This window comes from Halichoerus grypus, chromosome 3 (assembly GCF_964656455.1).
Source record: "Halichoerus grypus chromosome 3, mHalGry1.hap1.1, whole genome shotgun sequence".
Taxonomy (NCBI): domain Eukaryota; kingdom Metazoa; phylum Chordata; class Mammalia; order Carnivora; family Phocidae; genus Halichoerus; species Halichoerus grypus.
Window position 1 is genome coordinate 157,213,189 of NC_135714.1, and position 288,358 is coordinate 157,501,546.

Here is a 288,358-nt window from a genome sequence, read left to right on the forward strand (position 1 = left end):
TATTAGTTATGTCGTTAATGTGTTACTGTCATCATTATTATACAGATATCAAGGATACAGCTCTGAGCTAGTTGTCAGAAATTGTGAGTTGGAGGCATGCTTCCATTATAAACTACCTAATGACTCTAAATGAGTCTGTTTGTCTTTTTTATGTCTGCTTAAAATGCAGATAACATTACCTACTCATCCTGTCTAACGTGCGATGTTATGAGACTCAAATGAGAAATTCAATGTCAAAGTCACTGAGAAATAGGAACTATTTTGCTGGTTCTGTTCTTTCTCCTCCTTTAACTCAGTGCTGTCCCACCACATGTGGCTATTGAAATTCAAATTCATTAAAATGAAATATAATTGAAAATCTGCTTTCTCAGTTCCACACTTCTAGTGCTCAGAGCCACTTGAGGCTGATGGCTACCATCTTGGACCGCACAGCTTAACTACTTGTTACGCCTTCATACAAAATGTTCACTCTCTCTCTTCTGCTTCCTACCCCATTTGTGGATGAGGTGGGGAAGATTTAAGTTTTTTTACAGAGTCTTTTTTTTTTTTAAGATTTTATTTATTTATTTGAGAGAGAAAGTGTACAAGTGGGGGGGAGGGGCAGAAAGAGAGAGAGAGAAGCAGACTCTCCGCTGAGCAGGGAGCCTGATGTGGGGCTCCATCCCAGGACTCTGAGATCATGACTTGAGCCAGAGGCAGACACATAACCAACTGAGCCACCCAGGCGCCCCAAATTCTTTACAGAGCTTTAATCCATAATAGGTGTAAATTATTAAAAATCTTGAGTTCTGCTGTCCTTGGTTTGGGAAGATGCCACTGCTAGTGGGATATGGACTTTGATGGGTTTACTTTGACCTCCCTGTAGCTTCTTGCCCAGACACTGGGCATTTCAGATGGGGTGAGGTGTTATAAGCAGTAATGAAGGAAAAGAAAACAGGACTGTGGCTTCATAAGCATGATGTTCTTACCATCCTGACTGCCATCTTTTTAATTTTTTTTTAAGATTTTATTTTTAAGTAATCTCTACACCCATCATGGGGCTCAAACTCACAACCCTGAGATCAAGAGTTGCATGCTCTTCTGAGTGAACCAGCCGGGCGCCCCCCTGATGGCCATCTTGATCTTTATCATCACCCAATGTAATCATCAAGGTTTTTATTTAAATCACTCCCGTGGACCTTCTGCGTCTTTTATGCTCTTTAAATAAATCCTGAGTGGAGGTAGTCTGAAACTATTACCATAGCCATCTCCTTACCACACCCACAATTGGGCTTCTGTTACCCAAACCATAGGTGAAAACGATTTCCCCGAAGGTTTTGAATGCAATGGGGCTAGCCGGTGAACTTCAGGAATCTGGCTGGAGTCTATGAGGAGGACACTCTGGTGAAGGAGTCTAGGACTATTCCTGTGTAGTGTTCGAATGATGGTTAAACTATACCCATGCCACTTCCCAACTTCATCCAGGACATAAGATCGGGGGCCAGGGTTTTTTTTGCATGGTTGCCATGAGGGGGATCTTCTCTCTGATCCATTCCAGAACAAATTAGTGTTTCTTTTGGCTGTTGGTTATTATTTAGTCAAATCAGCTGGGGCAGTTTGAGGAAATGTTGACTTTCTCCATTACCTTTGGAAAAGGCTCAAAATAGATTTGTATGCTCTGTGAACTCCCAAGGACCACCACAGTTTCTTTTTATTTACAGAGAGCAGTTGTAAGAACAAAACAAAACAAAAATGGCGTCAACTATGTAACTAAAATCATGATGTCAGCCCTTCTTGTTATAGACAAAATTTTTACACATAAGGCTTTTAAAGGCTTATAAATGTTTGGAAATAAAAACTGATGGATATATCTTTTAAACATCAAACACTAAATATATCTTTAGTGAATAGTAAATAGGTTTAGAAAAATCATCAATTGTCCTCTTACCTTCCTTTCTGACATCCTAGGTAAACACATTCTAACATAATCCCAGCAGCTGTTACTACCTACCTCTTCAACTTCTTTATGACCCAGTGTTTCATTTGCTAAAAGGGAATAATTCTCCTTTCTGTAACTTACAGCAATGTTATAAGATCAAATATGGGATAATAGATGAGAAAGTGCTTTGAAAACATTAGAATGTGCAACAGAAATACAGTTTAAGTTTCCAATCTTCTATGCTTTGTACTATCACTCATTCTTCTTGGTTACCTAACAAACAGAAATCTGAGAAGTGGTTCTTTCTGCTGCTTGAACAGGGCTTTCTCGTTCATTGAGACAAGAGCTCATATTGGCTCTCAACTTCATAGAAGCACTGCTCCCAAACAGCATCCATTCAGTGAGTTCCTGCAGGGAGAGCAGAGGAATATGGCATGTGTGCAAACTCCACACTATAGGGCTGTCTGACGACCTGGTTCTCTAAGGGACAGATATCTTGGCACGAAGGAATTAGACAGGGACATCTGGGTGGCTCAGTTGGTTAAGCGTCTGACTTCGGCTCAGGTCATGATCTCAGGGTCCTGGGATGGAGCTCTGCATCAGGCTCCCTGCTGAGCGGGAAGGAAGCTCCCTGTTTCTCCCTCTCCCTCTGCTACTCCCCCTGCTTGTGCTCTCTTTCTCTCTGTCAAATAAAGAAATAAAATCTTAAAAAAAAAAGTAGGAGTTGGACACATGAGTATGAAGGTCTGTCTTTTCTCTCCCTCTCCTCCTCCCTCCCTCCCTCCTTTCCTCCCTTCCTTCCCTTCTTTCCTTCCTTCCTCCTTCCCTCCCTCCCTCCCTCCCTCCCTCCCTCCCTTCCTTCCTTCCTTCCTTCCTTCCTCCCTCCCTCCCTACTTTCCTTCCCTCCCTCCCTCCCTTCCTTCCTTCCTTCCTTCCTTCCTTCCTTCCTTCCTTCCTTCCTTCCTTCCCTGTCTCTCTCTTTTTGGCATAAATCCTTGCATTCCTGGGAGGGGTGTCCCATTTCTCACACAACACTCAGAAGGGGCGCTTGAGTGTCTAAGAGTGATCCTTCAGGAGCCCACCAGGGCCAGCCCACTTTATCAAACACACTCTGGGCACAGTAAAGAGAAGTTTGCTCTGCAGGTTGGACCAGAAAAATGAAATTGGGGAAGTCTCCAATTTTGACAGGCCCCTTGCTGGGGGGACACCAGAGCTGCTAAACTCCTCACTCTCTAAACTGATTTTGTTTACTCGCTGCAAACTTGCTGTGTTCGTTTGCTGGGGCTGCTGTAACAAAGCACCATAAGCGAGTGGCTAAGACCACAGAAACGTGTTGTCTCGCAGTCCTGGAGGCTGGAAGTCTGAGATCCAGGTGTTGGCAGGGTTGGTGCCTTCTGAGGGCCGTGAGGAAGAGTCTGTTCCATGCCTCTGCCTAGCTTCTGGGGGTCTGTTGGCGATCTTTGGCTTTCCCTGACTTGTAGAAACATTACTCCAATCTGTGCCTTCATCTTCACATGGCATTCTCTCAACATGTCCGTGTACACATCTCTTCTCCCCTCTCTTTTTTTGGGGGGGGCAGAGACAGAGGGAGAGAGAGAATCTTAAGCAGGCTCCACAATCAGTGCGGAGCCCTACATGGGGCTCGATCTCATGACACGAGATCACGACCTGAGCCGAAATCAAGAGTTGGACGCTTAACCGACTGAGCCACCCAGGCGCCCCTCTTTCCCCTTTAATAAGGACATCGGTCATATTGGATTAGAGGCCACCCTAATGACCTCATTTTAACTAATTATACCTGCAAAGACCCTCTATTTCCAAAGAAGGCCACATTCTGAGATACTGCGGGTTTAGGACTTCAACACATGGGGGGCACAATTCAAACTTACCTTCAAGCAAGTGTTGTGTGCCAGGAAAGAGGGTATGAGGGGCTAAGTAAAAGGGAAAAGATGAGGAATATAGTCAAGGAGTATTAGAGAGACATGTGTGACATCCAAAGGAAAGTTTTGGGGAAGAGGGGCAAACAGGCCTAGTGCCCTAGAGCAGGGCTCAGGTATCCTATTTGCTAGAGGATATGCTACCCCCTTGGCAATTCCCAATAGAATGGCAGAGACAAAATTTGCATTTTTAAAAAGATTTTATTTATTTTATTTGAGAGAGAGAGAGAGCACAAGCAGGGAGAGTGGCAGAGAGAGAAAGGGAGAAGCAGGCTCCCCTCCGAGCAGGGGACGTGGGGCTCGATCCCAGGACCCTGAAATAATGACCTGAGCTGAAGGCAGCCACTTAACCGACTAAGCCACCCAGGTGCCTCCAGAATTTGCATTTTTGTCCTTAAGGAAGCTTGTGATTCAGGCTGGTGTGGGCACTGTAGTGTGCTGTCCTTCAGCACTGAGATGCTCAGTCCCCCAGCTACTTGGAGGGGTGGCTGCTGATAGCTCATAGTTGGATCCTTCTCTGTGAATCATTCTTGGTCAAAGGAAGCCATCTCACGAAAGGCGGGGCCCCCTGCCTGCCCCCACCCCCCCACATCCCGTTACCAGTTGATGCAAAAGTACAAAGGCCTAGTCCCTTGTTTTGATTCAGGATGTCTCTGAAGGGCCATCCCAGCTTCAGTGCTCCTCAAAGTAGTCAGCTTCCCCCCACGTCTGGTTCTAATTCCCTTGTTCCTTCACAAGTTTGGATTTTGAGAGTACTTCCCAATACAACTCCTGCTCACAAATCTAAGAGTCTCAGAGTCTGGTTCCTTGGGAACTCAACCCATAACAGTGGGTAATGGGAGAGTGGTCCTAGGAAGCAGCCCCTAAAAATGGGATCACTTACCTGCTGGCGGGCTGGTGTGTCTGGAGAGACCCTGTCATGCCGCCATTGTGCACTTACGAAAACTTTCATGGTGGTAGAAATGTAAGACAATGTTGGAGGAATTTGCTACTGGTGACTGAGATAACTTGGGCCTCTGAGATGAGCCTGTGTCTCTGTCTACTTAGGCTGCTGTAACAAAATACCACAGACTGGGTGGTATTTTCAACAACACATATTTATTTCTCACGGCTCTAGAGGCTGGAAAGTCCAAGGTCAAGGTGCTGGCAGATTTGGTTCTTAGTGAGGGCCTGCTCAGTGGTTTGCAGATGGCTGCCTTCTTGCTTGTCTTCAGAGTTCAGAGAGAGCTCTCTCGTCTCCTCTGACAAGGCCACTAGTCCCATCGTGAGGGCCCCACCCTCATGACCTCATCCAAACCTCATCACCTCCAAAGGCCCCACCTCCAAATACCATCACACTGGGAGTTAGGGCTTCAACATATGAATTGGGGGGGAGGGGCACAGACATTCAGTTTAATAACAAGCAGGGTAGTAGTAATTATGAGCTCTGTGGAATTGGATCACTTGCTGAGAGCAGTTTGTGCCTTAGAGAAGCCAGTGAAGGACTGAAGGAGATTCATCACCAGCTAGTTTCAGATGTCAAGAGTTCTGATTGAGAAGAATGGGGCCCTGGGGGATTGGATGGTGACCTCTGCACTTGGATATCTTGAATTCCCAGAGTCCCTTGAATATCCTGGGCCTGAAGAAGCGACGCCGCTCCATTTGCCTGAAGACAGTGCACTGGCCTCCACCCTTCAAGGTAGCCCACACCCCTCTCAGGACCTAGCCCCACATCCAGTCCTGGCCATTGGACCAACGTCCCACCATAACAGGACCAGGAAAGTGCTGAGCCTGCTAACAGAGGACTATGCCCCCAAACAGCTGCAGGGCTTACACCACGTGTACTAGCCAGGAAAGCCAAGAGCCAGGAAAATCTGTGTGAGGATGAATCCTGAGGGCACTGGGTCAAGGTGGGTAGAACATAAAGTTGGGGAAAGGAGGATTTGTGGATATGGGGGCACACTGCAGTATTTAGTACCCTGTCAAGGACCAGGGTCCCTGAGACTCTGGGATCTTGGGAGACATTGCTAGCATACTTAGAATGGTTTGAAGAAGCTTGTATAAGACAATAGAAGAAGGGGTCAAAAGCTTCACTGAGGAGGGCATGCCATGTAAGGCTGGAAAACTCACCAGGCAGCCATGTCCCCTGGGAGAACCTGGAGGGCCCTCTGTTCACCAAAGCAATAAGAAATGACCTGGTGAGAGGGGGCATCAGCATTGTGGAGAAATTTGTGGTGTTGGGGGAGGGGAGGAGGCTGTCTTCTGGCAGCCAGGGCAGGTGGCAAGAGATGCTGTTAGGTGACTGGCAGATGATAAGATCTCTAAATAACAGAGGCCAAGTAGGAGCACATGGCCTTGAGGTGCAAGCTGGAGGCAATGATCATAGTTAGCAAAATCAGAGTGGCAGCCAGAGGGCCTGACCCAGGGAGAGGGACAGAGATGGTTAAGAGAACATGGCATTGTTATATAAAGGAGCCAAAGCTGGCCCCTGCATGTTGCCTCTAAGTTGTTTACTTCTTCAGAGCAGACTGATATCATTAGCACAAAAGCCCGCCGCAAACTCCAAATTTGAAATTTAAAGCATCCAATTGCCTTAAATATAGCACAGATAGATTTTTAGCCATGTAGAGCCTGCTTACTTGGCATACCCTGCAGAACATCTGTACCCAACATCTGCTAGCCATAGACAAGACAAACCTGGGGGCTACAGAACACTGCAAACCACTGCTGCCCTTTGGAGTTCTCCCAAACCAGACACTGCTCTCTGCTGCTGAGTGACATCTCCTAGACACCTGCGCCCCTCTCATTCCCTTCTCTCCTGGGAGTTTCCTCACCTTCTTCCTCTCTAGATGGTGGCCCCTGGTCTCTGGAAAGTCTCTGGGTCATCAGAGATTTCCCCTTGCACACAATCCTATCAAAGCACCGCCCAAGGGAAGCTCATTGTGTGTTACTATCCCCTTGCGGTTATAGCTTTGTCCTTGACCAGCCCTGAAATCCTCAACTCAAGCAGAGGCATCCAAGGGACAAAACAGGGGAGCAGCCAGCAAGGGCATTGTTCAATCTATAGGATAAACAGAAACCAACTGAGGGCAGCAATCCAGATAACAGCCATGAGCTGTTGTCCGGTTTCCAGAGCTGAGCAGTTTTCAGACCTGGGACCTACTGAATGAAGTAGAGGAAGGGGGTCCTTAGAAGAATGGACTCCACAACACTGTGGCAAGTCTATAATCATTGCCAAAATCCTTCTCCAAAGGGATCTATGGCCATTTATTTGAGTAATTGTTCCTTGCAGAAAGGTGGCAATTCAGACATTTGGAGGACTGTTGGATACACCTTCCAAGTTGACATTGATACCTGGGCCCCCAAAGTGTCATTGTGACCCTCCTGTTAGAGAGCCTGGTAATACATGCAGTTCTGTTCTGGGCCTGGCTCACAGTGGGCTCGTTGTGCCCATCATGCATCTCGTGTCATTTCCCTTTTCTCTGAATGTACTGTCAGAACAGACACATTTGGTAGTTGGAAGAACTGCCACCTTGGTTCCTTGGCCCATAGGTGAGAAGTGTTGTAGTGGGCAAGATCAAGTAGCACCTCTGAAATTTTATCCTTTTCCCTAACTAAGAGAGCAAATCAAGAACAATATTAGGGCGCCAGGGTGGCTCAGTGGGTTGAGTGTCTACCTTCAGTTCAGATCATGATCTCAGGTCCTGGAATTGAGTTCCACATTGGGATCCCTGCTCTGCGGGGAGTCTGCATCTCCCTCTACTCTTCTCCGCCACCCCCCTCATGATCTCTCTCTCTCTCAAATAAATAAATAAAATCTTTAAATAAAAGAACAATAATGTGTCCTGATGGCAATAGGGGAGATTAATGCCATTCCTAAAGACCTAAAGGATAAAGGGAAGGTGGTCCTCATTATAGCTCCATTTAATCACATCATCTCAGCTCCTACTAAAACCAGACAAATCTTTCAGGATGACAACAGATAGTTACAAACTAAAACAAGTGGTAGCTTCAATTCCAGGTGATGTGCTGGTTACTGTATCTTTGCTAGCTCTTTGCTAGAGTGATTTAAGATGGTCAGCCATGGTATGCTGTCATTAATCTAGCGAATGCTTTTTTTTTTTTTCCATTGCCTATTAGAAAAGAGGATTAGAAACAATTCACATTCATATGAGCCAGGCAAGTATATACATATATATATTATGATATTGCTCTAGGAATATGTATCTCATCCTTAGTCATAAAATGGACTGAAGGGACTAGGACAATCTGGACATCCTTCCAAATATCACATTGGTCCATTATATTTTCACCTATTAATCAGACCAGATGAACAAGAGGTGGCAAGTATGGGACAAGGAAATAAACCCAATGAGGATTCAGATGTCTGCCACAAGAGTAAGATTTTTAAGGGTGCACTCGTCTGGAACATCATGGGACATCTACTTTAAGGTAAAGGATAAATGACTACATCTTGCACCTCTTACCACTAAGAAGGAAGCACAATGCCCAGTGGGCCTCAGGTTCTGGAAATCACGTATTCCACACCTAGGAATAATACTTTCCCATTGGCTGCCAACTCTGACAGTACCCAGAGTGGGAAAGAGCTCAGGTCCAGGCTGAGGTTCAAGCAATGTGATACTCAGGCCTCTGATCCAACTAACCCTATGGAATTAGAGGTATCTGTGGTGTCAAAAGGCATCAGGTAGAATTTATGGAGTGCCCCAATAGGAGAATCACAATATAGACTCTTAGAATTCGGGAGCAAGCCAGGCCATATCAGCAGAGAACTATATGTCTGAAAAACAGTTCCTGAAAGGCTTCTGGACCCTGGAAGATATGGTGCAACTGACCCTGAGACTTCAAGTGACCTTGCAGCCAGATGAGCTGGCTTCTGTCAGCCCTGCCAAGTCCTAAGTCTGGAGGTCCCAGCAGCAATGTGTTGTGAGATGGAAGTGGTCCATCTGGGGTCAGGCTTGCATCGGTCAATTGGCCAAACCTCCAAACTCCCTCTGAACCCACCACTGTTTTTGGAGCAGTGACTGTCCCTCAGCCCATCCCTCTGGCTGCATGGAGTTGGGTGGTTCCTTATGACCAGCTGATGGAGGTAGAAAAGGGCCAAGTGTGGCTCACAGATAGGTCCGCATGGTATGTGGAGCAAGTAAAAAATGGACCGCAGCTAACTTCCAGCCCCACACTAGTGGTGGCCCTGAATAATGGGGGCAGGGGAAATCCTCTCCATGGGAAGTGCTTTGGGCAATATGCCTGGTCATCCATTCTATGTGGGAGAAAATGAGTTTCTAAAATCAGAAGACATATGGACGGGTGGGCAGTCACAAATCACTGGTTTGTCGGAGCTTTAGAAGGAGAAAGATTTGGGGGGAGAAAAGAGGACTGGGGAAGAGGCATGTGGTTGGACCCATTGGAGTGGGTATGAAGTATGAATGTGAAGATCTCTATGTCCCATGTTAACTTACATGTTAACACACAGCAGAGAGCATCTACCAGGAAAGAGGTGCTTAGCAATCCAGCACACATAATGACCCAGCCAGTCTCTGCACCCGACCACCACAGTGCTGACACAGCAGTGCATCGACGGCATTGTCAACGTAGCAGAGACACGTGGACCAACAGAGCACGAGTGGCACGCACAAAGGCTGACCATTGTGGCTGCCCAATGTCCGACCTGCCAGCAAGAGACCGATGCTGGTCCTCTGGACAGCAACATTTCTGGAGCAAACCAACCTGCCACTCGGTGGAAAGTGGCCAGTTCTTCATCTTGACTCGAATGAACGCATAATTGGGGTGTGGATTTGCCTTTCTTGCCTGAGGTGCTGAAACCAACGCAACTCTCATTGTTTGTACGGTATTGATCCCCTGACCTGGGATCCTGCAAAATGTCACCTTAGACCAGCAGACCCACTTTCCAGTGGGCACACAAGCAGAGGACCCATTGGCCCTGTTATATTCCATCACCCAGAAACTGCTGGCCTAATAGAATTATTGAGGTGCCAGCTTGGAGAGGATACCCTGTGAGTATCCTCCCTTAATCTCTGCCATTATGTGGCACTGTGCTCCCGATAGATAGAACACATAAGGCTGAGAAACATAGTGTGGAAGTAGGAACAGCCCCATTTCTTCATTCCCAGTGACCCACTTAGGGAACTTAGGCTTCCTTCCCCTGAAACTCTAGGTGGGCCTAGAAGTCTTGGTTTCCAGAAGGAAATCCTTTCAATAAGGGACACGGCAAGAACTTTAAACTTTAAGCTATACGGCTACTGCTTGGCTTATGTGGGGTTTCTTGTGCTAAGAAACCAGCAACTGAAGAAAGGGGTCACCATTCTGGCTCAGGGATCACTGGGATCAGGGGGTGCTGCTGTTATACAAGGGGAACAAGGAGGGATGTGTTTGGTTGCCAAGTGATCCAGTGGGGAAATCTCTTGGTACTCCCCTATCCAATTCTGATGACAAATGGAAAAATCCAGCAGCCATAGCCTGAGAGAGGTATGGTCACCTGAGACTCAAACTTCTCATGGATGATGCTCTAAGACACCCTGACCAGCTAAATGCTATTTGAGAGTGAGGGGAATCTAGAATAGGTTGCAGAGAAAGATGATGAGTATCCACTGTGGCCTTGAGTCCAGCTGCAGCTGCAGGTACTATACTTTGTGCCATTGAATCTTTTAGGAACTTTCCCAGATGAAGGTGAACATCGTCTATGAAGGAGGTGACCGAGCAGCACAATGGGCAGATGGGAGTGGACCTCGATCCCTCTTTTGACCCTAGGCATGCCCTAGTGCTGGGTCTGTTGGCTGGTGAGAGCCCATGGAAGGGAACTGACCTCCATGGAAGGCAGCTACCACATCTCATGAGCATCAAGAAAGGCACAGGCTCCTTGCCTTGATTTGGGTCATCTCTGAAGGGCCATCTTGGTTTCAGACTTCCCTGTGGCCCATGGAAGTGAACTTCTTCCTCTGCCCAATCTTCCTTCTCTGACACCCCCTCATTGACTGTTGACAAGGGCATTCCTCAATCAACTTCCTGCAGCCCAGACTTCATCTCAGAGTTACTTTCCCAGGGATCCAAGCACATTTTCTTCTCTCTCATCCTTTCACCCCACTATTTTTCCTTTCTTTCTCCTCTTTCTTCCCCATTTCCCTTATGCATAGGGTGATCATATATCCCGGTTTGCTGGGGACAGTACTATTTTACTACTGCAAGTCAGATGATTCATCTAGCCAGTATCTCCTTTAATTCTTAAAAGGATGACTTAGACTTTAAATTATGTGATCTCAATTCACTGAATTCATCCCTTCTTCCTCATACACACACATTCTTCACACATATTACATTTTACTAGGTGCTGGGAATATAGAACTGAGTAAGAGATTCCAGTCCTCTGAGCCCATGCTTCAAATTCCTATTGAAATTGCCAAAAGAATATTATAATAAAAAGACATATTATTGCTGGAAAGTAGAGGATTTTGCCATTCTCATACTATAAACTTCAAGGAATTTCTCCAAGATATATTGCAGGTGAGACTGGATCGAGGGAAGGGTCTGCCTAGACAGGTGTTTCCTTTGTATTCATTTTATGCATTTTCTTCAGCTGAAAAACTACCAGTGGAAGTCACCCCACCAACATGCTCTAACTCAAAGCAGCTGGGACTGTGGATGATCTGGGAGAATTTCATTCTATCTGTGCCGCAGAGCCATGCAAAGGCATAGCGAGGGTGTCAGTGTGAGGAAACTGTTCTAGCACTCGGAATAGACATCTGTTTGGGGAGGTATCCTAAATACAGCATGGGCACTGCTGAGGCTGGCCACAGTAAGGGCAGAGGAGCCCCCGAAACAAAAAGTCACTGCTCCAATTAACACTGCCCCCACTTTTACACAATAAACATGAAAATAAAACTCTCAGACATAAGGATGACGCTCCTCAGTACGGTTGCTTCTAGAGATAGCTACTTTGTCATTCTCCATAGAATTGAAAATGCTAAATCTAGAAAAGTAAAATGCACAGTAATTCTAAGTATTTCTCTTCTTTCTTCATTGAGTCCTGGAGGAGCTCAACAAAATCCATATAAGACTCTATCTCAACTCCCATTACCTGAAAACAGAAGACAAATAGCTAAAGTGCATCATTATCCCATTTTATAGATGAAATGGAAGTACAGAAGGTGTGCTTGCCCAGGATACTCTAGGAGGACTTGCCCCCAGAGGAAGCATAATCACTGGATAGGCATAGTCTTTAGACATTTAAAGAGAATATTTATTTATTTATTTATTTTTAAAGAGAGTTTGTATTTAAAAGAGAGAGGTCTGTCTGCTGCAGCTGTGTAGAATCACTGGAAAAATAAGTTTTAGCAATGTAACTCTTAAATGATTGTCATCACAATGAGAGTAAAGAATTCACTGGGAGCTGACCCTTATTGTCACCATTCTATGAGGGGATTCTAAGCAATTCTTGGAGATTATTACCAAATAGAACTGTAATGGAGGCAGTGATGTTGCTGTAAAAAATAAATGATAATATCCATATATCATTTCCCAAAAATTACTCCAAGAGGTACTCTGGTGAACTGAGAAGTGTGTCTAAATGAAGAGCTGAAGACTATACACATGGTCATGAAAACAACTTTTTTGGAAAAATGATTCCAAGCCCCTGTCAAAGCTTTATTTCAAAGTTGTCATGAAGGGAGAGTGTCCTGAGCTCGTCATTTCAAAGACTGTTCTCTGGGAAAATAAATTTTCAGAAAAAAAGGTGATACAATAAAAGGGTGCCAGTTAATATCAGATTCCTCTCAAGACCCACAACTCAGAAGGTGCTTTTACTTTCAGTAAAGTCTATCAAAAAATTGCTTAAGAATGCTAAGCATTTCCCAGAAAGAATTGTAAGTTATATCACATACATAAGGAAGTTCGGTCCTAAACCAGATTTGGGACAATTTCCTTTCTTACCATGTTACAATTTAGTCATCACATTTTCGTGTCTCGTTCAGTAGGGAAAACAAAATCTGGACCATTATCTTAGACCATGTTACAAGTTAAACTCAAGAGAGATTAAGCACATGAATGTGAAAGATAAAACTATAATAAAAGGGTCAGGGTATTTCTTTGTGACCTTGAAGACAGGGAGACATTTTAAATAAGACCAGAAAGCACAAAAATAAATGGAATTGACAATATAAAAATGAAGCATTTCTAGCGAAAAAAAAAAAAGGCAATACTGACCAAGTTATGGATAAATGACAAATTAAGAGATAATAGTTGCAACATCTAAAACTCTCAAGTGATTAATATCTCAACGTACAAGGTACTCCTACAAATCATCAACATCAATAGCAGCAGCAGAGAGCATTAGCAACAACAAGGCTGATAATCTAATGGGAAAATGAGAAATGCAATGAAGAAATGGTTAACTGGAGGGAGACCCCAATGGCCAAAAAGTATCGGAAGAGATGCTTGACCCCACCAGCAATCAAAGGAATGCACATTAAAACAACAGTGAGGTAGGGGCACCTGGGTGGCTCAGTCATTAAGCGTCTGCCTTCGGCTCGGGTCATGGTCCCAGGGTCCTGGGGCATCGAGCCCTGCATCGAGCCCCACATCGAGCCCCGCATCGGGCTTCCTGCTCAGCGGGAAGACTGCTTCTCCCTCTCCCGCTCCCCCTGCTTGTGTTCCCTCTCTCACTGTCTCTCTCTCTCTCTCTCTGTCAAATAAATAAATAAAATCTTTAAAAAAAAAAACAAAACAGTGAGGTATAACTTTATATCTATCAGATTGGCCAAAATTAGAAAGTCAGACATTAACAAGTTTTTTGGCACACTGTTGATGGGAATGTAAACTGGAATAGTCTTGAGGAATTAAAACAAAATAGAACACAAAATTCAAATATGCAACAAGGGAAATGAGAAGAATTATTTCAGATACAGAAAATTAAAATTTCAGCAGAAAACCAGGTATATCTCTATGGCTATACACTTTAAAATATCAGTGATATAAATACTTTTTCTATGAGAATAAAAGTTATCCAGATATACTCACCAAGAGATAGAAAACTTGAATAAATCAATAGCCATCAAATAAATTAGATAAGATGCCATAGAAAGTACTGTTACTTTATAAAAACACATAGATCATATGCTATTTAAAATAATCCTGAACATAAGAAAGGATAGAGATTAATATTTTTTAAAGATTTTATTTATTTGAGAGAGAGAGAGAGAACACACAAGCAGGGGGAGCAGCAGGGGGAGAGAGAAGAGCAGGCTCTCCGCTGAGCAGGGAGCCCGACGCAGGGCTCAATCCCAGGACCCTGGGATCATGACCAGAGCCAAAGGCAGACACTTAACTGACTGAGCCATCCAGGTGCCCCAAGATTATTTTTTACAGTATTTGTATAACCATGACACTAAAACCTGATATGCTAGTTAGAGTTTGGCACAAAAAATATAAACTGTTCTAAACATATAAGTAGAAAGAAATTTAATAAAGGAAATTTGGAGCTTGCAAAATTATTGGAATAATTGGAGAGGCAGACCCTAAGTAGGGACTTAGGAATGACTGACTCATAGAGCATTAAAGAATTAACCTCCAGGTCAGGAAGTCATAGGTGATGGGAATGAATGCTGAGTGTCAAGAGATTAAATACATCACAGACTTGCAAAGATAGATTTAACAAGAGAAAGCTGTAGGTCAATTTCCATCTTTCCCACTGGAATATAAATTCCACAAGGGCACAGACTGGGCATTGTTTGGCACGGTGTCTCTGGCAAGGTGTGTTTGATAAATTTGTGATGAATGAATAAATGATTGACCCTGTTGGGTTTATTACAGAAATGCAAGGATAGACTAACATTAGTAAATGTGTTAATAATTAATCATAATAATAGAAAGAGGAGAAAATTCTATACTCATCCTAATAAGTGCTAAGAGTGTATCTGATACAATTCAACATATATTTGTGACCAGAATTCTTAGAAACCTAAGAAACATACTTACTTAATAATATTTGACACAATAGTCAAATTAATAATGGAATGTTACAAAAATATCTATAATATTCAGACACAAGAAAAAGTTTATCTCCAACACTTCTACTATTTGCCCTTATATTAGACATCCTAGCCAATGCAATAAAACAAGTAAAATAAATCAGGTGTATTTACTGGAAAGAAAGAAACCAAATATCATTAAGTAGGTAATATAATTATTTGGGAAGTCTAACTGAATCAATTAAACTACAACAACTAATAAGAGGTAAGTAAGATGACTGCATAATAAACAAACAACTTCCCTTTTTTCAACAATAATGAGTTGGTAACTATAATTGAAAAAATATATTCACAAACTACCAAGTAATAATTTAAACAAAAATTTGCTAGACCTGTATGAAGAATACTATAAAGTTTTACTGTACGGCATAAAAGAAAATGCTGGATAGCCTGTGGTTTTTCTAGTTTCTAAATATATCCTAAATTTCCAATTCAAATTTAAAAATCTCAATATTTATTTTATATATATATTGACATTTCACATTTTTGGGGAAATTGTGGATTATTTAATAAATTCTGTTAGTACAAATAACAATTTGGGGATGGAAATTTTATTTCTATTTCATAACATAAACCACAATAAATTCCAGGTGGCATACAGTTGATATAGAAACATCAAATATGTTTCGAACGAAAGAAGGAATGAATTAAATATTTAGATGCATCTATAACTAATCTATTTAAATTAGTCTTTCGAAATGTTGGTGCTTGCTGATGAAAGTGGAACCAAGACCACAGAAACAAATTTGTTTATTGGGGGGAAAATTTTTAATAGAAAAAGAGATCATAAAAAAAATATAGGTCAGTAGTTAAATTATTTTAGAATGGGGAAAGATTAACTGAGAATAACTCAAAAGGAGGATATTATAAAGGAAAAGATGAATGGATTTAATCCTATACAATTGAAGACACATTTTTTTGTTGTTGTTGTTGTGGGCTTGTTTGTCTAATCCAACTGCCATTCTCAACCCCCATCTCTGAGGCCTATCACACAGACTATGGAAAAGTGGGTATTTGCTTTCTCAGCTACCCATCTGACTATGGATAGAATATGGACTTAGTTATAGCCAAGGGGACATAAGGACTGTTTCTGGAAAAGCTTTAACTTGGCTACACAAAGGTACAGAATCTTCTGGTATCTCTGTTCCTCTTGCTTCCTGCCTTGAATGTGTGCTATGATGTCTGTTGCTGTATCAACCATCTTAACACCATGAGACAGTGAACATGAGATTAAAAACTCATCATGCAGAGGATGATGGGGTGAAGAGCAAAAGAAACAGGGTAGTTTATGGCATTAGTGAGCGCTACACCTAACCTGGGGCCATCTGCCCCCAGACTTCTTGTTATGTCAGATAACTAAATGTCTTCATTGCTCAAGTCACTGTTAGTCACTTAATTTGTTATTTGCAGATGAAAACATCCTAAATGAAATACAACTATAGCCACCACCAAAAAATTACCATAAATAAAATTAAAAGCAAACAAAGATTGGGGAAAATATTTGCAATATATATGATACATTAAAATGCAATATTTTTTTTTAAAGATTTTATTTATTTATTTGAGAGAGAGAATGAGACAGAGAGAGCATGAGAGGGTCAGAGGGAGAAGCAGACTCCCTGCCGAGCAGGGAGCCCGATGTGGGACTCGGTCCCGGGACTCCAGGATCATGACCTGAGCTGAAGGCAGTCGCTTAACCAACTGAGCCACCCAGGCGCCCTAAAATGCAATATTTTTAATAACATAAGAACCTGCAACTCCCCAAAGATGTAAATGGCCAAAAATGAATAGAAAATAATTTCCCCTTACTGGAAATTCATGAAAGAGACATAAAATGTAAATAAAAATACCAAAAGACATATCAAATTGGCAGAGTTTTAAAATAAGAAAATAACTTTAAGGATTAAGGAAGATTGGGGTGGGGGCAGCAGAGAGTGTAAATTTAGTTTTTCTAGAGGACAATTTGTCGATCTGTATATAGGCTTCAAAACATGCATAGTCTTGAATTTGCAATTTTACGTTAAGGACTTTATCTCAAGGAAAGAATTATAGTTATGTGAAAAGCTATAGCCACAAAGATGTTCATCACAGTATTGTTTATAATGGTGAAGGATTAGAAACAACTTCACTTCAACAACGGCAGGCTGATTAAACAACTTACGGTATGCCTTTTCCAGATAATGAAATACTATGCAATATTAAATGTTACTGTAGGAAAATATTTAATGGTATGGAAATATATGCTATAAGTGAGTCAAAAGATTACAAATCAGAATATAAAAATACGCATAGAAGAAAGACTGGGAGGAAACCCACCGAAATATTAGCAATAGTTTATGGTGGTGCGGTTAGGGATGGTTATGAATTTATTCTGTTGTGGTTGTTTCTGTTTTTATATATTTTTTTTCCTGCAATAAACCTGCACTGCCTTTGAATGAAAGGTGCAATTATAAAGGGGATTCTAGGAGGCTCTAGTCTTGGGGGAAACAAATTTTGGAACCCCTCTCTTCCTTCTGTGCTCTTCCCCCCTTTTCTGCCAACTCCGGGCTCGCTCCCTCTGGGTGCCTCCACCTCCTTGCTTCCCTACCCCACCCCCCCACCCCCCCACCCCCCTCCCCGCCCCCAGCTTCCTTTAACACGGTCTCTGGAAAGCGCTGCTCTGGAGCTCAGCTCCGCGGAGACTGTGACTCGTCGCTCCAGGGGAGCCGCGTCTCCCCCGGAGGGTGCTGGGCCGGGAGAGAGGCTCCTGGTTTTCCCTGAACCACCAATCAACTGGTGTCTGTCACACTAGCCGAAAGACCTTTCCAGAACTCTTTGTGATTTTCTTCAATTCCCTGGTGATTTCCGCGATCGCAGCACGCCTGCCGGTCAGCAGCGGTGCCCGCAGCTAACCGCACTCTGGTCCTGCTTGCGACCTGTCAACTGCGGTGGGAAAAGGCAGCGCTGAGCCCCAAAAGCAAACGCCTAGGAAGTCGCATTCCTTCCTCGGGAAGGCCTCCCACTTGATTGCCTTCCGCGCCCTCTGACAGCTGCGAGCACCAAACAGGCTCCAAAGCACTTTCCTAGATCTAATTCCATGCTAAACCAAGATGCCACAGCGCCCACTGCGGGAACCAGCCCCGTGCCAGGCCAAAGAGCTGTAAAGACAAGTAAGTCATAATTCTGGTCTCAAGGAGCTCGCAGACCAGGTAGAGAGAAAAATCACCGCCACAGGAGACCCACAGGACCTAGTGAGGTACAACAAGCAAACACTATCATGCTCATTTTACAGTGGCAGACATTGAAGGCAAACAAGAGTTTCTTGAACACTTACTACGTGCCAGATACTCTCACCTAAACCACCTTCTTACCCGTAAGGCAAGTGTAGCTCTGGGGGCATGAATATCCCCATTTTATCAATAAGGAAACTGAGGTTCAGAGGAATAACACCCCCATTTCACTGGTTAGGAAACTGAGGCTCAGAGAGTCAGATCAAATGCCCAAGACCTCACCAGTAAGTGCGCGGCTCTAACCCGGGTCTGCGGACACCTAAGCTGGAAGAATTTCTCCTTCGTCGCGCAGCCCTGTAGGGACAATTGGAGCGCCCCAACTTGTCCTAGGTCAGAGCCGCCGAAAAGTGCGGAGTTTCTAGGGCTTCGTGGCCTTTAGTCCAGCGCCCCCTACATGGTGCGGCCGGCATTGCTCAAAACACAGCTCAAAGAGCTGCCGGCCCCTGGGGCTGCTCCCACGCGGGGGACCGCCAAGCCTGTGACCCCCTTCTGCTCTCCGTCGGGAAACCAGAATAAGTGGAAGTGAGCCGCCCTTGGAGGGTGAGACGGAGCTGCTCCGCCCGGCGAGCTAGCTCTGTTTTCCCAGCTGGTTCTGAGGTTTCACCGCAGGCGCCACGTCCCGCACTCCCTGGACCCACCCACCCCGAAATGCGTGTCTAGCTCCCGGAGGTGCGGGGGTGGGGGTGGGGTCCCCATCAGACAGAGATGGAATTGCTAGGCCTTGGGTAGCATTTGAGGAGATTCCACAGTTAGAAGTCCAGTTTACACCTTTAAAGACAACTTGAAAGCATGGATTTTACCCAAGTGCGCTTTTTTCCCCCTCGATTTTCTCTCTTGCCACGTGAGGTGTGTGGTGCGGGCGGAGGTGACAGTGATGTATGTGTGTTGGAGGAAGAGATCTCCTAGTGCCAAATGGAAATTCTAGCTGGTGCCATATTTGTAGTTGTTACCGCACCCCTCCACTCCCAACTCAGGAGGGGGAGTTGGGAAGGCAAGTGTATTATGGAGAAGAAAGTTGGATGGGGAAGCCAAGGGTGTGTTTCTGGGGGCCAGGAGGAAGAGGCGACCTGGGGAGGGTGAGAGGGAGCCTTTTGTCACCCCTCCCCTATCCGAGGAGGGCGGTGCCTGGTGGGGGCTGCGGTCCCCAGCGCACAGAGCGCGGAGTGAGCGCGGGGCCGGAGTGAGCGCGTGTGCATGTGTGTACGTGAGTGTACGTGTGAAATGTGGCGGCGCCGGCCGCGGCGGAGTGTATGCTCGGCAAAAATATGAATAATCAACACATCGCTCACACCTCCGCCGAGAGCCGGGAGGGAGCTGGGAGGGAGCTGGGAGGTCCCGAGAGCTTTCCCCTGCCGGCTGGCGGGAGGCGGGGACCACCAGGAAAAGAGGGGAGCATTTCAGAGTAGCTCTTCAGTTATCTTTCCCCTCAACTGAGCCGAGAAACCGTAAAAAAAAGGGAGAGGGGGAAAAGTCATATTTAACTTCTTCTGTTTAAAGGCCTTATATTGCACGCCAACTGTGGTGTATTGGAAGTGAAGACTAGTGTGGGTCTTTGTTCCCAGTTTCCCAATTTATTGGCCGAGAGGCCATCTCGCAACCTCATTTTGTACATTTGTAGACTGGGAGCAAATAAATCCCACTGAACGTGTTGCTGTCGAGTTTAAGGACAGTGTGTGGCAGTGCCTGGCGCCCAGGAAATGCTGGGAGAACGTCCCGCCTCGGTTCTTTTGTATCTTACTCCCCGCTTTATCTTGAGTGAAGACCTATTCGACTGGGTCTCTTAATGCCGGTCAATTAGCCCCTCGATCGCTGCGCCTTAAGCGCTGTGGTTGACGGAGATGCCAACGTCTCGGGGCCCAGGTACCCGGAAGGGGCTGCAACCCGCCGGTGTACCCCATCGCAGCGCCAGTCGGGGGCTTGAAGCTCGGGCCATCCCACCCACCCGGGAAGCCAGGCCCCCAGGTTCGCGTGGAGGCTGCACAAAGCACTTCTCTCTCTACAGATCACCTGCCTCCCAACACACACACCTCCGGGGCAGCCATTCCCCGCCCTGGCACCGGCCCAGTTCCGACGCCAGCTCTCCAACTGTCCAAATGCCGGGCTGTTTGGAAAATTTGTTCTCTTGACCTTTCTGCTTCTTTGCCTCAGCGCGGGCTCCCTCGCTCTCTGCGCCTGGAACAAGGAAATGGGAAGGAAGGGTGTTTCAGAGCGGGGATACTGAGGGGAGAGGGAGCAAGCCAGAGAGGAGGAAGAAAAAGAGGAGAGAGGGGAGGAAGAGCTTTCTGGAGTTGCCAAGTGCTAGGGCAGAGCCAACTCGGGCTCCTTCAGCCCATTTTGGGTAAACTCATTGCAGTGACCTGACTGGCCCGGGTGCAAGCAATCTCATGTGTCTATAAAACGTTCTTCCATGCCTCAGCATTTCTGCAGCTGTTCCTGCTCCAATCCCCTTCATTATGTAAAAAATCAAGAAGCGAGTCTAACTTCTTACCAAATTGTCCTGAAAGAGAATTGTTCGGCATGGATGGTGGAGTCCTCCTGAAATATTTGTGGTGCTTTTGTGAATACAGTAGTATCTTTTCTCCCTCCCTCTCTAGGGAATTCTTATTTATGGAGCATACAAGTCCAGTTTCTGCAAGAAAAATACTGACGATGAAATTTGGAGTGGGAGTTAGTGGAGTTGGACGTTTTTAAAAATCATTCCACGAAGAATTGTGAGCTAAATATTCAGCAGCGTTCTGAGATGGAGAGCAAATCCATTTATTTCTATTCCGGCAGACAAAAAGCAAAGGTTCCAACTAAAACAAACAAACAAATTGGAAAAATCACTAAGAGAGGCTTACTTGTCCATTTACAAAACCCAGACTGATTGTCCCTATGGATCGAATTCCCTGGGTACTAGCCAGGCTCTGTTCTTCGGGCTGCATAGACCCAGGCGCCTCAGTGAGTGTCTGGTGGGTGTGGGTGAAGGTCAGGTTGTAAGGGGGGGGCTGTTTTCACACCTCTGATTTCACCCCAGTGTCCTGCCTGACGAGAACGAGGCTTGGTGAACAATTTTCTAAGAAAAATTTCCAAAGCTCTGACCCGGAGGAGGAGAGATGCGGCGCCCAGGAGACTGGACCAAACGATATTGGGGGAAACGGGCTTTAAAACCGGATCCGGAGGAAATTGAACATATCGCACTGAGGTGCGGATGTGAAACGTGAACGGAAAGAAAACCGGGGAGTTCCTTGGGAAGAGTGAACAAAGGAGGGGACAGGGTAAAAGACGGAACACCACCCCCTACCTCAATTTTGTGTAAATAGAAGGTCGTGAAGTATTTTAATAATGGTCATTTTAGATTTTTCTCGACCCTGGCAAGGGGCAGAACGAAGCTCGCGGGCGGGAGCCGGGGATGCGCGCGCGGGCTCCGCACCCCCGCAGGGCCGGGCTTCCCCGGGCCGCAGCTGCGCCAGCCGGGCCCCCGCGCGGCTCAGGGCGGGATTTCTGTGGCGTGCTCTAAAAGGAGGTTTGCTGGGGGTAGCCGGCGGCTACAGAGACGGGAGTGACCCTCCAGGAGCAGCCGCTCACTTCATCACCAACCAACGCTCCTTCTGTGCGGGTGGCCAACTCTGCGTCCATCCTCCCCCAAACCTACACAAACCTAATTAAACCCAACTCATTTGGCAGAGACGCTCCCTGCTCCCCAAAGGTCGAAGCGCCGCCTCGTTTGGGCCCAAGGCAGCTTCCGCTTACTCCCTGTCCCCTCAGCCCTCCTTCCCGCGCTAGCCCAGGAACTTCGTCCCCACCCAGAGGGAACTTGGACGCCCGCGGCTCGCAGCGGGTGGGCCCCCGGCAGCGCGGCGGCTGTTTGCCCGGAGCGCCCTAAGCAGCGCGGGGAGGGCGCCCCTAGCGCAGCCGGCTTGGAGGGGTGCGGTGCAGCTCCCGCCTCCTCCCACGTCAAAGTTTCGGGGTCTCGGCTTTCCCCAACTACCTCCCTGCGGGGCACCACGGCCCCAGAACTTGTCTCTGGGAGGTGGGGTGGGGGCGCCCGCGCTGCGCGGCCGTCTGGTTTGGGGCGGGCAGCAGGGAGCCGGGAGAAAGGACCAATTCATTCGCTTCCTGAGGGGCATAATTTGGGTGGCAGCTGTTGCGGGAGAGAAGAGCCAGCGTCCTCGACCGGGGCTCTGCCCTTTAACCCCAGCTACCCCGGACCTGAAGGGCAGGCTGTTTGGCCAGGCTCGGGCCCACTGCTGCCTCGCCGTCCCTCGGACTGCGCTCAGTACCTCTCTAGGGCAGCGTGGAGGTGCAGCAGATCAGAGGCCCCTTGAAAAACATCGCCGGGCTCATCAACACATCTTGAGGGGCTCAAGGGCTGTTCCACACTCTCCGCCGCCACCCGAGGCATCGGCTCCGCTGGGCACAGACCGCAGATGAGAATGGGGCTGGGTGGTTTAGGTTCAGAGAGATTTTATGAAGAGAGCGGGCCGGGGTAGAAGACTCCGAGAGCTTAGTGTTTGCAGGGACCGAAATTATCTATAAAGCCTGCATACAATAGAGAATTGCCAGGTTGAAACAGAGTAGAAGTTTCAATCCTACAGATTTCTCTCCACCCTCCTTTCTATGGACAACTCCTATTTTGGTTTTTACAACAGTCCTGTGCCGTACCCTGGCGCCCAGTCTTTCTTCATTGCTCCCTTTTGTCCAACAGGACCAAGCTGGAGCCCTGGGGTCGCAGTGCCACAATCAGCACAACCCAGGGGCGGGGGTTTCACGTTCTCCGCCCCCTAAATCAACTACCCCAATCCCTGGACCGTGGGTCTGTGCATAAAGGGTTCGCTCACCCTCCCCCACCCCCTCCTCATTGGTTTTCAAGTGAATATCTGTAGTAGAGACCTGCGCATCCTGAGCGCGATCCGCTGGCGCAGTCTAGGGTCTCGGTTTGCCCCTGGGGTAGAGTAGAGACGCAGACCGGTCCCTCTCTCAAGAGAGCTGCATTTTCTGAAAGTGCGAGCTTCCAGTCGGCTCTGGCAAACGAGTTGCAAGGCGCTGTGTCCTCTAGCGGCAAACTCTCGCAGTTCATTTCTGAGCGCTCACCTACACCTAAGGGATCTGGTCGAGAGTCAATAGACGCTCAAATTTGAGTCCTATGTGGGGGGAAAGTCTCCTGAATGTAATCCAGGCTTTAGCGAAGGCCCTCTCAGTAATGAAGCCGGGAGGCTCGGGCGCAGTCGCTCGAACTGTGGAACAGCTGATTTGTCTCCTCCACGGCAGATGGTCTTTGAGCACAGATTTGCATTCATTGTCTTCAAATCTGTTTTCGCGCTGGTGTTCTAGATTTCAGCAGCAGATCTATGCGCAGATCAGAATACAAAAGGAGAAGCAAGAAAATAACACCCAGCCAGGAGGATTTTTAATAGGCACCGCGAGCTGCCCGGCGTAGTTAAAAAGCCGTCTAGGGTTTCAGCTGTTTGGCTGAGCTGCCGCCGCCTCCGGCCACCAGCCCGCGGGCAGCAACGCGGCGACCGCACGCCCGTGGACAAAGTTTCCGCGACTTCCCCTCTGCCTCCCTGCAGCTCCTCTGCTGGCTCCCCCCGGGCTTCAGGAACCGGAGTGGGGTGGAATGGGGGGACTCCCGGGACAACGCCGGGAAGCTCTCGCGCTCAGCGAACCACGATCTGTCAGCAAGCTCTCATCTGCACGGGTGCGACTCCCGCTCATGTCTGCCCGGGGGTATTTTCCTTAGCTCCTTGACCGTTTTCCGTGACACTCTATTTATTTGAATAGCACTTGAGCCTTGCTCGTCCCCCACCCTGCTGCTTTCATTCATATATCCTCCTCTCTCAACAACTTGTAAACCGCACACAAAATCTGAGTGTCACCATGAGACTCCAGGAGACTTGGGGAGAGCCATTCAGGGAACTGGGTTGCTCTGGGGAACGTTTGCACAAAACATAAGTACATGTGGTCACACTCTCCACTTCTTCACAAACATGAACACAGATTCAAGCCCAGAGAAGGAGAATGAGTATGCCTCCCCGCAGGCTACAAAAATTTGCATCTAGTGGCAATATCCACGGAGTCTTCCTGCTCCCGCGGCCAGACTAAGCGGGGACATTCCAACCTGCAGGGGCTGACTACTCGGCTTCAGTGCAAGATTTGGGGGCCTCAGCCCACGCACGCACACGGGGTTCGGGCAAGGACGCTGCGTCCACGGCTTTCTGTCCCCTTTCACCTCCCGGACTCCCAGCAACGCCGAGCGTGGCGCGCGCCGCCGGAGGACGTCGGCCCGGCCTGCCCAGCGCCGGCCAATCCCGAGCGTCCATGCAAATGAGGCTCCTTATCGGGCCGCGGCTCCGCCTCCCGCGGCCGCGGCTGTAGTAACCCATTCATGGGGCCCGCGCGCGGCTGCAGCCCGGCTCCGCGGTGCTCCCAGCCACCGCCTCCTCTCGGCTCCGGGTCTTCCCCTTCCTTTTACAACTGATCCAGTTGGGGATTTTTTTTTTTTCTAAATTCGAGCGGTGGGGAGGAGCAGGGAGGGGGGACCAGGAGGAAGGGGAGAGATTAGGCAGCCATCAATCTCCTCCTGTTTCTCCCAGAACAGGTGATGCTTCTAAATTGTGATCACTTTCTGGAGGCAGCGCTGCCGCTGGAAGGATGCGAGCGACCTAGGACGGAGGCCCTGAGGCGGCAGATCTGAACTTGCGGAGGATAAATAGCAAACTTTAACTACATCAGTCCGCACCTCACGCGCGAAGCAAAGGACGGGTTATCTCTTTTACCCCCCCTCCCCCCAACGAGAGACTCAAACTTCGGCTCTTGATCCCTTTTCTTGGATTGCTTTGGAGGAGACGGTTTGGTGACAGCATTGGGAACAGTAGGGACAGTGTTGTAACTCGTATTTTTAAAGCGACAGTAGACCAGACTTTTTAAATGTTTGGGATTCAAGATACTTTAGGAAGAGGACCAGCTCTGAAAGAGAAATCACTGGGTGCCGAGATGGATTCGGTCAGGTCCTGGGTCCGGAATGTCGGCGTGGTGGACGCCAATGTCGCGGCGCAGAGGTAACGATACGGTCTCACAATTATTACGGTCTTAAATGCTTTTCTTCCTTCCCTTTCTCGCTCTCACCGTCTGTCTGTCTGTGTGCCCCCTCCCTCTCCCCCATCTGTCGCCCTGGCCTCGCGCGCTGGAGCTCGACCTAGGGCAGGCAGGTCGCTGCAGTCAGGGGACACTTACCCCGCAGCCGACGCTCGAGTTTCCGAACTGCCTGGGTCGTTTGTGTTTCTCCCCCACTCCTTCCCCACAGACCACTGTTTGGGAAGAAAAATAACAAAGTGGCATCCAATGCTTTGCAGCTCAGCCCTTGGTTCTGCGATGCGGGCCCGGCCGGGAGCAGAGCGCTAGGACCGGAGTTGGCAGCGGCGACCGCCGGCGAGCCGGCTTCCCGGCGCCTCCCGGGTTTCGCCACGCCGCTTGCAAGCGCCTCTCCTCCCGCATCTTGCCGGGTGATTCCTGAAGGCCGGAAGCCCCGCGGCCAGATGGCGGCGGCGACGCGAGGAGTGGGAGAGGCCGGAGCCGCTGCTGGGAAGGCAAAGCGGCCGGGAGCTCCGGGGCGTGGGGGGTGGGGGGGGGCAGGCTGGAGGGTCCAGGCGCAGAGATAAAACAGTGGACCAGACGCACGGAAGAGCGGATGAGGGAAGAGAAGGGTTTAAAAAGAGAAGACGAAGGAGTAACAGTAGAAAGAGCCACAGAAGAAGAAGAAAGGCGAGGAGAGGAGACGGGCCGCAAACGCAGGGATCAGCAGCCTTTAGTTTTGCTAGTTACTGAAGTTGACTTTGTTTCTAAGCGTCCGCGTGCTGAGATAGTAAACGCCTTGTCTAGGGTGCCACCCCACGAAGGCATTCTGGTCCCTTTCCCTCATCACCACTACTGAGCTGGGATTTGTGGTCTCCGCGTCCTTGCTTTCGAAAGACAGCCTCCCTCCCACAAACCCCAAAGAGCCCACGAACTTCTTCCCACGACTCCAGCCTTCCTATCCGCTCTCCTAGCCGTCTCCCTCTAAGTCCTGACATCACGCAGAGAAATGCCTCCTTTCCCAGATAGGCCACGTCTCCAGGTGTCCCGGGTAGAGCGAACCAGCCGCCACCCTTGGAGGAGAGGAGACCCGGGCGGCCCGCGGCTCCCTCCCTTCTGCGGGAGCCCGGGGCGCGCTGATACCCCCGGCAGACAGCACGAGGCAGAGGCGGCTTTCCGCCGCGGTCTGGGGACTCGCAGGGCTCAGGCGGAGGGAAATCAGGCGGCTTCACAGAGCCGGCTCCAAGGTGCATTTCCTTAGCCAAGCACCTTAAAGATACCTCCCCTACTTTCCTCCTTTACCCGGATCAAATCATTGTTAAACTTGGAATAGGCAGCCCGAGGGGGGACTCTAGCCAAAATTTTATGCCATTCAAAAGAGTGAAAGTGCTCACACCCTGGGGTACGAGGACCAGAGATCCCAGCGCCGCGGGGCAGCACTGGCCATCTGCGCGCTCGCCTGGGCCCTGAGACTTCTGTTAAATGTGATCTGGCGGCTAGTTTGTCCCTGGCCGCGACAGGTCTGCAAGGAGGTGTGTGCACACACTCAAAACGCTCAGGGGCGCCTCCCGGGCCCTCCAACAGGGGTTTCGCGGTCAGCGGGTTTGGCTGGCGCCGCCGGGAGATGCAGCTTAAGCGGGGATCCCCCTGGCCCCAGGCGAGGACGCTCTCTGCCTCTTAATAACATTTTGCCTTCTCCAAGCGCAGCAGTTCTGGGGGCGGGGTCCCCAGTATCCCGTGGTCCGCAGTGGCCCGCGATCCTTGGTCCCGGGGATTCCACTCTGCCACTCTCCCAGGCGCAACTTTTCGGAAGAGCGAGGGAAGCGGGAGGAGAGGCCTCTCCCGGTAGAACCAAGGCTTGGGCTCTGGGTTTCCCGTCGCCCCCAGGGGGTTCCCCACCCACCAACTTTTGGAGAGAGCAAGGAGGGCGTAATGGGCAGTAGCAATAGGTCAGGTAACTCCAATGAAGATGAAGGAAATGGGTCACTTCTTCAAAAGTAAGGAGGATTTATTGCCCTAACCCGGGGGCCTAGTTCCCGATCCTGACCCAGCTGGCGGCTCCACTTGAGGGTGAAGATAGGGGCGGCCCTACGGCATAAGACTTGGACCACCTCCTTCGGGACTGCTTTGGGCCTTGGTCTGCAGCGGGCATCCTTTGGTCTTCACTAAAGGCCAGACTGTGAGCTGCTGGGCCCTGGGATGCCCGGAGGCTGGAACCGGGCGGTGGCAGTGGAGAGGGGCGTTCGCCCTGTCAGCCAACCCCTGGGGCCACTGTAACTACTCGAAAGAGTCCCCTCTTCTTAGACTGAATTGCAAAAAGGTCTGAGCGGCCCAGAACTCTGGACCCGGGATGGGGACCCTTGACCGCCCGCAGTATTTGTGTGGGCATGTTGGTAACATGGTGTCTTTCTCTCTTTCCCTCTGTCCGGTGTCCCCCATGTCTTTTCCTGTGCAGTGGAGTGGCCCTGTCCCGGGCCCACTTTGAGAAGCAGCCTCCTTCCAACTTGAGGAAATCCAACTTCTTTCACTTCGTTCTGGCACTCTATGACAGACAGGGGCAGCCAGTGGAGATTGAGCGCACAGCCTTCGTTGATTTTGTGGAGAACGACAAAGTAAGCGGAGGTCCCCTTTCCCTCACCACCTAATAACTACCTCCTTGCAAAGCACTAAAGATTCCATCTGTCACTCGCGACACTTTTCCACTCACATCATCAGGAATGATAAATCGAGGCTTCTCGCCCCAGCCTCTGAATCAGTTGATTCCCCGGCACCTCCTCGCTGCGGGGGCGCTGATGGCTCTGTGAACCCAGACTCTGGGGTCATTAGCAGAGCCTGGTCATGGACTGACCGTGGAGCAAACGCCCTTCAGAGCAGAGCATGCCCTTCTCCGGGTTATTTTTTGTTATTTTGCACCTGCCAGCGCCAGCAGAGTGGATACCCAGAGCCAAGTCTTGGCCCACCTTCCCCGTTGAGCCTTCTCTCCCACTCTCGCTCCCCAGCGCAGTGTCCACTCTGACCCCAGCTCGGGTTTGGGGGCTGGATTCGATCTCAGATGAAATGGACATGTGATGAGAGGAAAGTCTCTTGCCCTCTCTGGGCCTGCGAGCTTTAGGGCTGGAGCTTCCTGAGGTCCCGCTCGAATCTGGGCCTGGGTCCCTGAGCTTGTGGCCCCAGAGGCTCTAGTCTTGGTGGGATAGAGCCAAATGCTACCCTTGCAAATGACGGGTCCCTGCATCTTTCTGCCAAGAGAAGCTTTGGGGCTTCTTAAGGATGGACAGAGCCTGTAGGGTTGGGTGGGGCCTGTTTAAAGGTATCCTTGGTGCGGTGTCCTATTGTCGCGTCTCAGGGGCGGGGGTGTCACACTTCTGAGGACATTTTTAAGAGGGAGGGAGAGAGGGGTTGCAGAGGGTCAAGTGGCCCGAGCCCTAGCAAGTTTCAGAGGTTGGCCTCGGGCAGACGCTCCTGCCCTTTGACCTGGGGCTGGGCAGGGGGCTGTTCAAAGTTGCCGAGTGAGCGGGGGAAAGTCGGTGGGAGGCGGGGTGGGGTGCGCTCTCTAGTTTTTCCTTCATTGGGTGGGGGGTGCTGGAAGGCAAGGGACTCGAACGCTGCCTGTCTTTTCAGGAACAAGGCAACGAGAAGACCAACAACGGCACCCACTATAAGTTACAGCTCCTCTACAGCAATGGTGAGCGCCTAGCGCCGGCTGCGGCGCCCGCATGTTTCTCTTGCTAGGAGGGCGGCTGACCACTTTGCAGTCGCTTGCCGGCAGCCTCCAGGCCTGGGGAGCGCAGGGCTGCGGGAGGCTCGGGCAGGGCCAGGGGCGGGTGGGCGGCCTTTGCCTCCAGGACCGCACAGCCGGAGTGCTTGCCTGCAGTCGGGAGCCTGGAGCGGCTGCCCTGGCCTCGGTCCCCACAGCGGGGACGGGTTTGGGTGCCGAGAGCGGCTCCGCGGCCCTTACCTCGTGCCCGCCCCCTCCCCCGCAGGCGTCCGCACCGAGCAGGACCTGTACGTCAGGCTCATCGACTCGGTCACCAAGCAGGTGAGCCGGCGGGCCACCCCGTCTACTCTTCTCCCCGGCCTCCTCCCCCCGCACCTCCCTCCCTCCCCGCCTGCCCCTGACCTCTGCCCACCCCCCACGGTTTCCTGGGTCAGACTTCACATGCTTCTCCACATCAACTAGCACCTTGTCCAACCTGGAGAACAATTTTTTCCCTCTCTTCTCCCTTGTTCTTCTTTCTGGTTGGGGTTGGGGGTAGGGGAGCAAAGGGATGAAGAGAGGAAGCAATTGGTAGGAGATCCCGTCCCCCCAAACATTCCCTTTTGCAGGAATACGTCCTCACCAGGGCAAACTTCTCTATTATTCTTTTGCTTGAGTTAATCAGGCCACAGCTCAGGTTCTGGCTAACTCCTAATGAACTAGTGGGCAGAGGGGGAAAAAACGACTCTGTGCTTGTTTTAACGTCCCCTTTCCTTTGTCTCTCCATTGCCTTCATATCTTCCCTTCCTGCCCCTGCCCCCAACTCCTTTGCAGCCCATAGCTTACGAGGGACAAAATAAGAATCCGGAAATGTGCCGAGTTCTCCTGACGCACGAAGTGATGTGCAGGTAAGTGTTGCGTTTTTCCTGCGGGCTTTGCTGGAAAGCGGGGCAGGTGAACCACGCCAGCCGGCTTGCATGCATCCCAGCATTGAGTTTCAGGAGTGGTGGCTCCAGGGGAGGGTGGCCTTACCCCGGGGGCTGATTTGCTAGAATTCTCCCTTAAAGGCCAGACTCTTAGGGCATATCCATTCAGACTCCAAAAGGAAACCCAGAACCACTCAGGATTTCACCCCCCTGGCATCTCAAGAGTTTCCTCCATTCCGAGGAAAGTTTCTGTTGTCCAGCGGTCAGTGGCAGTGCGGGGAGGGGCCGGGCAGCCCCCGGCCAAGTTTGGGGTCACAGACTTTCCCTGAACGGGTCCCCACCCGAGGTCCGCCCTGCTAGGTTCCTGCCTGTCCTGCCCGATCCGGGTAGATTTCCAGGAGGGTCCACTCGTGGAGTACAGGAGTCAAAGCACTGGCAAGACTTGCAGTCTGGGAGAGGGACTACCGGAGGTTGGAACCCACCCTCCCCACCCCCACCCCAACCGCTGAGGCACCTGTCTATGATGCGGAAGGGTTTCCTTCCTCCCGGGATGTTGCTTCTCCGGTGATTTCCCTTGTCAGGGGAGTTTCAGAGGTCACGAGAAAGTACTGGGTAGAAAGAGCAGTCCGGTTGACCACTAGTGGGAGAGGCAGGGAGAGGACCCCATCAGGGGGTCCGGAGCAACAATTGGATTCTGAGCATCAAGTTGTGAGAGGTGCAGTCTACTCGGATTCCCGCATTTTCCCCCATCTTCTTTCCGGAAACCAGTCATTCCATTTTGAGTCCTTTCTTCTGCTTGACTAGAAGAGAATTAAAAATTAGAAGAAATTCATCCACGCACTTAATTATTCATCCTTTCAACAAACGTTTGAATACTGGGGACCCACCACAGCAAAAGAGAAAAGGAAACTCTGGAAAGAGGTGGTTATTTGACTATAACCATTTAAATGTCAAGTCCATACACGTTTTTCTTCCTCCCAAGTCTCGGATTGGAGAGAAAGCCTCAGTTCTTCCTTGCTCTGCTGTTGCCCCAGTGAACGTCCACCAGCTCCAGACTTGCTAGTTTTGGGTAATTGCAGGCCATCTGATTTAGTCTGGACTGTTTTATGGGCAGCTCCCAGCAGCCTCGGCTCCCTCCCAACCCAGTCAGAAAGAAACCATAACAATCAGCCATGTTTGTTTTGGTTTTGACCAAGTATTAGAAAAACAAACTTTGCCAAATGCAAAGTTCATTTCTGCCAGTGGCCTCAGCGGAGCGGAATGGAGCTTCTCTGCCTGAGTAGCTGGGAGAGGCTATGGGTGAGGGAGTGAGCAGATAGCCACTCCATTATCCCAGGGCCCCTGATAGATTCGTTCAGAAAGGAAATGCAATTCCAAGAAGAGCTTGCACGTAACACCTAGATTAAATAGTTAGAACGCTTTGATTTGGTTGGCTAATTGAAGGACTTTTTTTTTTTTTATCCCTCTTTATACTTTTAAATGTCTTTGTTTGGAGAGATTATCTTCTTAAAAGAAAAGAAAACAAACCCCGAAACTGGCCCATTGTCTGACGAATTATACCTATCACTTTAAATAACACTCGCACGCCCCATCAAGCTGTAGTTAAGGCTGACATTTTTATTTTTAAGCCCAATCAAATCCTCCTCATTTTATGCTGTTTAAGTAACAGCATCAATTTTTAAAGCCTCTAGTTTAGTCTGCATTAGTAACACAATATAAAAATTTAATGTACTGTAACTTCTCTGCATCTGAGACCTGGGAAGATGCTCTGCGATGTTCTTCCCAAAACTAGAATTTAAAACAAATATTAATTATGGGTAAATAAATGATCCATTGGATGGGTATTGTGTATGGTGTGTGTGTGTGTGTGTGTGTATGTGTGTGTTTTGGGAGCTAGCTGGGATGATGGCAAATATTGGATGTATCCAGAGGGGAAGATCTCAATTTGTCAGTCAGAGCTGGCTGATTCTCCAGTAAGGGAAAAAGTTCCTTCTCCCACATTTTGGGAGCCAGGGAGAGCAGTCCATGATTGAGGGATGAATCAGATGCATGTTCTGAGAGTTTGCGTGGTTTCTTGGGCATACCTGGGGATTTCCCTGAATGGTTTTATGTTCTCTAAGCCTTAGGAAAAATAGCTCATAAACTGGCGTTGAGTTTTCAGAGGGAACAAAATAAATCTCTTTAGGAATAACTTTTTCTCCCTTCCCCAGTTGTCTCTGCTCCTCTCTTTCCTGCTTTAGTTCATTTTGCCAATTATTAGCAAGGAGAAATCTAGTTGTTATGTCGCTGCAAGCCACGCCTGTGCCCTCAATGCTCGGAGGGTTAAAAGATATTATAATTTGAACAGAAGTTGTCTCAAGGTCTACAGCTGGCTAATAACAGAGTTGTATTGAGCGCGAGCAAACCCCACAGCTGTGACTTTTCGCCACAAGGCGCAGGCTAGACGGGGCCCTAATCAGATGGGCCAGCCGGGCAGTGAGGCCAGTGTCTTTATCGGCCAGATGGTGTGAATTTAGACACTTTTGTTATGCAATCGCAGGGAGGAGTTGGGGAGAAGAAAACAAAACAAAAGCCACCATGCTGTGCGCTTATTTGAGTTTGAAATTAGAGACAGATTTTTGAAAGTTGAGGGTTGAATTTTAAAAACGATTTTGGAGGGGAAAGGGCACATTCGCTTGTCTTGAGCAGGAGTTTGACTGACTGGACACCCTGTGTCCAGGGCTGGGGATTTTTTCTTCTCCAGCCATCCCTTATCCCTCTTTTTTTTCTTCCTTTTGGAAGAAGGCAGGTAAGATTCAGGATTGGGATGCAATTTTCCGTATTTCCCCAGCCTCACCGCCAACTTGGTTTATTTTTTCTTTCCCTCTCTAAAGACTCTGTGAGATGGGGAGGACCAGAGAGGCCTGTAGTGTTTGAAGGAAAAGGTTGAGAGTGTTTCAGGGAAAAGGTTCTCTGAGTAAGAATTAGAATAAAATAAACCAAACCCAGCCAAACTAAGGAGTGGAGGACCAACCTGCATTTTCATTCATTAGGGAGAAGGAGCCCTTCTGAGCCTCTCCGTGATAGTTAGGAACACAATCAACCTAGTGCCAAGTTCAGTTTCCTCTTCTCTTTGTTTATTTTTCCGCTTCCTTTCCTATTTTACAGTCTTGTTCAGTTTTTAAAAAACACTTACCAGGAACTTCAGACCTAGAAACTTGCTTGTTAGGAGATAACCCTATAAAACCTTTTCACTAAAGTAGCTGAACCTGAAGTTGGTCGCATGGGCTTTGTCTCTACAGGAAAGGGAGAGGAGAATGGAGTTTGTCATCTGAGTAATTCAGGGCGCCAGTCCTTCAGGTCCACCATGCACATATCTGATCCCAGAGTGATTGTTTGGAGACCATGGGTTCATGAATGTCCTCCACTTTCCACTTCCCTTTGCTTATGTTAATATTACTGGCATGAGGATGGAATGTCATTTAAGAAACCAGATTAAAAAAAAAATAACTAGGACATCTTGATGAGAACTTTTCTTAAAAAAAAAAAAAAAAGAAAGGAAAAGAATTAGTTTTGCCTCAGCCAGAGAAATTTTGAGAAGGGCTCTCAGATGGAGCACTCCTATTATTTTTATACCTTTACTATTTCAGCCCAGTCACCAAGTGAGTGTCTTCTACATCTCTTCTGTGCTATTAACATTAGAGACTGTACTTAAATATGTTACTGTTGGAACATGGAAGATTGGGTCCTAAAGTTTCTCTGCATTTTTCTTTGAATATTGTTTCCTTCCCTGATGAGATTCTCCACATTGTATTACACTGGCACCAGGCTTACATTTTTATCTGTTTTTCTTTTCCTTCGGAGAAAATCCCCATGGAAAGCAGCTGAATTCAGCTGAGCAATTTTGCAAACTTACTCGGCCTCTTCAGAATCATTCCTTCTCAAACTAAACAGATTGGCACATCCTGACAGTCTGTGTTCTTGTAATTAAATTGTACCAGCATCACACACATATTTGGGCTAGGCTGACATACTGCTGAGGTCAGAGGGGAGTCTAGCTAGAAGGTCTTTGGGTAACAAGCATGCCTGGGCTTTTGAAATTGTGTCGCTAAGGAAAAAAGGTTTGCCTGAGCCGCACAGGTATTCTGCTGACATCAGCAACGGAAATAGGGAGAGGTGGGAGAGGGAAGTGGGTGGTGGTAGGGAGTTAGGAAGAGAGACAAGGGCTTTGGGAGGTGGGAAAGCAGCTGGCCAGCATTTTTATTGGTGTTAATCTTGGGATGGATTGAAATTTTAAAAGTTAAGACCCAATATAATTTCAAAGGCAAAATATTATTTCAGAAAGTCCCCAGTGGCCAACTCTGGTATTTAAGAATGTTGAGACAATTTTTCTTTTACTTCCTACTAATTTGATTAAATTTCTTAAAACCTCCTAGCGCTCATTTGGTGAAACTTGTTTAGCACCTCTCCAGTATATCTTGCTCTTTGAGAAAGGTAGAATGAATGGGTCACCGGGTAATCCCACGCATCCCTATAGCAGCGAAGATGAACTTTAAAAGTTTTACAAAGGCTCCTTTATTCATTTGTTTGTTTTTAATTCTGTGGAGGACCAGAGAGGACAAGTGGACTAGAGAGAGCCACAAAGCAAATCTGTGTCTGGGCCGGTGGTAGGCCTAGGAGTCCCTGCTGCCTCATGGCCTCCCTCTTTTCCTCCTTCTGTCATCACTTCCAAAGAGGGCTCGGGGATCTCATTGCCTCACGGGCTTCCTAAACCGAGAAGGGACTCTGGAGATAATCTTGTCCAGTATTTTAATTTTATATATAAGGTTGGCAAAGCCCAGAGGGGTTAAACAGATTTGACTATATTCCCACAGCTGCTTGGTGACAGCGTCCGAGGGGACGTCAGAGCCCCGATTCTCACTTTAGCCACCTTTCCATTGTGTTGCTTCACTCTCAAACTTAAACAGATCGTGGAAAGGGCAGTGCTGACACCTAGTTTGCTTACTGCTAGTGTTTATGTGGCATAGTCTCCGACCAGTGTGGATAGTCATGTTTTGTTGTTGTTGTTTTTTTTTCTATGCCACGTCAAGGCTATATTCTTAAGCAACTACCATTGATGGTAGACCATGTGCTTGAATGAGCCAAGAGGTATTCAGGAGCTTGCAGTGCCGGTGGCAGTGGGCAGCAACGAGGGGACGTGATTTTCCAGTGCTTCCCCACCACCCAGCTTCCTTTGCCTTTGTCACATCTGTCTAGGTCTTTCATACAGACACCTTTGGATTGGAGCATTTTGCTCTCTGCTCAGGTCTGACTGAATCCTTCCTATCTGCTGTGATTGCTGTAGGGCTTCTTCTTTTCTCTCTCCCTCCCAGATAATTTCACAAGCCTTTCTCCAGCATCTACCAGGTACCCAGCACTTTGCTAGGTGGAAGTCTTGGGAGGCAGCATCTCCAAGATGGGACTTACAGGGGAAGTCCCATTTCTGGTCTGGACTCGGTGAAAATCATGGGAGAGATCATTTTACAGCTCTCTGCCTCATTTTCTCCCTATTTTACAATGTATACCATGGTTCTGGTCTTCCTCCTTCATCTTTAGAAAATGATAGAAATGGATAAATAACTAAATGTTTATAAAGTACACTGAGTTCTCTGGAAAGATGTTATTAGTACCTAAGGTTGATAAAGCCAGGCAGCTACTCGGGGTCTGTTTTATGCCTTTTCCTTTCCCTTCTTTCTTCAAATATTTATTAAGACGCAAAGATGTAAAAGATACAACCCTAAAATCATTCAACATGGAACTGGAAGTGACCTTATAGATTTAAAAATCCAATGCCTGTGGTTCAGAATACAAATATGGCTCCTGGGAACGTTGTGATTTGCTGAGAATGACCCAGTTATAAGCCCCTAGAATGAGAATTTGAGAGAGTATCTTTGGGTTTCGGGTTCAGTGTTGTTTTTAAACATGGCCATAAATCCTGCACTTGAGCAACTGAACGCTAAGAAGCTACCTAGGACATTTTTGTGAATGTTTCTACATTGTATGCTCCTTGTATTTTCTTGATTTTAACAAATTTCTTTTACTCTCTTGGTTCCTTCCCAATCTACAGTCGATGTTGCGAGAAGAAAAGTTGTGGGAACCGAAATGAGACTCCTTCAGACCCCGTCATCATCGACAGGTAGGGGGAGAAAGTGATTGAAACAATCATTCCTGGTTTCTTTCCTTTACGAATCTCCATGCTGAGTACTGATCGCTTGGGATTTGCCATAAGGTTGGTTTCATGCTATCTTCAAGGCAGAGCTAGTCCAACATGTGTTTTCTTGTTCTGGTTGGCCTTTCTTGGAAGAAGTCAGAAACTTACTTTCTGAACATGTGTCTCTAAATCTATGATGAGATTCTTTTTCAGGTGCATTGATGTCAACCTAATAAGGAGTATGTGGATGGTAGAGGATGCCAGCTCTCCTATCTGGCAGAGCTGGGTCTCAGTAAGTTTCTTGGAAGAGGCAGTGTACCCCAAGTTAAGCGGCAACCCCTTTATCATTCTCAGTGATTGCTGTTGGCTTTGAAGACTATCAATTTAGATTACAGTTTAGGGGATTATGACAAGCTCTCTCTTACACTGAGGGAGATTCCATTCTACCACAGAGCATTGCATTCTGGGTCTTATGTTATATTCAGAGTGCGCAAGATTCTCTGGGACAAGATGCTAATTCATTGAAATGTGATTTAGGCATCCTCAGCTGTCTGTTTTTGTGATTGGAAACAGAACTTACAAACCAACGAAGAAATACCAAATTAACTTCCAGCAATCATGTAATTTTAAGAAATCCCCTATTCCCACCCCTAATTTTTTCTCTTTCGTTAAAAAACGGAATAATTCCCTATTGCTTCTTTCTTTGGGTTTTCGTGTTTCTAGCCAGGTCCTGAAATGGATTGGAGAGACCACAGTCTCCAAAGTTGTTATTCCGATATTCCAATGAATTCTCAGTTGGGAGAATGGAACCTCTGGCATTCTTCCCAGAAAGCCAGCTTGGTTTCTTTGTGGAAAGTATAGCATAGCCCTAGGAATGAGGAGGCTGGAATCCTGATCCTGTCCTCGCTCCTGACCTTGGACAAAGCACTCAGCATCTCTGCTCTTCAGTGGTACAACTGGAGGGTACTGCCTGCCACTCTAGGTTTCAGGAGGCTCCAGAAGTATCTATCCATGGCAGTTTTGCAGTCTTCTCTGAGATGCTTGGAAGAGGTTGATAACCAAATGTAAAATGTTTGTTGGGTGTGTGGGGCGCCTTTGCCATCATAGGAGGTTCAGGTGAGACCCATTTTAGGGAGCTGTTTGGAATTTCCTTTTTGGTTTTGGTTTTTCTTTTTTTCCTGAAAGTGCATAGAAGCTCACAATAAAAGAGTTGTGAGAACTCTCTAGGGTCAGCCATCTTCCTCATTTGACAGATGGAAGACTGGCCTGGGAATGCTGACATGCCTTGCCCACGATTGCACAGCTGGGTGGAACAGAGCTGGCCCTAGAACACAGCCGTCTGTCCTCTCAGCTCGTGCTCCTCTCGCTGCCACAGCCTCCCTCTCCCGGAACTGTCTGTCCTGACTTATGTGACTTGGATGTGTTGATTGCATGTGGCCCCATTTCCCAACTTGCCAGGATGCCCTCAGGATCCCCTGGGGGAATTTCAAGCATATGAGAACAGGCTAGATGCAGACCCAGTCCTTTCCGGCGTGCACACTGACCTCACCAATCATCTCTTCTCCACACACCTTTGCTCACCTTTCAAGATGGTCCTCCATCCTCATGACTAGTACCTCTTCTCTTGCCCCACGAACCAGCTTTCGAAATGGTTGCAAACCTACAAATGCCAAGCCGCATCTTACATCTCGTAAGCGCACATCCTAATGACTCTGTGCAGAGCAGTTCTTACTTTAAGAAACCTCATATAGCCTGCACCTGCGGATAAAGCCAAACATATTTGCATTTTCATCCTCTGTGATACACAGTTACATGTACAAAAGAAAGTAGTCTTTCTGCATCCACACAGAAGATTTTCAAATTAGGTGTTTTCACTGTTTGTGCTAGGATGCCTTACATTCTTCTCAGAAGGTGGACATTGTATCTTGGCTGCATATTATAGAGCTTTATGTGACTATGGCATTTATTTTTTTACATCATTTGCACAAAAAACAGCCCAGTGATGTCTCTGCATCACTTGAAATATGTGTTACTTTCGAAATGTCGCACATCTACACATGGAAACGTACGTACCCAAGGGTACAGGTAAATTGGCCATCATCAGGGTTTTAGAGAACCCATTTTATTATAAACAGATGCATTTGTTCTGCTTACTCACTGTAAGGCTTTTGTTTGCAAACATTGTTTCCTCTGGTCTTATTGCTCCTGGATATCTTTGGGGCTTACCTTCGCCTCCTTCCCTTCATTATGGAAGTAATGGGAGATAAAGTCAGGTTGCCATTTGTTGGAAGTGGGATGGTTGGTTTTTGTCATCCAAGGGTTTGGTTGAGTTGTGCATCCAGTCCCTGTGTTCAACGTCTGCCAACTTGGAGATGTTGAGATCCCCTATGAGCACCAAACGGGTGCAAAGTAGTCTATTTTGGATTTCCTCTGAGTAAATATAGAACTCTCTTCTTTGCCCTTGTTCCTAAAATGCCAACTAATTATCTCCTCCCCCTGCTCGCTCAATCTAACCAGATGCAGTTAATTTACACTGTCTCTCTTTGAGTTTTCTCACACAACAGGCACACTACACTCTAGCTCCAGGGAAGCCTATTTATTCCCTTGGAATTGTGCATGTTCGGGGGAGGGGATGGGGGGCTCAAGGGTGGTTCCCAAACTCTTCACCACAAAGGACCCCTTCTATTGTTTCCCTTGGCTAACCCAGCGTTTTGTAAGATTTTGCCTGCTAAACTGCAATTAACCAGTAATCATTCAGCTGTAATTCCATTTTTATTAATCAAAGACATAAAACAGAATGGGAAGGAAAAACCTCATTCCAGAAATGACCTTGATCTCATCAGTGGCCAATCAGAGGTTTTGACTGGGATGAGACAACCAGTGTTACCACACTGACTCGATAAGACTTCCAGCTCAAACACAAAACAACTTGACTTTTCACTTAGTCCATGTGACCACATCCTGGGCAGATATTCAGTTTCCAATAAGCTGCTTGAAATATGAAAAATAGTTTTTACTACCTTGTGGCCCCTTCATTGAGAATCATTGGATTTTATAATAGGGCATCCCCCATTAGAGATTTGGTTCTTCATTTCCTAAGACTTAGCCCCAGACCAGGTTTTTTTTTTTCCTACTAAATTATTCCCTGCCTTGATTTTTTTAGAAGCTTAAATTTAATTTTCATCGTCAGCTGTCTTTTCAGCATGGTTTTGTGAATTCTTGGGCAGCCACACCCCTCTCCAAAAAGCCAGGCCAGCACACAGACCAGCAGGACTTACTGCTGAATCATGGGTCCCCAGCAGAGCCTTCTTTCTGTGTACAAATGTGTGCATGTGTAGAGTGGCAGTAGGGTTTATCAATTTTTAGTGTAAAAATCCAAAGTTCCTATTTGAAAGAAAAAAAACCCCAGCAGAACAGAACAAAACAAAACCAAGAATGAAACCATAATCCTTACTTCGGTCTTTGGCCTAAATCTTGTCTATAAAGATCTGTGTGTGGTAAATAAAAATAAAAAGGCTCAAGTTTGATTTACGTTTTGTGGTTTCAGAGCTAATCCAATCTTGTTTTTTCTGGGCTGTATTCTTCTCAAACTCTCTTCTCTGTCTGGAAGCCTCTTCTGAATATCTACTGAATCTCTGGGGCTCTCAGGATAATCTGGTGGTCCATGGGAAGAGTATTTTAGGGACAGTTTCATCGATGTAGGAGAGTAATAAGGAGTCTTTACTATTCCAGTTATTGTAGCCCATAAAAAGTCAGATGGGTAGCGAGGGCAAGAGTTCTTTTTGAGTCTTTGTAGGCTGTCTGTGCCCATGTACATGTGCATAGTGGTGCAATATTTTCTCTTAAAAGGGCAGATCAGCCTATGTTTCACATGCTAAGTATCCTCATCTTTGGTCTTGGGATATTGGTTTCCATATTTCCGAACTCTGTTTCCAGGAGGACCATTTTCTGTATTGATGTAGTTTTATTTTCTTTTTCAAGAAGTCAGACAAACAACAAACTGAATCTCATTCAAAAGGTTTAAACTTAAAAAGATCTGGTGTATAGGTACCCATGAGGGGTTTTCCTGATGTTATCTTCCTTTTTTTTTTTAAATGAATTTTTAGTTGTGGAAAAATACACTCAACATAAAATTGACCATCTTAACCATTTTTAACTATGCAGTTCAGTGGTTTAGGTACATTCATATGGTTGTGCAGTGAGCGCCACCATGCATCTACAGAACTCTTTTATCTTGCAAAATTGAAACTCTGTCCCTGTTGAGCACTAACTCTCCACTCTCCTCCCACCCCCAGCTCCTGGCAGCCCCCATTCTACTTTCTGTCTCTATGAGCTTAACTACTCTAGGGACCTCGCATAAGCAGAATCATACTGTATTTGTCTTTTTGTGACTGGCTTATTTCACTTGGCATAATGTCCTCAAGCTTCCTTTGTGTTGTAGCATGTGTCAAAATTTGCCTTCCTTTTTAAAACTGAATAATATTCCATTTTGAATATATCATATTTGTTTATCTACTCATCTGTTGATGGACCCTTGGGTTGCGTCAGTCTTTGAGCTATTTGTGAACAAGCTGCTATGAACATGGGTGTACAAAGTCTCTTTGAGTCTCTGTTTTCCCTTCTTTTGGATATATACCCAGAAGTGGAATTGCTGGGCCATATGATAATTTGAAGAATGACCAAACCATTTCTATAGCAGCTACCTTATTTTATGTTCCCACCAACCATGCACAAAGGGCTCAATTTCTTCACACCCCCACGTTATGTGATACTTTCTTTCTCTCTCTCTGTTCTTTCTTTCTTTCAAGATTTATTTATTTATTTATTTGAGAGAGAGAGTGCGAGAGCACGTGTGTGGGAACAGGGGGAAGAACAGAGGGGGAGGGAGAGGGAGGGAAAGAATTTTAAAGCAGACTCCCGGCTGAGCACAGAGCCTGATGCAGGGCTTGATCCCACCACCCTGAGATCATGACCTGAGCTGAAACCAAGAGTTGGATCCTGAACCGACTGAGCCACCCAGGCTCCCCCCCGCCTTTTTTTCTTAATAGTTGTAATCCCAAGTTTTTTTCCTGTTGTCATCTTGGTAGGCATCTTCACCTGCTGCTATCCCCTCTAGTTCAAGCTTCCTGTTTGCTCTTTCTCTGCCATTTGGCACATCCTTTTCTTGCCTCTTTCTACCACATCGACTACCTTGTTCCATTGCAGTGCATGTTTGGATCCTCTTTCCTCTGGTCCATACTTGTCATTCCTCTCTCCAGTGTATCACTTAACTCCAGGAAAGTAGTATTTGTGGGATGGGAACTTCCAGAGAATAACTGTGGGGAGTAAAGCACTTACCAACCTTCCGTGCATGCTAGAGGGTATTGCATTGAACCCGAACACTAGAGTTTTTATTAACTTATCAAATGAGCTCCATATTAGTCTCTTCTTGATTTGTGGTGAAGATTCAGCTTTGAACCCTTTCTATTCCTTTCAGCATAGAAGCAGTATTTGGATGGTAGTTGGAGTTGAGCTCTTGCTGAGATTTATATCCACAAAGCCTAGCAGATTCCTGCCATCTTAGGCCACTCAGGCTGCTTTTCAATCTGTGACCACTCCTTTCCTTTCCCTAGAAATGGACACGCCAGACATATCAGTAGAGGCACCTCCTGAACAAGGATTTCTGTCTCTGAGAAGGATGGATAAGACCAATACTCAACATTTAATTGATGCTTACTGTGTGCTGGGCATTGTGCTAAGCAGGTTGCACTAATTAAATAATCTTCTTAATTAATTTTCAATGGTTGAAAAAAGTTTCAATTTTATGGAGAAAAAAAGTGAGTCTTAAGGAGTTGGAGAACTTAGCCAAGGTACCATAGCCAGTTTCAGTGGTAAAATTACATATATACAATGGAATATTACTCAGTCATCAGATAGGATGAATACCCAACTTTTGCATCAACATGGATGGGACCTGGAGGAGATTATGCTAAGTGAAATAAGTCAAGCAGAGAAAGTCAATTATCATATGGTTTCACTTATTTATGGAACATAAGTAATAGCATGGAGGACATTAGGAGAAGGAAGGGAAAAATCAAGGGGGTGTGGAATCAGAGGGGGTGGTGAACCATGAGAGCTATGGACTCCAAGAAACAAACAGGGTTTTAAAGGGGAGGGAGGTAGGGGGATGGGTTAGCCCAGTGATGGGTATTAAGGAGGGCACGTATTGCATGGAGCACTGGGTGTTATACGCAAGCAATGAATCATGGAACACTACATCAAAAACTAATGATGTACTGTATATTGACTAACATAACATAATAAAAAAAAAAAAGAAAAAAATTGGAGTGTAATTAATGGGTGGAAGTTCCAGAGGAAAAGACATTGGTCTACAGGAAGGAAAAATGTTCCAGAATTTAGAGCTGTGAAAGAGTGGAAAAACCTGGGGAGTATGGTCTGGAAGCACTCTTGATGGGATCGTTAGAGAGGGGATCTGTTCTCTGGGAAGTGGTGGGCACTGTTGGCTCCCGAAGTGCCATTTAACTCTGAGGTTGTACAAGTCACATTCATGTGTGTGACAGATTTGATGGAATATCAGTCCTCAGTCCCCATGATGGAGAGGCAGCATTGCGTAGCAGATAGGGCCTTGGACTAGGATCAGGATGCCTGCTTCTAGCCCTGGATCATGCATGTTACAGAGGTCATGTGCTGCCTCTTTGGGCCTCAGTTTCCCTATTTATAAAAAGAAGTGCACTGGATTAATGGATGACCTTTACATTACCTTCCAGCTCTGAATTCTCTGATTCTAGCTGAGGGTCCAGGTTTGGGTGTCAGGCATGCTAATTTATCAGCCTTGCTCATCAATAATTTACGGGAGCTATTAATATGTGCCTTCCATGCCCAGACTCCCCATCTCTAGTGTAGGGGAGCCCAGTGCTGTGAAGAGTCTACAAAAGCCTGGCCCCAGGCTATTTTTTTTTTTTTTTAGTGAAAATTCCATTCTCTCAGAGAGGGTGTAGATTTTCTCACTAAAAAACACAGATTATCTGCCCAAAGTGAATGCATCGTTCTTTCTTGTTCTTTGTCCATTGTTGTCTAGTAAAACCTTTGCCAGTTTCTTGGTCATATTTGGGAGACCCAGATAAGAGAAGGGACTCTTCTACTTGCTGGTGTAGGAAAAGACAGCCCTTTGGTTGCAGCACTTCACATGATGACAGCCTGGATCAAGTGGTAAATAAGAAATGAAATTTCCTTTGAGAATATCCCTCTCTTCCTGCTGATTAAAGAGACGGTACAGAAGAGTTATGATGTTTACTTCTGTTGTTGGGTTAGTGTGTAAGAGTTATACTTATTCTACTTGATGGACCAGCCTTCCTAGACTTGCAGAACTTTAAGATTTGACACAGACTAGCTCAGTCATCTGTACATTGGTTCATTCCATCATTCATTCATTTAGGATATTTTTCAGTTATTCAGCTATTAAGCAAATTATTTGTGAACTTCTGGCACTAAGAGACCATCAGGGAATATAACAGCCATGGTTCCTACTCTCACAGAGCTGACAGCTTAAATAATCACACAGTAAAATATATATTTACCAACTGTGAAAAGTACAGGGAAGACGAGGTGAGTGGCTGGTAGACAGGTTCTAACTTTCTAGTCCCATCATTTCTTTCCTCATGAATCAAGATGGAATCAAAATGTCTGTTTCATCAAGCAGACCTTGAATATGTCCTCCTCTCTCTTTTTGCCAATACCAACTCTACCTGGAGTACCAACCCCAAACTCTGCCAGTATAAATCCTATCCATTTTCCAAGACTTGCTTCAGATTCTGCCTCTTCAAATATATCAATTCTTTTATTATTATTATTATTATGTTATGTTAATCACCAAAGATATCAGTTCTTATAGCCAAAGTCTTCTCACTTGACCTTTGTCACCTGTGCTTGCTCTTGTTAGGATGTATGGATATTGTCATCTTTTTATCTATTTGGGTTTGCCTGACATTTCCAAACATATTGTAATTCTTGGATACCAGACATCATATGTCACTTAAGTCTATAATATTTTTTAGCTTTGTGATGGTGCTATTAATACTGCCTTTCTCAATGAGTTGTATTAAAAACATTAGTGAGTGTAAGGTGACTACCATACTGTATAACGGAAGAGATGCTTTAAAAAAGTCATGGCAATTATTACCTTGTATCTCCCACAGTGTCTATCCAGTGGTTTGGATACTATAGTCACTCCGTAAATATTAGTTGGCAGATTAATCTGTGACTGCCAAGCCTTGAAGAGTTTGGATGACTGAGTCCTTTGCCAATTCATATAGGACCTTTCCTGTAACTAGTTGTATTTGACTACTGCTTAGCAGTCTTACCCCCAGTGGCAAACAGGTACAAAACAATGCCAAGAACAGATATCTAGGGTTGTGAGGCAGAATGAATCACTCAGTAAATGTTTATCAAGTGTCTCTTATATTATAGACTTTGCAAGGTGCTCCTAAGAATAATAAAATTGGATAGACACGAAGCTTTCCCATCAGGAGCTTATAGTTCAGATGGAAAAGCAAAGGATGTGCAGAAAAAACCGTGATGCAATGGAAAATGCAAAAACTGCCCTAAGAGAGGCAGAGATTAAAGCTCTGAAGACCTGTAGTGGGGAGATGATTTTCATCTAGGTGGAGGTGTGAGGGGGTGACAACTCTAACTTAGACATTCCTGGCTGAGGTCAAAGGGCATTCTAGGAGGAAAGTATGTAGGAGAAGACATATAGAAAGGAAAGGCTTTCCCAAATCTGCTCATAGTTTTACAAGTGCAGGGATATGTGTGAAGGGGGGGGGCAGTAGGAGAAGTTAGATTATTTGGGTCCGGATTTTGTAAGACTTAATGTACCTGTACAAAAGTATTTTGACATATTTTGTTGGTTGGTGGAAAGACATCAGAAGATTTTGAGTAGTGCAATTTTGTGGTCAGGTCAATATTTTGGAGGGATAACTTTGAGGATGAATTGGAAAAGGGGGAGTGGAAGTAAGGGAACCTATTAGGAAGGCATTACCAATAGTTCACAAATGCTTTTTTTTGGGGGGGGGGGATTTATCAGTTTATGTGCCAGAGCTTGGGCATTATTTCCATTATTTTGTAACACCAGGAATTGGGAAGATGGGCAGTCTTCAAATTTTGTGACTTCCTATAAAAATATCCCAGTTTCTGATTTAGTTTCTTTCATCTTCTTCAGGATGTGCTCCCTTTCCCACCAGTAGTGGTTGGGAGGTGGGTTTTCCCTGTCAGATACCAGTCACTGGAGGTAAAAGACCCATTTTCTCACCTCTCCACATTTCACTTCCCCTCCCCCAATACACCCACCACTCCAAAGCTTTTGCTGATGTTGCCACTTGTCCCCATGAGTACACGTCCTTTGTTCACTGGAAAGCTCAGATCCTTTGCAAAGAACTGCTGTTGTACCATCTGGCAATCTGTGAATTTTTTAGTAGCCTGGATGTTTGTGAGAAAGCAGGAACTCGGAGGCCAGAATCCAAACCATTTATAAGTACTTCTTCAGAAAAGAGGTGAAAAAACCCAAACCAGTTCACCTTTACTAGCATTTTCTAATTCAGAGTGCTTGCACAGGTCCCCTGGATCAATTCCCAATGAAAATCAGAGGACCAAGTGGTTGTATGCAGTTATGCAGAACAAATAATGGTATGCTTCAACTTCCAGCTTCTTCCTCATAAAATGGTGTGATGTGATTGACAGCAGATTTTCCCGGAAGTGGTAGAGTAGAAGAACAGTACTCTGAAACTGTTCTATGCTGGAAATAAGAAATAGGTGTTTGTTTCTAGGAAAAGTATTTCTTTTCGGAGTTGTCTAGCTGGCTCTCAGGGGAACAAAGGACTTTGACCTGGGGAAAGATTGATAAGACTGCACGTTCATCCAGAGAGAACCTTCTAGAACTTCCAGTTTGTTCTTTCTTTTTCTGTTTGAGCAAATTGGGCTAGATAAGTTCTTCTGGGTCTATCTTTAACCAGCCAAGAGGCTAACAAGCCAAATTGTTGGGAAATATGACATATCCCAAGGAGATAAGAAGGAAGTTATCCACAGATAGGGTTCTACCCATTAGGACTTGATTAGATGATTTGTTGATTCAAATCTTATAAGAATTTTTCTCTGTTGCTCTGTTCTTCACATTGACCTAGAGTTGCAATTGGAGGGGGCATTTGCTCGAAAGGAAAGTGGTTGGGGGACAAGAGGCTCAAAGCATGTTAGGCAGCCCAGACCCAAGTCTATAAAGAATCAGCATTTCATCAGCCTGGACTGGGTAATTAATTAAATGATTGTCCTCCAGGAAGGTTTTGTTCTAAACTCAAACTCTCCCAGCCCCCTCAAGACCACCAAGGAGCCAGAACTGGTGAGAAATGCTGCAGCTGCTCACATATAACAGGAGCTTTTGAAAAGGAAATAGGGAGAAATTCCTAATCCCACTGATACGATGGCAGGAATGGAAGAATTTGCAGGGATGGAACCAGTTGGATTCAGGCCAGCATTTTGGGTTTAACACCTGCATTTTCTAAGGCACATAGGGTGCCAGGACTTTTTAAAAAGAGAACTCACAAAATGGTCATGCATTCTGGGTCATTGTAACTTCGTATGCTGTTATTCACACATAGGACCTCCAATAAAGCCCTTAGGTGGGTCTCTGTGGAGACAAAGGGCGAGCCTTTTGTTTGTTTGTTTTGGGTCCAGATTTGCACAGTTGTGCAGGACATTTTCTGATTGTTTTAAAGCTATGCACGTGACTGATCTTAGCTATGTACTGGGACTATCACCCCACATTTCAGATGAGAAAACTCAGTTGAAGAGCAACTCCTTCAGTGGCCATGAAGCAAGCAGGTCAAAGATTCAACTGGGATTAGAGGCAAGATCTCTAGCTCCTAGGACAAAACTCTGATGGTCTATGCAAGGAGAGGACAGGGAAAACAATGGCATTCACGACAAATACGGTGTTGCTGAATTGCAAAGCTTCTAACTGGACTGGAGCTTTGGAGGATTCATCACCTTTCAAGCACCATGCCGTGGGTCAGACTGATGACATTTTCCTTCACTATATAATCAGTAATTTTGTATGTAGCCGGTTTGTTCTGTGTAAAAGGCTTTTTCTTACCTACAAGAAATAAGGCTGTACGTACAACACAGATTTATGACATGTGGATTGCATACATAAAGTGGCTATTATTCCTGCCATGTGATAATAAGTGTAGCAAAATCTGGCTTCAGATCTAGGTTTGACCACTCCTCTATGCCATTCATGCATTTACTCACTCATTCATTTCCTGTCTCTCATTGAGTCTGGACTTGCCAGATTTAGCAAATAAAAATATGGGATGCCCAGTTAAATTTAAATATCACATAAACATGAATGATTTTTTTTGGTGTAAATACATCCTAGTTAAATTTGTATTTCAGATACACAGCAAATATATTTTCAGTGTAAACCTTTCCCATGCGATATTTGGGATATACTTAGACTGAAAAAAAATCATTTGTTGTTATCTGAAATTCAAAATTAACTGGGCATCTTGTATTTTATTTGGCAACCCTACCTGAATCCCAGTTTCTTATCTGAAGAATAGGGGATTGAGGGCTGCCTTACAGCACTGGGCTGGGGAGAGACGATGTGTATGAGAGCCCTGTGCCATGACTGGCCCCCGGGCTAATTAGCACATGCTCAGTTCCTTCCTTTTCATGTTTTTTTCCCCCTACCTTCAGGTAAGGGTCATCATTATCTTCTTGTCTATGTGGAAGTTGACTCACACTTAGGAGATTCATTTACGAGGCTGATAGATGAGCAGAAAGCATGATTGGGAACCATCAGCATTCCCTGACTGCCTCCCTCCCCCCCCACACCACTCCCCGCTGCTGCCCCCAGTCTTTGCCAGTTTCTCCACCCAGACCCCTCCTCACAGTTCTGTCTCTTGTCTCTTTTTGTCACCTCTCAGTGCCTTGCTCTCATGCTCTGTCTAGACCCTGTTTTATGGACTTGTCGCCTCCTTTGCATTGCTTTTGCTTAGTGTCCACTGTCCATCTCCTGTTCACTTTCATTCTGACTTCCCTGAAAGCCTTTGTTCAGCGTTCCCTAAGTCTCCTTCAGCGCTTCAAACATGTGGGATTGTTTAGGCTCGAGTGATAAATTGCACAGAGTTAAAGGTAAAGGGGAAGCTCCTCTTTCCCCACTTGGTCTTGGCTGACGTTTGAACAAGAGCCAGACTTTACTTCGATTTAATGCTAACAGTCCACTTGATGCTTGCCCAAGTAAATGTAGAGTGGCTAATGCATTTTATCATCCAGATGTTGAGTCACAAGATGAAGGATAACCACCATTTAGGCATATATCTGGGTAATTTAGTGAACTGAAAAAAAAAATCTAACTTTGAAAATTTGGTGTCATTTTGAATGTTGAAAAACGGATGGCAGATTTTAAAATTCCGCTCTTGCTTTCCTCACTTCCCTTGCACCCCACCCTGTCCCCATCTCCCTCTTTTTTCCTTTGTTGACCTTTCTTTTTACTTCCTGCCTTTGGTTTTAGGGTCTCCCTTGCTTCCCCACCCCCCACCTTGCCTCACATTTTCAGTGAGGTGTCTGACCTTGATTCCGACACGGGCTGTCAGAAACAGTTCAGTGAGCAACTTGTACCCTAGTGCCTTTCTCCTCAATCCCCTCTTTCTTCTTTTCATTCCCTGATGAAGAATGAAATGCTGGCTTCACTGTAGGTGTTCTGTTTATAACTCCGGCTTGGCGGTTTTCACTTCGAGTGGAGTCCATTGAGCTTGTAAATTGTATTGGATCAGTGAGCCCATAATGAGACCTCCAAACCCAAACAGTAGAAGTCTGCTGGGATTTTATTGTTCATAAAGCTTTATTCCCTGGGGAGGGATAGAGTCATTAGGTGTGCACTGTGTTTAATATTTGGTCATGACAGGAAGCAATAATTTTCTATTTTTATGGTGGCTTCTGAGTTTTTAAAGCAATTGTCTAATTCCCATCACTGAGACTGGAAGCAAATTAACCAGACAGTGAGGTAAGCCTGGATGTGGTTTTGGTCAGGGCCTATCTGGTTTAGCGTCTTTCTCCATCCTCTGCCTGAACTCTGCTACTCTGATGGCTGGCACCTGCCCACTCATGGGTGTAACTTATTATTTGGAGTCCCCTGAACTCTTCTTATCAGGTAGAAATGTTCTTTCTCCAAAGAGGATCTTCTTTGAGAAGCACTCTCCTGTCCTTTCAGACCATCCCCTCCTCAGATGAGAGAAATGTGTAAAGTTTTTCAAAATTAACACCATCCTGAAAAAGCCTGCCTCCCTGCTTTGTAACCTCGGATGAGGCAGATAGATTTGAGTGGGACATCTATTCTAAAGATTTGCAACCTAGTCCAGCATAAAGAAGCCCCCAGTTAAGGTGTTAGGTCTCCTCGCTTCACAAAGGGTGGGGGGATGCTTTGGCTTAGAAATCTCTGAAAGAGAGCCCAAGCCTAAGTATTTGCAGACCAGGGCAGAAAGATCAGTTTGGTGAGTTGGCATGATTTCTATCAGTTGGGCCAGGCTGACCTGCGATGCTGGAACAGGAGGTGGGAATTTTCCAAGGGCATGGGCTCAGCTGTTCCCCACTCACATCTGTAAAGGGCCATAACTAGTAGATTACTCCACGGGTCACGGGGTCAATGGTCCACTGACTGCTGGATGCTAGTCTACCCTGGCAGCAGGGTTTGAAGCCCCGTGGAAATAGAATTCTGTGATGTAATTCCGAGCATGAGGAAGGTTGAACAGAAGGCTAGTTGTTTTGAAACCCATTCCATCTGTACATCATCTTGGTCTCTTCAGCACTTTTTTTCCCCCTGGTAGGAGACTAAAAATGAGGCGTCAGTGACATGCTTCTTCGGGAAGTCACAGCCTACCATTTTTTGAGTTTTACAGCATTTAGCAGGAACCAGCTGGGCAAAATTGTGTCCGAAAAAAATTGTCATGCTTGACCTGACCTGCAGAGCTATGGAACTGACTCTTAACTCTTAAATCAGATGTGATGACCTTGAGAAAAACTTCCTGAAATCTCCCTGGCATGGGAAGCCTAGACTTGTTGCACATAAGTGGATTCCAGGGAAGGTTAGGGAGCCATGGACTAAAGGCAGAAAACCAGAGCCAGGGAGTAAATGAAAGGATCTTTTTTCCAAACCCAAGTCACACATACCTATCCTCTGAAATATTATGCCTGCAGAGGCAGAGGATGTTTAATATCTTCCCAAGGTGTCGGTGTTCGAATCCCTCCCTTTCCTGTCTACCCCCTCCCCCTCTTTTTTTTCCCATGGATGCTGTTGATGGTCCAGGGAAGCCTATGGATCTATGATCCTATTGGGGCTTGTTGATTTGTTCAGATAGAAGGAGCTGCTAAGTTTCAGTTAGAGGTCGGTGAAAATAAAGATCTAATGTTTACCCTTCCAAGTTCACAGACCTCTTCAATCTCCAAACACATTGAAACTTCCACCAACGATGCATTGTGCCCTTTCTTTTCTCTTACCCTGGCACCACCCCTTTGTTCTCTTTCTCGCCTCTTTACTCCTATTCTGCTCTTGTTCTTGCCTCCTTTCCTCTTTTTCATTTCCTCTCACTCTGTGCCTTTTTTTCTGTCTCTCCTTCTCCTTGCTGCCTGCCTTCCCCTCCCTAAGTCATCGTGGACTTGTGCAGGAGCCGATTGCCAGTGTGTTTGTCAGGAACTTGGTCTCAGCCGTTCTGTTGCTCTCAATGGCCCATTTGTTTGCTCCTGTGAAGGAAAAAAAAAAAGAAACTTTTCCAACCTATGAGTTCCGTTGTCTCCCTAGGGATCCTTGTTTGAATCTTTGCTGTAAGATTTTTTTTTTTCCTATGAAGTACCAAAGAAATAATTGCCTTATCGTTAACAAACAGAACCTGGCTCTTATCACCCCATACCCCAGAGCCTTGGTGCAAAAGTTGGGCCGTGCCAAGTGCATGCATTAACCTGATACGCGAAACCCCTTTTCAAAGCCGGTCCTTGGAGGACGCTCATTGAGGGCGTTTTTGTCGAGGGGTGGCACAGTGAAAGCACTTCTTACAGCACTGGGTGCCAAAAGAGATTGGCTGGCATTTACACCCCGGTTACAACAAAAAAGAGTGTATTTTTCTGGGAGGAACATTTTCAGATTGTTCTAATTGTCACTGGCAACGAGCAATACTTGGAACTTGAGTCTTGCGGGGGCCTCGCTGGAGTTTTAAAGCATCCCTTGGCACGAGAGACTTTTTGGTTCCGTGGGTGAGCTGTGGCCTGAAAAAGCACACAGATCATAAAAAGCGCCAGGCCTGACTGCCCACTATTGCCCTGAAAAGGATGTGACATAACTTGGAACCCGGACTGTGCTGTCAATGTGGATTCGAGTTTGTGTTTGGAGCTGTAGAGGTCTCCCGTGAGAGCTCATTTGCATCTCGTAACAGTCTCTTGGCCTCCACCTGTTCGTGCTCTAGTTTATAAAAAGCAGAGATCTTCCTTTGGAACCTGCAGAGAGTGTGGTATCTTCTCCTCACTCAAATCGATGGTATCATTTTCAGAAACCCTGAGCGTGAGGTTGGCCTCTTTCTATTCCAATCTACTATTGGAGCAACATCGCTTCTGCTTTCTTTTGGATCTTTCGACAAGGCAGATGCACAAGGGATCTGGGGAAATGCTTGCTTTGGGGTCAACTTGAATTGCTATCCTTTTAAAAAAGTTTTCCCTATTGTGTCTTCTTTGTTAAAATAAAATAAATAAATAAGAAAACCCCACAGCAAAACACAAAAAAGATATATGATGTTGTAGCGACATCAGATACTGACAGCGCATCTCAAAAAGATCCTTGGGGAAGCTTTTGTTTGGGGTGGGAGAAATCTTTCTCTTAAGCATTTCCCAGCATTCCTTCAAGACATCTGGTTCTCTCATTTTCTCTCTGACTTCTGTGCTTTTTTTTTTTTAAATAACTCCACTACTGTCATTATTTTTATTATTTTTAACCATTTAACTAAATGTGCTGAATGGTGATCCCACATGGCATCTTGTCTAAAACCCGTTTGACCTTCAGAAGTGATGACCTTAACCAATTTTTACTGGCAAGTGTCTTGACTTTATTACTCGGGAGACAGTTTATTTTTTTTTCCTTAAAGAGAGAGTGAACAAGAGAGAGTGAGCTTTTCTTAAGATCAAAGAAAAGGAAAGAGCAAGGAGGTTATACCCACCCATCTCTATGCTGGAGCAAAATTTTCTCTTTCCCATCCTGTTTTATTATTATTCTCAGTGTCCTTATAAAAGCATAAATAAACAAGGTGAAATTGCACCCATGCCTCCCGTAGCCACATTCCCCTCTTAAAGCATGTGGGAGCTCCTCTGTTTGCACTTTGAAATTGGGTTGCTGAGTTGAGGCGTTGTCTAATGTAACCATCGTATTATTTTCTTTTGCCCAGTATAAGCGGAGGCCAAATTGATTAAATACAAGGAAAAAAAAAATAAAAGGAGGCAAACTGGGTTGATCATCTTTCTGCTCTAACTTTAGTAGACACAGGTCTGAGTGAGAAGGATTAACTTTGCTGCTTTGTGTACCCTGTTGTCCCTAGGCTCTATCTCCAAAACCAAATATAAGTAGGCAGAATGTGTGCAGTTGGCAGACACTGAGTGAAGAGGCCCCCAAGTGGAATGAGCACAGTAAATGAATTGCTGTTCTACCCTGGGGCAGGGCGGAGTGAGAAATATCAGTAGAATAGGGCAGGACTGCGCCGCCTCAGCCTCCCTGCACCGAAGGACGGGTTTAGGTTTCTGGCATCATAAATCTCAAGGCCCTGTAAACTATGGGGAGATAAGAACATTTTGGCTGCAGCATCCTTCCTGGAAATGGAATAATTTCCTTCTAGGTTATTTGTGGTTTGTATGATGGAGAAAATATTAGGACCCTGACATAGAGCATTTCTTTTGGGGTGAGGGCCTCGTGGGGCCGAAGCAAAGGGCTTCTTTAGGAGGTGGAAGCATGGAAGGTGTCATGGTGTTGGGAAGGGGTCGTATCAAGCTGGAGCTTCGGAGCTGTTTCTACTGTCACCCCGCACCCACCTACAGCTGCTGCCGTCAGGATGTCCTCTTTAGATGGGCTCAGCATGCAGGTATTATTGGTCCAGGCTTTGCCAAACGTCAGGAGATTAACGATGATTGGCCGCGAGCTTGACCAAGGCACCAGGAGTTTGTGAAGAAGCCTTTTCTTCATTGGTACACCGGGCTAAGGAGAAAATTGCCTTTATAGGTACAGTTTACAGTTTGGATCGCTAGAGCATCCGTAAATCCTGCTTGCAATAAGAATGACCCGTTTATAGCAGTTGGAACCTCTGATGTATTCTCTGTCACGTCATCCCACTCTAATGCCATAGCTCTCATGCAGTTTCACCTTATTGAAGGCAAGCAACGCTATTGATTCAGTTAATTAATCAAGCCCTCGGTCGCCACCCAAATGTGTTGTGAGACCGAGTAGCCCTAAGCACTGTGGTAGTGCTGTAGGCGAGGGGACAGGGGCGGGGGGTGGGGGCAGGAAGACTTCTGGTTCAAGGTGGAAGGGGAAAGATGAGCATGTATGCACACTCGAGGCTTAAAACACGTTGCAAGTGTCTGGGGCTCAGACCAAGCAGTCAGTTCTAGAAGTCATGTTGATATTGTTGCTAGGTTGTTTTTTCTTCTGTGGTCACTATTATTTTCTTGGTCCACCCATCACAAAACAGAGGTCACAGCACCATGACCTTTTCCTGGTGGAATGGACCGCTGAAGAAGTCACATGGCCAAGTTTGTATCGGGGGTCCACATTTGTTTCCTCCACTCTTTTAATCAGAATGCTCATTTAATTCTATTCCAGCACCTGTTCAGCAATTAACACCCTACGATTTGCATCTTACCCTGACATTTGCTATCTTTCCAATTAGTTTTTATATCAGTATAATTAGGTAGGGTTATTACAGTGCATCAAGCAGGGTCATGGTTATTCCCAAGCCTTTAAGCGCTTTCCCAGATTTGTTTAGGGAAGCCACTAAGGGCAAATGGTTGATTAGGATCACTGTTTTTCTTCTTCATTCAGATCTGGAGAAAACTGTTTCCCCATGTGGCTCATGAAAGATCAGGGAAATATGTCAACCTATAAGAATTAGTATTATGTAGTTCATGACTTTTGGGCGAATTTACAGAGGATTATAAATAAGGTACATAAGGTGGATGTACTGTGGGTGTTTTCTGTGCGGGGGCCAAGGGGAGATCCTCACTTCACTTGCTTTGGGTTATCAGTGGCAGGGACAAAGGGAAACTGAAACCTTCTAAGTCAACTTGTGTGTGTGTGTGTGTGTGTGTGTGTGTGTGTGTGTGTGTGTGTAAAGGGGGCGGGGGAGGGGGGAGAGAGAGAATTGTTTTTATCCTAATGGGATAAAGGGATAAAGAAAAGGTGATTTGAACATTCAGCCGATATCTATCCTTAAGCTTAAGCTTGGTTTTGTGATTTTCACCCACACTGGGAGTATCTGATGAGACCAAAACCCAAATTCCCTACTTACTGAAAAAAAAAAAAGTAAATTCAGAAGGCAGATGCTTTGCTGGGTCCATTAGTGTGTCTATTATATCCTGGATACTTGGAGCATTGCCCAGATCCGATCTATAGGTGATCCATGATATGGGCTGGAGGGAATCCGTGCCTATCGTTAAATGGAACGTCCAGAGCTAAACTTTGATAAGTTAAGATTTAAAGTATATGCCGTCCAACAACATATTATGGTTCAAGGTGGAAGGGGAAAGATGAGCATGTATGCACACTCGAGGCTTAAAACACGTTGCAAGTCTCTGGGGCTCAGACCAAGCAGTCAGTTCTAGAAGTGTATATGGTGTTTCTTTGTATATGCCTAGGTCAGATTCAGTTTCCTCATAAATGTACACGTACAGGTCATACATAAGTATTTAGGTCAAATTCCATTACACGCAATGGCAAAGTCTTGGAATTTGGAGATAATTGTTGGAAACAAATGAGGACTTTGAAATTTCTAGGCAGAGTTTAGATTTTGGTGGGCCCGGAATTGTTTGTAATGGTACCTGACTTCCCCGCTGAATTGGAAGGATGACATAGCAATATCCGGATGCTGCCTCTGATACAGTTGTTGGAGAAACAATACCATGATTGACGGGGGATGTAATAATGCCAGAGTCCTCTGGGAGAGAATTTTACACTGTCTGATTTCATATCGACAAGGTTTTCTTTTACCTGTGATACAAAATTGCATGGAGTCATTTTGTTGTGGCTTGCCTTGATTTTTTAATAGTGAGTAGAAATGTGATTTTGGGACGTGTGTATCAGGAAACCAGGCAATCTGAATTGTCATAACTGGAGCACATCTATTTACAACGTGGCACAAGGCGGGGGGGTGCCTGAAATTAAAAATCCCAAATACTGTGTGGGGATCTCTGAATGTTTCTGCCTTAAGAAGGAAGCGGGCTGGGGGAGGGGAGAGACAGAGTAGGGGAAAGAGTCATGTGACATCATAGATGTTGCTTCTACACCATTTTGATATTTCCTCCTCAAAATGTTAACACAGAGTAGACACTCAGCAAATATTACTTAAAGGAATGACAGAACCTACTGTTAAGACAGCAGGAACCAAATGGTGCAAGTTCAGTGGGAAAGAAGCAGCAAAGGGTGCGGGAAAGCGCAATCTGGTCTCTGGAAGAAAAACAGGGAGAAATTTGGCTGTTTTACTATTGGCTGTGATTGGCATGATAAAGTCTTAGTTAATTCATATCTATTTTTTAATTGGGACTGTGTGTTTCAATGTCAAGTTTTTGCTCCGATGTCCTTTGGGTCTTAGATGTCACCTCGGTGAAGTGCCTCCTTCCTGGTCCTGCACTTCTAACCCCCTTCCCTACTTGATTTTTCTCATCACACTTTTCACCAATTAATGTGCTATCTACTTTAATCATTTGTTTACAATGTGTATTTGTTTACATCATGTGTATATTGCCCTCCCTGACTCCCACTACAGGGTGGGGCAGAGAGTTTTTCATCTTTCTGTTCGGTGGTTTATCCCCGACATCTAGAATAATGTCTAACATATAGTAGGTATCAATGCATGTTTATTTAATGAGTGAATAAAAGAAGACCTACATTATGGAAGACTTAGTTTAATGTTTCAGTGGTCAGAGGTATCAGGGACGCTTTGAGTATACACACTGCACACTGACCAAGGAGACAGGGAAATTTCCCTTTACCTGGGTGCCTCGCTGGTAGCACCTGTTTGAAATCTAGCAAACAGCACAAACAGGGAAAAGGTCTCAAAGGCAGAACATATTATGTAAGTTCAGAATGAATACTGTAACCATGTCCATTAGTGGAAGAGTTAAGAACCCTATCTGCCCATCTTGGCTCATACTTCATCCTTGCCTTAATAGATTTCATCTGGAATGCAAGCACACTTACTTGTAGCATGAACGGGCCTGTTTCATATACTAAATACCAACTCCAGAAAAAGAGCGCAAGAGTATGTGTGAGAGGGACAAGCTTTTGTATGCATCAGGACTCACTTAGATGATTTTCAGCTCAGGGTTAAGGCCAATTTCTCTATTTCAAGCTAGGTATTTTTGATTGCATTTTTCTTTGCATAGTATTCTTATAAACTACTATTTTCATATAAATGGGAAAATATACTTTTCCTAATGTTCCCTATACTAGTAAGTGTGATGTTAACTTTATATATATAAATATGTAATATATATTTAATATATTTAATATATAAATATGTAAAGGGAACCTTCCATAGAAAGTCCCGCCGACACATCTTACCTGTGGCTTCCTCTCCTCCTTTGCCCACACCCCCACCCTACACACATGCCCCTTTTGACTTTAGGGACAGAAATACAGTCTCATTCCTTTAACCAAAATCGATGACACAAGAACTCTAGGAAAATGATATGCTTGCAAAGAAGTGGGAGAAGTAGAAAAATAAACAGGGCATAATTTTTTTTTCTTTTCTGTCTTGGAATGGGAGCAGACGGATTTGGCTTCCCAAGGTGATGAGGTTTCTTTCCCCACTTCAGTTTTCTGAAGCTCCGGCTCTTTCAAGGCTCCCTTTGTAAAGTTAGCACAGCGAGGTGGGGAAGGGTTTACCGCTCTGGAGGAGGAGTTCTGGGAGGGGGACTTGTCCAGGCATCAGTTTCTTATTCATACTATGCCCTTTTGTTGGCTGGGCAAGTGCCCCTGAAATTTGATAACGTGTTGGTTAAAAAAAAAAAAAGTCCAAATAAATATTATTTTCCCCTAAGAATGCTGGCAGGATGGCGAATAGCACCTGGGAGGTGCCACAGGGCAGTCACAACAAACGTGGACTCGATTCTGGGAAGATGCATTTTGGGGTCTCGGGCAGGGTCCTTTCAGTCGATGGTGGCAACGTACCTCACTCCTGCGGCACTTGGGGAAAGACCTCCGGGATGCAGATCCTTGTCTGATCCTATGCGTCCTGCCCATGGCATTGTGCATGGTTACAGCACTGGACGGAGGGAGCATCTGGTCATTATTATTTATCGATTGGCAAACCTTAAGAGTTGAGGTGGGGAGAGAGAGAAGTGAGCTGAAGGGAAACATTTATTGGGAATACAGTAGGTGAGGACAGCATTCAGAGCCACTGAAAATGGAATTAAAAACGAGAGAACCGGGGGCTTATTCCCAGCACAGAAAATAATATGAAAGAGAAATGTTTCTTTGGTTCCTCCTGCTCCTTCTCCTTTTCTCTTTTCTGTCTCGTCCTTTTGCCAGAATAAGTTGGTCGTCTCATAAACACACCGACTAAGTCTAAGAAAGCAGAGCCTATGTGAGGGAGAGCAAGATTAGCAAAATAATCAATATAAACAATATTACCGACCGTATGCAATTTCCTTGGGAACAACCCCCAGTGACCAGGATGCAATTTCCGTTGCTTCGATAAATGTAGTTTGCCTTTATCCCTAAATAGCTCAGCTGATCAGCTGTTGAGGACTTGTTTAGAATCTGCAGCATGGGGACAGTTATTAACCTTCGCTGCAGATCTGCTGCCTTAGAGACATATCTGTACGTGTATGTATATTTCATGTGTACACGTATCTATGCACGCATGGTACACGCATAAAGACACATGTGCCCCCACGCACATATGGGTAAGCATAGAACCAAGCTAATGTGCTTCTTTTATGGGGGGGGGGCGTGCTGCAGACTTGCTTGGTGGGGGCAGGTGAGCGTGTCCACATCAGCGCCCACTTGCGTCCCCGCCTTTCAGCCCCGCGCTCCGGCAAGGCGTGCCAACGAGGTATGGCAAGAGCCACCGCCCCGCGGGTCTGCTGCGCTGGCAGGCCTCAGGGGATAGTCTCGTCAGCTTTGCGCCCTTAAGTTGAGGGAAGGCATTCCAAGATGTCATAAATAAATAAATAACATTTGCCGTTGTTTATAAATCAATTAATTTGTAAGTTGAAAGGTCGCGCAAAATATTTAGCGATTTCCGAGGCGGCTCGCAAGCTGCAGCGGGCGGCCGAGCAAGCAGCTGTCAGGATGGTGCTCCCGCTCGGCGCTCAGCTGCTCGGCACCCGGAATTTTCTGCCGGGGGGACGGGTGACCGCTTGATTAGTCGCTCCTGGGTTTTGTTCAAGGGAGAGCTCTGCATGGTTGCATTTTAACACCTTCTCCACTAAGCAGGAGGCCAGCCCAGGGTGCTAAATTCCTGTCTGTGGCTGTCTGTGAAATAAATCTGTGTGCCGGGCCGTTCCAAGCTGTCAGCAGTGGTTCGCCCTGATGGGCCCCTGAAAGGAGTTTCCTCTCGGTCTGTGGACCAGTGAGCAGCCACTAGGGAGCTGTCTTTAGCTCAGATTTCAGAGTTCGCTCATTAGACCAATAACAACAGACACTCTCTTAAACATATTCACAAAGTTATATTATGAGAAAGGAAAACAAAATCGCCAGGGCCAGACAATGCTAATATTCGGTTTCCCCTTGCCTGGTGCACCAGCCGAGATGGGAGACGGGAGGGCTCCAGGACCTCAGGCCCCCTGTCCGTCCAGGTTGCCCCCCCGCTTCCTTTTTTGATGTGTGGCCTATCTCCGTGACAAGTTTATTTATCAAAGCAAAGTCGCCTCCCTTCCTGGCTAGGCAGTGTCTCTCATCCATTTTCTCTGTTCCTGCCTAACGGGAGCCTCAGCCCACGGTATCCGAGGTGGAGGGCGTCCAGCGAGATGATTATTCCATGTTCTGGCTTCTCATGCTCGTTCTTGCAAGGCATGTTTTTCCCCTTGGCTCTAGGATGTCGGCAATCTCCTCAGATATTCATGCGACATTCGTGAAATGAGGCCAGGAATGAAATTTCTGAGTGGGGTGTTTCCCTGCAAAAACAGTGCTGGCCTCTACCCTCCACTTAACTTGTTCATCTCTTTTACTTTAAACGTTCCTGAATCTCTATACCTCTCTGCCCCGCCTGTTCCCGGCACACGCTCGCTGGCCTATACCAGATACCACGTGGGTGCCGTTTGCCAAGAATCTCGGAAAGCTTTAATTTGGGGGCAGTGTTTCTCAGAGTCGCAGCTGGAGGATGCGAGACCTCGTCAGCACCCCGTTGCCAGGCTTTGGCCGTGTTTGCCTTTCAGTCAAAGATCTCTACCTGGGAGAGGATTATTTCCGTGTTACATGCTTTAAAATAATTTTAAACATCGAATTCTCTTTTTTTTTTTTTTTTGGATGCCGGATGCTAAGTACATGCTTGCTTTCCTATTCTCGCAGTTATTTATCATTATGATGTGCGATCTGATTTGTGTCTGGTAATGCTAGTTTTACCGTTACACATAGATCTGCCTTAAGAATTCCCTGGTGTGCACTTGTATGGAGAGAACATGCTGAATACGTTCATACTTGGCTTTAGCACAAAGGTGATTCTCCTCTCCCTGAAAAAAATTTAAAAACTTGGGTAAAGTACGTTCAGCCATTGTCAAGTAACTCAAAGAAAGGCAAAGAACAAAATAACTTTTTTTTTCTTCTTTTATGACAAATTCAAACTCCCACTCCATGTGCTGTTTTTTTCTCCCCCTTTTTTCCCTTTCACTCATGGATAACTTAAAAATGGCTCAACTTGAAATTTTCCATGTGTCCAGGAAAGCTCCTGGGACTTCTGAGGATATGTAGGCAGGAAACTCTTCAGAATATATAAGCAATCAAAAATTTGTTTTCAGTTTGTGAGCATGCTGTATAAAATAGCACAAACTCTCTAGCTTAGCTCGCTTTGCCTACAATTTTATACACACATGGTGTGTTGTTGTTTTTATTTTAGTTTGTGAGTGATAGATAAATAAGGCTAGGAGTAATTTGTTTATTCTGGGGAAGGACAGTTAACTGGGTGTTTCTATATAGAGTCCGTTTGTTTTTTTCCCCTCTACTGTCTAGTTTCTAATGGAACAAACACCTGGGATATGAAAAGTGAGGGTGATAAAATGCTGCTAATTTAATGTTGGTATTAGAGTTTCAGGCGAACGGGGAAAATAAAATGTAAGGCCGTAATTCTTGTCCTAACTGTACTTACCGCCCTTTTCAAAAGAGGGCTTCCCCCCTGGTTAGTTACAGTTACCTTAGTGAGTATTTTGGTGCTTAACTGAGTAAGTTAATGCGCCAACTAGCTTGGGCAGCACCCCCGTCTGTCTCTGTGGCCCCCCGCAGACTGGCGTTTTGCTCTCGAATGGTAGCTTAAACACCAATTTAGTGGCCATGGATCATGACCTCACCAGGTCCTTGTCAACCGAGGCTTCTCACAGTGATAAAGGCAGAACGTGTTTTGCGGTTTTCTTGGTCAAACGCAGCCTCGGAAGAGTGTGAAAGGAACTGCAGTAAAAGAAGGAGAAAAACGTGTCAATGCAGCCAAGCCCCGTGTTGGGATTTTCTGCCTACTTCCCGAGGACTGGGCGTTAGAAGGCTTCCCTGCCTCTCGCCCTGGGCTGTAAATACTGCTTTGTAAAAACAGGCCTACGCCCATGTATCGCTGAAGTCCATCTTATACGCAATTTGTGAAAACTCATATTGACCTCGAAGATATCCCAGGCCCTGCTGGTCATGATGATTGCATTGGAATTGGGGACACAGTCTCCCAAGTGGATTCAAATATTAGCCTCTGTGAACAGCCCAAATGTAGGACATTTAAAACTATTTCACTTGGAAACTATGCAGTGATATCTTCTTTTTTCAGGGAGAAATGCTGAGATATCTGGCAAAATTATTTTTTGAGGGAAACCTGTGTGCCATACTTTTCCAGTTAAACCAGGCTGGACTTAGGTGTGACCTCGGGAGCTGCTTTCTCTGTGGTGTGTGCATGTCGCGTGTGTGCGGTGTGCAGAAATTTGCAAGCTGCTGAGAAAATGATGGTCCTTCGGGGGTGGGAGTGGGGAAGGTCAAGGACTGAGTCTGATCCAGGAATCTGGGACGACCCCAATCTTGCAGCTCAGCCACTACTCCTTGGTTTGGAGGCCCAGCTTGAGTCTGGGACCTCTACGGAAGGATGTGGAAGTTTTCGTGTCTTTTACGCTTCTCCATCCTCTCAGTGTGGCCCTTCCTAGCAGCCCCCACGGGTGCTTTTGTTTTCTAAATGAGGCTATTTTAGTATCCATTGCTTTCCATACCTTTTTTTTTTTTAAACAAATTGAGCCTAGATTCCACGATTTTCAAAACACAACTTAAGTAAAGTAGAGGAGAACAAATAGTAAATGACAATAGGGGCAGGAAAACATGATGCAGCAAATTGCATCTCTGGTTTCCCAAAGGGAACTGATACCAAAATGATTCATGTTTTGTGAATAGAGAATGTCAGAGGCCACAGGGAGTGCTCGGGGACTTGGTCAAGGCCATGGAGTGAGTCAGTGCGGAAGGCAGGACACAAAGCCTGGCGTCCTGACAGCTCACCCAGAGGCCCGCCTCTCTCCATGTTGGCCCCGTCATTTAAAACATGGTGATGTGAAATGATCGGGCCACAGGAGCAACCTTCGATGGAGAAGCTTGGCCCAAAAGAGCAAGGATCGACCGCAGTTCTCATTAGGTTATGCTTCATTTCTCATTGAGAGTATTTCTTAAGGCTTCTATTAACTCAATGTCTTTGCTACTGCGGCTTCCTGGAAAGGCCCCTTCTTCAGTAATAGATAGACTCATTCGTCCCTTCTGGGGAAGAGGACCACGCTGTCATCTTGGGCCACACCGAGGTGACAATGTTAAGATGGCCTGAGGATGGCCCGAGGAGCGCCTCCTTGATGGTAATTGCACTGGACTGTGGACTGAAAACTATGTGCTGAGTGGGTGCTGCTGTGTTCGTATTGCCGAGTCCCACGACCTCTAAGGGGAAAAGAAATGACTCTGGTTCTGAAGGGACACAACTCAGCAGTGAAAATACTATTTCCAGTCCCTCAGAAACAGAGGGACGAGGCCTTGGCAGGATGCCATGTCTCACTAAAGCCAACATCAGCCTTGCTAGTGGGCTTCTAAATTTTACTTTGAAAGCACCCCTGCTGGGCACTGGCAAGGAGATGGTGTCAAGAAAAGGTAATTAACTGGCCAGTAGAGTTTTCTCACCAGGAAGTACACAGGAGGTTGCTTACTTAAAAATAGACTCATAGGGGATAATGTAACAGAAAAAAACCCCTCCCTCCATGAAGATGTTCATTACCTTGTGTATTATCCAGAATAGCGAAGACCTGAACAACCTAAAGCATGTCATGGAGAGGAGAGAGAACGAGTAGGCACATGATAGCGTAGCAACCTGATGCACTAGGAGACAGCCACTGAAGAGAATTATGGGGGCTGGCTAGCCATGTGGGAAAATGTTTAGTGAAAAATAGAATGTACACTGTAGATACACAGATTGCTGCTTGGTAAAGCGTGCCTGCAGGAAGCAGAGAAAGTAAAATCGTCAGTGGTTAAGGTGGTGCAGTTATGGCTCTGGATCTGTTTTCTATTTTCTTTTATTCTCCTTCCCTAATGTAATTACAACCCATGTTCCCAAGAAGGATCACGCAGACCAGCTTTTTGATGACTTGACTCAGAGTATGTTTTAACTTTCTATTCCCACTCTGGGTTCGTCTATGTTCCAAGATGTTTAGCCATTTGTAAAAATGAGTCTTTATTCTGCAGGAAGGGAATTTTTCTGCTTGTGCTAAGGAGGAACCAGGATGCCGATGGAGACATGCTGCCTGGAGGCCCCGGCCAGTTTAAAATGGAAATTAAATTGTGGTTACTTTTGGAAAGACTCATGCTTTGACGTCATCACTTATGGGATGGTCCAGTTTCTAGTATCATTTTAAACTCTTCCCATTAAAATGACACACAGGATACTCTATCTCATAATAGAGTCGTTGCTGTGCACATCAATATAGAAAACATCTCTTAGAAAAAAAATAGCCCAGCTGTTCTCCAACATCCAGGTAACTCCTTAGCAATGTTCCATAGGCTTTTTATGACCTGGTAGAGAAAGAAAAGGAAATCCTGCACTTTAATTCATTTTTTGCTGTTAAATTTGTGTTTCTGGACAGGTGGTTCTTCCCCTATGTGCCTCAATTATCTTCTTCATGTCTCTTGTCTACCTCAAAGGAATACTGGCAGCCCCATGGGACTATTGTGTATGATCCCATTGTTCTGGATGAATGAAGAGATTAAAGATAATTCTGTTATCTCCATTGTGGGGTGAGGTGGGGCTCAGTTTGAGCTAGGACACCCATCTCTCAGCTCTGGTTATGAAGCTACCATTTGGAATGTTGAGGGGTTTAGGTGTCTTTTTTTTTTTAAGAGACACCTATTTATTTGTCAGAGAGAGAGAGAGAGAGAGAGAGAGAGAGCACAAGCAGGGGGAGCAGCAGAGGGAGAAGCAGACTCCCCACTGAGTAAGGAGCCCGATTTGGGACTCAATCCCAGGACCCTGGGATCATGACCTGAGCCGAAGGCAGATGCTGAACTGACTGAGCCACCTAGGTATCCCGGCTTAGGTGTCTTTTAGGGGACTGTTGTACTTAAAAAAATTATGGTTTTAATTTTGGTGGAGTAGTTTTTATAGGTAACATTATATAAGGGACAGCTTTGATTTTGGTCCTGTCTCAATAGTTGAAGTAATTTGCACTTGGAGTTCAATCTGGAAGTTGAGTATCAATAAAAATCATGAAAAAATTTTACCTTGTTAATTTTTCTTACAATAATTTTACCAAAAGTATGCTGGTTTAGAGACACAGGTTAAAATTGTGTTCCAGGAAAACCCAGTGTGTGAAGGGTTTATAAATATTGAAACTGATAGTAACAACAAATTACATGTTGACCTTATTTTGAGTGGTTTTAATCCCCCTTTTTTTTCAACATGTCACTATTGTCCTGAGGCCTTTGGGCATGGGGAAAATACTAATTCAACAATTAAATGACACCTAGAAGCAAAAATCTTTTGCACAGTGGAAGGAAAATGCCTCTCCTAATGAGATGGTAAACAAAGATGAGGGAGTTCCAGAGACAAAGAGCTTTGGTACAAACTGCCCCCAGTCCCCTGAGAGTCCGAAGTCTTGCTGGCAAGAGAGAGCACTTTGGTTAATCCCTAACTATTCTCTTGGTGCTTCGCCAGAGAGGTGATTTTTCAGGAGAAAATGTGAGTTCAGATGAAAGAAACTAAGAATTAGGGAGTGGGGAGGGTCAATAACATTTGCCATCTCAGGGCATGGCTGGAAGCAAATCTGACCATTATTTGCTCCTACAGGTCAGTTCTGAGCAGAGGCAGGGCAATCCCTCGCCCACCTGTCCCGAGGGCCCAGTGTTCTAAGACCTGCTTTGTTATCTCACCTGCAGTGAGAGTTGCCCCCAACAGTTCCTGGAGTTGCATCTTACAGAGCTTCAGATACCAACTTGAGCTTGCCTGTGACCAGGGAGACATGCCCGCCCCTACACCACTTGTGCTCACCATAGAAACAACTCCATCCTCCTGAGGCTGAAGGCTCTGTCCTCCCGAGGCTGGATCTGATTCCAGAAGTTCAAGTGCAGGACATTGATCTACCTGCTGCTTTAACTGCATATAAGTAATTGTCAATGATGTCCATCTGCCCTCTTTTGAAGAAAGGTTTGGGAGTAGTGGGAAAAGACAGAGCTATCAGAGAAATTCTGACAATTCTCACTCACAGAAAATAATTTAGCAGCAGTGATTGTATAAGGGTGTGGAAGAAGAGGCGGTAGGACACTCAGCACCTTTCTCAAAGGGCCTGGAAGTTTCCAGCCACTTTCTAGCAGGTTTTCCCACAGGCTCAGTGCACACGGATGAGTTATACCACTTATGTATCCATCACACATGATACTCAAACCGTCCCAGAACCATTTTTGTTCAAAGTTCCAAGGCACTCCCACTCTGGCTTTGGAAGGAGCAACTCAAAATAGTCTCTTGGAATGCAAACTAGGATTATATTCCTTTCCCCCAAACAATCAGGGATTTTCTTTGTTCTCTGGGCTCCTTGTCTGCAAAATGAGGCCAGGAACAGGGAGGACACTCTCCCCAGATGAAAGCGTCTGGAACTGTCCTGGAGCATGGCTTCTTCTAGTCACCTGCTCTGCTGACCAAGCCTGGCTATCCATCGGCTGCAAGATTGAATCTGTAACCACAAGCAGCCTCGCTGACTTTAGGAGACACTCCACACCCAGGGGGGGAGTCACAGCCGGGAAGAATCGGGCCCATTATTACCCTCATTATTTATTTCTCACCCAGCACTCCAAAGTCTGCGAGGGAAAGGAGTATAATTCCCTCTGCATTTCAATCCTGCAATATTTACTCCAAGCCAGAGCCTCTGCCTGTTAATGTTCTCTCTGAGGAGTGCCACTTGCTTTGAGGCAAGCACCATGGGGAAATAGAACACAGAAGGGAGAAGGAGGCAGAAGAGTGCTCAGGCCGGGCCCTTGCCGAAGAACTTGGGCTGTCATAATTTACACACCTTGCCTAATGCACAGCACATGTCTCGGCTACAAAAGGCGTTGGGTAGACTGGCGCTGTCTGCCTCGCAGTGGGCCTGCTGTGAGTGTGTCAGCAATACTCTTAACGATGACAAAGTAGTTCATCAATAATTTTTCCTAACACCCTTATCCAAGAACCGAACAACAAATAAAATCCATCTCCTATGAAGCCCATCCCTCGGTGCTGTCTTCCCGACTTTGCCCCACCTCAGCAGACTTCTGAGTGTCGTCTCAGACAAGGAGGCCTTCGGCTCCAGAGTGGGCTCCTGGCTCTGGACCTTGAATGCAGCTTTCAGGCAAGAGGCCCCAGAGCCCTGTTTCCCTTTTTCGGAACACTTCACTCACCTTGTCCATGTTCAAGTCGGGGAGTACCGAGATTCTTCTGGCTCTCATGCCTCATAAAGGGAAGCTCTCTTATTTTTCATATCATCTTGCTGAGTTTGGTTTACTTCAGGTCACTTTTGTCCTTCATCCTTCCTATTTCTGGTACCCCCATGTGAATAGCGTCATTAGGATCTGGAGGCTGCTTGGGGAGCGGGCAGGCGAGGGAAAACAGGTAGAGCTGTTTTAAAAATATATGTTAAATATATTTCTGCATCTACTATGCTTAATGGAGAAAGATGATTTGAAATTATAGACATTGTAAGAAAAAAAAAAAACAGCTCACAAGCTAGGACTAACAACTAATAACCAAATGTGGTTAATATCTTTCCAGATATCTAGTTGACATAGTTAGATCTCTTTCTATCAACCTCTTTCCTTCTTCCCTCTCTTCCATCCTTCCTCTTTTTCTATCAATATGGTTGGCCCTTGAACAACATGGAGGTTAGGGTTAGGGGTGCTGACCGTCCCCTCTCAGCCCCGAATCCATATATAACATTTGACTTCCCCAAAACTTAACTACTAATGGCCCACTGTTGACCGGAAGCCTTACCGATAATATAAACAGTTGACTAACATATATTTTGTTGGTTACAGGTATTATATACTGAATTCTTATAATAAAATGAGCTAGAGAAGAGAAAACGTTAAGAAAATACATTCCTAGTACTGTATCTTATGAAAAAATCCGTGTGTAAGCGGACTTGCACAGTTCAAGCCCATGTTGTTCAAGGGTCAACTGTATATGTAAGGTTTTTGAAATGTGGGAGCCAGTTTTAGAAAACACTGACTCATGTTTACCTCTTTCTTCCCCTTCTAGGCATAGATGAATGGCTTGGTGGGATCTGACCTTTTGAGTGCTGAGCAAACCATTGCCAGGCATGGTGCCTGGACTTCGTGTGCGCTCAGTCTTCACTGAGTTGTGCTTTACAGCAATTTTTTTAGGCACCCCACATGCCATATGGTTGCTTTGCATGCTAGAAATCATATGCTAAAGGCAGCGTTAAATCTGAAATGTATGTGAGCAGTCAGAGCCCCTCCCTGAGGTAGGTCTGACTTTGACTCTCACCTCCCCACTCTTATTGGAATTCACTGCTCACTTTCCACAGCATGACCATTGGTGGCCTATCCATAATCCAAGGATTTTTCTTTATTTATTGGATTAGCTCCTGGACTGGCATTTTTATGGTTGTGTTGCGCCTGTTGATTGTTGTTGGCTAAAGAACAAACGCAGCTAATGTCCACAGGGAAGAACAATTTGCACATTTATTTTATCCTTTTGTTGATATTTCAGTTCCAAAAGCTCAAGGTTAGTTTGCTTAACTAATGCGTTATCCCTTGATCCCAGGTGTTTCCATATGACAGTGTTGTCTGGGCTCGGCTCCCTGGTGTGACATTCAAGACTGTTAGAATGTACACATCCTTATGAAATACTAACAATTCCATTTATTAGGGGTTACAGAACTAAGGTACAGCCAGTTGATTAAGGGAACAAATGAATAGTGTATTCATTTATGTGTCAACAGAGGCTACTTACTGAATTTGACTGTCTGATTTTTCTCATACAGTATGGCCTCAGCACTGGTGAGCGTTGCTGGTGGTGCTTGTTTCCAGGCTATATGCACTGAGACAACAGGGACCATGTCTCCTGTCCATCCTCCACAAGGCTTGGCACTGGATGCAAACTATGTTTGTGCTTCGTAAATGCTACTTGATGATGTCGATGACAGTGGTATTTGCTAGTATTTGCGTTGCTTTGTCAATTGGGCAAGCCAAACAATGTGATGTCTGGTGGCAAGCCTCATGCACCATCCCTTGTTTCTTTCAACATGAAGCCAAACAGAAGGCTGGACCTACTTCAAATCCCCAGTGGTCGCGTGATTTGGGAGGAAGGACTCAAAATGCCAGGTTCTCACTGGACTGTAATTTAGGAGGTTCCAGGACTCCAAACACATACTGGACAATAACAGTGCAATTTCTACAATTTTCCTGGCCTGTTTTTGAGTATCTGCCTGCTGGGGAGCTTTCAGCCATGGTGGACAGCCCTGTTTTTGAGTTACAGGTGCTCTCCGTTCTGAGGTCAAAGTGAACCGGGGGGAAATGCCCATTTCCAAGACCTTGATTAGATGTTTTGGTCCAAATGGAGCAGAGTTTTAGCCACACAGCTGGGGCTGGGCAAGTTTCGCAGGAGGTGGGAAGTGAAGAAAAAGGGGAGAGAACAGAGACTTGCTGAAGAATGGGATAGTGGACAGAACAAAGAAGAACTGGGTGGGAAGATTGAAGGTAACACATAGGAGAAGGGGAAAGGGAGAGGAGGACGCTCATGGAAGGAGTGGAAGAGGAAATGTGGAAATGTGAGGGAAGAGGAAGAGGAAATGTGAGCACGTGGGGGAAGGTTTGGGAAATGAGAGGCAAAGGGAAAAAAAGGAAAGATGAGATCTAGAGTGAGAATCTGAAAGAAAGCAGAAGATATATGAAGGGGAATGAAAGAGGAAATTAAAAACCCAGATGGAGAGAGACCCAGACTGCAGAGGGAAGGAAAGGCAAGAGATGGAAAATGAATATAGACCAAAAAAAAAAAAAAAAATGGAGGTGACTTTTGAGGGCAGATAAATAGAGCATTAGTCAGATGAGACTTTCTACGAGACACACCATGTTTGTTAGGTGACTCGAGAAAGAGGGAGCTGAGAAATACAAAGATATTTTTAATCTGATGAGTTTTAAAAAATATTATTTATTTATATTTTCATTGGCACCCAAACCCTTGGAATGCAGACCAAATCAGCACGGAAGGGTGTTTGAGGGAGAAAAAAAGAGACAAAAATGATTGTTGCAATAGATTGTTTTTCATTTTCCATTTCAGAGACAATTTAATAACAATTTGGCTTTGATGCTTTTATTTATTTTGCTTCCTCTTCTCAGGGGCCTATTGGACCCTTGTCTGTTTTGCTTGCCCGTTAGCAACATTTGTTTACAACTGAGAGGAAACCTGATCTTTTACTTGAGGAGCATCAACCTCAGTTTCGCTAGGAGACTGAGCTGCTTTCTTTCTTCTCTAGCTTTTCTCCAAGAAATTGGCTGGATGTCAATCTTTCATTTTCTGGAAAACTGTCTTCTTCCCCTCCCAGTTACTCTGTGGTGCCGATAAGTGGGACCCGCTATTTGTTTATTCAAAGAGAGAGGGTGGTGACGAGTGCGTTTCCTGTATTGTGAAATCGGAACTCATCTGCACTCTTGTAACAAGATATCAATCTTTTGTGTAATGCCAGGTACTGCACTTAATTGCCCTCTTGTAATGTGTTATCCCTGAGATGATAATTTGAGTTATTTCTTTGTTAACCTTTACACAGCCAATAACAAATTAAACATCATTATCTGAGTTTAAAATAGGCTGTAAATCTCTAAGCCCTGGTAATACTCAGACACTTACAACTGGGGAGTCATAAAATGACATTAAATGACACTCTGAAACACAACCCAGAAAGTACTACAAATAAATGGGAAGAAAGCAGAACATTACCAAGAGGAGTTTATGTGGGATGATCCCTCTCAGTTACAATGCAGAGATTATTCAAATTATGGCAATTTGGCCCTAACATAACCACTTAAAATGCACTTTCTTAACCTTTCTTTGGGTTGCCTGGGACTCCTTCAAGACCAGACGTTCTTTCTTTGCGTACTGTTTGAAATATTGCAAGGAAGTTCAAGTTTGGCCTCGGCCGTGGAGTCGGCCTCACTCCCCTTTGCACCAAGGTCCTCGTCTGTCTGCTTTCACAACTATTGCCTAAACTGCCCATTTGGTACTTAATTCTCTTCTCTTTTCTGTCACTGCTTGATGTCATCAGTTGTCTCTCTTTCATGACATGGTAAGCCTCTCACAAGTAGGGTTACGTCTCACCTTATTTTGCAGAATTGGTGTCCAATGATCTTCCAAGTGGAAGTTTCTAGCTTCTGTCCAGTCTTTCCAGTGATGTGATGGGGAGCGAGGAAGGGGAGAGGGTTGGGGAAGAAGGTATAAATATGTGTGCAGAGGGAATGGCTTTTGGAACCAAGGTTGCTGTTCTTTCTCTCAGGTTTGTGTGAAAACTAGCTCCATGGTTCATAGCATATTCAAACTGAACCTTATGTCCCAGGTGAGGACCACAGAGAGAAACTGCCTTCTCCCTGATAGTATTCAAACTGTTGGTGGTAGAACAGGACTAGGATGCAGGTTTCTGGGCCTCAGTTTGAATGCTTTTTCTGCTATACCCCGTGTCACATAGAGATGGTTGTTCGATTAAAAAAAAAAATTGAGATTGCATAAACAATGGTGATAATCTGAGGAATGTAGCTCTGGGACCTACTGATCTCAGTGTAATGAAACCATAGCATGAAATAGAATGTATTTTAGCATGGGATGGGCAGGAGGGGGTGGGTTACCCAGTGCAACCTGTAAGGTCCGCTCTAACTATGCAGTCTCCAGGATTTCATGCTGAACCCTCTCTTCCACCTCCCATGTATTCCTGACCATTTGGAATACAAAGTCTTGGCTCCAAGATGCCTTTTAATCTATTTCACTTAGCATAATACCCTCTAGGTCCACCCATGTTGTCACAAATGGCAAGATCTCATTCTTCTTTATGGCTGAGTAATATTCCATCGTATATATACGCCAGCTACAGACAAGCAAAAAAAATATATATATATAAAACAGAAACAGATTTATAAATATAGAGAATAAACTGCTGGTTGCTGGAAGGGGATGGCTTGAGGAGCAGGCACAATAGGTGAGGGGATTAAGAGGTACAAATTTCCAGTTATAAAGTAAATAAGTCATGGGGAATGTAACGTACGGCATAGGGAATATAGTCACTAATATTGTAATAACGTTGTATGGAGACAGATGGTAACTACACTTATGGTGGACATTGCATAATGTATAGAATTGCCAAATCACTCTTTTGTACACCTGAAACTAATATAATGTATGTCAACTATCCTTCGAAAATAAAACAAAAAAATTAAAAAGGATCTCTGAAAATGTTTCCAGCTTTACAACAATTTTTGGTCAGTTTACATTTTCTACTTGAGGAAGTTTTATTCTGAAATTCAGTATTATCCTAAAAGTAGCAGATGTAAGTCAACATTTTCATACTTATTAGCATGTAGTTATATATCGTGTTTCCCTACAATTTTAAAGATTCCCCATTGCATTGTGGTAAATTCCCCAAATCCCTCATTCTTGAGGAGGTAGACACACTTGTGTTCTCATTCTCTCTCACTCTCTTACCCTCTCGTCCTCTTATTATCCTTGGTGGTTTTTCTAATTTATATTTAAATTATTTATTTAAAATTGTTTGTCAGTTCTACTTAACTATGGTCTGCTTTCATCTCTGCTAATTCCATCTTCTTCCTTTCTGCGGGTTTGTTTCACTTTCACGTTTCCTTGACTGAAATTTTAGTTTATTTATTTTTTAGGTTTTTTTTCTTTCTGTCTTTTCTTTTTTTAATCAAAGAAAACATTTGGGGACATGCATTTTCCTCTGTGTGCAGTTTTGGCCTTGAGTTTCCATGAGTTTTAATTTGTTTCTCTTTCATTTTTTTAAAAGATTTATTTATTTATTTGAAGTGGGGAGGGGCAGAAGGAGAGAATCTTCAAGCAGACTCCCTGCTGAGCATGGAGCCCGATGTGGGGCTTGATCTCAGCACCCAGAGATCATGACTGGAGTAGAAATCAAGAGTCAGATGCTTAACCAACTGAGCCACCCAGGCGCCCCTATGTTTTTCTTTCTAATTATCATTTATTTTTAAGTACTCAAATTGCAGTTTTGATTTCTAAGTGATTGAATTATTTTTTGTTAAAATTAAGGAGATTACCTTGAAATATTGTATTTGGTTAGAAAATATGGTTTAGACCATTTCTATTTTGGGGCATTCTAAAAAAACCACAACTTTATTAATGTTGTTATCTGCCAAAGAGCTATGTTAATCTCTAGCTATAATTATCATTCTGCAAATTTATTCTTAGAATTCTAATACTTTTAAGATTCATATATTTTGATATCATGTTTTGCATTCGTGATTACTTTGCATTATTATCAATAAGAATGTTAGCTCTCTTTATTATTATAAACTTTTCTTTTTTATCTAGTTTCTTGTTGTTTGCCTTTAAGTTTACTTTGTTTACCATTAGTTTCATAACCTCCGCTTTATTTTTATCTTTGCCTCATAATCACTTGCACATCCTTTTATTTCTGATCTCTGACTTGAGTGTTCTTTTTATTTAAAACAGTTTTATTGAGGTAGAGTTGACATAAATAAAATCCTCCCATTTTTAGTGTATAATTTTTGATATTGAGTTATGGGACATCTGAGTGTTCTTTTAAATAACATACAGTTGGATTTATTTTTGATTCGATGTGAATATCTCACTCAATCCCCTTTTAATAGGAGAGTTTAACTTATTCACATTTGTTGTTATAGCTAGTATTCTAGTATTTTTTGATCAAACATCTGCCATCTTGTTCCACTTCATTTCCTTATCTTTTCCTTTGTTCTCTTTCTGTATATTGATCTTGTTTTCTTTGCTTTTACTCTCAAGTATTTTTTTAATGTATTTATCTTCTTTTAATTTTACTATTGGTTAAAATTTTTTCAAAAATATTTCCTAGGGTGTATGTCTATTATTGTCAGCCAGGAGTGAAAAGCATCTCTCTCTCTCTCTCTATTTGATACAAATAATTGAGACAATTTGCCTTTATGTCATCACTTTTTCCCTCTTTCTTCTTATGCTACTTCTTAGTCTTTTAAAATAATAAATTTGGCTTTTATAACCAGATTAATGTGATTACATCAAATTTTTTCATTATATATCCTCCCTTTGAATAACTACTTCTTGGCATTTATATTTAAGTTTGTAGTGATATTTGTGTTACTTGTTAGGCTTGTCTCTATTTTAGTTGGTTTCAGCATCCCCACTACTTCCTTCATACTATAATACCCACACTTTCGAGCTTCTAATTTTGTTTTGTTTTTCAGGAGTTGGATTACATCTTCGATAATCTTGTCAGGAGGGGTGCATAGGTGCTATATTTTCTGACACTTGTATATCTAAGAGTCTTTTTCTGAGGTCTTCACTTAGAAAATATTGGCTATAAAACTCTTGGGTCATACCCTTTTCCACTTAAAACTACTTAGACATAGTCTATTGTATTCCAGGATTTAATGTTGAAATGTGAAAGTCTGGTAATACTTTGATTTTCATTGATTATTTCTGGAACATAATGAGCTCTTAAAATCTGCATGGTATTTCTTCAAGTTAGAAAAATATTTCTCTTTTATGTTTCTTGTATTTCTTCCATTGCATTATTTTGCCCTTTCCCTGTGATTTCCAGGGAGCATCTCAAGCTTGTTGTCCACATACTGGTTTTAGTTTTCTCCCTGGCTGCTGTGTGGAAGGTGGACTGGAAGGTAGTTTGGGATGGAGACAGCCAGGAGAACAGTTAAGGTAGTTCTTACAGACCAGGGTGGTGGCAGTACAGATGGAAAGAAACAAATGTATTTGAGATACATTTTATAAGTAGTTTTCCATGTTGCTGGGAGCTTTCCTTCTTCTCCTCCTTCTTTTTTTTCTTCTTCTGTCTTTCTAGATCTTAATATTAAGAAGGTAGCAGGGACAGAATAGGGAGCTGTTAGCTGGAGGCTGTTTTGAACCAGAAGTTGGTTCACAGATTCCTGTGGCAAGTTTATAGAGAAGAGGAGTCCAAATAGTTGGGCATCTGCAAAGTGCTTTAAACGTATACAGTATAGCCTTAATTGAGCTTCTTACACAGAGTGGTTGACAGTAGAGATAGAGACAATAAAACTGAGATGCTGGGTAGTTCAAGGATTTGCTTGAAGTCACTAGTAGTTAATGGCAGAATCATGATCTCATCTTCTGTTTTTTAGTGCAGTGGACTTTCTACTTAGTGTATTTGGAGCCTTGGGGATCTGTAGAAACTGGAATGGTCACTGGAGGTGGGGCGAGGGGCGGGGAGAGGTGGCAAATCAACTCTGCACACAGGGCCTGGCCCCCGTGACCTCTATGTTGACCAGAGCTTTGCCCCCTTTACCTGTTATAATCTTATAATTTATAATTATAAAATGTTTATTTAAAGGGATTCTATGACTAAATAATAAATTTTGAAGACCATTTCAGGATACCATGTTGTCTTTAGTCTTTGAGCTTGCTGAGTTGAGTGGCTTTAATACGAAATACACTTGAATCCTCTCCACCCTCTTAATCCAGATTCTGACCAAGTGCACCACCAAGTGCAAGTGGCAGGGCAGCCACAGGACAGGCCACGTGAGTCACGGTCCAGCTGCCCTGAGCACAGTGGTTTGGAAAACACCTGAGCTGCATGTCTTGTCAGCCTGAACGCTGCCTTTTTCCTTTCTTGTCCTGCTCCGTTCACCTCATCTGCCCTTAGTTTGCTCTTTTCTTATTACATATATTGCCCCCTCTTTCCTCTTATTTTTTTCTTCCCTTTCTTTATACTTCTTTCCTGATCTCTGTTTGTATTTTCCAGCATCCTACAACTTGACTTCCTTCTCCTTCTCCTTTCCTAGACTTCTCTTCTATGTCTTCCTTCCCTGTCCTCTTTTCCTTTCCTTCGTATTCTGTCTTCTCTCCCAGTCCTCCTGCTCTTTTCCAACATTTTAATATGAAGCTGTTCAAATATACAGTATTGAAGAAATTTTACAGTGATACTGGTGTACTTACCACTCAGATTCCTTTATTAAGATTTTACAAAATGTGCTCTATTACATACCTATTTATCTATCCATCCAGAAATCTAGAAATTTTTTTAATCTCAAGGTAAGTTTTAGGTATCAGTCATCGGTACGCTCCCTGTAAGTACTTTAGCATGTGTATCATTAACTAGAATTCAATATTTGTTTATAGTTCCCACTTTTAAGCTACAACTTACAGACAATAAACTGCATAAATCTTAAGTGTACCATTGGATGAGTTGTGACCGATGAATACACCTGGGTAACCCAAACCCCTGTGACTTCCAGTCACCTCAGAGAGTTCCTTCATGCCCCTTCTCAGCCAATCCCGGTCTCCACTTACCCCTCGAGAGACCACCACTGTTCTAATCATTTACCACTTTGGATTTGTTTTGCCTGTTCTAGAACTTCATAAAAATGGAACCAAACAGAATGTACTCCTTTCTGGAAGGTTTCTTTCATTCAGCAAAATGTTTTTAAGGTTTGTCTCATTACCCATAGCTATTCCTTTTTGATTGCTAAGTAGTACTCCACTTGTATTCTCCTACGGATGGTCAGTGTTCACCATTAGAAATGAAGCTGATTCTCTTCCTCTGCCCCTCCCCAACTCACACTTGTGTGCAAGCACTCTCTCTCTAAAATGAATAAATCCTAAAAAAAAAGAAAAGAAAAGAAATGAAGCTGCTGTGAGTCCTCTCTTTTGTTTTCACTGTCCTTCATTTTCTGCCCCCGTGCCTCCCCCTGTTTTGGTCCTGGAGGGCACTTGGGATGTATGAGTAAAATGGTGAGAATTATTCCTATCTCATAGGGTTGTGGTGTGAAGAAAAGTGAGGTAATGTATGAAAGGCTTCCAACTCAGTCTCTGGTACACAGTAGGCACTCAATAAATGGTAGTTGTGATTATACAGGGAAGGCACAAAGGCTTCTAGTTGAAAGACTTTTTATGGTTGGATTTCTGCATTATTTTCTAGCTCTGTGGCTTTTGCCAGGTTATGTCACATCTGCCTTCATTTACTCCTCTAAAATCTTTCTTTTCTCCTCAGGAGTTACATAAGGATAAAAATATAAACCTTCCCAGAATTATTGGAAGGGAATGATGAAGAAAAGTGATGGCAAAAGAGTTTGCAGAAGAAATAGCATCTCCTTTTTTTTTTTTTTTTTTTTTCCACACTGCTTGGGTTTTGCAAGAAATTGCTTCGAGATTCTTGGATGAGAAAATCTTATTCAAAAGCCAAGAGCTACAGTTTGAGGGATATCCTTTTCCCAGACCCATTAGCTGCCATTCAGCTAAGACTTAGCAGTTTCCACTGGAGCATAAAGAAGTTTATTTTACCATTTTAATTTGGTGCTGCTTTATTTACCCTGTTTGTGCTAACCCAAATTTGGCACCCACTCTGTACTCCAAGTGCTAATTTAAGTGACATATTTCCGTTCTGCCTGGGAAGAATACACAGAAGAGCTGAAAGACGTGTGTTTATAATTATAAGGTACCGAGTTGGCTCAAACAACATCTCATAGCATATGGGAACTATGTGGGCTAGTTAGCAAAAGTTTATGCTGAAGCCTGATGCTGTTTGGCTGAGTTTTGTAAACTCAGAGTTGTTAAGCTGTGTCTAATAAAACATGGGTTGAGTCAATTTAATATTTCCAGGCTATTCTGTTGTTGTGGTAAGGACAGTCCCTTTCCCTTTTCTCAGCCTAAAAATGCAGAGGATTTGAAATCAGTTCTGGAGATGCTAGATTTTGCTGGGATAAGAAGGACAGGCTTTTTTTTTTTTATATAACACAGTCTTCAAGAACCTGGATATGAGTGCTTGGCCTCCAGATGACTGGCTCTAATGAAGAGGGTTCTTAGATTATTCCAACATTGTGTATTTTAAGTTTTCTGTTTAAAATAATATTATATATGATCTTACAAAGTTTCTACTTATAGACTTTTTTATTATTATTTAATACAACAATGCACATATATAGAGAATATTTTAAGCTCAGAGGAAAGATGAGCTACTGTAGAAATTGGTCTATCGATTGTGTGGGGGGTGTGTGTGTGTGTGTGTGTGTACACCCAAAGCTGTGTATTATATGCATGCACGTGTGTAAGGACATAATTATATAGTATGACTGGTTGCGTAAAAGTGGTTTCAGTAAGATGTTATTATACAGCTCCTATGTGTAGATGACTGTAACTCTCATTCTTGATCTTGGGCTTCCTTTTCTGTCTGCAACTTTTGGGGCTGGGAAGAGGAGCCACCAGGAGCTGAATTCCCATGCTAATCCTAATGCAGCTTTAGGCTCTAGAAGTTGACCCTTAGGCCAAGTGAATTGGCAGAGAGGAAACCATTAACCCTCAGTGGAAGGCTTCCCGGCAAGTCTGCTCCTGCTGCTGTTTATCACGTTTGTTTATTGGTAAGTACAGGAACAGGGTAACCCACTGGCCCTTTTGTCCAGAAAGCCAAGTCAACTGAGCTTGCAGAAAGGGAGCCTCTCATGCCCTTCTTCCTGTTCTTATATGGAATACATGGCATCTTTCTACTGCAGGAGTGCTAAAGAGAGCCTGGAATAAAAATTTAAACTACTTGTAAATGTAGGAGAGTTCTCTGCAAGCATCTGGATTGTCATCTATCTGCAACATTTTTATTCCCAAGGGCCTCAGGTATTGAGGCTGAATGAATGGTATCATGCCTGTACTCTCCAAACCCGCCCCCCACCTTGGTTAGGTGGGTATTTGTTTAAAGAACCAGAGTTTCATATGGCAACTAATGTACTTCGCAAATTGTATATTTTTACATCTTCTAGGGTGGATCAGATGAGGTCTTGCTCACAAGTTTGCTACAACATAGATCTTTATAGCCCAGAATGTGCCGCAAGCCAAAACCTTGCCCTACATGTCACATGGGAGGCAGTGAACCTGGTCTAACGTGGCATTGGTCCATGCGATGAGGGTTGCATCTGTCACTATGCCCAGCAGAGGGGAGCCCCCTTCCTCCTGTGCTACCACCCACACCTAGTGAGGCATTTCAGTTGTTCTTTTTATGTCTGTAAAGTATCTTTGCATACGTTATTGACTTTCCGCCTTACAACCGCCCCTCTGGTGGGTAGCTCCCTTTATCCCCATTTTACAGAAAACTGAGGCTCAAAGAGGCTAAGGGATTTGTGGAAAATCATAGATTTTTACCAGCAGGTGACAGAGTCTGGGTTGTCTGGTGTTGGTTCCTCTACATTTCAGCTGTCCCTCATATGTCCCTCATGTTGTGTCGGATACAATTTATTTAATATAATTGGATGGTAGGATGCCGGTCATTTAGTCTTCCTGTGTTGGTCTTGCTTTGCAGAACCAGCATAGTTTCTGTGAAAAACGATGAATTTGGAGTTTGAAGAACTGAGTTGAAATTCTCACTCTTCAACCTGTTAGTGATGTGATTTGGGGCAAATCCATTTTGACTTGTAGTAGATGTCTTGTAAAGCATGGGGGATGGTGTTTGAGAAAGCATTTTGTAAAACATACACTATTATGCAAAATGTGAAAGGTTACTATAATTTTCTCTCCAACTAGACTGTCCATTTCTTGCTGGACTCTGCCCGATTACTTTTCTATTTCTATGACTTCGCTTGGTGCCAGCTGTATAGAAGTTACTCAATAAATATAAGCTGAAGGACTTACTGATTGATTGAAAGCTGAGATCATGCCTTCCCATTCCTTTCTTTCTCTTCCCTGGTGCCCAATATATATCCATTTAAATGGTGACATCCCAGAGATAATTTCTGGCAGATTGAAAAATGTTTCTTAATATATATATATATATATATATATATATATATATTCGTATCAATGTTCCTCTGTATGTACATGGACTTATAAAATTTATTTAAATGTGTGCATGTGTGACCATGTAGAATATTTCTGCATGCATGTGGGGAGTTGACTATTAGTGGGGGGTCACTAATGGGTGATGCACAGGGACTGATTGTACCTTTGCAAGATCAAAGCTGGTCTGCTTGTCTGTGGCCAATTACAGCTCTATGGGCAGCTCTTTGATGTGTCCAGGGCCCTCAGAGCTGTGGTAAGCTCCCCAAGATAGGAATATATGCCCCGACTCCTTATTTTCCCACCTTTCATACTCTCCAACCTTCTATCCAATGGCTGGCCAAATCGATCTATAGACAAGAAGTGCCAGGCTGGGAGAGGCAGGTAATCCTAAGAGAGTAGATCTCTTGTAAAACCCTTGGACAGCACTAAGCTGTCCTCGGAATGTACCTATGTCATGAAAGAAAAGTGTATTATAAGATTCCCTGTAAAATGAAAAAATAAAACCTGCCAAATGAGTAAATGACCTCAAGAGATTTTTTTTTTTAAGTATTATTTTTTGTGTATTACTGTAACATACACTTGAGTGGTTGATGATGTGTTTATAGCCTCCCAGCTACTATCTGGAGCCCAAGTTAATGCTTGGAACCCCCTGGGAGGAGACACTTCTAGGGAACATGGTAGAAGCTTTCTGATGGGACATTAAATAGGTGTGGGGTCCTCGCGAAGTTTGGTTTAGAGAAGAGTAGTGTGATAGAGAAGCACTGAACTTAGAGGTCAGGAGACCTAGGTTTTGGTTTGGCTTTGTTACTCTGAATAGAATTTAACCTTTGTGTGCCTCAGTTTGCTCAGCTGGAGAACTGAGGCCATGATCCTCAGACATGATAGTTGAATGGCTCAGATGGGCTACCATGCACAAAAACTCTTAGAAAACTCTGAAGTACAGAGCAAACGAAAAGTGGTATAACTGTTTTTGAAGGCTTGAATGACCTGTAGAGCCAGCTTTCATAGAGTGATTGAGAGAAGGACTCTTGGGACTACCTGGGATCAACTCCCAGCTCTGCTATAGCCAGCTGTGTGACCTCGGACAGGCTTCTGAACCACTCTGTGCCTCAGTTTCCTTATCTGCAAAAAGGGTGAAAATCATGGTGTTTGAACACACAGTTAAGGTCCCAATCATTGTTTTATTTAATATAAAACACATACATAATGTATGTATACATATATTATGCATATCGTACAAAACGGGTTATTATCTAATGAACATGAACCTTGAGTAAATCAGATTCCCACCTCCTTCTCTCTTTAGCCGTATCCTCCTCTTCTTCTTTAATGGAAAAGATGGAAATTATCATGTATTTTTAAAAATTCCAGGCTAAAGTCTAGCATGGTGGTTTTGGGGCCCCACATAGTGGGTTCAAGGGAAGTGCTGATGGGGGTGAGGGCAGGGACAGCCAGGCAAGGGCCGGGGCTCCCCATTTTGGCTTTGGCAGAGCGTTTATCCACATTGGGCTTCTCTGTATGTTTTTTTTTTTTTTTTTTTAACAAGAGTCCAGTTGCTTTCATAAGTTTGAGACCCACTGGCTCAGAGTCAACACAGATTCAGCCCCCATCTCAGGACCTTCTCCTTCCACGTCTAGGACGGTTCACAGAGACATGCTGGTGATACTGATGAACCACAAAGGAATGTGCCATCCAAAAAAAAAAAGTAGTTCTTAAAAAATTGCTTTGGTGGACATGCCACATTAAGAAAGTGGACTACTAATCCAGTTTAAAAGGATTTAAAAATAAAGGTTGAAATGAAAATTAACTCTCAGATAAGCAGAAAACAGCCTCCTTAGTTGAGATTTTCAAATAGTCGAGCATCAGTCAAGGCATATATGCTGAGAAACGGCTAAGTGTGGTGCCCTGGGGAACATGACAAAAAGAAGGCATGTCTCTGTCCATGGCGAGGTCATAATCTAGTAGGGTGATAATTTGGGGACACTTACCAGCAGTTGACAAGCGATATGGTTTCATAATCAACAGTGCTCCTGGAAACTTGCTCCTCTGTAGCCCAGAGGAGAAAGAGGTCAGAGTAGACTGCAGTAACACTAAAGGAAGGCTTCACGAAGGAGACGAGAGTTGAAATAGAGGCAGACTTGAAGTAGGTGGAGGGCATTGCAGGTAGGAGCTGCAACAGGAGCAAAGAAAAACGAGGTGGACCCACCTGGTAATATAAGCATCCAAGAGGGTGCTTGATATGCTCAGAGACAACCGCCATGTTGAACCATAAGCTTCGCGAGGGCAAGAACCATGGATTTTTGCCCTCTAGTGTATGTGCCCAGCACATGAAAGTTCCTCAACAAATACATGTTATATAAATGGATGCATATCTTAGGGCTATGTAATATCACCATTAAGCTCATAAAACTTTTCCAACACCTCACCTTGTTTTTCAATAGCAAGATTCCATCACTTCCTGTCCTCCTTATCTTTTCTCTTGGCTGGACCAAGAAGAGTGTTTCTGTGAACATCTGGGACTTTGAGAATCACTGTTAGTGTATACCTTAACAGAAGTGGAAACTGAAAGCCAGAGAGGTTAAGTGACTTACCCAAGGTCACACAGCTAGTTAGTGGCAGCACTGTAACATTTTCTTCGTTCAGAAGTCTGGCTTCTCAAGTAAGTGCCTGGCTTTCTCATTAGGGCCAAGTTGACTCAGGAAACCTCTCCAGTCCCCTGGATCATTTATCCATCCTTGCTCTCCGGAGGCCTACCACCTGGGTTTACTGATGGAGTATGCTGAAATTTTATGTGTATATCACGTGTGAAGAAATCTGCTGTGGTACCATATATTTTATATGTAGCCACCGGGTATTTCAGAGAAGACAGGAGCTAAATTCCCAGCCAGTTTTAAAGAGCTTGTCTTATATGGCATTGGCAGAGAAAGGGAGCTGGCCACATGGAGCCCTGGAGAATGTCGAGACCTCACTGGAGGCTTGAATTATACTGGGTAATTCCCACCTTGGTGACACTCCTCCCCATCACAGCCCATACCCTGCTCAGTTCTGTTTTTTATCACTTTTCAAATATAAAACAATTCTCCCCCTTAAAAGCAGAGTTTACTATCCCTGAGATCTGGAGGCAGAAGAAAGATACCTTTCCCTTTGCTTATTGTAGAAGCATGTTTTTTCTTCCTTTCTCCCTTCCTTCCTTCCTTCCTTCCTTCCTTCCTTCCTTCCTTCCTTCCTTCCTTCCTTCCTTCCTTCCTTCCCTCCTCCCTCTCTCTTTCTCTCTCTCTCTCTCTCTCTTTTTTTTGGCAGAAGATGCGTTTTTTTGAAAAGTTTCTCAGTTTCAGGGTGTAGGCGGATAAAAATCTTTGAGAACACCCAGGACGGGTAGCTGCAGATCTGAGCTTTGCACGTCTCATTCTGTAAAAATCTAACAGCCTTTACTCGAAGAAAGAACCCTGGGCTGTTCCCAAAATATAGACATCAAGGAACGTTGGGCAAGTTTCATCGCCTGGAAAACAGGGTTTCAGAAGTGCAAGTAGGTTTGATGGACCTCACTGAGGTTTCCCAGGCTCTGTGCCTTGTTTGCTTGTAAATGTTGGTAAACCTAGGTTTGGGGGTCTGTTTACATGCACTTTTAATGATATGGTTAATGCAACTGTGTGTGAATCTGACACTCACGTTGAGTCAGCCAAGATTGTTGCTATGAAACAGCCATTTTTTTGCACTGCTCCGTGAAATGCTTGAGTTCTTATAGTCTTCCTAAATTTGGAGAGTCAGCTCCTCCTCGATTTCACATTCCAGAAATAACCTTTTTGGATCCAGTTTGTGCCCAAGTACGTACATGAACCTACAAAGTTGTACACCTTTTGGTTTACTTTTCCTTCTCCTTGACCCCTGGTACCATGCTCTATTGGAGGAGAGAGCCCAGCATATGGCAGCATGACAAATGTTGAGGGAATCCATCCATCATTAAAAAAATGCTTAGATTTTATTTTTTTTTTTTGAAGCAATCATTGAACAGTTATCTTGGGGTCTCTTTTAAACAACACCCCACTGACATGGAAGGTTATAGTTCATAAAGTAAAGTTTTTGATTTTTAAATTGACATCGATACCAAGGAGGGAAATCCTTTGTTATGTCTCCAGCACTGGGGGCTCAGCTGATCCATATGCACCAGTGGGCACACCCAGAGAGCTTTCATAATTCATAAGCTGAGAGGCCCCTGATGAGCAGGGGCTACACACAGCCAGAGCCGAGCAGAGTGCCCGCGAAGCTGGGGCTAGGGAAATGCTGGAGACTGGAGTTCAGAGTCCTGGCTCTTCCTTGTACTCCAGCTTGTTGGGTCGTGTTGGGAACCCAAAGCCCAATTCCTGAGTTGGGTGCCAGTAGGTGGCCAGGGGAGAAGACAGATGTGTAAAAGATCCTCCCACTGGAGGCAGCACTGAGCTTGGACCAGGAGACTTATTTCAAGTTTTCTTTTCAGTTATAAAATGAGATAGCAAGGCATGCCTGGGAGGCTCAGTTCTTAAGCATCTGCCTTCGGCTCAGGTCATGATCCCAGCATCCTGGGATAGAGCCCTGCATCAGGCTCCCTGCTCAGCGGGAAGCCTGCTTCTCCCTCTCCCACTCCCCCTGCTTGTGTTCCCTCTCTCGCTGTGTCTCTCTCTGTCAAAAAAATAAATAAAATCTTTAAAAAAAATGAGATAGCAAAACAAAAATAAAAGTCTGGAAAATAGCAGGATAAAAATCACTGCAACTCTCAGCACTTGGCATAATAATTTTCACTTTTGTGTGTTCCCCACAGTCTTTTTTATAGGTGTATTTTTATGCATGATAGAGGACACATGATTGTGTATTCTGTTATTTTAACTTCCACATTAAGTGATGAGCATTTGGCATGTTCTTATATATTCTTCATCCTCTTTTTTTTTGATGAATAAATAGTATTCCATTGAGCAGATGAATGTGACATAGTTTACATAACCATTTCACTATTATTTCTGATATATAGAAGTTTTAATTTTTTCATTTTTAAAAATGTAATGAACATATTCGAGAAGGTGAAGATGTGAGTCCTTTTCCTTTTAATTAATTAATTAATTAATTTTAATTATGATTTATTTTTTTTGTGAATCCTTTTTCTCCCACATATTAGCTGGGTGATTTGTTGAGAGTATTTGAAGTACTTTGAGTCTCGTATTTTCACCATGGAATTGAGATTATCATATCTATCTTACCTATAAACATCAACCTTATAAATAGAAATATATACATACAATGTATTAATCATATATCAATATAACATATTGATACATAATTACACATTTATATACACTGTTATATATTATAATAACATGATATAATATAAACACAGAAAGGTTGGTCCATATGTCACCCTTGTGTGTTTCTGTTCAATTTAATGACTGGTTCCATATTCTGAAAACCCAAATAATTTAAACCAAACTTAACCTAAAAAAAAAAAAAAAGAATAGAATATTTTTCCCCCTTGTAAAGGTGAAGGGGAGAGAAGGAAAGGTGCTGGTAAAATCTGACAGCGCCAGTGTGTTACCACTCTTAAAAGGTTAGGGGCCACTGAACAGCCTCTTAATGGTCTTGGAGGGCAGTGTAAACACAGATCAATGAAATCCGCACACACAACCCCTCAGTCTCCTTAGTTAGATAGTAGTCTCAGGCTCCTTCCCCGTGGAGCCTGGCATTAAAACTCTTCCCCTGGGACTGATCTGAATTTCACCTTTTACTTCCCATGCCCACTGTTTGGGGAGGGTGAGATGCACTGAGGAAGGGGCAAGAAGTGAGGAGGAGGGTGGAGGACAAAGAAGCAGGGCCACCGGCTAACTGGGTGGGAAGCTTTCCCTTTGGAGTGGAGCCGACAGAGGACTCAGGCTCTGTCCCCCTGAGCCCGAGCTCTGGGAACAGGGAGGAAGAGAGCAATTCAGTGTGGGTGTTCTGGGCAGCTTTCTTGCCACTTACTGTTTAGCAAATGTCTGAAGGACTAGCTCACAGAATTGGCAGTAGAGTTCAGAAAGCTAGAGTATGAGGAACTTCAACTGTTTTTGAAGCATAAATGGGAACTTCAGCCCAGGTGTCTGAGAGCAGGAGCTAAGAATGCCCATCCAAATCCAAACTCTAATTGGGTCAACTTTATATATAATATGAGGGGCTGAAGCTACTGAGACCTCCCTCTGGGACAAGTGCAGCCAAGCGTTTTTGTTTTTTTTTTTAAGCTTAGTCCATGAGCTATATAAGACTACCTGAAAGTGTTCTGGTCCATAAAAAAATTTCATTCTGTTTGATTAACCAGTTGTGAGACTCCTAATTTGCATTTAAGCTGTGAGAGTACTTTGCAAATTTATATGTAGATCCTTCAGTTTAAGGAAAGGAGTCCTGGGTACCTATTCCCTATACTGTGTATTGAATGAATAAACTGACAAATTGCAGATACACGCTATCTGAACACATCTGTTTATGCGTTCTTTCCCACTTTCTTTGCCCTATAATTTTCATTTTGGAACCCAGACTCTTCCCTTTTCCTTTGCAGTGATCGGTCGACATGGATGACAGAGCATTGACTCAGTGTCGGTGACACAGTGTGCGGTGTGGGAGGGTGGGGTGGGGGCAGGGAGTTCTTGCTGGTCAGGAGTTAGAAGTGGGGAGACGGCAAAAAAGGCACATGTAAAGGGGGTGGTGCAAAACGGCAAAGCGTTGGGGCCACACGTGTGGCTGGGCGCAGGCGGTGGCAGCTGGAAGCGGGGGGTGAGGAAGAGGGCTTTGGGGGCACGGCAGGGAGAGAGGGGTGGCTCTGCATGGGCAAATTCTGGAGGTGGAATGGGCAAACCACGTTCTTGGAGTTTCAGGCAGAAGATGAAGTGTTCCTGGGGCCGGGAGCCAAACATTGGTGGGAATTAAAGTTCTCCATGCATGGACTTTCTACCACTCACCTGGTCAGAGTTTCCCAAGGACAAATCACAGTTAGCAGGGCGCCCGGGGACCATCCCCCACTGCAGTGCTTTGGCCGCAGTTTCCTTGTGGCCCCAATGGCACCCCTCCCCTCCCCCCATGTCTTTCCTCCAAGGCATTTGGTATTTTTTTTTTTTTTTGGTGGTGGCCTCCTAGTGTCATTAAGCAAGTCAAAGGTCATCAGTCTAGAAATTGACACACTTGACCCATTTCCTTTCTGTGCTGGACCTTGAGTCTGGACCCAGCTCCCCCAGGGACCATGTGGAGGGCTTGAAGCCGAGTCTTCAGTCCTTTCTTCCCAAGAGGTGTATAATTCGATATTTATTGCCTCTCTCCCCAACAAGGTCTATGGTGCCACTGGGATCCATTCGGTAAAGAATGCTGATCCCCTTTATGAATTTTTGATGGTGGAGGAGGAGCGTTTGAGGCCACTGGGGGACCTTGTGAAATGGAAATGTTTTTTCTTTTTGATCTCTCTCTCTTTCTTTCTTTCTTAATTTAAAGACACACATACCATTGTGGCAATGCCTGGACCTCTTTGAATCTAAGTGTGTAGCATCTTTGCAAGAAAGCAGAATCATAGCTCTTTAAAGAACCTCTATCTAACTGTGTTTATAAGAACAGTGGAAACTTTATTCAGGAAAAGAGACGTGCAGGCCAAAAAAGCAAAAATTAAAAATAAAACAAAGCAACAAACAAGATTCAATCTGGAGTGGGAGAGGATAAATGATGCCCCCTCCCGCCCCCGGCTGTTCCTTTTTTGGTGGTCTGAGGGGGTAGGACTCGAGGGACCAGGAGAGTCGGGATCTGTATTTCATTGCTGAGAATCTGACAGCTACAGTGCAGAGCAATACAGTCCTGCTTTTTATTAGCCTGTGTGAGTCCAGCACAGAACGAAGTTTTTTGTTGTTGTTTTTTTTTTCTTTTCATTTTTCGGAGGTAGAACTTTTTGCCAAACTATGAGATGATTTAACCACAAGTTCCTTCCAGAATTTTTTTCCGGAGGGGGAGGGGATGGTTGGGTGGGTGTTATTGTTTAATAAGATTTAAACAGGGTCTCTATTTTGTGGCCGGAACAGCCTTTCATGACCTTTATCTGTACTGGGATTTCAGCTGGGTTTTTATTTTGGTGACATATGGCCCATCGTATAATAAAAAGAGACGAACCATTCAGATTTAATTTGAGCAGCTAAGGACGTCAGAAGGGCTTCGAGGGGGAGCCTCTACCTGAGCTTTCATTTGTTTAAAAAAAAAATTGTGCAGAGGAGTTGAGAAGGTGACTTTTGGAATTAGTTTGGTTTGGAGGCATTAAGTCCCAGATCAAGAGAGAAGGTCAATTTGAAAGTTTGGGATATATGCCAACTTTGCTCGCTCTTTTATTGGAGAATTGCCTGTGGGGCCTTTCAAAGTATCTGCCCTTCAGGGGTTCTGCTTTCCACCTGCTTCCCCCTGAACAGGGAAATGGGCTTTTAAAAATATTACGCAGCACGCCACAGCCGCCTCCTGATCCAAATGCTGTGTGGCATGACACAATGTGACTCGAGGGCCGGGGGCAGGGCTTGGGTCTGCAGCTGCCACACGGAGCCTGTCCGGTGTGGGCACTGCTGCTTAGCCCAGCACGCCTTTCCCTCAGACAACACGGCCCACCTGGCTTCCCAACACCCCTGGCAGCTTTCCCAAATCATTTACTCCCATTTCACCCCCAAACGCTGTCATGGAGGAAATGCTTTTTGCATCTGGGGGGCATACAGCAAGTGGCTGCTAATGGTTTTGTGGGATAGGGGTGTGATGATGATAGGGAGCAGAGATCTGTACGACCAAATGGGGACCTCCCCGTGACTCTCCATGTGGGTCCTTCGGGCAGGTGTGTGCTCACCCACACAAGGACAGGTAGCGACGTCCTGAGCCCCCTTTGTGGCACGAGAAGATCAAAGGTGCTGTGAGGTTTGGGCAGCCTGGTTTCCAGCTTCCAGAAATCACTGCACGTGCCAGAGAGGAACGCCCCCGTGTCAGACCCATCATTTGCCTGCAGTGTCCAACATGCATCTTCGGCGTCGTCTTGTAAAAGCTTTCATTACTAGATGAATTGCGTCCACTGTGCACTGAATCGCCCTTTTGTGTTGCTTCTAATTAACGGTAATGACAGCATTTGATACCACTCTGTGTGCCCGAGGACGGTGCCTTGGTGATTTTTCCTGGGGCCAAGCATTGCTATCGCGGGAAGTTCAAGTTGGGAGGTTGCTCTTGTTCTGAACCTGCAGGGAGAGGGCAAAGTGTGCCTTTCCTCTTTTACCCGCTCGGGCTGCAGGAGGGCTGCTACCCTCTCTCCTTCAGCCGCAGACCACAGCTCCGCTCGGACCATCTCTGTGAGGGAACGACCAAGAGGACCATCCGGGCCACTCTCCACGACAGCTGCCAATAGCCTTCTTGATTGATTTGCAGCAACTTGGAGATCTGCTGCTCACAGCCATCTTGATGGGAAGCAGCACTGTAATTGCTTGGGGAGAAAGGCAGGCGTTTAGCAGTCATAAAAGAAAATCTGCCCACCACCCAACCAAATGCCACTGCTCTCCTTCCATGTGGCCACCTCATTTCCCCCACCCCACTTCGAGCCCCCACCCCCCACCCCCACCCCCAAGGAGGGTCTGGGGATTCCCTGACTTTTTTAAGCCCCTCCATTCTGAATCTGGGGTTTGAGTGATTCTTTTTTGTTCCTCTTGGGGGAGACTGAGCACATGGTGAGGGGGCTACAGTATTCAGTGCATGTTTTCTGGGGCTTCCAGTGTGACGGGAGTCCGGTGACAGGAGCTTCTGACGGGCTCTGGGGCTGCCCAGCAGCCTGTGACCACAGTCGATCAGCTGGGGGTTCGTGGTGCTCTCTCTCTACCTCTTCAAAGTGACAACGGAGTAGGGCAAAAAGAAAAAAAAACAAACACAAAACAGCAAAGCCCAAAGCAACCCAAAAGCCTGGCTAGAAGAGAAAATAAAATAATAATGATCCTTAATTTCGTTTCCTTTTGTGGGTATCACGGACGTAGCCTTCTCTCCACCTGTACCCCGTTGTCTTTAGTCTCTGCCCACAGGCCTCAGCTCACCTTCTATTTCTCTAGCCATGTGTCTCTGACGTGTGTCATGGAAGAGACGGTCACCAGTAGTATCTGTACTTCAGCACTTTGGGTAAAGAAGTAAAAACGGACTCAGAACGAAGTACCCTGTGCGTGCCAGAGGTCGGGGGGTGGGGGGCGTCCATCGGCTGCCTTTGCACAGGAACAAAGACATGACTGCCTGGTTGAATTAGATGCTTTCTCCATGCTCCCGAACTCCTTTCCCTTTCTTTCTGCTCCTCTCGCAACTTCTACTTTCCTTCTGCTGTCGTGGTCCGGACAGAGCTGGGGGCAGGAGAGAGAATCGGAGGTTTGCGGATCCGGCAAATCAATCATCACTCATAATGCACCGGTTGTGAGCCCCTCTGCATGCGGGTGTTGCGCTAGACAACGTACAAAGTCACAGGCCCTACCCCTTTCCACTGGGGGAGAAAGTTTGTGTCGGGTTGAGGGATTAGCCAAGCTGAGATGTCTGCGCGGCTCTGTCCAGGATCGATGAGATAGCCTAGTAGAAGTACTTGGCATAGGTGATAGAGTATGGAAAAGGTAGCACTGAGCCCCCGCCCTCCCCTTTATGCGTACCTCTGAGCACCTCTCCCTTGGTCCGAGGTTCCTGTTGGTCAAAGATCTGTACCAGGGACTGAGGGCAGGCTCTGGGTTTGGAAATGCCTCTCTGCTGTATTCCCTAATCAGATCTCAGGCAGATAACGGCTCAGACCTGGGAACATGAGATTTTAATGTGAAATGAATAAGTACCCTGAGACTGAAGCTTGTCACTGCAGCGCATCTGGAATCACTTACAGCTGGGTAAATTCACTGGGAGCTGCAACACTGGGGTTGAAAAGGAGGCGCACAGCGCGTTCCTTTTAATGTCTAAACAATCTGATGTTGACAAGCCTTTCACATTAACCCCAAAGTGGCAAAGTTTAAACCCTTTATTATCCGATTCGGTTTGGCAAATCATTTAGAGGCTTAAGAGTCCATATTTACAGGGAAAGGCCAACCTTTTTTTTTTTTTTTTCCTTCTCAAAGCAAGCACCACTAATGTATGCACATTGCTGTTTACTTAGAAGGTACGAAAGACCTTCAGCATGCAGGCTCAAGCTAGAGAAAGTGAGTTGATTTTTTTTTTTTCAGGGAGCCCCTAATCTCTTTTTAGAACACAAAAGGCATGAACATTCGAAACCCTGGAAACTATATCAGATTAACAAATAAGTAGAGAAGGAATACAGGAAATCCTTTCCAAATATTACTAGTCTTCAGTTGAAATATATTGTGTCTTGGCAGCTAGCTCTAACCCTGTGTCATTTTCCTAAGGTTTTGCCCAGAACATTATGAGTGATTCTAAAGAAGGCGAATGGTCCTTTGAGTTCTATGGAGGACTACAAAATATTATAGAAGTTAGAAAGCTTAACAGTCGAGCATGGCTTAATAATCATCTATTGGACCTGTTGCCAAATTGGCAAAATTTTAGGGATCTCCATTATAACATGTGGAAGAACATGGAAAAAAGCTGCAAGTGGTTTTTGAGAACGAGATTCAGTAATAATTTAATAATTTTAACCACATCCTTTACAAGCAATGAAGACATTTTAATTCATCTTCATAAAAAAGCATGATGCAACAGAGCTGAGTTTTTAATTTTCATCTGAGGAGAGTTTTAATGTAATTGAATTTATTATTATTTTATTTTAAAGAAGACCAAAACCTCAGAACATGGTAATTCTGACTCGTTCTGTGAAAGGAATCTACTTGGAAATTTCTGGCATTGGTTTGAATCCTATCGAAGAAGCTCATAAAGATTAACACTGCAGCATAATTTTGACCACAGCTGTTCATCCTTTAGATGTCATTTTTAACTTTCCTTTGGCAGCTGTGCAAATTTAGATCTGAAATCACCCGTCACCAGCTCTGCTTAGAATTTTCAGATTCTGTGATGATTTTCTGCCTATTAATCCTCCTCAGTAATTCTGCGCACAATGCCAATTTTTACAACTTAGGATAAGTTTGAGTTACTGTAGAAATGGAAAGAAAAAAACCTTTTTTAAAGCATGTTGCTTGGAAATATAAAAACTACTTTTTTAACATAATACTGCAGTTTGGGGGTAGGCAAGAAAAAGATGAAAGAATCTTAGAATCTTGTTCATAGAAATACATACAGCACACAAAAAATATATATCTTGCTTTTATAAAAACATACCTACAGTCTTAAAACATACAGTTTTAAGAAATGAAAAACCGGTTGCGTATTTCAAATATTTCCTTTAATAAAGCCAACGCATATGATCATATTAATGACCCACAAAGCATATTACTTCACTTACGAATGCTTGGATGCCGATTTAACCCCGCCCCATTATGTAACCAGTAGAAAAATTTGCATCTAAATGTTATCATAAGAGAGGTGGGAAAGGCGTCTGATACTGTTCTCGATGTTTGTCTACATTACCTTGCGTGCCCGTGGCCTGTTATTGATTCTATACCAGCCATACTTCGTCAAGATGAAACCACTAAGGCCCTTTCCATTTTGCATGATGTAAACTCCTGTAAAATTTGAAACATGTACCGTTTCTTTCCTTTTCCCCTGTAGTCCCTGCTCACAGAGTTGAGCAGAAGATGTGATTTTCAGTTTAGCACAGTAGTTCCTGTGTTAACAGAAGCTCTGAGACCAGGATGTAGTTTCATTTTTTTAAAATTTTTTATTTTTTTAACTTGGGCACTGGTGCTTAGAGAATAGGATTTAGAGCTGAATCTGCAATTGCTACAACTTCATCGTGTCTCTGATTCACCTTCTTGGCTTTGTATTTCTGGTAAACAACAATAACAACAAAAAGGTAACGCTTACTTGAGAAATTGGCGTCAGCTAGTAACAAGAGGGGCGGGGCAGCCAGTGGCGTGATTGTTCTGGATGAACTATCAGGGGTCTTTTGGGAATACTGGTGCCTTGACCCCTGATGGCCCTCAAAGTGCTGAGTGTAGAAAATGGGAAGTCTCTCCGGACGTCAGAATGTACAAGATGTCAGAAAAATGCAGTTCTTGGAAAACTGGATTTTTTGGCTGGGGTGGGAGTGGAGAGAGGAGGGGGGGCATGGAGAAAGGGAGCAGGGCTCATCATATTCTGCAGTTCAAGTCCTACTTACTTCACTGTTAATATGTTTGTGTATTGTCAGAAAAAATATTTTAGAAAGATTAATTCAAAACATCTATTTTAAAATACTTAGTTGAATAGTTTTGTTGGCTTGTTTAGTTCATACAACATTAAAAGTTCAAACTCAGATTGCTTAGTTTTTAGCTCTAGCCACTAGCTAATATCCAAACTAGAGGTTTACCCAAACAGGTATGAGGGAGGAGGTTTTCACTTAGATGACTAGGATATCTGCCAGTGTTCTCAGTTTATAGTGAGTACAAGGGGATGCACTAGACTTTGATTAAATCTCTTATTTTCTGGTGACGGTCAGGCCTGTAGAATAAAGTTGCTGCTTGCTCAGATCATGACTGGGGTGCTAGGAAGTCAGCGGAAGGTCTGGCAAGAGTGCTGAGTGAGGAGCACCTGGGGACCTGGGTACTGGCCTCCGGCCTCCAACCTGCCCACTCCAGCTGGGACCTGGGTTGGTTCACCTGGGTGTTTCTTGAGCTCCTCTGTAAAATCAGACTTTGACAACACAATCTCACCTGCCTCTTCCCTCGCTGAAGTTCTGATCTTTAGCAAGAGGTTAAAATCTCTCACATAGTTTCCATTTGGAACTCTCAATAGGGATGCTGCACCCAACCTCACGTTCTGTGCAGAGGAGCAGAGAGGCCCGTCCATTTCCCAGTGGAAGAGATGCACTTTAACTAGCTGCAAAGGGGTAGAACAATCCAACCCAGCAGACGGACTTGAGGATGGAACTGGAGTGATTTGAGAGTTCCACTGTTTTCAGATTCTGCTTGAATGGAAAAAGAGCTTCCATTTTTTAAAAAGTTAAACTTGTTGCATCAATGATTTTATATACCTTTGGAAATCCCACCGTCTCCTAGAGTAAATTTTCGAAGGGGAAGTCAAAATATTGCTTAGCAGAAACAGTGGCCGCAGTGCACCCAAGCCAGTCAAATGTGGCAGGAAACAAAGTTCTGCCCATAAATATGGTCTAGATTAGAAGAGCATCAAAAGCACTGAAATTGCACAAATAATATTCTGTTTGGGGGACTGAAGTGGAAAGAAAGGTACTTAACCCAAAAGAATGAAATCAGCATTTAAAAATCCCTCAATACATACTTTAATGTTTGCCTTTCTTTTTTTTTTTTTTAAGTCTGCCCAAGTTCATATTTACCTGCGAGACCCAATTGGCACTGAAGGATGGCCTGAGTCTCACAGGTAAATAACAAATGCTTTTGCAGACCGCCTAATTGCGTTCCAAACCCTGGAAACTGCAGGCCTCATGGGTAAACGGTGTGCTTTGGCAACTCCATGAAAAAAGGAGCACAAAGATGTGCATCTTGGAGTCGGAGCCCAGTGGAGGGGAAGAAACCAGAAGATCCCACCTTTGGAATCAGGGAGGGGGTAGCAGATTTTGAAATATAAGGCAAGCTCAAACATGATTTATGAAAAAGGTGATTTAAAAGACAACGCCAATATTGCATTCTACTGTGTACTGTATCTGTTTACGTTTATGGAAAACAGCATCTCTCAGGCACTGTTTCAAACGGGCACATGTTGTGGATCCTTCAACAACCCCCCATGAGTCCCTGCGGTGCTGTTGCCCAGGGGGGTGCAGGGCAGAGGGCCGGAGGCTCTGCCTCCTTGTCTTGCGACCTTGAGCCTTGAGCAAATCACTTCCCTCTCTGGCCTCCTTTTTGTCCAACTGTAAAAAGGGGGTGAGGAGGGGGTTGTCCGTAGTTTCTTAAATCCTTTCTAGCTCTGACAGTCTATGAACTAATTCGTGAATTCTGTGTCAGGGTGAAAAATGTTACGCGCCCACTCGGATGGTCCCGTGCTGCTTACCTGGAATCCAAAGTTTTGTTTCACTTTGTTCCACTCGTGACAATCGTGGGCATTGGATCCTGTCAGAATAACCTCAGCTCACCCCCAGGGGAATGCACTGCTGTCCGGGGGAAGTCAAGATAGCTCTTCTGACCTTGGGTGGAGAGCGACTGTACCCTAGACCCAGGTGGTATTTTGGGGCTCTCTTCAGGCCCCAGGGAGGAGAGGACTCTGAGATCCATGCTTTTCCTCTCTAGTTGTGCAGCCAAGACCTCTCCTTTCCCTTCTGAGGGAACAGCCGCTGCGTCCTCACTGCTCGTATCCTTGCCCCTCGTCAGCTGCAGCCAGCTCCGCCACCCTCTTGCAGAGCACTAACCTTTTGATTTAACTTTATTTGCCACAGCAGGACTATCACCAGAAAGGGAACAATATGCCCTGGCCATCTGGCCCCCGCCGCCCGAGGCGCCCAGGCCGCTGCTCGGGAGGGTCCTCGGAGGGGCTGCTTTGCCTTCCCACCAGCCTCACGAGGCGGATGCTCTGTTTTTGTGTTTTTGCAAATCAACCTTTTAAAATCCAGAGACAGGGCTACAGCTAGTGACTCAGAAAACCATAAATAATACAGCAGGCTTTGCTGGAGGAACAAAACCAAAACCAAACCAAAAAGGTGTATTTATCATTATACTTAGACGGTAACAAGTCTAAGATAAAGTTGTGTGGGGTTCCCCCCGCCCCCCGCCATGACCCTTAAGCAAGTGTGACAGGCATTAACCTATCAATATTAGTGAGTGATTTAAAATACCAACCAACATTTGCCTGCAATAATTTCTGTTGTAAACGACTCCTTCTGGGCCCTCCTACCAATAATTCAGTGCTCATAAATCAGAACCCAGAGCGTGTTGCTTCTCTCTCTCTTGCCCTGGGCGATTCTTGAAGCCTTTTTTTTTTTTTTTTTTTTTCTGGAGGGGAGTCTGGAATCCATTCCCATTGTATTTCCCTCTTCCTCCTGCTGCCATCTTCATATGGGACATTAAAAAAGAACACACGTCCGCAGAATGAGACAGAACTCCATGCCCCACCCGTCTTGTTCGGGTGACAGGAGGTATGGGGCTCCTTTTTCATCACTCTTTCTGGACACTTTGTCCAGGAGTTAGACTGGCTCCTGGCAGAGGGATTCCGTCTGGATCCTTCCTCATTAGCCTGCTGCTTTGGAAGGTCCACACCACGGCGCAGATTTTAGTTTAGGTAAGGAGGGTGAAAGGTGAAGATTTTGAATCTGAGGGGAGACAGGGGAAGCAATGGTGGTGGTCAGTGAGCCAGGAGTGAGGGGAGCCAATTGGCAAAAGTTCTGGATGAGTCGAAATACAGGTACCAGCCTGGCGCGAACCAGCAGGCTCAGCCTCCGGCCTCGTTCTTTGGCCTGCATCCTTCTGACCCACATTCTGGCCCACAGAGGCAGCTTGAGTCCACATATGCGACCAAATAAAAAACCCACTTCAAGAAAGGTAATTTCTTTAGAGTTAAAAGATTTATTAGGGGAGCCTGAAGACTGGGGAGGGGGTGTTGGGGAGGGACTGAGACCCATCTGGTTTGTTGTGGGTCTTTTTTTTATTAGAAGAGAGAAAAAAAATCGCTCTGTGGGTTCACATGTCTAAGGAGAGCTCAATTAAAGTTATTTGCTGGAGCTTAAAATATGCCCGCACCTGCTTCAGCGCTGGGCTCCGAGACCCACACACTCTCCCAGAAGGCAGAGCAGATGAGGGCTCCTGTCGAGGCAAATGGAGGAGCAGGACCGCAGTGTTTCACTTACACTTAGGTACTGCCCGAGGATGGGAAAGCCAGCAGCCAACCTGGAGGCGATTTCCTGGTTTACCTGGAAACCAGAGCCTTCCGCCTGTCGGTGGATCCAAAGGGCTCTTCTCTTCTGAAAGCGGACCAGAAAGAACGGAACCAGAAGAGGGAACAATGTAGATAGGATGACATTATCCAAGTCACTCACCTCTGTGTGGTCGCTTCCTTCTTGATAATGGCAGGATAATAAAATCGGTTGGAAAGGTCCGTTGTGAGAATAGTAAATAATAATGGCTAATATTCGTCAAGCATTTATGTGTTAGGCGCTGTACTAAGCCCATTTTACACATCACGCCACTGAATTTTTACCGCAATCCTAGGAAACAGGTAATGTTGTCATCCACGTTTTATAGATGAGGAAACAGGTGCCAGGATAGAAGAAATTCCTTGCCCATGGTTACTCAGCAACCCAGATTCTCCTGACTCCCAAGCTTGAGCGGTTAACTACCCTGTCTCCAATGAGACTCATGGGTGAGAAAGAACCTCCAAGTAATAACAGTTACCATGTCCTGAGAGATGCTCCAGTTAAGCAAACATGATCTCATTTAGCAATTTTTCTGCCCTCTTACAGTCTCAGTGTAGAAAGTGTCTTCCCAGGTTGAGTGCCCCACACACGTGGGTGTTGCATTTCCTGCTAGGTCCAGTAGAACTCAGAAGACAAGAGTTTCCACCGTCTTCCATTTTCTGAAACAGGTGATTGATTTCAGAGCCTCGCTTTCTAGCTCGGTGCCTCGGCTGCCCACCAGAAACAGAGCCAGTCCTGGGCCTCAGGGAAGCAATTCACATGTGGGACAGAGGAATTTGCCAACTTTCACTGTTGGATTTTGTTGTTCATCAGACTTCAATTTAAATCTTCTTAGACAGTTCCTTATTCTCCAGGGTTTGACTCTGGGATCTCTTCAGAGAAGGAGTCTTTGATGCAGGGAGGATCCAGAGACCAGTGACTGTAATCTGCATTTGAAGAGGATTTTTCAGTGTGTGATTCACTGAGATTCTTAAGTAGCTCTCCAGTGCCTCATCGTTCACTAAATAGCCCACCAGTGAACAGAAAAAGTACCACCTGCAGCCCAGAGATTTTTTTAGGAAAAAAGCTTTGGCCCTGATTCTTTCCGTTAAGCTGCACGGTATACGTACGTTCGTACCGTCGGTGAGCACTACTGTGAGTTCACGGTGTGTGTGCCAGGCACTGTGACGAGTGTTTCATCTGGCTACTTCACTTACTTTCTTTTTAAGATTTTATTTATTTATTTGAGAGAGAACAGGAGCATGAGCTGGGGGGGAGGAGGGGGGAGAGAGGCAAAGGGAGAGGGAGAGGCAGACTCCCCGCTGAGCAGGGAGCCCGATGCGGGGCTTGATCCCAGGACCCTGGGATCATGACCTGATCTGAAGGCAGACACTTACCTGACTGAGCCACCCAGGCGTCTCCTGGTTACTTCGTTTAATTTTCACAATAACTCTTCTGTGTGGCAGGCTCTGTGATCACCCACATTGTACATCTGGGTGTATTTTTTTTTTAAAGATTTTATTTATTTATTTGACAGAGAGAGACACAGTGAGAGAGGGAACACAAGCAGGGGGAGTGGGAGAGGGAGAAGCAGGCTTCCCGCTGAGCAAGGAGCCCGATGTGGGGCTCGATCCCAGGACCCTGGGATCATGACCTGAGCCGAAGGCAGACGCTTAACGACTGAGCCACCCAGGTGCCCCCATCTGGGTATATTAAGTCTTAAAGGTATTGAGAAATTTGCCCGAGTTAGTAAATGGGGGAGCAGGATATGAACCTGGGCGGTCTGGCTCCAGAGCTACGGTAGAACTCCATGCTGCCTCCCATGGAAAGTGGGTCAGGATCCCACCCAGTGTCAGCTCCCATCCAGCAACATGCTGTGTGCGCCATTAATTAGAGGTTTGATTTCCCGGATATATAGACTCCACTTTTCTGCAGCATCACTGACGATGAATTTATTGATTAGCCTCCCCTTCATCTACTGTAGCTATATCCACTGCAGCTTATCCATTATTACTTCTCCCATCCATTGTTGATATTGACTTGAGAAATTATATATATTCAGGGATAGTGTCTGGGCAGGCCATCTATGGACAGTCTGCAGCAAATGATCTCTGGCTAACCTTGTGCCTGGAAGGGCACTAAGGCTTGTCGTAGCTTCACTGTCTTGGTCTCGAGAATCCCTCCTTGTCTTCTTGTGTGGGGGCGGGCAGTGGGGGACACACTGCCTGCATTTGCAGAGGAAGTGGGTAGCCTTGCTTTATTAATTCTCTCACCACCCAAATGGCAAAAATGTTGAAACACCAGGAGGGAACAGAATAGGCTGTCTTTTTGAAGAACTCAGGGAGGAGATGGGCTGCTCTCATCAGGCTGTTGAAAAAGAACTCAGGTTTGTGAGATAGTTCAGAGGCCTCTGTCTCATACTGTATATAATGGAACACAACCCCACCCCCCAGCCCCGGAGTTTATAGCAAACCTCTCAGATGGCAGCTATATTCTTGCAGCTCCTGATCCTTTTCTTTCTGCCTAGATTGATTTTTGTTGTTGTTGTTTGGTAAATGTGTGGGTGAGGGCAGAGTCCAGGAAGAGATTTCCTTTGGGTCTCCTAGGAACAGGCTTGGGCTTGGGTGGGAAGTGTGTAGAGGAAAAACAGTGCCTTATACCACATTGCATCTTCCTTTCTCCCTCTACTTGCGTCCGGGAGCAGGTTGAATGACTTACATCAAATATATCTATTCTTTAAAAAAAATTTTTTTTTAAATTTGAGTAGAGTTGACATGCAATGTTGTTATATTAGTTTCAGGTGTACAACATAGCGATTCACCAAGTCTATATATTCTGCCGTGCTCGCTGCAATCTGCCACCTGTCACCACACAACACTATGATAATACCATTCACTGCATTACCTGTGCTGTACGTTTCCTTCCTGTGGCTAACTCCTCCCATAACTGGAAGCCTGTACCTCTCGGTGCCCCGTCACCCATTTTGTCTGCACTGCCATCCCCTTCCCTCTGACAACCATCAGTTCGTTCTTAGTATTTAGAGGTCTGATTCTGCTTTTTGTTTGTTTATTCATTTGTTTTGTTTTTTTAGATTCCACATATGAGTGAAATCATATGATATTTGTCTTTCTCAGTCTGACTTATTTCACTTAGCATAATGCCCTCTAGGTCCATCCATGTTGTCACAAATGGAAAGATCTCATGCCTTCTTTATGGCTGAGTAATACTCCTCTGTGTGTGTATGTGCATGTGCACGCACGTGTGTAAACCACAGCTTCTTTATCCATTCATCTGTTGATGGACACTTAAATTGCTTTCATATCTTGATTATTGTAAATAATGCTGTAATAAACATAAGAGTGTATACATCATTTTGAATTAACGTTTTCATTGACTTTAGGTAAACAACCAGTCATGGAATTATTGGATTACATGGTATTTATATTTTTACCTTTTTGAGTTTTCCACAGTGGCTGCACCAGTTTGCGTTCCCACCAACAGTGCGTGAGGGTTCCCCTTTCTCCACATCCTTGCCAACACTTGTTATTTCCTGTCTTTTTTATTTTAGCCATTCTGACAGGTGTGAGGTGATATCTCATTGTGGTTTTGATTTGCATTTCCCTGATGATGAGTGATGTTGAGCATCTTTTCATGTATCTGTTGGCCATCTGGATGTGTTCTTTGGAGAAATGTCTATTCAGGTTCTCTGTCCATTTTAAAATCAGATTGTTTGAAGGGTTTTTGGTGTTGAGTTGCAAATGCACCTGTTCTTATATTGCCAGGCAGCTAATCAAAATCTCCGGAACCGATGTAGCTTCCCTCCCTGATGGGAAAGATGTGACTGTCCCTAAAGCCTCAGGACTTGAGCAAAAGCCCTCTTTCCCTTTGAGGAGGGGCCAGCCCGATCCAGAGTGGGGTGGAATAGTACCCATATCTGGGTTGCTAGAGGGTTCCCCATCCTTATTTCCCTTTGGCTTCCCCCACCTTGCCCTGTTTCAACCTACTCCCCAAATAATCACATAGGGAGGTGATGCCCCTCCTCCACATTTAGTGATTCTCGAATGAGTTGTGTCGTGTCCACAGAGTACACTGGCCAACCACAGTCAGTCCACCTGAGGGCAGGGAATGCTTTGCTCATGCCCTGTCAGAGGGAATCACGCTGTGCTGCTCTTGGTCAGGTACAAAACTCTGCATTTCTCTCTGCCTCACTTGATCTGATGTTGGCCATTCTAGTAAATATCCTCCCACCCTCCACCCAGGAGGGGCTGAGGCAATGAGCAGAAGGGGTGACTTTAGGGTCCTATGATGCGTTTGTGGATTGGATGGGGAAGGAGGTGGTTTCCCTTGACCAGGGGGCTCTACTTGCTTGGGTGACCCTTGTAACAGCTGTCTGTTCTTGTGTTTTGAGTTGGAATGGTAAGAATGGAAGAACTGACAGGCAGTTTGAGTTGGTACCATCTCGTGTCTGTCCTCTCCTGTTGAAAGTTGACAAATAGGATTTCTCCCTGGGCACGTGCTCAGGTTTGTGGCATTCACTTTTCACTTCATATATTATTTTTGGCGACTGAGGAAAATAAATAGAACTCTCAATCTCCAAAGGCATTGCTAGCATTTCCATGCAACTGGAACTAGTCTCAGCATTGGCCTTGTTGGAGAGTTGGATGAAATCAAAAGCACACAGCATCTGCATATAAGCAGAGCAATATAAGACAAGATCCGTCAGGGAGCGCTTTTAATGTTGCTTAACAAAATCTGTTACACTAAATCTTTATAGACTGAATAAGTACTCTGAGTTCCAACAAAGTAAACCAAAGTAAACATTGCTCTTATGGGAAATAAAATTCCATGTGGTTAGGGGCAGGGCTGTGATTAATTCAGTGGCAATGAAAAGACCATGAAAATATAGTAAGGTTATTGACTCTGTCTGAGAAACAATTTAGTATCTGCCATATATATGTGTGTGTGTGTGTGTGTGTGTGTGTGTGTGTGTGTGTATGATTTAATACCAAATGATGGGTGTGGTGGGAGAGGAACTGGTGTTTCTCATCTTTAATTATAAATTAATGTACTGATGCTCTAGGTATCATTGCTCTATCAATTATTAATACTGACCTCACTACAGAAATCAGTAAGGAAAACAGAGTGATAAAAGGCAGCACTGCAGAGATGAGGACCAGGTTTCTGTGAAATTCTGTATGTGTGTGCATGTGTGTGTTTACCTTTACAACCATTATCTCCTGAACTGGAGATTTCTCAGAGCTCTCTTGAACTGTAGCCTTGCCCAAAGTACATGCTTTCATAATGTGCATTTTAACGTTAAATGATTTTTAATATTCTACATATGGTTTCATGGTTTTAAGTCTCCTCTCTGGGAAGGAACAGGGCTGTGGTATTATGATGAATAGTGGATTGTGTCCAGGACACCCACTTACTTCCCTACATATCAAACATGTGGCGCTCCCATTAAACATGGGACTGTCTCTAGAGATTACACTCGTCCTATCTAATCCAGCCCTGTTTTGTTCCCTCGACCCAGATTGAGAAGGATACATTGTTCTCATACATTCTTCTTTTAATTAAATACAGTAGATATGTCACGTCCATGAAATATTCCAGGTCTGTTTTCACATCTGTGGACATTTTCTCCTCCTCTACTTCCATTTGGCTCCTTGGGAAGAAAACCAACCTTAAATGTATACTTGGATTAATTGATTGGTGGTATGCAGTTTGCCAGGACAGTGTAGATATGATCTTAATATTTTGTTTCTAATTGTAACAAAATGTGCTGTGGCTCTCTGCAGACATTCGCCAAAACCCTCATCGTCTGTGTCCAACAATCGGTTTGAATCAGGCACTGTATTCTCATTCAAATTGGCTCATCCAAGCTCCCTTCTGCCTTCACTGGGGCTGGAGCTTGTAAGAGAACTTTTAGGTGTGGATGTATGCCTGTGTGTGTTTTAAGTTTTAATTGCTGGGGGTGATTTGCTAATTGATCCTATTGATACAAAGTACCCGTCAGGAACCTTCTATGTACATTGTGCTTCACCATCAGCAAGGAAACCTGATATCTCGTAAAATTATCCATTCAATTATAATTTTAAAATACTGGAGTAAACTCCTAGCAATTCACAAGAGGCTAAACTAGAGCCCCATTAGAAGGGTACTACAAGTAAACATTATTAATTATAAAAAATTGCCTAAATTAGATTTTTTTCACACCTGCTTCTTGCTTAATTAGCTAGCAATCCACATATTCCATTCAGTTGAACTCTTACTATTTATTCAAGCATACTTGACATTAACATACTGTTTGATGTTTGATATCCTCAGTTTTAATTTAACCACATGACAACAAATGGTGTTTATGAAATACCAGTGAGCTGGAAAAATATCCTGTGTTGGAGTCGCACATGGGACTGAATAAGAATTTTTCTTCAGGAAGAGCTTGAAGGCAATAAGGAAACAAGAGTCTAATTTTCTTTAATTTTCCTGTGTTTTCATTCTTATTCTCTATCATGCCTTTAGGAGAGCTTTGGAAGGTCCTACAGGATGGCACCAAGGCTATGAGGCAAGATGTCCTTGATAACGTTAATGATGGAAAAAGTACTATTTACATATTGACACCTGGGAAGGATCTTACAGAACTATCCTCATATTAGATGGCCACCTTCTGGCCATTCTTTAGGGTTTAAAGAAGAGAGCAGGGACATAAAGATCTTTTGGGTAAATGGGGGCTATCTGGTGTTACGGATGACAAAAATGAGGGCATAGAGGCCAAAGCCAAAGAGTGGAAGTCTTGGACTTCATCAGCGATTCATTATCTTTAAGTTGTAGTTAAGCCAGGGTGATGAGGTGGTTCCTTCTGGGGAGAAATGGAACTAAACCTTTCCCCCAGTGTTGTTCTTAGACCTGAGAGTCCAAAGTCATGACCTTAAAAGGGATAAAACAACAGGAATGGGCTAGACAAGTTCAAAAAAGACCTGCCAACAAAGACCTTGGACGTGTTATTCTCCATCTCCCATGTCTCATTGGATTTATTCCTTTAACTTTTCCCCTGTTCCTCCAGAAGAGCCACGTGAGCGAGTTCTGGTTGCGATTCCTGTCAGCCACTTTGTAATTTGAGTGCCTTGAAATCTAGTGATGAAACTCAACTCAGAAAATTCCCTGGGCCAAGAGACAAAAAGAGAAAATTGTCTCCATAATGTATTGATTCTGACTAATGACATCACTTGTTGTAGGGGATTCGGATTGATAGCCCCTGGCTTGTCTCCAGTAAGATACCATTTTACATCTGACTCTGATCAAACTGTGTGTAAATCATTTTTGACTTGAGTCCTGTAGATTTTGTGTTCACACCATGGAACTATGGCTTGGGTTTGACATCATTATTCTTTGTTGGGCTGTCTTTGTTTAAGAGCCACTTAAAATTTTTGGCTGCTGGTGAATAGAGAAGCTTGTTAGCTGAGGAAAACATGTTGATGTCACACACTTGCTGGAATTTTTTTTTTTTTTTTTTTTTGGTGGTGGTGGTTGGGGTGGGGAGTCAGGCTATGTGGATCCAAGAAAGTATGTGGTGTTACCCATGATAGATGAATGGCTTTAGGTTCAGAGGCTAGATTCAGTTATGTCTGGATAATAGTTAGAAGCTGATCCAAAGAGGTTGCCGTCCCTTGGGACCCAGGAAATTTATATTGAGGCCAATACTTCTTGCTTCTGGAGGGGCCTGTTATCCTGGGACTAACTTGTTATCCAAAATAGCCTTCTTGTAACTGGGGTCCAGGGGAAACCAGGTGCATCAGTGAGCTAATACCACCAACACCCTGTGCTCATATTGCTTATAATCCTCGAGAAAGTGGGTCCTGGATAGGATTTGGAATCAAAATTTGGGCCACCTTCTTGTGTCTTTGTTTTACCCATCATGTGTAGACACAGGAACTCACAACATGTACTTGAATGGAGCAGAAAACAAATAGGATTTGCATTTGGCATTCCGAGTGCACATCCCTCCCTGCTTTATTTTTTTTTATTTTTTAATTTTTTTATTGTTATGTTAATCCCCATACATTACATCATTAGTTTTAGATATAGTGTTCCATGATTCATTGTTTGTGCATAACACCCAGTGCTCCATGCAGAACGTGCCCTCCTCACCCTCCCCGCTTTATTATCTGTGCTTAAATATGGCTACTCCAAAGAATTTGTATTCCTTATGCCCAGGTCAGGTGGGTAATGGGTAGAAGGACATTTTAGGATTATGGAAAATATGCTTTGGCTTATAAATTTCCTAAGGATGGTTTGAGAGGCTGTAATCTACAGGAAGATAATACAAAATGAGCTTTTAACTTCATAAGAATAATGGCAAATGCATTTTCCATCTGAGGGCGATCACACAATACCATTTGGTTCACCTCCCACCCATTTTCAACTGTATGCTGCCCTGGTGCTTGGACCCTTTCCAAAAAGACTCATTATTACTCTTTTCTGTTCAAAAAGTTTAGAGCAGTTTAGGAAAACCAGTGTAATGAGGAAGAGTCTCCATGTTGTTGATTGCTTGAAATGTCCCATAATTAACAAATTATAAAATTCATTTTATAAGGGCGCCTGGGTGGCTCTGTCAGTTAAGCCTCCGACTCTTGATTTCAGCTCAGGTCATGGTCTCATGGGTTGTGAGATTGAGCCCCGCTCCACGCTCAGTGGGGAGTCTGTTTGAGATTCTCTGTCCCTCTCCCTCTGCCCCTCCCCACCACCCCCCCATAATAATAAATAAATAAATCTTTAAAAATTCATTTTATTTACTCCAGGGAAAGTTGAAATTTTAAACTTTCTCTTATGGAACATTTCAAATACAAGTAAAAGTAAAGAGAATAATATGATGAAAAATTCATATTGTATGTCACCCAAGCTTTTTTCATATATACTCCCAACTTTCTTTTTGAATTTTAATTATAACTTTCTGCAATTTTTTTTCATATGTACAGTGCAACATAGTATACATATATTTGCCTCTTTCCCAACATGTGCTATGCATATCATGAAAGGAGTCTTTTGGTTGTGTTTTTACATTGATTGATATAAGTAATTATGAACACATGCATAACATTTTAAAAACACATATGGATATATACATATATATTTATATTTATGTATTTGTGTGTATACCAACCAGTAGCACCATCCTCACCTATAATTTTAGGAGTCCAAAACTGGAGAATTGAAAGAGGTGGGAAAGATACCTTTTCATGAGTTGGTTGCATATATACTCTGGTTTTCTGAAGACTCTACCAGTGAGTCTTCACTGGTAGAAAGAATTCTGACCAACCCAACATATACAGCTCTCAGGAGACTTTTTGATGATGCTTTAGGGAAAGAACAGTGTTAAAGAGTAAAGGCTCTTGACCATGCAAAATATTTTCAGGGGACCAATTCTTCTTTTACTGATTCATCTACTGTGATAAGCATCTGTAGGTATCCCCCAGCAAAGCAGAAAATTTGCAGTAAATTGAACCTTTCTGGTGGGGTTCATCTTGACTGTTGATGTGACAAATGATACACCACAATTTTAATTCCTCATTCATTTATTACACAGGCGAGATCTGATGAATATTTATCCTGGCCATCTATTTGTTTATTTGTACATGAAATTTGTTGTCAGAGGCCATGGTTTCGCTTTGCTGCCCATTGTTGGGACAACAAGCAGAACTGCATATTTTACAAGCTGGCTTTAGGGGCCTGGTGCTGAGCTCTGTGAAGAGAGCCACAGCTGGCCCTGAGGGGTGGAATTGGTTCTTCTGGTTGGAATCCCACTTCTTTAAAAGTAGACTGCCCATCTGATGATAGACTTTCCTTCACTCAGGATCTCAAATGAGGCCATGATATTGAATACTTCTACATGACTCAGCAAGGGCTGAATCTGCTGGTCATGGCATGGAGACCCCAGTGCGGGAGGAACAAACTAAGGGTGGATGGTCATAGTCTCCGAGTGGCCAGTGAAGCTCTCCCCACACCTCCCACCTTAGATGCTTGAAGATCGTTGCTTCAGGGTAATAGATGGGTTCAAGGATAGCTCTGCCAGAAACCAGGAAAGACAAGTCGGCTGGGTTTTGGATCATTTGCGTTTATTCTGCCTTGGTTGCAACCCTGAACTGTTGGTTTCTTATGTGCAGAATGGAGCATTATTACCTAATTATTATTCCCATTCTTGAGAAGGACTGACCCCCCCACCCCCCACACACACTCACACGCTTTTTAAAAATCTGAGAAATGCTTTCAAGTCTTTTGCATTGTACAGGTGTGAATTATACCACTTAAGAGACTATTGGCCCAAGTTGGGTCAAGAGGATCACCCAACTCTGCTCTACTGGAAAAATGACTTTGCTCTTAAATGTGAATAAAGTAAATGAACAAAAAGTAATGCTTTAAATGAGCATCTGCCCCATAAAACAGCACCTTTTGCTCTCCTAAGAAGTAATACTGGAGATGTAATACTTGTAATACAAGTAATACTTGCTATGCAAGGTGCGGAAAGAGATTATGTCTGAGAACATTTCTTTGTGGAGTGGAAGTTTCCTCTTGATTCAAAATGTTCTAACTGCAGCTTCAGAGAAGGCATACAGTATAGGAGAACCTTAGTATCAGGAGGCCAAAGGCGGGATGTGGCCAGATTTCAGGGAGGCTGGTCTACAACGCAGGGTCTGTAGCAGAGACAAATGGGAGAAGGAGTGGTTGGTGTCCCTTAAGCATTTGTGATAACTGACAATTTTCTTTTCTTGCTCCTCGATGACATTTGCTATTGAGGCATCCCTGTTCTTGACTTCTCATCCTTCCATTTTGGGTGCCATGTTTGGGATAGGGCTACAGAGATGCAGTTGTAGGTAATGAAAGCCAGAGGGAAAGGAAGGGGGACAGAACCTGAGGGCAGAGATGTTTGCGGTGATGATGAAATGGCTCTTGTGTGATGGACAGAGCTGGCCCCTGAGCTGTAGGTGTTGGAAGAATAAAATAAAAAGCAAAACCGCAAACAACAGAGCAGGATCAGTCCTACTGTGGGAGGGAAAATGTTAATTGCCTTCTCATACCACAATTCATTTGCTTATAAGAGCTTATTTTAAACAGGAGTTCTATCCCCGAAAGCCAGAAAACCCACCTGAGGTTGCCCCTGGCTTTGCAGAACAATCTTAACAAGATATCCTTGAGCCCTCGAAATACTGAGCGGTGATTCCTCTACATCTCTATAAAGTTCGGCCTCAGCTTATCCCCGCCCTTGGTCCCCAGAGCCTTCCCCTGGTCCTTTGCCCGAGCCTAACTTGCTGAGGCTCCCAAGGACCCAGTCCTTCCAGCAGGTTAGCACGGGCGACGGCTGATCATGCCACGAAGGGCAGTGTCAACAAACCTTCCAGACTCGCTTTTCTTTCATTTTTCCTCTGAGAAAGAGATGGAAAGAGGCTACTTCAGAGTCTACTGAAGTAATAATAAAACCAGACCTACTGGGTCACCATATGTGGGAAAAAGTTCTCTTGGGCCTTAGGATACACACTCAGGGAGTGAAACAAAGAAAGGGAAAGAAGCAGTCCTGTTGGCAACTGTCGTTAGGTAGTATAAACAATGGCCAGTCACTGGCATGGAGCATAGGCTCAGATTCCAATAGCACTCGATGGGGAGCCTTCCTTAAAAAATTAGAAGAAGCTGGGCTGGAGCTGGTCCATGCTGGGAATGGCAGAAGAAGCAAAAACAAGAGTAAATGAATGGAAATTAAGCAGCAGGAAATGGGGATTTGGCACAAAGTTGGAATTTGAAACTGCAGAGAGGTGTCAGTGATAAGGTTGTATAGAGTTTCTGGCCAAAAAAAGGGAGAGAAGGAATGCAGATGTGTTCATTGAATAAAGTGCAGATGGAGAAGGGGGCAGGAAGAAAAAAAAACATGCTGGGGAAATCATAATGAGTGGAGGTGCATGTATTCAGCAAAGCTTTAAAAATTATTCTCCCCGCGTGTCTGGATGAAATTACAGGTTGGTTCAGATTGTTCCAATCTATGGGAGAGATTAAGGCAGCGTTTATTTACTTTTACCTTTTCCTGCTCTGGGCCGACTGGGCTGTTTCGGTCGGGGGGCTCTCGGTGGTGCTAGGCAGGCTGAATCCAGGTGTGAGTGGCCCATTGGGGTCTGCTCTGCTCAGGAACGGCATCTTCTTCAGTTAGAAACGACTGGGCCATCTCTGGAGAGCCTGAATCAGTGTGTGGGTTCCTTGTTTGTCTGGGGAACTCATGGGAAGATGTGCAGCGAGGAGCTCTGACCCTCTCTACCAATCATACTCTCCGTTGGCTGTGGAGGGCAGCCTGGCCAGTTTGGTTCTGTCCCATTCACCAACCCCCATTCCTACCCCCGTGGGGGCCCCCCTCCCCATCTGGCAGTGATGGGTTGAACTCCTTTTTGGCTGACTTGTAGGACAGTCCTTGAGTTTAAACATTGTCTTATTTGACTTAACTAACAAGAAGGCTAAAGTTAACCTCCATGGTTGTACCCTCATCCCTTCTATTCCTCGTCCAGCCTTGTGCATAATTCAATAATGCAGGAGCCCCAGCCAAATACTAGTTCTCCAGAGGCAGTGGGGATGGGAGGCAGTGGGGATGGTGAAGGAGTGGCCCATGGGGGAGTGGAAAGGTCTCTGACTCTGAAATAGGATGGGGCCACTGGACAAGGTCACTTTGTCCTCCTTAGATGTTGGCTTGGCATTTTCCAAAAAGGACTAACAAGAACCACCCAGTGAGTTTTAGAAATCCTCGTTTGTTTGATGAGACGCCTGGGAAGAAATATGTATGAAAGTATCTTGCAGAATATCTTGTATTATCTTATGCAAAGTGCCATCATCTTCATCATCCAGGGGGCGGAAAAGCTGGCTCTTGGAGGTGAAATGGCAGTTTTAGCAAAGAGGTAAGGTGTTGCCAGGCAGGAGGGCGGTCTGGACACAAAAATCCTACTGCTATCGTTCTTTCAAAAAGTGAAAGTGAGTGCTTTTTGACACGTGCCCTGACCCCTCTGTCCTGTGTTTTAAGAGCCGTGGAAGATGGAGAAATAAATGTGGTCCTCGGCAAAACTTCCAATTTATCAATATGGATATTGGCAAATGCACGGTGGTGGGTAATATATCAGTCTGGACTTCCTGTTTTCCTCCACTTGCTGAGGAGCAGCGCTTCCTTGGGGATAAGCCCAGATGTCATGTGTTCTTTATCAGTGCCGTTGACATAGTAGTCTGGATTCCGTTCAATTCTGATTGTGTGTCATCTTGGGAAGGAATACTGTTTAAATGTTAGCATTTAAAATGAAACTCAGGTGAGAGTTGGAGGGCAGGTGACCATGAAAGCCTCCCTGTGACACCAGTGCCACCTGTCCCCACGGAAGTCTCCACCTCTGCCTTTTCCCTTTCTCTGATGTTCCTGGGTCAGAAATCATTACTCTTCATTCCACATCCCTCTGCAGACATCCCCCCGCACATCCTACCCTCAGTGTCACACTTTCTGGGGGAAGGAGAGGTATATCAGTTCCTTAATTTTGTATCTGTCCTCATCAAACACAGAAGGTAGCACTTAACTGTACCAAAAGAAAAGCTTTTAAAGGGCTCCACCCTGAATGGGAGTAGTTAAGGTGAAAGTGCCCTTGAACGTGACTTGTGGTTGCAGATGTTGAGAGTCTAAGCAGCTGACTCTCCCGAGTGCTGTTCTTTTTCCTTCCTTCGTATACTTTATTTCTTGTCCTTCTAACAACATCAGTAGACTATCTAAAAATATAGAAAATGTGTTAAAATAACAATGTTTTAAAAGATTTTTATAAAAATCCATCTTTATTCTTATATGTGCCTGGACACCTGAGTGTATATATTTTACAGGTTGGCAAACATTTCCTAAATTTCTATTATACGTGCTCACTTCAGCAGCACATATACTAAATTTCTATTATACCCTGAGCTTTTTAAGCCCCCCAAACGCCTGGAGTCTCACAAACTGTTTGTGGAATTTCGTCCCCTTCTCCATTCCCAAGGTCTCTGCTAATTTAGGCGCTTATCTCTCACCATGGCAAATATAATGGCCTGCAGCTGGTTTCCTGTCTCCAGGCCCCTCTTCTGCCTCAGAAATTAAGTTTCTAGAGCACAGACTTGAGGGCATCTGCCCTCTCTGCCTGGACCTGGCCCTGGCTCCTAGTGCCTGGGGGGGGGGGAAGCCCACCCTCCTGGGCCTGGTCCCCGCCTCGGCCAGGCTAAGACGGAGCCGTGGCTCTCTCTGCTGGCAGTGATCTGTCCAATTTCTCCACTTTGCTGCAGCCTGGAGCTCTTCTCAGGGATGCGCACTGGGCTATCTTCAGCAAGCCTTTTCAGATCCTCCTCCCAGGGTACCAGAGTTCTCGGGGCACCTTGTTTACAGCTGTCTCACAGGCCAGCATGCTGTGTCTGCATCCTCAGAACGGAGACCCCAGCTCCCAGAGCCAACACAGCCGGCACCGTGCTTTACAAATGAGGCACAGCTCCTACCTTCGCAGAGGCAACAATCCATTCGGGGAAGACCGACACGGTTTAATTAAAAGTGCAATGGGCATCCGTATCCTCCAGAACTGTAGGGCGCTACAGCAGCAAATAACCAGGGGACCCCAACTGGGACAGAAAGCAGGAAAGACTTCCTGCAGGGGAGGCGTTGCACAGGGCAGGAGGTGGGTGGGGGTGAGAAGGGAGATTTGAGTCGGGCCTTGAACGGCAGGTAAAATCTACATGAGCAGAGAGGAAGACGCGGTGAAAACAGTATATATTTTTGTTCCCTATTGACTCCCTTGAGGAAGGTCGTGAAAATGCATGGATGTTTTATTCTTCGGCGCTTCAAAGCATGAGGCATTTGTGAGAACCAGGACCCATTGGTTGTCCTCACCTCTTGGGGATCTTTCTCCCTGGACTTGTGCTATCTCTGCCCCTGGTGGAGAGAGACTGGGTGAAACAGGTACACGGGGCTCCCTTGGCCTGTGCTCCTAGCTGGGGCCGCCGAGCAGTAAGATACTGCTGGAGCTCCAGACCCAGGTGGCTGCATTTACTAGCAGCCATCCACCACCAGCAGCCTTCCTGGATGCTATGGGTGCCAAAGTGGAGGTTTTGGGAAAGCAGTTTGGGTTCCCATGTAGCCTGATTTCACTCTTCCTCCGCCTGAACTATTTTGAGACACTCCTGCCATCTTTCTCTCTCCCACACATACCCTTACTATGACTAGAATATAGCTAGTTCAAGCTAACATATGTTCTTATAATTATGTTGCTAGCATGATAGATTATTTATTCTACTCATTTCTTTCTTTTTTTTCTTGAGTCCCAGCTCTGTGTACCAAGACTACAGAGGTTGTTTAAATAAAGAGATACTAACACACCTTGACAGCCGCTTATATAAAAAAAAAAAAAAGGAAAAGCCCCAACCTTTAAGAGGTCTCAAATCTGCATCCCATCTGTTTAATATGCAACCTAATGGTGCTACTGTGAGGCTCACTTTCCCACTGGGAAGCAGCTGAAGGGAGAATCAGAGGTTCTGTCTGCTAAGCTGTCAGTCCCTGACTGTGGTGAGCAGTGCATCCAGCCCTGCTGGTGTGTTACCTTGCTTGGGAATCAGCATTCACCTAGAGGAATGCTCCGTGACTGGGCCAATCAGCACTGGGACTGGAAAGGGCCCCTATCATCTTTGGGGCCAGACTTACCCTATTTCTGATGGAGAATCTGAAGTCTAAAGCATAGTGTCTTACTGGTGGTGGGACAGATTCAGTGAAAGGCAGTCCCCAAAGTACATACTCTGGCTTTGAATCCAGTGTCCTTTTCCCTACATGATGTGGGGCTGGAAAGCCAATGGAAATGGGTTCTGCTAGCCAGTCTGGAAGGCAAGCAGAAGCCGGGAATCAGCCACCCCAATCTGCTTCCTATGACTTGTCTCTTCTCTTCTAGGGAAGAGAAGTTTCTGTCTCTTCTTTCCTAACTAAATTTAGTAATTTGATTAAGTCCAATAAGTTCCTGTTTTATTGCCTTAAGGAAAAGCATTTGTTCATTCATTCTAACATTTACTTCAGTGTCTCTTATATGTTACATATATTTATTGAGGATATGATAATCAGTCCAACAGAGTTCCTGCCTTCTAGAGCTTTCCAATATGGTGATGGACAGCTAAGTAAACACGTCATTGCTATCCAATTATTACAGTAAAGAAGTACCACAATGTGTGTGCCATGAAGTGAATTACACAAGGTCCCATGGAAGCCCAGAGCAGGGGACTCTATCCCAGGCTGTGTTAGGGCTGGGAGGTCTCAGGTTCTTGAGCTACAACTTGACTAGGTAGTCTCTTTGAAGCTTGTTTCTTTGTTCTCCTAACTTCCTGAATCAGGTGTGAGGCTGTCCAATGGAGGATGCAAGAGAAGCACAAGAAAGATCCCAGTCTTCCAAGGACTTAAAAGACTAATTGGGAAAAGAACTTCATACTTACAGAACAAGGAGGAAAAAATCCAAAGTATTTTGTAGGCCAGTGCTATGTTATATGATACATACAATAAATATTTTTTTAAAATTCAGAAAGGGGAAAGAGTAGAATGAGTTAGAGTAGGCAGAAATCACTGTGTGGGAGCGATGGACATTCATGTGGGTTTTAAATAAAGTGTAAGATTTGCTTAGATAAAGGGCAGGTTAGGGAGGATCCTCTAGGCAGGGAGTTGGGGAAAGATTAACAAAGCCTGCAGAAGGAGTGAACATGGCAGATTGGGGAAGAGCCAAAGGCTGAAATGATTTGTAATAGTTCTTAACCTAATGATTGCCCAGCTGGATTGTAAATTTCACATACACAGGGTGAGCACATGTCTCAGGTAGCCCTGGACAGGCCTGGTTTATGTGCCTGTTTCCCTGGTATAATTATTAACAGAGCCTCCTTCAAACACTCATCAAAGTGTTCCAATTAAGAATGATTAAACAAGTATCATTTCTGATGAATCCTGAACGTTAATCTTGACCTTGCCTTTTTGTCTTAGAGTGTATGCTTGAAACCATTGCTTCTCCTTTCTGTGCCTTTGCTTACCCATGAAACGCTTGCTGCTTTCATTTCTTCCTAGGAACCCGTGGAACCCAAAGAAATCTTCAACCTCATTCTACTCTTGGTAGAACATAACAATTCACCCTTAGAGGCTGAAGAGAAGTAAAAACTCACTCATCTCTGCTCTGGCAAAACATGTGTGTTCTCTCTCCTCCCAAGTGAATTTCCAGGTTTTCAAAGATCTGTCTTTGTCTAAAAGGGTTGGAGAACTGAGTTGGATGACTTGGAAAGTGTTTAAAAATTCTTTGGACAGAGGCATCATAGAAATACCAGGTGGCCATTGGGAAGTGAGGGGGTGGATTCTATCCAGTGGTGGCGCCATTTATCATATTCACTTGGATGGGCCAACTAGGATTCTGGAGCAGGGACTAAAGGACTATCCGACATGGGACTTGCTCTCGCTCTCACCTGGTAATCCCAGCCTGGATGGGCCTGGGCTCCAGCTCACGTAATCACTCCTCAGCTCTCTTCCAGCTAGGAGGGAAGATTCTAGTTGCTGGCATAGTCAATCCAACACCTTTTTATGAGTGCTGAATTTGCAAAAATAATAAACAAAAATGAGATTGTGTGTCATTTCAGCATATGTTCTATATAATGACATAAGATGGTGATATCACTGGCTAATTTAATTGCCTGGAAAAATTAATTTCTAAAAATGCCAAATGATTTCCAAATCAGATAGATTAGGGAAGCAGCATCTATTTTTGGTCTTCATTTGGGGAGAAAGACGTACAGCATGATTAGAGACTTTTATTTTCTTTGAAGATCTCTAAAAACTACTTTGTCCTGGGCTGGGATATGAACTCAGTGTAGGGGTATGTGGAGAAAAAACCCTTTTATTTTCATTTTATTTCTGAGTTACACTTATTTTTATTCTAGTTCTTCTTGTCAATTTGTGTTAAAATTGTGGAGAATTGGCTTTGTTTGTTAACTGGCCTGTGAATTATGCATTTCTGGTACAATTTAGAGTACCAAGGCATAAAAAATTGCCTGAAGGTTGCCCAAGCCCAAGTTTGTGGTTCTATGCCTGAGGCAGGTGATGAACAATTATGGTGACATCTTTGACCCTGGGTCAATGGTTTAACAGACTTTAACCCATTCCTCCTGGAAGGAGACCCAATCTTTTCATTATTCATTTGGCTCTAGTAAATCTTACTCCTACACATCAATACTCAGATGCAGCAACGCATAAAGTGTCATTGATGGATACTTTTGTTACCCTTTGAACCACAGAGATGAGATGTTTGGGACAGTGGCCAAAGGTAGCTTGGCTACCTGCTTCAGCAGCCAGGAACCTTCAGGAACACAAGAGCATTTAAATTTGGAGGACCCATGTGTTGCAGAAGCATCCTTTATGTAGAGACTCTGGATATGTTTTCCAGCCTTGATTGTAATTGAAAAATGAGGCCAATTTTATTGCACATTTCTGTTATTCTTTTTAATAAAAGTGTGCAAATCTGATTCGGGTGGGCATCAGCAATGGCAGCCTTCTTGTTTTAGCAAACTATGGAATTTGAAAGGCCATTGTATAAGTTTAAAGGAAGAGGTCTTTGCAAAAGTAATGGAACCTAACAGTCCATTATTTATCAGTCAGTGATAAAAGGGGGAAACAGCCAGCTCAACGGAGTGGCTCTTTTCAGATGCTCTGATTAAGGAGGCCGCCTTTATCAAAGTTGGTCTTCAGACAATTTTCATTAATACATTTCCAGACTGATGTGCTATGCCCTGTTGTCTTCTGTAAAATCCCAGATCTACTTGGCCTCTTGCTTATTGGTACAGTTTTTATTTCAAAAGGTGATGAGGTTAATATTTCTAGAAATAAGGATTTAGCCCTTAACTGATTTTAAAACATCTCACCAAAAATGTCATCCTGTGTGGTACTGATGAATGCCCCTAGGCCAGCTCTAGGCAAAACTGTGAAGTAGGCCAAGTTTATTTTCGACTTCCCAGACTGCCTTCAAATGTGGTCATTTTCTTTCCTTTCCACCTTTCCCCCCACTCTCAAGCCCCCTTCCTCGACTTCCAACATTATCCTTCTCATGCCCTTGATTTTTTTCTTTTATGCTAATAAAGGAATAATCCAGAAACCTCACTAGCACTAAGGTACTAGTGACTTTTCATATTACCCTTCTTAGGGTACTTGCATTTGAAAAGGACACGATGAGGGACCCCTTCAAACCCATGGATGGGATCTCCGATGGCCAGCTTTCAGGCATTGGTAGGAATGTTCTATCAGTAAGTAGCTCTTGTAACCTTCTTATTTCGCCAATTAGGAGTTCCAGACTGCATGAGGACCCTTGTTAAAGAAAACAAATATTAAAAAAAACCCAGGCTCCCAATATGATTATGGGGGTACTTTTAATAACTGTTAGCAATGGAGGAGGCAGCACGTTGTCATGGTGATAAGGCATGCCGCAACCACATTGCCTGGCTTGAATCACAGCTCCACTTCTTCCTCTCTGAGACATTGGCAAGTTCTGAGACCTCTCTGGATCTCAGTTTTCTCATCTATAAAATAGGAACAATAATGGTCATGTGCCTCACTGGGTGGTTGTGAGAATTAAATCAGTTAATGTGCTGGTAGAGTTGGGAAAATGTTTGGCATGTGGTAAGCACTCAATAAATGGTAGTGATGATGATGATGATGATGAAGATTATGATGAAGATGATGACTGAAAACATTTGAAAAGTAGAAGGATAAATTTGTGCAAGACCTATTATTTATTCAGCCATGATTTTTAATATGTGTTTGGATTCCTAGATCGCTTGCGGTAACCCCCAGCTGCCCAGGGGTCTGCAGTCGTAGCTGGAGTTTGGATTAAAGGAACATCCTGGTTGGTCCCCTTTAGCAGAGAGCAGGGAAGGTGGAGGTAGTCAGCGCCAAGGCAGGATTAGACTTTGGATCACCCAGAGTTCCAAAACCCAGGAGTTCTCTGAGATACGTACATCTTTCAGTTAAGGCTCCATTTATTTCCCTTGTGTTCAGGGCTCAAGGAGAGAACTACTCTTTCCTTTGCTTTATGAGTCATGGTTCTGTTCTGCCATTTTGGGAAAGGCCTAGGGCCCCTCAACAGTGTTATCACTGTACAATTCTCTCAAGTGAAGGCACACAGCAAGGAGTATTTCCTTTTTAATGTAGTTATAAATGTCACATCAGTTTGAGATTTAGGAATGGATCCAGAGCTCTGTTTCCTAGTCAAACAGGGTATAATTAGAGTGGGACCCTGGGCCCATCCCTCACAAGACACTGTAACTGGGGAAGGTGAAGCAAGGAGCTGGTTTGCTTCCTCTGGATCAGAGAGGTATCTGGAAAAGGAGCGCCTTCTTGCCAATCATCCTCTAAGCTGCTCTATGTGGATACTTGCTCAAAGTCAGAGAATTGATTTGTTTCCCCAGCGTAACAATGCCTGCTCTCCCAAGAAATAACATGTTAGAGTTTTCATTCATCCACAGAACCCCTGAGCTGGGGTGAATGTATGTGGCAGGACACTGCACATTGTCACTTCTGGTTTCCTCAAGACAGGCCAAGGAGAAATCAAATCACTTAGAAAAGCAGTTCCGTTAGGATTAACTTCTAATCAGATTCTACCACCAAAGTACAGAAGGTTTGTAGAATGGCTCTATGAATGAATGAATGAATAAATGAGCAAACAAATACATGCTTGGCCAACCAAACTCTTTGGAAGAACTTTCTGGCATCATCCATGCCCTTAAGAAACATTTATGACACATCTTCCATGTAACAGACTTTCTGCTCCATGGAGAGAGTTCAGTGTCATAGTCATTGCTCTCCAGAGGGTCTCAGTTCATCTAGAGAAACAGATGAGGAAACCAAAAATGACCAAAGAGCATGTGTTTATCAGAGGTCTGTACCAAATTCATAGGAAGGGCTCCCACCTACCTCTGCCTGGGAATAAAGAATCAGGGATCATTTCCCAGACTGTGTGATGCCCCAGACTGAGTGAAGAATGAACAGGTGTTACCAGGGCAGGGAAGGAAGGAACAGCATCCAGGGAGAAGGAACAACAGAATGTGCAAAAGAGAAGGAGGGATTTGCCACACTGCAAAACTTCCAATAGGACTCATACCAATAGGGGCAAGTTATTAAGGGACTCAGGCCAAGCAAAGGAGCATGGACTCTGGTCTAAACACAGTGGCAGTGTTGGGGGTGGTTGGGCAAGAACCAAAAGTTTCTAAGAGGGAGTGTAACCTGATTGAATTTGCCTTTGACTGGAGCTAGGGTATGGAGTGAGGGTTATGTAAGAGGGGAGAGCCCAAGGCAGGACAAGCAGTTAGGGGGCCGTTGGCCTAATTCAGGCAAGAAGCTAGGGAGGCTTGAATGAAGGCATGGCAGTGGGTGTAGAGAGTACTCCTACTTGAAGTACCTCAAGCTTGAAGGCACTTTCGAGGTAGAATCAGCATGACTGGATTGGATGTGAAGGTGAGGTGGAGGGAGAAGTCTGGGCTGCTGCCTAAGTCTCTACCTTGATTGGCAGATTGAATATAGAGGGTGGTGTCATTCCTGAGGACAGTCTGGGAGTAGTTGCTGGTTTAGGTAATGGAGATGGGGTGGGTAGAGGGCGGAGAAGGGGGGAAACCATGCCATCAGTGTCGAGTCCAGGAGCGTCCATCTTTCCTGTTCATGGCGGTTGCCCCTCACCACCGTCCCAGATAACTGTTGGGAAAATGAGGAAGTCTGGTACTTTTCTTTTTCTTTTCAGTCACTTCCCTCCCAGCAAGCATAACAAATACATATGGTTTCAGATACCATGCTAGGCCTTGGAGAAACAGTCATGAATAAGGGACAGGTCCTGTTAGCAGGGTCTCTTTCCTTGGCACTGTCCTTGGCCTGCCCCATCCTGCACTTACGCTTGATGCACTTTAATAGGAGATTCTGGAAGAATTCTTTTATCAGGAAGAATTCATTCTAATGGTGGTATTTCCCCAGCATGCCAGACAGTAGGAAAAATGCTTTTTGGCCTATGAGGACTTCCTGGTGTTTCAGCAAGCAGACCACTAAGATGGCAGTCTACTCTCCTTCACCTTGGACCGTCCTCCCAGTTCCAACCCCTTGCTTATTTGGAGACTAAGCATTCTTGATTAATAGCAAAAGGCTCTCTCATCTTTGGAATGAAAGAAAGACCATTTTAGAGGTTTAGGAGTCCTGAATCCTTATACAGTACAAGGAACATAAATTCCCTTTCCCCCAATCAATTTAGTTACCCTCCGGCAGCATTAAACATTTAACAGAGATGCAATCAGAACCACCGTCCCTCCACCCCCTCTCTGGCTTTTCCCCAGTAATCCCCAGTATAGACCCATTATTCAGGGGCCCTCAAAGCATTGCATTAGCAGAAACAAACTTCGTAGGCTTTCACTGTACCCCGGAAGCCAAACATAGATTAAGCTGAAAGAGAGTTACAGTAGGAGAAAGCAATAGTTGATTCTATATAAATGATGCCTCTCTCATCTTGATTTTGGCATAAAAGACCCTGAGTATTGGGTAAACCTGGAATGACTCTTTTCTGCCTGTCTAACCAGGTGATGCAAGAAGCTTCTCTCAGGCCAAGAGCTTGAATAAAATGAGACTAAAATGCAGGAAAAATACAGAAGAGGGTGGCATCATTGCCTGGGTTTCCTTAGCCCAGCTGGCCCTGAAGTCAGCAACCCACAGAATTATGTTAGAAATTTTCTGGTCAAGGGCGCCTGGGTGGCTCAGACGGTTAAGCATCTGCCTTCAGCTCAGGTCATGATCCCAGGGTCCTGGGATTGAGCCCTGTGTTGGGCTCCCAGCTCAGTGGGGATTCTGATTCTCCCTCTGCCTGCTGCTCCCCTGATTGTGCTCTCTGTCTCTCTGACAAATAAATAAATACAACCTTTAAAAAAAAAAGAAGTTTAAAAAAAAAAGAAATTTTCTGGTTGGAACCAGCACATGGCATAGAACAAGGGAGGTATTGTCTAAAAGAAATTCATGTGGAATAAGACAAAGGTCTTGAGTTCAACTGTGGGGCCACAGCAGAAGAATATTGACAAACTGGGCCTATGACAAAGAGAGAATTAGAACCATGCAGGCCATGAAAGCAGGTGATAGGACCCATAGTCTGGCTCTCAGGGCCTGGAAAAGCTTCAAGCAACGAGGCTGGGGTGGGAGGAGAGGGGGCAACATGGCAATCTTCAGATGCTTGAAGGATTATCACATGGAATAAGGACAGGTCTCTAACCCTTGGGCCTTAAAATCTAATCCATTGTTTTATTTTACATTTGAGATACCTGATGTCCAAAGAGTTAAACAACTTTCTTAAGAGCAGCCCCAAATACCTACATCCTATCCTATGAAACAGGGGTCATGGGTCAGAACACCACTGAAGCCCCGACTCTTTGGTGGCACCTACCACTGCACTTAAGAACTGAAGCAACATAGTTCACATTTTTGAAGGCCAAGCAGGTACAAAGTCCTATGCTGGATGCTAAGGGCAATTCAAGCAGCATACTTTGACCTCTGCCTACAGAGACTTCTAGTCTTATCAGGGGAGAGAAGACTGATACCCAGGAGGATTGGACTGTCTACAGCAGGCAATACACTGGAGGTCTAAAGAGAAACAGGAGGGTGGATGTTCTTGGGAGTTTAGAGATGAGAAATATTACTTCAGCTGAATGGTTATACAAGTGTTTATACACGTTAGATTATAAATTTCTTTCTAGCTCTCTCTCTTTTTCTCTCATTAGCTTGTGGCTTCTTGGAGGGCTGAAACCCTGCCTTATGCTTTTCTTTTATCCCTGTAGAGTACCCAATATGATCCAAGCAAATAACGAATGCTTAGCTTAACTTAAATTAAAAAAATTTTTTTTTAAAAGATTTTATTTATTTATTTGAGAGAGAGTGAGAGAGAGAGAGAGTGAGAGCATGAGTGGGCAGAGGGATAAGGACATGGGGCTCGATCCCAAGACCCTGGGATCATGACCTGAGCCAAAGGCAGACACTTAACCGACTGAGCCACCCAGGAGCCCAAGTTAAAAATTTTAAGATGAATTTTTTAATGCAGATGTCCTCTTTTTTAAGCTCATCTGTTCACACAGTCATTTTTCAAAGAGGAACAAGGGCCCCTATGGGGTGTGGCTGGGGGGCCGTGGGTCTGGAGCACACTGGGGCCCTGTTCTGCCTTAGGTCTTGTTCTTTTGCTTGAAAGCTGATAAGGACATTTGTGATCCCTTAAGATATTAGGACAGTCATGGGGATTCTCTGCTATCCTATTCTGCTCTATTTTCAACAAGGAATGGGAAGGAGGAAAAGAATGTTCCAGATCAAAATAGGCCTCTTTCATTGTGTTTTGGGAAGAACTGGGTTTTTCTGGGGCTGTCCAGCTTCCCAGATAAACCCAGAGGTTTCTGTTGTAAGAGGTGGAATATTGTCACCTAACCCATGAACTAGGTCTCCAAACTAAAACAGTGACCGTCTGCTTTTTGGAAGGCCAACCATGTGCGAGATTCTTTGTTAGCAAGACGGTAGAGAGAAAAAGACAGCGAACCAGGAGCCAGGAATCCTCAGTTTTAAATGAGGTGTTTCCACCAGATGACCTCTGAAGTTCTACCCCAGTTTAACAGTTTTCTTCCATAGAAGAAACAAATGTTTAGCTCTTAGTCCAATTCAGGTCCTCCACAGCTGGGGAGAGGAGGTGCTCGGGCTGCAAGAGACAAGAGTCCTATGAAGTTCCTCTTGGTTGTGAACCCTAGTTTGCAGGCAAGCTTCGTGGAGAAAAATCCTGTGCTCAAGGAAGTCACCCCTTCACTGAGGTAAAACACATGCAACTCACTGCATTCACATCTGCAAAACATCCTCCAACCCATTCCACGCAAAAGTCCACGCAGCAGCCGTGGCCAATAAAAGAGCCTACACAATAGTCACTAAGTTCTGTGGCACCAAAGGGAAGCAGCCCCCGTGCCGGCAAGTGGGGGCGTGAGTGGGGACGAGCAGGGCTTCTCTTTCCACGGTTGCTCTGGCCCTCACAGCCCCAACTTCCTCACTTAATTGTCAAAGAAAGGAGATATGTGTAGAATCTCCAATTGAGGCTTAGGTCAAGTTAGAAAAGGCTTTCAGTTTCTATTTGTAGAACGATTTCACCATATATGTATCTCCGAAGCGGCCTGAGGAAGGGGCTAGGGCTTAGCCTCTGCCCCCGCTGACCTTCGCCAGCACTTAATCTCCACGGAGCCTCTCTAAAAGGGGGATAAGCCCCACAGGGATGTTGTGTCAGGCTACTAATGACTGTAAAAGGCTTTGAAAACCCCCAAGTACTGGAGGAGTGCCTCTCCCAGTCAGGCGGAAAGGAAAACAGTGTATTTCCAGGACACTGTCGCCTGAAGCTTCACTCTTCCCAGGGTGAGGGACTTTGCAGCTTCTCTCAATCCTGAGCAGGACTTGGGGGAACCGATTTTCAGACTATTTAAGGACCCAGGAACTTCCAGGTAACAAAGAGCTCGGCCCTGGAAGAGGGAGGGGAATTCAGGATAGCGGTGTGGGGGAGCATCGGAATACAAGAAGGAAAGCAAAGGGAGGAGAGAATTTTAAAATCCTCTTACTACATCAGAGCTGCCGCCCAAATGCAAGGGTGCTGGCAAGGGAGCAGCGACAGTTACTGAGTGTCTGGGTAAGTGTATGAATCCAAGGGGCATTTATGGAGTTTATTATGTTCTGTAGCTTGTATATATTCTTATATGTGATATATGTTCTAGAATATATATATATATTTTTTTCTCATGTCAAGTAAATCCCTCAGAAGAATCCTTCAATATTTTTCAAGATTGAAGCATGTACACATTAAGAGGCACCAAATGCAGGCCATTCCCAGTGTCACACTGCATAGTGTACATGCACCTGAGTGAGTGCCCAGAGTTACTGTCAAGTAGTGAGTCCATAAACCCATACCATCCCAGGACCTGGTGGTCAGTGCATGGGCCCATGTATAAGGCTTTTTAGTTATCCATTTCTAAAATGAAAGTATGTTTTGTTACCAGTTTTCAACACTGCAGATTAGGAACGTCTCCAAAAAAAATATCCTGCAAATGAATCAAATATAAATACACAATATCTTAAAAAGTTTCGAGAAATTGAATGCTTAACAACATAATAGGGTTTAGGCACAGTCCTTCTGTTTCCACTTCTCTGGAAACACCTCCTTTTCTTGTGGGCTTCATTCATTCCACAGATTGAGGACTGACAAGGAACCAACATTATACCAAGGTGACTGAACTGTACATTCTTCAAAAAAGAGGTGTCTGATTTAGCTTACCATCTAAGTAGACCTCCTTCCTCTAGAACACACACCAAATCCAAATTGAGAAAGGTTATATTAGAATACAGGTTGCTGGAGGTGGCTCTTAAAGTCTAGTTTTCCAAATTGGCAGGTATGTTTGAGAACCGTTCCGTGTTCCCTGATGGGGTTCATTGTTCTTCTCACGTGTTTCCCCTGCATCTTGGGCTCCCCTTTGCCTCGGGTCTCAACACATCAGCTTACAGCTTTGTCTCCAGTGTTCATCTCCTCCACTGGACCATGAGTTCCTTTCTATTTCCAGCCTCTAGCACAGGGTGTAACAAATAATAGATACTCAATAAACATCTGTTGAATCAACAAGTGATCCCTAATTCAGCCGTAAGAGAATGGGGTTTTAACCCCACGCCATTTTAGGAATGGAAATGGCTTACTTTGGACACTCCCACAATATTTTAATAAGTTTGTTGGAGTGTTCTAAATAATGGTTGGTGAGAGTCGGGAGTTTTGTAAAGAAGGGAAGAGGACAGAACCAGTGGGTAGTGTGGATGAGTCTGGCCCCTCAGACAGCAGCCAGTAGTCTGAAACTCTCATTGGATCCTTCTGGTCAACCTGGGTGTCTTTAATGCTTCTCTGCATAAGGCACAGACTACGGAGTCCGATAATGGAGTTAAGGTTTCTATTGTCCCTTCCTTTCCTGGACTCCTTTGCTTCTTCTGTACTGCTATTGTCCCATTCCCCCCCAAAAATCTCAGATGGCAAAGGTGAGCAGAAAGGGGGGGTGCGGTAATGACTTGGAGGGATGCCAGTCGTAATCCAGCTCAGCAGCAGTGGAAGCATGGGGCTGGGAAAGTCCCAGGGCCTGGAGAGGAGTGGCCAGTATCCCTGCCATTAATGTCACTCCACTCCTCATCCCATGAGGTTTGCTGTCACACCCTATCAACTAGCCAATGAAATAATGCTTGAAAAAATATTTCAGAGATAGAGTGCTGTATAAATATAAAATATCATTATAATTGTTATTAAATCTTGCCAGAGTAAAATATTTCCTTTAGGATGAAGTTGTTTGGCACATGGGAAAAATTATCCCCGCTGTCAGCCTTACAAATAGCTAGCAAACATTTACTAGTCTACCATGTGTGGGAGAAGGGGGAGGCCGTGGAGGTTGGGGGTCTCTCTCTATATACGTATTCCACATGCCTTCCCTCAAGAGGCACATGGAAAATGCAATGAATGAAATCATTCTTGCACTCACCTGGTTTAAATCATGACTTGCCTGGTCAAGGGGGCGTGTGCCTATTTTAAGGTCTTTGAGGAGCCATGCAGAAATCAAGGTTTTTATTTCAGGTGGCTCATTGAATGATGACTTCTCCAAGCCTCAGTTTCCTTTTATAATATGAAAGAATGGAGAGAACTGACCACCGAGGTTCCTTTCCATGTCTGGTAAATGTGATTCTCTGCGGCTAATAGTTCTTAACGCATAGGTCTGGGATGCGGCCGGGAACACTGGGATGGAGAGAGAAATGTTCAGAGATCCTCGAGAGAAAAGGGTCAGGGAACCAGGGTGCAGCTCGGGATGGAAGCGGCTCAGAGTTCCAGCTTCCACTCTTCTACTTGCTAGCTGCCCGGACTTAGACAAGTCCTGTACCCTTCCTGTCCTTGGTTTCAGTGACAGTAAAATGTGCCCCTAGTAAGTCCCACCTTAGTAGGTTGATGTGAGGCTCAAAAGAGGTATATGAAAAAACTGTTGTGTAAGACACTCTTCAGTCATAGGTCATTGCTAACTCTGGCTCTGCCACCAGCTTCAGGGGGACATAGGCACTGTCCAGAGGCCCTCCTCTGAGGTCTCTTTCGGTTTTAATAGTCTATTCTTTCGTGATGATATTTCCAGGTTCTTTTTGTGAAACACCCTCTTGTCTAGCTGTGTGTCTTAGAATCATCAAATATAGATATTTTTAATTAGAAGGGGCTTAAGTGTCATTGAGTCCAGCATGCAGTAATTATCTTTATGGACTCCTGGACAATGGGTTAGTTATCATGGTGGGGAAACCAGGCCTAACAAGGGGGCCGATTTTGATTTTGAACAGTGTTACACTTCAGCAAATTTTTTCCCTATTGAGCCAGATCTACTCTTGGGTAAATCCTACTTTCTGTCATCTGGAACCCTAAACAACCTAAAGTTATTTGCGTTTGTTCTATCTCAAACTCCTCTCTTGTCCAGGTTAATCATCTCTCGGCTTCACAGATAAGGAGAAAGAACAAAGTTAAGTGGCTCATCCCTGATTACATAGTGGGACACATCAGGGTCAGGGAGAGCTTCCTGCCCGAGGTTTTACCACTGTGGCTTCCCCCTCCTGAGACACATAGAAATGGTCTTTGAACTTATGTAGGGAAGTCCCTGTTTCATTTTGCCAACAAACCACAATCCATTGCTTTGTTTTGAACTCCTTTGTTTAGCTAAATGTTTTCATTAGATTCATTAAAAAGGTTTTCCTGGTTGACCAAGATTGACTCATTAGCCTATGTGTGTGTTTGGACACACGCACACTGGGAACCAACCTATAACCAGAGTGATGAATGAAACTTTGGGGGAAGCCGTCCCACGTTCATGTTTTTCCATTAAACTTGAAACAATATAAGGAAAAGAGGTAACACACGGACATAGAAGAAATATCTCTGAGTTTTAAAGGAATGCTCTCAGCCTGAATGAATCCAGTGATGTAAAAAAATAAAGGAACTAAGGGGAAAAGATCAGGGAACAGAAAAGTTAGGAGCCTTTGAGTTTCGTTTTGTTAGGATGTAGGATATTACCCTGGGTCACTCAGTTTTAAATGTTTAGATGTTTGTCTTAAGAGGGAGGTTGGCACAACAGAAAAATGCACGGTAGTTACATTTTGTGTGGCACCGAAGGAAAAGGGTGAGAGTAGAGGGGAGGGCACTGTCCCACTTGCTGAGCTCCTGTGGAGGGGTTGCCTAGGTCCCTGAGAAGCTTGGTGGTGAGCAGAGGAAAGCAAGCAGCCTGTGACTTCTGGATACGAGTAGTCAGCTTTCCCTTAGAAAATTTTGAGCATCCTAAAGGGAGACAGGGAGGTCACTCGGGACTCCCTGCCTCCTCGCAATACCAACCGTATTGTATAAGTAGGGAAAACGAGGTCAGGCAAGGCAGTGACTTGTGGGGCACCATCTAATCAGTAAGCGAGGCAGAGCCAAGCCGAGATCTTTGGCCTCTGAGCCTGAGCCCTGTGCTCTCCCGACGGCATCACTGAACAGAGTAGATGACTTAATTCTCACCGTCCAGAAGATGGACACCCGAGAAACAATTGCTCCTTCTACCCTCTGAAAGCGTGAAGAGTTATGTCTTCTATCCAGCCACAAAGAAAATCTTACTGTCCGCTCCTTCAGTCATCGTGGTGCAAAATCACAATCACTTCAGAAGCATTTAGATTTAGCATCTTATAAGGTTAAGATATTTGTCTTCTATATTTACTGGAACCGATGGAAGAATTTCAACAGCTGTACTAGAGCCAACAAGACAGACAGACAGACAGACAGAAAGAGAGAAAGAACTAACCGGGCTCTCTCTCTCTCTCTCTTTTTTTTCCCCCTCAAAGTAAGGGAGGAAAAATAACATTAACACAAAGGAACACTCTTACTAAGAGTAGGTGGAGAAAGGCATCTGAAAAATAATACCTCAAGATGCATTGAAACATTTTAGGGAATTAGGGAATTCTGATCTCCTGAAAAAAAAGAAAATTAATATTAAAGACAAGCTGTGAGTTTCCATCTGGCCTTGCCGCTTTCGACTAACGCTTCCATGACGGAATTCATCTGTCCATCAACTGTCAAAAATTCTCCTGTCAGTAAATCCCACGATACCCCGGCAAGCCCACCCCGCTCAAAATATTCCGTGCCACAAACTATTCCGAATTCTGAATTCTTTTTTTCAGATCTCTGTACATGAAAATTGTTGCTTCCCCCCACCCTTCTTTTTTTTCTCTTTGGTTTCTTGAAATCTCTCCCACCCACACCCTGCAGTATGGGGGAGCTGAGGGAACTTGGGTGGAAAATTTGGGGAGCCCTCCATCACTTGGAGATTCCCACCAAGCTCCTTCTGAGCTTTTCCACTAGAGTCTGACAACAGACAGCCCACATCTGTTTTAAAACCCTGAGTGGTTGTGAAGTGTGAACTCCCCACTGTTTAATGTAACTACATGACTATTTAATGTACACAGTGGTAGAGCCGCTCACAATGCCAAACTGTTGTGACATGCCTGAAGGACATATATAAACAGAATATACTGTGGTTTATTGTGACAAAGAACATCTATGCCACAAACAGGGAGATGGGTTTGTTGGCCAGGACCGTCAATTGAGAAAGGAAAAACGTCTGGGAGATCCTTTCCCCTACCCGCCTCACCCTTGTCAATGGTGAAATTGATATGGGGCTAATGAATCGATAAATCCAGAATGGGCATAACATGCCCTATTTTAATAATTTCAAATCCAGAATTTCAAAACCACTTATCTTTTAAATTAATCTGAATATATAACGCAGAGGGAAGGAGGGGGGAGGACAGACAGAGAGGAGAGGAAACGGGGATTGCTGAAGATTTGGGCCTCTTCCTAGAGCCTTTGTTAACTTTTTTGGGTGTTAGGGCAAATGGGGGGAATACTTTGGTGCCACTTTTTGGTAGATTTGGGGGCCATAATTTTCTGTACATTGTCATAGATGGAAAAACATCTACAGCTGCTGCTAGTGTTAATAAACTAAATAAGAGGGAAGACATTATGGCTTTGCAAATATATTTCATTTTTAATATGTTTCTCCCAAAGGTGAATTCTTGTACCTTCTGACATCTCATTAATCAATTGATCAGAATCTGTTCTTTTACATCTCATTGCTACAAGTCTAATTAACCTTTGCTGTTAAATACTCACCAAAAAATCAACTCCAATTGTTTTCCTCTAATCCGAGCATTTCAGTAAAAGCTTTTCTTTTTTATCAGTCTTTAATTAGAAATTAAGTGGAAAAGATCTATACGGTGTGCTATCTACTGCTCCTTAGGGGATTTTGAAAACCTAGAATAAAATCTGTAGGCATGAACAATGTACAAAGATTATGCTCTTAGTAGGCCTCCATAGTGTAGACTCAGCCATCCTTGTGTATACGTTTAGGAAAAAGTCTCTTTTTTTTAAATTCAAAGTTGCTGTTTCTCGGAAAATAACTATTTCCATGGAAAACAAAGCAAAACAAAACAAACATCCTGAAACGACAACAAAAAAGTCCCTTTGTAAACAATCCCGAGAAAGAGAAGGGAGATTTATTTTGAAAATAAATTCTGAACTGCTATTGTTGTTGGTATTTTAACTTCGGCTATTTTGGTACAGACTAAGATTATTCAACTGCGTCCATTATTTCTAGATTGAAAATACCAACGCTAAGGCCCTGTAATTAGGAAAACTTACTCTTGCCTCTGACTATTGCATTTTGGGGTTCACATGATTTGTATATTACTGTATCCTGTGGTTCGCATAATTTTCCCTAATAACTTAGCGGTCGCTGAGGGAATAAATCTGAGAAGGCCTTTAGAACAAAATCGTGAACGCTTTCCTGTTTGCCTCAGGACCGCAGCCTAAGTTCAGGCTGCAGATGAACCGTCCGGGGCGGGCACCGAGGACTTCCCTTAAAATGCGTGTATTAAAGGACAGTGTAAGGAAAGCAGCTCAAGAGAGGAGCCAGGGGGAAGGGATCCAGCAACCCAGCAGCGGAGGGAAAAACCACTTCTGTAGAGCGGGCAAATGGGGAGTTTTGGTAGAAGGTCTTTTAGAAGCCGATCGTCCCTTAAAAATATGGTCAAGTAGTCGTGTTTTGTTTTGACACGACTTCACATCATATTCTTCTCCACTCATCTGCTGCCTTTCATCACACTGAACATTACCATTACCGAGTAACACCTCACATTAGCTCCTAATGTGCAGAAGTTTCTGGTTACACGGCTGCAGATGCCGGCTTACGTTACCACCCTTGCACAGCCGAGCGGACTTTAACGGGCTTTTATTTTAATTTCCTTTCTCCCGCCGGTTGCAACTTTGGAGACGGGCGTGCAACCCTCACCGCACAAACAGGGTTAGTGCCTCTTTAAGGAATATTTAAATTGCATTTCCTACTGTCAGTTAAGTCTCATCAATCATGTTTTTAATTAAAAAGAAGGACATCTACAGCCCACTTTCCACTCAAAGTGCATAATGAAATTGTAGATTGGGGCAGCGCTGGAGAGTTTCAGCACTGCTCAATGCATTCTGCGGCGGTGCGGGGGAGGTCAGAAACACTGGTGCATATGCAAGTGGCAAACAAATAACACTCCTGATAGGGCCGGGTGACATGTGTCAACCCTTGTCATCGAGAAACAAGAAAGGCAATGTGCCCAGACAAAGGGTAGGGTGGGATCTCTACACACTGGCAGAACCTGACCCACGCGTGAGGGCTTTGTGTAGCAGATGCCTCTGTCATTGTTCCGGGCCTCCCTCCCCAGTACCCCTGACAACAGCCACCGCCGCTGGCATTCCACCCTGACATCTGTTCAGCTTTATTGATGCGGCCCTGGAGGAATTCCCAGTGTAAACAGGGAATTCTCTAAGGGAACCCCGTGTTGTAAAGGGATGAGCTGCATAATGCAAAGATTTAACCACTATTTAAAGGTGTGACACTTGATTGAAAGTGACTTGATTTTTACCCCCCTTTCCAATCCTGCCTCCCTCTCCACCCTTAACTGTATTTGGCAACACATCCGCTGCGGCAACACCCCACCTCCCCCCTCCTCACCGCTTTGTTTTCCCGATGCATAACTGTTAGAAAGAAGGAAGGAGGGATTGGGGGGGGGTGGGGGGGGTGCCCGGGTACCACCGTCCGAAACAGCCACTTAAAAAAAAAAAAAATTCCGGGTTACAGTCAATTGAGTCTAGTTGTTGCGCTGGGATCCTGCCTGCTGCCCACCCACACTCCTGGTGAGAAACAGCCTGGAAGTGGCTTGGTCCCGTGGCTGAAACTAATGGCCTGGCTTTGTGCTCCTCACTAGGAGTTACCGTGGCAGCTTAGGGTCCCTGGGCAGAGTCTAGTCTGACCAGTTCTGGCCGGCCTAGAACTTAGGGGATTTGCCTTTGGAATTTTATGTTTTTGGCAATGGTGCTGTAGGATGTTAATACGGATTTTTAAAAAAGCAGACCTGTTAAGAACTGCAATGCATCTCCCTTTGCCCCGGCAAATGTACGTGCGCTGGAAGGCCCGCTCTGAAAGCCTGCAGCCTCACTCAGCGTCTTGGCTGCTGTTCAAGTCCTGGGAGTGTCGTGAGAGCTCAAGGCAGTAATATTTTGTTGCTGAGGGTGAAATATGCAGAGATCCGTCAACAGGGTCCTACGCAGCATGACCGCGTCTAGTGAGGAGTGAACTTTTCTTGTTAGAATGCAAGGACAGAGTGTGTTTTGTGAGGCCGTGGGCTGGATTTGGATTTGTGTGGGTCCATCCCTCGACTCCCCTCCGATCGACTAGTGGATAGATAAAATTTGAAAACTTGCCATGACTCCCTCCTGCACTGATTCGAAATAAATGATGTTCTGTGTTATCATAATAAGGGCAAAAGTAAATAGCAAAATGACCACGGTACGAAGTCCCGAGTTGTAACGGGAAATTGGTCTGTATCAGGGCCTAAGGTGTTGCTGACCTACCTGCTTTTTCAGAGAACAGATAGCTATCAAAAAAGAAGGTGGGAGTGTGTGTATGTGTGTCTGTGTGTGTAGATTAACCATAATCAGCAGGCCAGTTCTTCACATAGAGTTCTAAGATTTGCTTTCAGCTGGCCCTTTCCCTTCCTTTGACTTCCGTGGACTCATGTTGTATAAGGCAACAGGGCTGTAAGTCAAACAAGCCCACCTGGCGTTCAAGAGTGCAGTCCTTCCCACTGTCACAGGTCGAATTTTTACTTAACACAACCACAGGAAGCCTCCAGATTGTTTTTTCTCCTAAAAACAATTTATATATTTTCTTCTGACTGAAACAGTGCAGGATCGCTTTAGAAGATTTAGAGAATATGGACAAGCAAACGATAATAAAATGGAAACGACCCATGAGCTCACCAGTCAGGAATAACCACCCGTCCCCTTGGCTAGCCCTCTTCTGCTCTTCTTTCTCTGTAGTTCAAAAAGAGTGATTATCCTATGTTGACTCTAGTGTAGTCTGTGTGTGTGTGTGTTTTTTAAACTTCCTAGACTATCTTTCAGTATCATTAAATTTTCTACAACATATTTTAGATAATGATGCGGTATTCTTCTGTATGTCAGAGTCAATTATTCATTTTGGGACAGATGTGCTTTCCATTATGATATTTATTATGAGCGATGTTGCAAGGAATATCTTTGGAGGTAAAGCGTTAAGCATATCCAAGACTCCTTCTTTGGGACAAACCCTTAAAATAGAATTGCTGGGTCAAAGGCCCTATGTATTTTTAAGATTCTTGACCCATATTGCCATACGACTAGAAAGACTGTACCAATTTATACTCCCACCACCAGTGGAATCAGAGTCCCCCAAAGTGGAAGTCTTCTGGGCACATGCACGTGTGTCCGCACAGAACTCTGTGTGGGGGAGTTGCAGTCTTGATCAGTCCATAGGTTCATGGCAGCAATTCTAATTAATATGTACATTCCCAAATCCCTTCCCATCTGTATTTCTCTGCTTGCAGTGCTTGAAAAATAATACATACAAACAGCTAAGTGCTGATAGAAGCCTCATAGTCTGGCAACATCCAATTTTCCTTCCTGTCCACTTTAAGGTGAAAAATTAGTGAACTTTGACTTTTTTTTTTTAAAGATTTTATTTATTTATTTGACAGAGAGAGAGACAGCGAGAGAGGGAACACAAGCAGGGGGAGGGGGAGAGAGAGAAGCAGACTCCCCTCTGAGCAGGGAGCCTGATGCGGGGCTCGATCCCAGGACCCCGGGATCATGACCTGAGCCGAAGGCAGACGCTTAACGACTGAGCCACCCAGGTGCCCCTGAACTTTGACATTTTTACCAGTCACAGATTTAAAGTATACTGGGAAGTAGAATTCAGGCCCAGTTCTGAAAAGGACATGTTTACACCCCAGCGTGTCCACCAAGACCCGCTAGGAGGTGGCAAACACGAGACCCCCGGCCGCGTCTTAGGGGAATACACCTCGGCTGGAACGCCCCTGCTGACAAGCTGCCCCGGGAAGCCTGCTCCACCTGCACGGATTCTGAAGTCGGAATCCACCTTTTGGGATTCAGAATAATTTTGCAACAGTGGATACAGACCTTTTTTTATGTGTTATTGGTCTGGGAACAGCAACAGATTAAAAAAAATATTACCAGGTCAAATAACAGCTGTTATTATTAAATTCAGCTTTTATTATCAATTTGCCAGTAGAATCCGGCAGTTAAAAAAAAAAAAGTCTGCATCTGAGCTTTTTACTAATCAGTACTCTCATTTTGCTAATATTCTAACGACTGTCAATTTACTTCAGTGCTGCCATTTGCAGAATTTTCCAATTAGCAGCAAACCTGTTCCACCTTCTCCTGTAATTACGGGGGACTCAGTTCAGATCAGCTGCGGCCAGACAGCATATGATGTAGTTGCCAAAATCTGTGCAATGTTGTTTTTAACCTTTGCATGTGCTGGCACAGTTTTAACATCTCTGTTTGTAGGCAGGAGGCTCCCACAGTTAGTGGCATGTGTCAAAATATCAAAATTATTCTTAATAAACACACAACGAGGATGAAAACACAGATATGGGCATATTTGGTTTTCGGATCAATTTAACGTCTGTTCTAGATTCAGACGTGTACCCCCACCCCCCAACGTCACTCTAATCCTCTCTTAAAAAAAAAAAAAATCAGGAGTCTTTTGAAAGGGAACAATTGAGAGTCACTGAATTGTACCGATCTCTTCCTGTTTTGTTTGCCAGTAAAAACCACAGTTATTAAAAAATCCTGAATTTCAGAACGGAGGGGACCTCAGCAATCCCATAGGGTAGTCCTCTCATTTTTGGAAATGAGGAAACCAAGGCCCAGAACGGTGAAGGGTTTAACCCACGCTCACACAGCTGGTTCTGTGCAGAGCCGGGGAGGGGGGTGAAGAGGGGGGAGACTAGAACCCAGGTCTTCTGCCTCCACTCCAAGGTTACTGGTACTACAGCGCTCCTTTCCCCTCTTCTCCAGATGGCTTCTGGGTATGGCAGGACACAACAGGAAAGCCTCACCCGGATGCCTTGTTTCATAGAACGCCTTGCTAGCAACATCAAAACCAATCAAACTCTCTGAAAGCTGCCTAAACAGCTGACATTGCAGTAATAACAATAGTGCGGCAATAACTATTATTGCTACATGAAAAAAATATATTTAATAATAAGCTCATTGATTTTTAACAACATCTCTGTGTTGCCTAATTGATGGGAAGTTGTATGTTTGTGTAGCCGATGGGGGTTATGAATTAAATATGGCCGTCTTTCCTTGAGGGATGCATGTCAATGCAAGAAAGACGGAAGATCTACATTTCCCCCAAGCAAAGTAGTCCCCTTGTAACAGAAGCAGGGAAGACTGAAATGCGAACAAAAATAAAAACCATCCATCACTGTTTATTAAGTGCTGCTACTTGAAGGTAAAAGGGATATTGAACTGTTTTTAAATTGGAAGGAATGTACTGGACAAAATATTGATGGTAATATTAGCTGGGTGACAAATTTTATTCTTTTGTCCACATTCATCAAAGGAGCAATTTGGAGTGAATTATTCTCTCTATGTCCATAAACTGATTTTTTCTCCCTTTTTGTTTTTGAAGCAAACATGTTTATTAAGGAACACGGTGTAGGAGGGATGTTACCTTCTGGTTCAAGTTGTCCCAACCTTGCTATATGAGTCACAAGTTCCACAATTGCCCTAGACCAGGCCATGCATTGATCTCCAAGGTGCTTATATAAAATTTAATGTGGGCTTAAAAATTGAGGCAGACTGAGTCTGTTCCCACAATTTAAAAGAAAAGGGGTGGGTCAGATTTGATTTCATTTTTAGCTGTGGTTTTCAAGTGGAAGTTCTGAAGCATTTATTTATTTTTCCAAATTTATAGTGTGCCCCTTCAGTCCAGCGTTCACTGGCTGATGTTCAATGAAAACATCCAAGTTTCTATGGCAAAATGGGCTGAGGCAGGGAAATGAAAATTGAAAATGTCGGCTGACAATGAAGAGAATTTCAATAAAAATTTAGTTTGAAGTTTCATTCGCTTCAACTGTATTTAACTTCAAGTCATTTTTTGTTTTCATGAGGTCATGTAAGCTCTGAGGTGTTTCTCAAAAGTCTTACAGGCAGTCCAGGGTAGCCTGCAATAGACGAATGGCTGGCTTTAAGACGCGACTCAATCCCCAGTGTTTTTAGAAATGCCCTACTGTGTGTCCACAGCTGGTGGGGCGAGGCAGGTGGGGGCTGGCACTCCTGACTTCTTCACTTCCATGTTCGGAATCTGGGTTCTTCCAACCTCAAATGTGCCTTTAGTCAAAATGACATTCTCGTTTCTTCTGACAAATTTCATCATCCCAACCAGAGTGAAATTCGTGAAACAACAGAAGTTTTGTTTGCAGGTGAATTTATAAACTTAAAAATCTCTTGGACTAGGCTGCTGCAGAGCCAAGTGGATCATCTGGGATGTTGCTTGACTTACATGGCTATCCCATTTCTCAACTAAATGAAGAAACATTTAAGGAAGCTGGCCAGAGTTAATCAATCAGTAAATCAGCAAGCTTTTAATGAGTCCAGCTAGGCGCTGAGCAATAGTAACGTGCATGTAACACTTGATGGCCCCAGCACCCTTCCACATATATTTTCTTATTTGCAGAAATTATTAGTGAGGCTCAGAGTGGTTCAGTGACTTCCCTAAAGGCACACAGCTTTGAAGTCACGGACTCTAGCCCAGTTCTTCCAGCCAGCACTGTTTTTTCAACACTACTTGACACAGCGAGACTCAGCGCAAGATTAAGTACTGAATGAGCAGTATAGTCCAGAAATACACATGATCTTGGAGGAGCCTTGGAGTGTAGTCTGAGTAAAACCAAAAGTCTGTGCGTGCCTGTCTCAGCATGGTGTCACATCCGAACATTTCAACAGCTAAAAGTAATTGGAAGTAATTCATTTTCTTCTAGGCATCTTTCAAGGAACAGTAAACTAATTAAAGGGAACTCCATTCATAAGATTTTGCCCTCATCATTTTATTCTCCATCCCTCTCCCATCCTCAGCTACCATGAAGTCTGTATCCCCACTGCTCCTGCTCCATTCTTCTAAGTTCTCCCCCTCCCCCCTCCCACCCTCTACCCCTCTCTCTCTCTGTCTCTGTCTCTCTGAGGTGTAAACCTTCACCCTTTCTAACACAGCCCCAGCATTACTCCGCCCCCCCCCCCCACTAGTTATCTGGATCTGGATAAGGCGCAGCTTGGGGTGGGGGGAGGAGCTGTGAAGGATGACCAGGACCAGTATTATCTTCTTCATGAGTGTGTGTAGATATGCCGAGAAGGGGAGCAACACTGTGGACCAGAGGATGGAGATTTATAAAGGAGATGATATGTGTGTGTGTGTGTGTGTGCCCCCAAAGATGGGTAGAACTTACAAGGTTTCAAAAGCAGAATAGAAGAAAGTACCCAATAGGAAGGAATAAAGGGGCAAAGTGGATAAACACGAAAATGGAGTTTTCTGCCTTAAAAATATAATAATCACACAATAAATAGCTGTATTGAGTGCCTGCTCTCAGTAAACAGTGTATGAGGTGCTTCAAGTCACCTGATAAACCCTGATAAAATACTTCAGAAAAAAAGAAAAAGAAATCGCAATGATTAGTTCTCCCCCTAAGTTGAGGGGAGTTGGAGCTAGGATACTGGTTAAGCAAGTCTGTTCTGGAGTCAGGATGCCTGGGCTCATGTCGCTCCTCCACCATCCAGGAGCTATGGGACCCGTGCAGGTGCCTTTATCTCTTTATACCTCAGTTTCCTTATCTGTGTAAAATGAAGATATTATAGCTACCCATCTCACAGGATTATTGTGAGTGTTCAAATGAACTACAAGCAGATCACTAGCCAACATTTCAATAAGCATTTAGATAGGCGCATTATTTTCTTTCTTTCTCTCTTTTTTAAAGATTTATTTATTTATTTTGAGAGAGAGAGTGCACCCGAGCAGGGGGAGAGGTGGAGAGAGAGGGAGAGAATCTCCAGCAGACTCCCTACTGAGCGCAGAGCCCAACGTGGGGCACGATCTCACCACCCTGAGATCATGACCTGAGCTGAAATCAAGAGTCAGATGCTTAATTGACTGAGCCACCCACATACCCTCTTTTTTTTTTTTTTTTTTTTTTTTAGTGGGCTCTGCCTGGGCCCCTCAGCCTTGGGCCCCACTGATGGGATGTGAGCTTCCAGCCTCCGGCCAGGCTCCACCCCTCCTCACACAATGCTGCTAAGGAGAACTCTGCCCTTGTAGACCCAAGACCCCAGGGGGCCCAGCTCCCGGGCACCCCTCCCCCCAAGCCCCGGGCATTCCCTCACCAGGTGTATTATTTTCAATTGAACTCTCTCTGTACAGTTCTTTTTGAACTAAAAATAATAATACTAACAACTATCATGTATCGAGTGTTGATATGCTAAGCACTCTGTAGATGGGGGCCTTCCACATGGCGGGTTCATCTTGGAAAGCAGGGACTGTTTCCTGGTGTGTTTGTGGTCCCACCAAGTCTGGTCTACTTCCTGGTGGAAGAGGTTTGTCCTCTAGTTCATTTCCAGTCTCCATCTCCAAGGTGAAATGTGTCGAATAAGAGCAAATGAAAAGTCTGGGGGGTCTCTTTCTTCCACAGCAAGAACTAAGACTTAACGCCCATGATGACCAGGTATCTAAAATGTTGTTCTCTTCCTACAACCTGTGGAAATCACCATGTGCATCTTGGATGCCAACCCACCCCACGAAAGCAGGGTAAAGATTTTAGGAATCCATGCTAACTGTGCATTATTTTTTTTCCTAACTGAATTCATCCTAAAGAAAAACATTCACCCCTACTGGATTCTAACCCATTTCTGACCGTTTCTAACAGTTTGGTTACAGTTGTGCAAAGAAGGGGACAAGCCTTCTTCCTTTATACAATGGGCATGATTCCTTCTGTTTCCATTTGTATGGAATGGAAGCAATACATTCTGGTCTTTTCCTGAGACAATGCAGGCCAGGTTCTATTTTTGACAAGGTTTCTTATCAGAGTTACGGAACTCTTCTGGAAAAATAGAGCATTTCTCAGAGAAGGAAAGAAAGCCCACAGTACTTGACACACTTTCCTTGTAGCTGTGCGTAATAACAACAATATCATGTAAACTCACTCTGTTTAGGATTTAAGTTCCAATTGAGTGCTTTTCAGTCTGGTATGTAAAAATGACTGTTGTGAGGCCATAGTAGCGTGAATCACAGCAATCCTCCCTGTTCCTCTCCCCTGCCCCCTCTTCTACTACTCAGAAGGGAAGGTTCCCCGGGAGGTTTAATGCACACCAAGAATAGGACGGCTCACCCAGGAGTTATCCACCGAGGCAGAAAAGTGCCTACTCTTTGCTACTGTTAGGTTCTTTGCATCTTTAACTTTCTAGAATGATGGAAATTCTTTCTAGGGAGGAACAAATAGGAGACTATATATGTATATGAATTGGCTCATGCAGTGGTGGAGTGGGGTTAGCAAGTCCAAAACCCACAGGGCAGCCTTGCAGGCTGGAAATTTGGACTGGGTTGGTGCTATAATCTTGAAGCAGAATGTCTTCTCTAGGAAATGTCAGTTTTTGCTTTAGGCCTTCAACTAACTGGCTGAGACCACCCACAACAGGAAGGTAATCTCTTTTCCTTAAAGCTGACTGATTGCAGATGTTAACCACATTCTACAAATAGCTCCACAGCAACACCTAGATTAATGTTTGATTAAATAACTGGGCACTAGAGCCTAGCCGAGCTGACACTCAAAACTAACTATCACGGTCCTGAAACTCTCTTCCTTTTCCTGTATCCGGGGACTTCCAGATCTTCTTGCTGTCCCCAAAGGATCATAGGGACTTCCTTCTTGATTTTGGGGGATTTCTGATCTGGTGGAAGTCCTCTTCTCATACCCTCTGGGTAGTTTGGTGAACCTCGATGGCTCCAAAGGTCATGAACAGAACTTTCTAGCATACTTCTCAAGTCTTATAGGCAACAATAAACGATTGCCTGGGTTGATGGTGTTCAAATCTCTTGGGAAATAGCCTGGAAATGTGGGAGGGACTCGTACCTCTGTGAGTTGGTAGAACATGTCCGGGGAGTCAATGAGCATCATGGAGAGTGGGACCAATGCACACTTTCTGACTAAATGAAAACCCTAATATGGTGAACTCTGAATCAGAGAAGGGGAATGCCTAGAGAGAAAGCCATGTTTCCTTTGCCAAAGTTGAGGTATAAAGACTGATGTTCCACTCACAGAGGCACAAGTCTTATCCACCTCTTCATGCGATTCCCCCAAGAGACTTGATCACCATCCAGTCCAAACACTAGTGTCCTGCTCTTAGCAAGACTTGAGAAGAGCACCAGAAAGACAGGAGAGGTGGGGGTGGGTGGAGAGACTGCATCGGCCAGACTTGAGGTCTCTTAAAATCCTTCCTTTGCAATACCATCTACAGTGGGTGAGCCAGCCTGCCTTTGACTCAGTCCCAGAGCATTCACAGAAACCCTTGACTTCTCAACCAGGTGGCCACGTGGAGAGGATGAAGGCATCCTCCTCCCACTTTGCATTGTGGCCTTGGTACCTGGGGGCATGCAGCTGGTGGTCCTGCCTCACAGTAGAAGGACTCTCTTCACCCCTCTGAGCTGACCGCCTGTTTGAGTCAAGAACTCCTTAGGGCACCTGTTAGGTAGGGTGGTTGAGGAATACTTGGCAGTTGTGCGAAGCGGGGAAAGTAAGAGAAACGTTACAGTGAGCAACACACAGGTGCACACGTGCGTAGCAAAGGGGAGTTAAGCCTGCAAGGAATTGGCTGGTACTTGCACGTATCAGTTGGGCTCTAGGAATTTATAATCAGAGTCTGTGATTTTCAAAACCAAAGTATAGGGAGAGTCATACTTGACTTTAAAATGCATTCCCTGCATGGGCTGTTAAAAACACACACAAAAAAACAAAAAAAACCCCTTCCTTTCCATCATGGAAATGAAAAGCTGAGTGCTTTCTCCCTCTCCCCAGATCAGCTAGGAAGGGATTTGGGGCCCCACAGCCCACCATGACTCAGAGGCAGCTGCTCCGAGCCGAGGCTCACAGACCTCCACCGGAGACCGTGCAGAGGCTTGGCCGCCCAGTGATCGGGCCCTGAAGAGCTATTCTGTGTTTCTGGCAGTGCACGCACGCACACACACAAACACACACACACGCACACACACACACACACACACAGGCTCACTCACTCTTCAAAGGGCAGCTGGTGAAGTGTATTCACAAGGGCTGGCTGAGGTGATGTAATGGTAGGTTAGGGGTGAGGGGGTGGACTCGAGGATTAGTGAGAATCAGGGCCGGCAAATGATAACGTCCACAGCCCCCCTTCTGCAAAGTTCCCAGTGCTCTGCCAACACTTTCCTGCACGTCCAAATTTCTGTGGTGGAACCCAGGTCCTGACAACTCCCCAGTTTCCACCCACGCCACTCTGACGACCGTCCTCAGCTCGTTTTGTGTGCCCCTGGTTTTCTGAAAAGCCCATTCTTTTCTAGTTAAGAGAGCCTGAGAGAAAACCTGAAATCCACAGGGCTGTTTAGGGATGAAATTTGTTATAATTCTCAAAATTGACAAGTTACGAGGAAAAAAGATGTGTTCGAATTTCCAAAAAGGGGAAACATTCTCAGGGTCTGAGGTGAAAACACTACCAAGCCTTCAGTTACAGGGCCCAGGCGATCCTTTAATTGCCACATTAGGAAAGGGACCAGCATCCCAGGGCTGCTAGAGAGCTGTGAAGAAAGGCCTGGTTTTTGAAACTCCTCTTAAGATTGTCCCCCCAAGGCCAAAGCAGGTGTTTCTAAAGCACCCCAGAAACAGGTCTGGGAAAAGCCTCGGCCCCGAGCTGAAGAGCGAGTTCCTCATTTTCTGTGTGTCTGGTGTGTTTCCGAGCACCAGTGGGCGCAGTCGTGGCTAATAGGGATGCTATAAATGTCACCTTGCTGTTCTGATATTCTGCATGTATGTTAAAGGCACAGAAGAGCTGGATTTACAATGTCTTATGCCAAACTATATATTGCGAGAGTCACAATTCAGGCCTAGACGGCTGATTATCGAACCACAGAACTCCGGGATTAGTCATGCTAATGAAGGCCATTTGGCCCTGTTTTCTCTGTGAACAAAGCTATCTGTGTTGGTTCATTTAATCTAGCATCTATCTGGCAATTATTGATATTAAATTGATTTAGTGTTCCGAAAGATGTTTCAGACACCAAACACAGAACTCCCAGTTTATTTAACAGCTGAATACAGAACATGAATTCCTTCTTGCTGTAATCAGCTCTTGGTTTAACCCCTAAAGTGTAAGCATTGATCTCTTCTTAACTTGGTGACTTAATTACTATCCATGGAGCTCTCCTTCTGTGTCATCTATTCTCTGGAAATGAACGGAGCCCTTTGGGTGGAGGGTTACCTGCGTGGGATCATTTTTCACCGAGTAGAAAGACAATTTGCTAAATGTGTCATGGTTATTTACCGAAGGCTGACGCCATGGTGGGGACATTAACAATCTCTGCTATTTCACAAGAAAGTTCTAAAAGGTGTTTTAAGTTGTTTCCCAAAGCACCTAAGTAATTCTCCCAGCATCTCCCTGAGGTAATACCCAATTTTACAGGGAAGATATGTGAGGGAACGTGTATGAGGGCCGAGAGTAGGCAGTGAAACAAAGAGGTGAAAATACTGTCAGTATTATAGGCAGTAATTGAACACGCTAGCCTTACTCTTAAGTCTTATCCTCTGGGTCACACAGCCTCCTACACTACGTTATTGGTATTAACATAAGCATGGGAGATTAATTTTATAGATCACATGAGAAGTAGGTGACATTTATCTTCACTTTTCAATGAGTCATCTCATTACGAGAAGGGTAAACATTCAGCCCAGGTGAAAATAGTCGAGTTAAAACCAAAATGAGTCCACTAATTTTGGGGAACTGCTTTATTGCTTTTTAAAATTGTAATATAAAAGTCCATCTGCCTAGCTTTGTTCACCAAAAAAGGCTTTGTTATTATAATCGTGGCCAGCCTCAAGATAGAATATATTCCTCACAAAATCATAAGCCTAAAGATGAGGACAAACTGTGAAAGACCGTGAACTACACCTGGGCCTCTCAGTTGGATGCTATCTTAAACTTGAACTTAAGTACCCCCCTCACCCCCGACTCAAGACCCTGGATAACAAAGCAGGGAGATGGAAACACATTTTGATCAGTTTAGAACCTGCAGTATCTAAAGAAAACTTAAAGCTGTCATGTTCCTGGGAGTGATGATATCTTTTTCTTAGAAAATGAAGAACTTTAGACGTGGACCGGATGCCTAGCTGCTAGCTCAGCGGGGCTTAGCTGTAATCACGTGGGCAAGCCGAGGGACGGCGTGCTTTTTTCCTGTTCTGTCATATTTCAATGCAGGATTCTACCAGGAGGAATGGTAGAATTGTAGCTTCAACTCAGGACTAATGTGCAGCCAATAAATTCTGACTCATGCATGAGCCAAGATGACTTTCTCCTGACGGTGTTGGGCCAGAGGTATTTCTGGGCCATTTCTGGGGGTGGCGATCTTGCTGATGGCTTTGCCAGGGAGAGACTGGCATTGGACCCCTGGCGTCCGAGTCAGCAGAAAACGCTGGGCTGGAAAGAGCTGCCTTTCTCCCAGTGTGGCTGTGCGACCTTCCATTCTTCTTCCCCAGGGAGCTGCGGCCATGACTTTCCCATGCTCCTGGATCCAGTCCTACTGCTTGCTTGAGTCCTGGCAGCTCCCTGAGAAAGCAGAACAGGCCCTGTGGCCTCTGAGTGAAGGGCTGAGATGTTTTACTTCCAGGTCAGCTGCTGACTCCCCAGGGGAAGTAATTTTTTTCTTTAATGGCTGCATCCCATTATCTACCGTATGGGGAGAAGCCACAAACTCAACTCTAAGCTTTGGGGTGGGGAAGGCTCATATGGATAAAACCAAGTCTCTGGATTTTGCAGATTATTGAATATGGAGCTTGTCAATTATCTAAGGCTTTCTTCCCCTTGTGATGCTAAAATTTTAGCCATTTATTGAATTCTCTGCCGTATTCCAAAAAGAACTTCCAATAATCCATTTCAAAGGCATTTGACTTATCGGCACTTACTTTGTTTTGGAGGGTGAGAAAGCCAATGGCACTGAAAGCCTCAACTGAGTTTTGGGGACTAGATGCAACTTTTATATACCTTTCATGTTACCCTATTTCATGTGCAGGCACACACGTGCGCACGTGTGTGTGTGTGTGTGTGTGTCTGTTGTGTATTTTGATGCAGCAATGATATCTGTTCTGGTGAAAGAAATGAGTGGTTGAACTATTAAAGTTTAAGGTATCTGTAGATACCAAATACCCTCACGATCTTTTTCTCAAGAAAGGTTTTCCTTATTCGAGGCATCGTGATTATATCATCTCAAGCGAATGTACTGTGTAGACACATATCCTACTACACCCAGCTGTGAGAACAGATCTTATTTAGTGAAGGGCAGGAATAAGTACCTAAAATCAACTCTCGTCTTTAGAAAGGGCCTGGACTTGTAAAACACTGCATATCATAAAACTGGGTTAAAAAAAGAAAAATGATTTTCATTAGTTTAGAAGTTATTTGAAAAGCTAGAGTTTTGACTAGGCTAGGTCTAGGACTTTTGAAACCTTAAAATGGACTTAGGGTCTTGTTTTAAGCAAACTGGGGCTGACATATGGGTGTGACTTGAATCTTCCCCATTCACCTTTAGACTTTCTTTGACCTGGGGGAAGAAGTCCCCATCACTCAAATCGGGGGGGAAGATTTTATGCCTAGTCTCCATTTTTGAAATAAAGTGACTCCACATCACGTTGTTCTCGGAATCCAGCATACTGAAGAACAATATGATATGGTATGGAAGAGAAAGATTAGGAATGTAGGCTGGCCAAGAAGAAGTGCCAGGGACTGCTTCCGTTCCCGCTGAAGAGTGCTTGAATCTGGTTCCATCAGGAGACTTTTCATTGGAGCCTCTGTTTTTTAAAGAGAAAATGTAAGGAGAATCTACGGGTGCCTGGGTCGCTCAGTCAGTTAAGCATCCAACTCTTGATTTTGGCTCAGGTCATGATTCTCAGCGTCCTGAGATCGAGCCCTGCATCACACATCATGGAGCCGGTTTAAGCTTCTCTCTCTCCCTCTCCCTCTGCCCCTCCCCACCTAAAAAAAAAAAAAAAAAAAAAAAGGAGATTCTAGTTATCTACTCACGGGTGAAGTGAGAACCGATAGTTAGTGGCCTTTGTGAGAAAACCAGAGTTAGTACAAAATGCAGTGGTATTATAGAGAATGAAGAAAAGTAGAATAGATAAAAAATCTCTTCATGGCATTTAAAGCAAGATTTCATTTTTGGTACTAAGATTTGGAAATTTCGGAAAAGTTAATGATACCCGTAAAGTAAATAGAGGTTTTAGAATCAGCAAAGTTTGAATGAAAAAAAAAGAAGACCAATCAGAAATAATGAATGCCTGATTCCTGGAACCTCATGTAGATATAGGGGTTGGGTTGAGATTAGACTAATGTCATCATATTCTGCTACACTGACAACACTCTGGAATATTATTAGCTTTATCTGGATGCCTTTTGTATCAAATTCTTGACCTGATTTTTGTCCCAGTTTCTCTTTTATATCATTTAGGTTTAGTTCTTCCTTTAAGAAAAAAAAAGTTAAAAAAAATTGTAATGAAAGTCGGCTGACTCTACTATGAGTAATATAAGAAAATCTGTTTTGCTAAGGGAGTGACAGCATATTGAAATACCTAGTTTTATATTTTTATGTGGGTTTGGCAAATGCAGTCTGAAAGTGGCTAATATGATACCCGACCTGGTGTTAATAGCCAATGATAATTCCATATGTACCACCTGCTACCTGTCAGGTTACACTTTCTTTCTTTTTTCCTTTTTTGGCATGAAGGTTACATTAACTGTGAATACGGGTCTTCGTGGCTAGAGTGGAGGCAAGCTGTTGTACTTTTCAGATGAAGTAGATCTTTGATGTCATTATCATCTTGGCTTCTTTTCTTCGGTCACCCTTCTTCCCAATTCACCCTCTGCCCCCCACCCTGACAACTTTTATGTAGCCCTTAAGCAGCACAACATGCCATCCTGAATTTGGGAACAGGGAGAGAGAGGGAAGGAGACAGAATGAATCACAAGAATAAACTAGACGTGATGTTCATGGGGGAAAATCTTTCTACTAAAAAATAAAATTAGAGAAATTTCCTGGAATGTATATATGAGGGGAAAAACCCATTAGCCAAGGGCGATGTGGATTTGTTAACTAATTGCTCTACACCTTAGTGTTTAAATGCCGCAAAGTCGTTTCTCTTTCTCCCTAGTAACTTGTCAGGAATGTCTCAAAACCTAACTCCACATGGGTTACAACTGTTTCCTCTCGGCTCTGTCCCACGGGCATATTTTGAAATTGGGCTGGGTAAAGCTGAAGAAAATATCCAAAAAACCCAAAACCGAAACCAAATCACTTGTCTCTCCATATGTGGGGCTTGACTGGGTGACCTTCTGGCTCTTTTTCTCTCTAAGCTCTGCTGCAGATAAGATGTAGCATGCTAGGTCCAACACAATACATTAAAACGATTTTTCTTGAAAGGTGAAGATGTTATTAAGGATTTCCATGGCCATTCACGTATTTTTTTGAAAGAAAATAATTTTAGCCTCTTATTCGTATTATTATTCCAGCTGTTATTATTATGTTCCTTCTGCATAACTATGAAAGACACAGAAAGCTCCCTTTCTTTTAGGCTTTTAAAAATCCTCCTACACTGGTTAATCTCTTCAGGTTGGAAACCAAAGGCAAACGCTACGGTCTGGCTCAGAAAAACTGTCCAAATGTCTTATGTTTCCAAACTATCCAAGTAACAACATTGCTTAGCTCAGAAAAATTGTTGCACTTTTTCCAGGTGCTTTCAAAATATTTTTCTCAGTCTGGTTAGTCACGGCAATAACCCCATAACATAGCTGGAGTCTAAGGTACATGCCTCTTGGGGCAGAAGCAGAAGCTGCCCCTTGCTTTGACCCCCTGGCATCTGCTCCTGACTGTGGCCACAGGCCTCTGAGAGTACTCCTAAATTTTCATCTCAACTCCTAAAATTAGCTTATATCCTTGCTTTGTCAAAAAAAAAAAAAAAAAATGTTGGCTGACTAGTAACGAGGAAGTACCTGGTAACAAACCTGGGAAAATCGTTTCCCGTTCTTTAGAAGAAGTTGCTATTTTGTGTAGAGTCACCGTAAAAACCTAAACTCCAGGGATAGACAGCCAGGCACGTTTCAAGTGGCTCTGCTCGTTTGGCCTACCAATCTTTTGGCTGCTGATATTAGTGATTTAGCTGAGCGGGAGGGCCAAGGAGCTCTCTATTTCTCCGAAGTTATATTTCTCATCTCTTTGAAAGTTTGATCGCTTCCCCTGCCAGAACATGCATTTCCCACTTTGTTTTTCTAGGTTCGTTCTCAATTTGCGTCACTATTTGTTAAGCTTGCCTTGGCCTTCCAGATTCCTGCCGAGCCTCAAATTTTCGAGCAACGTATCTACCCATACCTTGATTCTCCTGATCCTGGTTTATTTTTTGGGCCAAAAATCGAGCTTCGTGCTTGCTTGCAAAACTATACAGTTTCCCATTTTCAAGAGTGCAGATGCATACGTTTCTTTGAGACTGTACTCTTCAGCATTAAAGAGGGACCCTTCATTGTAATCATTACTGAATGGATACAGTACTAATGGAACTTAATTGTTTCCACTAGATGGATCTCGGGTGTTTTTGGCAGCCAAAATGAAAATGATTCCAAATACCATCAAAGGGGCTTATAAGCACCCAGCATGCACAGAGTGTTTTGATATACAGTGGAGTGTTAATATCATTATCTCTCCTAATACAACATACGGTTACTTTAATCCTCTCCCGCCTCTGTGATCTTGGAAGATCCGACGGATAGAAGGCGAAGAATAAAACATTATATACAAGGAGACAAAGGGAGAATTAGTCCCCATCCTCTGAATGCGATTTTTTTGATTGTTTGAATGTTGGCTTCAAATATGTACCTTTATCAATACTGACTTCTGTATCTTCCACGCTAGTTTGAGTTTGTATGCGACATCAAACATACCTTTTCACACATGTTCTTTCCAGATTTTTTTTAACACTTACTTAGCAGTTTATAGAAGGAAGTGAATGATCTCCTCAAGCTGCTTACAAATTAAAAAAAAATCTGTGCTTATTAATTATGCAGGATTAGTCTAATTATAATTCAGCAAATTAATTAGCGACAGAAGGTGTTCTGAAACATTGGAGTACATTTGCATGTTAAATGGAGAGGCTAGTCTGTAATATATGTAAATTTATGCATGGCTTCATAGTTTAATTTAAAAATTTGCAGCTGCATATGGTATGGGAGCAGGTGAAAAGTCAGTTTTAGTTTAATGATGCTAACAAACATTGGATGGTGTCCTGTCTTAGCAAGAGAATGCACTCGTATCTGCTAATCTACAACTCTGTCATAAGAATATAGCATTACATAGATGCTCAAACTCAAGGTCATTAGTGAGTGGACCCATAGGTGCAATAAGTATAAAGCTAAAAACTGCAGAGAGAAAGCGATGATAGGAGGGACCCAAACTCTGAACTTTGTTCGCCACTTTATCCAGGAGTGCATATTGAGTCAGTCAGCCTTAGTTTCAGGAAAGTAACATTCCAGCCTGTGTAAAAAGGGATATCTTTTTGTCTGACTGTTATCTACTCCGGCAGGTATAAAAGAGTTGTCCAACCTTGATTCCCTTTCCAAATACTCACATTTGCACTTCATTTCAATTTCCTGGAGCCGTGGGAAAGTTATTACCAAGTTATGAATTAATGGTAGGGTAGAGAGTTTTACACATTGGCCTCAACCATCTGGCAAAACAGTAAAACCAGCGGACCAGGCAGCAGCAAAGGGCTCTTGGTGTAATTGGTGTTCACTGCTCAGCCTAGCATAGACGAGCTTCACAGGGAGGGCAGAGCACCGGGAGGGGGAGGGGAAGGCTGCACAAGGGGAAAAGGGGCACTAAGGAAATAGGACGGTAAGGACCCATTAAGCTGATGGCTGGCTAATAACTTCATTTCTCTCCTTCACCCGAGTAGTCGTGGCATTAGAAAGGGAAATAGATTTGTATTCCAATTCTGAAGTCTCACAGAAAGATGCTTCCTGAAATCAGTTGGTAACATGCTCAGTTTCCCTCTTTTTCCCTTTTCTTGATCAGAAGGGAGAGAAAGGGATAGGGCCAAAGAGAGGATTCGGGTTAAAAACAAAACAAACAAACAAACAAACAAACAAACAAAAAGGAAAAGATGGAACTGCGCACATTGCAAAGAGCCCTCCAAAGACATTTTACAAGAACAATTGGAATTACAAACATGCTCTTCATATTGTATTTCATTCCAATTCAAGCCCAGAGAGTTCAATTATTATTTTCATTAATGGTGTCAGATTTTCATCCGAGTGCAAAAACAAGGACTTTTCCTTGGAGATTTTTTTTTCCTACCAGCCTCATGTTGTCAAGTAATGGAATTCAGGAGAGTGAAGATGTCTGTCTGACTACAGAAGAAAAAAATATCCCAACATATAACCCCAGGTCCTAGGGAACTAGAGTGCGTTACTGGTCAGAAGTGACTGGAGAATCAAAGTGGCCCCTTGTTTATGCACCTCGGTGACGGTTGCTAGTCAATTGTTTGCCACTTGAGCTATGGGAGATATTCACTTCAGAACAAATCATGAAACGAAGTCTATCAATACGGAGTCAGAATTACACGGTGGGGGAAGTCGCTCCCTCCCTTTGCCTAAGTGAATATAGCAGATCCACTCCTGAGGCAGCGTGTTTGGTAATGAAGGATCTGTTGCCACACTGAAATGCCACTTCCAGGAGCTTGTCATTGGAGTGAACGCTGAATAGAATGTGATTTGATGGGGCCTGCTGCCAGGTAGGAACCAAATGATTTTGCCTGACCACAGTTTACTGAAAACAGTGATGAGGATCTTGACCCAACGCCTTCTGCTGTTCCTCGTTTCCTGCAATCTGTTGTAATAGATTCAATGGCATAGTCTTTTTTTTTCCTTTGGAAAACATCTCTCCCTAAAAATCAAGGGAAAGACTTTAATATTGGACAGATAAACAATGCAGAGAGAACCAGATTTGAATTTATGGCACCTCCCTCTGGTATAATTTTGTTTGGAAAATGGGCCATTTTAAAAGGTGGTGGGGAAGTAGGGGCAGTTCAGGGGAGGGTGGCAGAAGCATGCCTAGTGAAAGGTGAGGGAGCTGACTTACTACGTCCCAGGTGTTTACCCAAACACTTTGCATGGGTAACTAATCCTCACTACTGGCCTAGAGGATCATGTTACAAACTGAAGGTCCTAATTTTTACACTAAATACTAAGCAAGCAAATAATAATAATAATAATGCAGAAGCCTTGACATCATGTGGAAATAACTTGGTAGGGATGCCCCAATGAGCTGCCCACATAAAAGACTGAAATTATCTGCTGCCAAAGAAATTAACTTGCTGGTCTATTTAAAAATGTCCAAAGGAGGAGAGTCTCCTCTGTCCCTTGGGTAATGCTTTCAAAATTTAGCTTGGTGACTTGACTCAGAAAATGTTTTCCAAGACTTAATTCAACTTCTTAGGTTACACATTTGACTTCCAGCCTTTTTTCCCCTGTAGTGTTGATAGACAAATGGCTTTGAATCTTCCTCATCCACTCAGGGCAATCTCTGACATTCTTTTTGTAGAGGGCTGCAGCTCTTTGGGCCCTGTCGTCTTTGGAGCAGATGGGTTCTTGAGACGGCCTGTTTTCCGGTATCTGATAGACTTGTTTGCCTTCTTCCACACACTCCAAAATAGCCACCGAATTTTCAGAGAATGTGGGCCCTGATAGGAATTATAGACATTTTCGTTTGATTGCTTGTTTTGTTTTGTGACATGAAGAATGATTTCACTCTCATTTCCAGAGTGTAAGATGAAGGACGTGACATGATCCCCCATGTGGATCAATGAGGCCGTAGTTCCCCAAGTAGTGTGTCCTACCTTTTCCTTCAAAAGAAGCGTGGCCAAGCTCCCACCAGAGCAATGTTCTCCTACGAATCAGACAAAGCAGACTTCCCCTCCTAGCTCTTCCACTTATTAGCTGTTTGACCTTGGACAAGGAAGCTAACCTGTCTGAGTCTTGCTTATTTCCTCCATAAAATGGAGACATTGATTCTCCTACTCTCAGAGGTGGGTGGATTAAACAAAATTATACATGGTACATAATATGACGTCAATGAAGGTGGGGTATTTCTTTGTTGTTATTATAATCATCATCATAATTAGTCTTTTAGCCATTGGGAGTAAGAGACGTTGAGTGTAGCTGTAAGTAAGAAAATTTAGTGCTTCAAAATTTTCTATAAACTTACATTTTTTGGATCTGAGATGGCCTTTCATTGACATAGTCCAAGTGAATAAGCTTTAATGGTCATAAAACTCTTCCATAGGAATGTCTGTGGAGATTAAAGACTCTGTGCCTACTCTGTTCTTGTATTTATACTTACATTTTAAGGGATTGTTTAAATAAATGGATTACATAGAAAATCAGCTTATAAAAATGAGTATTTGATTGAAGCCTAAGAAAGCCAGTCAGTCAAAAATTTTTTAAATTATCTCCCCTTTCCATGGATCTTCTTGAACTTTGTGCTGGCCATCATCTTACCAAGCAGATTCCAAGTACAAAACATTCCCAGATGCCCCATTGTTGAATTTTTAAGGTGTAGCGAGAACCAATGGGGAGTTTGAACTCCCAGAGTCTCTTAATTTTTGTGGACTTCAATGAGAGTCTTCACAAAGCCCTTAAACCTTCGGGCCCTTTCTTACTTGGGCTGACATCTAAACAATCAATAGGGCATGTCATCTTCAAGCCAAGCATGGGGCCCACTGCTGCCCTTCACCTTACTTTGGCTGCCTGGATTTGGATTCTCTTAGAGGCTTTTGGGAGAGGAAAATGTATTCTTTCTGTTGTAGGAAGGTTCAAAGAGGATATCACAGTTAAGACCTAGATTAAAGCTGAAACATTATCATCATGTTTTTTACTGGTCTCAAGTAGAAACCCAGCACATAGGGGGTTTCCTACCTTATAAAACAGAGTGAGCTGCCATGTTGGCCATCCCGAATGAAAAAATGGCCCCAGAGGTGTATCCATCCTGCATGAGACCCCTCACTCTGCCTAGTCCCCCATAGGATAAAGCTTGACAGGGCCCTGGGAGAGGAGAGGCAGCTGCCCATTTCTTTCAAATATGATTTTATGATCCAGCCTATCCTGGATAGTTTTTAGAGATGATAATTTGATCGTTCTTAGAAATGGTATTATGAGGGTTTTAAGGCAAGGGAGTTATCCTTTTTTCAGAAGCACACACAAACAGTGGAAGGCAATTATATTTTAATTTATTGGACTCTAGAAAAGGAGGGTTAGTAGTTAATCCAGATAAAATGTGTCTTCCTCAAAAATCAATGGACTTAGGCCTTTAAACACCTACATGGTTTGTGAGGCTATATTGAGTCTACATATGGCTCGGACTTCCGGGAGCCAGCCTGCTCATGTGGCCATCACAGCAGAGAGAGAGAGAGAACCAGATATAGCACCCCCTGCTCTTGGCTTTTGGAGAGCACGCGGGTGTTCTCATCTTCATGGTGTGTAACATGTGACCATGGCATTGAAGAAATTATTCCTAGGGTAGGCAGAATTAGATTTTTTTAAGGGAATAAGTTTCAAAGTGAAAGGTATTTTACATATTATTTGGCATAGAGTAAGGTTCTGCTTAATGGTAGCTGTTACTAGTGCTAAGTTCACATTCTTTTGATACACATCCCTGTCTAATCTTTTTCTTGAAAAAAGCTTTCATTGTCTTCCCACAGTGCTTTCCTCAACACTTTTTGTATTGCAATTTTTTAGAAGGCACTGTATCTTGGTTTTCAAATGAGAGATGAATTGAATGACCTCTACCACAAATCTGGACAAAATTATGTTGGGTTTTGTACTCATCAGATCATTGGTTATAATTCTGGAATCTGGCATGAATACTAAGTATTTGCCCTTCCTTTGATTTAGAGACAATCCCTCTCCACGTCCCCACCTCTGGACCTTGACTTTGCACCCTATTTGTGCAACTAGTTTGAATCTCAGTTTCTGTTTGGGAAGGGCTCAGGACACATCTAGACCCATCTAGGAACTATCATTCTACTCTTGAACAGTGCTGTGTGTTCCAGTATTCCAGAGATTGGTAGAGAAAGAGATTTCTGTGTGGCTGGGCAGTCCCCTGTAATTTTAGACCCATATTCAGGGGTCTCCAGATTCCTCTCAGAATCTGAAACAGCATATTTTGAATGGTTTGGTTGTGTGTTCCATGAGGGCAAAGATTTGGTCCATCTTATTTGCCATGGTGTCTGAACCTTCGTGGAGGGTACTGTATACTTCATAATTGCTCAAATGGGTAAATAAATGAATTCAGCAAGTATTTTCATTAGTAGGCATTTATTTCCATGCAACTATCTTTGACCTAGTGTTTTCCTCTTGGGATGCTATAGTCCTCTCACTCTTCAAGAAACCAGAATCCTTCATGTTGTTTTTTTCCTTTCCTCCCTCTCTCCCTCCCTCCTTCTCACCCTCCATCTTCTCTTCTCTTCTCTTCTTTCTCTTCTCTTCTCTTCTCTTCTCTTCTCTTCTCTTCTTCTCTTTCCTTCCCCTCCCCTCCCCTTCCCTTCACTCCCCTCCCTTCCCCTCCCCTCCCCTCTTCTCTTCTCTATTTCTTTCTTTCTTTCTTTTTTTCTTTCTTTCTTACTTTCTTTCTTTCCTTTTCTTTTCTTTCTTCTTTCAGACCATTTTCTGAATTTTTAAAAACAGCTATATTGAGATATAATTTACATACTATAAAGGTCACTTATTTAGTGTGTACAGTTCAGTGGCTTTTAATATATTCACAGAGTTGTGCAACTGTCATCACAATCTAATTGGTTCAGGAAGCATAGACTGCCAGATGGAGCTTGCTGTGAGAAAGACCCAGGTTCAAATCCTTGTTTCTGCTATTTACAATCTGTGTGATCTTGGGCAAATTTCTTCAATTTTTGGTGACTTTGTTTTTTCTAGCTGTGAAATGATTCATCAGTCGTACAGTTGTAAGAAAAAAATGACGCATTGTATATGAAGCACCTATACCTAGCCTCAGGGTAAGGCACAGAGTAGACACTTGGCAATCTTTCTTTCCCTTCCCTCTGTGACCCCTGTAACCTTCAGCTGCTGGACCAACACAGGATAGTGAGCAGGGACAGAGATGTCTCTGATAGGTGATATTCCAGAGCCACCTTCTCCTGCCTCAGAAGCATGTGGAAGGGAGCCTAAGACAATGGTTGTTCAACAATTTGCCTGTCAAGCCTGGGGAACTGCCTGCTCTGACCAAGGCATCACCCAAGATGCCCCACTGTCCACCAATCAGCTGTCCCTGCTTATTTTTTCCCCACTATCTTTGACCTATCTCTCAGAAAACCCTGCATACACCCCACTTGGACTGCAGTAAATCATAGTCTTTTTATCTTCAGTGGTTTCTTCCATCAGTGTAGCCATTTCTGGAGGGCTCTCAACTCTACATACTTTTCTTCGTCATCATAGAATATTAATATTGGAAGAACCCTAGAGATAAGCCAGTTAAACCCAGTTGAATAAACTGAGGCCCAGAGAAGTGAGCGAACTTGGTTACATAGTTGGCGCAGGTCAAGACTAGAATACTGTCAGCATGTCATAAATATCTGTGGAGTGAAGAAATGCCATTTGGTGCATTACATCATCTCAGCTGACCTAGGATCCAGGTTGCAATGTGCTGGCTTGAGTTCACATTTTGATCCCACCTCTCTATTCCTCTGCATCTAGAGAACAAGGATAATCCTGTTGTTGGTGGTGTTCAATCCTAAGGAATGAGATCAGAAGCCTTGCAAAGTGTACTGCACTAAGTGGTTATAATATTTATGTGGTCAACATTGTTTGGAGAAAGTGGAAATAACAACTTCCATCCTGATGAGAATCTGCACATTTGGTCTGAATCTTGCAATTCATTTGGGTTTCCCGTTTCTGAGTGCAGAGCGCTGACATTTTCCAGGCAGCTCTGGCTTCGGAGGGATCCAGACCCAGGGGATTTGTTCCCTGCAAGTCACCCTGTGGTTAATGGATGGTATAGTTAGTAAAGGGTTCTGTATCAAGCCCCTGAGCATGGTGGGTGGAGGGGGGGTGGAAGGGAGAGAGGTAGAAGACAGCAGTAAAAGCAAGAGAAAAAATTGGAGATAGCAGTAAACCCCCAGGATTCCTTTAAATTAATTTTTAAGTTCACATATAAAATATCCAGGCCATAATTTTTGGAGCTAGCTATTTAGAAAGTTATGCCTTCCTTTAGAAAGCACTATACAACGTAAGAGAATTTTTTCTCTCTCTCTCTCCCCCCGCATATCCCCCACCCCCCCCCACTCTGTTCCCCTTTGTGAACAGAAGGTTATATCCTTAGTATGCAGGGACTAGGCAGGTTACAGACTCAGATCCCAGGCCAGGGAAAGAGTCAAAACTTTCCACCCAAAGAACTGATGAGCATCCTAATTGAAACTGAATCGAGCCTTTCAGCAGGCCCCTTGTTTCCCTAAATCAATTTGATTTCCTGTAAACATGTATTTCTTCTGCACTTTTCCACCTACCACACCATGCATATAACAATGCCTTCGTGAGCATTAATGTTTTTGCCAGATACATTTTAGAGAAAGGGTTGGGTAGGTAAGGGAAAGTATCACCCACCGGGAGTGCGTTCTAAGGACCTCAGTCCAAGCAAAACTTTCCTCAAATCAAGGACTTGGTAAGAAAAAGCACTCACTTTGGTTTTAGGAGGGGAAGAGGTGTAAATCACGCTTGGGGGTGCTGGAGGATAGATGTGGTGTGGGAGGGGGGGCTATTGTTTGGAAGGAGACTCGAGTGAGCAAAAAGCAAGTTTTAAGCATATCCTGAGAGCATCTTCGTGAGTTGTGAGTGGCTGTAGCTGCCTCTTCTGTGAATGTACAAGGGCAAGAATATTGCCCCTTACAAAAATAAAATGTTTGCATTCTGATCAACCTCTGATTGCTACCGGCAGGCAGACGTTTCGCTGCACGTTAGGAAGCGAAGGCAGGTTGTGAATTTGAACACTGCATAAAGCAGTGCAGAGCAAAAGGGAAAAAAAAAAAAACAACCCAGCGTGGAGCGTTTCTCTGCGCCGTCACTCCGGAGGTAGCTCGGGGAGCTCGGGTGAAGACCCTGATACCTTCATGGCACAGGAAGTCCTGCCTCACCTCCCGGCCCAGCCAACATGAAAAGAGAGAAGTGAAAAGCAGATGTTATAACATCATGAAAAAAATTTTAGCTGTTATTTCCAAATTCACAATTCACAGCCCACCTTTATTCGTAGATAGGGGTCAGGAGCGCTTGGCCAAATATTTTTAGCAAATCTAGAGTAAAACAGCCTCAAATACAGAAACCATTTTGAAGAACACGGTTCCCATTCTCTCTTCCTTGATCGCTTACTGTTTATCTTTCCATCAGATTTTTTTTTTCTTTAAGTGCTAAATACAATTAACTGGAGCGCTCTCCAATTCTTTTGTGTGATTCTTAAAAAAATAAAAATAAATAGAAGGTCACCATGAGAGCATCTTACCAGCCGTTGCTTTAAAATAGAATTTTTGGAAGCATTGTTGATTTCTACTTATTTTTGTTGGTAAATCCTGGAGAAAAAATGTATATCTTTTCCTTTAAAGTTCTAATTCAAGGCATGGATGTGAGAGTTCTGGAGGGACTTTGGGACTGCGGTAAAATTTCGTTGTCATAGTAACAGAAAGGGAAATAGGCCTAGCTCACCTGGGACTTTAACACTGCAAAAGCCGGATTTTTTCTTTTTTTTTTTTTTAAGGAAAAGGACTCTGCAAGTGAGTTAAATGAAAAACTTATTGTGGTTTGAAACAAAATCCCAAACATTAAAATAGGTAAATGGCTGAAAAGGCCACCTCTGCCATTTTTCTGGTTTGATGTAGTTGTCTGATTAAAGATGCCCAATTTTAAAATTGCACAAATAGTTTTATTTCAGAGACGGCTGGCTTAAAAATATGCCTTATGATGAATGATAACCTCAAACCATGATTCGGTGCCTTTGTATTTTCCTGGGTAATGTACAGAAGGTCTGAGAGGACATTCACAACTTGTTATTAGTCATAAAAACCCCAGTGTGTACCTGCACAGGCTGTCCTGCCTTTGGATGGCAACGTACTGTTTTCTGATTTTATATACATTGGTTAAAAAGACCAGGGGCCCTTTGTGTGTGAGGGTACACATGTGAGGTGTGTGAGCACGGAGGTGCGTGTGGCCAGGGGAAAGCCACATGCGTGAGAAACCCTGGGATTCTGGGTGAAGTCTTGCCATTATTTACCCTGGAGCAAGACATTTTTACACGGCAGGAGTCACTGCTGCTTTGGAAGTCTGATTTTTGGGAGACAGAGTGTCCTTGCAACTCGGGGGTGGGTATACAAACCAGAGCCCAGCTTGTGACCCGCTTCACAATCCTCAAATCGCAAACATCCGAATCTGCAAATTGCAAAGGGTCAGCGGTGTTCCTTCCCAGGCAGGGCCGGCTGAAATTCCCCAGATGGGAAATACAATCCCTTTCCAATCAAATCTAATATAATGCAGATCTATTTTCTCTTAAAAAATGTTTACTCCAAAATGTAACACATTGCTTTCTCTTCACAGATTCTTTCTAAAATTTTTCCTCAAGTGCAATCAGAATTGTTTGAAAACAGCGGGAAACCCGAGGGACATGAGAAGGTTTCAGGTAAGGGGCCTGCAGTTCTTCCCTGTTAAGTGAGTCATTCTGTTTTCTCTCTCTTTAGCACTTTCTTTCTTTTTTCCTTTCTTTTCTTTTTTTTTCTTAGAAAACATTATTCATGGACGCTGCTAACAATAAAGATGACTCTAAATGATATCCCTCATCTGATAGTATTGAGGGCTTCTGCATTTTGTAGTGTTTAGGCCTCTCGCCTCTGTTGCCAAGGCCCGAGGGGAGGGGCACCAACCCAGGCTGGAGATTTGATTTTCAGCCCGCAGGCTGCCCTTCACACACACAGCTGCCCACAGCAGGAACCGTGTTCTTGATATTCAGCCACCTTGGGATTTTTCAAAGCAGCTTCTCTGTGCTTTCTGCAAGCAATAGCCTCTTCCCTTCCTTTGCCACCGATTAACCATGCAGTGGTCTCTCTCGGAGTCTCTGGGAAAGCAGCGGCCCAAACAGCCGTGGTTACTTTAAGATCGCAGCATGACAACAAGACCCACGGGACAGTGACCCAGCTGCCGGGCAGTTAAATCTGCCACCGGTTTCATCACCCTTGCCACTGATGTACTGAGGATACGAGCTAATAAAAACACAGAGAGAGGCAAAGTGTGTCAGGTTGGAGATGAGAGGAAGTGCAGTCCCCCTTGGCCCCCTTCCTTAATCTTTGAAGGACCCATATTTAATCCGCCAAAAGGCTTTCCTGCCATTCATACACCCCGCCTAAATACAGAGCGCTCCCTTCCCCGTAGAAACATGGAAAACATGTTAAACAATAGCATTCAGGCTTGAGACTTTAAAAAAAAAAAAAGTCTGGCAGCCACGGGAGGGATGGGGATGATTAGACTCGTGTTTTGGGTGGGAACAGTGAGGTTCTGGGGGTTTTGTAACTCGCCTCGAATCGCAGGAAGGATTCGGTGGAACCAGGAACCGGGAGGGTCTGTCTGGTCAAACCCCTTCCACCAGACCACGAGTTTGCACCGTGGACAGCTGCTAAGTGGATGCCTTGCTGTTGACTTTTTGAAATTCTTCGTAATTTCAGAGACCGGAGTCACACATACTCATTGGGCACAGGACTGCACAAGTAACGGGGCTGCTCCTGCCAGCCACCCGGAGAGCTTCTGGGGCTTAGGGACAGAGTACTTCAGGAGTTCACGGGGGGAGGTGGGCGCACACAAGGTGAAAAAACTACTTTGCAAAAAAAAAAAAAAACACAAAACATTCTTGTCCCCCCCTCTCCCCCCCCACCACATCATGGTCATCAAACAGTCTTGCTGGCACTGGGACATTTTTGGTTAGTTATTTAACACGATTACCAGCCTCTCTTAAAAAAGTCAAACCCCTCCTCTCTGTCATACAGTTTCCCCTGCTGTATGGTGTGAAGACAAGCAGAAATAAAATGAGATTTCTTGGGAATGACGCAGGATCATTGTGCGGGGTGGAAGTTGATGGTGTTTTGTGTTCCAAATGCAAACGTAAATAATTTCAGTCCAAAAAAGTACGAGATTCAAAAGGATTCCAGAATAACCTTGATGGCCAAAGCTTGGCTTTCACTTCCCAAAGAAACAGAGGTAGGAAGAGGGGTTGGCAGTTCGGATTCCTATCCCCCTATTCTCTACCTTCACTTCCAAAGAGTTTTAAATTTGAGAATGCTCTCATCAATTTCAAGAGGCTTTTAACAGAATGTCTTGTCATTTTATTTTTCTCAGATTTTGGAAATGTACTCACTAAGCACATGCATGCTCGTATTTCCTCTACTTCTTCTGTTATTTACTAAGTGACGATTTCAGTGTGCCTGAGCTTTTAACAGAGTTAGAATAAATATTGCTGATCTCAAAATGATGGGAGGTTCTCATCCAATGTGAAAATATTTGACTTCTGCAAAGAAAGTGAAATTTTTTTTTAAGTTTGTGGGTTCTAATTGTCTTATTTTGGGGGTAGAGCTAAAATTAATTGGCAATTTGGGGGGTATTTTTTATTGAGATAAATTCATATAACATATCATTCATCATTTTAACCATTTTAAATTGTGCAACTCAGTGGCCTTTAGTATATTAACAATGTTGTGCAACCATCACCACTATACAATTCCAGAACATTTTCATCATCCCCAAATGAAACCCCATACCTCCCAATTCTCTTTTCTCCCCACCCACTGACAACCACGAATCCACTTTCTGTCTCTATGGATTTTTCTACTGGGGACATTTCATGTAATTGGAATCATACAACATGTAGCTTTTTGTGTCCGATTTCTTTCACTTAGCATCATGTTTTCAGGTTCATCCATGTTGTAGCAGGTGTGAGCACTTCATTCCTTTTTATGGCTGAATAATATTCCATTGTAAAAATGTACCACATTTTGTTTATCTATACATCAGTTGATGGACACTTGGGTTGTTTCTTTTAGGCTTTTATAAATAATGCTGCTACGAATATTTGTGTACAAGTTTTTTGGTGTGTGAACATATGTTTTCAATTCTCTTGTGTATATGCCTAAGAGTAGAATTTCTGAGTCATATGTTAGCTCTATCTTTAGCTTTTTGAGGAACTGCCAAACTGTTTTCCACAGTGGCTGCATCATTTTTTATCCCCACCAGTAATATACGAAGGTTCCAATTTCCCCATATCTTTGCCAGCACTTGTTATTTTCTGGTTTTTTTGTCTTTTGTTTTTGTTTTAAGTTCTAGCCATCCTAAGAGTGTGAAGTGGTATCTCATTGTGGTTTTGATTTGTCTTTCCTTCATGACGTGGAACATTTTTTTAATGTGCTTATAGGCCATTTATTTGTATATCTTCTTTGGAGAAATGTTTATTTGAATCCTTTGTCCACTTTTAAATTGGGTTATGTGTCTTTTTATTGTTGAGTTGTAAGAGTTTTTTATATATATATTTGGGATACCAGGCCCTTCCTTATCAGATAAGTGATTTGCAAATATTTTTTTCCTATTCCATATCTGTCATCTCACTTTCTTGATAGTGCCCTTTGATGTACAAAATAATTGATAATTTTTATACTGTGCTCAGATTCTATTAAGAGTATAACCTTCAATGAACGCTCTCTACCTGGAGAAGGCTACTATGGAGAAAGCCTTGACTATGTGCTATAATGGTCAAGTGAGAGACTTGGATAAAGTTCAAAATATGAAACCAAACCAGAGATTGTAGGTAATCATGCGGGGGTCGGGGGGATCTGAAGGAATGGTAACTTAGGAATTTCTGAACTACATTTCTTATTCAGAATGAAAAAGGTAGTACTTTTAAACCATATAGATAGTTACTTTGTTCCTCCATTTTGTTATGATTAAACATATTTAATCTGAAGCATTCTTTTGTAAAGATTTGCTCTGAACAGAATAGAAATATGAAATTTTTCTTACCAAATCATGAATCCAACCATACTCCGTCTTCTCTCCCACCTCTCTTCTTTCCCCTGTCCCCAAAACAGTTGTGGAACTTGGATTCTTTTTCCCAAAATGACCAAATGAGAACAATATCATTACATCAAATTTTTTTTCTAGCCTGAAACAAACCTCTCTTTAATTCAGTTCAAGTTCCAAGTATCTCAGACATATATAAATACATATGTCTATTTATCAAAACACAATAGGTTTTAATCCTTTTTCGGCTCAGATCCTTTTGAGAATTTGGTAAAAGGTATAGATTCTTTTGCCACAAAAACCTACATTTAAACCAAGTTTTGCTTAAAATGTCAGGGGTTCCCACATCTCTTAGGGTCCCATGGTCCCCTGACCTAAAGAAATGAAATTCATCTACCGAATGGGCATCCTCCGTGTAATTTAACCCTTACAAAAAGGACCTGTCCCCTTGGGAGTTCCTTGATAATCTTCCCACTTCCTTATAAATGCCATCTGTTCCAGGTGACTCCTGGATCCATATCCTCAGACGCACCCTTCTCTGGAGCTGCAGAAATCCCACTCTACCTTCTTCCTGGGCGTCTTCCTTCTTCCTGGGCGTCTTCCTTTGGCTTACTAATGAGCACATGTTCACAACAGAATTTGATACTTACTCTCTGGATCCGTGCCTTCCTCATTTATTGGTGAAGCGTCACTTCCTCCTCCTAAGTATCTGCTAAATCTATCTCTTCTCCTGAGCACAACTGCAGTAGGTCCCTGCTTCTACTCCTTCCTTGTCTAGTCCTAAAACTCAGATTTCGAAAGGCATGGCTGATTAGTATCTTTGTACCAGGCACATCCCCTGATGTTTCCATATACCCACCACTCACTTGGCATACCTCACTGATTTCTATTATATGGAATATTACTTGAACCTTTCCACATGTTTGCCCCTCTACCTAAGAACCCTTCGCCCCTCTCCAATTTGTGACTTCTACTCGTGCTTCAAGACTATACCTGAATGGCACCTCCTTTGTGAGGCATTTTCTGACTCTCCCTGACAGACTCCTTGGCTCCTTCTTCTGTGCCATCATTCCATTCTCTACACAGTGCTACTACACTCATTTGTCATATTCTCCTTATCTCCCCACTGGGAGCTAAGTCCCTCAAGGGCAGAGGATTGTATCTGTTTTGCTTGTTGATGTGTCTCTAGCACCTAGGATAGTTCTTGGCACACAGACTGTCCTCAATAATATCTGGTGGGTGGATGAATAAATGAATCGATCACATTGCCTTGCAATTATTGTTCATCTAAGAGACTGTGCTGCTTCAGGGTAATGGATATCTTTTTTTTTTTTTTTAATTTTTGTATTTCTCCCCAATGCCTAGCATAATACCAGCCACTGTGCAGAGCTCAATAAATTGTTATTAAATAAATTTTCTAAGAGAGAGAAGGGAAAAAGGGAAGGAAGAAAGGGAAAAAAGAAAAGATTTCTGTGGTCCCCAAGTATCTAAATCCATGGGCCATACATGCAGAAAATCATTTCTGCCCTTCTTGAAATGGAACAATTGGGTGAAACACCCAGATTAACAGCTTAGTGAAGGAAAAGAAAGAAATTTATGTCTAGTTGAAGCTGTTAAGACATAATGAGCCCTACTCTTTATTTCTCTACATTGTGGGTAGAGGGCAGGCAGTTGGAAAATCCAGAAGAAAATCAAGCCAAGACAAGGAGAAGTCAAACATGTTGTCATTTCCCACAATCAGATTCTAAAACACAGAAGTTGGTAACAATTATGGTGACGGTTGCCAACTCATTCTCAGAGATAGGCTGACTGGGTCTGCTCCAAGTCACAGTGAAAACATAGATGCACTCATTCATTTATTCATCCACCCACCAATTATTATTGAGGGCAGTCTGTGTGCCAAGAACTACCCTAGGTGCTAGAGACACATCAACAAGCAAAACAGATACAATCCTCTGCCCTTGAGGGACTTAGCTCCCAGTGGGGAGATAAGGAGAATATGACAAATGAGTGATTCACATAGCTTAGCTCTGCTTCTCTGTGGTCTTCAAGTGACCTGCCTGGAAGCACAGGGCCCAGCACGGTGCCAGTTGGCTTTGTGCTGATTGCCAAACTCAGTGGTGTGGTCACGGCAGCTGAGGTAGAATCTAAGGGATACCAGCCATTATAATAATAGTAAGTGTGGATGCTCTTCCCAATGGTTTTCAAAGTTGTCCACGGTATCAGCTATAACAGGACACTAATGTCAGCAGATCACTAACTTAGTTGATATTGAGAACATTCAAGACTTGGTTGCCAGTTATTTCCCCTTGCCTCAAGAGGACTCTGTTTTAAATAGGCATGATCACTGTAGAGGCCTGGGGTATTTTCCATCGTATGGGTAAGCACCAACTTGCCCATTAGTCATTCTGGAGTTAGGAGCATGTGCCTTGACATATCTCTAACCCTAGAATAATTTTAAATGAACTCCTCCATTTATAAACTTGCAGCTTTCATGTAGTTAGGATAAAGATTCTTACAGCCATTTGCTGAACTTTTCTGAGTGGCTCTTGTGTGTCTCAGGTTCACCCCTAAATTATTCCATTTTAGATTAGGTCCACCACAATCATCATTTTTTATACACTTATTCTAGGGAAAGTACTGAGAAATATATCCAAACAGGTCTTGCCATCTGTTGCCTCAAGACATAAAAGGTCAAGATATATGGAGGGGCACATACATACATTTGCAATGAAAGAAAAGTTATCTCGGGAGCCAGATTGGGGAGGACATCAGTGCTAAGTTGAATTCTGTTTATAGGGATCTTCACACGACCTCAGGATGGGCCTGCCAGAAGGGGATCTTAAGGGGCCTTGGAAGGGGTGAGGGAAAGGGTTATGCCCTATGAGGACACACCTAGCAGGTCTGTCAGACCTCTGAGGAAGAGAGAGCAATGCACGGTGGCGGGCAGAGGGGAATGGAAGATGCAAAGATCTCTGTCAGGATGAAGAAAAAAGGTGAGGCTGTGTGAGCACCAACTGGCATCACTTGGGTAGCTCGATAATGTGAGAGGCCTAGGGCCTGGATGCAGCCACTGCACAGGAACAATGGGGAAATTAATGTGGATGACAAAGACACCCTGTCCTCACAGCTGGGCGTTAGCCACTAGTCTGTGTGACTGAATGATGCAGGAGCAAAGGGCAGGGCTACTCATGTCTTGGAACAGGGCCAAGATCCATCCAACAAACCATTATGATTTCTTAAACCCCTAGTTCTTATATAAAACTTTTTAATGGCACCACCATCTATTTTCCTTAAATAAAAAATGTTGAATGTTTCTCTCACACCCATTGAAGAGGGAAACAAGAGTTTAAATTAACTCCAAATGGTAAAAATTTAATACAGCTCCAGTTGCCTGCAGGTTTCTTCAGTTCAAATCTTTCAATTCTAGAGCTACTCCAGCTGCTTTGTGATCTCATGCACCATTTGAAGGTTTCTGTGCTACTGAGCAGCAGTTTTAAAGCTCATAATGAAAATCACTTGACTTATGCCCTCTCTAATCAACAGGTGAGTCCATTATCTGGTGGTAAAACAAACCAGATATTCTGAGAAATAATAATTATCTATTTGGAGTCAGGAAAAAAACAAAAACAAAAAAACCCCTCTGAGGGTCTGAGTATATTTCCCTCAGTCCAGTGCTTTAAGCGTGGGGAAGGCTCTCTGTGGGTTACTTCAGGCTTTTCTCTCCTCACAGGATACCCTCCTGCCACCCCCACTCCATGCCTTTTGGCATCTCAAATGGGGACAAGAATCAGGGTGATAAAAATTTTAACCAACCCACATAGGGAACGTGTTTTGAGTTATTCATGGGAGAAAAGAGAGAGAAGGGATAGCAAGTCGCTGCCTGTGTAACTCTTGGGAAAGGGCATGTCAGATTTCAGGTAGGGGGAAACAAAGCTTAAATGCTGAAACATTTTAGGAGACTCAAATTTGGGCGCCAAAACCTACCTCCAAACACATTCCAGAACAATCAGATGCAGAGCTTCCTGGAAAGCAAAGCTTTCTTAGTTTTGCAATAAGAGTACATAGCTGCTTGTGGGGACTACGTGCTCCTGCTTTTTGATGAATGACAGGTGATTCATGAGGTCCCTGGGGGGCAGAGTTTGGTGGAAGAGGATGGCCCAGCCAAGTCAAGAACTGCATCAAATATGTCAAGGCTCCCCTGTGGCTCTCAAAATGTTTGCTCGTAAAATACCGCCCTTGACTATAACCATCCCATTTGGCATATGTTCTAGATGGGAAAGGCAATGGGTTCAATGGAATAAAATGAGGTAGCAAAGATGTAGCCAGTGTCTATGACCTTTGAGATGGGAAAAATTTAGTTGTAAAGCAGGCTCCCTGATGACATGAAGGCTGGTTGAAAAAAATTGCCACTTGATTTTTTGTGCGCATTCAACTGGTTTTTTAAAGACAAACTCTTAAAAGATGGCCATCCTAAGCCAAATTTGCAAAATATGCCAGCAGAAACGGTCTTCAGCATACTACTACACTTATGCCAATTCGATTTTATTTTTTAAGTGCCAGAAGAATGATTTCAGTGACCTCGAGCGGTGTAACAAAACTTTTTCAACTCTTCAAGGCCTCTCTCAAATCTCATTTCCTTGATGAAAATGGTGGTCACTGCCTTAATTTCAGGTTCATTTTTCTCACCTTTGGGCTCCTGGAGTATACGGTGGCCACACATTTTAGTCCTCACTTATGCATGGCTATGTAGTCATCTTTTCTGATTATGTGTAGTGTTTGTTATGCTTCAACTCCCTGGTCAGCTCCTTGAAGTCATGACAATGTTTTCTGTAAGTCCCCATTGCACGTAGCAGTAGCATGTCACTGGGAATGTCACAGGGAGTGTCAAAAACCACCTTTGACTGATCGAAACATAGGGCTGTCTTCTTTCTTAAGAAAGTGTCTTCTCGGGAGTTATGTCATCAATGCCACGGTCCCTCCTCCCTTGGTGTGAGCTGCCCCACAATGCCCCACATCTGTCTCAACAGCAATCAACTTTGTGTTCTCTCGTTCGGCACTTGATCCTTAACCGAACAGAAAATTTAGCCTTAGGGAATATGAAACAACAGTGATGGCTAAGAATTCTGGGAATTCCTTTAAAAAAAAAAAAAGACAAAATCCATACTTGTGGGGTAGGTGTTTAAAGGTAATTTTGGAGACCCCGGAGTCCAGTAACAAAGAAGAATCTAGGCTTTAAATCTGGTTTGAAAATACGATGTGTGCCAAGAATAAAGTGGTGGGGAGAAACAATTTGCAGTAGCCAATTGTTTGTTGTTAGCCTGGGTTGAATTAATGGAGGCTTAGACAAAATTGTTTCATCAGAGTCCCCTTGTCGAATGTGAAAATTAGCCAGTGTATAAAAACACCAATGGAGTATTTTTTCCTCATGATATGGGCTCCAGACTTGGTTGCCCACCACAACCAGAAGTCTGTCTTGCTTTTCTCTGTCCGTTTAATGGTCTCTATGTCTCTTTCCTCCTACCACAGGTGGAAAATAAAATCCCACATAATAGTTACACTTTGGGAAAGCTGAAATAACATATATAGCAACTGAACAGTTATAAGGGAAAAGCACATCTTGAATTTAATTCCATTTCCAGATGTAAAATGTCATAAAGAATTTTTTTTTCCATACTTGGCAAAATAACAGGAATTTTCGAGACCATTTTATTTAGCTTGGTGGATGCATGTTTGCGGGTAGGTATCAGAGAGTCTTCCACCTCGAGTATGCCCTAAATGCTACACATCCAGGCTTTACTGAGATTAAACTACCAAAGGCCGCACGTTCAGCTAGAAGGTACATGACCCTCATTGAAATGGAAGGGAAATATGTCCGACAAATGGTAGAATTTGGTGTGTTTTCAAAGCAAGAACTCTGATCCGTATGGAGAGGTTTCTAACCCAGTGTAATTATTCTCCCGTGACTACAGACACTAGGATTCTCATCTGTTTCAAAGAGCAGAGCACATTTTTCATTCTGACTTCTCTTTTTCCTTTACCCTTCTATGTGAGACATAAGGCCTTTGTAGGAACACCTGGGTGTGAGCTGAGGAAGGCTGGCTGGGGGTAGACTCCAAGCTGGTCATTCCTCTGACTTAACTCAACCAAACCAGACAGTTGTAGCTTGGACAAGGAGTGATGTTAAAAAAAAAAAAAAAAAATTAAAAGTGTGATGTTCCAACAAAGCCGAAGACATTTCAGAGTGAGACATAAAAATGCCCCACGGGTGGGAATAAGTCAGGTTGGTAAGGGTTCCCATGCTGCATGCTATCATTCTGATACCAAAGGAGCCGTTCCTCTATTGGAAACCTGGTTGTACAGATTAACGGATGTGCCCACCTAAAGAGTAACTCCCACTGTGGCCTTGTATAGGCAGGAAAGAGCTCTTTACAACTCGGCTCCTGCTTTGTATAAATTATTAGAGTGAGGGACATGGGAGTACTTTTAGATAATGAGAAGAAAAAAAAATAATTTGAGAAAGTCAATCCATTTTCTTGAGTACTTTTAGCAGATTGCTAACATAGTTGTAGATTTTGTTCTTAAAACTGTCTTGTATTTTTCAAGGGGAGCTACAGATTTTTCTTCATGTAGCTAAAACTGCCATTTAATCGGATGATTCCCACCAGAACCTACACTGCCACTCTACAGTTGCTCTGTGTGTAAATTCACTAAAAATTTGGGATCACACAAAGCAAAAGAAGGAATTGCAAAAATTGAAAAACTGCTTCCGCTTAAAAAAAAAATGCAAGCAATTTCAATGGATCCTTACTTCTCTTTCTTGGAATCTTGTCTTTAAAGTGCCATGTCATAAATAATATTTGCATGAATATCATGGGTTATTGCTTTTGTGTTGAAATGTCTCAGTCGAGGAGAGCTATAATCTACAGTAGCTTGGGTTTCCGATCTGCAGGCTCTCCCTTTGGAGTTTTGAGCTAAAATACAGATACACCAACTATGAGAAACAAATGAAAGCTGTCACAGTGTCAGCAGCAAAAACCGGGGGTCCGTCCCACACAAATTATGGACATCTGTATTCCTAATTGGCATTCTTTCGGGCCGTGCCAGCAGAATGGCAGTGCCAAGAGAGCCTGACAGCTTTAGAAAAGACCAGGTATCAGGTTTAGGTGATAGGAGACGCTGATGAGACGTAGAAGTTCCTTTGTCGGCCATATTCTCCGTATGTTTGTTATAAGGCCCGTGACTTCTAGTTTCGGCTACCTCCAAAACGACACCCTTTATCAAGACTAAATTTGCTACTTTGAAAACACATCAGTTTATGAGCTCAGGAGAACAAGTGGTATTGATGGTTATATGATCAGAAGATCGTTGGCAAAGATGCATACAAATAGTTAACAAGGTAATGGTAAGAAATGTTGACCTTGATTTGTTTAGCTAAGATGTAAAGATTTTTGAAGGTCAAAGGTGTCCTTGTGTAGTGTTTTGGAGTCTAACTGTGTCTGACCCTCTAACATTAAGCTGCTGTGGCCTGCAGTTTTGAAGAGTGAAGCAAACCAGGGGAAAAGAGAGAAGGGGGGAGAACAGGAAATGGAGTGAGGTGTTTCAGGAAGTTGTCAGGGGTTGACTGATTGATTCCAGATGGAAAAGGTCAGCCTTCGTGACCCAGGAAATACTCACTAGGGGAAAGAAGTTGGCTTGTGGAAAGGGAAGGCCTGGGAGTGAGACGATGCTGGAATGCACATTCCACTTCCTTTAGTCCCCAAACATTCAGAAACTTTAACTTGTCTGAATAGAATAATATCAGTGTTGTCATCGTTCATCAGAAAACAGGGAAGGAAGTTAAATTCAAAGCTTTGAATGTACCAAATGTATCTTCACCTCCATAATGTAGTTCATTTACATCCAGAAGGAGAGTGGATGTATGTAAAGGCCAATATTTGAGTGTGTGTGTGTGTGTGTGTGTGTGTGTGTGCGCGCATGCGTGCACATGCATGTATAAGAACAACCAGCAAACATGTCCGGTTTTGCATGGTGGAGCTAGAGGATTAAATTCTTTACATTTTGCCAATTCATTTTAATTGACAGACTCTTCTAGATAACCCACAGTCTAAGATATTTGGAATATTAAAAATGGGAACTTGCCTTGTATCTATATATATACGCACACACGCACATACATTTGGACATAATTTAAAATCTTGTAATAAATTTTGCAGACACTGAAATAATTCAGGTTAATTCCCTTGCTGTCATGAGAGGCCAGAGCTAGCCAGCAAGAGATTAAAATTTATTTCCATTGTTAATAGAAAATAATGAAGTGCATCTGAACCATCAGGGTATGTCATTCGGGAAATGTTCACTTTGGAACTGAATCTCACTCCACCCAAATGGACAATGATGAAATCAGCTGGCTCGAGAAAGCCTCATATTTTGTGGCAGGAATGCATGAGGAGCACTAAAGTACAGTATGACAAGAAGCTTGTGGAATGAATTAAAGTGGTCTCAGAGAGAATGCTCTCTATATCCACATAATCCTCAGACGGGCTGGAGTTCCCCTCACTGTGCCTAGCACAGCTCATTAGCAATTAAAGCCTGAAGCGCCCTCTTGTTTTAAGTTTTCCAGAGATGGCAGCTATGTCAATCCTTTCACACACACAATTTATAAAAGTGGCCTGATTCCTCTTTTTTCTCCACCTTCTCCTATTATTTTCAGGGGGTAATCATATGCAGAGGTGAATGCTTTCAACCTTCATGCTCATCTTTTTTTTTTTTTTTTTTTAAGATTTTAGTTATTTATTTGACAGAGAGAGACAGCGAGAGAGGGAACACAAGCAGGGGGAGTGGGAGATGGAGAAGCAGGCTTCCTGCGGAGCAGGGAGCCCGATGCGAGGCTTGATCCCAGGACCCTGGGATCATGACCTGAGCTGAAGGCAGACGCTTAACGACTGAGTCACCCAGGTGCCCCCTTCATGCTCATCTTAACCCCATGCCAGGAGCCTTGGCTTCTCTCTTCCTTTGACTATGATGCCATCTTGTGCTTGCCCTGATAAGGACTTGTGCCTCCATGCACTTGTGGAGAGCGATGGATGTCTACATCTTACGGTGGCCACCATACAATAGGAAATTTCTGGAAGGATTTTCCCCAGACTCCTAACATGTTGACATGGGACAATTGAAAACAGATCCGGAGCTAGACAGGCTGCATCCCTGAAATATGAGCTATTGACAATCATTTTCTGAACGACAACTGAGGTTCCTTTAAGTTCCTTTGATGTCACAGAGAGGCAGGGACCCTGTACCTGTAGTAGGAACTGAAGTGTGGGAGAGACACATAGCTGACTAGGAACCCATTCTGTCGTCTTTGAATCTCCAGGGCCTGATTTAATACCCAACATGTAGCAGGAGCTCAGTGAATGTTTTTGGGATGAATGATTGAAACCCACTTATGTCCATGGAAAATTCCTGTATGGTACTGTCATGCCCATGGGACCAGGTTAGGTGAAATATTTTGGGGACTCATGCTTTTAGGGGTTCTCCTGAACCCCTATTATATTAAAATATATATATATTAAAAAAATTAAAAGCTACCATCTAAAACTACATTGAAGGTAAAAAAAAATTCAGAAGGGTTTCCTTGGGGTGGGGGTTAGGTAGGAGGGGAGGATTGACCGAGAAAGATACAAGGTAACTTTCTGGGGAGATGGAAATGTTCTATACCCCGATATGGTCTGTGTTACCTGGATGTATCTGTCAAAACTGTGCAGCTAAGATTTGTGCATTTCAATGGATATAAACTTCACCTAAAAAAAAAGGAAGGATTTATCATACTATCTTGTTCACTTTGTTTGCTTGAAATTATTCATAGTAGAAAATTTTAAATGCCCTCTAGTGAATCTTACTTCACATTAGAGATAAGGCAGGGCCAAGGTCCCCCGCCCCCTTCATTTAATAAGGAAGGAAGGGGTGGCAGAAAAAATATAAGTAGAATATCAGCAAATCTAATTTGGGAGTAGATAGGAAGAGTCATTTTTAAATACAGCTCCTCATTACGTGCCTGTCAATGCCTTTCCTCCAGAGGTCTGTATATATGCACGAATATGTATATAACAAGTTATTTTCTCAAAAAAAATTGCATACATAACTGACAAATAGACTCACGTCTAGGACGGCCCATCCTCTTGGGTCAAGTGGGTGGTGGGTGCACTCAAGTCCACCTACCTCTGCTACGCTTTCCCAACTGCTCTGGCCTTCACTGACCTCTGCCTCTTGGAACTCAGCACGCACATGGAACTCAACTTGATTTCGTTTTGTGTGCTCTTTCTTTTATGTGTCAGCCATGTTTCTCCAGCCCGAAAGAGAGCTCTTTGAGGGTAGGGACCCAACTTTGTAACTTTTGGTAGCCAGCCCATGTGTGTGCCTTTCTAGAGCCTCCCTTAGAGCTTACACTACGGGAGGGGCTCAGTGAGTAATGTCACCCATCCTAGTGACAGGCCAAAAAAGGCAGAGGTGAGGCAGTTAGGGTGGAACTCATCCCCCAGTCGCATGCGCCAGGGTCTCCTTTACATGTAATACCTCATTTCATCCTTACTTTATTTATTGAGCCCTTGAGATAGGCATTGTTGTTTGTGTTTTACAGATGAGCAAAACGGAGATTAGAAAAGGTGAAGTAATTTGTACCAGGTTACCAGGTTGCGGGACAGCAGGTGTGGTGGTCTTAGTTCTCTCTGACCCCCAATCCATGATCTTCCGCTGTTCCACACCCATCTCTTCCCTTTCCTCTGCCTAGAGACTAAATGTCCTACATTTTCAACACTGAATTCCAGCAACTTCATCTCCTCGCCAGAAATTGGATCACCTCTGCCACGGCTCTCTAGCGGGTGGGGACACCCCACAAACAGCCCCTCAGGCAGCATCTCTGTGCCCAGCATTCCTTGAGCAGATGTTAGAAGTGTGAGAACCCATTCCTGAGCTGGGAGAGATGACTTCCCAGCTGGTGTTGAGGCCTTACCTTCCTGAGCGCACACAGTTGGCTGCTTGGCGTGAGCATAGCTCTGGGGTCAGCTGGGAATGACTGTCCAGGTCCTGTAGGAGAGAACAAGGTTTTTAGAACCAGCAGGCAGATGGCCAGTTTCCCCACTCCATCACTGGGGCGTGGTTTGAGCACAAATACATAACAACATGCAAGTGAAGGGTGGCCTCTTTTTCCAGGAAGCTGTGCCATAATCACAGGAGGATGACCTGCTGAGAGGCCGAGGGCATGGCCCTGGCCCAAGACTCTGTTCCGTCTCTCATTAGCCATAGGGATGTCTGGCAAAACAGTAGGCTGCGACTTTTCCTACTTAATGTACAACTAACTTCCCCCTCACCCCCCCCCACTTTTGCTTTAAATGTGCAGGTTGTGTTGTCAACAACGGTGAACGTGGATGGACATGTGCTGGCTGTTTCTGACAACATGTTTGTTCATAACAACTCTAAGCATGGCCGGAGAGCAAGAAGGCTGGACCCATCCGAAGGTAGGGTTGCCTGCCGTCTGGGCTGAGAACGACAGACAAATCAAGGTCCCCGCCATTGTCCTGGTTTGAATTTTAAATTTATGTCTGGGCAGGCGTGGAGAAAATACACAAGATCATGCGGGTTTTAAGTGAAGTTGTAAACACTGACTCCTGCCTGTTCTCTTGCAACCCCGCACGCCTCCCGGTCGGCACTCAGGCCCCCGTGCCCCACCGCCTCTGCCATCTAGTCTTGTGTTTTTCTTTTTGCTAGACGGGCATTTGAGGCAAACATAAGCCTATGACATCTTAGTTAAACAGGAACATTACAGTGCAGACATGTATGAATAAGTGTCAGATGTGCCCTTAAACAGATTGTGGGCAAAACAAAACAATGTGCAGAATGAAATTGACACTAATTGATTTTTGTTTGCTTGGACAAGAAGAAATCATGATCTGCTCTGGGTAGTTTTCCATGTGCATTAAAGTCGTCAGAAATACTGGTAACTGTTCAACCTCAAGTTGTCCAAAAAATTAAAGCATATCAAGGAAGATAACTGACAAATACCTGAGTAAATTCCATCTTTCACACTCCCCAACTCACTGGGATAGTAAGGCACTTTGTAATATAAGGTGAATGGCTAACCTAAGCTACTATTTTCGTGTGATGTTTTGCTGTATAGTGCCCACCAGCCCCCACCCCAGCTTGGCCCTTAAAATGTGTCTTGTATCAATTTAAATAGGAATTAATGAACTGAAAGAAAATGATTGAATCAGTAAAGAATTTGGAGTGGTGTTAATTCTCCCACAGTGGGCACTGAAAGGGGAGAAGAAAATCCCAGGGTTCAGAACTAGGAACCCATCCAGTTTCTTTTGACTGATTGGATGTGATTGACTGGCTGTTCAAAGGGGGCTCATGTTTTTGGAGTCCTGCCAAAGTTCTCCTCCACCTTTGACCCTGTCAACTTTGGAAATGGAGTGATGGATTGACTTTAGTTATGGCCTGAAAACCATATTGGGTTCCTGTTGGGATGTAAAGTCCAGAGGCCTTGGACATATGGAAGAAGGGGGGGCGGGAATCCGTCCTACAAAGTTAGGAAAGTGATTAGAAATTGTCTCCTGATAGAGCTGAAAAAAACCCCAACTATGATAGATTTTACTTTCTCCTTCTCTCTCTAGCACATTAGCAGGCCTTGTAAATCTTAACATCTTGGGGCAGAGGAGGTGGGGAGAGAAAAGGGATTTACACATTTCCAGTGTGATCAACTTATAAAAATATGGGGAAAAACAACAGGGTTTTAAAACCACCCTTTGCACAATTAGCTAAGTGTTCCATGTTTTCATACATAGTGGTCAACTCATTAGGCTTTAATGACCTGGTGAAAACCAGCAACCAATTAAGGAATGATGGCAAGTCAGCAAAGCTCAACTTGAACCTGGAATAACCAACAGCTTTTGAGAGCAGCCAATCCCCCAAACTCCAAATTTCGACCATCAAAGGACAGCCCTGACATTTTCTTTTCTATCTTCTTAGCTACCCCCTGCATCAAAGCCATTAGCCCAAGCGAAGGCTGGACCACAGGAGGAGCCATGGTCATCATCATTGGAGACAACTTCTTTGATGGCCTCCAAGTGGTGTTTGGGACCATGCTTGTATGGAGTGAGGTAGGCAAAGGCAACTTGCTGCCCTGATTTTCTTTGGTGCAAAGATAGTTTTATTTGGGGAAATGTGATTCCTGGAGCATCAGCAGCATGGATGCACATTACTGATTACCTACTGTGAGCGAGGCACCAAGGATTAAAAGACATGTAAACCACAATTTATTGTAGGCATGGATCCCTTAAAAAGATAAATATTTATCGCAACATTGTTTATAATTGTGAAAAATTAGAAAGAGCCTAAATATTGAATAATAGGAGAATGGTTCAATTCCACTATTAAAAATTTTGTTTTGAAAAAATTCTAATGACACAGGAGAAGGGATTGTATTTACACTATAATGTCAAGTGAAAAAAAAATCAGGATAATGGTGTCTATGGATATAAAATCTAATAATATAACAGCCATCCATAGAAAAGTTCTGGAAGCACACCAAAGATTAACAGTGGCCGTCTCTGGGTTACACAAGGCTAATATTTTTCCTCATATTTTTTTTATAATTTCCTAATTTTCTAAAGTGGATATGTTCTACTTTCATAATGAGAAAAACAAGACGTTACAAAAAGACAAGTAACGGTGCTAGGTTGGATGTGGAAATTGCCAAGTCACTACATGAGAGAGTAGCAGTGTAGGAAGCAGGGAGGGAGTGAATACAAAGATGGGCCCTGGAGGCAGCGAGAGTCTTGAGCTGGGCTGGTGGGAAGGTGAGGATCTAGACAGGTTAAGTTGTGAGGAAATTCCAGGGTGGGAGGGAGAAACATGTGAGATAGAGGGACAGGGTGTTTGGAGAGTTTGGGGCCCTTGGGGGGTCATCGCAGGAGATGCTCCGGTCCTCCATAGCCTTGGTGATAACTTGTATAACAGGTATTTTATTTACCTGCCTGTTCATTCCTCAGCTAATAACTCCTCATGCCATCAGAGTGCAGACTCCTCCTCGGCACATCCCCGGAGTAGTGGAAGTGACATTATCTTATAAGTCCAAACAGTTCTGCAAGGGAGCTCCAGGGAGGTTCATTTACACAGGTGGGTAAGAAAATGATCCAAGGGAGACGGGCTCCTGGTTCACCTTTGTTCTAGTTCCCAGTGTCTCCACTTTATAATGATTTTACCTTTCCTAGGTCTTTTTACTAGTGTGGGAAGAATGGACTGGGTGATAGGCATTGGATGGGGAAGTGTGAACTTGATTTTAAATTTTATTTTATGCAAGCGATTTCTGAATAGTCTGGGAGATGATCACAGGAGCTCATTTCATGAGTGCCATCTTTATAAATTTGACTCGGCTAGAACCATGCTAGAACAGACTTTTAACTAAGTAACCAGATAAAAAATTAGGCCAAGTGGTTGGCTATAGCTAAATTTTCTTGAAAAGGATTTGTAAAAATTGCCCAACAGTGCTGCAGAGTGATTCAAATTGTTTTAAAATTTTATGAAAGTAGGAATTATCTATGATTTCAATGTTTGTTGAAATTTTCTGAATATTTGTTTAAAAACATTTGTTTAAAATTGGTTGAATATCTACTTTTTCTAAGGTACAATGACATATGAGACATGGTCCCTATTTCGAAATGTAGAAATTTTTGGAGGGGGCGATGGTGTATTGCACAGAACAGCTGGGCAATTAGAATATTCAAAATGTTTGGTGTTTCCAGTGAATGGAATATGAATTCCAGGAAGACACAGTTTAGTGTGGACTAGTATAGAGGGAAGGGCTTTCAAGAAGAAGATGGAAATCAAAGACTATTTTTAAGGGTGGGGAGGATTTGAATAGGCAGGGAAAAAGGAAGAATGTCCCAACTATGGGAATTTCATGTGCTAGAGCCCAGTGGGTAAGGTGAGCAGGTGTCTGGAAGAGAGAGGGCTGGTTTACAGCTGTGGTAATGTACTTGGGTAAAACTTAGGCCAGAACTTAGCCCACATGAGCTAGGAATGAGAAGGAAGGAAAACATAAAACAGCTTAAAAGCCCTGTAGGGTACCTAGAATGATCAAATTCAGAGACAGAACATCAAATGGTGGTGCTCAGGTGTTGAGGGAGGGAGAATGGGAGTGATATTTAATGGGAACAGAGTTTTAGTTTTGTGAGATGAGAAGTTCTGGAGATTGGTTGCTACACTTAGAAATGGCTTCAGATGGTAAATTTTGTCATGTGTGTTTTACCACAATTTTAAAAAATGAAAAAAAAACCCCACAAAGCCTTGTATGGGAATTTAGACTTGATTTGTAGGACGACATTCAGTGTTCCCATGGAAGTGAGAGTAACTCAAAGGGGTTCTCGTAAGAAACACAAATGCTGTTGATATAAAAGATTGAGTTAGTCAGGGGAACAACTGAAGGCAGGAGGATCAGCTAGGACATTGTACTTTGAAGGAGAAAATAAGGGGCCTAGAGAAAGAAATATATAAACTTAGAAAATATATCACACACATTATGAAATTCTAATATTTTATAGCGTCTTCTCTCATTTGGATCCAGACTCCCCTTCTTGTTTATGTGTAAATATCTGGTTACATATCACTGAGGAGTAGATGGACAAGGGTAATTTTTAGGTATATTTATCTAAAATTTCACCTTTGAATTTTCTCTCTTGAGATAGGTACATCTTGGTTGGGTTAGTGTGTGTGTGTGTGTGTGTGTGTGTGTGTTTCTATGGAAGATGCTATTGCAGTCACAGTAAAATATTTACTGCTCATTTAAATGAGTATTTATGACATGCCTAGTACCATGGGCTGGCACAACTCTAGGCTCTGGGATATAGAAATGGGCAAGTTAAAATCCCTCATCTTAATAAAACTTACTTTCTAGAGGGGAAGACAGACAACACAGAAAATAGATGATATAATTTCAACAGTAATAAGTAAGGGATAGAGAATGAGGCAGGGTTTTGGGTGGGGTGATCAGGGAGGGACTCCGTGAGGAAGGGACATTGAGTGGAGACCCGTATCACAGGTGTGGAAATCTGTCCCCCTGCTTCCGTATCTTTTTGACCTTCTCTCCTCTCCATTCACATTGTCTTCCTTCTGTGCCTGGAACTCTTCAGGGTTGTGTTTCTGTTTGGTTCACCAGTGTTCTCTAGAACAGTGTCTGGCTGTCTGTGAATTGGGGGTAAATGTCCCAGGCAGAGAACAGATTATAGACTGAGAGGTGGGAATAAGCCCAGCATCATCAGGGAAGAGCATGAATACCTCTGGCCAGAGTGGCACTGGTGGGGAGGAGAACGATGGAAGATGAGGTAGGAAAAGCAGGTAGGGTAAGAGGTTTGGATGGGAAGGCACTGAGGATGAGGATGTTGAACAAGGGAGCAGTCAGCATCCAGACAGGATTTAAAACCACAGGGCTGGATGAGATGGCCTCAGAAGAGAGTGCAGCTACAGGATGGAAGAAGTCTCAAGATGGTGCCTCAGGAGCACCAGCATGTAGGGCTCAGGGTGAAAGGAGGAGCCTATGAAGTGACTGAGAAGGAGTGTCTGGTGGGGTAGGAGGAAAGCAGCAGTGTGGGCTGTCCCCGAGGTTAGGCGAGGAATGGGTCTCACTTTGGGATGCTTTCCACATGTAGGGCTCCGGCATCTCTGTTTTCTCTACCCACTGTATATGGATGACCGTCTGGCCTGTGAGGAGACAGGTAGGAAAAATAGCAATCGTGTTGCAGCCAATCCTCAGCTCTCTTCTGAAGTAAGGAGAGATGTCGATACTCAGTGAGGCTGTAGACGTGTGGAGCCTGGTGCTGTGTGCATGTGCACCCACATGTGTGTGTGCAGGTGAAAACTCTCTCCGAAGCAGAGGTCCTCACCCTTGGCTGCACTTCAAATCACCAACACCTGGGCCCCAGACAAAGTAGCTCTGAATCTCGGAGGGTAGGACCCAGCTATCAGTGTACTTGATATATTCATTGAACAAACATCAGTTCTAAATTATACTCCAGGCACAAAATCAGTAATTTCAGTATGCCTCTAGCAGCTTACAGTTCTAGAAGGGGAGATAGCCATCTGGAGATTATGATAATTGGGTTAAGTCCCATAAGAGGTATAAATGCAAGGGGCACTGAGCAAGGAGTGGCTGACTTTAGGGAATCTGTGAAGACTTTCCAGAGGAGGTGACAATAGAGTGACATTTCTAAAGCAAAGTGGGAATTTACCAGACAGAATAGAGGAGGCCATGAGCCACAGTTTGTGGAAACAAAGTGTCTGCTGAAAGGGGAGCCCACATAACCGTGAAAATAGTAGATATTATGCTACTTGTAAATTCAAAGAATTATGGAGATGGTGAGACATTGCAGATCACTGGTCAAACTCCCTCTTTTGCAGATGGGAGAACTAAGCCCCAGGCAGAAGCAACTTGTTCACAATTACCCATTGAATTCAAGGTGGAGTCAGAGCAAGGACTCAGGTCTTTGGCCATCCTGCCTAGTATCTTTTATTTAACACTTATTGTCAGCAAATAGCTCTGTTTTCCTGATGTCCTGAAATTTTATTGACTTATTCATGAAGCAAATATTGATTGAGCACACTCACTATGCTCAACACTGTGCTGTGTGCTGGGAACACTGTAGATGAGTCAGACCAGCAGGATCCTTCCTTCATTATGGTATAGTGATGTGAAGATGAACTAATTATGCTCTAGGTTTGAGCTTTTTGGATGTCTCTAGTTCTTAAATCTTGTGTAAGTGACTTAACTTTTGAGTCTCCCCATCTATAAAATGGGATACTTATCTCACAGAGCTGTTGTGAGACTAAATAATACTGTGCATGCAAACAGTGGTGTTTGGCTCTCCAGGGAAAAGTGGTGGGGAGGGAGCGGTAGGGTTGGTAGTATTTGCTGATTTCCATGGTGCAAATACTCTGACTATGGCTGATTTTAAGCTACCAGTATGACATCAGCTGGCTCACAAATTTCTGAAATTTTAACAACCTGCTGTCACGAACTGGTCTAGAGCACCCTTTCATGTAAGCACTTGGGATAGAGAGTGACTATATCTTACTATTCAAAAGCATTTATTATTAATAATATTCTTATGATTACTATCAGGGTTACTACCATGGAAACTTTTACTATCAGGGTTATTACCATGGAAACTTGAACAAGTAATTACAAATGTGATGAGTACTAAAAAGGAGTTGTATAGGATGTTGGGAATATACACTTGGGAAATCGAACCTTCTTAAACTAAGATAATGGGGAAGGCTAAGAACAGTCCAAACACAAGAGACGGAATGTGCAAAGGCCCTGGGGTAAGAAAGGACACGGGATATATATGATGGCTACTATGAACAGGGCAGAAAGAATGAGTTAAAGAACGGTTGACCTCAAGCTGGAAGGGAGGGTTGGGGCATGCTTCTCCAGCTCTACCCCAAGAGCCATGGGGAGCTATTGGAGTATTTTAAAGCTGGGGAGTGCCATGATCAGATTTGCCTTTTAGAAGATCATTCTGGCTGAATTGTAGAGAACGGCTTGGAAGCAAGGGTGGATTCAAGGAGGTCAGTCGGAGGGCAGTGTGGTGGCCTCAGCCAGAAATGATGGCAGCCTGGACCAGAGCACCAGTAGTGGGGACAGGCAGAAGGGGATGGAATCTAGGAGGTCACATGGGCAGCCCTTGATGATTGATTGGATGGGGTGAAGGTTGGGGAAGGGAGGGGAGGAGATGCCTCTCAGGTTTCAGGTTTGAAAAATTGGGTGGGTATAGTGTAGAAAGTGATTTTTAAAAAGGTATAAATTGCTAAGGGAGTTCAGAGGAAGGACAAAATTCTTCCAGCTGGTGGAGCGGTGGGAAGATTTAATATTGTAAAGATGTCAATTAATGCATAAATTTAACACAATGCCAATCAAAGTACCAACAAAATGTTTGGGGAAACTTTACAAGAGTTCACCTGGAAAAATAAAGGTGCTAAAATAGGACCCCTCATTTTGAAAAATGAAAGGGCCATGCCCTACCAGACTTAAAACCTATTTTGAGTAATTAGAAGAATATGGGGCTTTGGAGGAACATATAGAAGTGTTATGCAACAGAAGAGAACATTTAAAAATAAACAGGTTTTTTACACATGAATAGTATAAATACCTAAACATGTGTATAGGTGAGGAGCCATCTCAGTCAATGTGGAAAAGATGGAATGTTTAACAAATGGTATTAGACCAACTAGTTAAGTATCAAAAGAAAAAAGGCTAGATAGCTAATTTCATATTATAAACTAAAACATTTGAATTAAATATTTTTAATTAAAAATGAACACATTTCAAAATATTGTTATTATAATCTGGAGCCTTGCTAACCTCGACCCCAAGGAAATCATCAAGCATAAATCTATGATTACATAAAAAGAAAATTTTTGCATGTTGAGGTGATGTCATTAAATCAAAAGGAAAAAAGGACAAACTGAGTACATATTCATTATATGTGACATATTATCTTATGCATAAAGATTCATTCATTTGCTCAGCAAAAACTTATTTTATGCCTCTATTTGTCAACAACTATGTTATTCATTGTAGATAAAGAGATGAATATTAGATATCTCACAAATTAAGAGAAAAAGAAAGATATGTAAATAAAGAGCTAGCAAGGAATATCAGGAGTTAATTTAGGAAGGAATACAATTTAGCAGTAAACATTTTTAAAAATCCCAATCACATTAATAATCAAATACATGCAAATTAAGGCAACTAGGGGATAACATTTTCTCCCTATCAAGTTGGCAAAGATTTTCTTTTTTCTCTTTCTTTTTTATTTTTTTTAAGATTTTTATTTATTTATTTGACAGAGAGATAGAGAGAGAGCACAAGTAGGCAGAGCGGCAGGCAGAGGGAAAGGGAGAAGCAGGCTCCCAGCTGAGCAGGGAGCCCGATGTGGGGCTTGATCCCAGGAAACCTGGGATCATGACCTGAGCCTAAGGCAGCCACTTAACTGACTGAGCCACCCAGGTGCCCCAAAGATTTTCTTTTTTAACAAATGAAAATACCCAAGTTGGCAAAATTAGTAGAAAGTGGGGACTTTCTAACATACACCTGTAGGAGGGTAGAAGAATCTAGGAGCCTTAAAATGTATATATGCTTTGACCCAACAATTCTACTTTTTGGAATGTATACTTAGGAAATAACTGAGTTTGCCTGAAGGCTGTTCATTGGAGCACTGTTTATGGTAGTGAAAAATTGAAAACATCCTTAGTGTCCTTTGGGGGACTCATTAAATAGTGAAGTATCCTTACACTGAAACACTTTTTAGATATTAAAAGTAGTGCTGTGAATGGATATTTAGTTGCATGAAAGATGTCTGTGATACAGGTTTTAAAAAAAGCTTAAGAACTATATGCACAGTATGGTCCAATTTATATATATATATAAAAAGAACAGTTGTGTAAAAACCCTAAGTAAGATATAGAAACCTGCATACGAAGGCATTACCAATGGTGGTTTCTAGGTATTGGTATTATTATTATTTGTTTAAATTTTGCTTACTTACATTTATTATTTTCTGAAAAACTTAAGTAATTTTTAATTAATAATGAAAGAAAATGTGGTGTAAAAAATTAATGTCCCACACACTGAAATACTGAAACAGCATGCATTGGTAAACTTGATTCTTTAGGTACAGAAAGAGTATTTCCAGCCAGGGAAGCAGTGAAGCTTCTTCCAGAAGACTGCTTTGGAGAAAGAAGGACGTGGGAGGAAGTTAAGGGTGAGGAGGGTGGGGACGAGTTGCACATTCTTTCACAAACAGAGAAGAAAATAAAAATACGAACACTGTCCAGGATGGCTCGGGAGGCTGGTCACTCCCTCTAGAAATTTCCACCTGATGTTACTGAGCCAAATGCGACTCCGGTTGGTAGAGACAAGTGGCTAGTGTTATTCATGGAGGGGCCCAGGCACTACAGGAAACACACTGGTGATCTCTCGTCTTGCCCACTCAAGGAGAAGCCACCAGCATGGAAAGCCACTTTACAACCCATTGGGAATCTTAGTCCAATAGCTGGAAAGGCAGTGGCTTCCCTAGGTGACTGGAGGTGGGGCCGCTCTGCCTCAGAGCCGAGGCCTACCTTCCGTGAGCCTGGAGAATCCTAGCCTTCTCTGGGGGGGGCGGGGGGCTGACAGGCAGAGAGTTCGCAGGTGTCCAGCCAACCTCCTCCTGAGCCACACATTCCAAGCCTCGGAATGTGCTCAACTGCAGGAGACTGTATCAGAAACCACTATAGGCCTAGACAAAATACTCCGCTCCAGTGGTCAGGTGGAAAATATCATCTTGATTCCAGAGGAAAAGAAAACCTTGAGAAGTCTCGAGAGCTTTAGCGGGGACAGGGTGAGCCAGAGCGGGAGGGTGGCATCCAAGAGGAGGATGCACTGGACTCAGCCAGAAGACGTGCTTTCAGATGCCGGCGGGGGCATCAATGACTTGTTTGTCCTTTTGACAAGTCATCTAACCTCCCTGAGCCTCATTTTTTTCATCAGTAAAGCTCTGGTACTAATTATACTATTACCCATAGGTGTTTCCCTAATTTGGCTGAGTATGAAAATCATGCTTGGCTCCATTCCAGACATACCGAATCATATTCTTTTGGGAGGGTCTGAGAATCTGTATTTTAAACAAAGAAACGATTTTGAGAAACCTGAGTCTTGCTCATCAGGCTGTTGTGGAGACTTTCTGGCTGGTAAAGTACTCTGCACATGGGGCAGTTCTTATGAGACTGGGTCATTGCGTGGTGAACACAATAATATTTCTTCTTAGGTGGAACTTTCTAGAAGGAGACTCAAAAAGCAGGAGGTGGGAAAGGAGGCTCCAAGGTCCAACCTTTGATGGTTCCTGTATCCAAGGATACACCACCATAATAAACCCAAGCCTATTAGATGTAACTTACCTGGTATAATTAGCCAAAATGCAGTAATCAGTCCCCATGGTTGTTGCTGCCAAGTACAGCATAAACAACATCAGGGCTCTGAAAAACAACACATTTTCTTCACACATGTGATTTTGCAGGTCTATTTTCCTTCAACCATGGTTTGCTAAAATGTAGCCTCCTGCTGCGGCATTGAGAGATCCACATGAGAGTATAGCTCCTTGGGAAAGGTCTGCTTGGAGACCTGGAGCTGGTAGGTATGCCAGCCTGGGTGCAAAGAGGAGAGGTTCTACTTTCCTCACAGACTTTTCCACAGAGAACCAACAGGGCAGAAAAATAATCCTGGTAGAGGCAACCAGTGGGGTCATGGTTATTGGTTGTGGAGGTCTTTCTTGGCTGTTTTGAGGATTCAGGAAGAGAATGTCTGGAGCATGCATTTGGGAGTAGAATGGCCATTGTGTATAATGATGAAATCTGCACACACACACCCGGCCCCCCAGAAACCAGTGTAAAGTCATGATGCATGCAGTCCATGGCAGGTCACTGAGCATATGCAGGTAGATGAGCGCAGCTTTTCAGTATTATTCCTATGGCTTTTTGCAGAATCTGGTCTAAACATTTGATTGTTGGTTAAGAACTTACAACTTTAGTTGTAAGTTCTATCATCAGGTAGAACTCGTAAGAAGAAAAATGATGATACTAATTCAGTAGTCCTATCTGTCATCGTTTGAGGAGGTACGGCCAGGCTCTGTCTCATGAGCTCATATCATCATTGCCCTTTCTCACTGTGATGGTTCTCTTAGTATCTCAGATTTATAGATAAGAATCCTGCTGCCCAAGGTCACCAAGTTAGGTGCAGTCCTAGCAGTCTACTTCCAAAGCTGTTCTCTTAACCACTGATCTGTGCTACTTACCAATCCTGTGTAGCGTCACAGAAGAAATTACACGAAGGCCATCTGTTTGGCTTCATCCAGTAGTTTTACCTGCAAATGCCAATGGCCTTGGCTCTCTGGTTGTTACTCTGAGGAAATGCACAGGAAACAGGCCTGGCCAGTGACGAGGGAGGGGCTCAGAGGATGCCTTACCTGGTGCTCCAGATTGCAAGTGGGCTGTTTCTATTACGGCGTGATGTGATAGGCTGAGAACCTATGAAGGGCCTCGCATTCCCTGGAAGTCATAGAAATTCTCCTGTCCATGAATAACTGAGGGTGTGGAAGGCAAAGGAGTACCAACTCCACCCTGTTATTAAGAGAGAACTTAGTGCCGGGGCGGAAGACAATGACCAAGTGTACAGGTCTAGATTTGAGCCCCAACATTCCTGCAAGTCACTTAAGCATTCTGCACCTCGGTTTTCTAAGTGAACAATCAGGAAGGTATTTCTCTTACTGGGAAAATGAAATGATATAGATATGCCAGTACATTATGTATAGAAATATAAAAATATAAGTCCAATTCACTACTGTCAGCCTTTGGCAGAGGGACACACAGTTTCTGGGATGAGCTCTGGGTGCCTTTGCCCTCATCACCATTAGATCAATGGTGGACTTTTTTTGCATGTCTTCCCTTCTGTAAGAGGTGGATTCTTCTTGAAAGACCTACCACACCATGCCCTTAATATCTGGGTCTAGATTAGAAATCAGGATTTTGTAGGTGACAGAGAAGGCCAAGGCAGGCTGAGGACATGACTCTGTAGGCGGAGTGAGGGAGAGTGGGTTTTCAACGGAGGATGAAAGAAGCAGGAGACACTGACTTGGCCTAGGTGAGCTCAGGTGCACATGGAAGAGCTGCTTGTCAAGGTGCGTGGTTGAACTTAGAAGTTGGCAAATGAGAACTAGTGGAGAAACCGAGAAACCAAAGAATCCATGTCAACTAACTTCCTCCCCCAGAAGACTTCTTATCTTTTATTCTAGCACAAGCAAACGCATTTGATTACACACCCTTGTTCATTATTTGGGAGAAAGTGTTCATAAGAAAATGGCGAGAAACAGGCAGCAGTTGGGAGGAGAAATGGGAGACCTAGATTTTTCCACAAACCCCCGGATCATACCCTGAACAGTCTCCTCCCTGAGGCTCGGTGTGGGCTGTGGGGTCCTCTTGTCATAAAGCTGCACCGCACAGATGTGCATGCAGGATTGCAAATGTTAATAGCTCAGCCGCTTCGCATTTCTTTTTTTTCTTACAGCATTACCCTGATTAAAAAAAAAATCCCATTTAAGAAATGAATCTGATTTTGAGTTAAAAATACCCAATTCAAACATCAAAAACTGGCCCGAGTACAATTATTCCCCATTCACACTGGAAACAGGTTGACTCAACAGCCCTCCTGGTAGCCTGTAGTTTTACTGAGGTCGCTTCTACCCTCACCTCTTGTGAAATCTGGATCCATCCTCTGGCTGAGTCTGAAGAATGATATCTCCGTTGGAAGCCCCAGAATAGGGGGCTGTTGTTTCACCAGAGACCTCCCAGCCCCCTTAATGGCCTGGTGCTCTCGGCTATAATATTCTAAATACACATTACAGAGAGCACGAGCATATTCATAACTGCTCCATTGTGGCATTTAGATTTACCCTTGAAATTTATCTTTAATTTTTACAGTTGTCTCCTTAACCATGTATATTACTCCCTTCTTCAAACAATCTGTCTTCCTGCTGCAGTTTTTCTTGAAACCAAAGCATAATTAAATATTAAATTAATATTTCATTTTAAATTAAATATCAAAGGCTTCAGTCTAATCTTTCACTTGTGCACTGCTGGTTCTCACCTCGTGTTCTTGTTCCTATATCCACAAAGGCAGGTGCCACCTCTTAATAATGTGTTCCTGTATTATCTTTGTCCTTTTTTTTTTTTTTTTAATTGATGACACTGAACTTTTGCTACATTGAAACAAATGGATGTAGGGAAAGATTTTAATGTAGCGAAGGTTAACAACAACTTAGTTCAACAGCCTATGGCTTCAACCCCACCCATCTCCACTTCTTGAAGAAGAAGTTCACTGTGCCAAATAGGTAATCATCTTAGAATCATATAATGCAAGAGCTCACAAGGGATCTTAGAGGCATTTTAGCCCAACCATTTGTCTCTGCAGAGAGATAAACCAAAGTCCACCAGCCCTTGAAGGTGATGAATGGTCGGTCAAGGGTAGGATGTAAAGCAGATCCCAGGCCGGACCAGCTTTATCTCCATTGACTATCAGTTGCTGCAAAAAAATTTAACTTGGGAGCATTAAAATGCTAATTGAACATAGGCTCTGCATGTTGGACCCATGAGCAGTAGGGCAGAAGGTAGATGATTGGACAACGAAATTGGGAGGAAGTGGTAGGAGAGACAGAAGAACGCAAATCAAAGCACAAAGAAGGCAGACCTCACAGGAATCAATATGGAGGCTCAAGGCTCTTTGAAGACATGGATCCTGGGGGGAGATCAGAATGGAGAAGTCCCAGAGGTAACATGAAGATAAGAGCTGGAGTCTGTATATCTGAATTCTTCCCCATGCTAGGTTGCTCTACACTTTCCTGTTCTGCCAATAGAGTGACAGTCTTTGACCAGAGCCTCAGGGAGAGGTATTCCTGATGCATGGTTTCTCCTTTGCTTGCATAGCAAAGTCCATCCTCTGATCTGGTGTTTGTCTGGCACTCACGTTACATAGATTTTAGGTTTCTTAGGCAGGATTCTTTTCCATTGTTTTCTTTATCATTGGAGAAGGATGAGATTTCAAGTTAGGACTGGAGAGATCCTCTAGTTCTGTGGGCCAGACCCCTCAGGGGACCACGGGCTCTATGCATACCTGATAAAAGTGAAGCTTGTTGCTACAGATGAATGCACATATGTGTAAACATACAGCTAGGCTCAAACTTCTAGAATTTTCTTAGCCTCTTGATGGCCATCCATACACTCAATGATGACCCTAGGCTCCAATTGGAGATTTACCATTGAGGAAAGTTGAAACCCAGACCAACATCCCAGAGCAATAGCCCAACTGATCACTCAGATCTTTCCTCACCCTATCATCTTATTTGTCTCTTCTCAAATTTCTGCAAAGGAATTTGATCAGCCGTTGATGCTGCAATTTTTGTGATGAGTACTTCTGTTGGTCAGGGCGTAAATGACCTCCTGCCTGCAATGTCAATGCTGTCTTTGTTCAGGGTTGACCAAAACTCTAATAAAGAGTCCCCTTTCCATGTTAGCCTGTGTCCCCTACATTTTTGGGAAACAGAAGTAGAGTCATAAGCTAGGGTAAGCATTATCTGGTCTCTGTGCCTCCTCTTCAGGAAAGAAAAAAATCATATAGAATTTATACATCTCACCAACCCCTTGGGAAAATTAATATTGAACACCAGCCAGCTTTTTTTTTTAATGAGTGGTTCCCAGTAGATATTTTTAGTTAAATACTATTTACTTATAAAATAAAACCTTTACACATTGCTTAAAGTTTATATCTATTTGCTGGGTCCAAGATATGTAAGTAACCTCATATATTACACCCGCAATCAAAATGAGAAATGACACATAAGATCCAGGCTCTCAGGAGAAATATTATGAAATCTCAAGGTATTGATGAAAGTTTTTCCAAGGCTGATCCAAATGGGATTTAGATTCTGTGGCAGTTGAAATGTGTATTATTAAACTCCTTAAGCAAACCCGAATGACTCCCAGTGGAGGATTAAGACATTCTATGTATAGCAAAGACGAAATTCTCATGTCTGAGTTTTCTCTATTGAATTCCCCCTTGATTAGCTTCTGTAATATTTAACTTCATGCCATGCCATAATTATTTAATAAAAGGTAAATATAAATTATATTTCAGTGGGGATATGACCTTTTACCTTAATGTTATGTTACTAAAGAAAGACATAGATAAATAGAGCCTATAGATCGAAGCATATTTTTAATTTACTCTGTTTTTGCCTTGCTAGCACTTCTCTGTGTCCCTGTCAGCCGAGGGCTTGGCAGCACTTCACAGCACCCCCACACTCCGTGTGGTAGGAGAGGTTGTAAATTCACACTGATGATGGCGGTTAATGATCTGGTTGGCCCTTAGAGGCAGTGTTGGTGCTGGTCTTGGGCACCTCATTAGCTAATTGAGGTTTGCTTGGCTCACACCAGGACTGAAATGTCAGAGAACACCCAGGGAGGTGGGGGGAGGGAGGGGGATGGAGTGAAGCTGGGATTCAACATGAGGCTGAATCTAGCCGATGCAAAAGCAACTGGCCAGTTGGGAAGTCAGTTTGGAACCAAAGTCGAAGTGGTCCAGTCTCATCTCGATGTTTTGAAGGCTGAAAACTGGAGGAATTGACCGACTTTCCTTCTTGTGATTTGGTGTTGACTAAACAGTTTCGACTTTATGATTTGTACTTCAAAAGTGCACTTGATTAAGTGAAATTGTGTGTGCACATGCATGTGATTTTCTTCCTGTCCATATAGATGACTGTGTGTTTTTACCATTGTCTTCTCATCTGGGATACACAGCCCATCCCACCCCACCGTTTTTGCTATGAAGTCTGGCAGGGGCCTGCCAAAAAACACTCAACATCAGAAATAGATGAGTATGCCTAATCTACTTACTCAGTTTAAAACATGAGTTGCTAACCCAGTGTGGTCAAGATAGTCTGCTATTTCTGATTTGGGTGGGGAGTGAGGAGGGGAGGGCAGGCAAGATAAACCAGACATTACCCTTGCGTCCCGGTGGTTTCCTACCTAATGGGAAGAACAGTGGGTACAAATGTGGGATCAATTCTGTGCAAGAGAAAGCACCATCTACATCCCACCTCCGTGTGCTGATTAAGGCCTGGCTTTAGAGAATTCATCTGCAAGCGGCAGGAAGGACAAGGGAGAATGAGATTAGTGGTGGTCATGGGGGGACCCCTGGAGCTCTAGCAAGAGGGAGTGAGAGCTTGCCTGGGTGAATGGGAAGAAAGGACAAGGACAGTAGTGGAGACAACGGGGGCCTTGGAGGGGCTAGATTTTCTACTCCAGGGGACAGTCCCTTACTTTATAGCCACCCATTGTGAGCACACCCATATCTTATCATTTCCATTTTCTCCGTGTAAGAAAATTGGTACCGTAGGTAACAAAATGGTGCGTATTTGAAAAAAGATGAGGCAATGATTGATTTAGAGCATTTTGTCACTGGGTCTGTTCGCCCTGCAGCACCGGACAGCTGTTTGTGTTTGCTGATTGATACCAAATGGGGCCCTTCTCCCACACTCAGTGATTGAGAAGTCAGGCAACCTGGCAGGGCTGAACTTTCCAGATCTGCAGACCTCTGCTAGAAGCTCCAAGAGGAAGCATGGGGAGGGGCAGAAGGGTGGCTGCAGGGGTGGGTGGAAGGGGAAGGCAGCACGGCCACTTTTCAACACTCTTCCCTGCTCCTCACCAGCTCTGGCCCGGTAGCTCAGTGCAGAGCGGTAGCCTTTGGCCCAGGCAGCTGTTGGCATATCTGGATAGGACTTGGAATGACATCTCTAATTCAGCAGAAGAGGTTAAAGCACAGGCCTAGGAGTTAGAGAAGCCAGGGTACAAATTCCACCTTTACTGCCTGACACAGTACTGAAAATGGAGATAAAACCCAAATCGTGGGATTGTAACGAGGGTTAAATGAGCTAACCTATATAAAAGGCTTAGCATAGTGCCTGTAATATAGCAAGCCTTTGGTAAATTCTAACAGTGGCAATAACGATTTTCATTATTGAATATTATAGCCACTAAAATACTGTTATTAAAGAAAAAGCCTCAGAGGGCGCCTGGGTGGCTCAGTTGGTTAAGTGACTGCCTTCGGCTCAGGTCATGATCCTGGAGTCCCTGGATCGAGTCCCGCATCGGGCTCCCTGCTCGGCAGGGAGTCTGCTTCTCCCTCTGACCCTCCCCCCTCTCATGTACTCGCTCTCTCTCAAATAAATAAATAAAATCTTTAAAAAAAAAAAAAAAAAGAAAAGAAAAAGCCTCAGAAACTGCTGACATTATAATGCTAAGTGGGAAAAAAAAAAAGTTTACAGAATGATTCCAATTATACACACAGCTATTCTTACACGTGTTTCTGGGTAAAATGGTAATTTGAGTCCACGTGTTTAATCTGCCCTCAGCTCCAGAGTATATCAGAGGATATTTTAAAGAAAACAAAAAAGAAAAAATAAGGAAAATCTAGTATTCATGTTTGAAGCTAGGCTGGTGTCATCAGTATTCCAGAAATTCTGTGCTGGTGTGCACAGACAGGGTTGTGTTGGACGATGTGTGAAAGCTGGACTCATCATTCCCCTCGAGGCCTCTTCTGTCCCCGCCTCACAGGGTAAGAACGAGCAACGCAGGCAGAAACTCAGCCTTGAATGGAGAAGAGTATACCTAGCAATGCTGTACCCAGTGAAGTTGTCATTTACACGTGAGGAAGACAGAAAGATATTCTCTTATTTCAAGATCATGGACAGGATTCAACTCTTATTCTTACTAATGTAACCTGACTGCTGGAGGATTGAACCAGTGATGAACGTAAGAATAGACAATTTATGGTATCACAGGACTCCTGGTCATCAGAGAAAGCTGTTAAATTAGAGTATCTCAATTACTGTTAACGTAACGGCAAAGCTTAATGTAAATGTGACAATTAGTCTAAAAGATACAGATCATAGAAAATCTAAAGATAATAATATTAGCTGAAGATGACAACCAACCAACCAAAATGTAAAAACGGAAACTGTGAGGTATGGAAATGAAAGGTGGGCAAAATTCCTTATATGTGGAGGGGCTTACCAGACTCAAATAATTAGAAAGAAATATTTTTAGAGAAATCTAAAAGTGCTGCCTTAAATTAAAATAGGATGTATATCTTTCTCATTACTAGAGAAAAATATATTTATTAAAAAACTATCAGAAATACAAGGAGAATGTGGAAGGATAAATTTAGAGTAGCAATTATACATATAATATGTTAAATAATAGGGTCAAAAAGATACATTAAATAATGCATTTAAAGCATTACTCATGGAACACAGACAAAACTCCAATGTATTAATTCACAAAAAACTTAAATTCCAAAAGACAGATATTCTGCAGGACACCTTTTTGAATCCAATGCAATGAACTAGAATAAATAATTAACTAATACCCAGGCATCTCAAAATTTTAGGATATTCTCTTCGGAACAAAGGGAAGACAAAATTAGAAAATATGGCTATTCAGAAAGTTGCAACAAAGCAGGGCTTGGAGGGGGAGAACCACAAATATATTAGAAATTTTAGATATACTGTGTAGCATCTGTGCTAGGACATTTAAAATATCAATGAAATGCATGAGTTTTCTAGAAAAATACAAATGATATTGAGAAATAAGGAACGAACCTAAGGTTTCTGATTGGCAATCTGATGGATGATGGCTATTCACTCAAAGTTGGGTGAGCTTGGGGTATCTTGGGTGGGTGGAGTCTATGGGCCATCCCTGTGGAAATTTCCAGCCAATACCTGGACAGATAAGGTAGAATCGCTGGCAAGCTATCTGGACTGGAGATAAAGATTTGTGATAGTCAGCATGACATGGAAATCATAGGGGGCACTGATGAGGTTCATGCGGGAGAATATAGAGCCAAACAGAAGACTGGCTTGGCAACGGGCATGAGGAGCAGCAGTGTCTACAAGATGGAGGAAGAGCGGTCCTCAAAGTGGGCTGAGACGACGTGGCTGGGGAGGTAGGAGTGAAACAGGGCAGTGCACATTTAGGAAAGGTGATGGGTGGAAGAATTTCCAGCAGGAGAGTATTTCCAGTGTCATAACTTGCATTTATGATAAGAATGGAAAAATTCTGGGGCGCCTGGGTGACTCCATCGGAAAAGTGACTGGCTCTTGGTTTCGGCTCAGGTCATGAACTCAGGGTCATGGGATTGAGCCCCAAGTCAGGCTCTACTCTCAGTGGAGAGTCTGCTTGGGATTCTCTCTCTCCCTCTCCCTCTGCTCTTCCCCACTTCCCCCTCTCTCTCAAATAAATAAATCTTAAAAAAAAAAAAAAAAAGGGAAAGTTCCTCTTGGTTTGGCTAAAATGTTACTGGTGACTTTGACAAGAGAAATTTCACAGACTTCTTTCAAACTTTTAGTCAAGAGATAATATCCATGCTGTGTAAGTGTTATAGAGCATAGGATAAAATATAGAAGGCTTCTCAATTTATTTTTCAAAGCTGGTATAAAATAATAATCAACCAGAAGCTGGCCAATACCATGCACACAATCCCAATTATTAATATGGGCACATAAACTCCCAGCAACAGTAATAGTAACCGATACTTGTTGAGTGCTCAGTAGGTGATAGGCACTATTCTCAGTAACTTAATTGATTTAATCCTCACAGCAGGAATTTAAGAAAATATTAACAAATTGTATTCGGAAATATACTAAGCAAATGATATACCACATCTGTGACTAAAAGTTTAATTGTGAATATTGGGAAATCTATTATAAAATATAAGTTGGTTAAATGAGAAAATTTATGACTGGAATTTCCTAAAATTCTAACAAGTCCTGGTAAAAACCCTTACTGAAGCATGAGAACTAATTTGATGGTGAAATGTTAGCATTATTCCCATTCAGAGAAAAACAAGCAAGAATATTCACCATCATCCTCATTTTTAGACAGTTTGGGACATTTTAGCCAACACAAGAATGAGATTAAAGAACTAAACGGAATTAATATACAGACAAAATATGTAGATGCTGTGAATGTATGATCCTAAGAATGAGCAGTAATAAATAATGACATCTGTCGGGGGTTTCGTTACAAAATAACAGATAGCTACCATTGGTTAAGAATTTTCTGCACCAAGAACTGTGTTGAGGGCATTATATCAATGGTTTCATTTAATTTTGACAGCAAACCCATGAGATGGATTTTAAACATAAGCTTACAGAAATTAATAGTGGAGCTGGAATTCAAACCCAAGATCTATTTGATGCTAAAGCTGATTCTTTTAATGACTCTGCCACATGCCACCACGCACTCCCCTCACATGCTGCCTGAATGGACATATAAAAACCAAAAGGGTTTCTAGACACTAGTAAAACTCTTAGAAAATATGATGAGGGAGTAATCATATTTACAAGAAAGATGATAAAAAGTGAAATACATAGCAAAAAAACAAAAATGAAATATAAAAAACTTATTACCTAGATGATAAGCAGTACACATTTTACTGGTGGAGCTAAAGGAGAAGAATTCATATATGTTTGTATATGTATATGCAAATACACACACGTATTTTGTGTGTGCGCGCGTGTGAGTGTGTGTGCGTGCGTGCGTACTTATGGAATTGGGATGGTCTTTCTACATATAATACCTAAGGACAAATTGGGATATGATATTGTAACATGGTGACAGAGCATTAAAAATATTAATATGTAAAGTGTTTTTACGAGTAAAAAAATAAAATGACTAATCCCCAATAGAAAAGAGTGCAGAAAGTATCAACAAGCATTTCATAAAAGAAAAAATTAAAATGATCAGCAAGTGAAAGAAAAACTCTTCAATCTCACTGATGAATAATCATATAGAAGTGACCACATGCATTGCTGGCGGCAGTATGAATTTGTACATTCTTCTGAGAAGTGTTCAACGGGATGTGTGTTAGTCCTTAAGTATAAATCATAGTTTTTGGTCCAGTAATTCTGATTCTTGGAATTTTCCAATTGAAATCATTAAAGCTATACACAGTGGATAATTATTGCTCTGATTTTTATAATAGTGAGAAATTAAGGATCACGTTAAATGCCAAGCATTAGGAGTCATTTAAATAAATTATAGACCATGTCATGGAAAAATATGCAGGAATTTTAAATAATGTTATAAAAGAATAATTAATAACCTGGGGAAAAGTTTGATATATTGTTAAGTTGATAAAAAATAGGTTATGTAACAGTGTGAATAAGATGTCTCTGAATAATTTTAAGTATGTGTGTATGTTTAAATCTGGAAGGATATAAGCAAAAATGTTAACCCAGATCGTCTCTGAAATGGTGAGGTTATGGATGGTTGTATTTTTCCCTCCACATTTAAATTTTTTTATAATTCTTTTAAACAAAAGGTGTTGCTTTGATACTTAGAATAACAGCAACAAATATTCACAAAACATATGTGCAAAAAAGGAAGATTAAAAAGGAAGTACACCCTCCTGTGTTTACTGCTGCCTAATGGGAGTGCAGGTGGTTATTATTTTATTCTTTGCATCTTTTTTCTTTACTTTGATCATGCATTAATTACGAAACTATAAAATTTAAACAACAGACTTTTAAGAAGTCAAGGAAGAGAGGAAAGAGAAAGGAGAAGGGACTCAACTCCAGAAACTCTTTAGCACAGTAGAAATGCTGAGCTAGGTCATTCATTCACTCCCCCACTGCCTCATTTTACAATTGCGGATGCTAAGCGCTAAGTGCCTACCATGTGCCGGGCACTGTCTTCCACAATGAGAACACAGTGGCAAAACCAAGCAAGTATGCGTCCTGATTCTATGACACTTTCAGCATATGGTGGAGCCTGACATCAAATGAATGTACATGTAGGAAACAGTAATTGCAAATTCTGAAAGTGTATTATGCATAAGAACAGGGCTTTATGAGAATAAACTCACAGAAGGTTTGTATATGTATGAACGTAAATATTTGAGAGAATAAGAAAAAGTGATAATTAGGAGAATGAATAGATGATAAAGGTATACTTGGGAAAGAGAAGGGGGAAGAAGGAAAAGCATGTAAGGGTAGTTTATTGTCTTCATAAAAAACTGGGATATGGGTGATTGTGTAATATTTCTGATTCTTTGAGAGTGAGCAGAGAATTGTAAGTTGTGTGCACTTAGGGCAGAAATAATAAAATAAGTGTAATCATCCTGACATTTTGAAATAGCATTCTAGTGCAAAGACATTAAACTACTATGAATTCCAAACTTATAAATGTGAATTAACCAATGTCACCTTTATCCTTAACTAATTGTATCCATTGTGTATCAATTCTCAGATAATACCAGCACCTTTCTATTGCGGGTGGAAGACTTAATTAGAGGCTTTGTTTATGGCCATGAAACACACTCAAAAAGAGGACTTTTATTTTTCAGCATTAAATGAACCCACCATAGACTATGGCTTTCAGAGACTGCAGAAGGTCATCCCAAGGCATCCCGGAGACCCAGAGAGATTAGCTAAGGTAAAAAAAAAACACTTTGGAAATTGACAGGTGAAAACCTTATTATGGGATTTCAGCAAACTTAGATAAATCCTGCAAATTAAGTCCCTTTAAAATTACATTAGGCCCTGAAATTTGGCTAAGCTTTAGATACACATAAAATATCTCCTAACTCTGAGATATATTGTGATTAATATCCGAGGGAATAGGAAATCTGAAAAGTTGGTCCTATAAAACAGATACACTAGAAGTATCCAGCTTATGAAACATTGCCAAATTTATGAAAATAAATAATTGCATAATGGCTTAAAAATGTAAGTTCCCATGCCTTTGTATTTGAATATAATTTTATTCGCCTGTAATTGCCGGGACATGTTAATCCACAGTCAAGTATACATCAAGGAACTACCCGGTATATAGGTATTTAGTGAAGTGAAAAATGCCTCAATAGAAAATTTCTATGAAATGTTTTCCTTTTAAGTGAACTTGCTTATGACAATTATATCATGAATCTGGCCCGTTATTCTAGCTTTCTTCACTGAAAAATACATTAATTTATTAGGTATTCAATTAGTGAGACATTATTAAATTTTAACATCTACATTTGCATTTTGAGCACACACATTATCATATGCCGTGTTCTCTTTTCTGTTCTGTGAGTAAAATTCAAGTATCACATTTGCTTCTGCATCACACCTTTATTTTCCTCTTGGAAAAATCCCCAGCCCCACCATTAAATTAGATGATATCTGGAAAGTAGGTTAATAGCAATTTAAAAGGCTGTTAAAAACAGGAGGTGGAAAAGACAAAATGAGACGAAAGGGATTACTGATGACTAATTCTCTCTGGTTAAAGTGAACAGGGGGAAATATTATTGAAAGAATTCATCTTTATTAGAATAAAATTTTGCAGAAGGCCCTGCCAAGATAATTTCAGTATTACGAACAACTCCTTGGCAAGCAGCTAAACTCAGGTCAGTCAATCATTCTAAGAATTTTTGGCTAATTAGAGTCCCAGATTCTTTAATGGAATGGTCTGAAAGTTTTTAATAGCACTTCCGTGACATTAGTAATTGTAACCAACTCCACCTATTTTGGTGGCGCAATCATGGAAGGAACCATTTTATCTTGATGAATTCCATGTCGATACATATTTAGAGAGGGATTTATGTGTACGGTTATATTCTGCCTGTCAAACCAAATATAGGACCTCGTAGCCAGTTATTTATATTTTAGGGAGGATGTCGCACTTTTTATTTTATACATAATTTTCCTTTGAGTTGGCCATTTGGGGGTCTTACCTTTGCTTATACCTCATCCTTTCTGCTCTTTTTCTAGGAGATGCTATTGAAAAGAGCTGCAGATCTAGTGGAGGCCCTCTATGGCACACCACACAATAACCAGGTTAGGTGCTCCCATCTTACACTCTGTTGAGTTTGACTCTTCGTGCTGGATAAAAATGCTCACCTCAACCTGCCATTTTGTAGGACATCATTCTGAAGCGAGCCGCAGACATTGCGGAAGCCCTGTACAGCGTCCCCAGGAATCCCAGCCAGATCCCAGCTCTCTCCAGCTCCCCAGCTCACAGTGGCATGATGGGCATCAACTCGTATGGCAGCCAGCTTGGGGTCAGCATCTCGGAGTCAACACAGGGAAATAATCAAGGTACTACCCTTTCTCAGAGTCAAAATTCCAAACGTCTTATCCATTTACAAGGGTGGTTTTGCTTGAGCGGAGGGAGGTAAAGCTTGATTCACATACCATCAAAAAAGAGTGTCCCCAGATAAGCTGTGCAATCATATATTGGATTATCCCAACATGATCAGTGGTGTTTTGTGAGATTTGGGGCTTTTTAGGTCCCAGGTAGAATCCCTTTGATTGCAAATATTTAAGGTTATGATGAACTGTGACTTACTTAGAAAGGTTTTGACTTCCTGACTTACAGGTATAATTTGACTAAAATGTGCACTTTTGCTATTGTGATTATCAGCCGAGGCAGAGTGGTTTGGTTTCCTTTAGTGACTTCTGTTTGTGTATTGTCTCATATGCAAACGCAGAGCAACACACTTTCAGTTAACTGTGCTTTTCACACGTGAAGTATATCGCGTAAAGATTTTTGTCTCTGAGGTTGATTTTATTAAGGTGCTAAGCTGATCACGAATCGTTTTTTTTTAAAGGAATAAATTTCCTAAGGATGCCCCTAACCTTAGTTTTATTTCCAATTTCATTCATCCATTGGAAGGGAATTCTTCATTCTCATGCCCAGGGTGAGTTTTTCTTACAGAAGGGTGGGTGCGGACATATGATTGCTTTTTTTTTTTCTTCAAATTGAGGTCATTTCTTAAATAGCTTTAGAGACTGTTATCCAAAGCGGGTTATTTCAGGATGGGTTAAGTGACGTCTCTGTGCTGGGGTTTCAGAAGTATGGGAAGGACTTGTTGTCCCTTCTCCATCCCTCCCACAGACCAGATCTCTCTGCGCTCAATTGCTGATGCTTCCACATCTTTGGCCAAAGAATAGCACATTTAGATGAACTTAACAACAATTTTTAAACAAAGATGTTCCCCACTCCCACTCAGGGCATGGTAAAAACCTTGAACTAACATTTCCAAAGGTATGATCTGCAGGGTATGAGTGGCCCTTGGGATGTTATTAGGATGCCTTTTGCCCACCATTCCCAGCAAAGAGACTGTGGTGTGCTAAATTTGGGAAACACTAGGTTAGCAAAGTTAAACTGGTTTGTTTATTCTCTAGGTCCCATGTAAGTGAATCTTCAAGGAATGGCTACAGTACACAACATCTGCCAGGCTTTACTTGACCACAGAACACTTGCCTCAGTGATAGCCATTAAGATCTCATAGGGCTCTCATGTGTTAGGAAGATTAGTCATCACTCCTTGGTGTGAGCTGGAGATGTTGACTGTAAAAGGGAACAAAGAGGAAGGAGGGACTGCCAGGGACATGGCCTTGTGTAGGATGGGGAAGGGAGAGGAGGATATAAAGGCTGAAGACAAACCTAAGACTTTCCACCTGCCCAGGAGTGGCTTGGTGGTGTTCTATAGTCTGGGGACCATGTGGGCCCATGCCACCGTATTTGGCCTGTGCTGGACGTGTGTGCCGGTTCATTTATCTGCGCTTTTTCCTTGTTGTCCAGGCTACATCCGCAACACAAGCAGCATCTCTCCGCGAGGCTACTCTTCCAGCTCCACCCCTCAGCAGTCTAACTACAGCACCTCCAGTAACAGCATGAATGGCTACAGCAACGTCCCCATGGCCAACCTGGGCGTCCCAGGGTCACCAGGATTTCTAAACGGCTCCCCCACAGGCTCCCCTTATGGAAGTAAGTGCCCTTTCCGTCTGTCTGGCTCTCTCTGTGTCTCTGTCCCTGGGTTTTACTCTTCAGCCTTTTGAGGGAGAGTTACACCCCTACATCTTACTGATTCGTAGAGGAGTAGCCCAATTTCCTGAGGAAATGTCCATCCTGCCTTTTATTCTTTTCCCTTAGCTAGACTTTGGTGCACTTAGTTGCTCAAAGCCTTCTGAAGGAAAGAAAAGGAGTGAAACTATTTGCTTTGTACAAAGAAAGGGTAGATGTATGTGGCAGGTGTGGATGGGGCTGAGGAACGAAGATTCCATCTCAGTTAACATTATGCATGCTCTTCATTAGGCACTTTCAGATGTAATATTTTCTTTAATCCTCATAAGAACTTTCTCCTTGCTGTGGATGAGGCGGTTGAGGTGCACAGAGTTAACTCATCCAAGATCACACCGCTAGGATAGAGCAGGGCCATCATTTGAACACAGTTTGTGGCTTGGTTATTTTGTGTCACACCACGCTCCTGTGTCCCTTTGTTACATGACCCTCCCTTCCTTGTGTACCTTCTGAGAGATGGAATTTAGCTGCTCACGAGAGAGTGATCTGAGATGGACTTCTTAATCCTAATCTGGGCTAGCTAGATATCCTATGGGTTTGTGAAAACTCATTTGGGTTGCTTTGAGGGCTAAGAAGCCTGAGAGAATATGTGTCTTCAAAACTACCTAGGGAACACTTCAGGCCCGGGGAGAAGCCACCATGGAGAGTCTGTGTGAGTGGGTGGAATGTTCTTGAAATGCTGGCTCCCATTGCCAAGGCTCTAGAGCAGACCCTCTGTTCACCCAGGGTGGTTCCCTCATGCCAAGAACAAGAACAAGTCAAGGACAGCACACAGCCATTTCCACCACAGCTCAGGGAGTGATACGCCAAGGATCTGGAAGCTGCCTTTCTCAGCCTTGTTGGTTCTCTAGGGACACACACCCTAGAGTTAATTCTGGGTTATCTATTCACTTCATTACCCTCAAGAGTCTACTCAGTGTGATAAGGACATAGTAACCAAGTAGCAGAGGTATTAGAGGCTGGTTCTTCTGCTAAAACTAAAATCTTGTTGCTGCAAAGACATGAGTTCTTTGTTGTGTCATGTCAGATGGCGGGGATCAATTAGATCAGAGTGGTCTAGATGAATAAACTGGTGCTTGCTCAATTTATTTCTTTACTTGTTTTTACCTTATCTTGTTCTGAAAATGTTTTGGGAGATATTAATAGGGAGATAAGTGTTATGAAAGTATAAAATAACAGCTATAAGAAACTGGGATAAAAGAAAAAAATATGGATAGGAAAATTAGATGAATCCAAGGACTAGTCTGGAGGCCTTCAGTCTATTCAAGGGAGCCATCCACTTGTTTCAGAGGCTTACAAGATGGGAAAGCAAAGAGAGAAATACTATTTGTTGTAAGATTTTATGTCTATATAGTTTTGGGGGGATAGCTCAGGAGAAACATGATTTTCTGTTGCTGAGACCTTGGAGAGACTTGTCCCATGCATCACTGTGCAGAGGGTGCCCCGTGTGCAGAAGGGACCACATCTTCACATCTTCAACAAGTGACACAAGGGCAGGCGAGCTACTGTGTAAAGGATGTCACATAATGACAGTGACAACAAGAAGAGTAACTCACAACCGCATTCCACTTTGCAGCCTAAAAACCATGTTCAAATATAGAGTCACAACAACCTTATGCCATGGCTATAATCATAATTATTACTATCATTTTCCCTTATAAGATATGAAGAGTTAGTATGACTTACTCAAGGATTCATAAATAGTAAAATTACGACTAGAAATATGTCATCAGATTCAGAATACCATGTTCTAAAATTATTCAATAATTTAAGAAATATTTCATGTTTTTATAATATATAATTAGGCTGAACACTATAGAATTACTTTTTTTTTGTTTCTCCAAATGGTAATTTCACATGTTCAACATACTTTTATGAATAAAAATCTGTGTATGAGGTTGAGCCATACAAATTGTCATTTTTGTAGATCAAAAATGGTCAATATAATAATATAGTGTATAGTGTGGTGAAGAGGGAGAGAGAGCAAAAGAAAGACAGGGAGGGGTGAGAGAGAGAGAGACAGAGATAGAGAGACAGACACAGAGAGACAATGAACAGATATATGAATATGTCCATGGGGTAACTGCTTGATGTTTCTTACGAGATAATTCCTTTGGTAGGGAGGGGACCTTCCCACTCCAGCAAGTGACAGCTTCCTTCCACTAGTCTTTCTCGATCATCCAGTCCTACTGCCACAAGGAAAATGATAGCACCCAAATCTTCACATCACCCATTAAAACAAGACAACATATGCAGAATAGAAAGAGGCGCCCTGCCCAACAGGAGGGGGAAACACAGCAGAGAACCCACTCCTTGCTTCTACTGGGTCCGTGTGATCTCTTGCACCTTTATTTTCTGAAGGAGGGTCTGAAGAAGTCGTAAACTGGGAATGGATTCCAAACAGCGCCTTCATTATGATAAAATCCCCTTCTGCAAAAATACTGACTACCCCATGGAGTTCATTATAATAGCATCTGACCTGTATTTCTAGCCAGCTAAGTCTTAACTTCTCTGGGAAATACAAAAAACAGCCCAGGGGAAACCATTTTGTCAGTTCTGTTGCTTGTGTCTAAAAACACCAGTCTACGATCTTGCGTTGTCTTTTTCAAACTAGTCTGATGCGGCCAGGCCATGCCACGGAGCAATCACTTGCCAGAGTCATTCAGAAGAAATAAAAGCCAAGCCTCTCAGTCAAGTTGATTTGCATCACGGCCATTCTGATGCAGAGTATCAGAAACCTGCATCTTTACTGCTTTTGCTCTCACACTACTTCAAAAAAGGCCAAACAGATGTTTTTTCAATTTCACATACAAACTTCACTTCCTGGAGGTAGCAGTGTGTGCCAAGTTCCAGCTCAGTGCAAATTTTTATGGCTGAATTCTAAACCCCTGACAATAGGGGGTTATAGTGAAATGCTGACAGACCCCTTAGCGCCAACAAATGCAATGGCTCAATGCAAAGGAGGATATGGTGCCCGGTGAGTTCCAACTGGGACTGTGCAAGCCAGTCAATCCTTATAAGAAGAAAAGTGGTTTTTCCTTAACTCCCCATGTTCACAGAGATTTGGGGGCCAGACGTATTTGCCTTTTCTTTGGCCTCTATCCGTAGAAAGAGAGAGATGTCCAGAGAAATTCTCAGTTGCAAGTATATGTGATCAGCTTTCCTAAAATGGTGTGCTCTGGTGTCCCCAAAGATGGTCTACTCGACAAACTTGCAACACTCATGGGACGACTTCTTCCAAAGCAGAATCACCACCAAGCAATTCCAAATTTGGGACAGAATCTATACAGAAATCCAACCTGTGTTCAGGGATTCCTACTTCATTTACATCGTCTTAGGCTATGCCCTGGGGTGCAATATTTTTATATTTTCAAAATAAATATCAAGACATTTACTCTATTGTAGAGTATTAAATGATGATTATAGAAAATTTAGAACATATGGAAATAGTTTCAAAAAGAAAGCGTACTCCCACCATAAAAAACAACCTTGTTAACATTTTGACATATTTCTATTGTCTTTTTCTCCAGCAAAGAAAAAAATCCTATTACAATAGTAACATTCTCATTATGCACAATTTAAAAAGCATGTAAATGTAAAAAAGAAAAGAAAAATGACACACTATTTCTGTGCGGGCATGACTATTGTTAACTTTTAAAGTATGGCCTTCCAGCTATTAGATGGATACGTTTTGGAAATTGCTGTGTCTACTCTGATGCACACCTGATGGGATTCTGCCATGAGATCAATGAAAGAGGGAGTGGAAGAAAAGTGGCAAAATCATCAAAGTCACAGATATGAAGCTAGGCTCCATAAAATCTGTCAATGATGCAGACCTGTATCCTAAGAATGGAGAACAGATATGAGGAGTGATGTTTGCTTTGTGAAATTCACTGCAATCAATAAGCTTTTCCCAGGAATTTGAGAATTTATTAGTCTCTTTGCTTTTTTTGTAGCAGAAAGGTCAAAAGGCAACCTTGTTTGCAGGTAGTAAAGCCTTAAATCGAAGAAGAACATTAACAGGCAGGAAAGCTGTTATGCCTATTGTTAAGGGTTATATTATTTTTTTACCCCCCCAAAATGGAGAGTTTCTATTTGTTTATTTTAACAGCTTTGGTTTCTGCTACATCAAAGTAACGCATGTTCATTGCAGAAAACTTTGAAAATATGGACAAGTGAAAGGAGTAAATTTAGGAACATTCATAATCCATTGGCCAGAGAGAACACTGTTAAAAGTTTGGATGTATATCTCATCCTTCTAAACTTTTGCTTTGTATGTTTTCTTAAAAAATAAAATTGGGCTTGACGTACATGTTATGACATAATTTGCATTATTCATCTGAGGAGGCATATCTTTCTGAGTTGTCGAATATTCTTCTCCAACATTAGCTTTAATATTTGCATAGCATTCTATTTTATAGACGGAATATACTTTACCCTGTTGCTTGGTCACTTCCGTTTTTTTCCAGTTTCTCACAATTGTAAAAATGCCCTTGAATCTATTTTTTTTTTCAAATTTATGATTATCTCCTTGGGATTAATTTCTCAAAATTAAATTACTAGGTTAAAAAAATGCATATTTTAAAACACTTTGATTTTAAATACACATTGCCAAAATCCCCCCAAAGAGATGAATGCTCCCCTTAGGAAAGGAAGAGTATCTGTTTCCCTGCCCTGTTCATTTCTTCTTAATCTTTGTCAATTTGGTAAAGTGGAAAGTATCCTCTCGTTGCTGTTTTAATTTGCATTTGATTACTAAGCAGTTTGAACGTTTTTAGGTCTTTCGGTCATTTTCATTCCTGTTTCCTTTTGTGACTTTGTTTTTCCTATCCTTAGCCCACTTTTCTTATCAGGATGTTTTTCTTTTCTCTAATTAATTTCTAAAAAACTTATTAGCTATCGAGGATATGAACATATCTAAATAATTATCAGGAAGATTTTTCCTAATTTGTCATTTGCCTTTTCTATGCGTACTACGGAAGTTTCTTTGTCATGTGGCCAATCTTATCTTGTGATGTTCTGAGGTTGAAAGGATTATGTAAATTATATAACCTTCCTAATTTTTCTACTAGAGCCTTTATAATTTTGTTTTAGCAAATAACTCATTAATCCACTTACACTTACTGTAGTGTTTAACACGAGGAGGCGCTTTAAATTTCCGTCTCCGGCGGACTTGTGTATTGTTCCCATGCGTTTATGTCCCCATTAATTTGAAATGTCGCCTTTATTAAGTTTCAGTTCTCATATATATCCAGGTCTGTTTCTGGCCTCTTTTTTCTCCAAGGATTTGTCTGCCTATTTCTATGCTAGTATAACACTGCTTCGCAGATGTAGATTTTTCGTTCCGTTTTAATATCTGTTAAGATAAATGCCTCCTTAGTACTTTTGAAGTATTAACAAAACTTTCTGGCTCTTACACTGTTGTCGCTTTTTAAATAGATAAACATAGAAATTGTGTTTGTTGACATATACAAATTAAAATTCCTTTTGGGATTTTGAATATAGTCGCATTACATTTTAAATTAATTTGGACCTTAGTTTTAGCATTTTACAAAAATTTTGCAGAAACTATTTTAAATGGGCATGTTGTAGCTCTGTGCTTATTCAACTCTGCAACAGTTGTTTTATGTCACTTAGTAAAGTTTGAGGTGACTCTTCTACTAGAAGAGGCAGCCACATTTGACCTGATGAAGCCACTTTAGGTTGAGGTCTGTTATTTAGAAAAGAAATATTTGTAAAAGTGAGTGCTGCACTGAATATAAAGGGAATCAAGTGTGTATATGTAGGCCTAATCACCTTACAAACACCCTCCTCTATCACGGTGTAGGAGGGGAGGTGGTGCTATTGCAGACACAGAAACCAAGGCGCCATCTTGGTGCCTGCATGGTTCACATAGCATGGCAGAGATTGGACTGTTGTTGGAATCAGGGCCTCCTGAGTCTCAGCTTTCCTTTGGTCTCTAATTCTGTGCCTTACACAAAGGGGAAAGGTCCCCGACCCCATTTCGTTGATGCTAAAGCCAATGTTAAAGGAGGAGACTTTGCTTGAGTGTATGAATATAATCCACTCCCAATGTTTAACCCTGCATCCTATTCTATAATAGTGAGTTAGCCCAATTTTTTCCTCATTTTCATCTTCAGGTTTTATGTGAGATTCTTCCAAGACTTTATCTTCCTTTCCAATTCTTTTGATTCGTGTTACTTGAGGAAAGACAGAGATGTGCTCAGATGCTTCCTTCTGCATAGCTCTTTAAATCAGGACTTACCTAAGGATGAGCAGTTTTTAGATAAAGCTCTTTATTTGAAGTCTTTGGTTTTTCTATACAAAACATCATATTGGAGGTATGCTATATGATTGCTTTATATATGCAATTGTGTGACCATAGTGCAAAGTATATCTTTATAGTGAGAGGGGAGAAATGGGGATGGAGTCTTACACAGGTCATCAAAACAGTTGACCTTCAATTCACCTTGTACTTGGTCTTTGAACCGTAAGCCACACTCATGTCCTCACTTTCAAAATTTACTTTGTGGAGTAGCTGGGTCACTGAAGATACGAAGCAGAAGTTTGCACTCCCAGCCTTGACCATCAGGTTCCAGTAATTCTTGTACCAAGTTATGTGACAGTTCAGAATTCTGGAGAATGTGCTAAAATAAGTCTCTGGAACTTGACCTTATTCCACAAGATGCTGTATCTGACAATTTTACCCTTGTGAACTCTAGTTTACCCCTTACTTGAGCTAGTTGAACATAGAAGATAAAATTATCTTCTTGTATGATGTAACTTGGTAGAGTATCTGACATTAAGAGGTAGGGCATTTCATTGTGGAAATTGCCTTTCTTTTTCTTGGAAATTACAACACTTAGCTTTTGGCTTCCTTTAAGTAATTTTATTGTTAATATTGGTGTTTTTTCTGCACATTACATCAGAGGGGTCTGACTTGCAGCTTCATTTCCCAGGAGCTCTGAAAGTAGAGAGAGAGGGAGGTAATCTAGATGTTAATAAACATTTACATTTAATGAGGCAGTGGCCCATAGAGATGGCACTCTCAGAGATGTTAACCCCATAGATCAAACCTCTGGAGCCCTGAGAATTGCCAGGGAAGCATAGAGCTCCCAGACAGGACTTCTTTTTAGGGTAAAAAAGCGGTTTCCATTCTTGAGTAGATTTGATGATTTTTCAGATGTTGGTCTAAGTGTTCTTTGTCAAGCTTCTACTCATGAACAAAGACCTATCATAGTATTACCTCCTGCTGCTGCCTTCCTGACTCCCTGGCAGAAGAGCACTCTGCCTGCTGAGTCTCCCTAGCACTGTGTACATTCCTCCAGTAGGGCTGTTACCCTAATCATTGTTTTGTTCGTATGTTTCCCCCACAGGGCAGGGCAGGGATGCTGTCACATTCAATTTGTTTTAATTCCTAGAATCTAGGACAGTGCCTGGAGTGAATGAGTAATTTCTCGATGAATGTGTATAGGTTGTGTGTCCTGAAGAAAGAACTTAACTCCTCAGTTTGTCCCTTCCTAAGAGGATTGTGCCTTTGCTTTCCAGTCATGTCATCAAGTCCCACTGTTGGATCTTCTAGCACGTCCTCCATCCTCCCATTTTCCTCTTCAGTTTTTCCTGCTGTCAAACAGAAGAGTGCCTTTGCCCCTGTCATCAGGCCACAAGGCTCCCCTTCACCTGCCTGCTCCAGTGGCAATGGAAATGGATTCAGAGGTAAGCAAAGGTCCCGCTTTGGTACCACCATGATAAATGGGCCACCGGGCCAGCAAAGTAAGAGCAAACAGCACAGCATCACTCCCTATCTCTAGCCATTTACTTACAAAGAGATGCTTTGGTGTTTCCATCATGGGACACAGATGGCTTGTAGAACTGAGCTAGTACACCACCTGAGAACAAGATGGGGGAAAACAGAGAAGTCGGACAGCTTTTCAAGATCATAGAATTAACTATGGTAGAGCATTATATACCCTCCAGGAGTGTCTGGACTTCCCAGACCTTTGCTTTCCACAGGGCCATGTCACGATTTCCCAGAAGGTGCCGAGTCCCATCAGATACCACATGGTGATTGCTGCTTACCTGACGGGCTTGCCCATCTGCAGTACATAGCTATTCCCATGGCATACATGGACAGAATCCATCAGGAGCAACCAGCACATTGTGAGAATTCTGGTTACATGCCAGTCAGATTGATAGCAGGTGTCGGATCAGGGGTGGAGCAGGGAAGAAAGAAGAAAAAGACATACACTGTCTAAGTACAAAAATTAATATCACCCATCAAACCCATTTTTGAGCAATGCCCGAAAATATAGTATGACACAATATAACACAAATGTGATAAGTACATGAGAATCTAATCATTTCACTGTGAATGGGAGGCAGCTGATGGCAAAAGAGCAAATTGGAACCTGCTGAACACTATGGATCCCGACGACCCACATTACTGTTAGGCTCTTCTTTGAGTCTTGACATGAAAACATTCATGACAAGCAAGTGTTGGATAAAACCAAGGAGGGCAGAGGTTGGGTTAACCCCTCATGGATCAAAGCCTCTGAGGTCAGCAGAGCCGCCGATGAGCTGTGTCATCCCTGGGACGGCATCTGCCTAGTAGGGGGTCACCTGTGAGGGTTCATCTGCCAGTTGTGGCTGAGCAGAGCTCTGGGAGGTATAGTAGGTTCCTGTCCCATTCTACCATAAGAGACAGGGGTGTCTCCTCAAAGTCAAGTGACTTGAGAGAGAAACTGTGAAATGGGAACTGAAAAGCCAGCACTCAGAAGTGTCCCTGAAAATTCTTTTACTTCCATCTAGACAAAGCAGCTGGGTAACATGCTACCCAATGTGTGAGTAGTTGGAAACATCTGTCTATTTGAGGGGGAAGAATTTCGTTTTCATCTAGATGTCTGATCCTTAGAGAAACAGGCTCCGCCTGTAGCTCAGTGTTGTCACCTGCCCCAGATCTCCTCAAGGACCATTGGTCTCCGTCGCATCCCTGAGAGATATGCTCATAACTTTTTCTATGAGTGGCTTCATCTCCAGACTGGGAAATGTATGCAAATGTTAAGTATTTGCTGTATCTTTCCCTTCTGCATGCCCGCTTCAGTGACGATGTCTCCCCTTTCTAAGTTCTGCGGTTTTAGTCACGTCCCTTAACAAAGTGGGGGCCCCACAGGTCTCGTTGGGGAAATGCAGAGTGGGGGGCACCACAAAAGGCTAAGAGGGAATGCAGGTGGAGGCGGAAGTCGGGAGGGATTCCTTGTTCCAGGCAACCCTGGCCAACATTTTCAGCTTCACTTTGAGGAGAAAAAGTATAACTTGACTTCCACTTACCACCCCTCCCTCACCTCCTCTCTCACTCAGTTGGGGAAGTTGAGCTGGTTGTTTCAGATCTTCTGGGTCGATACTGTCCAGAGAGACTCATGTGTGGAGCCTCCTGGCTTTTGCCCCGGGGGATGCCAGGACGAATTTTTCACTGGCTCCCATGGCCTGGAATCCCTACCCTGCCTGTTGCTGCATGCCCAAGTCTTGCTGTGGTATTACCCGCTCAGGGTTGAGTTGGCCCAAAGAGCTGGAAGGGTCTTTGTGGTCACAGTGAGGTTTCTCTGTGGGGGCAGCAGTAGCCAAAATAGCCATAAGACCCTCTCTAGGGTCCTTGGCCATGTGAGCTCCTGGTCAGCACAGGTCAGAATAAAGAGGCTGAGGAAGTATCTGTGGGAGTGACGATGTCATCAGTTACACGTAGGCTCTGGGATCTAGTCTCATTTCTATAGAATCACTGAGAAGTCCTGAGCCTCTTTTGGATCCTACAATTCCCTCTAAATTTCTCTGGTGATTTAAACCTTAAGAAGAAGAAGGAAGACAGGGAAAGGAGGGGGAGGATGGGGGCAGCACCTAAATTAGGAGTGCAGACTGCCATGTTTCCTCATTTTGCATCAGGTGGCTAGAAGCTCCAGGTCCAATGCTACAAGGTGTCCCACTGATGCATAGAGGGAGAAAAACGAGCTGACATCAAATGCTCTCACCAGCCATAGTCACTGAGTGAAGGAATCCTGGGATTGCAGGGGTGATCAGCACAAAGCTTTACCTCTTTAGAGACAGACAGTGGGAGAGTAAAAGTGTGGTCTGAAGTGCTGGGGTGATCACAGGCTGATGGAGAGGTTCTTCTCTCGACTTATAAGGTGAGATGGTCTCAATCATCTACAGAGGCCACGTGCCACCAACCCTCTCTGAGACTTGCTGGTTTTGAGCACCACGTGCAAGATGCCGAACCAAGCGCTTTACATGAATTATCTTGCTCAAGCCTTACATGTGACCGAAAGGGGAAAGTCATACCATTATCATCATTTTTAGTGAAGTCATTTTCCCAAGGCCACACAGTAAGATGACCTCAGACATTTTGACTCCAGAGCCTGTGCTGTGACAGCCCACTACCTCTCCAAGGACAAGAGCAGTGCAGTTCCTCTCCTCACCCTTCACCCACACCTGCTTTTCACCTGGACCAAAGGGGGGTTATTGCCTTCCCGTGAAATGCCAAAGGTAGAAAGAAATCGGACAAAGTGCAGTTCAGCATGCTTCCCTTCCCCACCAGTGAACATGTTTACTTTTTCTCCAGTTAACTTCTGCTTTCTGTCTGTTGGCTATGGTTTCTACAAGCAAAAAGTCAGGGTCACCACGTAGCAGAGATCCAGCCCACCTAGTGCCTGATGTGAGAGTAGAAAGAAGGAAAATATATAAAATCTGCTGGTCTTCCGGCACGCACTGGATCTTCTTCTTTGAGCGGCTCTGCCCTTTTAATAAGCTCCTTAGGTAACTCTCTGAGGACCCAGAAAAAAGAAGGGGCTGATGAGTTTTAAGTGTAATAGACAAGTTAAAGTTGAAAATGTGAACCAGAATCCTACCACCAGAGAGCTGTACGTGCAGTGTTCACTGTCCCACCTTCTACCTCATTTATCAGGCATTTTGCAGTGATGAGTATAGATTGTGGAGATAATATTATGCACTATGTGCCTGATTCATTTTCCAGCTCCCTCCAGGAAAAGAAATATATAAAAAAAACAAAAAACAAAAAAAAAACTCCTACACTCTGGGATAATTACCAGGGTTGCTATGTCTCCAAATCATCAGGGAGTGTCCAGAATTGAACTGCCTTTATTGAAAAGTTACATCGATTCAATATATAGTAATACAGGCAAAAATAATTAAGGCTTTGCTAGCTGTGTAAGACCTTAATCCAGATCTCACAAACATTCAATAAAAGCTGTAGAGAACTGGAGAACTAGATGGCTGACAATTTTGCCTGAGAAGACTTAGCTGGCATGGAGAGAAGGGGCGGAGGGAGGGGAGAGGGGAGGAAGAGGAGCAGGGGGAGGAGTAAGAAGTGGGGTTGGGGCAGGCAGGAAGAATTTTGGCCATTTGCTTATCAGCTTAGTAAGCACCACTCAGCGAAATGCTTCTATGATAATTGATAAGCTCTAGATGAGCCAGAGACAATAAAACTCAAGGGATCAAATACTAGATATGGTTTGAAGTTTTGACGAAAGGAAACTACTCGGCCGATTTCCAAGAATGTGGAAATTCTATGGGTTCCTCACCTGAAAGCCAAGGTCAGAGGGGTGCATTTTGCTGTGTGATTTTTTCCCCTTTGTGCTGATGCCGCTCTGGGGAAGCCTTGGACCCGATGCCCCCCACAGGTATTGTCTGTGTCCTCTTCACTAGATGGAGGAGACATTGGGCACTACCAGGGGATGGAAGGGGTAAAGAGTGGAGATTGGGTGACTCCCAAATTAGGAACTAAATTAAGTCTTCTATTCCAGTGGATCATCATTCATTAGTGAACAAGCATTACATATCAGCAGTGAAAGCCAAAGGAAGATGAGCTAGTTAGGGGAAGAAAAAAAAAAAAGCTCATCACATTTCAGCTAGAATGGATAGAAACCTAGGGTGCATAGAAAGCCTTGTTTGTTATAAATGATGCATGGAAAGTTACTCAATGGCTCAGCACCTGGAGTTTTCTTTCCTGTTTCAACTAAGTGATTTGAAACCATATAATCTAGAAATTATGATATTCTAATGATGAAAAATAAATATATCACAAATACATTAAAACTTAGCTCATGTGTTTATGTCTATCATGTCAAGTATACAACCCATTAATATAAAACAAGACAAAACATAGCTCTTGGCCTCCCCACAAAACTTCAACAAGCCTTGTTTATATTGCAGTGATTCTGTAAGGCTTCCGTGCCGCTGACAGGCTGTGTGCTAGATCAAACCTGGAGAAAATGGGTTCCCACATCAGCTGATGCACCATTTCCCTGGGTTGTACCAGACTCTGTCAGTCCCCAGCGCTGCCCCTCTCTCTGGGTTGGAGACATAAGTGTAAACATCTCTGAGTCTCATTCCTATACCACTCTTTCCTTGCAGCCATGACCGGACTTGTCGTGCCCCCAATGTAAAGAAGAGGAAGAACTGCTTTCTTATAGCACAAAACTACTTATTCTGATGGACCAATAATGAAGAAAGCACTAGGAGCTCTTTGGGGAGAATTGTGTCCCAGAATGAACATGACGGACAGATTTGGGTATGCAAGGAGCTGCATTTTACCTGGTCTCACGTTTCTCATCTAGCTCTCATGGTGACTACACAAACTGACCCTCTTGGGGACAAGGACAAAAGATGTCATTGACATAGTCAGTGCTAAGAGCAGAAATGCAATTCTTTGTTATGAACATTATCAGAACCACCTTCCTATGTTTGTAAAATATTTAAGAAAAAAATTGGCAAACAATTCATGCTTAATATTTTGGATACTATTTGTTTTTCTTTGTAGGAAAAAAAAAGTTGAAAGTTTCTATTTTCTATGAAGCCTTTCAGATACCAATTTAGTTTATGCAGAAAAAAAAAATTGAACAAAACAGGGTACCAGCATGGAAGACTTTCTTAAACGAAACCTGAATTGAATGAAGAAATATTGTTGTATGTGTGTTTGCTTATAGTTTAATCTCTTTAAAAAACAAAAAAAAAAAACAAAAAAAGGGAAAAATTTTAAAATGTTTTACAATTATTTAAATAAATAAACGTGTAACTTATTGTAAGTAGAGGTAGAAATTAAGACCTTTTCGGAAGAGAGAGGAATTTCTCTTCCTGATGTAAAATGAAAATGATGCAAACCAGTAGTAACAAGTTTAAAAGGTGTGTGATTATTACTGCAGTTACTTACTAGACTTCTATCCCCCATCCTGCATCCCCCTCTTTTTTCCATCATTTTATTGACCCAAGAACATGTACCTTATATAGATTCCTGTAGAACAGCCCGATGCAGAAACAGTGATTCAGTCCATGCACGTACACAAATACTCAAACTCATCAATTCATTCCCAGCTCCGTCCACTTTCTAAATAGTCTACATGTTCCTTTTGGTATTCACTCTTTGTGACTTTTAAAAAAAATTTGTATTAGCCTTCAACCTTCTCCTCCGAGCAGTGCAGAGATTTCCCATGTTGTAGTGTGTCCCAGGCTTTGCATCCTGGGTGGAGACACGTGTCTCACCTAAAAGAAGAGCCAAAGCCGTGTGACTTTCCCCACCGAGGGGCCCCTTTGGAATTCTCCCTTGACAGAGCCACACGTGCCCTCCTCTTTTGTGACCTGGTTGAGCACAGAGGTGTGAGCCCCACAGAACTTCAGAGACAGGATTTAAGGAAGATGATCCTGTTTCTTGGACTCTTAAGCATGAATCTTAGAATGTCCACATCCTTTCTTCTCTTTGCATATTTCCCCTCTCCTGGCATTCAACTCTCTTGAAAAAAATATGTATCTTCCTTAACACAGTTTCCAGGCAAGAATGGGATGGTGTGTGGAAGAGGAATGTTAAAAGCCCTAAAACCCTCTCCTAATATTCAGAAAGATGGAAACCCAGATTCTTAGCAGGGTTAGCGATTAGGGGCATCTGTGTTCCAAGCAGCACAGTGACCCAGGGTTGCAGTGGGCTCTCTATACTTCTGGAACCAGCTCTTAGGCAGAGAAATGTTGCAGGAGCTGCTAAGAGTGGCTGAGTCTTGAAAGTCTGTGTGATCCTGAAGATGTATCCAGACTTATTTGGATTTCCAATAAGGATGCCATTTTTTCATAGTTGGATGTACAATAAGGGTTCTCCTTGTTGACTCACTGGTACCATAGTATAGTCCATATACAGATTTCGGTTTGGGGTTCTAACAGTAGAAGTTGTTGCAGGTCTCATGGAAAAACATCTTTAGTGCATCTGAGCCAATTTTAGATGACTTCACAAATCCCACCTTCCTTCTGTTTGTCCCGTTGATACCTGCCCACAGCTATCCAGCCCCCAACAGTCTCATTTGCCTTCAACTATTCTGGAATGACTCAATATGACCCAAATATTTTTTCTATGTACACGAGAATCCAAGGTTTGGGAAACCTGGCATGCTTATAATTACTGCTGTCAGTCCTTTGTGGTCAGGTCTTATAGCACCAAAACACAGGAAACACACGAGAGAAAGTTCCCCCGTGAAAAATCCGATCAAAGGGGAAGCATGTGCAGAATACGAACACCACCATCCCAAAGTGAAAGCGGAACAAAACTAAGCATGTTTAGACCTGGATTCAAGCCAATCCAACATAAGGAAATGTTTTTTTAAGTAGCATTGCTTTTAGAATCTGTGAATTTTGCTCTTGCATGAAGATGAGTGCAGTACTGTCTTCAAACTGAGTGTAGAATTTGTTGGTAGCTTTACACCGAAAAATGTGTGTAACTAAATACCAGACATCCTTGACCATTCAACTAGAACCTTGGCAGCAACAGATCTATTTAATTGTACAAATGTGTGTAAGGATTATTTTTAGTGTACTAATAAATTAAAAACAAAGCTACTCTGTCCTCTTCAGTCTTGCTGTTGAATCATTCCGGTCCCAGGTTATTTTTGTGCCACTTGAAATACGAGTATTTCTATAGGTAACTACAAATTCTATCCTATCTTTGTAAGAGGAGCTGTGTAAGATTTTCCATTTAAAGGGACAATTTACTTCATTATTTATCTAATTTTTTTTATAACATCATATTTTTTTTCCAGTTTTTCTTTGCACATTTCAATATGCATGGTTTAAAAACCATTATCCTCTCTACCTTTTGTACAGTAAGGTCTCATTTTCAAACTGTATAGTTTCATTTTATCATTTTGCTTTGTCAGTTATATACAGTATAAAGTTGCTATGCACAGAGCTTTTTGTAAAGACAGCTTTTTTGTTTACTGTTTTTAATGGTCTTACTTATTAAAGAATATCTTGTTTGTAAAATGAATATGTCTACTTCAGTTTTAAACTTTAAATTATCCTAACGAAAAATAAAATTTTTGTACTGTAAAAATGATTGGAACTTTGCCTTTTTTTTTCCTGAAGTGAAAAAAAGTTTGGGATTTGTTCTTAAGTTTGGGGATTTTCTCATAACTGCTAGTCCCTGAGCTCTGGTTGAGGAAATCTTACTACAGCTTTTGCTTACATGGAAAGTGTTCTGAGGTGCTCACTTGGAGGAAAGAATATGTTTGACTTTAGGTCATCTTTCTGTATGTATTTACCTATATATCCATCTGGTCAAATTCCTTCATAAAAAGTCAAAAGGATCCTACTTCCTAGGTTGGTCTTTGGCTGTATGGAATTCTTGAGGTAGGTGGGTAGTCTACTTAGGTTTGAAACTGCATGTTGAAAAAGTGTTTGAATTGATCCATCAGACGGTGAAGAATTGGAGGCTGGACTCAAGGGCTCAAGGCCAATCTTAGATCACAGGAAGAGAGCAAGATGCAAATCCCTGGAAGGGAAAGATCCATAGGCAATGGCTCATACAGAAAGATAGAAGGGCTGCAGTAGCTCGGAGAATTCAACTATCACAGAGGATTGGAGTGGTCAGAGAAGGTTCCATGGGGGAGGCAGGGCTGGACAGGCCTTCTAAGAATGGTAGGAATTTTGTGGCAGACGTTGGTAGTGAGCACTGCAGATGGGAAGGCCATCACCAACAAAGTCCTGTAAAAAGAAATTCACGAAGCACATTTAGGTGAATGTGATGCTAAATGTCATTTTCCAGCAGACTCTTCACAGGCACACACACGATTGGATTATCTCATTTCTCTCTACAAGGGTATAGTTATCTTGACAACACATAAATTGTGTCCCTTGCATGAGTGGATGAGATGCTCTTTCTGAGCACTACTCTGAGAAAGCCCCCACTGCTGTTTTGCTTTTCTCTGTGAAGAATAGCCCTCTGCCTAAACAGTGCTCGCCCTTCTCATGGGAAGGGGCTTGCTCCTGATGCAGCCTGATGTCTTCTCATCCTTCAGGCCTGGGTTCAAGTATCTTCTACTCATGGAGGCCTTGGCTGACCTCTGACCATGCAAGTTTCCCACTTACTCTCTTTAACTTAACTCTGCTTGTGTCCTCATCACAATTTGTATTCACTTGTTGTGTATTTTAGACTGAAGGCGCATAAGCACAAGGGCCTCATCACTCTCAGGACTTCCTGTGGAGCACCAAGTTCAGTGCTGCAGGTGCCTCACAGATACCTGTTCAACTGGTGAATGAGCACATTGGATTCTGAGCCCCAGAGACGGCTCTGCCTTGTCGTGTGGGAGAGGTAGCCGATCTGTCACAAATGAGAGGAAATAGCACCACTTGGAGAGTCCACTCCTTAGGGACTATCTCATCAGTCAACTAATCAAAAAAAGTGATGAAATGCGTCTATAATGTAAAGTGGCTGGTTGCTTAATAAACATAGAAATCTCAAAACGGGAGGAAGTGAGGAAGCAGAAGCCTCCGGCTGGTAGCCTATTGGGTCAGTTGTTTTGCCCCTTCGCCCTGGAACTTATCCCATGTGGATTTTCATGATGTTCAGATGTAATTCCAGAACCAGAACCAGGGCCTGTTAGGGAAATGTGCATTTCATTCCCGTTCCAGATACGACACTTGACTTGTCGACCACACACTTGAATTGCAAGGAGCTTATAGTGCCTTCACCAAACTGCAAGTTCACGGTGGCTGTAGGGCAGTGAATGTGAGAGAGTGAATATGAGACTTTACAGATGAGGTAGAAGCAAGGTCCTAAAGGATCTTGCTCACCATGCCGGAGAGTTTAGATTGCGTCCCCAGAACTATGCAGCAGGTACTGGGAAACTTCCAGGAACCTGAGTCAAGGAGTGACACGATACACTTTAGCTGTAGAAAAATCACAGTAGCTACAATGTGGATTATGGACTGAAGCAAGTGGATATTGGAGGCAAGGAGACCAAGCAGACGAGGGACAAAAGACAGCTGATACGCACCAGTGGGCTGTACCATGCCTACGACAGACACCCATTTTGACTGGTCAGCACTTGTGCATGCCAGCCAAGAAGTGTTTTTAAGTGACTCCTGCAATTAGGACAGTGTTGTAATAATCCCGGTAAGAGTGACTCCTACCTGACCTAAGGATTGCCAGTAGAGATGGAAAGTAGTGGAAAGATTTGAGAGAAAGACTTGCAGTTTGCCAGGCCTTTACTGACTGATTAGATGTGGGAACGAGGGAGAAGACGGGGCTAGTATAACTCCCAGTCTGTTAGACAATTGGATTCTGTGTTAATATTTACTGAAGTTGGGAATAAAGAGGAATGTATTGTGGGGAATGGAGAGATATAATGATTATAAATTGGGGCACAAACTGCTCTGGTTCCTTTTTTTTTTTGGTTAGCCAAAGATTGTTTTCCCACAGTTTACTTAAGGACTCTGGAGAATTACACTCTTTGGAACATGCATATTTTTTTAAAAAAAATGACGGCTCTATTTCTACTTGAATGGCTGTTCGGTTGAGTATAAAATTTCTGGAGTTACACTTTCTTTCTCTGAGAACTTCATACGAGAGGTATTTTGTAAAACAAGCTCCCAGGACTGAATGTTGCCATGGTGATGTCTGAAGTCATCCCTCTGCTTCTCATACCTCTCTTTTATTCCCCTTATATAAGCAAGGAAATCCTGTCATTTGTTGTGGAAGTCATGACACTTCTGAGCGTGCAAGGGGGCCTAGTAGATAATGATGCCTGGAAAACTTGCAAACTGGCAGTTGGTCACCCTTGATATTTTTATCTGCCTGCCTAAAAGTATCTTTCTTTGTAGATGAAGTCCAGTCATTTGTTGATAATTCTGTGTATTTTTTTTCCCTTGGGATGCAGCATTCCCTCTCAATGTGTAGCTTCAAGGCTTCTTTTATTTTTGGAAACTTTTCCTTAATTGTAACATAAAATACATTTTCTCTTCCTTCATTCTGGTCCTTCTTGCTAGAGACTGCAGTTATTCGTATGCTGGATCTTCAGTGTCCATCATTCATAACTATCATTGTCTCTTTAGCCACCCTTGACTCTTAGCATACCTGTAGATTACTATTCACATGCTTGTCCTCTGTACTCCCTCAAATGTGGCCTTACATTTTTCAGATGCTTTTATTTTTTCCTTCACCTTTTCATAAGCTGTACCAGCTTATATCCCATTGCTTTCTACTGTGCTGCTTATTTTCTTTGAGCCAATGCATCTCTGCTTTGAGCTATTGTTTTAGAGAGAAATTATTTTTTTATTATTATTATGGCAATGAGCTTGATCAGAATTACCATCAGGTTCATGAAAACTTTTTTTTTCTGGTGAGTGTTCATCACCTATCATTTGTTCTCTTTTTCCTTTTTTCCCTCTCATGGCATATGCATATAAATCATGTTTTGATACCTTCTTGATAATACTCATCTTTGAAGTGAGTTTTTTCTGGATCAGCTATTTGCCAGGAGTTTGAGAGGGAAGGGTCTAGGACCATGTACCAGGCTAGCAGGAATTCTTATTTCAGAGGTGTGTGTGTATGTGTGTGTGTGTGTGTGTGTGTGTGTGTGTGTGTGTACAAGAGCAGAGAAAGAGAGAGACACTTGTTTTAGCTTTTGCTTCTTCTTGGGCAAAATGAAACAGCATGTGTGCTATTGCTCATAGTGCATGCTAGTCTTCCTCACCAACTGACTACTTCTTACATATATGGCTTGTGGGACTTCCCACATCAACCTTGCCCAGTGTGCTTTATGTCTCTGCCGAATGGGGTTCAGAGCTATCTCTACTATCAGACTACATGTTAATTCCAGTTGTTTCAACAACAGACCATTGGTTTTGACCTTGGATAGTCACACCTCATCCCCCCAGCTCTGTCTGATGGTAGCAGCTGAAACATCTTTCCTCGGTCTCTACACTTTCCTGTTTGACTCCCACTGCCATTGCCACGCCTTCCCCGTAAATTGTGATTTGGAGTTACCAATTTCCCTAGATTTATCCAAGATGAAACTCATGCCTCTCTTTCTCATTTCTTCATTTTTCTATTGAGTGATTATGAGAGCATGTTAATCTGATGTCTTCATATTCTCTAAACCATAGTAATTCAAGAAGAAGGGATTGCTGCCTAGTGCTTTGAACCCCTTCATTCTACCTTTGACCTTGTAAGTTACCCTTGTAAACCAGCTCCTAAGGCCCAGACCAATGGCTACATTCTTCATTTTCTGCACTGGATTATGTCAAATACAAATAATAAGATACAAGTAATTCCCAAAACTACTACTGGAATTTGTTACAATGAATAATCTACAAAAAGGGACCCATGACCTGACTGTTGGAAATACACTGAAGTGGCACATAAACTATTGTACCATCAGTGCTTTTGGTTACATCTGAAAGCTGATCCCACCTTGAATGGTAAAACTCTATTTTCCATAACATATGCATATAACATATGCATAGAAGACAGTGTGATAAAATGGAAATGGCTAGAATTCTGAGATCTGGATTCACATTCTACCATCCAGCCAAGAACAACTAACACATATATATGTATACACATGTATTCACATGTATATCGTATGTATATCATGGTCTTTGTTTTGCATTTGAGAAGATGAAGACTCAATGCAGTGATTTATTCAAGATTACATAACTAAAAATGTACATAGCTGAGGATTATATATACAAATATATATACACATATATGTATATATGTATCATTGTTATTATGATTAAATAAAAACACCTATGTACATCAAAGAACAAAAGCTCCATGAGTGTTGAATTTTTGTTTTTGGTCTTCACCGCTCTCTTCCCAACACCTAGAATAGTACTTGGCACAGTGGAGGCACTTAACAAAAAAATAACAATTGAGTGAATATGTAAAATGCCCACATTCCATAGAGGCTCCTTAACTTCAACAACAGCAGCTCCAGCAAGGGCTTCTGAGTCTCCCAGACTCGGGTTTGCAGCCCAGCTCTCCCACTGGCCAGTGTGAGGACTGAGTGAACACTGAAACCCAGTAGACTCTGGTTTATCATCTTTGAAAGAGCAGAACCACAGCACCTGGTCCTGCCTTGGGGTCAGTTCACATCTCCTTCTTAGGGTCCCAACTGCCTCTCAGACCGGTGCTCGGAAGGGAAGGAGTCAGAGCACAAGGCTCACTCTGGTCTGTTTTGTGGATGAAAGAGTGAATGGCACTGGGACTGTTATTTGGCCATGATGCCCTTTGAACCAATGGTAAATTTCAAGGTGGGCGAACTGGCCCCATGCCAGGAAGGAGTTCTCTAGCACTCTGTGTACCTGCGAGTGGCACGCTCAAGAGAAGCCACAGTCCCAGTTCTTTGTAAGTGATAATAGGAGTGAAAGATGTGTCCTTAACACCAGTCTATGTTTTCTTCCATTCAAAGCAAAGCAGAGTTGGTTTTATGGGTTCTTTTTTTTTTTTTTGTCATATACCAGAACATCTGGTGTGTCATGAACATAACTTTTGAGGACAGAGCAAGCACTGTTTTCAATTCCAGATTTTTGCAAGTTCCAAGAGTTTGAACCCATGAAAAATTGCTCATAAGACAGAAATGAGACCAAAATGATTTTTAATATCAAATCCAAATATTTGCCATTTCTAAACTGAGCAAGAGCAGAATAGCTGTGTAGAGCTCTAAGTGCCTCAAAGATTGTGACTAAATAATTTTGAAATATTATGGTCATTGAATATTAATAACACTTGCTGTTAACAATAACAATGATAATGACCAATACAGCAAAAATACTAAACTTCTAGCCTGTGTACGATGGAGTAACAAGAGTGTGAGCCCTGGAAATTAGTAGACCTGAGTTCAAATCCCACCTCCAGCCTCCGCTCATAACTGTATAAATATCGGAAAAGTATCTTTAGGAGCTGTAATTTCCCCAGCTGTAAAACTGGTGACAAAAAGACCTTTATGCCAAGATTCTCTTCCTGCCAAGACTGTTGAGAGGTTTAAATAAAATAAAGAATGTGAAAGTGGCAGACACGTAAGTGTTCAGCTCTATACGTTTTTGTTTCTTTCTCCTTAGCCTTAGATTAAAAAAAACGAACATGTGTTTATCTGGAAAACCACCCATCACTCTTTTCTTACAACTCCCTGCCAGCACTGAAAGGAGGCTTATTAATTAGTCAGTGTTTGTGAAACTCTTGGAAGATGAAAGTGCTGGGTGTGGAACAACACCATTTACATCACAATACATGAGTTGGCGGCTCCTTCAAGTGGATCTGCTTACAATGTAAGGGAGTCCTAATAGATGTGCTCCAGTCTTTCGAAAATCAATGTGGGAGTCTCTGGAAAAGCCATGTGTCTGCATGCTGGGCTACAGCCCATTCTGTGCAGTAGGCAGGCAATTCTGGAGATGCGATATTATAGATAATCCTCTAATGGCCAGGGCAATGAGAAACCAATAAAAGGAGGTCAAAAGTTGATCTGATTGAAATCTGCAAATCACCCTAAGTTCCTTTTAGTGACAACTTTTACCAACAAGAAGTATAGCTGACCCATTTTGGTTTCACATTTTCTCTTCCCCTTGCAGATCTTGGAATACAGAAAAAGATCATCAATTCTAAACAGATAAAAGCAGTATGCCTCAAGCCAGGGTGCCTAAATCCCTAGGGGGAGGAGCATGCTGTCCTGTGGGAGGATTTGGGGCTTGTGGGTCTCCCACTCTGGTCTCTAATATTTCCCTCTCCTCTGCTGTGGTCACATGGAGAGATTGCAGTGTCTGTCCCATGTTGTTTCAGCAAAACAACATCATCCGCCAATGTAAATTAATGTTGTGAATGCTCAATTGATTGATTTTGTGATTTTGATTTTTACTTTATGAATTATTTTTATTTATGAAAGCGTAAGTATTCAATCTTAAAGTTTAGTTCTATGCAAATTTTACAGTTTTAGTATAAATAATTTAAGAAATACTCTGGCCTTTTAAGGATTTTTTTTCCTAAACACATTACTCAAATTTGAAAGGCCTTGGACTATGGCAATGAGAAAAGGGAGGAAAAGGTTTGGTAATCTACAGATTGCGTCATCATTCCTTGAATAATCAAGACTTGGCTGAATGTTAATTCCTGTGTTCTGTAATGCAGCATCAATAAAAGAAATCTCCATGTATTATTCCAGTATTTCATTTTTGCCTCTGAATTATGTTCATATCCACAAATCTCAGCCAAGGACCTATTGAATAATTGTCCCCATATGTAACATTTTCCTGGTCATGTTTTCCTTGCCTTGGTTCTATGAAATATAGAAATGTGTTTCTAATTATTAGCAGAACCACCTGGTAACTGCACTGTATCATCTCAATAATATGACTCATTTGTACAGTTTGGTAGAGCTCAGAGTCATCTTTGACACCATCCAAGAAAAATTAATTACCAAAATAACCTCAACTAGCACAGGCTCACCTATAACCAAGGTGAACGTATTTGGTAAGCCAGAGTCAGAACTTGGAATTTGACAAGTAGAGCTGTATCTGAAACTGGGTTTGTCCTGGAAAATCCAGGAGTTCCACGGTATAAGCCACAAAAATTACCTACTAAGTGATGCGCTGGTGCCTTCACTTTCTTATTTTTGAGAACTTATTAAAGCAACTGGTTCTTGTCTTTACCATCCTTACATATGTGTGGGCTGAGGCCCAAGAATCTATCACTTCCCTGACTTCACTAAGTGGGCAAGAGGTGAGAACAGAAATCAAACCAGCTCTTCTGGGAAACTTACCCTGACTTTGCAAGGAAACCAAAAAGAAATCTCTTCCAGTATAATAAGTCTTCTAAAAATCGGCCCTTTCTTTAGGCTTAGCAGGGTTGGCATATTGATGGTAGAGAATGTGTTGTGCTCCTGCCTCAGGTTAAACCCTTCTTCCATGTTGAATCATATTGTACTGGCCAAAGGCTTATGAGTTTGTAAGCATATGCTAATTTGCATAGCATATAGTTTTCATCCCAGCTACTACTCTCTTCCCTTAATTGTTTGTGCTTTTGGTTAAGTAGGAATGAAGAGAGAAAATGAAGAGAGAACAAAGTACGTATTTGGTTTTTATTTTTATTGAGTTATAGTTGACATACATTTTATTAGTTTCAGGTGTACTACATAGCGATTCCATATTTGTATATATTACAAAATGATCACCATAGTAAGCTTAGTTAACATCTGTCATCATACATAATGACAAAATTTTTTTCTTGTGATGAGAACTTTTCAGATCTACTCTCTTAGCAACTTTCAGATATGCAATACGATATGTATTTGATCTTAAAACAAGAACAGAAGAAGAATTTTCTAGCGTGGCAGGTTATGCTGGCATGGAACAGAGTACCGTGCTGAAGAAAAATTCAGTTAAGTAAATTCTCAGAGGCCTCAGGCACAAGTAGGAGAAGTGATACCGAGTTTCTGTCCGTGTAGGACACATTTTGATGCAGGGAGTGAAGAGGGGGCTGTTCCTTTGTGGGAGCACAGGAGACATGATTGATGGCATCCATTCCTCGGAAATGACAGCAGAACATGGAGCCTCACCTTGACGTTCATCAGAGTGGCAGAGGAGAAGGAGCCCGTGGCAAAGGCAGCAGGTGCAGGAAGTGGGGAAGGAGCAAAGGAGACACAAAGCCTTAGGCAAAATGCTCCAGGTCCTTCGTATAGGTGCTGGGCTCTTTCTGCCTAACAGAGCACTGCGTTGGCAAGAGAGAGACAAGAGGGAATAAATCCGGGAAGGGTGCTTTCCCAACATGCTCTAACCTAGTTTTCTAAAAGCCAAGAACTTCAACAGTTGTAACAAAGAAATCCACATAATTATGCCAGTGCCCTTTGGTGGTGTCCTTTCTCAAGCCTGGGGGTTCTCACATCCCAGCCTAGCTTCCTGCATTCTGGACCTTCACAAGGCTTGTCTTCATCCCGGCAAGGTTTAATCATGTGCACATGATGTGCTATCAAGCTCTTGAAAGCACATACAATATGTGACTTCTAAAATGGGCAGCTGGGCTGCAGCAGAAAGACTTACGATCAGAAGGGCTCTTTTCAAATCTCAGTTTGTCTATTGATTGAATGTGTCAGTTCTTGGCCTCTCTGGGACTCCACTGTGTTCTGCACAATGGGCCGACTCCTCCTTCCTTTGTGAGGTTGTGGCAAGAATCAAATGGGATGACTCCTGTGAACGCACCTGGCACAGAGCAGAACTCAATACCTACCAGGGGACTTCAGCACTCTTAAATGTGAATCAAGACATCGGCCCTTGGGGCTCCTGGGTGGCTCAGTCTGTTAAGCATTCAACTCTTGATTTTGGCTCAGGTCATGATCTCAAGATGGTGAGATCAAGCCCCGGGACGGGTTCTGTGCTGAGCATGGAGCCTGCTTAAGATTCTCTCTCTCTCCCTCTGTCCCTACCCCCTGCTCGCACTCTCTTTCTCTTTCTCTCTAAAAAATCCCCCCAAACAAAAGACTAAGAAACAAAAGAAATCGGCCCATGTTAGAGGCTGACATTTTCAATTCTGGTGTATTGATAAGTAATAGATCATTCAGTAAGCTATTACAGAAAAGCCTTGCTAAAAATGGTTAGATTAGAAGATCTAAAGAATTAGACTAGAGATAATTTTGGTCCCTTTCCCTCTCGTAACCTTGATGGCAAAAAAAGGAGACATAGATAAACTCAAGAGAAAATGTGTTTAAGACCTTGGGGTGATGAAACTTCTAAAATTAGGTTGTAGGTGATAGTGACACAACTCTAGTAAATGAAGAGACAAAAATTATTGAGTTGTACACCTGATGGTTAGTTTTGTGTCACTTTGGCTGGGCTACAGTACCTATTTATTTCATTAAGCACTTCTCTAGGTGTGGTGGTGAAGGTATTTTATGGATATAGTTAATATCTACCATCAGTTGACTTTAAGTAAAAGGGATTTCCTTTTGATAGTGTGGATGAGCCTTGTGAAATCAGTGGAAAGGCCTTAATAAGAGCAAAAACTGAAATTTCTAGGAAAAGAAATTCTGCCTCAAGATTGTAACATCAACTTCTGCTTCTTTCTAGCCTGCTGGCCTGCCCTAGAAATTCAGACTTGCCAGCCCCCACGATTGTACGAGTCAGTTCCTTAAAATCACTCTCTCTCTCCATATATATAAATTAGTTATGTTTCTCTGGAGAACCCTGATGAATGTTACACTTAATACAAGTAAATTGTATTGTATGTGAATTACATCTCAATAAACTGCTTATTTTTAAATTATGCACCATAGGATTCCATTTTTTATAAAATTCTAGAAACAGTAAACCAATCTATAGTGAGAGGAAGCAGATCAGTGGTGGCTGGGGCTGGTGGGGAAGATTATAAAGGGGCATGGGGAAGCTTGTGAGGGTGATAGAGATAGTCACTAGCTTGAATGTGGTGACACTTACATGGGGGTTTGTGTAGGTCAAAAATTATCAAAGAGCACACTTTATATATGTACAGTTTATTGTATGTCAATCATACCTTCATAAAATGGTTTAAAGGAGAGAAAGAAAGATAAAGAGACAAAAAGAAACACAGATAAATCCAAGGGAAAAAGTATCTAAGCCTGACAACAGCCAGGGCCATGATGCCTATTTTGTTCTCCCTTTCTCCTGCTGTCTTTAGGCTGTACACAGAACACAGGGGATGAAAAGGAGCACTTCTCTCCTGCGCTCAAGGATGCTGGAGGCATGCCAGTCCCCTTCTCATTCAGGTGAAGATGTCAGCCAAGGTCTGCTCCCTGCACACACCGCGAGCCCATCCATGATTGGAAGTGAGTAGAAAAAGTGTCCAAGTGCAGGCTGCTATAATCAGATAAACTGTCCATAAAGATGAAGGCTTTTGTTCACCAGGGAATCCATTTTTAGCTCAGAACCCAGTTCAGTCCAAGAGGAATAGAAGACAGCACCTGTTCCCTCACTGGGACGGAGGCACAGCCAAGCCGAGAACAGAAAGCTTCCAGAATCAGTGGGGATGTAAGACTAGGGGGTTAAGGAAACAGAAGGAGCCGTTTCCCTCTCACTGAGAGGGGGAAGCAACAGCGTTTTGTGGAGCACATGGGGATTGGCCACACTTCTGCTCAGACAGAGCCTTGAGCAAGCACCTTGGCAGAGGCCAAGGAAAAGCACCCGGGTATGTCCCGGATCGATAAGGGGGAGGAACTGTGGCACGCTCTAACTCAGGAAAAGGAATCTGGCCACGCTCCGCACAGAGATCCCCTTCTCTGCGTTTGCTAAGCATTTTGGAGATGAGGCAGTAAAACTGAATCAGACTTCATATCAGAAGCCACCGTAAGCTGTTTATAGCCCATGACTCTGGATCTACGCCACTGTGGCTTCCACTAGTCCCAGCAACCCTTTCTCGTCTGGAGTTTAAAACTACTCAGGATGCTTTTTGTCGATCCTACAGAACCCTTTCAGGCAGGATTCTGGTGCCCAGAGGAAGTGGACAGGGCGGCCGAGCAAGTTCAGGCAGCCAGCCTGGCACTCAGCCGGTCCACTGCAGCCCTGCTGGGGGGGGGGGGGGGCGTTGGGGGGGTGTTGAGCCATGTTCCTGGAATTCTCAAACCCGGGGACTACTTGAGCCTTCAGTCTACCTGCCGGAGGTGTTGACCGTGTAAAAGGGACAGCCCCGGAAGCAGGAGTGGAGAACCCCGGGCCCATGGGACAGAGAGGCCGCAGAAACACCACCTTTACAACCAGGCGGCCAAGGTTCATGTTCAAGTTACCTTGTTCGTGAGCATTTTGACCATGGAAAAATTACTTGGTTTTTCTGAGCGCATTTTATCCTCTGTAACAGGGGACCCAGGGAAACAGCTCACGTGATTGTTGGAAGGATTAAATGAGATAATATGTTCGTATATGTGGAAGTACTTTATAAGCTGGGAGGTGAGTGTGAAAGACCTGGGGACCCCCAGGGGAGGAGATACCCCGTGTTGCCTGGGGGCTTCATTACCCGAGGGAGGGGCTGGTTTATGGACACACAGCGCCACGACGCCCTGTGAGCGGGAGACCGTGGCCGTGGGGGCTGGCAGCGCAGATCCAGCCCTAGGAAAGCTATCCCAGAGGAGGTACTGGGTGCATTGCTTTTGAGAACCATGAGGCTTTTTTTTTTTTTAAGATTTTATTTATTTATTTGACAGAGAGAGATCACAAGTAGGCAGAAAGGCAGGCAGAGGGAGAGGGAGAAGCAGGCTCCCCGCGGAGCAGGGAGCCCGATGCGGAGCTCGATCCCAGGACCCTGGGATCATGACCTGAGCCACCCAGGCGCCCTGAGCCTGTTTTATTTTAATCCATGAGAAGGCAGTAGTAATTTTTAGCATTTTTACTTTTCACCATAAGGAAGAAAATCAGTACAGGGAGCTTTCACTAGCTCGTCTCGAATACTCCAGGCAAGCCTGTCATGACCGTGGCTACCCACGGTTCAAGGGCGGCCTAACTGCGGCAGAGAAAGGTTAAGGGCCTCGCCTGACACTGAGCAGCGGGGCAATGGCAGAGCCAGAACCCAACCCTGCCTCAAATCCGCCTGATTTCCCATTTGAATTTTAAAATAATATAAGCAAGATGTTATAGTTTTTTGGATTTAGAAATCTTTTAAAGTAAGATTATTGTTTTCCTGTATGAAGTTCAAGCTGGACCTCCGACAAGAAGAAGGAATCGGGAGAACTTGGAAAGGCTTGGGAAGGACGCGGCCAAAACGAACAAGAGCTTGGGGGAGAGGCAAGAAAACTCTGCCTGACAGGGAAAAATTAAAGAATTTTTTCACTAGATGGTAAGTTCCAACGAGGCCAGGAACGGTGTCCTGTAACTTTGCTTAGTGACCGACCTCCACCTCTCCCACTGAGGCTCCCAGCTGGGAACCCAATGTATCCTGGTTGATCTCCTGATCATTCTGGTCTGCAAAAGGAAAGGCCCAGGGAGTGGAATTCATTGCAACCTCCAAGAATTGTGCATAAAAGAATCAGAGGCGAGTGGTGATGGAGGAGGGTTTATGCTTCATAATGTCAGAACAAGAAGGAAAGTTCTAGAAAGTGTTTGAAAAATAATTTTGTCTTTTTCCCCTGCAGTGGGTGGGAGACCCCCAAACACACTACCAAGGACGCAAAGCCTCTTTCGTTGCAGACCTTGAAAAGAATGTTCAAGGGCCAGAGTTTTGAATGAGCGGATTGCAGAACCGTCGTCGTTCTAGAGGTAACCTCTCCATGTAACAGAGTCTGAAAAGCCTCACTCTGAGTGCCCCTCACTCTGCCCGTATCAAAAGGCTAATTCCAACATGACTTTGCAGGCTAAAATGACTTCCCCACCCATGGCAAGTCTGACCAACACCCAGAGGATTCCAGCGACGTGGCTAAGCCACCAGGAAGACCAGGAAGAGATTTTTCAATATCATTCGAGGCTTTGTGGGAGAGTGAATGTCGAGCCCGTAATAGATGCTTTCTGATCCTCCTCACACTGCATCTGGCTCTCCTAAGTATTGGTCTTATTACGTTTTTAAAAATAGCTCTGAAGTAATTTGTGTGCTGAACTGGCTACAGGATAAAAAAAAACCTACCTGAATAAATTCTACTTGTTCCTATCAGCCAGAGACCAGGATCGGCAGCCAGTTTCCTCGGAGCTAATTTTCAGCATTAGGGTTTATCAGAACCTAAATTCCGTTCTAATAAACGATGAAACAACAGCCACTCTTTCAGCCACTTATTTGGGCAACCTGGGAATTGGCAGACGAGTTAGAAATTTCCATTGGTGACAACACACAGCTGTTGAGGTGCAAAGATCTGAGACTCTAATCAGACCCGGTTATATAAGTACCACTGTCTCATTATCTCTGCTTGGGGGATAGGGTGCACGGGGCAGCTGGGGCCGGCCGCCCTGTCCACAGAATAGCTAATGGGAAGTTGACACACAAAGATACCCAGTTAGGAGAGAAGAAGCGGGTAAGCTATGACCCCTTCCAACCTTGACGAAGAGTGTGGAGTGGGGGCGGCCCCTTCCCAGCTCTTTTTGCAGAGGTGGTGTCAATAGCAAATGTATTTATTCTGTATTTATGAGAAATGGCACCCGGGGCCCCCCATTGGCACACACTGCACCATTCTCTCCTGGACTTCCTTTCCCCCCACAGGCTGAGGAAAGCGGTAATGTCAAGAAAGCCAGACATGCTCAGAGTGGAAAACTGTCCCGAGTGCCCAGCACGGAGCAGGGAGTCAGTAAGTGGTGGCCATTCACGCTACTAATACATGACAGTCAGCAGAGCCCTTTTACTGGTTTTCAAAGCGGGTGATGCTTATCTTAGAACTAAAAAGGTTAACAATGGTCATTGGCCAAACTACGTCACCACCAGCAATTGACAAAATATGTTCACATCCATTATCTGCTCAACTTTTCAATACAGCTTTGTGTGGTAGCGATGTTTTATTATTCACCCTTTAAAGGTGAGGTTTCTTGGGGGCTCTATAGACTAAACAAATACCTCTGTTCTTGCCCAAGTTCAGAACCTACAGGAGCCAGGCAAGTGAAGACGGAACCGTCAGCTTTATTACTGATAAAAGTTACCGGGGAGAGCGGCTGACATACACAAGGAGTGCGGTAACATTCCCGCCCCACTCCCCACAGGCACACACAACACCCATCAGCATAGACCCGGGGCAGCCCATTCAAGTCCAGGTTTGGGTCTTCACAGCAGATTCACTTACCGCGAATCCAGGAGGAGCACAACGCTCATGCTTAAAGGCTTTTGATAGATGAGCTCCACGCAACTGAGAAGCATCTACTGAGGGCTGGCATTTCATAAATAGGTAACTCCCTCCTCCTTAGGGGGATGAGTGGGTGAGGGGGGCAGGAGAGCCAGCAATATTACTCTTGGAAACACGAGGAGAGGACTGGAAGTGATTTCTCCTGGTACATCCCAGCTCTTTTGTTCACACTACTGAGTTTAACCCCCGAGCGCATGGTCATCACAGGTGTGGCTATTTGTCCTGGGGGTGCTTTTTCTCATAGCGGTGCTGCTCCCACTTTATGAGACCAGCCCTCCAGCACTAGCGACATCGCCTTTGGAAAATCTTTCTGGGATCGCAGGTGGACAGTTGGGAATTTGCCCTCAGAAGACTCTGAATGAATCCAAAGACTACACTAATTTAAATGCAATGCACTCCTGATTCTGTTTTCCTCCCCACAAAACTGTTCAGCCATGTTCTCTGATATAATGCTTTTCAGAAGTTCTGCAATGTGGTTAAATAACAATATATTCAATTATATCATACCAGCAACATAGAGGGAACAAAATCTGAGTATGAACTCCTGCCCATTAGGAAATTCCAAGGGAGATATTGAAGGCCAAAAATTAAATAATACTCTTCTAAAGAAAGTCCAAAGAAGTTTCAGTCCAACAAAAGTAAAGTCCAAAGTTAAATTTCCTTAACTTGTGGGGTTAAAAGTCCAAAGAAATTAAAGTTGAATTCGAATTTTTAGTTTTTCCTGAGACTTGATATGCAAAGAAATTCACGTCCAAAATTTCATTTCTCCATTTCCAGTCCTGCTCAGTCTCAACCAGAGGTTCTTGGCCTTTAGCAGCTGCAGACTGGGCTGTCTTCCATGGAATGGGTGTGGCTCCTTCATGGTCTCTCAGAAGCCCCATTTTTAAAGAGTTCAAAGAGTTAATGGAACACATAAGATTATTATCGCATCGGGCCCATACTCCACAAAATTTAGAACCACAAGAAATCTCCAGCCACCAAAGAAGTTAACTTATCACAGTTATTTTTTTCAGAACGCAATATTCAGTGTTGCCAGAGGCCAGCAGTATTTGGGGGAAGGAGAAAATCTGTGGATTAATCCACAATATAGGTCCTGAAATTTAAAATCTTGGTCGATGCTTACGTATTTAACAAACCAGAGTCAAACTGGGGTGAATTCTGGAAAGTGTGAATAAGCCAGGTGAATCCAACTGGGGTTTTAATCCCTCCATGGTTTTCTCCCTCCACACAGCTCTAAATGGGATCTGAAGCAACACATATGGATGACATCCGGGACATCTGATCTAGCCCTGCTTTACCTGTGCCTGGCACGACACACCTCTATAGATTAGTGCTGACTACACAATTCAGACTCTTGGCCTGCACACTTGGCTGTGATCCACGGTCAAAGCTGCAAGCACAGTGGTGCCTACCGATGCCTGACAGGTGACAATACCTCCCCATGCCTGGGCAGTTGCAGGTGACGTGTAGCAGCCACATAGGCACGTGGGCTTCACCGAGACCCCAGCAGCCTGCTTGCTCCGGCAGCCAGAGTTTGCTAAAGTCCACATTTATTGAAAACTATGAATGTAGTAGCCATTTTCTCAGGGACAAAGCTGCCATGGGTAGAATGGCCGCATAATTTAGAAGGGAACTTGAGAAGGGAAGAAGTGAATAAATACCATGAGACAAGAGCATTAATGAGGCTGGGCAAATTGTGATGTATGGTAACTTGAACCATAAGCTCCAGTGTCAAGCAAAGGGAAGGTCCTAAATCTCCAGGGAAGCCCCTCCAGGTGGGAACATGAAGAGCAGGGCATCGGAGTTTCCCCCAAAGGAAATCGAGGCTCAGAAAGTTAAGCGATTTCCCTGGAGTTAACAGACTTATCAGTGATGCAACCAGAAATGAATCCAAGTCTTCTGGTGGTAGAGCCACAGTTCTTTCAATACATCCTGGTGACCCATTGCCCTTGGATTCTGCTCCCCAACTCCCCACCAGCCACACAGCTCTGGTATGGTTTCTTACAATCCCCTTGTTTGCCTCTTCTTTTGAAATAACATATATTTTTTCTACTACATGAGTAACAAATGGTCACTGTAGAAAATTTGTATATTGTCAAACAGCATAAAGAAGAAAATCAATTGTTATTTTACCATCAAGGAATACATCCTGTTACCCTTTTCTCCAGATTTGTGTTGTGTGTGTGCATGTGTGTTTGTGTGCATGAGTGTGTGCAGTAATATTTTTGAGCTGTTCCTAGTTCCTCTTGTCTTTCTTCTCAGTACATATCCCTTTTCCTTCCCTCTCTACTTGAAGCAGATAGAAGGCTTGTTGCTCATTGCCCCAGGGGAGAAATGAACCAGGCAAAAAGCAGAAAATAAGGAGAATTTGGTTTCCAAAAGCCCAAGCCCATCAAGGATATTATTCTCGTAACCTCTGAGGCAAATCACAGTGTTTTTCTCCTTTCCAATATTTATACTTCATATTTCTTTCTGTTGATGTACTGTTGACTAAGAGTTCCAGGAAAATATTAAAAAGTTGTGATGATAGCGAGCTCCCATGCCTAGCTCTGACTTTAATATCCAGGTTGCCCAATTAAATGTGATATTGGCCAATTTGACATAAATATTCTTTCTCTGGTTAAGGAAGTCTCCTCGTCCTTCTTGCTAAGAAGTTTCATTCTAACATTTTTTGGTAAAAATCAAGAATGACATTGAAAATTATCAAATGGATTTTGGCCTCTAGTGAGATAATCATGTGACTCATTTTTTTATTTATGAAGATAATGAATTATATCAATAGATGTTCTATCATCCAACCATTTTTGAATTCCTGATTCTGCTGTTCTTTGTTTAAATAAGCTGCGGTGAATGATTTGTAGTCAAGTCAAAAGTAAGATTGGCTTATATTTTTCAGTTTTACAAGTACCAAGTTTGTGTTCTTGAAGGATATGTAGAATCATAAAATAAATTAGAAAACTTTCATTATTTTTAGCTTACGTAACGGGAATTATTTTTCTTGACAAACATTTAAAATTTGTTCATAAAAACTTTTAGGTTTGGAGCTTCTGTTAGAGACAATATTCTGACAGCTTCTTCTGTTTTACTCATAAATATTGGTTAATTAAGGATTTTTATTTCATCTTTTGTCAGTTTTATTACTTTAAATTTTTCTACATAAATGACCTTTGCATTGAGAATTTCAAATTGATTAGCACAGAATTACACAGTTCCTACGGATTTCTTTTGTTGTCTAATTTAGTATATTTTTTTTGTTAGACTTTTAGTGATTTGGTACTTGATTATTTTTTGCAAAGAATCAATTCTTAGAGGTGCCCAGGTGGCTCAGTCAGTTGAGCATCTGACTCTTGATATTGGCTTGGATTGTGATCTCAGAGTTGTGAAATCAAGCCCCATGTCGGCTCCACACTGGGTGTGGAGCCTGCTTGGGAATCTCTCTCCTTCTCTCCTCTGTGCCTCCTTCCCATCCCCTTACCCCATCCTGCTCACGTGCTCTCTCTCTCTTAAAAAAAAAAAAAATTCTTAGATTTATTACTAATTCTCTATTAAAATTTCAGTTAACTTTTATTGTTTTTTTCTTATTTCTTTCCTTTTGGGGGATGGTGTAGTGGAGATATTTCCTGTTTTAACTTAAGTGAAATTTATTTAGCTCTTCACTTACTAGAAACGAAATGATTTAATGTTATTTAATTTCTCTCTTAAGGACAGACTTGGTTCCAATCCACTGGTTTTAAATTGTATTTTTCTCATCTATGGAGTCATAATACCTATTGTTTTTGTTTACTGAACCTGCTTCTCCCAGGTTTAGCTACAGCCTTAGTGAGGCCCCATGAGCTCCCAGTGTGAGAGTCCTGGAACAGCCCTCCTTGGCTTTCCTGAGATGTCTTGGCATCTTCTTGCCTTTCAGTTCCTTGTGTTACACCAGGATCCTCTCAATACATCCCTCTGTCTCATATGTTATTAGTTTTTGTCGCTTCACCATGGAACTGATAGAATATTCTTAATTTTGGTTTTGCATCTTGACCCAAGTATTATGTAGTGTGCATTCTAATTCCTAAGCAATGGGGACTTTTATTTTATAATTTTGCTATTATTTTCTATTTTTCTTGCATTATTTCAGAATGTGGACTGTACAATTTCTGATTTAAGGTGTCTTCTGATATATTTTCTCTGTGGCTAACACATGACCATTAAAAATAGTTCAGGATATTGGAGAAAAAGGTGAAGATTTAGGGTAGAAAGATATTTATTAATCAATATTATTACATTATTGAGATTATCCAGCCTTATGCATTCCTTGCTAATCATTTATATCAAGGACTGAAAAGGTTGTGCCCCAAAATTGTACTCAACTTCCTTTTTTTATATAGGTTAAAGAGGCATATTTTTTCCCCAGTGCTGTTGAAATATAATTGACACACAGCACTGTATAAGTTTAAGGTGTACTGGATGGGGGCTTGATTTACATATATTGTAAAATAATCATCACAATAAGTTTAGTTAACAGTCATTATCTCATATAGATACAAAAAAAGAAAAAATATTTTTTCCTTGTGATGAGAACTCTTAGGATTTATTCTCTTAACAATTGTCCTATATATCACACGGCAGTGTTCACTATAGTCAGCTTGTTGTATATCACATCCCCAGTCTTATAACTGAAAGTTTGTGCCTTTTGACCACTCCCATCTAATTACCCTCCCCTCCCACACCACTCCCCACTACTGATAACTGCAAATCTGATTTCTTTTTATGTGAGTTTTTTTTTTTATTTCAGATATAAGTGAGGTCACACAGTATTTATCTTCTCCCATTCAGTAGGTTGTCTTTTCATTTTGTTGATGGTTTCCTTCAGTGTGCAAAAGTCCCTGTAGTTTATTTTTGCTTTTGTTTCCCTTGCCTGAGGAGACATATCTAGAAAAGTGTTGCTGTGGCTGATGACAAAGAGATTATTGCCTATGTTCTCTTTTAGAAGTTTTAGGGTTTGTCATCTCTTGTCTTTTTAATCATGGCCATTCTACCAGGCTTGAGATGATATCTCATTGTGGTTTTGATTTGTATTTCAACTAATGATGAGTGATGTTGAGCATCTTTTCATGTACCTGCTGGCCATTCATATATTTTCAGAAAAATAAATATTCATGATATGTCTGTTGTATGAGTTCTCTATAAATTTGAGATATTAACCCCTTATCAGATACATGATTCACAAATATTTTTCCCATTCTACAGGATGTCTTTTCATTGTATTGATCATGTTTTTGCTGTATAGAAGCTTTTTAGTTGATGTAGTCCCACTTGTATATTTTTTATCTTGTTGCCTGTACTTTAGGTGTTATATCCAAAAATCATTGCCAAGACTCATGTCAAAAAATATTTACTTTTTTGTTTTCTTCTAGGAGTTTTATGGTTTCTAGTCTGCTCTGCTTTCTTCCTCCATAAATTCGTTTGCCTCTTCTAGAATTTCATATAAATGGAATTATATAGTATGCAGTCTTTTGTATCTGTTTTTCTTCATCAAGCATAATGCTTTTTTTTAAAGATTTATTTTATTTTATTTATTTATTTGAGAGAGAGAGAGATCATGAGCAGGGGGGAGGGGTAGAGGGAGAAGCAGACTCCCTGCTGAGTAGGCAGCCTGATGTGGGACTCGATCCCAGGACCCCAGCCGAAGGCAGATGCTTAACCGACTGAGCCACCCAGGCATCCCAAGCATAATGCTTTTGAGATTCATCCCTGTTGTTGCATGTGTCAGTTGTTCATTCTTTTTTATTAAGGAGTAGTATCCCATTGTGTGATTATATTATAATCTATTTACTCATCCACTTGTTGATAAACATTTGTACTTCTTCTATTTTTTTAGCTATTATGAATAAAGCACAGTGACCATTCACATATATGACTTTCTGACATTTTCACTTCTTTTGGGTAAACATCTAGGAGTGGAATTGCTGGATCATATAATAAACATATATTTAATTTTATTTTTAAAAAAGCTGAAATTGTTTTCCAAAGTTGCTGTATCATTTTCATTTGTACCAGCGATGTATGTGATTTCCAGTTGCTCCACATCCTCACCAACAGTTGGTATTTTCAGATTTTCTGGTTCTATTCATTGTAATGCGTGTATAGCCTATCTCATTGTGGTTTAAATTTGCATTTTCCTGATGACTAATGATGTGAAGCATCTTTTCAAAATGCATTTTATTGGTCATTTTTTTATCATCTTTTGCAAAATGTGTGTTCAAGTCATTTGCCCATTGTTTCACTGGGTGGTTTGCCTTATTATTTTTTTTGTTAATTCTTTATGTACTCCAGATACAATTCCATTGTCAGATATATCCATTAGAAATACTTTCTCCCAGTCTATGGCTTGCCTTTTTATTTTCTTAATGAAGTGACTTTTATTTTAAATTAAACTTTTATTTTGAGATCATTGTAGACACATACCGTTGTGAAAAATAGTAGAGAGAGATCTCCTGTACCTTTTACTCAGTTTCCCCCAGTGGTAACACCTTGCAAAACTATAGTACTACATTACAACCAGGAAATTGACATAGGTGCAGTCCACGCATCAGATTAAGATTTTCCCAGTTTTATGTATACTTCTTTCTGTGGGTGTATACTTAGTTCTAGACAATTTTATCACTTGTGTAGGTTCATGGATCCATAGTCAAGATGTAGAACACAAGGCTCCCTTGTGTTGCCCTTTTATAACCATACCCACAGATCTTCTTTCCTCTACCCATACACTGTCCCCATACCCTGGCAATCACTAATCTGTTCTCCATCTCAGTGTTGTTCAAGAATGTCATGGAAGTGGAATCATAGAGGATGCAATCTTTTTGGATCCCCCCCCACACACACACAGCAGAATTCCTTTGAGATTCATTCAAGTTGTAGCATGCATCAGTAGTTTGTTGCTTTTTAATTCTGAGTAGTATTCCACATACCAGTTTAACTATTCAATCATTGAAAGACATCTGGGTTGTTTCCACTTTGGGGCTATTATGAATAAAGTTGCTATGAACATTCACGTACAGGTTTTTGTGTGAACATAAATTTTCATTTCTCTGGGATAAATGCCCAGGAGTGCAATTGCTGGGTCATATGATAATTGCATGCCTAGTACCATAAGAAACTGCCAAACCATTTTCCAAAGTGACTGTACCATTTTATAATCTCATTAGCCAAGTCTGAGCGATCCAGTTTCTCTGCCTCCTTGCCAGCATTTGGTCTTGTCACTGTTTTTTATTTTAGCCATTCTGATGCAGTGATTTTCAGTGTAGTTCTCATTTGCATTTCCCTAATTGGCTAATGAGGTTGAATATCTTGTCATGTGCCTTTTTGCCTTCTAAATGCCACCTTCAGTGAAATGCTCTTTGTGATTTGATCATTTTCTAATAGAATTTTTTGGGTTTTTTTACCTTGGACTTTTGAGAATTCTTCATATACCCTAAATAATAGCTCTTGGTTAGATAAGAAGTTTGCAAATGTTTTCTCCCAGTCTGTAGCTGTCTTTTCCTCCTCTTAAGAGGGTCTTCTGCAGAGCAAAAATTTTCATTTTAATGGGATTCAGTTTATCAGTTTTCCTTTCTATGGATTATACTGCTGGTTTCAAGTCTAAGAGCTCTTCACCTAATCCTGAAGATTTTCTCCTAAGTTTTCTCCTAAAAGTCGTATAATGATCCATTTGGAGTTAAGTTTTGTAAAAGTCTGAGGCTTAGGTCTAAGATGAGGGAGTTGTTTGGGTTTGGTTTTTGTTTGGTTTAGTTTGGATTGGGTTTTTTACATACAGATATAAAGTTGAAATGTCTTTTGGAGAGGTGAAATTTTTAATTTTTGTCAAACTTAATTTATCAGTCTTTTTCAATTTTATAGATAGTGCTTTATGCATCTGGTCTAAGTAATCTTTGCCTACTCCAATGTTGAATGGTTGACTATTGCAAAGATTTTCTTTTTTGTTTTCTCCTAGAACTTTGAATTTTAGATCTATATTTAAGTTATGATCTATTTTTTTTAAGATTTTATTTTTTTATTTGACAGAGAGAGACACAGTGAGAGAGGGAACACAAGCAGGGGGAGTAGGAGAGGGAGAAGCAGACTTCCTGCTGAGCAGGGAGCCCGATGCGGGGCTCGATCCCAGGACCCTGGGATCATGACCTGAGCTGAGGCAGACGCTTAACGACTGAACCACCCAGGTGCCCCAGTTATGATCTATTTTAGGTTATTTGTGTGTTTGGTCTGAAATAGGGGTGAAAAATTCTTTTTTTTCCCCAATCTCGTAAGGATATCCATTGTTCCAGAACCATTTACTGAAAAGATCATTCTTTGCACATTGAGTTTTATTTTGGCATTTTTGTCAAAATCAGTTGAGCTTATATTTGATGTGGGTCTATTTCTTTTATTCTGCTTCATTGATCTATATATATACCTTTATGCCAATACCACACTGGTGTTAAGCTGAGCTTTTATAGTAGGTCTTGAAATCAGTCTTTCAACTTTATTCTTTTTCAAAAACTTTTTTGGCTATTTTAGATCTTTACCTTTCCATATAAACTTTAGAATCAGCTTGTCAATTCCTACCAAAAAGCCTTCTGAGATTTTGATTGTGTTGAATCTATGGATTAATTTAGGGAAAATGAATGCCTCAATACCGAGTCTTCTGACAAATAAATATAGTGTATTCCTCAATGTGTTTAGGTGTTTTTTAAAACTTTCTGAGCAATGTTTTGCAGTTTTCAGAGACTGCAATTATATGATCATTTGATATTGTCCCACAAGTCACTTAACTCTATTCATTTTTTTTCAATGTTTTCCTCTCTATGCTTGTTTGAACAGTTTCTATTGCCATGTCTTCAAATTTGCTGATCTCTTCTTGTTCTGTATGTAATAGTCTACTGACCACATTTAATTTTTAAAGTTCAGATAATGCATTTTTAAGTTCTAAAATTTCCAATTGATTCTTTTTTATGCCTTTCTTTCCCTATTATGTTCATAATTTCCTCTAAACCCTTGAACATATTTGTAATAGCTGTATGAAAGTCCTTTTCTGCGAATCCCATTATCTCTATAATTTCTGGTCTGTTTCTATCAACTGATTCTTTTCTTGGTTATGGATCATATATTCCTGCTCCTTTATATGTCTAGTAATTTTCTTATTGGATCCTGGATATTGTGAATGGAACATTGTTGAGTGTTTGGATTTTGTTGTCTGTCTTTAAAGAGAGTTGCTTTTTATTTTGAAAAGGATCAGTTTGATCCTTTGTGGATTTGGTTAAACTTTGTAAGGGAAAATCTAGAGTAGCCTTTCTCTCGGGTTAAATTAGCCCTCCCATTAAAACATAACCCTTCTGGGGTATCTACTAAATGCCTAGGTATTCAACAATGTCTCTCCTCTTTGGCTGGTTGAAAGTTGAACATCTCTCAGGTCCTGTGAGCTTTGCCAATTGTTCAGCTTTACCAGTAGATTTTGTATGGCCTCATGGAATTGCACCCTATATATGGATAGCTCAGTATTTAGCATCAGACTCTAGGAGAATCCTCTGCAGATTTCTGGATCTCTCTCTCTCTGCATTTCTTCTTTTTCTCCAATCGTCTGCCCCACAACTTCCAGCCACCTTAGAACCATGTAAACTTAGATCTCTGTCTCCTCAACCCAGCGAGATGGCCCTGCTCTGCTTGAGCTCCTCCTCACTGTGCTGAGGTCCAGAAAGTGCCTTCGGGCAGAAAGCCCACAGTAATTGTAGGGCCATGATTTCTCCCACTGTTTCTTTTCCTTCACTGCCACAGTCCTTCTCTGCTCCTTTCAATGTCTGAAAGGAGTCATTTCATATCTTTTGTCTAGTTTCCTCATTGTTTAAGAAAAAAGGACTAGCCTGGTACCAGTTCTCCATGGTGGCTGAAACTTTTTACAACTTTTAATTTCAGTCTGCAACTGTATATATATATATAAATATATGTATATGCATATGTGTGTGTGTGTATATATATATCTTTTTTCTTGTTATTTCATGTCACTTTTTTAAATTTCTGTTTAACATTTTAGTTTCTTTTTCTTCTAAATTATTTTAAATTATATGCTCTTTCTCTGCATCTTGGGCTCTACACTCTTTATCTTTACATTTGCAGAACATTTGTATAGATTTGTGTTGTGATTTTCTATTCGCTCACCCATGAGCAGATAGGGAGCCTTGCCATCCTGGTGCACTGGTTACAAGTGTGCATGGAGCCTCTTTCTTAATCTTCACTGTCCATCTGGATGCTATTTTTGCCCTTTTCCAGGTATTCATCTGGAATGCTGGTTGATGTATTTTGCCATCTTTGATTTAGTGTCAGTCTGTTGGTCTGACAGAGGATATCTTTTTTTTTTTTTTAAAGATTTTGCTTATTTATTTGACAGAGAGAGAGAAAGAGAGAGAGAGAGAGAGAGAGCACAAGCGGGGAAGTGGCAGGCAGAGGGAAAAGCAGGCTCCCTGATGTGGGGCTTGATCCCAGGATCCTGGGATCATGACCTGAGCCGAAGGCAGTGCTTAACCAACTGAGCCACCCAGGCACCGGGACAGAGGATATGGTTACCATGCATGAGAAGTACTGTTTTTCATACTCATGATCTGAGTATTTGTGGTTTTCACCTTGTAAGAAAAAAAGTGTATAAAACATGACCAGCTTCACTATACATTTCTTCTACAGGTTAAAGTTCAGGCTGACTTTATTTTATTGACTGATCTTCAATTTTAAGTTAATTTTTTTTCTTTAAGAAGTAATATTTTAACATGGTTCAAAATTCAAGATAGTCAAAAGATATGCTGAAAAGTTTCCCTCTGACAACTGTCCTGTAGCTACCCAATTTCCTTCTTTGTAGGTAACCAATTTTACCAATTTCTTGTGTATTTTCCCAGAGGTAGTCTCTCTATATACATGTACATATTATCCTCTGCCCCTCTTTTCCACACACAGTAACACAGACTATACACTTATAAAAAAAAATATAATTACACTTCTTGAAGATTTCCATTGCACATAAATAGAAGCTTGGTTGTTAATGGCTGCATTGTATTCCTTTTTTTTTTTTTTTTAACACCGGGCAGAGCCCAAGCCCTAGAGGGTTCTCTCTGGAGGGCGGTGCCCCCCCCGCCCCCCAGGAGCAAGAAGGATGAGGACTAGGAGAAAAGCCCAGGGCCCAGCTGTGATGGAGGTGGCAGCGGCTGCAAGCTCACACCATTCTCTGGCTGTGTCCCCAGGCCCAGCGGGCAGTGCTTTTCCCTCTTTCATACCTTCCATTTTTTAATGTATATATTTTATTTGGCCATTTCCCTATTTATTGACATTTAGGTTGTTTTCTATTTTATGCCATTATTAATAATTATGTAATTAATACTTAATAAAAGTGTCATTTTTGTACATATGTGAGAATACTTATAGTTAATTTGCAGGATAAATTCCCAGAAGTGGGTGAATGAACATGTGCGTTTGTAATTTTCAAATATTGCCAGATTACCTTCTAGAGAGAGAAGACAAAATTGCTCTAGTTTGCCAAGGACTGTGTCCCAGTGTAGTTATTAATAATAATACCTCTTGTTCTTAAGTGTCTGATTTGGATGACAAACTACATGGTCACCTCTATCTGTAGAGCTTGCTCCAGTTTACACGCTCAGTGCGAGCCTGGCTTTTAGTACCTGTTTATATGCTGACATCTCTCACATTTATGTTTCCTCTTTTGAGGTTCAGACATCTGCCTATTTGGATATCTCACAGAAAGCTCAACCCAACACATCCAAAATAAACTTTTGGGTCCCCCCCAAAACTGATCCTCCAATCCAAGTTTTTACATCAGCAAATGGCAATACCATGCATCCCTTTGTTCAAGCAAAAATGCTGGGATTCACGCAAGATTCTTCCATTTTTTCCACTGGCTGAGTGGCCACAAGCAAGCCACTATCCTCCCTAAGCTCAGCTTCCTCGTTAGCAAAACTAGGATCACACTGCCTGCCTCATGGCACTGCGGCGGTGATGATATGAGGCAGCATATGTGAAAACATACTTCTTGTTTTCTGGCATATACTACAGGATCAAAAATTGTCCTTCCCTCTCCTTCCATCCTTCCAAAATCCTGCCCTACATGTCCCCACAACCCTCCTTGTATTCCTATCCATGTAGTATAAATGTGACTCTTGGCTCAGAATGAGTTGTTTCAAATGTCCTTCTTTAGGCCCTTGTAGAATATGGAGTTTCTTTCTGTAAGTCTATACCAGAAGAGTCCCAAGGCCAGCCTCAATACTGAAGAATGAACTGCGCGCTTGTTAGACGTGAAATGATCTTAATACTATCAAGATTCAGAATGGTAACATATATATCTTTGTGAATTGTTTCCTTTTAAACGTTTTTCTGGCCAGGCAGCTGTGGTGATTCACTTTTCAAAATGACTTACACTCTTCTCTAAACTTTAATTTTAGAAGACTTGGGGCTTACTGGATTATAGAATTTTCTTTTCTTTTTGTTTTTTTGTTTTTTTGGTTCTTTTAAAGAACACCCACCTTCTGAATGCAGTTGCAGTGATGTGCTGGGAAGAACACTGGCCCTGGAACCATAGCACCAGGGTTGAAATCCTGCTTTGGCTGCTTCTCATCTGAGTGACCTTCAGCAAGGAGTGTGAGCTTTGTGAACTCAGAGTCCTCATTCTCTCTTGGATGTTTTGTATACTTTCTTGTATCTCATCCTTATGCTGTTATTTAAAAGATGAGTTTCAATGAGAAAAAGGTGTGTAAACGTGCTAAGCATCTAGCAGGTGTTTGTTCCAATATTCATCAAACCTGATTTATACAAGCAGAAAAATTACGACTGTGTGACCTGGTGGCCACGCTGAGTACAGAAGCTTAAACTATGAGACCCCGTGAAAGAGTATCTGGGACAAAAAGCGCTCAGTTCTTTGAACTGTTTCATGGAAGTGGAAAGGCCATTCCTTCACAGCACAGTTGAGAAAAGGAAGGCCTACTGGGCTCAGTGGCTGCCCCGGTTCACAGAGCTCATTGGTGGAGGAGTCAGGTCCAGATTTAACTGAAGCTCAAATGCAAACGGTCTTACAATGTTCTGGACTCTTCTCACTCATAGACATTCTCTTGACTTGAAGACCAAAAGTGACCTGTCCACTGAATCCCTTATGGAGCAATACCAGCCAAGCCCCTGTGCTAGGATTTTAGGAGAAGGCTGTTGAAGGGAGAATGTGTTTTGAAAGGGTAGGAAGAAGAGGAAGTAGTGAAGAGGACACAGCCATTTGTGAAACATCTCTCAGGTGCCAGCTACTTCAGAATAGATCAGGAAGTCATGTCTCAGAGAAGGAACCCACGAACCTCCTTCTCTTCCCTAAAGAATAAGCCTGTGGGCCACACTTAGGCAGCCCACGGTCCCTCTTCCTCTCTCAGTCTCCGTTCATGACTGACTCCCACAGCCACGGACACGGAGCATGTGTGGACAATGGGAAGCCAAACCACTAGCACTGCTGCTGCAGGATGTCTGTTGGCAAGCGTTGAATGACCAGAAAGAAAACTGAGGAGGGAGCACTGATGAGGGACAAAGATACCGTGGCCAGTCCTCGTTCGTCTCTTCCCTTCCACGGAAATCTGACGAATTGCAGGGTGGCTGTCCTCACGATGCCATTCTGGCCTGAATCCACTCGTTTGTGAAAAGGACGAGAATTGATTGTCTTCTCATTTTCCCCAAATGGGGACACCCAAGGTAAAAGAGGTGCTTTGACTTCTCAAAGTACGGCCCACTCTACATGGGTGACATTAATACATGTGGAGTGTGGCCCTCTCAAAAAACTGAAACGCATGGTCTGACAAAGGTCTTTATTTTGACTTACGAATTTAGTTTTGAGAAAAACCTTACAGAGGCTTAATAGTTGAGTGACATTGAGCTGAGAATTTAGCAAATCACTTTTGTCATAAAGAATAAAATGACGTGGAATCTGGGCCATCCTGGAAAATGCAGGCCATACGGTCACCATAGGTACAGGTGACAGACTACACAAGAAAGCACTTTATGGGCTTGCCAATTTACCACCTAATTTTAATCAAATACATGGGTATGTTAAAGAGGAAACCCTTTCCTGTGGGATGGTAATAATAGCAACAAGCAATACCTTGGATAGCCCTCGAAAAATTTCAAAGTGCTTTCGCATAAATTATCTCATTTGATCCAATCCATATGTGTAAGAACAGTCACACATACCAAGGCAGAAATGTCAAGATGGATAAAGTTCAAATTCTCTCATACACTGCTCGCCAGCCCAGGCAGGCCCTGGTTTTCTCACAGGCGTGTTCTCAGTAAACAGAGGAAGGTGACCCAGGGCTGTGGGGAGGTGAGGGGTCAGGAGGACAATCCCCCTCACACCGTCTGGGGAACTTCTCCAGTTTCAGGTCACCAGGCTGGTTTCCCAGAAGCCAGCATCTGCAGTTCTCTCTCGGCTTTACTCATTCCCTCAACTCTAGAAAGCAGTAGTCAGGCCAATGACCAGGCACCACGAACCGACGCTAGTTCTCATAGGTTGGAGCTCACCAGGGGCGCATCTCAGAGGCCAGGCTGGATCAGGTAGGGAAGGAGAAATAACCCACAGATAAGAACTAGCATGAGCCATTGAGGGAGAGAGCCAGGGGCTACACTAGAGCAACACGGTCGGCTTCAGATTTGGGGAGAGGGGGAGCAAGGCTGCTTAACCCAGAAACCAGGCAAGAGGGCTGAAAGTTGAGGGGAAATGACTGGGGAGCAAGGGAAGTTTTGGGAAAAGAGGGAGCCATTCCAACTGTGTCCTGGCCGAGTAGGGCAGGAAGGGCTGGCTTGCTGAAAAGCCCAGGGCTTAGAGGCTGGTTAGGTGTGTGGGTGGGTGGTGCAATTTTGTTGTCTATTTTCCAGGCTAATAGACTCAGGTGTTATCAGGTATCTTGTCTCCTCCTCTCCATGGCTTCAAATATAGTGTCTATGTCCATATCTACAAGTATATTTCTTTTTATTTTATTATGTTATGTTATATTTCTAACTCAGATTTCTCTTCTGAATGCCAGACCTATATATCAACATTTGACATGACTGCTTGGAGTCTCCAAGGCAGTTCAAGCTTAACACGCCAAAAAGCCATTCTTAAGTCTGTCACTCTCACCTAGTCCTCTGTTATTTTTTTCTAAATCTCAATAACTATAAAACTGATGTCATTCTTGCCTCCCCTTCCCTGCCTCCAGAATATTATTCGTCACCAAGCTGTGTCAGTTTTATCCCAATACATATCCAGAGTGTCTTCTCCATTTGCTCAGCTAGCCACCGAGAGACGCCTCCCGTCTGTTGACTCCTGAACTCTTGAGTGATCTTCCTGCTTCTACTCTGACTCCTTTCTGTCTGTGTCTCACAGATTAGCTTGAGTGTGTTGTTGTTTGTTTTTTCAGTGTTGATTGAGTCATACCTCTTCCCTTTTTAAAACCTTCAGTGGCTTCCTATTGCACTTAGGATAAAATCCTTCACATTGCTTACAAAGCATTGGAAATCTATTATTTTCCCACCTCTCCAGTTCTGTCTTATTTCATCTTCTTCTTCACTGCACAACCTTCAGCCAAACAGGCATACTTTATGATTCTCAAACACTATAATTTTTTCTACTTCAGGGCCTCTCCACATATGATTTCCTCTGCCTTAAAAACCATTTTCCTGAGCCCAGATGTCCATTAACAGATGAATGGATAAAAGCAGATGTAGTCTGTGTGTGTGTATATACATATACACACACACAATGGAATATTACTCAGCCATCAAAAAAAATGAAATCCTGCTATTTGCAATGATGTGGCTGGAACTAGAGGGTATTATGTTAAGTGAAATAAGTCAATCAGAGAAAGGCAATTATCATATGATTTCACTCATATGTGGAATTTAAGAAACAAAACAGAGGAGCATAGGGGAAGGGAGGGAAAAATAAAACAAGACAAAATCAGAGAGGGAGACAAGCCATAAGAGACTCTTAATCATAGGAAACAAACTGAGGGTTGCTGGAGGGGAGGGGGGGTGGGGGGATGGGGTAACTGGGTGACTGACATTAAGGAGGGCACGTGATATAATGAGCACTGGGTGTTCTGTGCAACTGATGAATCACTGAACTCTACCTGTGAAACTAATAAATTAAAAAAAAAACATTTTCCCCACTCTTTGCTTACTTAACCCCAACTTATGCTTCATGTATCAGCAAAAATGCTTCTCCTTAGAGAGACACTGAACCTCACAATCTAAATCATACCCCTGTGTCAATTAGTTCTTTGGTGCAAGCACAGAAACCAACTGGCTAATCCAGGAAGAAAGGGAACTAATTGGAACAATTGAGAGCATGCAGAGATTGAAAGGAAAACTGATAAATAGGCTCAGGAAGGGCAGGGACCAGTGATACATGGATCCAAGTGACAAGAACTGATGGTTGGTCTATTTATCGTGCTTTCACAGCAGAGAATGAGATCTTACCTTTCCTTGCCTTTTGTGTCTTTTCAGTTGAGGTTAAGGTCCAGGGAGAGAATCTGATGGGCACAGCTCATACCGTGTGCACAAGCCTCATAGGAATAGGGTGGAGCCGTTCAAGTTCTCCTGCTTGAAAGAAGAGAGAACTTGAATGATAGTAGCTCTGTGAAAACTGCGCACAATGGAGAGTAATTCCCTTCTTAGGCAATGAGTGCATTCTTATCCGAAGGAGGAATGGATGCTGGATGCCAAGTGGGTGAAGGTTCTCATTGCATGCTTTCCTTGTACTGCATGCTTGTCCTCCATAGCAAGTCACCATCTGTAATTATGTAGTGCAGCAAACACTGGGTGAGTGTTTCTCACTCTTCTTCTTCCTTTCCCTTTACATTTTCTTGCCATTTTTGCAGGGAGGAAGTAGCCATGTGACCAGTTTCAGCCAGTAAAATATAGGGAAAATGGTATATGGTCCTCTAAGCCTGGTCTCTAAAGTCTCCCAAGATCCTCCACACTCTTTTCTGTCCACACAGTTGGGAACTAAGAAGTCCAGAATGATGGGGCCACAACATGGGAGAGCTGGATCCTTGAGCCACCACTTGGAAAGAGCTGACCAAGATCTGAGCAAGAAATAAAATTTTATTATATGAAGTCGCTGAGATTTTGGGGGTTGTTTGTTACAGCAACTACCAAGCATTACTCCGACCATTACCAATTTATTTTAGTGTTTGTTGCTTATCATCTGTCTTCTCCAAGAGATTATAAACTTTACAGAGTCATGGATTCGGTCTGTCACTTAGCACCTAACATAGTGAAATTCAATAAGTATTTGTTAAATAAGCAAATGAATTTTTCTTGCCCAACATTTCTTTCTCCAATTTTTCTTTCAATAAAGGAAGGAATGAGAGCTAAAGAGACTTTCCTGACGCTCTCTCTGCCCACCTGATGGGCTTCCCACTAGGCAGTGGGTTCATAGACAGGAAGTCTTAGGCCATTTCTTCAAGTCAGTGTCACAGATGCATCAGAACTGCTTCCGCACATCATGGGCACGTGAGGAATGTGATTGAAATCTAACAGCAGGTTACCTGTGACACTGCAATTGCTTCAGTCATTTCTTTGTCTTTAAAATGCCATATAATTGCTAATGTAATTAGTAATGTATACAGAGGGGGCTTGTGCAATTACTGAGTCCTAAGATCAAGTAATTAATGTTCTGTCAACAAAACAGCAACTGTTTCATTAACAACTGCTTGGATCTGGAAACAAGCATAATCAGATGCAGACAGATCAACTAAACATTATCAACTCAGCTGATTTTTTTAGACACGAAAATGTCAACCCCACAACAGTAAACACAATGGAATTTTAAGACTATCTTTTTCCAGTTCAAAGAAATCCATAGTTGGATAGATAAATAGATAGATAAATAGAGAAAGGGGGTAGGGGAGAGAGATGATAGATAGATAGATAGATGATAGATAGATGATAGATAGATAGATGATAGATAGATAGATGATAGATAATAGATAGATAATAGATGATTGATAGATAGATAGATAGATAGATGATAGATGATAGATAGAGACAAAACCAAATAGCCTTGGTTTTTTTCAACCTGAAAAGTACTAAGAATCTCACATCTAAATACCATATGAAACTGAACTCTGAAAATCAGGAAGGATATATGAATTTTAATTTCAGCTATGCCTCTGTGCTTTTCCAATGTGCCTTTATAAAAAGCATCTAATCTGGATGCAATTTTCTCATCTGAAAAATGAAGTGACAATCTGAGCTTGTACATTGCAATGGGAAAGGTGAGGGAAAGGGACGGACATCTAAGGAAAGGTTTGTTTGAGTGTATTAGCTTGTGCTGTGATATGCTGTATAATAAATAATCCCCCCAAATTTCCGTGGATTCCAACAACAAACCTGTATCCTTGCCTGTGGGTCCGTAGGTCAGTATTTTAGCAGCATTGCATCAAGTTGGGTTCAGGGCTGTCTCATGTCTTTCTATTTTAGGACCCAGGATGAAGGAGCAGTAGGAGGCTGGAGCATGTCCTTCCTGTGGGAAAGGGAGAGAACACAGAACCCACACTATAACAGCATACCTCTGCTCGGATATTCACATTTCACTGGCCAAACAGGTCACATGGCTAAGCCCTCTACTGGTGTGGAAAAGTCTACTCCTTTCATGGGAAGAGGAAGGAGAGGGAATATATGCTCAACAAGAATGCCCCACACCTGGGTGGCTCAGTAGTTAAGTGTCTGCCTTCCGCTCAGGTCATGATCCCAGGGTCCTGGGATCGAGCCCCGCATCGGGCTCCCTGCTTGGCGGGAAGGCTGCTTCTCCTTCTCCCTTCCCCCTGCTTGTGTTCCCTCTCTCGCTGTGTTTCGCTCTGTCAAATAAATAAATAAAAATCTTAAAAAAAAAAAAAAAAAGTAGTTCAGGGCATAGAAAAGACAGATTGTTTAAGAAAAAAAAAAAGAATGCCCCAATGAGAAATTATTTTCAATTTCGCAGTTTCTATCATTAGTCATGAGCTCCCTAGTTTCAGAGAAAAGTGACCAAATGAGGCAAATACTTTTTAAAATTCCATGTTTGCCTGGAAAAGATGGTGTCCTATTTGGAACAATAGAGCACTCAGATGAGAGTCAGGAGACACTTGTCCTATTTCAGTGTTACTATTAGCTAATTTTATGACCCTAGGCAAGTCACTTCACAACTATGGGCCTGTTTCCTCACTGTTAAAGTAAGAAGTTTTGACAAGGTGATGTTCCCCGTGGCTTTTAGCCTGAAAATTCTAATCTGCTGTGGATTACCTTTTTGAGTAGATGTTTAGCACTCTTTGGGGTACGGAGCAATAGTCAGCTAATACTTGCTTATTAGAGAAAGACTCAATGCAAAGGAGGCAGATGTAAAAGGAAAGCTGCTCAGTTGGGGAAACGTGCGTTACTAGCTGTCCCCAGCCCAGCCCCCAGGATCACTTGGGTCGTATAAATGAAGCCTGGGCCTCACATGGTAGAGTTGCCCATACAAGAATTAGCTCCATAGTGGATCAATTCAGAGCACCTGTCTTTGAGACTTCTAATTTGGGACTCATATTTGAAACTCTTTTCTCTTTCCATGGATATTATAACATGTAGATCAGAAGTCATTGGGACATCCCAAGTAAACTCAGTTTCAGATACTCTGGAGGACAGCTGTCTCTCCCTTTAAGGTGCCCCCTGAGGCCCCTGAAAGTAAATTTCACAAACTTTACTTTACCTAGATTTTTGACCAGACCACCCCTCATATACCCTCAAGATTAAGTGAGAAATCCATCCAAATGTTTACATGTGATGCCTTTAGACACTAACAGACAGCAACTTGATTTTTTTTTTCCAGATTGAGTATACTTCCAGAGCATGTCTTGCTTGGGATAAAGGGTAGAATGGGGGCAACGGAGGGCATGCCACTGGATGGGAAGCATCAAACTCATAGCTGGAGAACAAATGTTGCTTGCACATTTGATTAATAAAGTCATCTCTCTCCTTCTCAGAAACAGGAAAAGAAATTACACTCCAGAGTTAATGCCTGAAAGCACTCTGACATTCTTCACGACTTCTGTAGATAGTTGTAGCCCCATTACAGCAAGCTGTGAGACCTCAGGACTCATGCATCCCTGTGTTTCAAACTTTTCTGTCAAAGAACTCTGACACCACTGGAAGGGCTGGGATATGGTCTGAAAACCTGCTACCATGCACACTTTCTTTGCAGATGTGCTTTTTTTTTTTTTTTTTAAAGTAGGCTCCATGCCCAACGTGGGGCTGGAACTTAAAACATGGTGGAGTCGCATGCTCCACCAATTGAGCCAGTCAGGGGCCCCTTTGCAGATGTGCTTTTCATCTTTACATATTTAAGTAAAATCTGTATTCACATTTTTAATATATAAAATACTGCCCCCCCCAAAAAAAAACCCCACTTTGAATAATACTGAGGCAATGTAAGTGGTCTGCTTATCATGTCTCCTAGCCACACCCACAGTTTGGAACATTTGCAACCTTTGTGACTTCTGATGTGACAAATCAGATTTTTTTTTTCCCCAGAATTTCAGAATTAATGTCTTGATCTGTATCCTAAGGATCATAGTACTTTATCTACAAAAGGATTTTGAGAGGAATGAAATGAGACAGCTGGTAGAAGCAACCAGCAAAGCATCTGGCACACTGAGGGCAAAGCAGCTGTCATCCACACCGTACCACGTTCCCACCGCCACATTCACTGCTAACTCTGCGCCACCATCGGGGTGTTGGTTTGCCAAGTTGGAGAGCAGCCTTGTGCTCTACAGTGTGGTTTGCATTTCTCTTTCTGGGGTAGGGTAACTGAATTGTTCCCAAGGAAGCTCTTTGAGATCTTTCAGAACTTCCAGAGCAAATGAGAGGCTCCAGAGTTCCATCTTCCCCCCAAACGAGCTCCCGCCCCTAAGAACTCTTCACCATATCACCTCCTCTGTACACCACTCCCTGCAAACCCCACTCCAGAAATACTCACCCAGTTGCAAGCTTTCGTCCTCATGGTGGGAGATTGGGCCTTCTCCCATAGAAGGAGATGGTTTTATTGCCAAAGTGAACAATAAAGGCTGTCTTCATGGTTGAGCTGGTTTTACTCATACTTCTGACATCAAATGTGTGGCTCTTACTCCTGACATCGACCAATTCTGATACCAACTGGGTATCCTACAATTCAGTTCAATTCTTTTTTTTTTTTTTCCATACATGGCAGCTTGCGTTGTTTTTATTAAATGGATTGTAACTTTCTTTTTGGAAAAAAAATATCTAACTACAACCCAAAACACTAAAAATGGAGTTGATGTACTGCCCAAAATCATACAGGTATGTCATTCATCTTCTTCTTATCTTTTACGTAGGTAAGAATACATTAACACATACCAAAGTAATTGATTATTAGCGTTTTGGTTCTTCAAGGATGTTGGTTATCAGGATTGGTTTTATTGGTGGGCTCTCTCTGTATTGCTGAGGTGTCAATTCTTAACACTGACTACCTCAAATTAGCACCATACTCCAAAGGCTTAAGGGTTCAGTCCCCCAAGACTGTACTGAGTTCAGAACCAGTCTCAAGTGGGGTGCGCAGATCATTCATACTTCTGTCTGATTTGGAAAAAATTGGGGGTTCCCATGATCCCCCCTCAGGTTTGACAATTTGTTAGAATGCCTCATAGAACTCAGGAAAACACTTCACTTACTATTAGCAGTTTGTTATAAAGAATGCAACTAGGGAGAGCCAAATGGAAGAATCGCACAGGGGAATGTACTAGGGACAAGGCACACAATCCTCTCGGCACCTCAGTGTCTTCACCTAACCCAGAAGCTCTCTGAATCCCATAGTTTAGGGGTTTTTATGGAGCTTTCACTATGTAGGCAGGATTGATGAAATTGTTGGACATTGGTTATTAACTCAATCTCCAACCCCTCTTTCCTCCCTGGAGGTTGGATGTGGGGCTGAAAGTTTCAAGTTTCTAATCCCAGATGGTCTTTCTGGTGACCAGCCCCCACTGAAGCGATGACCAGCTGCCATCCAGGAGCTATCTGGGCCTGCAAAGAGTTGCCTCATTAGAACAAAAGAGCCTCCTATCCCAATTATCACTCAGGAAATTCCAAAACTTTTAGGAGGTCTGTGCCAGGAACTGGGAACAAAAACCAAATGTCTTTCAATGATATCAAAATGGTCATCATTTTCTTCCAGTAAAATGGACACAGAAGGTAACTGACTCCTGATTCCTTTCTTACATGCTTCTTGAGGGTTTAAGAAGCAAGCAGGAATGACATCAGCACCTCCCTGCTCCACACTTTAGACCTTCAATTAGTATTTATTTCTTCACCATGTTAAGCAGAGAACTTCTCAATTTTATTCAAAGTAAACATTTACTCGTACCTATTTTGTGCCAGCAATGTGCTAGGAAGATGTTAGAAATGTCATGAAGAAGAAACATAAGAAGAAAGCTATGAAGAAACATAGCTTCTGTGCTCAGAGAGCTCCAAGTTTAACGGAGGGGACAATCAGGAAAACTTATCACTACAACAGAGGTACGTGCGGGAGAAGTCCTTTACTGAGCATTGGGTGAAGGAAGCTCCCAGAAAGTTCTTCCTGGAGAAAGGGGTGCTCACCCTGTGTGACTTATGAGGGAGTAGGAAAGAAAAGGGAGGGGACTTATTTCTCTGCTCACATAAATGATCAACAATGCCATGTAGAATCAAGCAATACCAGTGCTGGAAGGAGCCTTGTGCATCTTTTCCAATCTAAGTGTTGTTCAAGGCCACATAGCAGCAAATGTGAGTTCAATTAAAAGTTTCGGATGGAAGTTTGTACTCTTTGATCAACCTCACTCATTTCCTCACTCCCTCTCTCCCCTAACTCCCGCCCCTGGAAACCACCAATCTACTCACTGTTTTCTGTGAATTCTACTTTTTTAGATTCCAATATGAATGAGATCATACAGTATTTGTCTTTCTTTGTCTGACTTATTTCACTTATCATAATGCCCCCAAGGTTCATCAATGTTGTCACAAATGGCAGGATTTCCTTCTTGTTAATGGCTGAATGATATTCCACTGTGAATATATATCACATTTCCTTTGTCCATTCATCTGTTAACAGATACTTATTGTGGTAATCATCCTGCAATATATATGTACATCAAATCAGCACACTGTACACCTTAAACTTACACAATGTTATATGTTAATTATATCTCAATAAAGCTTGAAAATTTTTTTAAATTAAAAATAAAAATAAACTTAAAACTTTTTAAAAGGTTCAAATCCAAAAATATACCAGACTACTATTAAAAAAATGAGTTTTTTGCTCATACTTTTGCTCAAAACATGATCGTACTTCAAGAAAGAGACTTTAATTTGTCTGTCTGTTTGTCTATCTGTTTTGGTCTTGGGATCATTTTGGTCATCTCTAACTTTCCATTGAAAGGACAGCTACAATTTATTGACAGTTTATAACTTGCTTTCTATAAGTCCTTTCATATGCTTTCTCTTACACAAAGACGTGGAATGAAAAACTATTGGGGCAGGATCATGACTAGTGAGCGTGTTGCTGCCGAGGCTCCACACACAGGATTGCTACCTCAATTTCTATTTGATGTTGAGCAGGACACAAAACATAAAGAGTCAATTTGTTCAACTAACATCCAGTGAACAAGCATCTCCAAAGATCTAGGCACAATCCAGACCAACAAACAGCACGCAGTTTAGCAAGGGATCAGATTGTAAACATGATAATGACATACTTATAGAATACAATGTCTTTACAATACCTAGAGGAATGCAGTATGGGAGTTCAGAAGAGGATGAAACATTAGTATGTTCCTGACTACTCCTGACTAGATGATAGGCTTCAAGAGAACAGGGACGGATATCTATCTTGTGTGCCATTCTAGCCTCTGTCCCTAGCACATAGGAAAAACTTAATAAAGATTTGTTAAATAAATGTGTGAATGAATGAATATATTTTATAAATGAGGAAATAGAGACCCACAAAGGGAAGTCATTTGATTTGACCAACCCCCCAGAGCTAGCCAGAGAAATCCACACCCAAGTCCCCACACTCCTCCTAATCCAATGCACATCACAGTAGATCAACTATCGAAGGTTCAGGAAAATTTTCCAAGCATCTCAGGCTCACTGCTTCATAACTAGGCTGGATAAACTTATAACAACAAACATCCTGGCATTGGACATGGCTGACTGTATAATTAGCTTATTTCCTACCCATATGGAGCAGCTCAGCTCCTGTGCCTCAGTAGGGAATTCCTCGTATGTTGCTAGGGTTGCCTTCTGGGATTACATCTTCAGAGGTGTACAGGAGGAGGAGTCGGCTGTACTGATAAATGAATCAGAGAGACAGGAGGAAAGCTGGCGGAGCCCCTGCAGGCAAGATGGATGGGGGCCGAATTGTGCTATGGCTACATCCTCCCTTGGCCTCTTCTCCCTCCGACCTGAAGTGGACCCAGTGGGGAAATAGTGCTTGCTTCTCCGGGACTTACTGCTTCGTCATAAACCTCCATCTCAGGGTTGTTGGGGGGTGTGTGGGGGGGTGGCACTGAAGGGGGTGGTGCAGGGCGAGGGAGGGGAGGGGGAACCAGCAGAAGGGATATGGGAAGAGGACAGAAAAGGAGACAAAGATGTCGGGAAAAGTTGAAGGGCCAGCAAAGCCTCTTTAACTCAGGTTTCATAAGTCGAGAAATATTTATCACCCTGGCGAGTCAAACCTCTGAAAATCAATAGGGCTTGAGAGTTGCCTATATTGATCTGAAAGCCTGAGATGTATTGAAATATTCATGGCTGGTTGTATGTGTTCAGAGAAGACGCTGGGGGAGGGGCCTCTTGCCGAGAGGGAGATGGGTAGGTAGATTTCTAAGTAAAAGCCATTCGCATTTTCATTAAAAATAGATTAATTCTATTAGTTGGACTAAAACCTCACACTTAAAAGGAAATGAGCTTGTTTGTCAGACAAATAAGCCACTGGCAAACCCAGAAAAAAACATTTATTTATTGCTATTTAATAGCAGAAGAGCCAGGGAGAGTAGATAAAATTAGCACGGGATCCCCAGGGGGGATGCAAGGGGCTGCTTTGTTTGCAAAGGCAATTTGGACACTGCTGCTTTGATCTTCACTTTGAGCATTTGAACAGGCATGTTAGTATCACTCATTTCACAAGAGAATTGGGATTCAAGTTTCCCCAACAATCTAAAAAGCAGTACATTAGAAGGGGGTTGTCTGCCTGTAGTCTCAGAGTCTCAATACCCTTGATACTAATTTGATGTGATGCATTTCACCAGATGTGTCTACCTGAACGATAACTGATGCCCAGGAGACTGTGGTCCTGCTTGAGAGTATTAGACTTGGTTTTTTCCTCCTTCGAAAATGATTGGATAAAGGCATCCATAATTTAAAATCTGCATATAGATATGACATATGTTACAAATATTTGAGAAAATTCATGCAAGGAATTGAACAACAACAACATATGGGAAATCAGTTCCAAATAACAAGGCAGAATTAAAAATAATCTGTTACCTGTAGCTACTCTCCTCTTATGTTCCAGCGCAACCGACAGAAATGGTGCCAAAACCCGACTCTTGAAAAAAAAAAGAAAAACAACCTCAAGCCCAACAAGGCATCACACTGTGGAGCAAGCATTTGGGAGTCTGAAGGGAACGGCAGATTGGTTTCGATTCCAGCAGGGCTCATCATTCCCACGTTCTTCAGGTGTGAGGATGGTCCTACGGAAAAAGCAGCAGGCATGGAAGTGGATGGATGGGTGTTATCAGTCTGCCACAACATGACTTCAAGAAAGCCAAACCATTCTGAGCAGCTAGTGCCCACGTTAGGGGGGATAGCAAGTGCTATAGGGCTCTCTTGGCTTCAATGAAATTCAATTAAACCCAAACTTAAACAAACAAACAAACAAACAAACAAAAAACCAAACCATGTATGGTGGAGCCAGTCCTGGCTTCCCCAAGCAGCTATTTCAGAGAGGTAGTGAGGCTGGCTCAACCCTCCAAACTTCCCACAGCTTCATGGCACTTTCCCTTCTGGGATTTCTGCCATATTGCTGTCACATGGCAACACAGTTGGAGAAGGCAACGAGAAAGGGATGCAGGGCTCCCTTGCTTCTGGGAAGGCCTTCACTGATGGGCGAAATCAAAAGTCTGTCAGAAAACAAGGCTAGCTATAATACTGCTATTTCTTCCAAGGAACATGCCCATCCACCAATGTTGTATCACCTTCCTGCAGAATTTACAAAGTGCTTTGTAATCTCTCCTCCTTATTACTCCTCCCAGCATATGTTAGCACTTTTATTGTTACTCCCTTAGATGAAGGAAGAGGAGTACAGAGATACTTTCCCAGGCTCTCACAGGAAGAGTCAGGATTAAGTTCAGATCCCTACATCCCTATTTCACTGCTAAAGGAATGCACTTTTCCCTCTCTGTGTGCCTGCCCCTCTCCCCAGTACACAGAAGAACCAATAACATCCTGTCACCTAGAGACTCCCTCATCTCCTGCTGAGATACCACTGTGGTTGTTAGAAGCAGACAACATGCTCCAGGAGCATGTTCTCAGAGATGAACTTCCAAGGTGCCAATCTAGGCAATCTATAACTTAGGAGCTGGTGATATCACCTGTAGATTACAGCTTCTCTTTTTACTCTCCCCTTGCCTTCCTCACAACTGAACACTTTCTCAGAAAAATGGGGTGGGGCAGAAAATGCTGAGTCCGATGATGGTGTTTTGCATCTTATCCATCACCCGACAAAAGTTTTGGAGATGGAGGAGATTGAACAAAACCATTGTTTTGTCTAAACCTTGACAACAGGCTCCCAACTGCAGTCCTGTCTTCCTCATTTTCAGGCTATTCTTCTTCCAATCCATCATCTGTGTTCCCGTTTCGGTGGTTATGTAGCCAGTCATTTGATGGACACATTCTTGTTCAACCTAAAATCCGACTTCTACTGACCTCTACTACTTCTAAGGGGGGTGTTTTAACCGAGAGTCCATAAATAATGGGTGGCAGAGGGCCTACAACTGTCCCTGAAGTTGAATGTAAAAGTATGTGTATGTGTGTATGTCACTGTACCTTTTTACCCAAAGAAAAAAGACCATAACTTCCATTATTGTAGGCATCCCAGAAACGACTAAGAATTATTAATAACAGCACAAAGTTCAAGCTCCTTATCATAGCATTTGGGTCCTTCATGACTCATCTCTCATTCTCACGTTTTTCTTCTTCACTTCCAGGAAAAAACCATGAGTCCTTTAGGTTGGTGTACAAGCTGCTCCCTCTGCCTGGAATGCTCTTCCCATCCTCCTGTTCCCCCTCAAGAAAATGGTTCAGATGTCCCTCCTGTGTCTCCCCTGCAGTCCCAAAGCATTTCTTGCTTTCCACTTGGGTAGCACTTGTCACACCATGGTGTAATTGCTTGTTTATTTGACTATCTCCACACTGAACTATGAACTCCTAGAAGCTGGGGCTGTATTTTTGTTTCTGAATCCCAAGCACTTAACATATGTCCCCAAATAGTAGATATTCAGCATATGTTATAAAACTCACAATAGCATGGTATGTGATGCCCAAAAACTTCAGTTGTGCAAAGTGTCATCTCTCATTTGTTCAAGGTTAATGAAATGACCAGGTAGACTTTGCACACATGACCAGCTTGAAATTCTGGGGGTATTCCAGGGGTCAGGCTATACAATCTGAATCCTTTCTGTGCCCTGCTGTGGTTTGGTGCCACCTGATGGTAGTTCTTCACTCTGGCTTAAATACTGATGGAGACAACTCTGGGTCTGTAGACTGGCATTTTTAGGACAGTAGAAAGGAAATTCCAAGAATTTCCAGTTAATTAGGATCTGTTTCATTGAACAACATGAGTGGTTTGGGCTGGGAGAACACTGAGGATGTGATTACCCACACTCCACCCCCAACGTGAGGTTGTTTATTGTTTCCAGGGCTGCCTCATCCCCTGCTTCCATATCGTCCATCTATATCCTCCCCCAAGAAGATCAGAACTTCAGCTCCATTTGAGACATGAGCTGGACAAATGATATGAGCTAATCACCAATCCCATGATAGCTACATTTGTGTATGTATGGAGGTATTTTACTCTGCAGAGAGCATACAGGATTAGTGGAAGCAATTTAATTTTAAGTCTCATTTCCCTCATTTTCCTAAGCCATATCCCCCTGGAAGAGAACATACAAGGACAGAGGAACAATCTCATCAGTCTCTGATTCTGAGTATCCTCATGTACCTGTCCATGACGTCAATGGGACCTCAACATGATGGGATATACATTCTCGGTAACACAAGCCCATAAAGCCAGACTTATACATCATGTCTCATTCCAAAAACCTTAAGGCTCTGTATTTTAAAGATTCCTAAAGCAGGGATAATGTAGGTGTGGGGAAATTATCTACTTTGTACTATACCAAGAACTTCATGTGTATTAGCTTAGTTAATCCACACAAAACCCTGTGAGTTAAATATTATTATTCCCATTTTCCATAGGATAAAATGCAGGCTGATAAACACTAAATAACTTGTCTTGTGCCAAGGGCCAATGGTCAGGATTTGCATAGAGACTGGTCTGATTCCAAAGCCATGTTTCTCCACTATGAAGGCAGAATGTCATAATGCTAGGCACCTGGGGCTCTGAAGTTAGGCTGAGTGACCCACTAGCTATGTGACCTTGTCCAAATTTCTTACCTGCTTGGTGACTCCATTTCCTGAGTAAAATGGGGAAAATGAGCTAATACATATAAAGTGTTTAGAACATATGTCAGGACTTAGTAATATGAGCCGCTATGGTGATTGTAATATATGTCTGATAATTTGGTGGCCATATTTTCTAAACAAAGCTTTGGACAAATAGTCTGACATGTAAAAGTGAATTTAGGGGTTGGACTGTTTGACAGACCAGAACACTGGACTCCATCATAGCTCTAGAAAGTGACCATCATACCTCTATTTTAGAGACCACTGATTGGCATTTTCTTTCCACTTGTGACACATTCTGTATATTCACTTTTTAAGCTACAGAAAAGCATTAGGATAATAACATGAAGAGGGGGTTTTTTTCCCCTACAATAACCTCTAAATCCCTTTCCTCATCAGTATGCTGGTAGGTACATCTATTTAATATGTATTCTTTCTCCTTTTTCCTCCCAGTGCTTCTTCCCCACACTCAGAGTGATTATTCTGTGCTTTCATTAAGAATATTTTTCCATTTGTCAGTCCAAAAAACAGCTTCTCAATGTGATGGCATCATTTCCTGCAGAGAGAAGTTTTTCCATTTGCAACCAATCACAAGGCCAGATTCAAATAAGAGTTAACTTCCAACCCTTCTTCCTCAAACATAAATAGGAAGGTCAAAAGCTGACCCTAGAGACAGCCTCCTGCCCACTTCTGCATATAAATTCCAGGGATTTTAATAAAGTCTTGCTTGCAAATTTTTCCTCTGTTTCTGTTTTATTCCTCTCATGCTCTAATTTGGTAAAAATAAATCTGGTGGCTTAATGTCTCCTGAAAATCTTGCAAGGGTAGCATCAGAGGCTGTGCCTCATGATGTGATGGTCAGTTTCATTAGGATGTATTGTTTTAATATAGAGAGATCTAACTTACTTAATAGATTTTTATTAAGAATATACAATGAGCCACAGACTAGAATAGTGGATGAGTAAGGCTATGTCCATACCTTTGAGAAGTTCAAATCGGAAGTTTGGGGAGTAAGTAGATATGTTCAATGTCCCATGGAGAGTGCTGCATGAGACATAGAAACTGCAAGCTGTAGGAAACAGAGAGAGGCACTCACCACACTAGAAAAAAAAAGGAAGGCTTCTGTGATATTGTGATTTATAGTAAGAAATATATATTTGGTCTTTGTCCAGTTTCTGAGTCAGAGCTCCTAAAACCCTTGGAATTTCATAAGCGATAAGAGCAATGGGAGCATCTTCTGTTGTAGTGATTCCTTTTGTCCTTGGTTCCTGAAATAGTTCCAGAGCCATAAAGGTGAAAGGAGTGTCTTGTTATTTATAACAAACCTCTTTGAACCATACTTGAGTTTATGTTAATGAGGTGACTTTGGGAAAGCCACTAAGGATGGGGTTGGTTGCCAGTGGAATTATGATTAAAGAGTTGGAAATTTCAGCCCCATCCCTAACCTCCAAAGAGGGGAGATGGGTGGAGGTTGAGTTCAGTCTCCAATTGCTGAAGGTTTAATCAATCATGCTTGTGTAATGAAATCTTCATTAAAAAACAAAAAACAAAAAAACAAAAGGACGGGTTTAGAGAGCTTCCAGGTTGGTGAATCAGAACATATCAATGCACTGGGAGGGTGGCATTCCCCAAAGTCCACGGGGATAGAAACTCCTGTGTTGGGGACTCTTCCAGACCCCACCCTATGTATCTCTTTGTCTGACTGATTCATATCCTTTAGTATCCTTTGTAATAAACCAGTAACCTAGTAAATAAACTGGTTTCCTGAGTTCTCTGAACCACTGTAGCAAATTAATTGAGCCTGAGAAGGGGATCATGGAAACCTCTGATTTATAGCCAGTCGGTCAGGTGATAACCTGGACTTGTAATTGGCATCTAAAGTGGGAGCAGTTTTTTGGGACTGAGCCCTTAACCTGTGGGATCTGACAGTATCTTGAGGTAGGTAGTGTGAGAATTGGGTGAAATTTGTGGGACACCCAGTGTCCACTGAGAATTGGAGAATTGCTTGATGGTATTAGAAAAAACAGCTTCACAGAAGAGACAGCCTTCTATGAGCTGGTCTTGAAACATGAACAGAAGTTTGCTATGGTTGATGTAGGAACACTGAGGGAATCTGGGGAATGAAAGAAGCAAATGTAGGATTAGAGAAAGAGTAATTACACTAGGCAGAATATAGAATAACCTATAAATAGGTGGACAAGAGGGTTGAGTTTTCTTTGGAAAGACTATGGGGGCTCCAACACTAAGACACAACCCATAACACTGAAGGCTCATTTCTTTAAATGAGAGCGAAGGACCAGATTAGTGTTATTCAAGGGTAAGTTATATTCAGACTCCTTCTCATGGGGAAAAAATTTGCAAACACAGTGTTGACTTAACATATTTTTATTATGTTTTACACAAATATATGATTAGGTATAACTTCTTATAAGTATTAAGTAACTATAAAGTCATATTCACAAAGTAAATAGAAACACAATTCAAAAGAAAATAAAAGTCATTAATTTAAGATAATAAGTAATGTTGTTTGGCAGAAACTAAATTGTTATCCCCAACATGAATAAGGTGCTGAAGGCTACAACCTAGTTACTTTGGGGTTTGATATGTTTATATTTCTGTGTGTTATGTGATGACAAAATTCTCATATCACTTTCCTCTTTTAAAATTACTGGAAACTTTCATTCATACAGTATGCCATGATAGTATTTCATCCTAACTTTATGAAATGCATAATTCATCTATTAAACCTGACTCTGTTCTTTTTCATTAGCCATCTGTTATAGTATATCATTTCCATGATGTCAAATCAAAGTCTTAATTTATTAAAAAAAAACTTTAGGGAAAAATCATAGTCTATGAAAGTGTCTTTTAATTGTAAATTATCTTTGGCAAATAAGTCTTGTGTTTATTGCTGGTAAAGAATTCAGTGTGAGTATACAGAGAACGCAAGTCGGTAGCTGTCACTGTAGTATTAGGACCTGCCAACTGCTCCTGCACGGACGAGGCCAAGTACAAGTTCCCTTTGGGTGGTTCCCCCGCCAAAAAAACCCCATAAACACTGTCTTAAGATCACATAGCTCCAGATCTGTATTCAGATGCTCTGAATATTCTGAAAATATATTTATATCACCATTAAAGTGAGAGGACAAAATTCTAAATCTCGTAAAAAGCTTGTAGGCTAAGAATATGTTTGTGGATCCCAGGAGCCTGCTGAACCCAGTTTGAGTAAGGCTGTGCCAAATGATCTTTAAAAAAAAAAAAAATTATTTATTTACTTGACAGAGAGACACAGCGAGAGAGGGAACACAAGCAGGGGGAGAGGAAGAGGGAGAAGCAGACTTCCCGCTGAGCAGGGAGCCCGATGCGGGGCTCCATCCCAGTACCCTGGGACCATGACCCGAGCTGAAGGCAGACACCCAATGACTGAGCCACCCAGGCGCCCTGTGCCAAATAATCTTAAAGATCTTTTCGGGTTCTGAAGTTCCCCCATTAACCTTAAAGTCAGAAATGATAAACACCAAACACCAGGCAACTAAGGTGAGTCCTAACCAAAATGTCAAGTTATCCAAATTTGTCTTCTGTGCCCCCCCCCACTCCCTCTTCATGCCTATATCTTCCTCATTCCCAGGAATCTCAGAACTCTGTCCTCACAAAAATTTGGTCTTGGAAAAGAGCAGGATCCTGGCCCTGGCATTTAATCAATGCCACTTCTTGCAAAGATGATACACATTAAGCCTGAGCCCTGTGTTTTAAGTGTTTCTTTTTCACCTCTTATTTTTAAGCCCCAATGCAGGCATTTCAGATATCCATAAACAAGTCCAGGGGAAAATTGTTTGGTGGGGGAAGACAGAAATGCTCGGAGGCATACCAAGGAGGTGGCGAGCCCTGGGGACATTTCAACCCTGAACATCTGGAGCCTGAATCACATGAGTGATGACAGCGAGAGGCACACAATTATAAACTGGGCAGATTTGAAAATTGATCCTGAATCAAACAACCACTAATTTTCCTGGTCCCCTCTGGCAATCATCCTTTCAAACTATTCAGGGCTTTAAAATATGAAAATAATGAACTCCTGGCAACCCCCTTCCTTTCCTTTTCCCTTTCCTCCAACTTCCCAAACCCCTCCTCATAGAAACCTTCTGGTTGGCTATCTATATTCAAATTACACTTTTCAAGCTGTCCCCTCAGTAAGTTCAAGAAGAGTTGATCCCCCCCTACACACACAACTGCTGCTAAACTATAATTGCCTCCTGTATCTTTTACCCTCTTTTGAATAAGTGGTGTTAGATTTGCCACTTTGACTAATCCTCAGGAATCTGACCTGTCATTACACAAACTTCTAAAAATATCAGCTTGCACTTCACAGTTTCCGTTTTGGTTTCATGTAATTCCTCTTCAATGTATCTTATTTGAACCTACTAACCTGCTTTGAAGGGGAAAAAAATTGCTAGCTAGCACTGCCTATCATCTGCAGTGTTTGCTTGCTTCTCAAAAGACCTCAAATGAGAATGCTGGTCTCTGGGTAGTTGGATAAAAATGAGAAGAATGAAACAGAGGAAAGACTCATTGACACACACATTTCCCTTTGGTCTCCATGTTCGTGGCAGAGAACACATCCCTTCTCTATCTTCTCTCAACTAGGACACTGTGGAAAGACTACTGTAATAGAAGGAATCCAGCACCTATCTATTGAACACCTGCTAAGCACCAAGCACTGCACTATGTGTGGGGAATGTGCAAAAGTGAGCTAATGCAGATGGTAACGAGAGATTCTTGGTAGGGTAGGGTAGGTGGGAATAGCAGGGCTGCAAACAAGAGTCTGAAATCATGCTGGGCAAGTCGAATAGCTCTTTACATAAAAACAACAGCCTGCCAACTTTGGCTGTCTGTAGCAGGGGATAAGGCATGCCCCTTCAGGCTATGGAGTTGCTTCTGTGAAAGCAGGCTCAAAGCTGGTAGAGTAAGACCAACTGTGAGACAAAAGTTGGTCATGCCTTCTCCACATATATGCACTACCTATGGTTCTCTATAGCTCTTCCTGGTCATAACTATGAAAGGGCAAGAAGTGAGAGTGCCCTGCTCTGTTCTTAAGAAACCCACTAAGTGACTCTTAGCCTGGACTCTGCTTCTTCTAGAGCATAGAGACAGACAGGCTTTGTCCCTGCCAGACAACCTCCGTTGTGGATTACTACACAACACCTCTCATGGTCTCTTTAGCAGTGTGAAAAGAGCTGCCTGAGCTGGGCTCAGGAAGCCTGCTAGATCTGCTGGCTCCCATAACCAGGTTAAGCTCACTCTACAAGCTCTGAGCCACATAATGGGCAAGACCACCATGAATCCCTGATCCATTCCATGCCTGAAGACTCCATCACGTCTCACAGGGTATCATCACCCAGCATTCAGGGTCAGACTTGGGAACCCTGTCTTGATGGCCCAAGTTCTGACCTGAAGGCCTTGCTTTTCCAGGTCCATCCTTTCTCAGTGAAGTTACCCACGATAAGTTGTCCACATGGTTGGAAAGCTCTAGTGCTTTTCTCTTTTACATTTAGTTCAATAAATGGTTTCCAAGTATCTCAACTTGGGCAAGCACTGGATAGGTTAAATATAAAAATATGATGAGTGATGGACATGACAGCCAATTTTATAGAAATAAAAAGGTTTATCAGAGAGTACCATAAAATTGTTGTATGACAACAAATGGGATCACCTTGATGAAATGGACAAATTCCTAGAAACATACAACCTATCAAGATTGAATCATGAAGAAACAAAATCTAAACAGACCAAAAATCAGTAAGAAAATTGAATCAGTAATCAAAAACCTCCTAACAAAGAAAAGCCCAGGAACATGTGGCTTCATTAGTGAGTTCTACTAAGCATTAAAAGAAGAATTAAAGTAATCCTCTTCAAACTCTTCCAAAAAGTTGTAGAGGAAGTAACAACATCAAAATTCATTCCATGAGGCCAGTATTACCCTGATACCAAAACTAAACACTATGAGAAAATTATAGACCAAAAGCCCTGATGAATAGTGATACATAAATCCTAAACAAAACACTAGAAAAGAGAATTCAATAGCACATTAAGAGGATCATAGTGATGACCTAGGGGAATTTTTTCCCTGGAATGCAAGGATGGTTCAAAAAATGAAAATCAAGCAATATAATATACCAACCAAATTAGCAGAATGAAGGAAAAAATGACATAATCATCTCAGTTGATGGGGAAAAAAAGCATTTGACAATATTCATTACCCTTTATGATAAAAACACTCAACAAACTGACAGTATAGGAAAACTACATCAACATAATAAAGATCATATATGAGAAGGCCACAGCTAACATCATACTTAATGGTGAAAGTCTGAATGTTTTTCCTCTAAGATAAGGAACAAGACATGGATGCCCATTTTAGCCCACTTTTATTCTTACAGTACCTGAAGTCCTAGCCAGAGCAATTAGACAAGAAAAAGAAATAAAAAGCATCCAAATTGAAGAGGAAGAAGTAAAATTATCTCTGTTGGCAGATGATATAACCTTATATGTAGAAACTTCTAAAGATTACACACACACACACTGTTGGAACTAATAAACAAATTCATCAAATTGCAGCATACAAAATCAACACACAAATATTAGTTGTGTTTCTAAACACTTGCAATGAACAATCTAAAAAGGAAATTAATGAAACAATTCCACTTTCAATCAGAAGGAATAAAATACTTAGGAATACACTTAACCAAGGAGGAGAAAGAGTTATATACTGAAAACTATAAAACATTAATAAAAAAATTAAAGAAAACACAAATAAATGGACAGACATCATATGTTCATGGTTTGAAAGACTTAATATTGTTAAGATATCAGTACTACCAAAAGCGATCTATAGATTAACACAATTCCCATCAAAATCCCAGTGACAATTTTTGCAGAAATAGAAAATCCATCCTAAAATTCATATGTAATTTCAAGGAAGCCTGAGTAGTCAAAACAATCTTGAAAAAGGAAGAACAAAGTTGGAGGTCTTACACTTCCTGATTTCAAAGCTTATTACAAATATATAGTAATCAAAACAGTGTGGTACTAGCATAAAGACATTTAGAACAATGGAATAGAATAAAGAATCCAGAAATAAAACCTTGCATATATGGTAAAATGATCTTATGGATGCCAGGAACACTCACTGGGAGAAGGCCAGTCTCTTCAACAAATGATGTTGGAAAAAACAGGATGTCCACATGTAAACAAATGAAGTTAGACCCTTATGTTACACCATATACAAAAATTAAGTCAAAATGGATTAAAGACCTAAATGTAAGACCCAAAGCTATGAAACTTCTAGAAGCAAACATAAGGGAAAATCTTCATAACACTGGATTTGGCAATGATTTCTTGGATTTAACATTAAAAGCACAGACAGTAAAAACAAACATAGACAAATGGGACTATATAAAACTTAAAAACTTTTGTGTATCAAAGGACACAATAAATACAGTGTAAAGGCAACCTACAGAATGGGAGAAAATACTTGTAAATTACATATTTGATAAAGGATTAATATCCAGAATATACAAAAAATTCCTATAACTCAGCAACAAAAAATCAATTAATTTTATTTAAAAATGGACAAAGGACTTGAATAAACATTTCTCCAAAGATATGCAGCCACCAAGTACATAAAAAGATGCTCAACATCACTAATCATTAGTGAAATGCAAAGCAAAGGCACAATGAGATACCACCTTTCACCCATTAGGACGGCTACTATTTTAAAAAGCAAATAACAAGTGTTAGAAAGGATATGGAGAAATTGCAATCCTTGCACACACTGGTGGGAATGTAGAGTAGTGCAATTGCTATGGAAGATATTATAACAGCTCCTTAAAAAGTTAAACATAGAATTATCATATGACTCAGCACTTCCATTTCTGGGTATATACCCAAAAGAATTGAAAGTATGGTTTTGAAGAAATATTTGTACACTATGTTCATAGCAGCATTATTCATAATGGCTAAAAAGTGGAAGCAACTCATTCATTGATGGGTGAGTAGCTAAACAAAATGTGGTATATACAAGTAACAGAATATTATTCAGCCTTAAAAAAAGAAGGAATTCTGACACATGCATCAACATGAATGAACCTTAAGATATTATGCTAAATGAATTAAGCCAATCACAAAAAGCAAATACTGCATGATTCCACTTATGTGAGGTATCTAGAATGGTCAAATTCATAGAAACAGAGAGCAGAATGGTGGTCACCAAGGGCTGGGGGAGAGGAAATGGGAGTTGTTTAATGGTATATTGTTTCAGATTGGAAGGTGAAAAGTTCTGGCTATGGATGGTGGTGATGCCTGCCCAATAATGTTAATATATTTAATGCCACTAAATCGTGTATATTTTTTTTAAAAAGGATTTTATTTATTTATTTATTTGACAGAGAGAGAGAGATAGCAAGAGATGGAACACAAGCAGGGGGAGTGGGAGAGGGAGAAGCAGGCTTCCCGCTGAGCAGGGAGCCTGACATGAGGCTTGATCCCAGCACCCTGGGATCATGACCTGAGCCGAAGGCAGACGCTTAATGACTGAGCTACCCAGGCGCGCCTAAGCCATGTACTTTAAAATGGTTAAGATAAATTCAGGTAAATTTTATGTTATGTTTATTTTTCCACAATAACAGAATTTTGAGACATACAAAAAAGTATGATGAGTAAGACATGTTATGTCCTTATAAAGTTCACGACAGAGGGTATAGATGAATAAATAGAAAATTCCAATATGATAGAGTAAGAAGTTGTTAAGAGGGGATTTTTCCCAATGTCCTAGAATCATAGGCTAGGCCCCACAGCAAAACATGAAAGGAACCAGGACTCACAGACCCTAAAGAGATCCATGAGGACATGTCAGTGACTGGCACCAGACACAACCCAATGGAGCCTACCAAGAGGTGTCAGAACAACTCGACTGGACCACCTCTCACCTCACTCCTGTTGGGGAGAAGGAAGGAGCATTGATCAGATTTGTAAGGACAGGGGGGTTTGTGGAGAGAAGTTCTTCTTTCCTCTCTGGGGCAGAAAGGGGAGCTTGCCCTCCTGCAGGTAACCAAGGGATCCGAAAGGGCATCAGGTGTGGGCACTGGCAGTGCTTACAAGCAAAGGAATCCTGACTCTTGCATCCCAGCTGGGTACTTGCTGAGCTGAGAGACCCATGGGTACCCTCTGAAGCTGTCTGAGGAGAGAGCATGGAAAAGGTTGTATCTATATTCTCCGAAGTTTAGAGCATATGACCATGTGCGGAGCGCTGCCTGCTTCTCATCCTGAGATTCTGAAGGTAAGAGGCTCCCTGAGCCATCATCAGGGCTTGAAGGCAATGTAATGACAGGTGTACAGAACGAACATGAAGCAAAATCCTCCTCCTCCCAGTTCTCATAGGGTCTTGGAGGGTGAAGAAGAGGGCCCAGTGATACCTGTGGCTCCAGGTGAAGAACCATAGAGCTTAGCTGAGGCAGAAGCAGATGGGCAGCCCAGACTCTACTAGGCCAAACAAGTCATGTCCAGCCCAGAGGAAAGCTAGGATGTGCAAAGCTAGCAGGGCTGACAGCCAACATGGGTGCCCAACCAAGCAACTCCTTGGCAATGGAGGAGGCTGGGATGAACATCCCCCAGAAAAAAAAAAAAAAAATGTTGCCATCCACCTACATAAAGACCACAATTTCAGCAGAGAGACAGAAGTAGATCAAAGCAGAGTGATACATGGCCAGAGCCAGGCTAGACATCACTACTGAAGCCCCTTTCAGAACATTCTGCTCCCTTTATCCTCCTCCCCTACCCTCACTTCAGAGGAAATGCACCTTGGTGAGTGCAGAGGGTGAGAAAAGAGCAGCCACTTAGTCCCGCAAGCCTCACCTCAGCTGGGGAACTGGAAGGGCTTTAGATCACATATGAGGCTAAATTTTTAAATGGGACCAAATTGAGTTTTAATAAGTAAATATGATTGGATTATTATGGGATTTAGACAAAGTGCCATTAAAAGACCCATTTCCCAGTGAGAAGGGGCGTGAATGTTCAATACAGAGTATTTGAGGGCAGCCAGTGGGAAAAAATAAAATCATATGAAGTCTCTCCTCAGGGGGAGAATTTCCTTAGTCAACCAGTTATATTAAGATAACACCATAGGACTCAGAGAAGGGTTACTTAAAGATTTTTGGGGAGGCAGGGGAGGCACTGTAGAGAAGACCGTGCTCAGCTTTAGGAGAACCTGGAGTGTTTGACTTAGGGTTGTCTGGATGGGTCAGTAAAGGCCCCTCTTCTTTTCCAACACCCAGTGCCTTGGATGTGGGGCCCCCTTGACATGAGGGTCACACCCCTCATTTCTTTCTCTCTGCATGGGTCTTTACCACCCTAGTGCTGCCTATCCCAACCACACCACTCATGGCTCTTTAATCTTAAGTACTCAAATGGTCTCTATTGACTCCCTGCCATGCCCAGGAAACCAGGGTCACTCAGGCACCATAACACCTCTGTACCCTTTCTTCCAGCTCAAGCACCCTTTCTTAGTTATATTCATAAGTATGCTTAATGCTTGGAGCAGTAGAAGGGACCCTCTTGAAGTTTGTGTGCATCCTTTTAAGCTCTTGTGATAAGTGAATAAATCACATATTGGGACTAGGGAGGGAGAGTGGACTCATATTTCAGTGAGATCTTGAAGGACAGTAGTGATCGTCATATTATTGTAATACTACTACTACTACTATTAGTAACTCATCTTTATGGAGAGCTTAAAGGCACCAGGCATGGTGCTAAGTATTTTCATTGTATCATCTCTTATTTCTCAGAACAGTCAACTCCCTAATAGAGACACCTACACAAATGATGGCAGATTTTTTTATAGATAACACTCACATATCCTTTTTCTCGGTTTAATGCTAAGTATTTTATTAACCCCATTTTATTGATGAGGAAATTTAGATTTCATAATTGAATAACTTGACCAAAGATTATCCAGAATAATTAAATTACTTGTCCTTGTTCACAAGGCATTAATGTAAGTATGATAGCATTTTGGTTGAAAAGAGGATGTCATTTATATTCAAATACTTAAATTCTACCAGGTAAACCCCAAATTAACAGCATTAGTTGAAGAAGACTTTTCCACTTATCTGCATAATCAAAAATCCTACAAAATTTTCTAGAATGTTCTCTGGGAAAGGAATTTGCAACCATTTGCATCAATTTTGAATGAACATACAGGAGAAAGTATATGTAATATTCATCTTCTGCATTACTTTTATGATAATTTTAAAGCATTGGCATGCATTAAACCTTTTCAGAAAAGCCCTGACTAGGGAAGAAGCAACAGATAAAAACAGAGTTTACAAATTCCATTTTAATCATGATATTCTAAAAGTAAGGGTATGTTGTTCACTAGAATAACTGAAAGGAAAAACAGATCTTATAGTTATAATCTATCATGTATACAGGGAGTTTTAGAAAGTGTCACACTCTTACACTTAATTCTTTGGGCATTTTCATGTTTCACAATCAAGATTATTATGCCAACTAAATAAAATTGAGATTCAGAAAACCTGTTCTGCCTATTTTATAGTGTGGTTTGGGAAATAGTAATACTAATAGTAGGTACAATTAACATTCATTGAGGCCTTACTATGTGCAATATGCATACCTTAAATTCATTTGATAATCAAAAAATTTCTGAGATAGGTACTATTATTATTCTTATTTTCCAGATAAGAAAATTGAGGTTCCAAGCGGCTAATTTGAGCTAAGTAAGCAATGGAGATAAAATTTGAACCAGGACAAGCTGGCTCCTGAGCCCAGGTTCCCAAGTACTTTACCATAAAATATGATAGTATATTAAGAAATAATCAAGACTTTCTTCACCCATTCTCATCCAATCAGGGCACCAAGTATTTTAAATACTAGTTTAAGCCCCTCTCTTTAACTATACCTGAAGGGGTTAAAAATTGCTGCAATCAAATATTACCTCATTGTAACTTGGCAACCACTAAAAATGGGTTCCTGAGGCTCTCTGAAAAGTTAAAAGCATTGCACAAATATTAGTATTACTAATTTTATTGGCTTGAAATACCATTCTTTTAATAGTCCCTGAATAGATGATATTGATACTCCAAATACAGAACTGAGTTTAGATTGTCCAAATATCATTCAGCATGAAGTTCTTTTGGAATGCCTTACATTATTTCTCCTAATCTTTCCAAAACTAAAAATCTTAGACTCTATGATGTCAGTCAGAGAGATGATGCTAGAGAGGGGAAAGAAAGGTTTTATAATTATTTTAACCAAAAACAATAATTCTCTGCCAAATCACCTACCATAATGAGGTCATTATGACTTTTGGCTCTTTCTTCAAATCAAATACATCCTCCAAGAATGAAGACTCACCATTGATAATATACAAAGGAATGTAACAAGTCCCTTAAGACCATTTCCAAAGATGAGTTCCAACATTAAGTGTATTCGGTGTTAGGATCAAAATGGCGTCAGCATACGGCTGGCCTCAGTGAGTAAGTATATTGAAGTCAGCAGTATTCATCCAAAAGTGTTACCTTCTGGTATGTTTTTTTAATAAAATAATTCATAGTACTTAACATACATATCTCATATATTTGTCTCCAAGTAGCCCCATTCTGTGTTAGTGATTTAGAGTCATGCCACCTTCTTGTACAGAACTTCTTGGCAAACAATCAACAGTATGCTAGACTCAGAGTCAGAGCAGCAGGCTGACCTGGTGAACTCCCAACCTACCCCCACTTTCTGACATTTAATATCCCAAGCTACAAGACAGCTCATGGTGCTTGTGTTAGAAACAGCCAGGACAAAGGTCAGCTGGTGAAGAATGTCCCTAGGACCCCACGTAGCCAGCTCTGTGCAGCTGATGCAGAGGGCGTGATGATGAGAAAGTCCTTCCACAACTGTCTGAGCCCTGTTATCTGAGCCAATGTAAACACCAACCACAAATACTTCCCCTTCCTCCTCCAGGACCCAAATGTCAATTGCTTCCAGCTTCAAAGTTCTGAATCTCTTACCACACCTCCCTTTGATTCAAACTTGCTTGGAAAGAGAACAACGTGCCTGACTCCATCTGTGTGGTAAAATTGAGTTTCTCTAACTAAGTAATTAGGAGATACTAGGCGTGCCCCAAACCTGGATGCCTACAGTATAATGCACCCTAGAGAAAATCCTGGCTCTCTCTCAAACGACCACACAAACAACAGGTCAGCCTCTGAAAAGGCCATCTTTTAGATGGGTGGAACCCAGGACAGAACAGATCTGGGGCCCAACCAGGAGGGCTCAAGGGCACCCAAAGATGCCATACTGCTGAACCTTGGGGTTACTCACCTAAGGACTTCACCTGGGAACTGTGACGGAGGGACAAACAAGGGTACTTGCTTTTCCCTGCTCTCCTTCCCAGCCCCACATTCTTTTGGCCAATAATAATAGGATAGTATTATATTTGCCACCCCTTTTCATTGGTAAACATATCCCCAGAACTTTAGGTTAAAAGCAGTTGATCTAATGATTCATTAGAACAAGTTTCCCTAATATTCAACCTCCTCTGAGTGCTTTTTTTACATTGTTATGGGTGTTCTAAATTATTTTTGGCTCTCTTTTTGGCATTCAAAAATTTCTGTATCACTCCCTTTGCTACCAGTGCTGTAATGCTTTATTCAGTCCAGCGCTTGAGTTTGTTTTCTGTCTAAGGTATCCTTTTTCCTACCGTCCTCCACCAAATGTTCCTTTGTCTTGGGCTTTGCCAGTGAGGACATCAATGAAACTTTTCAGATGAGTGCTAGGTTTGGACGGTTCCTCCTGGCTTTTTAACAGCTTGTTAAAGTGGTAGTTATGGAGGAGGAGAAAAGGGGCCAGAGGGGGAAGTGGCAGAAGAATCCTTTAAATTAACAATGCTGGTCTGACTCTTGACTCTTCTTGGTGGCACCTTGCAAGTGGAGCCTGAATTCTTTACCTTGTCCCCTTCTCCCCCACTGGAGTACAGCCTGTCTCCAACCCCATCCCTCCTTCCACTGCTATAATTCTCATTTCTATAACAGGCTTTTTTTTTTTTTTTTTGGTTCCAGCTCCCAGGCCATATTTTCATGATACATAATTCCCCTTGGGTTCACAGGTTGGAATTTGACCTCTGGATTCAGAGGGCTCTGGTTCCTGGCAAGTAAGAGAGTACTTCTTGTGAGAGCAACTTAGTGAGAACCAATGGTGCTCTGGCCGACCATTTTCAGAATCCCTGCCGATCTGTTTATTAACTCCTTGCAGACTCAGTGTTGCTCATTCAGAAGTGAGAAACATAAGGAATAGCATAGAAGACATTAGGAGAAGGAAGGGAAAAATGAAGGGGGGGAATTCAGAGGGGGAGACAAACCATGAGAGACTAAGGACTCTGAGAAAGAAACTGAGGGTTTTAGAGGTGAGGGAGTGGGGGGATGGGTTAGATCGGTGATGGGTATTAAGGAGGTCACGTATTGAATGGAGCACTGGGTGTTATATGCAAACAATGAATCATGGAACACTACATCAAAAACTGATGATGTACTGTATGGTGACTAACATAACATAATAAAATAAAATTTAAAAAAAAAAGTGAGAAACTGCCTAACCACAGCCTTCTTTTATACAATTCTTTCTTAGGAAAATGGAAAGTAGTGTGAGAGAAAAGGATATAGGTTTTAGAGTCTGACTGGCTGGGCTCCCAATTCTCTTTTAATCAGCCATGTGCCTCTGGGAACATGGCCCCCATTTCCTCATCTGTAAATTGGGACTAACCATAGCCTCTTTAAGAACTATCCTAGAGGGGTACCTGGGTGGCTCTGTGGGTTAAGCATCTGCCTTCAGCTCAGGTCATGATCCCAGGGTCCTGGGATTGAGCCCCATGTCGGGCTCCCTGTTCATCAGGGAGCCTGCTTCTCCCTCTCCCCTCTGTTTGTGCTCTCTCTCTCTCAAATAAATAAATCTTTTTTAAATAAAATCTTTTTTAAAAAAGAACTATTTTGGAGAAAGAATGGGATGATGGACATAAGGTATTGGACTTGTTTACTGTTCTTCAATGTTACAGGCTTTTTTTCTACCTGTGGGTCATCCCACAAGCTTATTTTTGCCCAGAACATTCTTCAGCTTGTTCCCAACTCAGAACCCACCCTTGTATTGGCTTTTACTCATCTTTCAGGCTTTAGTTTATGGATAGCTTTGCTTGAGAAGCTTTCTCCTCCCCACATCCTCAGACTAAGTCAACTAACCCTTTTTCTATTCCTAGAGTATTCTATATATTTCCAAATATTATTCAGATTTCCTTAATTTTTTACTTAATGTCTTTTTCTGTGCCAGGATCCTATCTGGGCTACCACATTATATATGGTCATCATGTTTTCTTAGGTTCCTTTGGACTGTTACAATTTCTCAGACTTTTCCTGTTGTTCATGACTGTGACAGTTTTGAGGAGTATTGTTCAGGTATTTTATAAACCGTTCTTCAATCTGGGTGTGCCTGATATTTTAATCATGGCTAGACTGTGGTTATGGGTCTGGGAGAGGAAGTCTCATCAATTCTTCTCAAGGATACATGCTATCAACATCACTTATCACCATTGATGTTGACCCTGATCATCTGGCTGTGGTGGTCTTTGTCAGCTTTCTTTAATGTAAAATCATTTTCCTCCTTTCAGTACTTCACTCTTTGGAAGGAAGTAACCATGCGCAGCCCACACTTAAGAAATGGGGAGTTATGTTCCACTTCCTTGAGAAATGAGTTTCTATATAAATTATTTGGAATTTTTTTGGCACAGGAGAGCTGTCTCTTCTCTTCTACTTACTAATTTATTCAATCATTTATTTATAACAGTATGGACTCCTAAATACTTACATTTTAGGCTGTAGCCTATGTTGTTGCTCAAATTGTTCCAGTTTTGGCCCAAGAGAGCTCTTTCAGGTTGGCTGCTGTGTTCCTCTAACATACCCCCATTCTTCTGTTTGTGTGTGTGTGAACACTTGATTGTTTTCTGGCACTACTAGAGGCTCATCTTGTATATTCCCTGCCTCAGGCCAGGAATCAGCCATCTCCCTCAAAAAGCTGTGATTTCTCTTGTTGGAGGATATTGGAAACCGTGATCTGCATGCTGAATAGGCTCATTGATGACGGAGCAAGGAAATATATGTATACTAACCCTCATACATACATATATCTATAAATATTTGTATATATATTCATCCATATCTATATCAAACTAAACATGATTTTATACCGATGCCTCCAACTTTCATTCAGTAACACATGGATCATTCTAGTATCCTCTCCTTTCTTGCTTCTCTTTACCTTCCATTCCAACAGTAAGAACCTGGCTTATACCAACTGCATTCATTTAATTAATTGTTCAGTTCCAGTATACACATGTATAGTGGTTTCAGCACTGTTAGCCCATACCCTGTGGGAAACGACCTTACCAAACAGAGCACAGTGCTTATGTGCAGTTCTTTATGCTTTAGTCTCACAATGTCCACTCATTTCTTAAGTTACTTAGGTCAGCATCACCACCCCCCCCACACACACACACTTCCTTCAGTGAGGGCATTTTATACTTTTATGGTACAATTAAAGTCTTTTCTCATAGCTCGTATTCTATCCTGGGATCCCTTGACCTCCTCAATGGTTTTTAAATTTTGCATTTATTAAGGTTCACTGTTTGTACTGCAGAGTTCTATGGGTTTTAACAAATGCAGAGTGTCATGTATTCACCATTACAATACCACATAGGATAGTTCCCTAAAGAATCCTCTGTCCTTCAACTATTCAACCCTCCACCTCCTCCAAGTCCCTGACAAGCACTGATGTGTTTGTTTACCATCTCTATAATTTTGTCTTTTCTAGAATCTCACAGAAATGGAATCATATGGTATTAAGCATTTTCATGTCAGCTTCTTTCACTTAGCACTATGTGATTTTGTAATTGTTTTTAAAAGTTCATTATTGAGGGCCAGCTAGGTGTCAGATAATGCTCTCAGCAGACTGACTCTACATCACAGTTTGCCTGGGGTAGTGCCTGTTTACAACTGTTATCTTTGTATTCCATCCATCTTACTATTTTAGCACAAACACAAGTGCCCCAGTTTGGACAATAAATTGTACTGTCACCCTAGTTCTAGGTTGTGAGACTACATCAACGAATAAGACAAAGTCTCTTCCCCTACTGAACTAACATTCTAATGGGTAGAGATAGATAATAAATAAAAAAAAAAATAAGATAATTTCATATAACATTATAAAGGAAAAAAGAAAACATTAATTGAATTAAACATTCTGGGGGAGTGTGGTCAGAGAAAAACTTCTTTGATAATGATGTAGTTGAGTCAAGACCTTGCAAAGAGCCAGGGAAAGAACCTCCCAGGCAGAGGGAACAGCAAATACAGGGATATAAGGCAGAACAAAAGCTGCCATTTTGAAAAATTGAAAAAAACTGGGGGAGAAAAGAACAAGATAAAGTTGGTGAAATAATTCATGTTAGGAGGATTTGGACTTTTTCTAAAGGCACTGGGAAGTCATGAGGGGCCTTAAGCAGGGGAATTACATGATATGATTTATATTCAAAAAAGATCACTTTGCCATGTGAAGAAGAGACTGGAGTGAGGCAGGTATGAAAGAATGTAGATCAGTGAGAATCTAATATTGTGGTCCAAGCAGGAGATGATGCTGGCTTAGACTTCAGTGGTGATAATGGGAATGGAGAAAAGTTCATCGATCCAAGATATATTTTGTGGGTAATGAGATGGATTGGAAATGGGGGAGAAGGAAAAATGATGAAAGATTGCTGGACTGTTAGCCTAGCAACTGGCTGGTAAAATTATTTACTGAGATAAAGGAATAATTTAGAAGGGACAGTTTAGTGGGCAACAATTGATGGTCTGTTTGAGTTGTCTATTACACAACAGTGTAGTACTATCAAATAAGCATTTATACATATGAGTTCAGGATTTAGAAGAAAATTTAAAGCTGATGATTAATTTTGAAAATCCTCATTATACATTATTTAAAGCTATGGAATTAGATAAGACTTCATAAGGAAAGAGTGTAGATAGAAATGGAAACTCAGGAATAAGCCTTGAGAACTCCAATATTTATCAGCAAAATTATAGAAGAGTATCCAGGAAAACAGAAGGAAAACTAGGACTTTTGTCTCATCAAAATTAAGAGAGAAAATTGATTTAAAAAGATAGATAGTCAATGTTTTTGAATGTTGTCAAGAAGTCAACTACAGTGAAAAGTCTTTTGGATTTGGCAACATAGAAGCTATGAGTGTCCTTGAAAGAAGCTGTGGAGATGGAAGACAGAATGAAATATGTTGAAAGAGAACTTGAAAAAGACCTGTGGATGATTCAGTTTGTTTAATTAGACTATAAATTCCATGATAGCATAGCACTATCCAGTTCTAGGTTTGGGGTTTTGCTACATCTTTAGTGCCTGCAAATACTTTTTACTTAAATACTTTCACATTCTTAGAAGTTAATTTACCCTTATTGGGTAAGCTACTTACAATGACAGGATAAGCCAGAACTTGCTCTGAAAAAAAAAAAAAAAAAAACTATTAGAAAGACCTGAAAAGAGCATCTATTTTAGTTATGCTACTTTTATTTTTCATTTATTACAATTTGGGTAGAAGAAAATTGGCAGTCCCCAAAATATCTTCATCTTCTTCATGCTCTCCAGTGCTCCATTTTATGGAAGTCTAGAAAACCATAGGTGTTCCTATTCTTTACATGGGAGCATTTCCAGTTTAAGAGGGAAGCTGGCTATTTAAAATAGTAAACTGAGAGCAATAATCCTGATTTAAAATCCCAAATCATATCAGCAAAACCAAGAAGTAAAAAAGAAGGAACTTATATTATAAATTCCTTATCTAAAGTGGGACAGGACAAGAGATAACATTTCACTCTTGACTTTAACAATTAAAAAAATATAGAATAAAAAGTACTTTGGGGTTGATTTTCAGCCTTTCCAAATGTTGTTGCCAAGTGTTTCTTGGGCCAGGAGAAGAAAGAGAAAGCAGACAGAGTAAGACCAAGAAAAGAATCAAACTAGCCTGAAGCTATGACATCCCAAATTTAACTGCAGAGCAAGAGGGCTAGGGCACCAATATAAGCATGGTTCTGGAATACACACACACACACACACACACACACACACACACATATGGACTATTATATATAATGGAATATTGTAGAATATTATATATATATATATATATATAAAACGGAATACTATTCAACCATAAAAAATGAGAAAATCCTACCAAATGCAATAACATGGATGAATCTTAAAGTCATTATACTAAGTGAAATATGTCAGAAAGAGAAATACAAATACTATATGATCTCACTTATATGTGGAATCTAGAAACAAACAAACAAAAACACCAAACTCATAAAAAAGAGACTAGATTTATGTTTACCAGGGGCAGAGGGCTGGGTGAAGGGAAATTGGAGGAAGGTGGTCAAAAGGTACAAACTTTCAGTAATAAGATAAATAAGCACTGGGGATATTATGTACAACATGATGGCTGTAGTTAGCACGTCATATAATATATAGGAAAGGTGTTAAGAGAATAGATCCTAAGAGTTCCCATCACAAGGAGAGACTTTTTTTTCTTTTCTTTTTATTGTATCTATGAAATGATGGATGTTAGTTGTAGTAATCATTTCACAATAATGTAAATCAAACCATCATACTGTACACCTTAAACTTATACAGTGATGTATGACAATTATTTTTTAATAAAACTGGAAAAAATAAGAAATCAAAGTGGAAAAACTGGGTCACATAAAAAAAACTTTTAGGAAAAAGTATAGGTAAGTGTCTTTCTGGCTTTGTGTTAAGGTAGGATTTCTTAAATAATACACTAAAAGCACCAACTTTAAAAAGAAAAGATTGATAGATTCCACTACATTGACTGTAAAAACTGCTAAAAATAGACACTTTAAAAAGTGAAAAATCAAATACAAACTGATAGAAAATATTCATGTTGCCAACAAAATATTCAAATTGAGACTATATTTTAAAATTTCTATAAGTTGATAAGAGAGAAACAAACAACTCAATTAGGAACAAAAAAAAGAGTTTCTGAATTCTGCAGAAGAGGAAATCATACAGCTAATAAAAAAGTGAAGAGATGTCCAACTCCATTAATTATCAGGGAAATTCAAATTAAGACAAAATGAGATGCCATTTTCTTACTGATCAGATCTGTAAAAGTTAAAGAAATCTGATTATATTGAGTCTTGGCAAGAATATGTGTCAATTTCATCCCATCTGTAATTGTTGGGGGTGTAAATTGATACAATTATATTAAAAATCTATTTGACATTATAATCTAAAATTGAACACCCCTATACCATGCAACTCAGCAATTCCACTACTAGATATATGTCCAAGGGAAACTTTAGTACATGTGTCTCAAGAGACGTAAAAAAAAGTCATAGCAGCACTATCCATATATAAAAAAAATGGGAAACACCCTAAATGTCTATTGACAGGGAAAAGTTAAATAGTGTAAATTCATGCAATGGAATACTTCATAGCAGAGAAAATGAAAGAAATTACAACTACATACACTGACTTGGATGAATCGTAATATATTGTGTGAAAAAAAACAAGTCCCACAGGGGCACCTGTGTGGCTCAGTTGGTGAGGCGACTGTGTTAGGCTCAGGGTCCTGGGATTGAGACCTGCATCAGGCTTAACAGGGATCCTGCTTCTCCCTCTCCCTCTGCAGCTCCCCCTCTTGTGCTCTCTTTCTCTCTCAAATGAATAAATTAAATCTTAAAAAAAAAAGTCACAGAGAACTATATATTGTAAGATGCCCTTTTTATAAAGTCCAAAATTAACTAGATCAAATAATAATGTACTGTAGAGGCATAAGCAGATAATGATAGATAGATGATAGATAAATGATAGATAGATGATAGATAAATAGATACATGATAGATAAATAGATACATGATAAATAGATATAGATGATAGGTAGATAAATAGATGATGATAGATAGATAGATAGATAGATAGATAGATAGATAGATAGATAGATATAGATATAGATATAGATATAGATAGATAGCACCTAGTGTTCATGAACCATGGATTATGATCACCCCAAATCTGTATACCAGAGGTCCAAGGGGAGACCAAAAAAAAGAGTAAAAAGTGACCAGAGAAAAATGACACATTACCTAGAAAGGAATGTTAGACTGACAGCAAACCTCTCACCAGGAGCAATAGATGCTGAAAAACAAGGGCTGAAGAGAACTAATAGTTTGTTTTATTCAATACCCATTTATCATTTAAAAGTGGAGATGAAATAAGACTTTTCTTGACATACAGAAACTAAAATTGCTTTTCATCTTCCAACCCACATTGAAGACACCATTAAAAAGTGACCAGTGACCCTAGCAAAAAGGAGTGTTGTAAGAAACAGTGGTGAGCCCAGATACTGATAAAATATGCTTATAAATTTAATAAAATAATTGACTTAAAGTAATTAATTTTGGTATATTTTTAAAGGCAAACCTAAAACTGCAGACAGCAATAATGAAGATGGTGGAAGAGTTGTGCTAATGGATAATCCTAGCAATCTGAAAACCTTCTGGCCAAGGACTCCTGTAGAGTTTTCATCAGAAAAAGAAAGGTGTATATATATTTGAAAGAGTAACTACTAAAAGACTAAAAATAAAAATTATAATTTCCAAACCAGAAGGAGTTGAAAGAAAGGGAATATATAATGATAAACAAGGTCATAAATAAAAATTAGTAATGTATAAAAGGGCCATAACTGTACATATCATAGAGCTTTTAAAAAATCATGAGAACATTATGAACAATTTTATGTCAATAAATTTTGAAACTTAGAGAAATGGATAGTTATCTAGAAAAATCTTAATTCTCAAAATTATCTCAAGAAAAAAGTAAAAACTTGTCAATATAATTCAAAGTTATTTAATTGGTAAAATGTTTCTGCCTACACATAAAGAAATTACTGTCTAAATGGTTTTATGGCCTAGTTTTTCTAGACTTTCAAGGAATAGCTGTTTCCTATCTTACATAAATAGTTTTAGTAGGTGGGGAAAAGTTATCCAACTCATTTTAAAGGATAAATATAAGATTGACCCAAACTGGACAAAAATAAAGTAAGAAAATAAAATATAACAATCTCATTTATGAACATAAATACACAAACTTTGAACCATTAGCAAATTAAATCCAAATTCTATTATTTCAAGAATGCAAAGAAATTTCAATATCAGAAAATCCACATTAATTAATATTAACCCTGCCAAATGAATTAACAAATTAAAAATAAAAACAAAAAAGGGAGAGAAAAGAATGAAATAAGAAAGGAAAAGAAGGGGAAAAATGAAGGAAAACCATATGATCATCACAGTAAATAAAAAGGTATCTGACAAAGCTCAAAAGCACTCATGATTTGAGATAAAAACAAAAACAAAACTCCTAGTTTTTAAACTAAGAATAGAAGGAAACTTCCTTACCCTGATAAAGGACAACTATTCAAAACCTAAAGCAAGTATTATTCTTATTAAAGTCAAGAGCAAGACAATGATTCTCAATATCAATTCTACTGTTAATATTATCCTAGAGATACTAACAAATACAAGACAAAAACAAAAACAAAAAACAAAAAAACCAGAGGTTTAATAATTGCAATGTAAGATACATCACTGACATTATTTCTAGAAAATAACATTTTCTACACAGAATATCTAATCTGCAGACAAACTAATAGAACTAATAAAGATTCAGCAAGAATGCTGGATATAAAACATACAAAATTCACAACAGACAGAATAACAGCACTGGTAAGTATTGCTGGATTCCTCTTATGAATGCATATGCAACAGAATCTAGAAGGAGATCAATGAATCATAGTTAACATAAAAAAACAAAAAACAAAAACAAAAAAAAACCCTGCTAGAAGCTACAGCTATGTGATTGGGTTCCTGGTGTATAGGAATATAGGCAATTAACATGAAAAGAGAACTGGGTACCACAGATTGGACTAGGGAAAGTTTTCTTAGTGTGACTTTTCTCCCCCCAGAACATCATATATGATATCATACATAACAACAAATACAGCAACAGCCCAAAGCACCAGCCCTAGCAATGAAGGGAGAGATTAAAATCAAGGTAGTGTGTCAACCTGTCTGGAATGGTGTACAGCTAAAAACTAGGGCTTGTACATTAGATCTCCCGAACTTATTTATCCTGCGTAACTGAAACTTTGACCCTGTGACCAACACCACCCCATTTCCCCAGTTCCCTAGCTCTTGCCAACCACCATTCCATTCTCTGCTTTTATGAGTTTGTCTTTTGTAGATTCCACATATAAGTGAGATCATGCAGTATTTGTCTTTCTGTGTCTGGCTCATTTCACTTAGCATAATGTCCTTCAGATTCATTCATGTTGTCATGAATGGAAGGATTTCCTTCTTTTCTAGGTTTGAGGACTATCCATCGAAATTGTTAAGAGAGTTGATCATAAGTGTTATCACCACCATGCTCCCCCCAAAATCATAACTATGTGAGGTGATGGATGTGTTAATTAATTTGGTTGTGGTAATCATTTCACACTTATGTATATCAAAACACTACATTGTACCCCTTAAATATATGCAATTTTTATTTGTCAATTATACTTCAAGAAAGGTGGAAAACAAAAATTAATATAACTAGGGCTTGTCCCTGAGTGTTCTTACCCCAGTGATACCCATCCACATCTCAATAGGTAGGTGATTACAGTTCCTGAAGGGGCTGAGCCAGGCAAAGATAGAGACAACAGAGCTCAAGCATTTTCTCATTAGGAGGGGGCACAAGCTGGAACCTGAGCCTTATGGTTGAAACAAAACTTCCAGGAGACTGCAAGGGTTTTAGATACAATAACAAGACAATTTCACAACTTTTATAAAAAGTAACACAACCTGAACAAGTTAAACCAGACAAAGAAAAAGTGGTGGAACAAATAGAACAAGAATTTAAAATAAATGTATTATTATCGATGAGATAAGGGGGGCACATTCAAAACATGAAAGAGGAATGTAAAAGAAGGACAGGTTCAACACTGAAGGAGGTAGAAGTCATAAAGAAAACATTTCTGGACATATTAGGTATGAAAAATAAAATGGATAGAGTTCAATTGATAGCTTGAATGACAACATGTAATCATTTTAAGATCATATTAAAGAACTCTCCCAAAAGGCACAAAGAATGTATTAAGAAAACAAAAAATATAAAATATATTTAGAAATGCAAGAAGAAGAGAAAAAAACACAGTTGAGAGGACATAAATAAATGTGAATTTTCCATATTTTAAAAAAACATAACCTTCAAGTTAAAAAGAAATGCAGAGTAAATATAAAAACATCCCACACTAAGCATCTACATCTTAAATTATAAAATTTTAAAGCAACAAAATCAAAGAAATATTTCCAAAAGCTTCCAGAACAAAGAAACAGATCACCTACAGAGGAACAAGAAACAATTTGACATCGGACTTCTTAACTGTAGCACCAGCGGCATATGGCAATGGGGAAATATTTTCAAAATGTTGAAAGAAATTATTTTAAAGCCTAGAATTTTATGGCCACAGAAGTTATCATTTAAATATGAGTGTGTAATAAAAAGACCTGCTACAAATACCTTTTTGGAAATACTCTTACAGAAAGTACTTCAGCAGGAAAAAAATAAGGAAGATAGTATAATATAAATATAATATGATCTTACCAAAATAGATTTACTACATACCCATTACAATCCAGAACTAAAATTCTAGAAAATATCAACAAAATGAAGAGAGCATGTTATAAGGAAAGAAAAAAAAGAATTATAAACAATTTTTACATATGAGCATAGATGCACAAACTCTAAAGAAAATATTAGCTAACTAAACCCAAGAGTGTGCATCTTGATCAAAAGAGTTTATCTGAAGAAGTAAGAATGGTTTCACATCAGAAAAATCTATCAGTGTAGTTCACCACATTAAAAGTAGATGCAGAGAATGTACTTTATAAGATTAAATTAAAATATTTGATTATGATATTTTTAAAAACCTCTTAAAGAATTGAGAATAAAAGAGAACTTCCTTAACTTGATAAAGATTTTACACTAAAACCCTAAAGCAACTATCAAACTCAATGGAGAATCAGGAACATAATCCCTTTAAGATTGAAGTAAAATAAGCATTTTCTCCATCACTACTAGTTTTAACATATCATTGAATGTAAAATATCAAATATTAAGAAGGGAAAACTCGAAACTATCATTATTTGCCAGTGATATGATCATTTAGAGAACTTATCAAACTCAACACCCAAAAAACAAATAATCCAGTCAAGAAATGGACAGAAAACATGAACAGACATTTCTCCAAAGAAGACATACAAATGGCCAAATTGATTTAGCTATTCAAGAACTTTCATTCTTCCATATAAATTTTTATTTTATTATATATTATTATTATTAAGAGAGAGAGCACACGTGCATGCAAGCAGGAGGAGAGGGGCAAAGGGAGAGGGAGAGAGAGAATCTCAAACGGGCTCCATACCCAGTGCAAAGCCTGATGCAGGGCTTGTTCTCCCAACCCTGAGATCATGACCTAAGCCTAAATTAAGAGTTGGATGTTTAACTGACTAAGCCACCCAGGTGCCCCTCTTTGATATAAGTTTTTAAATAAATCTGTTGAGTTTCTAAAAAAAAGTCCTGCTGGAATTTTAATTGGTCTTGCATTGAATATTTAGGCTGATTTGGTCATATTAAAATCTTTATATCATGAGATGCTATCTCATCCATGGGCATGGTAAGTCTATTTTATTCAAATCTTCCATTATATCCTGTGAGTTGTAAAATTTTCTCTCTGAAAGTTGTGTGGATCCCAGATACTTAATAAAATTTATTGTTATTGTGAATGACACATTATTTCCTAATTTATTTTTGAATTAGTTATTGCCGTCATGGAAGAACAGTGCAAAAGTCCAGCTGAGCTCTTTTATTAGTTCTAACGGCTTCTATTAGGTTTTGGGTATAGATGATCATATTTTTATTTATTTTTAAAAAATTATTTAAATTCAATTTAGTTAATGTATACTGTATTATTAGTTTCAGGGGTAGAATTTAGTGATTCATTAGTTGCATATAATACCCAGTGCTCATTACACCAAATGACCTCCTTAATGCCCATCACCCAATTACCCCATTTCCTCCCCATCCACCTCCACTCCAGCAACCCTCAGTTTGTTTCCTAGAGTTAAGAGTCTTTTATGGTTTGCCTCCCTCTCTGATTTCATCTTATTTTATTTTTCCTTCCCTTCCCCTATGTTCATCTGTTTTGTTTCTTAAAGTCCACATATGAGTGAAATCATATCATATTTGTCTTTCTCTGACTGACTTATTTTGCTTAGCATAATACCTTCTAGTTCCATCCATGTCATTGTAAATGGCAAGCTAAACCAGCTCTGCAAGAAATATTAAAGGGGACCCTTTGAGTGCAAAGAAGACACCAAAAATGACAAAGAGAAGAAAGGATCAGAGAAAATCTCCAGAAACAATGACAAAACAAGTAATGAAATGGCAATAAATACATGTCTATCAATAATTACTTTGAATGTAAATGGGCTAAACACTTCAATCAAAAGACATAGGGTGTAAGAATTGGTAAACAAAGCAAAACAAAACAAAACAGAAAAAACAAGACCCATATATATGCTGTGTAAAAGAGACTCATTTAGACCTGCAGATTGAAAGTGAGGTGGTAGAGAAACGTTTATCACACAACGTGATGTCAAAAGAAAGTCAGAGTAGCAATACTTATATTGGACAAACTAGACTTTTTTGTTCTTGTATTGTTTTTATACTGCTTTAGTATCAGTGTAGTACTGGCCCCATGAAATAGATTTTGAGTATGTTCCCTCTATTCCATTATTTGTAAGATTTTGATAAAGATTGTCATTAATTACTTTTTTAAATGTTTGTAGAATTCACCAATGAAATCTTGTGGTCTTGGGTTTTTCCATGCTGGGAGATTTTTGATTCTTAATTCAATTCTCATTCTTGTTACTGTCTAAAAAGATTTCTTTCCTACTTCTTGGATTTAAGACTCATGATTCAATCTTGGTAACTTGTGCTTTTTTAGGAATTATCTTTTTTTTCTAAGTTATCTAATTTGTTAGTATATAATTGTTTATAGTAATCTGTTATCACACTACTTATTTCTGTGGTTATCTGCTGTATTATTTTCTCTCCCATTTCTCATTTTGGTTTTTGAGTCTTCTCTCCTTTCTTAGTTAATGTACTTAAAGCATTGCTAATTTTGTTTATTTCTTTTGGAAAAACTGGTCATTACTTTCAATGTTATGCTGGTCACTATTTTATTTATTTCTAATTTTTCTTTGTTATTTCCTTCCTCTACTCAATTTCAGCTAAGTTTCTTCTTTTTCTAATTCCTTGTGGTGTAATGTTAAGTTGATTTGATACTTTTTTCTAAATACAAGCATTTAAAATCATAAATTTCACTCTAACATCTGCTTTTGCTGCATCCCATAGATTTTGGAATATTGTGTTTTCTTTATCTTTTGTTTTGAGATATATTGTGATTTGCCATTTGATTTCTTATTTGGCCCATTGCTTGTGCAGTAGTGTGTTGTTTAATATATATATATTAAATATTTAATATTTACATTGTAGATTTTCCAGCTTTGTTTTATTGTTGATGTTTACTTTTATACCATTGTGGTCATATGATTTCAATCTTCTTCAATTTATAATATTTGTTATGTCCCTTTTTATGTGATTTAACAAGGGATTCTTCTGTGTGTACTTGAAGAAAATGTGTATTCTATTTTTCTTGGATGGAATACTTTATATATATTCTTTAGAACCCTGTATTCTGAATTATGGTTTAGGTAAAAAATGTTCTTGTTGAAAAAAATAATTTTAACCAAGGGTACTCATTTATTTTTTATTTTTTTCTGTTTATTTTTTTAATTTAAAATCAATTAATAAACATATAATGAATTATTAGTTTCAGGGTAGAGTTTAGTGATTCATCAGTTGCATATAACACCCAGTATTCATTACACAAAATGCCCTCCTTAATGCCCATCACCCAGTTACCCCATCCCCCCACCTACCTCCCCCTCCAGCAACCCTGTTCGTTTCCTAAAGTTAAGAGTCTCTTATGGATTGCTTACCTCTCTGATTTCATCTTATTTTATCTTTCCTTCCCTACTCCTATGTTCATCTGTTTTGTTTCTTAAAGTCCTCATATAAATTAAATCAAATGATATTTGTCTTTCTCTGACTGACTTATTTCACAGTAAGTCAGCAATATTCTGTTAGAAATATAATGAATCAAGGTTCCATTCATGATAGCAACCACAACAAAATGAAATTCTTAGATGTAAATGAAATAAAAAAATTGCTTGATGCATGAGAAAACTTAATGGACTAAAGAATAGTTGGAAGAGAATCGGGTTTCTGGATGGGTACATAAGATTTTGCAAGTTTTCAGTTCACCATTATTTAATTTATGAATCTTAATGAGTTTCCTGACAAATCCTAAAAGGACTTTTTTGGAACTTGAGTAAATCATTTTAAAAGTTTATCTGGAAAAATAAATAGATGAGAAGAGCCAACAAATCTTCTAAAAAGAAGAAGAAAGGTGGAATTACTTTAGTAAATATTTATACACTTTATAATTCTAACATAATGTCCTTTTAGAAGAGATAAACAGATAAATGAAACAAAATAGAAAGTCTAGAGCAGAGAATGATATGTGTAAGAATTTAATATATGGTAAGAGTGGTATTCAAATTGTTCAAATAAAGGAATTATTTAATAATAGTCCTAGGAGGCTTACCTACTTATTTGGGGAGAAAAACAAAGTCACAATCCCATCCCACACCATCAGGATAAACTATGTGTTGATTGAAAGGTTAAAATATAAAAAGAACAAGCAAAAGCATATCAATCTGTATACATGTAAGGACAGAATTTTTGAGGGAAAAGAATGATATATGAGACGCCATAAAATGAAAGTATTCTATATTTTTTAAAAATCAACATAAATGAAGTTCACAAACATACAAAAACTGGGAAATTATTATTATAATATATAACAAAAGATTAATATCTTTAATATATAAATAGGTCTTACAAACATCAATACAAAAACAAAAGACAAAGGCTATAAACCATCAAGTGGCAAAGGAAGAAATAGAGCTTATATAAGATGGGAAGAAATTTAACAAACAAGTACAGAGATAAATGTAAATTAAACAGGAACGAGCTATAATTGTTTACCTATAAAACTGCTGAAGGGGGTATGGGGAAATGGAAAATTTCACACAGTGTTGATGAGAGTATAAATCTCTTAAAAGCAAAACGAAGCAAACAAAATCTGGCAGTATGTGTGAAAACCCATAAGATTGTGCACACTCTTTGAACCAGTAATTCCAAAACTAGAATTTACTATAATTATAATAAGAGAGGTGCTAAAGCTTTGAGGACAAGATGTTTATCACAGTCACTTATGTATAATTATGAAATGCTCAAAGCAAGCTAAATGTCCCATAATAAAAAATTGACTAAATTATATGTGGATATTACAGAACATGTAACAACCACTGAACGTTACATTCTATTACAAGTGTTTAATCACAGAAAATATTCTTAGTAAGAGAAAGAAAGCAAATTAGAAGATGCAATTATCCCATACTTAGAAAAAAAAATCCCTAAAATAATAGTTTCCAATACATTAACTGATTTATACCACAAGAAAGAGCTTATAGATTATTTTAATTTCATTTTTGTGCTTCTCTGCACTTTGTAAGTTTTCTACAATGAAAGTATTTATTTGGTAATCAGAAATATATTAGAAATGTTAGTTTTACAAATTGCACTGGAGCAATGGAAATATAAATGCATTTTCTGTTTCCATCAATGTATTCACATTTAAATATATTCAGGGAAAAATGTAGTATCAGGAAGCATTAATAATTTATATATAGTGAGCCTGGAGAAGTATAAACATTTCACTTGGCTTCTACTTTTACTGTCTATTCTACTAATTAGCACAGGAGTTCTACCTGGGACCAACAGCCACAAACTTTGAGCCATGGATCAATTAGCCGAAATTTTGATAGTTCTTCTGACAAGCTGATTTCTTGGTCTCATATTTTCTCTTGAACACATGCTTCATTCAGTGTTGGCACATTCAGTACAGTTATTAAGAACTTGCTGAAGGGTATGTATGTGAAAGCAACTGGGGAGCAGTTATTCTCAATGACTTCATCCATTCATTCCTTCTTGCCTTCAATTATTCATTCATCTCTATTCTATTCTTCCATTTTATAATTATTTATTAAGCATTTATTACATGTCACATGATGGGCTAGGTACTTGGAGGGATTGAGAATATAAATGAAACACAATCTCTACCTCTTAAAGCTTTAAGTCTCATAGGTATAATAAAACATATATGCGAATGGCTACAACACGAGTAAGAAGGAATGTTATAAGATCAGTACATATAACAAGATTGATATGTCCTTGGAGGTACAAGTCTTTCTGCTTGGGGTAATTGGAGAAACTATTCTAATTGTATAAAATGCTATTTGAGTTGAGTCTTAAAGCATGAGTAGGATTTTGATTGGTAGGTTGGAGAAGGAGTGCATTCCAGATGGAAGGAGTGGCTCAGTAGGTGGGACTGTCTGACGCATGCCCAGGAGATGAAAAGCAGATGTTTGGTTAAAGGGAAGGATCAGAGATCATTTTGGAAAGCCAAGTAGTGGTCAGATTGTGGAGCATTTTAAATTCCAGGTTAGAGTGTGTGATACAGATTTGGTCATTTCTGCAGTAACCCAAATAAGAAAGTAGGGGTCATTGCCATAGTGAACACCTAACCACCCATAACATCCAATAAATCACCAAATCCACACCTACTCTATGTTAGACTCCATGCCTGGCACTATGAGAGGCTCTGGAGATACAATGGCAAAGTTCAGATCTCATCCTAAGCGAGCTGAGTTTCAAAGGGCTGACATTTATTTAAAGTAGTTGAAAGGGGGGGGGCGGGGTGCGCCTCGGTGGCTCAGTCGTTGTTAAGCGTCTGCCTTTGGCTCAGGTCATGATCCCAGGGTCCTGGGATCGGGCCACATCGGGCTCCCTGCTCTGCAGGAAGCCTGCTTCTCCCTCTCCCACTCCCCTTGCTTGTGTTCCCTCTTTCGCTGTCTCTCTGTCAAATAAATAAATAAAGTCTTTTAAAAAAATAGTTGAAATGGGAGGTCTAGAGCTCTGAAATGAGGGGAGGGTATGAAGATGCAGATGTAAATATCCATACAGACATGAAGTTTAAATCATGGGATTAATATGAGATTACCCTGGAAATAAATACAGAGAAAAAAGAGAGGATGGCCAAGAACTAGATTTGTTTAGTGAGAAAGAGGAAGAAAAATCATAAAGAGTTCAGAGAAGAATCAAATGGAGAAGCCGAAGGAGAAGCAGGGCTGTGTAGTATCAGATTGAGAGAAGAGTTTCAAGGAAACGGAAGGGAGCACCAGTGGGAAATACTCCAGAAAGTTCAAGGGAACAAAGAAAGAATAAAAAGTCCATTCGATATGCAGTTAGGGGGGCACTGATTGACGTCCACTAAGAGAGCAGTTTCTGTAGAGTAGATGGTGCAGAAGCCACTTCAGAGGGGACAAAATGATGAATGCAAGGAAGTGGAAGAACCATGTGTCTGTAAAGTGGGTGGTGTTTCTTCTAATACAACTTGTTAAAAATTATGGCCTGCCCATGATTTTGATTAGAATTCATTAAATGCCCCCAAAGCTACATCTGTAACTTTGACAGAGGCCATGTGTGGGGCTGCTTTGGGGACAAGGCCTTCGTGATTCTTAGCAGCCCTTTGTGAAGATTGAGAGGGTCTTGTAGGCACCACTTAAATTGTTCCAAATTCCTAAAAACACTGTCTTATAGCCACACCCTTAATTCAATCTTTAGCCAGAGGTTATTTCCTACTTTAAGACTTCCCCAGGGAGAGACTAGGAATAAGAAATACGGTTGACCCTTGAACAACACAGGTTTGAACTGCACGGGTTCATTTATATGTGGATTTTTTTGATAAATACAGTATAGTACTGTAAACATATTTTCTCTTCCTTATGATTTTCTTAATAACATTTTCTTTTCTCTTACTTTATGGTAAGAACACAGTGTATAATATGGTACAACATACAAAATACATTTTAATGGACTGTTTATGTTATCGGTAAGGCTGACAGTCACAGTAGGCTATTAGTGGTTAAGTTTTTGAGGAGTCAAAAGTTATATATAGATTTTTGACGTGCAGGGGTCATGCCCCAATGCCTGGGTTGTTCAAGGGTCAGCTGTAGTTTTATTTTCCAAATTAGTTTTATTTCCAAGTAGATTTTTTTCCATTACTGAGCCTAATACAGTCTTAATTTCTCCTTGAAAACCAGTTACTTTTTTAGTTCATTTCTCCCTCCATGTATCTTATCATGTGTAGCTAAAACATGAATTGATACTTTCAACATTGTACCTAGAAGTCTCCTTATCCATACCGCAAGTTCATTAAATACATTTCCAGCTTCTAAATTGCTACAGATGACAATTTTGCCAATGTTTCCACCATTACCTAACTTGCGTCTTTTTCCAGACTCCAGTGGAACTTTCTTGTGATCTTTTAGTCTTCACTATCTGTTTCTTTGCGCATCCCTCTGCTTCCATCTGCCACCTAGTTCCCAAGCCAATGGCAATGTTTCAGGGTTTTGTAACACAGCATCCCACCACCAGGTACCAATTTCTCTTTCATTTAGCTTTTGCTGTATAACAAAACACCGCAAAGCTTTGTGGTTTAAAACAATGATGATTGATTATTTCTCAATTCCATGGTTTGAGCACATCCTCTTCTGGTTTAGCCTGGGACCATTTATGAGGCTTGATTCAGCTGGAGGGTCAACTGGGCTGCGAGGCTCAAGATGTCCTCATGCACATGTGTGGAAGCTGGCATTGGCTTCTGGGGAACTTTGGTTCTCCTCCCCATGGCTTTTTATCCTCCACTAGGCTAGACTGACTTCCCTACATGG

General features: G+C 42.3%; 1 protein-coding gene and 1 long non-coding RNA gene across 3 annotated transcripts; one reads left to right on the forward strand and one right to left on the reverse strand.

The window, feature by feature from the left end:
* Positions 1–19,709: 19,709 nt before the first annotated feature.
* On the reverse strand, positions 19,710–25,574 carry LOC118544414 (uncharacterized). Its single transcript, XR_004921572.2, has 2 exons — positions 25,376–25,574; positions 19,710–20,332 (listed from the first exon to the last, which is right to left on the reverse strand). It is a non-coding gene; the product is annotated as an uncharacterized LOC118544414 (long non-coding RNA).
* Positions 24,521–211,681, forward strand: EBF2 (EBF transcription factor 2). Of its 2 annotated transcripts, XM_078069494.1 has the most exons (17): positions 24,521–25,200; positions 27,669–27,825; positions 28,835–28,898; positions 29,197–29,252; positions 29,745–29,818; positions 30,641–30,757; positions 35,922–35,990; positions 155,312–155,393; positions 170,163–170,280; positions 171,791–171,921; positions 172,813–172,939; positions 192,807–192,895; positions 194,212–194,277; positions 194,361–194,538; positions 196,027–196,212; positions 203,854–204,021; positions 208,726–211,681. In XM_078069494.1, the coding sequence occupies exons 1-17, from the start codon at positions 25,070–25,072 to the stop codon at positions 208,755–208,757; spliced, it is 1,845 nt and encodes a 614-aa protein (XP_077925620.1). In that variant the 5' UTR covers positions 24,521–25,069; the 3' UTR covers positions 208,758–211,681. The 2 variants fall into 2 exon arrangements, with proteins under 2 accessions (XP_077925620.1, XP_077925621.1); XM_078069495.1 differs by lacking the exon at positions 30,641–30,757.
* Positions 211,682–288,358: the final 76,677 nt, after the last annotated feature.

Coding starts and splice junctions, on each gene's coding strand:
- EBF2 (XM_078069494.1), top strand. CDS start 25,070: ATGTTTGGGATTCAAGATACTTTAGGAAGAGGACCAGCTCTGAAAGAG. Junction 27,826..28,834: donor ATTTTGTGGAGAACGACAAA/GTAAGCGGAGGT, acceptor CTGTCTTTTCAG/GAACAAGGCAACGAGAAGAC. Junction 172,940..192,806: donor AGGGAGGTTCATTTACACAG/GTGGGTAAGAAA, acceptor TTTATTTTTCAG/CATTAAATGAACCCACCATA.